Consider the following 282,859-nt stretch of genomic DNA (forward strand, 5'->3'; position numbering starts at 1 on the left):
GAACGCTGAGGCCAGCTTGCAGCAGGTCTGTGTTCGTCGTGTCCTCTGAGCTGTTTTGCCAAGGTTACCTTTATTGTGGTGCGTCCAGCCCTGGCAGGTGTTGGGCTGGCTCCGTGGGGGTGGAAGGGAACCGCAGACCTCTGTGGAGTGAGGTGCCTCCCTCTGTTGTCAGCTTGCGCCTCTTCTACTCGCTGCGGTGCAGCCCCCGGGATGTGATGACAGTCTGTATTGCTGGTGGTGTAATTAATTAACCATAGGGAGAGCAGGTTGTGCGGTCAGTCTGCGAGTGTGTCAGGTTTATCCAGTTAACTTCAAATCCAGAATAAATATTGGCCGGATAACTTCCGATACCATCGCTGCCATTATTACTGGAAGAAGCTGTACAAGGCTGACTAATTTTCCCTGAGCAAGATGGTCTGGTTTCCATAAATGTCTGATCGTATAGCTTTGAAATCTCTGATCATACGGGTTTGGGGGTGCTTACAGTGCAGCTGGCCCCGTCGTTCTGTGTTTTGATAGGTTTTACTGTATATTGAGTTGTAAATGCAGTTGCCTTTTCACCTAGGATCTTCTGATACTCCAACAGTTGAATTAAAATCCAGAAGCACTTACTGAAAACGGGCTATAGGTTTTGATGGCTTTAGTTTTTCTCTTCTATTTATTTAAATGAGAATCTTTAGACAATGCACTCCCAAAATGGATGAAGTGGTATTTATAGTTCAGTAATTCAGACCATACTGTGTCAGCGTGGTGATGTCTGAGTGTGAGAATACCTTTGGCTCTTGGTAATTGACTAATGAGACTTCAAAACAAAACCAAAAACAGCCCTGCACATACCCAGGAGAAAGAATGTCCTTCCCTTTCCGAGGGAGGAGGTTGCGCTTGGCAGCGGTGTGAACCCACCACCAGTTTTAAGCTGAAATGTCTTGAGTTGCAAAGAGGAGGCTGATTTGGCTGTTTCCATGGACCAGCCTCAATTTCCAGGCGTGTACTCACTAGTGACAGAGCGTGTGCGTGGGCAGAGGTGCTGTAGTTCACTTTGGTTCTGATTTTTTTTTTCCCCTCTTGTCTTGTTAATAATTCAGTTGACCATTTATGCAGATTTATCTGGAAACATCCCTAAAAGCTCGCTGCTGGTGATGAGCTGTGCGGCTCTCTCCGATCTCCAGCTATGTAAAAGCTGCTGGAAGGGGACCGTGTCCCAACCACCTGGCAGGGCCTTGGCAGGAGGAGCAGGCAGGTTTCTCTTCCCTGCCTTCGGGAGCAGATGGGTTTGGATGAGTTTCTTCTGGACTATGGAGCAGGTCTGTAACGACTTCAGGTGGGGTGATGGTTCTTGTGTCTTGTAGTGGTGTCTGGATCCAGGGAAACCCTTTTTATCCCAAGCTCCCAGGTTTCACTGGGACGGGGCAGGCCGAGAGAATTTCCAGGAGAAAGCAAATGGCACCGTGAAGTTGTTTCTGGTTCTTAATGGCACTTCTGAAGACTTTTACCTTTGGTACGCTACACGTGCCAGTTGCTCCCTGTTCACCTGGGCACTTGCTGAAATCCTTAATGCTCGGATGCTCTTGTGGGTACAAAGTGAGGATGTTGATACCAGCCTTTATGGGCAAATAGCTACAGATGGTGGCTGTGAGCTGCGGCGGCGATTGAGCCTGTGGGGTACCTGTGAAGTGTGAACCACGGGAGGGTGGGAGCCCTCAGCGGTCAGACATGGGTTCTTCCCTGCTGGTTGGTCTCTTTTCCCCTAAAGTAGCTGTGGGAACAAAAAGTCTCTCATGCAAGCGAGCCATCACAGCATAAAAGTGTCCCCTGAGGCTGCTTGAGCACAGGAAAGGTTGGAAGTCAGCATTTCTAGGAGCTTTTATTTTTAAAGTGTCAGGTTTAAAATCATAGAATGGTTTGGGTTGGAAGGGACCTCAAAGATCATCTAGTTCCAACCCCCCTGCTGCGGGCACAGACACCCTCCACTAGACCACGTTGCCCAAAGCCTCATCCAACCTGGCCTTAAACACTTCCAGGGATGGGGCCTCCACCACCTCTCTGGGCAACCTGTTCCAGTGCCTCACCACTCTGACAGTAAAGAATTTCCTTCTAACATCTAATCCAAATCGACCCTCCTTCAGCTTAAACCCATTACCCCTTGTCCTGTCACTACACTCCCTCACCATCCTTCCTGTAGGCCCCTTCAGGTACTGGTAAGCTGCAATTCGATCTCCCTGGAGCCGCCTTTTCTCCAGGCTGAACAATCCCAACTCTCTCAGCCTGTCCTCATAGGAGAGGTGCTCATTTTTGAGTCATTTGTCTCCAGTTTGACTGTGAAGGACCTATAACCCTCCTGTGGTGTGCTGGGCTCAGGCAGAGGTGTCTCCTTGTTTCACAGGTCTGCGATTTCAGTTGTCAAAGGAAAAATGCCTTCAAGCACCAGTCCGGCTGTTGGAAGTCAGAGTGCAACTGAAAGGTGCTGCACCCTGAGGAACCCAGGTAAGGTGTTGGTGCAAGGGTCACCCCTTGTAAAACAAGAATGACTCTGGAGGCAGCGAGGCTGAAGCCTTCAGGGCTGTGGCAGTGCCCTTTGTGGTCGTGTAGCCCCACGCGTCGTATCCGTGCAAGTTTAAATGGGTGAAAGATGCAAGTCTCCGGGTGTCTGCGTGTGTTCCTGCCACTTTCTCAATTCTTTCTCTTTTCCCCAGGGATGTTTTGGGAGTGCTGAAGCCAAACTACCAAGCATGAACCAACAACCAGAGACTTAGTAAAAAGTCCGTTAGCTTCAGCTGGTGTGAAGGAAGAATTAACAACAACCACCACCCACAAACTGCTCCTGCCCAGGGAAAGGTAACCTGCTGTTGAAAACAGAGGTATGAGGCAGTATTGCTGATTTTTGGGGAGTTAACAAATCAAGCTGGGTAAAAGCTGCCTCCTGGTAATGACTTTCTTCTTCTGACATCAGCAAGGATCACGCTTTTCCTCTTGCTGATGAAATGTGACCACAATTCCCCTAAAACTGGCCTGAGGCAAGCTGCTGGGGGGAGGCCGCTTTGTTTGTGGGTGGTTTGGGGTTTTTAAGCGTTAAGACAAATGCTCCCTTGGACTTTCTGAAGTATGGGGAGCTCTTTCTGACTGGCAGGGACAGCTTCTGTCCTAGGGATGTCCGTCCCAGGGTGACTGGCTGCCACGAGGCATCACTGCTGCAGGCAGTACAAGTTCTGCTTATTCCTGACATCTTTTGTTTCCCACTGAACAAAGTTTCTGCTTTCTGTGGCACAAAATGTGCGTGTTACTGTCCTGAACTTAACTGTCATTAGCGGCCACTGCTTGCATCTCTTCAGATTTGTGGTTTGGGGGGGTAAATGGGTTTTTGTCTCTTTTTCTTTTTTCTTTGGTTCTACATTACACATTGACACTCTATAAAATGCATGAAAATCTTATTTTCCTTAAGAGCCAAAGCCAAGGTTGTGCAACTCTTCCATGAATTCCCTGATGCTCCACTTAAACTGAAAAGAGCAAACAGCCCGAGTTAGGAAACGTGCATTGAGTGCTACAAGCCGTGCGGTTGTGCAAGTCTCCCGTGGCAGTACCACTGCCTGCCTGCTTCCAAAATGGAACAGCAGGAAAAAGCAATCCGTGTAATACTGCATGAGCGGCACTGGTGCATCCTGGAGTTTATACCAAAGATTTTTCTCTTCACCTCTGAAGGTGAAATCTTTTCCCTTGCCTTTCTTTGCTCACGTCATCTGGTCTGGAAACTCTGTGAGGTTATTTCTGGCAGAGCTCAGTTTTCCTTGAGAGCTTTCCTGTCACTTCTAAGTCACCTCAAGTCCTGCTGGAAAAATTGTAGAATAATTGAGCAGGCTTTAATCTTGTTCAGTTTCATCTTAAACAAGTGTGACATTTTGAGGGCATACAGTATTTTTCTGATGCAGTTGCATGTGATACTACACGTGGTTTTGTACAGTGTTTGCTATGGAGAAAGCTCTAAACCTTTGGCTGAAAGAAATATTCTGTTATTCTAAGAAAATTAATCATGTTCTGCTGCTGAACCAGGTCCACACCACGAAAGTGGTTGGGATCCCCCAGTAACTGCGTGTCCACTCTTATGCGCAATGAAACCCAGCGAGAGCAGCCAAATGTGTTGCTCGGTGAAGGCAACAAGCGATGTTCTCCTTCACAACCTCTCACGAACAATTTTCTGTGTACACTTGGCAGCGGTGCCTCCGTGGGTAGCTCAGCCAGGGACTTTAGTCTCTTGCCAAGGTCTGTGGATGTGATCCAAGATGCCATTTAAAAAGGAAATCTGTTGTCTTGATTCTAAAAATGGCCTGTGTTATCTGCCCTTCCAAAGGGATCTAGGAGGGATTTTTCTTGCTTGGGTTCAGATCTGAAGCCAATAACTAAGCCCCCTACCCAACCATCTGATATTTAGCATGTAGGAAGGAAGGATCTTTGGGGGTTTTTTACTGGTCAGACTAAAAGATTTTCATGCCAACCTACTGATGTTTCTGATGTTTTCTTAAAACCTGGAGTCCACCGTAAACCAAATATAACCAACCCTAAAGCCCAAACCTGCCAGTTTTGTTACAACTTTCTTGCTCTTCCTGTCCTGAAGTGTTAGCTCTCAGATGAGTCTCTTCCTGCAGCAGCAGTTGAGCAGGGCTACAGCTATCCCAGTCTGGACCAACGGACAGCAGCTGCCACATCTGCCCAGAACACTGATGCGTATACAGGCTCATGGCCATTACTTGCCTAGAACAGTTAGAAATGGCAACTGTGTTTGTACGAGTTATGAAACTTTTACCAGAATACGCTCCATACCTCGGTCTCTTTCCTTCCTCTTTCATTCCTTCCTCCTCCGTCCGTATGGCTGCTGACCATGTGGAGGGTTTGCGTGTGTGCATATGTTGGAGTAGAAATGAGTGGGGAACGGATCCTCCTCTTGTCAGAAGAGGGTTTCTGCCATAGCAAGGAAAGGAGCAGCTGCCTGCTTCCTCACAAGTGCTGTTCTTCCATTATTGGGGTTTGTACAAAAAGAATGAGGTAGTAAAGGTAGGTCTGATACTTACACATCCTTAATCAAGTCTCGATGCTGGTGCACAGCTGTTAGGAAACTCCAGGATAATAAATAAGATCACATGGTTTAAAATAGCATAATTTTCATTTTGCTTGGGTCGAAGCTTGTTGCTATGACGCTGGAAGTATTTCAGTATTTTGTGGTTTCGGGAAACCATAGAGACCTATCTTTATTCCCTTTTTTTGTTCAGGTAATGATACTGTATTAATTAATTTCTGTCTTTCCGCTGACCTCTGAAGTTGTCTGGGAACCTTAAAAACAAAAAAAACCACAAAGTAAATGGAAGGCATAACTCCTCTGAGAAGCTGCACCTGCTACAGGAGCTGACACTGGCACACCCAAGCTGTTCTCTGGGGGCTTGACTGGATGGATTCTGCATATGGTTCAATCCCCCAAATACATTGTCACCAGGGATACATAGGAACACCAGGCTGCCCATGATAGCTTGCCACCCAGGCTCTCAAGCAACCAGCAATCCCAAACCCTCGCTATGTTCATTACGCTTCAATTGCACTAATTTTTGGTATTTGATGCACTTTGTGTCTCTGGTGCATTTATCTACGTGAGAATTGGTTGGGTGGTATTTTCCCCATTCTTACAGGGGAGCAGACAAGCGGAGGAGGATTGCCGGGAGCCACATAGCCAGCAGGTTAGTGTGGGACTCCTACTCAGCCTTCCAGATCATGCTGTCTAGCTAGCTCTTGTTTTTTGACTTTTAGTTTATCAATTTGGATTTTAAGTGCTCCCTCAGAGCTGTTACATACCAGATTGGACTTTTTCAGAGGTAAATAGAGAGACTGGGGAGAAAAAGAGATGAAAAGCAAGATGGTTGAGTGCATGAGAACTCCCACAGGACATGTGATTGCATTTTAGCAGCTTGAAAATAGGCTTATGTGGGACAAATCCTCCTTCCGCAGGCAGACTGTGGCACCTGTTTGTGGCAAAGCTGATCTCGTCAGCAATTGCTTCTGATGTCCCTTTTTCATTCCTCCTTCGGGGTTTGCGTATGCCGGAGTTCTGGCTGGAGTAAACAGGCTGCCAGTGACTCTGGTTAGCAAACACGCCTGCTACAGGTTGGTCTGCATTCTTGCTCCAGAAGACAAGCGTGCATGGCTTTGCTAGGGTGGGCCCAAAGGCAAACCACAAGTATGTTCTGAGCAGCCAGATTGCTATGTAAAGACACACTAATTAACGCCAACTGATGTGGGCTAACAAGGGGATGTCTTCTTCCTTACTCCTGCCTTATGCTATAGTAGCTTCTCTTGCTGCTGTTTTTCCTAGTCCTATGTCTCTTCTAAGACAGCAGTTCAACCTGCCCAACTCCCCTAGCTCCACTGCTGATCATGTGCTGATCCTTTTGCAAAACCCCACGTGTAGATGGCAGGAAAATGCTTTTCCTGCTTGGTGCCAGTGTGACACTGCTATGCAAGTACCTCTCATCTGTCATTCTTGCTGCTGGGCGGTGACTCTGCAGGTGTGTTGGCAGTGACTGTCTCTTTGACCTGGGTGTTCCTGCAGGTCTGTTGTACCTCTGCAGAGACCCCAACTGATGTAAAGCTGCTTCAGTTTCTTGTCTTCCATTCCTGGAACTGTATCTGGGTTTTCTGAAGGACAGCATAATTGCTTTTAAAAAAAAAAAAAAAGATACCAAAAAACACTTTTAAAGATATTTATATGAGCAAACAGCACACATTGACTCATGCTTGGGCAATAACTCTTGCTTAACCATGGTCCTGTCGGGTGGCAGCAGCAGTAAGCTGAGAAATGACTGTACTGTCTGCACAAATCCTTGCCTGATGACGTGTTTGTTCCATGCAGTTGAGCTCTGAGGCTCCATCCCACCCAGCAGCGAGTCCCGCTGGTCTCGGCAAAGCTGTGTTTTCTCTGCAGTCTCTGTTTCCCTGTGTGGATGTCCAGCTCTCCTATTTGTGCAGCCCTGCTTGCCCAGCCCAGCCTACCCCAGCACCTAAAATCTGTGTTTTAAAGCAAGAACCCTTCTCAGCACACTAGTGAGAAGGGTCATTTTTCAGGCACTTCAGGGAGGTGATCAGGAGCCAGCGGTGCCGTTTGGCTGTGTCTGAACCAAGGCTCAAGCGTGTGTAATAGGATGTGGGTGCTGCTCGGTGTCACTGCCACGGGTGGGTGCTGTGGACGGGTGTGTGCTGCCACTGGATGTCACTGTCGCTTTATGGCACTCTGTGCACCGGGAGGATGGCTGGGGGTCCCTGCACCTTCCTAAAGGTGCTGGGATGGAACCATGGAGCTGGATGGAGAGCGGCCACCTGCATTGTACATCCATCTAGGCAATCCCAGATAAAAGTAATTTTTGTGGTGCCAGTGGTCATGCTGTGTGACTTTTTTTTTTCCTTTAAATAATCTTCCAGAGTCTCAGATAGTCCAGAAGCCTTATTTCTTTACTCTCTGACTGAGACATGGGGCTGATTTCTACAGCTTTCGGCACTGTATGGGAGCCAGCAGATTGCAAAGGAAAATGATGCTGTGTTCTAGCTTTAAGCTGAGAAGTGGGTCTGATCTGGTATTTTCAGTAAGCCTAAAAACAGAGTTGAGACCAGTGTTTAAATTCAAATGTGGGGTTTTTTTTTAAATATAATAATAAAAAGCCTAAAAGCCCAAATGTGAGGGAAGGGGACTTAGATCCCTAATTTTAAGATTACTGGTGAGCAAGGCTAGCGGACAGCTGCTTGCTACCCTCTCTCCTTTAACAAAACTCACAAAATTATCAAATTACCATGCTGAAAACCTCAATCGCTTACTAATTACATATTGATTCTGTATTTTTATGCTCACTCATCTAAATAATGAGGCGTTTCCAAATAATCTATTTCTGTTGCGTGGAGCGCGCCGGTCCCCCCTGGATCCACAGCCTGTTGTTTATGCTCTAGTAGGGAGCTGACTGCTGTTCCCTTCCCACAAAGGGCAAAGATGCTTATTTTTCTCCCACTTGTCTTGCATAACAAAAGGCATTTGTCAACCGTTACATAACGGCAGAATTTGTCGCTTCTTCTGTCGGCCTTTTTGGAGGCAGGCTCATCCCCAGCACCACACAGCCGTCAGGCTCTTGCTAGCTGCAGGTTGGTGCATGCTTCTCGGCACGCGCCGGTGCATCCTGATAGTGCACGACGCAGCGTGACTAATGCTTATCACTCACCATTTGTTTTTTTCTTTTCTTTTTTTCTTCCTTGGAAAGGAAGGTGTATGATTGTGTGTTTTGGTTGAGGTTTTTATTTAGGGGAAGGTGTTTGGGGAGATTATTTGCTTTTTAATACATGTTCTCAGGTGGCAACGGGGAGCTACGCTCAGCCACGCACCCTGAGGGACAGCAGGGCTTGTCCTTAGCAGAGGTCGTGTCCTGGGCTTGGCTCTGAGAAGGGCAGTGCTGGAAATGGAGCTCAGTTTCCCCCTCTGCAGCGCTCACAAATTTAAGGGATCAAGAACGCCTGTTGCTGCCTGCCTCCCTGAGCTGCCAGTTGCTTTCTTAATATCTCCCAGTTGATCTCGGGCATCTCACGCCGGCAACAGGAATTTGTATTTGGTTTTTTTTTTCTATACAATAGATTTGATTGCCTCATTGTTGGAATGTCTTTTTAGAGCCTTAAAAATAAACAAACAGTTTTGCTTCCCCATAAACTAAAGGCAAAACCCACATGGCTAGTTACCCCCTTTCTCTCTAACCAGAGAGCGCTGTTTACCTGTGGCCTCGAACTTATTTATGGCCTTATCACTGCCAGCTATCAGATGACCACAGCTCCCTTTTTAATGCAAAGCCAGCAGTGTCTGGGTTACCCAACAAGGTCTTTCCTGCCAGAGTTTTCTAATTTACTCAAAACAATAGTTGACTTTTTTTAATTATCGATCTGTTTTAAATTTCTTTTTAATCACCTTAAAGTATGTGTTTCTTGTGGACCTTTGAACTTCCTGGTGTACTCAGCCTTTGCTCAGGAGATATGGTTATGGTTGGCTGTGAGTGTGCTTAAATGGGTTAACCCTTTGGAGTCAGTATTCTCGGGAAACTTCATTACAATTTCCTTGTGTAGCTGCTGCTCAGGCACAGAAATCGGCCTGGGCAAACACAGGCTTTATCTGAACTAGTTGCTTCTTTCAAAGTTTCTCTTACATCATCAGGTAAAACTAGGGATCAGATTTGGTCTGTAAGGCATGACTGGAAACCTGAGAACAGCAAAGAGCTCTGAAAATTGTGAACTGCAGTGCTGGGGACACCAGCACAGTTTCCTAGAACTGGCCAGGGAAAGCTGCTGGCAGCTGCAATAGCTCAGTGCCCGCGTTACAGTAGGAACTGGCAATATCTGCAGGATTCGTGGCCTTTTGATAAACAGACTTCTTGGTAGCAAGTTTCTCCTTTGACATGGATCAACCCATGTAAGCTATGTGGTATAGTTATTCCCTTAATGTTAGTGCAGCAGGAACACCTTGTGGAGTTATTAACTTTCCTGTTTGCTTACCACAAACTTATCCATTTGATTGTTCTTGATGTACTTGTACAGCTTCTGCAGTTGCTTTGCATCCATCTCTGAGAAGAGGGAGACAAACTGCCAGAACATTCTTGGGAAAAGAAAGATATGTGGATTGTGCATGTGAGTACAAACTTCATCCTTTTCCTCATTCTGCTCCCAAGTTCTGGTATGGCGAGTGTAACCTCTGAGGTACCTCTTGCACAACTTTCCCCCACCACCACCTTCCCCCCCGCCCCCCCTTCCTAAAGCTTTTAAACTGTAAAGAATTATTCTTCCCTAAGCATGGGAAGGACTATCTGTTAACTCAGGTGGCCACGTAGGAGCCCCTTTACTTGCAAAAGGATGTTGCTGATGGACAGCTCATCAAGATTGGCCTTGTGCTGGGCAGGAGTAAGTGCCACACGGCCTCTGCTAAAGTTACCTGCAAAATCTGTGAGCATTCAGCAGTTAGAGCTATACAAGTCTCCTGTTGACACCCAATGTCATTGCCAGTGCCTGGAAATGTAAAGCCAAAGTACGTGTCTAAATGCTTGCGGGGAGCAGCAGGGGCTGGAGCCTGTCAGGCTGGGAGCATCGCCAGTGCTGGGTAAGAGGAGACTCTTACTTCTGCCAGTGGTTGACTTCCGGGGCTCTGCAATACCGCTGGAGAAACAGATCGATGCGATCCCCAATTATGGTCAAACTTTCCTTCGTGTACTTCAGTTTTTTCTCTGTGGGGAGGTGCTGGGGCAAATGCAGTTTCCTAAGTGACTTCTTAAAGGGTCTCAAAAGTTCCTTGCACTGTAAAGAAAAAAGTGTTGGCATAAGTGTTCAACACTTTAAATTCAGGCCTCAGGCATTCCTTTTCACTAAATAAACTGATTAAATAGCTGGCTGGGAAAGCACTGAAGGAGCGTTGTGTTTTGGTGGGTGTCTCTGTGTGGACATGGGAGAGCTGACATAGGACTTCAGCAGGACCTCTGTCAGGCACTCCCAGCGCTCTGTAGGAGTCGTTCCTGCATGTCCCAAGGTCGGTTACACCCCAGGCAAAGCATGTCGAAGGCGATATGGAAAGGGAATTGGGGGGTTTCCAAGACTGGGAATTCCTTTTTAACACTGTAGGGCAAAAGGTATAAATTTCAGGCTACAGAACAGCAGCTGTTCTGCAGGGAGGGGGAAAGGGAACTGCTTTACTGCTTTTCTCACGCTGCTTCTTCCTGTGGCCAAACCTGGGATGTGTTGCAAACGTTCGCACGTGATGCAGGAGCAAACGCTGCATCTGGATGCCCTTCACTTGCCTGTCTTTTTTTGTCTGTTATGTGCATGGGGCCGTGACTGGGGCTGTGTGTGGTTACACTATGATGCACCAGGAATGGGAAGGTCGTATCCCGTGGTGGAGGAGGATGGTATGAGATGGAGCTTTGTGGCTGTAGTGTAAGGGATGCAGAGGACCCAAACCACCATAGCCACGGAGCACATGGCATCGTATGAAATGATAATGCAGCAGGACTTGTCTTGAAAAACTGAACAATGTATGTGAAATGTGATTATTCTGTGGTTGGTTTGGTTTTTTGTGGTTTTGTGGGGTTTTGGTTGTTTTGTTGTGGTTTTTTTTTAAACTAAAAGTGCAATGTCCAGATGACTGGAAAACAATGATGAGGTAAAAAATCTAGGACATGGAAGAAAGCTACAGAATGAAGTGTCTTGTCCTGCTTTTTTGTGCCCTCTGCCAAACTCCTGGGTTTTATTTGCTCCCTCTCTAGAGAACCTGAGATGCCACTGACTTTTTCTATCACTAAATTCTATTCAGTATCTCACAATTTTAAAGGTGTCCTGATCGAGGCCGTCCACACAGCAGATGAGCGGAGTCTTGCATGGTGGAGTACTCCCACTGCCTGTTACAAAGGCTGCATCCTTCGCTGTGCCGGCCAGATTCTTCTCTGTGGTCTACAAATAGGCAAAACCATAGGTTAGTCTTCCAGTTCGTGCAAATCTTACATCCTCCCTTTAAAAACCTGCCAAGGAAAAACCATGTCCTGAGGCTCAGAAGCATTTCTCTTCCTGCCAAACCATTTCAGATTGGGTTTTCAGAGGTGCTTAATGAAGCTAAGTATTCAATTATAATTTAAAGTCCATAAGAATTAGGTTCCTACTTGAAGTCCCTTTCGGAAATCCTACCTCTAATAAATTACAGAGTAAACAATGGTCACTCGTTTCTAATGACATTAATCAAATATGGGCTGGCAGTCACTTGTTAAGTGGAAATATGTGGTTACAATAGGCTCATTGTAACGCCACACTGCTCCATCCGCAGGTTTGATTGATGGCAAAGGTACCGTGGCTGACCTGCTGCAAAGCCAGATTGAAAGCAAAACAAAATCCACAGCCACTGCACTTGCTTCTCCTGGGTCTGGGGAGGGGGATATTTTCTCTTGCAAAGGGCAATGGCTGTTTTCCTTGTGTCAACATTTATGTAGGTAACTCCTCCACTCATCTTTTGGAAAGCAACACTTACATAACTGACTTAAACACAAGCTTATGTTGCCTTTTAAAACATGCCGAAATGTGTAGGAAGAGAAGTCCTTTCCTCTCTGACATGCTCTGCTCCATAGGAATATTACTTCTCTGCAAATTTGATCCCAAACCCCATTTCAGAGATGAAATCGAAGCTGGACTTTGCTTCACTCTCGCTACATGCTGATCTCCTTGCCCATGCTCACCTGGCTGACTGTGCCATCCACGCTGCTCTCCCTTGCCCTGGCTCCGTCCACTTCACCCTTAAAGCTTATCCCCTCCATGGGACACAGACCCCCTCTCCCTTCCCTGAGGCCCTACTTGTGCCAGGTAGGAGGGGAAAACTGCCGCAGAGCTGTGTTTGGACCAAAACATGCTGGGGTGACCAAGGCAACCGGGGTGCCCAGACACCGGTTCTGAGTTCTACCAACCATGGAGACTGTTGGGGCCCTCCAGCCCCACAATGCTGTGACTCTCTGGGGCAGAGTCACCTCTCCCCATCAGTTTTGCCATTGATTTGTGGTTCTATAGAAATAGGCAGAAAACCCTGGCTTTTCCCCTTGCTGGTAGTGGCCACGATGTTCAGTGCTGTCAGCGACTCCTGTGGGCAATGGGAGGGAAAGGTCCCTTGCTTTGCTTTGTGCCTGTGGGAGCTTGGTGGAGTCTCTGGGGCTCATGGTTGGCACTGGGCTTGCACCTGCAGCGAGTCCAGCACCTGTAACTGTGCATCAGTCCAGATTATTTTGGCCTCTGAAGGTGGTGCAAAGTGCAGCTCTTTGAGTCGCATGTGTGGCTCTGTGCCACTTTGGCTATCGGTGAGTGTGGGCGCAGCTCCTGGTGCAAGCAACAGTTTTCCTATATGGCTTGTGTACCAGCAAGTTCAGGATGGGCTTTTCCGCAACTCCCACTGCACCTGCAGAGCTGTGCTGTGGGGAAGCACTGGCCCTGAGGCATGGGCCACAGAGCCTGGCTCACATGGGGCTGGGGATGGTGTCCACGATGGAGGCAGCCTTATGTGATGGGGAACAGAGGTGCAACCAGGAAAAGGGACCTCAGGCTGCACCCTAGGTGTTTTTCAGGGAGCTGGTTGGAATTGAGACCTCAATTCCCATCGCAGCATAATGGAAATTCAGGGTTGCCTCCTTCACAGATGGTGGTGAAAGCCAACTGCAGTGAGATCTCACTCTCCTGGGTAACATCTCTTTTAAAGCTCTCCATTTTAGAAAGATTAAATTGTGCTTCCCAGGAAGAAGTCTGGGAAGGCTTGGAGTTAAAGGGACTTTGTTTAGGAAACTTACTTCAAGGCAAAATGCTTTCACAATTAAAATGTGTCGGGCTCCCGTCATGCCCTGACTGGTCAGACAAGTGCAATTGTTTTGTCCTGCGGACAATTAGTGTCATTAGTGTCATTGCTGCAGCTGTGGTTCGGCTGGGCTTCTGTGCCAGGTTGCTTCTGGCACCGGAAGCGATCTCAAGGGCTGCACAAAGGCCCCCTCTTTCTGAGGTCCCCCTGGGCACGGCTGTGCGGAGGGACTGGCACTGCGCTTGGCAGAAGTTTGGATGCTTTTGGTCAAGCGTTTCTCTGTGCGTCCGGTGATGCTGAGCACCCGCCGAGCCAAATGCCTGGTGCAGGTAGTAGCCTTGGGAAACTACCTATTGATGGGTCTTGAAACAGACAGGTTCTTGTTTTCAGACTGTCTTAGGGAAATTTGGCCTTTACCTGTGATTTGAATTCAATAATGACAAAAATCCATTAGGACAAGCCCTTCCCTTAAGATGTTTGTGGCATTTTCCGTCCTGTGTCTACTTTCTGCCTCCCCCTTGTCTGAAATTTTGCAGTCAGCTCTGACGCAGAAGCCTTGCACAGGCTGGTGCCAAGCAGATGCAAAGACAATTACCTTCTAATGCTTTGCAGTTAGGTTTCCTTTCATCATCTGAGGTATGTTACAACTTGTTTAGCCTATACAAGGATTTTACAGTACATCATATAATAATACAAGGTGAGCTATGCAGAGCAAAGCAATGGTGACAGCACGGATAAGCGTATCCACGCTACCTTCAGCCTGCTTGTTGTGAGGACTATGTTAGAGGTGGTTTGGTTGAAGGGGATGTTGAAAATGCAGCTGTTTTCTCAACGCCTGTTACCAACTGCCCTCTTGCTGTGTTTGCTGCCTGCAATTGTGACATCTGTCCCCAGTGTGGCAGGCAGCTCCTCTCCTTTTCACCTCCAGAGGTTTAAACCAAGAAGTTGCCAGCTTATGTCCTCACCTCTCAAGTCAGGGTATCGAAGGGTAGTGTGTTCCTGGCTAACAAGAGCACAAGAGAAATGAACCTGTTTCAGCACAAACTTTCACATGCGTTAGCAGCTAGATTAAAAGCCATTTAGGAGCCCTAGGGACATACGACGATTGTTAGCATAGGCATAACCCATATTTGCATGGCCATATCTGTGTCCTTGTGAGATTACAGCTTCCATGGAGCATGTGACTACAACACAGAGAGGCTCTCTTGGCTTACTGTGTGTACACTTCACTGTTTCAGAGGATGGAGAAGGCCTTGAGTTCCCCTTGAAAATCCCAGTCTTTGTTCTTCTACCTTTCTGTGTATGCTGCCCTCAGAGCTCAGCCAAAGCCATAAACATACAAGCAGGAGGTATAGATGGACTTCCCTGGCCTGTATTCATCTGAGGATCTTGCTGTGTTTAGTTGTCCATTAACCTGGTTTGCAGTGGAGCAGTGATCTTAGTAGTCTTCTCTGGCATTACTTAGTACAGTGGTAGAGCAGGAGGCTAGAGAGCTGAGGCTGCAAAATGCCTTTTCTCACTGTTGAACTGTACAATAACATTCAAAACTGTGCTCTGGCCACTTGAAGCTAATAAACCTTTCCCGTCTCTTGAATTGTTTTGGTAGCTCTGCATCAGACTTTGGTTCACTTTGTTCATCATGTAAGGTCTTGTGGACAAGTCAACTCCTGTGAGATCAGGTATGAGGTGTGTCTTTGAGTCCTCAGAAGTCTCTGGTTGTATCCCTTCCCTCTGCCTTTCTGGAAGACAACATTACTTTGTACTCTGAAGCCTGTTGTGATGGAAGATGGCATAATCCTGACCACATCTATGTAAATCTGTCAGATTATATTGCCTACTTAAGGGCAGGAGTCCTTTAAAACAATGTTCTAATTGGATGGGGAAAAGTAATGAGTACAAACAGATTATGCATCTCGTATTTCTCCCTGTGAAGGAAAGGGAGCTGCAGTGCCAGTCAAACACACTGTACTGTAACAGTGCACCTCAGGGAAAACTTTTCCTTTTCCCCTGACAGCTCTTTTGTGATTATTAATTTCTACTATTTGAGTGTCTTAGTCTTCCAAGAGCTGTGGAAGTGCAAATATTAACCAACTTCTGTAGTACAGCACCTCCTCTAGTGCAAGAATAGGCATGTAGCCAAAAAAGACACAGTTGTGAAGATGCTCTGTTTATGCTGCTGGTGGTTATTTGCTGTTTTAGGCAGATTTAGCATGAAGATCATGTGTGATGTGATGAGTCAGGTTGCATATAATATACGCAGGCATCTGATGCAATATTTATTTACTGGTAGGTCACAGGGAAGGAGAGCCGATAAACGCAGATAAATATATAGGTATTTTACATTACACTTAAACCAACTGCATGTGCACGTGGTTTAGTTAAACATAAAAACCAAACAGGTTTGCCAGATGTATTGCAATGTAATACTAAATAGGAATTGTAATGAGGAATGTTTTTCAGTAACCTATTCCTACCAGGAGAGTGGCGAATGCTTGATTTGATGGTGCAACTGCTCATGCTGCAGGGGTGGAGGCTTTGCTAATTTGATCTGGAAATTTCTTTCCTGGTGCTTAAAGGTGATGAAAACTTTCACAGTCCTTTGGAGACCTGTCTTCTCCCTGCAGTTGGATGCCAATAAATACAGCTCAAATTAATAAACCTTGTACTAGGGAAAGAGAATTTGGGTCTAAATATTGTTTCTACATGGCATTATTACAGGCATCTTAACATACCATAGGAGTTCCTTTTTGATAAGTGTTGGGTGTTGCTCATTCAATCACTTGTTTGAACTAATGTGGTCAAGAACCCAAACATGATTTGTGACCAGTGATGTGTAGAAGCCATAAATATATCTGCATCTCTTTTATCCACTTCTTGCAAAATCTGATCAGGTGTGTTCCAGTATTCCCATACGGAAGACACAGCTAGCCAAGTCTTCCACAGTGCCCAAAGCTCCTAGTGACTAATCTCCGGTGCTGGGCACCTCCTTGTCGATAGATGTATCTTAGGTGTTCCTACATTATTTTACGCTTCAACAGTTCTGTAGATATTTGTCTTTAGCTTTTCAGCCAGCTGTTAGTGAGCTTATTAATGGTGTTTGCTAATGTTATAGAACTAGTTTTTGAGCTGCTTGAAGTCCTCAGGAACTGAAAGAGCATTATCAGCTTCTTCCATACCTTGCAACTTGCAGCCTGTGAGAAACAGGATAGTTAAAGGCTTTCCTTCTTATTGTGCTTCTAAGTTTTCAGATTTTTATGCAAATTGAAAAAGACATTGTTAATGAAATGTTAATAAGCCCATCCCTTCACTGCTGCTTATAGAATAAAATCTGTAACAAGTTGAGTATCTCTTAATATTGAAAATAATTTAACTTCTTTTGTTAATCTTTTGGATCACATAATACAAGCTGCGGTAGGTGATACCTCCCTTGTTCACTTCCCTCTCCCTAACAAATTTGCCCACCATCTTAGTAACAAATAGAAGAAGCCTGGAAAATGATGAGACTGGTATGCCTATGCCAAAAGCAGCCCCGAGGAGAAGGACTTGGGGGTATTGATTGATGAGAAGCTCAACATGAGCTGGCAGTGTGTGCTTGCAGCCCAGAAAGCCAACCGTGTCCTGGGCTGCATCAAAAGAGGTGTGACCAGCAGGTTGAGGGAGGTGATCCTGCCCCTCTACTCTGCTCTTGTGAGACCCCACCTGCAGTACTGTGTCCAGCTCTGGGGGCCCCAGTACAGGAGAGACATCGAGCTGTTGGAGAGAGTCCAGAGGAGGCCACGAAGCTGATCGGAGGGCTGGAGCACCTCTCCTATGAGGACAGGCTGAGAGAGTTGGGGTTGTTCAGCCTGGAGAAAAGGCGGCTCCAGGGAGATCGAATTGCAGCTTACCAGTACCTGAAGGGGCCTACAGGAATGATGGTCAGGGAGTGTAGTGACAGGACAAGGGGTAATGGGTTTAAGCTGAAGGAGGGTCGATTTAGATGAGATGTTAGAAGGAAATTCTTTACTGTCAGAGTGGTGAGGCACTGGAACAGGTTGCCCAGAGAGGTGGTGGAGGCCCCATCCCTGGAAGTGTTTAAGGCCAGGTTGGATGAGGCTTTGGGCAACGTGGTCTAGTGGAGGGTGTCTGTGCCCGCAGCAGGGGGGTTGGAACTAGATGATCTTTGAGGTCCCTTCCAACCCAAACCATTCTATGATTCTATGAAAAGGTCTGCTCTGCCTGGGGAATGTGGCAGGGGTTTGCATGGGATTAGCAATGTGTGCAGAGAGGCACCAAATACATAAACCAAATAAGAGCCCACAGTGTAGAGGTAGGGAGCAAAAAAAAAAAAAAAAAAAAAAAGGAAATGAGGGAGAGGAGGGAGAACTATGCACTGCTTGGGAGGGAACAGAGGGCCTGAAACTGACAGCAAAGGAGAAAGGTGGGCATAACCACGTGGGAACCCCAGTTACTCTGGGAGCCAGGGAAAGAGCTCTCCTACTCTCAAAATGGAAGAAAACAGTCTGGAGCAGCAAGGGAGAGAGATAACCTGGTAGAGAAATGCCCATCAAGACAAGGATGCCTTCAGGGAGGCTCTACAGAACTTGGTGATGCTTTTTTCAGTCAGATATAAAGAAAATTAACTCCTGGGAAAACCCCTGCTGGTTCAGAGAGCAGAGTGCTACCCTCCTTGTGCGTAGCTTGGTGCTGGGGAGATGAAGTGAGAAGTTTGCAGATCTCCTGTGTGTGCCCTGTGCCCTACAGTCACAGCTCTGCCCTGGGCGTGCTGCGAGCCCTCCTCAGCAAACAGCTGCTGTTCCATGAGATTTTTCTTCTCTTTGCAATGGAGAGGAATAAAATAAATCATAAATTAATAAAACCTGTAGAGGAATAAAAAGGGATTTTCCTGTCTTTGCAATAGAGAAATGAAATGTCAGGCCACCAGAAGGGGTTCTCCTGTTCTGGTTTTTTTGTTTTGTTTTGTGTGGGGTTTTTTGTTTTTTTTTTTGTTCCCAGTCTTGAGGCTTTTCTCTGAACAACTCACCGGGGGGAAAAAAAAATTGCCATGTTGTATCTGTGCATACGAAGAGGATGGAAAATAACAACTGGCTGGAGCAATTGGGGCTTAGAGCCAGGAGCCTGTCTGCATCAGGTCTCTCCCCTCTCTGACTCATGGCACCCTTAATTTCAAAGCCTCCCTTTATGGCAGAGGCTCTCAGATCTGTCTCTTCATTCCCTGCTCCTTTAGATTTTGATATCTACCTCCAGTGATCTTGTTCTTTGCACAGGAGTGTCAGAATGGCTACGGTTCCTAGGGCAATCAGTGCTGCCGGGCTGGCTGCCCGCTGGCACGCAATGTGATGAGGCTTCTGGGCACGTGATGTGTGCCATGGTTGCAGGGGGTAACAAAGTTCAGTCTGCTGGTAGTATTCACGTCTCATCCCTCTGTCATTACTGATGCCCTTTTCATACACAACTCACCCTGCGTTTCCTGCCTTTCTCCCAGTCCTATACCCGTGCCTCATATCACGCTGCCCCGTGCCCGACCCTGTATGCAAGGAGAGTGGCTAGTGCTTGGGAGTATTTTTAAATTTCCACTTAACACTTACTTCAGTTCATGGATTTTCCAGAGGAAGTCAGGTTTGGGGGGTATTTTTTTTTATTTTTAGTTTTATTTAGTTTTATTAAAAAAAAAAAAGGCAAGGAAATTCCCCTCCAACCTACAGAATGTAGCTATCAAGAGAAATGGCTTCATTTCTCTTTCTTAAAGCATTGAACACCCTGTTATGCTTAAAATAATAAAACCAAAAAAAGCCAGCCTTATTTATGTGATGGGTTTCAGTCTCTTGTATTGATAGTGCAGTGTGGTAGCCGTAGTGAAACGTAGGCTCTGCTGAGATAGGCAGAAGAAAGAAGAAGAAAAAAAAAGGCGGTTCATGCCATTTAATTTCTGCAATGTTCTGATTCTCTCCTACCAGCCTGGAATTGCTAAACATGATCCTTTGTCTGGCATATGGGGATTTGGAGAATTGTTGCTAATTACAGCAGTTGTGCTATCTAGCTTAACTGGCTTAAATAATATATTAAGTGCTTTTATGATCTTCTACAACACGCTGGAATGCAGAGAGGTGCATTTTATGCTGTTTATACTTTACGGCAGACAACTTATATAACATTAATCTGCAGAAAAAAAAATGGTTTTAATGATTTATTGTTTGTATAATTCACAGCTGGGGCTCTAGATGGTAAGATCCTGTTGTGCTAGGTGCTATGCAGATGCAGGGTGTGCATTTCTGTCTTGGAAGGTGGAGTCTCATCGAAGGGCAAGAGGCTGTGGGTGGCTCCAGGGAACGGTGGGGCTGAACGACTTGGGGATGCCAGGCAAGGGTCTGGGGAGAGCGCTGGTCAAAGCACTGCTGAGTTAATGTAGGTCTGGTGGCAAAGGCAAAAAAGTGTGGGGTCTGGAAGAGGATCAATGGGAAGTCATGATCTAATGTATTTAGGGAATATTCCCATTATTTTAATTAAAATTTAATGTGAAATTAGGAACAGGTTACTAAGCATCATACCTAGAAGTGGGAGTATTCTAGGGTTTAGATTAGTGCTTATCCAGAAAAGAAGGCATTATGTCTGCTCAGGAATCTATTAGTTGTCTGATTCTACCCAAATTCCCATTTCTCTTGGCTCAAAATCTAAATTTTCTATTATCTGCTATTGTACCTAATGCTGAAACAAAAAGTGAGAAGAGCATGCTGTGAATGTCTTGTTGCTGGATCTGGTGTGATGAATAATTATGGAGCGGCTGAGCAATGCTAGCCAGAGGCTCAAAGAACCTGGTAAGACACATGTTGGGGGGGGGGGGGGGGGGGGCATAAACCACAAAGGAAATCAGTGATAATGATGAAAAGACTGGCACATTCTGACCTATAATTTGGTTTAGTTTGACATAGCTCTCTGTAAAATTGCAAGGACTGTTAGAATATGCTAGTAATTAGCAGTATTTCACCTATTTGAAATTAAAGCATTGTGCAGGCTCTGCAGATTAGGAACAAAAAAAGTAGCTATTTGTCTGGTTTTGCTTGCTAGTAGCTTGAAAATAGGGAGGTGAGAAACTTGTGTCAAATCTTGAAGTATAATTTTGCAATTAAAAGACTGAGGAGAAAGTGTGATCTGAAGACCTTCAGCTTCCTAGTTGTGACATAAAATTAACAGCTATCTTCATTCTCATTCTGTTTTAATATTCCTGCGGAGGAGCAAGAAAAAAAGAACTCCCTAGGCTGGCTTCAGTGAAATGGAGGAACTGTTACTTGGACAATAACAGGGTACAGGCGAGGAAGGGAATGATTTTTGTGGGTATTAGCTGGCTAATGTTTGCACAATGCTTTGGATGCTGTAAAGTGATGGATATCTAATGCTAAAAGTTGAGATGCTCTCAAGGAGAAAGGAAACACTGTTTAAATGCATTTTTTGACCGGCTACATGGAAGATTTCAAGGTCATACCTGCACCAGCTTGCAGGGATGCACAGCTGGTACCTCGTTACTAAAACCAGCAGAATCTTGACTAGAAAGCTGTTAGTTAACTATGTGGGTAAAATGGAAGGATAAATTGAAACTACCTGAAAGTGGAAGAAACAGCCAGGAAGTGATAAGAGAAAGAGAAATGAGGGGAGAAACTCTTGCCCATCATCGTGGTGTCCAAGTGCTTTATAACAACTTCAAATTGCTCTCTTCCTTGAATGTTCCAATTTTCTTTTTCAAGCTGCAACAATTTGGCAACCTCCAGCTACTCTGAACTTATCTTCTATTGCTAAGAATCTGCTCAAGAATCTACTAAATATTCCAGGCCTAATTTTTATTATAGTAACTAAAGGAGCTGCTAGGCCAAAAGCTCTTCTAGGAGTAGCTGGGCTTTTAACCAAAGGGGAGAGTGAGTGCCAAAGGCTTTTATGGATCATTTAACAGTATGCTTTATATAATAAAAACACATGCAAATACTTAATATAGTAGGCAAAATTTTGATTAACTCCTAATGCTTTACCTTGCTGCGTGAGTGCAACCAATCCACAAAAATGGCAAGGTATAACGTTGAAGGAGCTATTTGTCCAGCAGCGATATTTCATGTTTGGTTTTGAGAGTCCACTGTAACACATCAACAGCCGCTGCATGTTCAGCTGAAGTGACAGCTCAATAATCTGGTCATCTGCATCCTGTTGTGACTTATTGCTGTATTTAGGGGAATGAGGTGTGATGTAGTGGTTTGAGCAGATGGCAAGCTGTCGGACTTTTGTTGTTGCTTTGTTGGCTTGATCAGCGGTTCTTCATTGACTCTGGACAGATTACAGGCGTGATGCTATCTTAGATAATGCCACTTGGTAAAGCACTTCAAAATCCTTAATTACTATCATTAGCTGTTTCACACCATAAAATAGAGGTCTGTTATTTTAATGTCTGTTTGGGGTTTTTTTAAATCCCTGTCTGTAGGGTGTCTGGAGCCTCCTTAACTCAAACAGGGAGGTGTAACTTTTGGATCACAATCAGTGGTAGTGTGTGCATACACATTTGTATATGCAGTTGTCCAGAGTTCTTTTACTGTGTTGTGGAAGCACTGAACTGAGACATCAGTCTGTTGGCAAGGTCGTGAAGGCTGGCAGGTTTCTCTATTTGGGGATGTCCTCTGTTTGTTCAGTGTTTGAATCGTGTGAAACCATAATTAGCATATAAGATGCTGTGGCGTTCCCCTCCAAGATCTGAAACGGAATTAAGGGAAGTGCAAGGATGTGCCAAATGACATGACGGTACTGGTTCCGTGGTTTTTGTTTTACTCCGCTGTCGTGCTGCTTTGAGATGCGCTTTCCATTGTACCAGCTGCTGGCAAAACGTTCATGAAGTTGTTACATGTTTTATGCTTTGGTATTGCTTTTTCTATATACAACAATCAAACTGCTAAGATGTTGGAGACCCTGTGTGCAGCAGCTGTTGAGCTGAGAAGAAAGAAGTCCTTTTCTTTGAAAGGGAAAGTTGCCCTGTTGTGCCACAGTGGTAAGCCACTGCCTGCTGTGCACCGGATTTGCTGTTGCACTCTGGAGGCGATGCAAGCATCCTCGTTCTACGATGCAATTTGGACTGTTCTGAAATGGAGTAAACAGTTGCTTCTTGCACAGCCACTCCTCTAATCTGATCTTCTGTTATTAATTATTTGCACTTCCTCTTGACACAACACTTTTTTTGCTGCTGAGGATGGAACTGCAGAGAAATCCTTTACTTCCATTCCAATGACACAGTGGTTTTCTATCTGCAAGAGAGTACAGAATTGCTTTTATCAAACATATTTTTTTCCCATTGTTCCTTGATGACAGATACTACTCTTAATCTACACAGAGACAACACTTTGAAATGGGAGATCTATGTTCCCATCGGTTTTTGTTACGTTGATAAATCATAGCATGGCTCACTTTCTGAATGACACGCTTCTGGATTTAGGTCTGCTTTTTTTTTATTATTTTGTCACATTTTTTCTTTTTCAATGCTAGCAATAGCTTTGCCAAAGCTCATCTGTTCCTTTAGCGTTCACTCCAGCAGGCTGATTAATTCTATCACGCTTTCCCCCATATATGGCATAATCAAACAGGTTGCTAGAAAACCAGGAAGGATGTGATATAATAGTTTCTAATGCATTACACTTACCTTGTGATTTTCATTAGTTGTGGCGTCTTGTTTCTGCTGGGTTGGAGGAACATCAGCAAAGTCTGCCAGGAAAAAAAGGGTTTTTACTGTTCTTTGTGGGCCTCAAGTGTGATTGTGTCACACTTCCACGCACCGGGAAGCTTTACTTAAGAGAACATCAAGAGTGGAGGGTGCCTTATGGTGTTTTCTTCTGTGTGTTTCAAAGGCAATTGCAGTAAAAGTGGGGGATCGCTTACCCACAAATCTTAAAATAGCTAAGAATGTGGGTGACATGCCTCATTTTCTTTGGTTGTGTAGATAATTTCAGCTCATGTTATTAATAGTGTTATGTATTGAGTAGTAATATGAGTAGCAATTCTGAGTGGCCTTAACCCTGTCATGAACTCCCTGAACAAAAACAACTAGAGGGAAGTGGCTCAGCAAAAATATTATTTAATTCTCTTATAAAGGGGTGGCAAAATTAAACGGAGATAGCGCACCGCCCAAATAAGGCCTGTGGGAATCATTCCACTTCCCTTCCTGTCTCTCTTCCTGGAGAGGACTGGGAGCTGCTGTGCAAACACCTCTTCCCACATCTGCTACAACCTGGTATACAGGTATGGTGTCTGCCACATGTGGGTATGCATTGTAGGTCTCCTGTCACTATTGCCTCCGTAGCAGTAGCTGTCACCTCCACGCTGTAATGTCACTAGAGCTCAGCCCTTTGGGGCAGAGGAACACCGTTCTCTCCTGCCTCGCCACGCTGCTTATGCAGTACCGACTCATCAGAAGAGAGGAAGGTATGAGGTGTCTGCTGCTGCTGTGAAGTAGCAGGGGACGATTGCCAGCTTGGGGAAAGGGCCTTGCTGTTATGGCAGAGGCAGCAGTGTCAGGGCAGGTGGGAAGAGCAACTGCTTCAACAAGTCGTGAGAGTGCTGGGAAGCAGGTATCTATAGCACAGGTGTGAGACGAAAAGTGCCTTCGTACTCAAAATAAGGGGGAAAAATGCACATCGTCTCACTCTGCGAGTCCCCTGGCTACACCACACTGCAACCCTGGTGAGCACCACGTTCATTAACACATCCCTGCAACAAGGGGGATGATTACTGGGTTTGCAGTATTTGTGGTTAAAAAATAAACACAAAATATTAAATATAGGGTGGGGCTTCCTAAGAAAGAAGATAATGTTAAGACTTCATTTTCTTATCTGCTGCTGCTAGTTACAGTGAGCTTATTACAACTGAATTCTCTTAAGTATTACATCTGTTTTGGGGCGGGGGGGATGTGTTTGGGTTTTTTTGGGTTTTGTTTGTTGGTTTTGTTTTGTTGGTTTTTTTTAAATTCAGCTTTGACCATGGCCTTTTCCCCTGCAATGTCCTGCCACAAAGTTCATGCTGGCAATAGTGTGGGAGTACAGGTTTCATGACAACAACGTGATGTAAGATGGTCCTGGTAAGAATCTGTTCCGGTTTTTCTCCTGGTTCGTATAAATCTGTAGCGACTGTCACCTTCTGACTACTGTTCTAAACCATTTGTTTCCTAGAAAATGTGGAATGTGATAAAAGTTGCAATTTGCATACGTGGTCCTGTTCTTCCAGGAAGCCTTTTGTATTTTCCCCTCTCCCTCTGCTAACATCAGAATTAGATTGGCAGATAATGATTCGAGGTATTTTTCTCATTCATCAGTTCATTATAATCGGAATGATATGAAACCATTTAGCCACGAACACTGCAGGCCTAGGGTGAACAAATACACTCTTATTGCGCCTTGGTATCTCTCTCATCTTCTGCTCTTTTCAAATGTTTTGAGATGTGCTCTGCTGCACTCTCTGTGAAGCAGGAAGGGGTAAAAGTTGTCCTGTGTTTGTACAGTGCCTAACACAGTGCATCTCAAATCCTCACTGGTGGCAATAAATGCAAATTACAGATGATAATTGGCTCCTACAGTCCTTTACCAAATTTCCTTCCAGTCTGAGGGGTGAAGATAGTTCTGTTAGCTGTGTTTGTGTTGGAGATTTAGAATCATAGAAATCATAGAATGGTTTGGGTTGGAAGGGACCTCAAAGATCATCTAGTTCCACCCCCCCTGCTGCGGGCACGGACACCCTCCACTAGACCACGTTGCCCAAAGCCTCATCCAACCTGGCCTTAAACACTTCCAGGGATGGGGCCTCCACCACCTCTCTGGGCAACCTGTTCCAGTGCCTCACCACTCTGACAGTAAAGAATTTCCTTCTAACATCTAATCTAAATTGACCCTCCTTCAGCTTAAAAATTTGGGATCTGCTCTTCAAAAGCACATAAATGTCTTTGAAAGAACAAATCCTAGTGAAGTGAGTAGGGCTTTTCTGGCCAGAATCCATGAAATGCAATTACAAATTCCGCTCTTACGTTTCTGCTGTGTGACCATTGGAGGAGAAAAAGTTTTCTACCTGCTGTGTGGGACAGTGGTTTTGTTCAGGTTTGGAGTTTTTTGTATTTAAAAAAAAAAAAGTTTTGTCAAGTTTAAATGCCTGGAGTGGACTTCCCCTCCCTGCCTCCAGTTGCTTGGAGTAGATCAGGACAGACAAGGAAGGGTTTCTTAAATAGAGGGCAGGCTGAAATGCTGACCTTTGACACATAAAAATTTAAGCCCTAAATGATTGTTTGAGCATTCACAATGCTCACATATTTTCCTAGTCACAAATTTGACTTTTATTACCAGAAGTTTACTTGCTGGAGTAATAAAAACCCAGAAAACTCCCTTACTGGGTTCCTAACATGGAAATTCCTAAAGATGACCCATCCCATAGCATGTTTTAGCAGAATTCTCCTTTTTATAAATAATCCATAATAATAATACAAAGTTACTTTACAAAAATATTACAAGTAAGTAATAATTATAGAGAAATATTTATGAGAGATGGAGAGTCAGAGAATCTTTGGTGCTATGGGCTACTATTCTGTGGAGGTACAAAATTTGAGATTGCTTCTGCTCTATGTGACCTAGGCCTCTGACATGAGTTTTCCTATTATTCTATCAATTCCTCATTCCCTCGTGCTATTTTGGGTTTTTTTTGGTTTGGTTTTTTTTTTTTTGTCTGTTGGGCCATCAGTTTCTATACAACACTTATGGCAGTTTTGGCATTAGTTTTAGCTCTCTAGATGCTTTTTCATCTTTGTGCTGAAAACCCCTTCAGCCCTACCTTCTAATCTCGAATTAAATACAAATATTAGAGAGTAGCCTAATGTTTTGTGGGCTTGGGGTTTTTTTAATGTCATCCTCAACATCAAGATTGCAACTATTGTGGAGAATAGAGTGCAGCATTTACATAGAATACTGTAATACATTTATATATTTGCAGTAGTTTGCAAAAATCAACTGATCCTTAAAACATTAATAATATCCCAGGGTGGGGAGACAGATACTGGGAAAGGCAGAGATTTAGAAGCAAATAATAGAGCAGGGCCTAGAACTTGCATTTTTTTGTTCCTGCTTTTAGTGAATTTTAAATCGGGAAGTCTTAGAGACTCGTACTGTTCTTTTCAGAATTGTTTTTGATTCATTGCAGCAGTTCCACGATTACTTGGCCTACCTGTTTTGAGTTCAGGCCTCTCAATGCAACTTGAAACATGTTCTCCTTAGCAGATGCCCACTTCATCCTGATTTTTAATTTTTTTTTATTTTTATTTTTTCCCCCCATTTCTGGTAGCCTTGTGGACTGCCAGCCACCCTCCTGGTGACTGACAGCTGCTCTGCCAAGAAGGCAGCATTGCTGCAAGCCGCCTGCAGCTTCTGTGCAGCAGTAAATGTCTGTTTTTCCACAGATACTTGACAATAATGCAAAGACACTTAAACATGTTTTCTAAGTGCTTATGTATTAATTTGTGATTGGTGAATAATTAAATAAATCACAGCAATCAAAAGGACATGTGGCCAGTTAGATTTGCACATATAGCACTTTTCCACTAGGAGAGAAGCTCAATTCATCTAATACAAGTCTAAATTCACTGTATCTTAATTTGATTTACCTTTGACATAACATTTAAATAGTAGCAACATCTATAATCTTATGGTCCCCAATAAGGCTTCATTAAAAACTTACTGCCAGATCTAATCCATGGTTAGCATACAATGTCTTATCTCTAGGTTCCTGCTTCAATGCCTTTGAGAACATACTTAATTTAATCTGAACAAAGACACTGCCATCATAAGCCTCCAGTCTGATTTTCCAATCTAGAATATCTTTGTTATTAAATTTGGTGCAAGCCATGCTGCATACAATGGATCAAGTAAATGATTTTTAAAGCACTTTTCAAGCAAAATTCTACTGCTTGTTAGACATCACTTGTATCTCTGGGACATAAAAGAGATGTCACTTTAGTTTGGATTTTTAAAAATGTCATACAAAAATGCAGTATAAGTCTAAAGAACTTAGCTAGCTGTGAAAAACTGCAAGCTTTAATGTAATACATATGTTTAACCATTTTGGAAAGACCATTTTTTAAAATACGAATTGTTAATCATCATTCCAGCCTCTTTGCCTTCCTCTAGAGGAAAGACCTCCTCACTAGGAGGTTTCTGCTTCCTCATCTGCATCAAATACCAAGTCAGCTGTTTGTGACTATAAGCTGGAGGTAGGATCTGACTCGTAATTACAATTTTAGACATTCATTCTTTTATGATTTAGCAAGTGAACCAGTTGTTGTAAAAAGCCCTACACTGTCTAATAATTTTTGCAGCCCGAGAACAAGGTTTGTGCATGCTATGAGTAGAGGTTCTGTCAAGACATAACAGATAAAAATAGAATAGTTTTGCAAAGTGCTGGTGAGGCCTCAGTTGAAAATGGAATAAAAGTCTAGTTATCCATACTCGAAACAGTGATCTGAAACAGGCCTAGAGGGAGTCCACTAAGAACTGGTGGAACGAGGTACTACTTTAGAGGGGCGACTATATGAGAGCTTAGTTTGTCGAGGTTTTTTTGAAAGCTGAAAAGAGGTAGATAGGTTTCTGCAAATATACAGAAAGCGATGTCGAGTAACTCATTCAAGTCGCAACATGGAATTGGGTAGATGCAGGGCAGCAGTTATAAACTGGGGCGGTTGCAGTAGTATTGGATGGGAATCGTTGTGCCAGCAGGCTTCTTCACTCCCGTGTGTCTGGATGACACAGGCCTGGGAGTGCAATGTCAGTTCTGTGGTGTGCCGTGTTACTTGGGGGTTTGTTGTTGCTGTTTAATAATATAGCTTATTATTAAGTAAGAGACTTAAGGGAGGTGAGGCAAGGATAAATAGTCATGGAGAAATCAGCATGAAAACTAGAAGAAATCGGTGTGAAGCTGTCCTACACCACCATTGTGGTTGCTTCCTGCTCTAATTGTGTTCTGTAACTGCTCTGCAGTTGGGGTCTGGCTGTGTCCCAGTGCAGCTTGTTCCAAGCAAAACGGGACTCTCTATGTATCGTTATCTTTGTAATTCAGAGGAGCAACCAAAACATTAAAAGATTGTTACGAGGCATAGGGTCGCACAGGAATGCCGCAGTGAAGTCAGGAATTAAACCATGTCTCCTCAGCTGTGAGTTCGTACTTTTAAAAAAGTGATCCATCACAAATGGAGCATGGCACAATGAATGCCATCGTTAGGGGTTGAAATACTTCATTTAATCACAAGATAAACTGACTTCTCCAGCTGTTTCTGGTGTTGCCAACTTATGCTTTTGATTGACATGTTGCTGTGTTTGTCGAATTCATTCCCTCCAATATTTTAAAGAGTTTGTATTGTATCTAAATGGAAAGCTGCTTGGGTGAGGGACTATACTGAAAAGAGATATGTAAAGGTTGTATAGGAATAGGATGATATGAGATTTGTCTTTAAAAGACAAATATGTAACAAGTGGGTGAAGTATGTTCCCAACAATTTCATTTATATTTTCAAAAGGCACTAAGCTCTCCCCTCACCTCCTATAATCTATATTCCAGAGAGGCAAAGGATCCTTTGTGGCAGATATTATGCTTGAGTGTAATAATTATATTCTGTGTCACAAACCCAAGATAATAAACAATTCAGATGGCAGTAAGGAGGATTTACAAAGCTTAATTCATTTGTAGTGTCTTTGTGCTTGAGTAGTGTTACATGAGGAGAAATTTGGCCTTTGAGCTAGCTTCTCTGTAAGCGGCATTCCTGGCTTTGCATAGCAGATATGAAATTTGTTTGGAATGTTTGCTATAAAAATACCTACGTGTGAACTTACATCAGTGAGATGGTAACTTCAGCGTGACCTTTCTCCAGCTCTGATGTGGTAAGATCATTCAGTACAGAAACTGTAACTCAGGGAATGACTCGCAACTGGTGTTTTCACAGGCTGTGTCTGTGCGGGAGCAATCCTTGGAACGAGCTGCCCTTGGAAAGCAGTGTTTTCAAACTCCTTATTTTCTGCTGGAGAGTTGACCCAGGGTATGTTACCAGGCTTAATGTTGTAACAAAGCCATTTGGGAAATCCAGCCACTCTGTGTAAGTATTGGACTGAATACTAAAAGCAAACATGCTGAAGAACAGCAAAGGACGGAGGTATTTTTGATCCTTTTACAATTCAGTCCGTGTTTCAGACAGTGAAAAGACATTTTCATGGAACAGGAACTTCCTCCTGTCACCTCATGCTTGCAGTACTTCTCCTTAGAGGGGTCTGAGGAGAGCCGCGATCCCCGGTGAGGTATGGAGCTGGGCTGAAGGGCCGCCACGCAGGGGCCAAACCCAGGGCCGCTGCCCGAGGAGCCGAGAGGCCGTTTTGCCCAGGGCCCCGCGGCCTTGTGCCCCTGTCCTACTCCCGGCTCTCCCAAGGGACAGGCCCCGCCGACGCCGCTCGCGTCAGCCGCCCCCTGCCCGGCAGCAGCTGAGGGAAGGCGGCACGGGCGCGCGCCGGCGCCTTTGGCGGGCAGCGAGGGGGAGGCGGGTGCTGCCGCGTCACGTGACGCTACCCTGTGGCGGGAGGGGAGCGAGGGAGGTGCGCGCGCGCGCAACGTCTAGTAGGAGGCGCGAAGCGGGAGGGAGGGAGCGGGTGGTGGGGCCGAACAGTAACCGCCCTCCCCGTCACGTGAGTCGACGTGCGGGCTCATCACGTGACCGCCATGGAGGGGGCGGCGGGGAGGGCGCGCGGCCGCCTCCTCCCCCCGGCCGCCACGGCCCGCCCCGCCTCCCCCCGCCCGCGCCCTGTGCTCCGGAGTCGCTAGCGGCGCAGCCCGGGCTCCGCGGCGCCGAGCCGGCCGGCGGGGGAGGCCATGGACTGAGGGGCACCATGGGCGCCAAGGAGTCCCGCATCGGCTTCCTCAGCTACGACGAGGCCCTGCGAAGGGGTGAGGGCGGAGGGGGGGGGGAAGGAGGCCGCGGGCGGGCGGGTAGGGGGCGCGGCGGGCCTGCGGGGCCGGGGGGGTGGCAGCGGGAGGGGGCCCCGCTCTGTCCCTGTCAGCGTGCGGCGCGGCGAGACGGCGTCTGGTGGCTCCTCGCACCACCATGACAGACCCCGGCGCGGAGGCACTTGCGCCGTTCCTCTACCTCAGGCTCCTTCCCCGCCCCCTTCCTCTCCCCCCCCCCCCCCCCCCCCCCCCCCCCATTTATTTATTTATCTCCCCTATCTCAGTAATGGGGCCCGGGCAACGGCCGCGGGGAGGACCTCCTCTCCTCGCCGCCTCCACGCCTTGGCAGCGCTCCGCCGGTGGCCCTCGGCGGTGCCGTGACGGTGTCGTCCCGCTCAGCCGGCAGCGAGGGGGGGAGGGCGGGCGGGCGCTGATGCCGCCAGACCCTCCCGCTGTCTCGCAGCCCTCGGCCTTGCCTTTACCTGTCGCTTGCCGGCTCTCCTAGCTGCCCTGGAAACCGGCGTGGGGAAATCCTGCGATGTGACAGGACTTGCCGTGCTGCTCCTCTCCCCGCGCTGCCTGTCAGCTCACGGCTTTCTCGTACCTACTGGCTCCTCATGTTTACTTGCTGCTGCCCGCGATAGGGAGCACGTATCTGCAGCTCTAGGTTGAAAGATGGATGTAGCTTGTACGGTTTATTATATATGTTGCTGTTTTAGTCTGTTTCTAGATTCCTCCTGGAGAATTTAAAGAGGAACTAGCGAAGGGAAAACATAAACAAGCTAAATGCTGAATACTTGCAGCTGCAGAGCTCCAAGGCGACAGGCAAGCTACACCCTGTCAGCTACCTTGCTCTAGAACTGATGTCCAAGGACAAAGAGGGACAGTAATTTTCAACAGTAAATGGTTTGCAGGGAGGATAGTTTTTTATAATTGTTGGTCTGTTGTGGATTCATGTGATGTAGTACAGACTGTTAAAGTAGTTCACCTGTTTGATATTTAAAGCATTGATAAAATTTATAAGCTCAAAGCAATAGATGGCTGCCCTTTTTATTTCTACTTATATCTGACATGCATGCAACGATTGATAAGGGAAAACTGGGAGGAAACATTGAGTGTTACTTAAAGGGGAAACAAATTAATGTGAAATGGGATTTTTATTAAATATTTTAAAATATTTTTTTATAGTGGAGCCTCTGAGGGATGCCATGGCAAATAGGAAATGGAGCAACATACTGTCAAGCAGAAGAAACAAATATGTGATTCAAACTCACTTTCATTACAGATTTTAAACATAGCAGCCTTCAAGAATTTCACTTCTAGTGAAAGTATAGGAAGTCTTTAAAAGCATTGATGTATGTATTTTTAGAGGAGATGGAGTTACAAATGCAGCTTGGTAGAGGCGTGAAGTTGAATATAACAGGAAGTGTTTGAAATAAGCTCTTTAGTAGGAAATGCATTCATTTGGTCAAGATGTATATTTGAAAGTTCATAAATAAGAAAAAACAAATGTTTTGAATTTTAAAGTTAGATTTAAACTCATCACTACTTGAAAATCTAAGAACTTGATCTGGATGTTTCATAATTAAAAGTTTACTGGACGTAATAATAAGATTGATTTTTTTAGAAAGAGTTGTTTAAAATTATTTCTTGCACAGTGAATGTAATATTTTTCTTTGGTGTTATTGTATCCCTATGAGGCATTTAATACTGTTTTTCTGTAGGAGGACAGAAAGGTTGTTTTAGGCTTTCTAATATAAATTGATGTTTTGCTAAATAACTATGTTGTTTACTTAACCAGTGAATCATTGTATGTATAAAACAGACTAGTTATCAAAACATTATTTGTTAGGCCATTCTTACTTACACAGAACCATGCTGGTACTTGTGGCATTTCTGTGGACACAAATAGCAAACAGCTATAATGGATGAATGTTAAAAAAAAGAAAGCCTAATATACTTAAGTCCAATTAGATCTACTTTCTCTAATATTGTGTCCTGATTGTTAAATGCCGAGAAAGTTTTATATTAGGTGATATTGTACAAATTCTTCAACTGTGAATTCTTCATATGTAATCAATAGTGGTTAACTATACTTGTAGAAGCAGTCATCATTCAGAATGTCATGATCGTATTTTTGGGACACTAGTTTTAATTTCAGTTGTTCAGAATATCTGGAAAAATGCAGTGAGTGCTGCTGGTTCTGTAAGTTCCAGAAAATAAGGCTGACTTCTAAGTTGTGAATGGCTGCAACTTTATTTATTGCAATTCCATTTTGGGAGTAACCAAAGGTTGTGAAGGTGAGGAGAGTTTTTGTGGTTAAACGCTCACACTATAAATAACTGTAGCTAAAATGTAACTTCTATTCAAGGAGAAGAAAATGTGAGAGCAGTCTAGTGTTAATGGCCTTTTTCACCCTGGAGCATGAGATAGTACTGCAATTTTACTTTTTTTTCTGCTCCTTGGCACAGACAGCTGACTGACTGCACTGTGGATGACGTGGCCGTGTGGATGGGCATGATGGAGCTGTCTTGTGTCCACCAGTGCAGGTCACACTGAGACTTGTTAGTCTCCCTTTTTCCCTCATGCCCTGTAAAATCTATGTCTGGTTGTGTAGTTTGGGAGTGAAAAGTAAGGGATGCTATTTTAGACATCTTTTCTCTTGTTATGAATATTGCCAAATTATAGTCATCTTATTTATAGTAGCCAGAGGCACTACTTTGCTGTGGAAAAGGTATGGGTTCTGAACTTGTGATGAGAGCTCTTCCTGACCCTGCAGATCTCCTTCTGAGGATGACTTCTTTGTAAGTGGCTGAAATTCATGGACAGGTCATTATAGGTGAAGTAAAAGAAGTGTTTCATTCCAAACTGGACATAAGATTATTGGTTATTTTATCAAACTAAATTTGTGATGGCATAAACTGGTAATGTGGCTCGAGTTTGTTGCTTTTTTTCTTTAGCCCTAAGGTCCAACAGCAACTTTCCTCTTAGGGCAGTGCCGCAAGTCAGGCAGGCTTCCTTCACTCAGTTGGTATCCCATTTGGTTTGGTGCCTTTTCCAACATGTGCCTCCAAACTTCTGACTCCACTACTACCGTTCTGTTCATCAGGCTGTTGGGCTGCTTGCTCCTCCTGAGAATCGCCCCATGTTAGGCCTTGCGTTATGCCAAGGAGGTAGCGCCCTAAAGTCTGCCTCATCTTTTACTTGTTCTGCTGTCAGCCTTGACTCCCGATTCCTTAAAGACCTGTCTTTGGGCCAATAAAACTTTATAAAAGGAAGAACTTTCTATTACTGTTGTATTAGCACCAGCACAGCAGCTCCTCTGCTATGATGTGTTGTGTATAGAATATTTTAATAAGGATTCCCCAGGAAAGAGATAGCTATATGGTATTGATGGCCAATTTATTTCAGCTCCCTAAGGACTGTATTTTCCAGTGACTGTTAATGTATTCTGCTTAAGTAACTTTCAGAATATAATTGCAGACTGCGCCTAAATTTGTGGAGGTACTTGAAAATTATGAGATTATAGAATCTATAGTCAAAGTTTCTGTGAATGCTACTTAGAGCAGATCATGCTAACTCAGACCATTTTCAGCTTATGTATGCTAAATATTCAGTCAGGTAACCACTTAAAAGAAATGTCAGTGAATAATCATGGATCTGTCAAACTTGCGCCAGAGAGGAAGGTGGCATATTCTTTCTGCTTAAAGGAAGGTAAAATTTTTGTTGCATATATGCTCTGATGGAAGAAGGGGGAACTGCTGCCAACGTCAGTGTGGTCAGTGAGTGTACTGTTTGGAGAAATGAGTGGCTGCTGATAGATCCGTTTCATTGTGTTTTGTTTTGTGCACTGTGATCTCTGAGAAAAAGAGCAAAAAGAAAGAACACAAATAGTGCTGGCTTTCAAAAATGTGCATGCAATTAAAACACCAGCTAATATTGAGGCAAAACTTGCAGGTGTGTCGATTTCACAGGGTTTGCCTCTGGAGAGGTCATGAAACAGTAGTTTCTGAAGACAATTTTCTTTCCTGTTTGTGTATCTCAAAGATGCTACAAATTGGAAAACAACAAGCCCATCAAAGCAATGAAAATCCACTTTAATCCACAAAAAGGTTAGTTAGTATGCTTTCCAATAGTGACTAATGTTATGTGATGGGCAGAGGATAAATCTTGCTAATGACCTTTTGTGTCTTGATTGAATTTGAAAAATAGCTACATTTGTTTTATTTAAATCAAGGCATATATATCTGGTGTCTGATCATTAACATCCTCAAGCATACAGATGTAATAAATCTGACCAAAGGATGATAGAAAACTTGTGCAAATATATAATCATCTATTTGAGGTTGTCTTCATCTCAACCTGGTGGCAAAATCCATGAACTCAGCCCTTGAGCCCATAGAAGACTACTTTTTATTATTCCAGATTATGAAATTAACTTTTTAAATCCCAGATGCATTTTTAGGAAAAATGATCAGGGAACTATCTTAGTGGTTTATTCTCTTCTTTCTGTGTCCCATGAAGGCAATTGTCCTCCTTTCTTTTCTCTCATATCTGAAAAACAGTTCTTGAGCATTATAGGTAGGTGAATGTTCTTCAGGATAGGTTGTTTCCTGGGGGTATAAACCTGTGTACTTCTGTTTAAGGAGCTTTGAGTTTTCAGATTCATGCGATGAAAATGCCTGGATCTCTCTGACTTGGGTTTTTTTTTCCTTTTTTTTTTTTTTTTAAGCTATCAGAATGAATAGGAGCCACTGTTGAGGCAGTCTAGATTATACGGCGAGACTTGCTATGTCAGCCAGTATTTGATAGCTTTAGGGCTCTGTCATATGATTAAAGCAGGTATGAATGCATAGCTTCACACTTCCTGTTTATAAATCTGTAGAGCTGCAAGTAGCCGCTCAAATTCACAGAGCAGTAATTATTTCACAACTTTGGCATTCAGTTCTGATGCTTGTTTTGGGAGGATACCTCAGTAGTCTCTGCTGAGTATGTACTACAATGCAGAAGTGACTTGGGGAATTCTACTTAAGTTTCCAGGAACTGATGAAAAGAGGCTACTACTAGAAGAGAGGTTATTTATCTGTAACTCTTCATCTGCTAAGTTGCAGTGACCACTTTCTCTTCTTTTACTTCAGGTTCCAAGTTTAGAGAAGTGTACTCAGTGGTTTTCAGCCTCTTCTTACTTATAACTGCCCAAGTTATTTCCTATTGGAAGTGAGGAACATTTGTATAGTGAACTTAAGTCAACTAACAGTAAGTTTCCTTTCCTGAGATGCCTTTTGCGGTCTTTAGAAGTTCTTTATGAAATACCAGTTGAAAACTTATGAATTAAAGGAAAATGTTGCCTTCTGCTTAGGCTTCTGAGTGCTGTGGTCCTGAGGGAGCTGATTGCATACCTTTTAGTAGGTTTTTAGTAATTCTTAAGTGGTTCCCAAGTCCAGCTGTACCGAGCATGGCAGTAACTTGGTGAGTAAGTGCTCAGATGTTGGATGTGCACACAGTGATGCAAGTCTGATAAAAGAGGATTTAAGAATGTAGGCATTTCATAAATGAGACACAGTTGAACATCTTAGAGAAAAAACCCTCAAAACCTTGAAATGTGATTCAGTATATGTTGGGAGTCCTCTGTTTTCTCACTTAAACAGGTGAATTGTGTCTCTAAATAATATCAGTCTCATAATATTAGATACATTTTTGACTTGTCAGCATGTTACTAGAGATTCAAATCAAAGTGGTTAGGAAAGCTGCCAAATGAGCGTAAATAGATAATATCATTCCAGCCATGGTGGCTGGAAGTTAAAGGATAAGCTGAAAAAATCCACATTTTGACTGTTAAACATCTTGATATAAGCAAAAAGAACAGGCTATTATCTATATAATGTATTTTCTAACATTGATGTAGACTAAAATTGAGTACTCAAAACATGTGTTTTATAGATTATATGCCTATATATCTTATAGCTCATGTAACTCTTGCTTGTTCTGCTTTATTTCTGGTATTTTAATCAATGAAATCAATTACTTTCATGGTCACCTCTTTCTAATCAGTTTCTAGTTTTTACTCCTGTAACAGCAGGTGGGCTTTTTTTTTTTTTTTTTTTTTTTTTTTTTTAAATATACATACCCAGAGAAAGCTGTTGAACTTCATCCTTAGAGATTTACAAGACCTGCCTGGACAAAGCCCTGTGCAATCTGGTCTGAGTTCAGTGCTGTCCCAGTTTCAAGCACAAGGTTGAACTAGGTGACCTCCTGAGATGCTTTCCAGCCTGATAGATTCTATGAGATATTTCTGTTCATCTTGAGTTTTGTTATATTTCATAAAAACAAGGCTTTACATCAGGGTCCTAAATCTACCTGACAATGTCCTACAGAGAAAATAAAATAAGACAAAAATAGAAACTAGGAAGCTTTTGAAAACGATATGAAGCATCTCTAATGAAATGTGAAAGGAAAAAAAAAAAAAAAGAGGGGGCTACTTGAGTCCGTTGTACTTGACCTGTAATAGTATCAGGCTTTCTGGCTGCTGACACTGTGGGAGAAATGAGTAAAACAACCCCCACCCCCTTTCTTCTGCTCAAAGGGAAGCCAGCCTACTGTCTCATTTCATAAAATAAGTAAGGCATTCAGTTCTTTAGTACTCAAAAAAATGAAATCACATTCAAAAAATGGGCCTGTGATGGGATGACAAGCTTTGTGAGAATAAAAAAGAACATAGCATTAGCAAGTTATGTGATTAGGTGAGGCATGATATGTCTATTTAATTCTATAAATTGATTATTGTACAACTGCTGCTTTGTGATAGGACCGATTATGATTTTTCTGTATTTGAAAAAAACAGATGTTACTAATGTCTGTCACTTTAAAAATGACAGAATACCTTCTGAAAAGTGAGTATATTTTTGGTTAGGTTGTGAATTCGTACATTCATTCTAGATAATTTGGTATATGGGGAGTGCTGGCTAGGTCTAATGAGTTGTATGTCCTTGAGCTCTTATCATGGCATCTGTATGACTTAACTACTAATTATTTTTAAAATAATCTGCTCTTTTTTGCTCCAAGAAGAAATTCAACATACAGTGAGCATACAGAAAACAAATGGAGGATGGGTAGAACAAGTGTTGCATTTTCAAATACCAGAATTGTTTCTGTTCACTGACTAAGTTATTTCAAGGACTGTTGTAAACCAGAGCTACCCAGTTGGGTTTTTTACGGCCTCCTGGGTTATTTAGCAGGAGTCTATTAATTTTAAAGATTTGCTCAGTGGGGAGCTGTGCATCCACTTGAGTCCTGCTGGGCCAGGCAGGTGCTATGTTCCTCCTTGGGTTGGGAGCTGCCGTGTTGTCTCACTGCTGCTGACTGAGAGACTGGGAGTGCACCAAGAAACGCTTGGTGTCTCACCGTGGAACCTTACAGAGTAAGGTACTTATGGGAACCTATGAAGTGGTGTTCTTAATGAGTAGAAGAAGCGTGAGAGTTTTCTGCCTGTGCTTGACTGATAAGTCCTTCCCTTTGTAATAACTGTGGTGTTTGCTAGCCAATTTGTTACTGCACCTTAGGTTGCTAGCAGTGCTAAACTCTTTGGTGGTAACTTAGAATTATTTTGAATAACATGTGGGGCTTTGTGTTCAGTGGAGGCTACTCGGGAGCGCACAGCGATTGATTGGAACTGCCCAGCCTCTCTTTAGGTGAGCTCCAGTTGGGTGTTGACTGCTAGCTGAGTTCTACAAGGAACATCCAGTGAGATGGAAAGTGTGCTGAAGGTACATATGCAGGTCTTCAAGTTCTGCATACGTGTTTTCAGAACTGCATTTTACAATCTAGTCTTCAGTATTGTTTGTAATAAAACTGATGATTTCCTAGTTTAAGTTTTTGTATAGGAAAGCAAGTCCTGGAGGTTAATTCTAAATAAGACTTCCAATTTTTAAGTGTTTTAAAACCAAATTATTTCTTAATTTGTTACATTGCTTGAAGCAGTTGCTTTTTCTTTTAGTTATACTTAGTCTGAATTACTGTGAATGTCCATGTGATATTTGCAGTATTGAATAACTACAAAAAGCATCTTTAACATTTAATTTTCATATGAAAAGGTCATTTACATAATGAGACAATGAAGCCTTTGGGCAAAGATGAATGTGGAAGAAAAATCCATTAATGTTGATTCTGCGTAAGAGTTTGAAAGGGTCTAATTCACAAAACTTTGAATACTATATTATTGCTAGCACTTACTGGAATAAAAATACTGTGCTTGCCTGAAGAGTGGCAAAATCCTAATGCACATTCTCTTTTCAGATTTCTTCAGGGACATCTTACTTTTGTTAGTGATGACTCTGTATAGCTTTAGTGTTTTCAGCTTAACTGTGTAGTAATACTTAGCATTTCTTTTTTACGTAATGAATTTTAACACCTCTGAGAAGTGGGTTTTTATAAGCTTGTGTTTACAATTAGGCAGGGTTGGCATAGTCCTTATAGGTGGGGACATGTTTGGAAAGAGTGCATCTCTTTTAGCTGCAGTTTTATTAAACTGGTGTGAAAGCTGTTATGGATTTCTGATTCTTAATGGGTATAAGCTGGGTTCAGATCTTGGTTTGAAACAAAATATGTCTGCCTATAGTTTCTGTAGTGGTTCACCAGATCTGTTTAAAAAATGATGCAGGTTATAATCAATCACAGCATTTTTCTGTGTAGACCATTAAGTCGTTCATCATAATGACAACAAAAAAAATTCCTTCATTATTTTAGTGTAATATGGACATGTGGCGGAGTTCTAGGAGATAGAGATGTGAGTTTCTTGGTTAGATAATCTAATAGTTTAACAAAATTACTTTCTTTTAAAAATACGCTAACGTTTGCAACAAGGCCTTTATTTGGTTTTGAAGCAAAATAGGATATGCCTGAGAAAGGTTTGGACAAATGATAATCAAGGCAGTTTGTATTGACCAGGGTTTATTTCCTGTTGTATACATTACTTAATGTAAAAGTGGTGAAAGCACTGAAATAGTTACTTACCTGAATCATTACCTCCACTAAAGTGATTAGCTATCACAGGTAGGGTGACTTGGCATATCAAGTGACATGCCATGATCTCTAGGGTGTTAAAATCCTCCTCTCCCTTTGCCTTTTAGCCTATCACAACACACAACAAGCCTCTCCTATCCCATGGAAATGTGCTGATGAGGCTAACAACTTATTGTGTTTACTGTGCAGTGTATTTGGGGGAAAATAAGGGTCTCTTTTCTGGAATGGCGTTCATAAGCTGCACAAATACCAATGCACTAAGGTGGAATGCACTGCAAACCATCCAGAGTTTCTAGGACAAGGATGCTGTGGACGCAAAGAGGACAGCCCCTTACGCATAATAGGTAACTGGGGGCAAAATGAGAAGATAGGCAGAAATATCGTCTGGCTTTACACATTGCCATACGCTTCAATTTTGACTTCTAGAATGGTTTTAAAGACTCAGTGAGACATTCTGTACCTTAAAAAGGAATTTGACTTTTCTTCTGGTCAGGTTCTCTGTAGGTATGCGTCATGAGCCGCAGAGAAAAGCAGCGTGGAACAGGTCTGGAGTGAGGCAGCCATGTCAGCTGTCAGTGCTACATGTGCTTCTAACCATCTACTCAGAAGGGCAAACGAAGCTATACTTTCTGGTATCTTATATAACATTTATTTTGCTGATTATTTTTATTTAATGTCCAAATCCTTTGAAGCTGTTTCACTTAGTTTAGAGTCTGAATTGGACCCAGAAGTTGAGAGGCAATGTCACCAGGCCAAAATAAGAAATAATTGCATTCTGCATAAAAATGTGTTCTTCGTCCTTTAAAAATAAAACCTACTATAAACCCTTCTGAATTCTTCCTCACAAGTCGTGGTTTTTATTCGCATTGTATCTATCTTTGTTAGCTGGTCTTTCAGTTGTCATTCACTCTCATACAATTTAATTTCACGTTAAGTACTTAGTATAGAATGTATGCTTATGTTTCTCTTTGTGTTTTGATTGATATTCCTTATCTTAATTTATAGTGATAATGGAAATGCTGAGGTTTTGTCCTGTGGCAGACTGCTTTGGCAGCAAGTCATGAACTTAAATACTTTAACAGGTATATGCTACTGTCTCAGTGGAACTCTGCAAATGATCATAAGACTGATTTAGTTGGATTTTTTTCACAGTTCTTTTAAATGATCAATCTTACTGCATTAGTTTGGAAAATTGTTCTTTTAAAATTCTGAAACCTTGAATGAAAACAGTGGGGAAGAAACTCAGAAACCTAAGCAGAACAGGAAGTGCCAGATTTAATAAGTCTGTGGATGTAGAGAAAAAGAACTGAAAGTATTAGGATAGTAATTATGAGAACTTCAGTTCTGCAGATTAAATTTGATCTAAAAATGATCTTGAATATGGCATCATGAATCTATTTTGGGCTGAAGAACCACTTCCTTTCAATCCATGTTTCTAGTTGTTAGGTGTTATCCAGAAACAAAATCTTATTCTGCACTGGAAATTTCCTAGTCTTGTAAAGATGATTTTCATCACATTTTCCCTAACAATGTGATACAGTTAAATCCTGGATTTTAGTTTAAAAATTAGAAAAGTGGATTTGCACTTTGCATAGCTGAAGCAGCAGTGCTTTAAGAAAAAATCACCATCAGCAGCAGTTAGTGCAGTCGGTACAGCCTGCTCTGTATTCTGTGAGGATGTTAACGAAGGTTGTTATCAGTGGAAAAGTAATATCAGAACTTTTTGGTCCCTGTTTTCCAGCCTTGTAGCTAACAACATGATTTTTCTTTTCCTAAAGAATTCTGATTGATCTTTTTGCCACTAACAAATTCCCCACTTTTTTTGTTACCTGCAATTCAGTGTTGTCTTCTAATCACCGTGCTTAAAGAATAGTTGTGTAAATATCTTGTGTGAACTAACCTTGCTCTTTAAATAATGAGTAGATTGCAATGTAGATAGGTTAAAGGAGGAAGGAACTGTAATATACACAAATTCTAATATAGACCACTGGCTAAATATCTGCAGAAGCCAGAATATTAGAAGAATAGAGGTTAAAAAGCAGAATATAAAATACTTGATAAGTACATCTTCATATAAAATGTTCGTAACTTATTATGTAAATGTACTGCTTCTAATAGGGACTGGAATGTCCTTGGAGATATCTTGTGAGTCTCTTCAGGGATTCAAGGAGAGATTCCAGTTGCTGATGCTATGCAGGGCATTGTAGCTCTTTGTTGTTAAGTCATTCTAATACCTTTTCTGTTTCTATATTTCTTTTCTGTGAAACATTGGACAGTGTGTTTATTTGAAACTCTGAAATTTGAGTGATCATGTCAATCTAAGCTGGTCAGTGGCAGTAAAATTACTGGAAGGTGGTTTCCTATACAGCTGTTACATCGTGTATCTAAATACGCTGTTTCATTCTTTTGAATGTAGGACCTTAGGAATACTGTACATCTAATGATGAATAATTTTAGAGATAAATTTTGTAATAGAGCACGGATATACTTAAAACTAGTATGGATGTTTATGGAGAATTCTCTTAACAGGAGATGCAGCAGTGGCAATAGAGTTGGGAAATAGTGACGCTAATTGTTTGCTATTGTCTGTTAAAAACCATTTCCATTTCAGTTCTTGGTGTTCTACCAAACCTGTAATACGGTCCCAGAACTAACCACATGTTAGTTTTTATTTTATTTCTTGCCTATGTAGGCTAGTGTCTCTATTTGTGATTCTGCTTTTATTTTTCAGCCATTCACCGATTGCATAGCAAACTTGTTATCATGTGTTGATAACAGTGTGACAGAAGAAGTAAATTTATGACCTGACACTAAAATAGTTCGCTTCGCATCTGAATTTGAGATTATATTTTACACAGATGTATCCCCAAGAGTGGAGAATAGGAAGGCTCAAAATACAGTGCCGTTTATTGTCCATCAGCTGTATGTATACGTACATGTGTGTAATGTGTTTGTGCCAAAACACTTGACTTCCAAGTGAGTAATGTTTTTCTTCTAACTTTAGAAATTAAGATTTAGCGGCGTATTAATACTATTTGAATCTTTTATTACTCTTGTCATAGTATTTAAGTACTACATTTAACTAGAGCTAGCTCTTCTAGCTGCTGGAGACTAACACTTGAGTAAATACTTGATCAAAACTATACCAGCAATTGCAAATTAGAACTCCTTGCCTTTTGTCCTCACTAAAGGCTATAGGAAACACTGCCTTCCTATGCAGAAGTTGCAGATTCTATTTAACTTTCAGGTTTAGACTATATTTTTTTAATTAGAGAACAATTCGTAGTATAGCTGCATTTAGTGTCTTTGACACCGTTGGGAGACAGACAGGATATGAAATATTTTATATTACAGTGTATTTTAGCAAGATTCTTATGTGGTGTTTGCATTTACATAGTTGGCATTTGTCTTTGCCTTTTATTTTAATAGGTTGTTTATTTCTTGGAAATGAGTTATATAACGTCATTTTGTGTATCTTGTAAAAGCATAAATAGATGATTTTCATGGTGGTAATAAAGTGGAAGCAGCTTTTCTGAATTGTGACAGAAGCTGTTCTGCTCACCTGTGGCAATACAAACTTTCAGTGTATTTGGCAGGAACGCTGAAGGGACAGCTCAGAGGCACAGAGTTTTGTTTCTAATCTAAATCAACTAAGTATCCATTCTAATACTGAAAAGGCTGAGAGCTAAGCACATCACCCTGGGAAATCATATACAAACTGCATAAACTATGAAGAACCATCAGAAGAAAATAGTAGTGGAAAAGGAAATAAAAAATGAGGAATGAAGAGTTTAGAAATTGGTCAAAGATCGACGACTACGCTCAGGTGACAGTAGGCATCCCAGGCAGGGTTGCTTACTTTTAGGGCTTCCCAAACTCCTGATAAATTTTTGTCCATGCTTCTGTCTTTTGGAGGGGAGTTCAGAGTTCTTGCCGTAGCTACAAGATGGCTTATGCTCTGTGTTGAAAACCATTTAAAACTTGTACTTCTGCCTCCTTTCCTTTTCTGTACTGTTGCCATGCCTGGCTGTGCTGGTCAGCTAGCTGAGTGGTCTCGCTTCTCCAGGGTCTGCAATAATTTACTCAGAGCATCTAGAGCAGTAACAGCACCTCATCTTGGAAGAAGCGATAAGTGCTCTGACAGGGGCCTGTGGCTGGGAAAGGTGGCATCCTGTGATTAATCAGGGCTAGAAATAGCTTTGTTTGGTCACTGAGAATGAGTTTACCAGTTCTTTAATTGATAACAGTAATTACTTTGGTTCCTAATATTGCAGTCTTCTGCACTTAAATTTGGGGTTGTACGTGTGGTAAAAGTTATTGTAATCATCTGCAGAGGTTTCTGAATTTTCAGGTTCTTTCAGATTTCCTCTGGGGCTCACAGGGTTGGACTGATAAGCATATAAAACTAGGCTCCTTTAATTCTGAGGATATAAAATATCGCCACTAAGATTTAAGTGCTCAGATTGTGGGAGGATTATTTCACTGTTGGGGCTATTATGTAGCAATTCCTCTCCACACTAGTCTTAGGAGGAGGGCTGTCACAGAACCTGTGCTGATTAGCTTTGCTTGAAGCAAACATAATCCAAATAGCAATGTGACAGTGTGTGCCCTGATGGAGATACTTTACAGATGGATAAAACAGGCTAATAATACTTAATGGCATTCTTTTTGAGGATGGTAACTGTGAGAAGTAAGCTCTTTGAAGATTAAAAGCGTCACATAAATGCTAAGTATTCATGTTACAGAAAATTGGCAAATCCTATTGTAATAACTAAATCTTCTGCTCTCCTCACACAAGATGTTAAACCTTTGATATGCATTATGGTTAGGTCTGATAGAACCAAGAAAAGCTTTATCCTAAGATGAGCCACTACTACCAAAAAACAAAGAATAGGTAGGAGGAAAAAAATACAAATGGATTGAATAATTTGATTATTTTTTTTAACTACCAAAACTGTGTTGCTGTTATTGTTAAATTCCTGTTATTGGTAAATGTCATGTTGAGACTGTTAAGTCTTTAGTGAGATGCTCTGTTTAATTTGAATGGTGTCATTTTTGGTACTCTCTTTATGAAAGATTCCTTAAGAGTGGATTAATTTTTTTCATTAGGGGAGGCAGGATTTTTTTTGTCTCTGTTTCCTCCCAAAATACTCTCAAGTGGATTCCTTTTTGGCAGGAACAGGTGGGTGTGGAGGTTGTATTTTTAGTCATAGCTGGTTCATTTATCTCAATTGTATTGTATTTTGCAGTTTGTTCTTCCTATTTGGGGTTGTTCCCAAACATACTTCACGTTCACTTACAGATTTTACCTCTTTGATGCTTTTTAGTAATTGCTTTGGTTCTTGACAACTTCATAACCACAGCCATTAAGTCACAGTAAAGACTAATGAAAAAAGTAATAAAATTTCCATGTGTAACTAGGATGAAGATTCCTGGGGGAAATATTGAGCAAGTGATTACAGGGAACATAATTGTCTGGTTAGAGAATTATATGCCCTGTGAGTTTGATATTGAACCTGAAAAATTGTCACTTAAAAATCAAAATAGTAGAATTATTAAAATTCTGAGCTGAAAGTCAGGAAGAGCTTCAGGTAGGTGAGTTTTGCTTGCTTGCTGAAGGATGATCAAGTTGTCTGTTTTATTAAGATTCAAGTTTGGTTATTTTTAGTAAAAAATAAATGCAGCGTTATGCTGATGGTTGCAAATTATTGCTTGCTCTGTATAGTTGAGATCTGCAGGGCTGGGGTTTTTTTGTTTTGTTTTTTTTAAGGGACTGACATAGCAAGCTGTTTTTCATCCAGTAGTGACATTGGAAATTCAGATTTTGAGTGTGTATGTGTGTGTTTGTAGATTATCGTGGGCATTTTGACGCTTACAATTCTGTGAAAAAGTACTAGCCCTACTAGATATATTCTAAGATACTTTAGTCAGATGTTTCTTGAGCTCAAAGTTTCTTGACCCTTCACCTTAATTGAACTTTTTATCTTAGCTGGGTTTTTTTTCCTTCCTGCCTATGAAGTAATTTGTTTCCTGCTCTGATTTTGAGCGTTGTCAATACATGTCAAGGTCTTCTGCCTTGATTTGGCGCTGCTTTTTTTTTTTTTTTAAACTGGTCACCTGTAAACTAAAATAAATAATTTCGTGTAGTCAAATGAAATATTTTAGGCTTTTGAAACATAAAGATTTTATCAGGTTTTTAGTGCTGTTATTGCTGCTCATACTAATGGAAGTTATGATTTGCATGTGACTTTTGTGATTCCGGTGTAAATAGAGGTTACCAAATCACCAATTTGTTTTCAGGAGTCACTACTTTTCTCTAATGAGATGAAAGGAAAGAAAACAGATACACGTGTTGTTTCTGTGTCCGGTTTGTTATAATTATATTAACCGGCTGTCAGTCTGTGGTAGCCATGGCAGATTAACTCCACCTACCTTCAGTTACACTATTGAGATTCTGTCCTTTTCACTGATCAAAGCAGCTCCTTAGTAGTAGCTTATAATACTTTTACAGAGGATCTTAGCTCATTTATCAAACATCTGTCTGATGTAGACTAGTATTTATATTCGTTTTAGTGTTGAGACAGCTAAGACACAGAGAGGTTAAGTGTCTCTTGCCTGAACGTCTCGGGCAGTATTAGAAGAGTTCAAATGCTGGGCTTTTATTCTTATCCTTTACTGCAACAGACAGCTGTATGCTTTTGAAAGCTGCATTTTGTATCTCATTCTGTATCACCACAGCATTTTACATAATTGTGCTTGGATTTTGAAGGGTAGGGGAAGAAGCATTGTAAAGGAAGGTATTTTTGTGGCTGGTTTGACTTTCCTGATAAATTTGAGATAGGAATTTAAAATGCATTTACTGTGCTCACTCTCGTTGCATGTCATAGGCAAGGTATGTAGTAATTATCTTGCATAAGCTGTGATAAATCCATTGTGCCTGACTAACAACTTCTTTTAACCTTTAGACAAGCTCCCTTCAAAATGAATATTTGGTTCTTACAATGCTTAACGTTCACGTGTGAACTGTTGCAACTTAAGCAGCAGTGCTTGCTTGTAAATTTTGATGTTGCTTCTCTTCATCTGTAAATCTTTAAACTTCTTTGCAAGGGCATTGGAGAGCAGCCATATGCTGAAAGATGAGAAGATAAGTTACTCTGTCGGTTCTTGCTTTAGGTGCAAGTTAGTTACTGGTGCACGGCAGAGACTGTGGTGCATGGCAGTTCTTATGTTCTTGGCCTCAATAGTGTTCCTAGTATTGCATAATTTAAAAAAAAAAAAAGATTCTAACAATTTTCTTACAATATTTGAATAAAACGTACTATTGAGGTAATTTGTACAAAGCTTAGATTCGTTAGTTTGTTGTCCGGGTTTCAGCATCTATAAGGAAGTATGATAGAGTATGCAATGTAGGTACTTTGATTAGCGAGGAATTGGCTTTGATGTAACCATTTTCTTCTATCTCTTTTTCCAAGATAGGAAGTGTGAAGCAAAAGTGTCAATATTAGGTGTGTTTAGTTATGTAGTCATATATTTATGATGACTCTTAATAAATTTCACTAGCAGGCTTGTAACAGCAGAGTAACTTTTGCCGAGACAGGTATTTTCTGCCCAGCTTGCTAAGTTTTGCACCGGCATTTGTGTATAAAGTTGCCTGTGCTTTTTGGTACGACCTTTGTCTTGAAGTGGCAGAGGTTGTGCTGTACGTTGAGCCGTATTACTCACAATGCATTTTAAAACTTTCTGCGATAAAGACAAGAAGGTGGGGGCGGGATTAGTGCTACAGGACGTCAAAAGAAAAAAGTTTCTAATATGAATAGAGAATATATCTGCAAAACTTGCCAAAGCTCCACTGCAAGGGTTTATTTCCTCCAGCTTAGTTTAGTTAAACAGAACTTGAGGTACATCTAAAGATGTACATCTTAATGTTACAGAATGGGTAAGCAAAAATAGTATCTGCTGCTTGAAGAGAAACTGTGTGATACATACATTATGGTTTTATGTACACTACTTGGGCTACAATTTTTGTACAAAACAGACTTAAAATTTGAAAGCAGTTGATTGAACACATGTAAATATTACAGAATTTGAGTACTAGACAGTAAATGCTTCAGATAACTTTGTTTTTAAAACCCCTCTTAGTTTTGAGGAGGGTAGTAACTTCAGCTGTGTTCCTTGCCTTCCTTTTTCAAATAGAACGTTATAGGTAATGTCCCAGGTGTGGGTATCTAACATTAGGCTTCTACATAAATGTAGCATATTTTTTTTTCTGAGACAGATTCCCTGCAGCTCCCGTTTAGATCAGTGATGCAGCTAGTGGGGAACCCCTCTGAAATTCAGATCAGATTTATGTGGATGGCAAAATAAGGTTTAAGTCTACAGTTGGGCATCTAGGCTTGCATTGTTTGAGCTTCAGATACAGTTTTATTCTAAATGGAAAATTCCAGGATGACTTGGTGATTAGTATGTGGAGTGAAAGCAGTGCAGAGAGGGTGGTTTCCAGCATGGGACTGTTTTGGAAGGCACCACACAAATCATTACCTGGACAGATGTGAATTTAAAAAAATTGTGGAGTCTTAAATCCATATAAACAGCATTAAGTTTAAGTAACACTATTAAACTAAAAATATCCTCGGCAGTTGGGATGAACTGAAGGTTTGTTACAATTACTGTAAGTTGTGATGACATTTTTAGCTGAGGTTGCATGGTTTCATTTAAACTTTATTAAACAAACTGGAGCTTGAATATTCCCTGGAGAGTTGGATGCAGCACTAATCTCCTGTTAAACTGTCTTTAACTTTATTGGAAGCCGTCCAGCTAAGGTGGCATTGAGGAAGTCGGTATTAGTAAAGTTACCTGTACAGAATGTCACAGTCTGTGACTTCTTATTTTGTGGAAAAGACCATTTGTTTCAGCAGTGGTTTTTGGAAGTAGGCAGATACATTTTTAAGAATTAGAATACAGTATCTAATTACCGAAGCTTGTTTTTATTATTTTGAATTGGAATCTCACAATAGGTAGTTAGCTTCTATAGTCTTGAAGTGTACAGAATTAGGTGTGCAGTTCCAATTGCATTGCTTTCTCAGCCATAATATTGAGGCTGTGCCACCTGTTACTGGTAGGAGCAATGTGGAGATGGCTTTTGCTGTGTTGACTACTATAAACTTATTTTGGGAAGTCTTACGTGTTCTGTTTTTCACTGTCAGGTTATGAATGCAGCAACAGTGTATCCGATAGCATAGCGTCTGTCTGTCTAATGAAAGCAGCTTGTGAATGGTCTTTTCTTAGGTGTTTGTAGACAGCTGTCTCCTGAAAGTGTCTGGTAAGACTGTGCCTTTGGAAAAAGTGAGTATACTTAATGAAGGAACTTAAGTCAGTGTAGGAAACAGGGTTATTAACTACATTAAGTCTAAAGGTGGGATTAAAAATACCTCCATGGCCTGTGATGCTTCTTGCATAGGACTGGTGGAATGGAGAGAGAAAAGGTAGCTTATGGGTATCTAAGTGTTCTAATTTTTAATATTATTATATTAATAGATGTATTGCTTCTGCAAATGTGACTTTCATAATTTAAGACCTAGTTTTATTTCCTCTCAACATGCCATCATGTTCTATCGCTATGTTGAATAATTGGTACTTTGGTGTTGGGATTTTGTATTCAAATATTTTATTTGTCTTCCAGACTCATAGTGAACGTTGATAATATCTTTGATTTATACTCTGCTCATTTCAGTAGTACTTTCATGTGCCTGGATCTAAATGTATAATGAACTTATTTTTACAAAGCTTTGCAGATGATTTTAAATGGCCAGCATCTGTCATTTTAATGTGTCCTGGGGAAGGAATGGGAAGTAATTACCATTCTTGTACTTTCATGACCTGTTTTGTACTTTCTGCAGAAAAACAACAATAATATTACATGGTCTCTAGCACTAATAACTTGCTTTTTGAAATGTAACATGGACTAGCAGTATCAGTGTATCTACTATTAAATGCTATACTGACAGTTCTTTTTGAAGGCGTTAGTAGTATTGGTTGACTAGTTTTCTTCACAATCTTCTCCTCGCCAACCCCTCCTTCAGTAGTCACTTCTGTGTTTCATGGTAGATATGTATGTATGGGATTTTCCTGAATACTGCCTGAAATACACTCTTGGCGGTCATAGGTGCTTGAGGAAGTACCAATAACTGCTGCCTGCAGTGCTCTCAGGCGTAGTGTGTATCTCCGAGATGTAGCTGGCCTAAGTTTCAGTGCTGTGCTTGTTGTCTTAACTTGTGATACAGTGAGATGTATTTGCTTAGAGTAGAGGCCTTCTCTGTCCTGTGAAACTGCAAAATGGCACCTCTGCCAAGATTAAATTAATTCACTGCTCTGCGTTGCATCAGAGTTTAGCAAAAGAAACACTGCTCTATGCAGTTCTGTCGCAGGAGAGGTGGTTGCAGTTTGGTGACTCCTAGAATCATGCAACTCGTTTCCTGTGCTTAGGGATGTAAGGTGATACATAAAATATCTCTGGAGTACTACTATGGTCTGCAGTTAAGGTTGTCAGGTTACAAATTGCTTTAATTTCTGTTAATACAGGTAAATCTTGTAAAGGAATGCCCAGTAAATTTTATGATTATGGAAGTACTTGACTGACTAAAATACCTTTATATTCTAGCCTATTACATATAGTCAGTTTGCATTTATTGGATTAATAAAATTTACTCTGAAAGCAGTAATTGAAAGTTTTACATGGCTATGGGCTGTTGTATTTCTTTTAATTAATCCTAGCAAGAAAATACCGCACAAGTATAACTCAGCAAGATTATATTTGTGTTCCTATTGAGAAGTGCTTTTGCAGTAAGTGGGCCCAGTGGTGACAGCAGCTGGAAGGTAACTGGAGTTGTGGGAAACCGCTCTGCCCAGAAACAGCGGGGATTGTTGGTGCAGCAGGACCACAGCGCCCTGCCGGTGTGCAGCTGAGTTCATACGGAGCCTCCTTTGCTCCTCCCCACTGTGCTGCTATGCTGGGGAGAAACTTTAACGAACTGGAACAAGGGACACAAAATCTGTAGTTAGAAATGAATGCTGGAAAAAAAGATATTTCCTTCATATTTTTTTATGAAAATTATTTCAATTTTCTATGCAGCCAGGAAGCTAAACCTGAAAATGTCGGCAATGAAACAGTGCTATATTAGGTGGCTGTATACGTTGTGCGTGTTTCAACCTTATTTTTGCAGTAAGCAATAATTAGGTTACTTGAAAGTCCGTTATGATACATGTGAAGCTGTAAGTATCTCGTTAGTAAATGCTTTGTTTGTGTATAAACTTTTTTACCAAAAGACCACAAACCAGATTGGATTAACTGATGAGGAGTTAAAAAAAATTAACTGAGGGGGAGAAAAAACCAGAATGCCGAGTCTATTTTTATTAAGAGTGTGTGCATGCTCATGCATATAAAAAAAAAACCCAAAACATTTAAATATTTTCATCAAAGAACTGTTGCTAGATTTTGTCTAGGATCTAGGTTGTTTGCTTTATCTGGCCAAAATAATGAAGCCAGTAGCTTCTCTTTTTTATGTCCCCTTAGCAATCCCAAGCTTTTACTCATTAAACATGTGGTGGGGAGTTGTTGCTGTTGGCTGAAAATTTGCTTAAGAGGTGTGGAGGTGAAGCATCCCTCTGATGTGAAGCACTTCTGTTAAGTTCTTGCACATGTTTGGAGGAAGGGCTGGGGCATGAGGGTCGGTTTCTTTGCAGAATCTTTATTTTGCTTCCTGTTGCTGTAATTCAGAAGAGCTGGGGAGTGTGGAGAATGCTGCTTCAGGTTGTAAATATTGTATCTGAGAGTCTGTTTCCAGTTAGCTAGGGAAAATCTAGGGAAAATCTTGGAAGAAAACTTGAACTGGTGTGCATAACAGTGTTTGAGCATTCATTAAAGCATCACATGTAAAGACATAAAGAAAGAAAATGACTCTATGGACAGATGTTAATATGAAATAGTGAAATTTAAACAGGTAACAGTATTATACCAACATTCTTTTGCCATTTAATTAAAGTACGCTTGTTTTATTAAAACAAGGTATGTGATGATGACAGTTTGAGTATGTCTTTTGCCAAATCCATGTTAATTGCTAGCGCCAGTGCTCTATGCGTCACGCTTTACGTTTATTTCTTAGATCCTTTGATCCCCCCCCCCCCGGTCAAAAGTACCCAGAATCTATAATAAAATTTGAAAAGAAACATGATCCAATTTCTGATTTTACACACAATTGTTAAATGAAGTCACTAGTCTGTTTCAATGTTGACTAGGATTAAAATTAGGGAGGAATGTTTCAATGTGATTTACTTTTAAGGAGTGATTTTTCCTTTGATGAATGAATTAATTGTAATGTAGAAGTTTTAAAGAGTGTGCTGGATTAAGCTCTCAAGTGTTCTGTTTTATTTTGGCTGACAAAAAGCTTGACAGGCTTTTGGCCGTGTCAGTGTTGTTTCTGTCTGACTTGTTATATCAGGGTAAGGAAAATGCCTTACTATAAATACAGTGAAATAGCTATCATGTACAGCATCATTTCTTTTGGCTTCTACATGGTAAATAGCTCTTTCTGCACTACATGGTAACTTACGTGTGATCGGGTCATGATATGTTACTCTCTGCAACTTGATTTTTGACGAAGTACTTGTTTTGTTCAGTGAGATACTGCACTTTTTAGACACTTTGTTAGAAAGTTGCTTTATGCCTGTAAAATTGGAAAGCTGGGACTGCTTTTCAGGAAGCTCATGTGCAAGTATAAACGGGATGTCATGAAACTCTTCACGTTTGCAGATTGTGAACAAGTTTGCACAGGCTTTAGCTGGCAATCAGATTTTGACTGTGCAAGAAAATCTTAGGCGAAGAATTACATTTAGTCCAAAGTTTAACTGTAGTATTCCTGTTAAATTCATGCTTCACTGTACTGTCTTATGAGCATGTAAGCGGTGATTAAATTTTTTTTGTTTTTTGTTATACAGAAAAGCAGACTGGTTGCTAGATGAAAATGCTTGAAGCATGCTGCTGGAGCTGCTCTTAACAATATTCGCTGCTGTTGGTTACAGATCATTTCTCTGCAGTGTAAAATCAATCATAAAGTTAGCTTATTTTCCTTTCGTGTGACAATAATGGTGCTTAATTTGGAACAAATTATAATATGCTGTTGTAAGAGAAAACTCAGGCAGTGAACTGTTGTAGTCATTGATGTAAACTTTAGATCTACTTTACTTTTTTTGGCAAGATTAGATTATTAGATCTCATTTCCTAGTACTCAGATTTTCCCACTATTTAGGTGAAATCATGCATTTAATTTATTTCTATCTTTTTATTGTAGCGGTAAACGTAAGGTGTATAGGATTTTGAGAGTCCTTAAACTATTACATTTCTGCAACATCTTTACTCACCAAATCTTTTTTTTTTTCCTCCTCTCTTCTCACTCAACACAGTTACAGACATAGAGCTAAAGCGACTGAAAGATGCTTTCAAGAGAACTTGTGGACTGTCATATTATATGACTCAGCAGTGCTTCATCAGGGAAGTTCTTGGTGATGGAGTCCCTCCAAAAGTTGCTGAGGTAATCTATGAACTTGCTGTTTTTCTGGGGAGGCGTATGCAGTTGATAACTTACATCTATAGATGTGCACGCACAAATCTGCCTATACAGATACACAAGCTAATTTAATTTCTTTCCATTTTTCATACAGTATCACAATGTATGTTCTCTATCTGAAGAGAATGTTCCAGATTTGGATCATGGGTTGTCACTGGTGTGTACTTGGCTGAGCCGCTGATTCCAACCAAACTGTTAGGTGGTAGATGACTTGGAAGTAAACCTGAATATCCAGATGTAGATTTGGGGAAGTAAAAGATTGGGAAATTTTAACGCTATATGTAGCCATAATGAGAGACGATTTTATTTACTCTAGAGATGCGCTTGCTGCTGTTTTTTTCTGAGATTCCTTTGGCTCTTACTTCGTTTTCTAAAGTGCAGATTAATCTTTATAAACTCTTAAAATTATTTTATGTATAAGAAATGTATAAATGAACTGAAAAATAGCCAGAATCAAAATGTGCTACATGGATATAAATATCGTAAGTGTGTATATATCTAAAAAAATAGTAATACCATCCTGCACACATTCATGTTTAAGAAATTGTTTTCTTTCATAGTGTTGCCTCTGTCTTGAGAGAGAAATTAAAATATTGTTGATAGAGAAGAAAAAGATTAGGCAGAGATTTCAAATGATATCTTGCTCCATGTCATTTCTAATCACAGCTTGTATTTCTGGTATCTTAAGTGTTATTGACCTCACAGGCAGCGTACGTCTTCCAGTTTTATTTAGATAATGTGAGTAGTGAAGTGTGTATTGCAAAAGGTTTAACACTGTGGTAGAGAGTTACTTTTTCCTAAGTTTAATCTTTTCTCTGTTATTTTTCCTATTTTTCCTAAGTGTTGACAAAGAGGATATTACTTGCTTCTGTAATGCAGTTGACAGTTTGATTTTTATGTGGGTATTCAAGCGCTTAAGAGGAAAAATTGCAATGTGTGTTAGCGCTATCAAATCAAAAGAAAGCGTATGATTTGCCCATAGCTTAAAGCATATCTTCAGTATTAATTTCTGTATATGTTGTCTGGATGCTTTGACTGTTAGTAGCCCATAAGATTAAACACAAAATGTATCCTACACCGTGTACAATTAGTTCGAAATAATAAAAAATATTGAGAATTTTACATCATGAGTTATCCCTCTTATGCCAGTATTAAGGAATAAATTACTGATTTGGATGAAGTAAACTTATGGTCACAAATAGAAACCCCAGGTTTTCAAATGTCTGCTGGCTACCTTCTACTTTATTTTTAAAAATTCTGGCCTTAAAGACAGAGTTTTGGTGATGATTATCTCTTGTTGTGGTTTAACACAGCAGGCAGCTAAAACAACCACACAGCCATTCGCTCACCCCCACCCCCAGTGGGATGAGGGAGGGGATCAACATGTCAGACTTCAAATTTATAAAAAAATATGACTATGCACCATATAATTACCCTAAATTTTACATTCTGAAATTTAAACTGCTATGATACTGTCTGGGTGTGGCTATTTTAAGTAAAGCTGCAACAGTATTAAGTAATTTTGGAAAATACAAAATTGCATCATATTTTGACAGTGCATCTTATTAGAAGAAGTTTTCCAAATAACACAGTTAAAAAATTGTGGGGCTCCTTCCTTAGAAATGCAAACTAACTCTGTTATATATTATTATATAACCATTCAGTGTTTATAAACTTCCCAAAGAATGATTAAGCAGCTAAATCAAAGTAATGCCAGCTGCCGATGGTTGTAATGACGTACGTTAAATACTAATACCTTGGACATTATCCGTAGAATTCCTTTTCTGTGTTTATATCATGAACAGTCAATGTGTTATTATATAAATGTAATCTTTGACATGCAACTGATATCATAACTGAGATGTACACAGTTCAACAGAACTGAGTGGAAAAACTCAGAAATGGGTATGAATTAGAAGAATGCTTTCAAATGGGTGAAGAGAGGAGACAGCTTTATTCGAGATAATTTATAGAATAGCTGTTCTTAAAAAGTCTAAAAGCACAGAAAGGTTATATTTGAGTGATGGAGAAGAATAAAGAAAAGATCGTATTTTATTAAAATTTGTGAAACAAACCCAGGGATTTATCTTTTGTTTATTCATACCTAGATTTTTTGTCTTGGAAGTTCTGTTAATATGAAATGTAAGAATTCTCTTTCTTTTTGTGCTCTTGGTGGGTTTTTTTTGGATCACAAATGGTTATATTAAGACTTAAACTATAGCGTTCAGCAGAGCTAACTGCTTATTTCAAAAAAAAAAAAAAAGGGTAATGATTCCAACGTAATATAAAGGTAAATTGCTTACATACGCAGTGTAGCCTTGAAGGCATCTTGTGAAATCAGAATGATTGCAAGTAGAAAGTGTGGAATTCAAATCTCTGCCATGACATTGGCCATGAAGCATATACAATCATTGTGTCCAAATAGAGCACAAATTTAGTTCTAATAATTTAGCCCTTCAAGCATTTGTAAATGGATTAAACTTTAGTAATAGAAGAGGATGATCTGAGTACCCTGTGGGAAGTTAATGTATTTAGGTAGCGCTATGTCTTATGGTATAATGAAACTGCAGGTTCTGCATAATGTTTTCTGTAGAATTAGATCCTTGTATGTTATCAGCCTCATTTACATTTACTTGCCTTCAGATATCTTTTAATAGTCCTAAGTGAAAAGCAGTGAAAGTGGTAGCTTGATGGGTGGACAAGGAGCGTATTTACCGCAGGTAACACACAGAACTATATTGAGGTTAGTGTCTTCAGGGAGTCTGTCTGCTTCAGCGTTATGTCTGGTAATAACTGTGATAGTAGAGAGGCGAATAAAAATTCAGAATTTTTTACTACCTTGTTGCCCAGTACTACTTTGGACGTGGTCTAGAACTTGTTCTGCAAATGAATTCTGCTAGTCTGCTTCCTATTGCTGGAAAGGCCACAGTGGTAGAGTTTCCACACTTTGTTATACACAAAGCATACAGGGCAGTTACTGCTGTAAATCTAACATCGCTGGTCTGTCATAGGCATTTCCTTTTCTTCTTTTTGCCACTACAGCACTGAGTGGATTAGCCAGATCTATCCAGTGCACTTGACAGGCCCGTGGCTGGTTTGGTCCCTCCCTGTCCTGGCTTCATTCTTAGTCGAGATGGAAACCACACCTGAGATAGTAAGAGCAGTGACTCATCCACATGGCGCTGGTATTCAACCCGCCTCTTCCATCCTTTCCTTCTGCTTGAGGATGCTGGCTGCAGCATTGTGACTGGTGTTACTGGAGGGAGAAGAGGGGATAGAAAGAAGGCTTTTGGTTCCAGTAACTTTCTTCTGGTTCCACTCACCCATGTGAACTCTTGTAGATTCCCAGCTCATCTAGGCTGAGGTACTTGAGGGAACACAGCTCTGTCTGAGCTTTGTTATTAGGTGTTTCTGAAGCTCATTTTTGAGCCCCACGCCATTATTCTCGAGACACTCAAAGGAGACATATGCCAGCTTCTGCTGATGTGGAAGTCAGTAGGCATATAATATATACTTTGGGAATTTTCAGCTGATTTCTTGTCCCTTTTTTTAAACAAGAAAAAGCCTCACGGTGATCTTATTGCATCTATTTACAGAGGTTTCCTCTAACTGCTGTCAGTTTGTTTCCATCTTTACTCAGAACTGTCTCTGAAAAGTGTCAGGTTACTGTCACGTTGTGATTTACAAGTAATTTATTATGACACGCTATTCTAAGTGATTGAACTACTAAGGAAGCTAAATTTTCTTTTGTTAATAACAAATAGTGGTCAGCAGATGACCTCAAAAGCTGTTCTTTGTAGCAATGTAGGAAGATTTTATTTTCTCTGTTGTCTGTTTCCAGTGTTCAGCTATTTGTTTTAAGTTAAATCTTTTTGGCAACAAATTTTGTCACATTTTGCTTTATTAGTGTGAAAGGCACAAATTCTTTCGAAGTACTTTGCTGATTTATTAGCTTACAGTTAGAGTAACAAATATTGACGCTTGTCAGGTCTTTGGTAAACAATCTCCTGGCATAAAGACCTCGGTCAGTGAGATGGTGATTTTTTTCGGTCTTATTTTGGGAGACATGGCACTCACATTTTGCAAAGGGATTTCAGCCTGTTGAGACATTGTTTCCCTCTTACTACACTTCATTGTAATGTTGTGCTCTCTGACTTCTCTGAAGGGACTTTGAATAGACGGCACTTGATTACACAGAATGTCCTATGTGGTTCTGGTAGTGTATGGAAGTTCTCTTCTAATGTTTGAAATGTCATTTATGTAGTTATTTTGTACCAGTTTCATAGTCAGCTGAATCCTGGCTACTTATTCTCACCCTGAGGTCACCCACTTTGAGCTGGATTAGTGAAACCTGATAACAAAAATTGTTCATTCAACCCCAAGTTGGTTCCCTGATTTCATTCATAGTCCTGCTGCATGAATGCTTGCTTTGGCATAGGTGTCGGAGTGTGGGTGGTAATGAGTTGTTGGGGACAGAGGAACGGCTTGCGCTGGATTAAACCAGCAATGAAACTGCAGTGTTAAGAGAGACAGAAGATGGAAGGTACTTTTAAAAAAATAAAAATTAACTGTAGGCTGTATGTGTCTGCAAAGAGACAGGCAGAATTCTAATCATACTTAAATGTAGTTTTGATTTATTTTTTTAAATCTGGTTTAGAATTATTCCTGTTTTTTCAAAGATAAATTTATTATACTGGAGCGTTCACTGGATTCATCTAGTAGGTTTATGATCCTAATTCCGCGGTTTGTGGGAGGTCGTCATACAGTGGTAGATTTTGTGCTGTAACAACTTTTATACTTCAAAACTGAAGTCCTAATTAATATGAGAATTTGTACATCCCTGTAGGGATTTTGTTTTATGATGGTTTAAGAGTAGATTGTTTTGATGTTTTTAAAGCTGTAACTTGGTGAATAGTTTCACAGGATGTCACACAATTAAGATCATGTTAGTGACATGTGTTTTTTCCAGAACTGCTGATAGTCTAGAAGGAAAGTGTCACTCTAATTGCACGTACCATCTCTCACTGTTGTTTTCTAATCAACTGCGAGTGTAAATGTTTCTTGATGGTTATGGTGGAAGTTTTTAAAAAAAAAAAAAATTAAAAGTGTTTTAATTCTGGATTTTTGTCTGTGTCCCCAAGGTGTCATAGCTTGTTTGGTAGGCTTGCAAAAAAAGCTAAAATTTATTATGCAAGCATCTGTAGTTTCAAAAGGAAAAAAACCAACCAACCAACCAGAGCTTAGGAGGTCAAAAAAAAAAAAAGTGTTGCTTTGGCTGTATAGAATTGTGTCTGGTTGTAGTTCATATGTTTAAGAACAACCAAAAGGCAGGGGGAAGGGATACAGGTGTTGCAGTTAAGATCTGTGTGTTTCGTCCCATGGTTTACTAATGATTCACTCTGCTTCGTGGGTAATACACAAAATAGTCAATCTGTCCACAGTAATTCTGAAGCTCTGCTGACCTCTGAAGTCAGCTATTGCAATTTGGCTGAATCATCATATAAAGAATATATGCTACATTTTACTGGAGGAGAATGAAAAAGCAGCACAACTGTGTCTACACATCCCAGTTTTGAGACTGTTTATTTAGAAAGTAATTCAGATGCAAGCAAAGAAAATACTATTTAAAATGTGCACAACAGTTTTCGTAATAGAAGCTGGTTTCTGTTCCTTTATCTTTCCCTCTGAAAAACTTATATTTAAAAAACAAGTTCAGCAAATAAGTCTGCTCTACAAACCATGATCAGTGACAAATCACTCTGTTCTGGTCTTTCACAGTGATAGTACCCCATCAGTGAGACTTAATACTTTCTCTTTATGGTTAGATGCTCAGTGTGATACCTATAGGAAAATCAAATTAAAACACAGAAACACTGAAATAATTCTTCTATGTAAGAATAATTTATAAATTCTGACTGCTTTAAATTTTAATACCTAATGCAGATTTCTGTCTCATCATACCGATAAAGTACTGGTGCTTGTAAGAATAGATTTGGGATTACGTGTCCCTGCCCATGGCAAGGGGGTTGGAACTAGATCATCTTCAGGATCCTTGCCACCCCAAACCATTTTGTGATTACAGGAGGAGCCTGTGTTTGAAGAGCAGTACAGCATATGTATTTTCATTTGTGCTCTGTGTTATTAGAGGCAAGGTAAAATCATGTATTGCAATGAGTGAGTTGGTAATTCTTGTTTACTAAAAGTAGTTGCTATTTGTCCTAAAATGACTTACTTCCTTCGTATCTCATATATCAGTGTTGAATCACTGTTAAGATGCTGTTGAGTAAGTTAAGCTGCAGCGTACAGACCTTTCATGTGAAAGGTAAACGCCTCGGCCCTTCTGTTGACTGCCTTGTTCTTGGTGGCTGCTCTGTGTGGATCTTTGAGTAACGTCTGAATAGAAGTCTTAATTTCTAGTGCTTTCTATTGGAAGAAAGAATAAAGTACTATTGTTAGAGCAAGGTACTAAACTGGAACGGTCATTCTAGCTACAGTTGTGTTTAGTTAAAGTGTAGTTGATGGAAGGTTGGGATTTTTTTGTGTGTGTGTCACATCTTTTTGAAGCAGTAGTTTTTGATGGCTTACTGGAAGTGCATTTGCTGTGATTGGGACAATGAAACACTTGATGCTCCAACAACCTCTTGATGGCTTTGAGACTATCAAAGCCTAGTCTGGAGGAGATTTCATTTTCAATGCCTTGATAAAGTAGTCTGGGGAAATAGCACCAGTGAGCAGGCAAGAAGCTGTTGTCTTTGGAGGAGTCTAATTATATTGTTGTTCAAGAAAAGTATCTGCGTTTCACTAAATAAAAGACCCTGGAAAGGCTATTTTATAGAGCTACAAAAGTGTAACAATTAATATTAGAAGTGTGTTTAGCTGAATGTGAGGTGACTAGCCTAAAAACCACATAAGATGGAGGCCCAATGTAGGTTTTGCTTTTAGTTCTGACATCTCTGTTCTCCCTGTTAACTTTTCAGTTCACTTCTCTGTTTTATTCCTCTAGGTTATCTACTGTTCATTTGGAGGAATATCCAAAGGGCTGCACTTCAATAACTTGATAGTTGGATTAGTTCTACTTACAAGAGGCAGAGAGGAAGAGAAAGCAAAATGTAAGTAATGTAACTTAGAACAGTAACAACAGGATAGTGGAGAGTGAGTGTAAAATACACTTATGTAAAGCAAACATAAAATAAACATAAACATAAAAGTCCCTATTTTTATATGTAACCAGGGCATGCATTTGCCAGTAAAGATAGTATTTTTTTGAGACTTTTTAGCTGTATATTTTGAAATTCAGTGCATTTTTGTTTTTTATATTCACCAAAATTAAATATTGTATAAGTCATCATGAATGTAAATGTTAGGATCCTACAGAAAGACTGTTGATCACTGTATGTGGGCAGAGGAAGGAGGATGGCATTGATATTTTTCAAAACAAATGAAAGATCTGCCTACTGACTTCTGTTGTTTTGTCTTCCTTGTTAATCTGACTTGATAGTATTTATTTTCCTTTTGATTAGTGCACAGTGGTAAAAGAAAAAGGAGATACTTCTTGACCTAAACCTTGTTGAGCTATGTTGAAATTGAATCAACCTAAGTTTTCAATCCTTTAGTTGTTGCACAGCCTTTGGCGTTGTCAGCCAGTTGTAAACTTAAGTATTTGAAAAATGTAACTACGTAGTTGCTTAAACATATCTCTACTTCCTCAGACATTTTCAGTCTCTTTTCTAATGAGTCTGGGAGTTATGTTGTCCGTGAAGAGATGGAGAAGATGCTGCATGTCGTTGATGGGAAAGTCCCAGAGTCACTCAAGAAATGTTTCTCTGAGGTATTTATTACAGATTTTATCCTATTGCATTTACAGAAAAGTGAAAATTGCATTGGGTAGTTTTGTTTTTCTCTGACGTACACATGCTCCTGCACGTATGGGAACAAATTGGCCTTGTTTAATTTGGGTAAAAGCTCCTAGTTTTTTATGTTGCAATATTACATGTAATTTGTATTGATGTGAATAGCAGCTTGGTTTAAAATGTAGACATTCTCCATGCTGCTTTACTTACTGTGCTAGTTTGAAAGATATCACTTCCCAAGGGTAATCATGTTATCAAGTAAATTTAAATACTAATAGCGCTAGTGGAAATTTATTCGTTAGTGTGGACATTTTGTTGCAGTCGGGGAAGAAATCTAGAACACAGATCTGAGAGGGGAAAGAAAAACTGCATCCTGGATTTAAAAATAATAGTTTTATGGTATTACTTTTGTCTCACTGTGCCTGCCTGGAGCTAGAACATTTATTTATGCTTTAGGTGGTTTGAGAGATGTAATCTTTATGAAGCTTGCTGAAGTCTTCCTCTAAAACAGGCTATTGTTACTTTTAAATAGTTTCAGAAACTTCTTTGGCACTAGTCATCCTAATGATTTGTCAAATTTTTGTGCTTTGATTGCTTCATTTGTTATCAGAGGACTGGAGATCAGCAAAATCTCGTCGTCATTATACATTGCACTGAAAAAATGATTGACTATAAGCTTTATTTGTTGATATCGGATTACTTAATTACCTCAAATTTTATTGTACCGTATTAAAGATAACTTTGGTTATGGGTATTGGCTGAGGCAGACTCATTTAATCTGGCAGTGGTATCACCTTGGCTTTGTAGGCAATGATTACATTCTTCATTCTTGGCTGGAATCATAAATCGTGTGTAGACTGCAGTCCAGTTTCTGGAGCTGACCCACTTCAGTATTCCCTATTTATAATTTCCCATCAATATGGTGTGATGAATTATACCCTAAAAGTTAATTGCACACTGTCCAAGAAATCCAGAAATACTTTATGAAGACTTGCAGGAAGAGAAGTATCAATCTGGCTTCATACCATTTTCCTGTTCAAGAAAATGCCGTATATTGATTTTTCTTTTAAAATGAAAATAGTGTAATAACCCACTCAGCAGGATTTACTGGCCTGTTAATCATGCTAGGTCATTGCTGGAGAGTGAGAAAGTTTAATGTTCCTGCTGTGGGCCTTCCTTCCTGCCGTATGGCGGATGAGTTTATGCTTTCAAGGATGATGTTTATAGGTACTTCTATTCTTCAGAATTATTGCATGTATTCATCTAGAAATATAAGCTTTAAAACATATCTGAGTTGTCCTCACTCTTGTTTCTGAAGTACAGGGAACAAATTCAGTGATACCTGTATTGCTCTAGTTGCTCAAGTTCCATCATGCCTCAGCTGTAAACATTTTTTGCTTCAAATGCTTTTTCCTCCATCGAAAGTTTTCCTGTCCCTCTTCTTCCTTGTCCTTCCTCTAATTAATTGGAAAAATACAGAGTCTTAGTGAAGTGTGACACAGCTCTTGCTGCATTTACAGAAAGTGGTGCAAAAAGCAGAGGGAAAGTAGAGTGGGACAGGTAGTATGACAACGATCTTGTCTCTGATCCAAACTGTTAGAGAAATTTAAAATAAAATAAAATTGTGGGCTGCCTTTTTTTTTCTGTTAATTTGGCAGTAGAGATTTTTTTGCTTAAGCATGTGGTTCCATAATGGGTTAAATCCTGCAAAGTCCATGTGGCTGAGTTACCTTTTTCCTGACTGTCATTCATTCTTCTACCTTTGTGCTGGCTCAGGTATTTATGGGATGCCTTGATGAACTGGATTGGCAAACTGATCTGGCCGAGAAGTAAGCCTTTTTTTTCTGTAGCTCCTAATCCTGCAGGTTACTTTTCAGCTAGATCTCTTTTGCCACATGACTGCACTAATGTGATTGTGGTCACAAAAGAGAAGGGATGAAGGATCAGAAACAGTCTTGGTAAGAAGGAGGTTAGGACCACGCTGTCAGTCAGTCGTCTGGATATCTACAGATTAAACTGGTGATGAAATAGCAATGTAGCATCTTGACTTCCTTGAATTATAACCATGCGTAAGTCTATGATAGTAGCTGTAAGTATTGGGATATTTCTGCATGCATTTGTTGGGGAAAAATGGAACACTCTTTAGGAAAAAGAGGCATAAAAAGAATGAGTATCCGGAACCTGAAATAATCCATTACAATTGGAATACGAAGCAAATGTTTTAGCAGTGATGGTGATTAACCATTTGAGCAACCTGGCAAAGGAAGTAGTGGATTTTCAATTTTCTGCAGTTGGCAGTTGCAGATATTCTGTGGCCAAATGCAAATTGCTGGATTCTGTGGAGGTGTAATTCAGTGAAGTTTAATGGTCTGTGATATTAGAGAACTTTAAATAATCAATGGCTTGAAACCTCTTCCACTTTGCAGACCCCTGTTTATTTCCCATGGAGATTAGGATCTCCATATAATGAGTTTGTCTACTGATAATAGGTTTGCTTTTATTTTAGTTTTGTAGGTCCTGTAGAAATTAGTCTGCTGATCCCTGTGGTTTCAAGGCCACAGCTTGGAAACCATTCAACTAAATGGTTTAAACAGCCTCTCCAGCATTTAAAACTCTGTGAATCTTTGGGCTTTATGTATTCCTGACCAGGCAGTTCCGTGAGACATCCAGCAAGAGAGACTTGAGTGAGGAGATACTGTGAATGTCATGTTTACATGTATGCTCCAAAGTGGGTTTTGGTCAATAGAGGCAAAAAGTTGACAAGCTACTGCAGTGATTAATCATTCTATTAGTTATTCACAAATCTAATTTTTCTGTGGTAAGTATTTGTATACTTGTGCAGATATAACAGAATGTTTATGATTTTAGAGCACCTGTTATTTGGCACAGAAGAGCTTTTATCTGTCACAATAAACTTAAATTCATAAAAATAACCTCTGCTACTTTGAGTTGTAAGTAACCATTTTTCTTCTAATCCCTTTAACCTGAGGTTCAGAGTAAATGACTTTCCAAAGGCCACATTGAGTAGGTGGTTGAAATGCAGAGAGCACTGAGGAGTCTAATTTCCCTCCCAGTGCTGTATTTCAGAATGAATTTGAAAAACAGGCATGGCTCCAAGGAACAAAATTACTTTAGTATTTATTTTTATAGGAGATTGTCCCAATTCTTGTTCATACAGCTGGATGGTTCCTGTTTACTGGTACTGAGAAAGCAGAGAAAAACAGCTCACATTTTCTTATTTTTCTGTCAGGGTGAAAAGGTAAACTATGAGAAGTTCAGGGTTTGGCTATTGCACAACAAAGATGCTTTCACGTTTTCCCGTTGGCTGCTGTCTGGAGGTGTGTATGTGACGCTCACTGATGACAGTGATACCCCTACCTTCTATCAAACCCTTGCTGGAGTCACACACCGTAAGTAAATGATGCTTGTTATTATGTGCATTTTTTAAAACTATTTCAGAGTTCGCAGACATAAATTGTTGCCTTGCCATAGTTGTTTATTAAATCTCCCTACTCCAGTAAGATACGTGCAGTTCTGTTCAGCAAGATACATTTCTTCTCCATGCTAATTTGTTCTCTGCTTTTTGTGCTATGACGTGTAAAACGTTCTTATGTACAAGGACAGCATGGGTCATTATTTTTAAGATATAACAACACTGAGATTACAACACTTCTTATAGTAGAAATTTGCTACCAAACAAATTAAAAAAACATAAAAAGGAAAATATCTTCTCTTTGACAAACACATTTATCTAAAGTGACTTGACATTAAATCTGGTTTTATATGTGGTCTTTCAGATATAGCGGATCATAAACCTATTGAGACAGTTCTGAAAATAATGCTTGTTTCAAAAATAAGTATTACTTTTTAATTTGCTTTCTGCAGTAAAATAAGTAATATTCCTGGCATGTGATGTAGTCAGGAAACTAAATTAACTAAAAGGAAGCCTTCTCAGGATTTGCATTTAGGAATACTCTCCAAAGAACAAATGCTTGCTTCTGTCTATATTAATGTAAAAGAAGGAGCAGCTGTTTTTTAAATTAAATGTAAAAACAAAAGGCTGATAAATTGTACTTGATGTGCAAGTATAACGTAAGCATACGTTACAGTAAAGCATCAACAGGGCTTTGGTATCCCTAGGAGCAGGGTGTTCGCCATTGAGATGTCAGTGAGTTGAGCAATCTCGTTGTGTTTTATGTGCTCTCATAGATTTTCTTTCTTGGTGTCAGCATGGCATTTAATCTCTTTAATGGGTGGGTTACTTGAATAAAGCAACATACAGTTTTTTCTCTTGGTTTTATATATGAGCATTAAAATTTTGTTCTGACCATCTGAAATGAAAATGCATAATAAAATTAGAAGTTGAAAGACAGGTAATTTATTTGCATTGCATGAGAGACTGCAGTAGACGTTGAGGTTACAGAAGACCACTAAAGACTCTGAGGTCTAATAGACAAGGTAGAGAAGAGGTATGCTTAAAAAAACCCCACCCTCTTTGAATTTTCTAGACTTCAGCCTTGGGAAAAATCTTGCAAGCTGTATCAAATTGAGATCTGCTGTGCTTCCAAGCTTGTCAAGTCTCCTTTGCCCTAAGTGCTCAAAGAAGGCTTTACCCCAGACCTCTGGATGTTACTTCAGAGCTTACTTCATTTTTTCATGCTTTAAAGTTGAAACTTTTTCTGAACAGTTTTTACTAGGCTTTTTGTGTAAACTTTATTTATACTGAAACTGAGGTTTATAATTAAAAAAAATTAACAGGTACTGTTTAAATAGATTTTATTTCATATTTAATGTTGTTCTCACATCTTGTTTTTGATATACCTGACACTGTTACTATCTGCAGCCAGGCACTCAGCTATATTCCCGGCTATTTCGGATGTGCAAAATAAATTATTCAAGAAACAAATGGTCTTTAGACCAAAGAGCATAATATTCTACTTTAGCCGACCCACACCTATGTTCTTGTATCAAGAAGCCTTTCTTTCATCAACTTATAGGCTAAGAGATTTTTTTCAGTTTTAAACAAAGAATTAGAGAAATTAAGACTGAAGTGCTATAATTCAAGGCAAAATTAAGGAGACTGGATGAGAAGCATATTACAAAAAAATGAATGGGAACAAAATCTGTTCCAATTCTTGGAAAAAAAATGTTCAGGTAGTTCCATGTTTTATTTGTTTCTACTATAGTAGTTACTTTTTTTTTGTTTTGTAGAGAGAGTATTTTCATCTTCTCATCTCAAATTTCTCAACCTTTGTCTTAACACAATCCTAGTTACTTAATCAGTCTCTAGCAAATGAAATTGCCTCAAGTACCTCAGTTTACATTTGAGCCTTTTTATTGCCGGGATCTATCAACTAATCACGGTGTCTCTGCTGCCATTTCAGCCTTACAGTCCTTTCCTGAGGACACCTTCTGCAGGAGCGCAGTCGCTTTTCCTTTGAATGACTATTGTCCCCTCCAGCTTCCAGTTACCTCTTTGACATCTTCAACTGTACAGTCTCAAATCTTGCTTAATTGCTCTTATGTATACTGACTCCTTCATGAAGCAACTGTTTCAATTTTCATAGCGACTCAGTGATCCTACCTCCGCGTAGCCATCATCTTTGAAACTACCAGTCCTGAAATCCGCTCACTCTGCCTCTTAGCTGTATCTTGTAATTCCTTGTATTTTAAGGGTAGGAGTTCAAGTAATATTCCTGTATTTAATTAATCTCTCTCTATCAAGTTGGCTTATAATAATATCATAACACTCCTGTGTATTGTGGCACCTGGTACCGTAAACCGAATTACAGAAGGAAGTGTTTAGTCTTCTTGCTTTTCTAGGAAACGTGCATGTGTGGTTGCTCTTTTATGTGCGCTACTTCATATGGCTTCTTCATGTTCTGTTGGAGAAGCTACCAGATTCTTAAAGCCTCATGAAATATGTTTGCAGAGTTTTGGGTCTCTGCTGGATGTTTCAATACAACTTGTGTTCTCAGGGGAAACAAATTTAACTTCTGGGAAAAAAAATAATAATTTCTGTTGCTATACATTGCATCAGACTACTGAGAAATTCAGTGTTTTCTAGTAGTTGGTGGTGTTTTCTGTTTCTTTACTGACAGCTTACTTTTATAAGCCATTGGCTGAGTGTAATGAAGGTAGAACTGAGTGAAAAATTAAGTTTTCCATTGTTAGGATTAAAAAGCTGAAACAAAATAAAATATTTGAGAGTGTTTGAAGTGATTATTGAATCTTCAAGTGCATGTCAGATCTGGGATCAAGCTTTTCATTGTATTCCAGAAAACTATGTAGCTTACGTGTATTTTTGAATCAGTAAAATGTTTCAAACTACATACTGTCCACGGGCTCAGTATACTTAACCAGATTTGGAAAGCTGGTATGACAGTTATGTTTGGACCTCTAGTTAAAATTAAATTTTACTGTATTTTTACTTATTTTCCACTTAAATGTTGTAATAAGAAAACTAGAAAGTAGTTGTGCTGCGTTAGGATGTCTGCAGCCTGGTGTCTTTCAAATGATGGATATGGAAAACTGACAGGAATTGAAGATAGTGGGAAGATGAACTGGTGAACTAACCTGCTGGTGAACTAACCAGCCTCCCCCAGGTCTGGACAAATACTTTCTTTATGATGTATCCGATGATTTCCCTTGTGATTTGAGACAGTATAGGAATCTCATACAACAGATGCAAAAGTAAGGAAAATGTAAGTGCTTGAGCACTTGGACGTAATTGCAGTAAAGTATGAATACATGGGACCTTGCTGTTTTGTTTAAGCTTAATAATTGCAGTCTAATCGGGTCAATCTAAAGAATAAGAAATTTAGTATAGAAGTATTCTTAACACAGCTGAATGTGTAAAACAGAGCTGTTATTACAGTTCCTTTTCTCTAAATGAAGGCTAGTTTTTAATACTTTTACCTAGGATAATGGTTGCCTTTTGGGAGAACAAGTAGCTGAAATAATGTTTAGTAAACCTGGGAAAACACTGTTAGCAGAATATAGTGAAAGAGTGAAAGGTTTTAAAATTTCTACTGTAAAATGAAATCTAATTTGTGAAAGTTGCTGGACCAATTAGGAATTTCTCCCGTGGCTGCTGGCCTCCGGCTGGGTCGCAGCACGCCCTCTCCTGGCTCAAGCTTCAGACCCTCCTACCAAGCCTCACCTCTTCCCACAGCGTGCTTCCCATTAAACAGCTTCAATAATATGTCAGAGACCTGAAAAATTGCAGTGATAAAAACAGTGAAAGTTGTTAACATTGATTTAGAAACAGAGAGCAAACACTTTATTGCAAAGCATCAGTGGCTCCATTGAAATTTGCTTAATGAGCCAAGCTATCAGGGAAACAAAGGAATTCTAATTTTTCATTTGTAAATAACATTTATTTTGGTGTGCAGATGATTTTAATTGTATTTCTCAACACATAATTAGAAATGAAATTTTAAAGTTACAGGAAGTTGCACACGCTGCTTTTAATCAAATTTTGTTCCATTTCACTTAAATCATAAATATGAATAATTTCATTTGAAAGCTGCCAAAATAACTTAAGTTTCTCTTGGATCTTTGTTCCCAAAAAGTAGTTTCAGAGATACGAATCTCTCCTACACCTGAGTACTGACCAACTAGCAGTAGTTTGGAATTTCGCAGTTTCATAGTATGATTGGATACCTTTTTATTTTTTTATTTTATTTTATTTTTTTTTTAAACCATCATATTGAATAGCACTGTAGTGGAGCATGTAAATCAAAGATAAATCCTGTCAGGGATGACTACTACTGACACTAAAATTCTCTGTAGGGTAATATTTCCCCAAATCATTATACATCCTTAATAATTACAAATTAAACACCTAATCTGCTCTGGTACTCTTAAGTCCAACTGCAGTCATTCAGTAATACCACAATTCCTGGCTATTGGAGAATGTTATTTAGTTGCCTCCTGTGGCTGGTTGGCACTCCTGTAAGTATCAGACCAGGACTGACTCCATCCTGCCTGCAGAGTACAGCTTTCTGCGGCTTCGTTGGGCAGACCGACGGACAGAACATGAGACGTGGGAAGGGTCTCCTGTCCCACCAAGTGCAGACCCTGGGGATCACTGTATCATTCTTTTCATAAGATCCTGAGGCTTATTGTTTTGGGATTATTTTTTTTTTTATTCTGGTTGGGGGAAATTATTCCAGTGCATCTTCTACATATATTCCTGGGCAGTTTATGTCTTAATTTTCTGTCAGCATTGTCCGTGGTTTCAGAGTCTCTGCTCTCCTTCCTTTTTACCATTCTGTACAAACACAAGTGACTCCTCTGTTTCTTCTTGACCTTTTTGTCAAAGTAAAATAAGACCAGTTCAGGCCTGTTTCAGACCAGGTGCTGCATCCCATGTTCCATCTCAGACTTGGGTGCTACCTGCTGGTACTGACTCCAGGTGAGACCTGATTGCTTTCCTTCATTTGGTTGGAAATACTTCTGCTGCGGCAACGTAGGTGGTGATTCCTTTTAGGTGGCTGTGTAGTTTTGGTGTGTCTCAGTGCCATGTGATGGGCTTATATACTCAGGTTTTCAGTCCCATTTATCAGAAGGGGTACAGGTTTCAAACTGCCAGACCATGTAATTTGTACTTCTTTGTTAGCCAGTTCTTGTGTCACCGAGTTGTCAATGAGTTCTTATTAAATAGCATCCAAACTCTCCTTTGCATTGAAGAGACTTTCTTCTGTCCTCAGAAAAATTTGTCAAAATGCTCCTGCTTTTTCTGACAGCTATTATGTACTGAGATGCAGTAAGACAGTGTATAGTCAGTGTAATAATTACATTTTGGAACATCTGGTTATTGCTAATATAACATAATACATGAGAGAAGCCCTGGATAACCAGACAGCATGGTTGAAATGGAAGAGTGAGTTTTTCAAACAGTATAAAATTGAAACTGAATGTTGTGGCAGTAACCTCTTCTGGCAGACATGGGTTTATAAACCTGTAGGGCTTTATGGTAAGATGAAGGTATGAGTCTGTAAAAGGGAAATGAAATGAAATGATCATTTAACTTTGTTCACATTAAAAGGCTGTCTGGATGTAGATACAGATTCTGTAGCTTGCCCACTTCAGTGGTGGCACCTACTCTTGAAACACCATCGCTTAACGACATATGGAAAGCCACTAGAAGACAATTCTGAAGATTTTGGATTTATTAAGATGTCTTTAAGAGCATATTTCACTCTGTGCTATTTTTTTCCAAATGTGTAAACACTTATGCTGTGAGAGGAACTGTAGGGTTTAATACCTCTTCTGTATGTGTTCCTGTCCTAAAGCACTGATAATCTATATTCTGCTAGATAAACATCTGGATAGTCATGTCTGACGCACACAAAGATCTTGGTTGAAGTTACAGTATTCCCTTCTCTATGTATCCATCTTTTAATTGGGGGGGGGGGGGAAGATGAAAGTATTACAGCAGACTAGGCCAATAAGAAAAAGCCTCAGTGTCACTTAATCTGCATCTTACCACATAGTTATCCTCTTAGTTCCCAGGCTATTTTATGTCCTGCGAAGCAGCTCTCTCTGCCCAGGTCCCAGAGCCTTCCGTGTTTTCATTTGAGAGCAACAAACAAGTGTGTTTAGTCAGAAATACTGTTTGGTGTTCAGTCATTCAGTCTCTGGTTCTGACTCATCTGTCGCGCGATGAAGAGCTCCCTCTGCGACTGGGGACTGGGTTTTGCATGGAGGATATCATGGTAAATGGTAAAACCAAGTTTCAGTTAAAATGGTGGGAATATGGTATGCTTCTACTGCTGTGAACCAGAGCGGATTGTACCAATAGGTGGGTAAAAATGAAAGTTTTAAAATATATTGAAATACATATTTAATTCCAGTCGTATAAAGTATTACAATAAATAGTACCTGAAATGAAAACATGTTTTTAAATTTTTTTTCTAAGACTGAAGATTATGATTGGCTTGCTACCTAGGTAATATTTAAGAAGGGCATACATTTCATGGAAATGGCATTAAAATGAAGGATGCTTCTTTTTAGTGTTTATCACTGTCACGCAACCTGACTGTCAATCCTGGTGTGGCAGCTGGTTTTAAATTAACTCATTTTTAATAGATTTACAGTTTCTCAGATGCATATTTTTGCTGAAAATGTTTACCTGTTCTTCCTTTACAATAGGAAGACTGTAGTTTGAGGTGTACTTGACATTATCGTTCCTCTGATTATACATGTCTAATTCTTAGAGAATTGGACTAAGAAACACTATTCATAATTTTACAGATCTGAAAGTTTTTCATATTTTTAATGGACAAGTGATGAGGGAGACATAAAATAGCATATGGTAGTAAACTGGTAGTATATGGTTAAATTTCACAGGTGCATAATATCTCTATGTCTTCTCAAATAATTGTATCATGTATTCGGTTGACAAAAATGAATACTTACTTGGCCTAGAAAGCTATTCTGCTCCGATGTTTTGGACTATATCGTATATATAAGATACATTTTTAAAAAAATAATTGTAAGTTATTTAAAATTTGAACTACTGAATGAAAGCCCAGTTCACACTTTCTGATGTGATTGGAACAGGCATTAGGAAAAAAAAAATTATACTTCGAAAAGGTAAAATCCTGTATCTATATAAAACATCTTTAGAAATGGTGCTTTTTTCATACACATTAGTATGTTTGGATAAGTGCAGTCTGCTTTTATCATGCTTCATTTAAACTTCAATAACAAATATGATTCTATGTATATATCATAAACTGCAAGAGATTTCTTTTAGTTTACATTTATGGGGGAATAGATGGTGCACTACATATCCTGAGACTGATTTACAAGATTATGTGCAAAAAGTCACTCTGGAGAAATCAAATTATGTCTGGCTTTTCGACTGCAGAGTTAAACTTTCACGTATGCGGTAATCCAATAAATCTTTCTGTATTTTATGTAAGTGAAACTATTGCAGTGGGCTACAATCCATTGTTACTATGAATGAAAAATATTGTTTTGTCACATTTTTACTTGTATTCAACCCAAGTTGCGTAAGTCTAATCAGTACAAAGAATGTTATTTACTAAATTGTCAGTTTTACTTTCTGAAATGTTTGGCTCTTCTGCAGAAGGTCAGTACACTGGACCTGCCTTGGCTATAATATCAGCATAGCACTTACGCTTATACTTATCAGCTACTCTTTTGAAGATGATTATTTGAAAATTCTTTGCCTTTTAAATGACCGTGTAATTTCAACCACTACTCGACAGAAATGCAGCTAAGATGCTTTCTGATAACCTTTCTTTTCTGAGATTAAAATAATAAAGCAATGAAGCTAGCACTGTAGAAATTACCTGTGAACTACAATTTTAAAAAATGGAGTGCAACTAGCTTCTGCTACAGATATGTGAGAAAGGTTCTCTGGCAAAATAAAACAATCTTTCAGTCCTTAATTACTGAAGATAAATAATGCATCTTCCAGTGAAAGCAGGTTTCTGCAGATTTACTCTTCAGTAAAGACAACGTGTGCTTCCTTATGGTTTTTGGATATACTTAGTGTTGCCTCATTTCAAGAACGAAGTGCAGCTAGCACATTTGTTATTCTTCCTAGTCACAAAGGTAGATTAAAAGGAAACAAACTGATTTACATGCTTGTGCTCAAGAGAGTTAGCATAATGCTTTTGTATTTGCTAATGAGAGCAATAATGTGTATGTGCAATTCTTCTAAATGATGGTACAAACTTGCCCTTTATGTGCAGTTGTTTAGGTAGTATAATAGTACTGTGATTCTCTTAATGCACTTAAGGTTCTGTCTCACAAAGTGGCTTTTACCTTTCATTTGTTGTTTTACTTCTCGTTTTTTCCTGTTCTTGAAACTCCATAAATATACTTTTTCTTGTATTTCCTGCAGAGTACCAGTACTCTAGTCCTAATGTCATGTCTAGCGAGCTCTTTCTTATCAGTACTCTAGCTCCCTGATACCTGTAGAGGCAAGAAGATTGAAGGAAAATGTATTTTATTTGGTTGATTTTTCTCTCATCTGTTGATACACTGACCATTGTGTGGCAGGTACATTGTTAAATCATGAATACATCCCTGTATTTCTTGGAACGTACCAGATACAGTTCTACATCACTTGACTGTTCTGCTTAAGATCATGAAGCTGCTTACATCTCTGGCAGTCCTAAGCACTTATGATATTTCTGTATTCTGATCTTCAAAGAAATAACTACTTCTCTTCCTTGATTTCTAGTAGAATAATATTCCTTTATATGTTTAGATTACTGCTTCCATATGTATTGGGGACTGACGTTTTAGTAGGGCCTGTAGTGATAGGACAAGAGGTAATGGTTTTAAACTAGAAGCGTTCAGTCTAGATGTAAGGAAGAAATTGTTTACGATGAGAGTGGGGAAACACTGGCACAGGTTGCCCAGAGAGGTGGTAGATGCCCCATCCCAGGAAACATTCAGAGTCAGGTTGGAGGGGGTTCTGAGCAACCTGATCTAGTTGAAGATGTCCCTGCTCAGTGCAGGAGGTTGGACTAGATGAGCTTTAAAGGTCCCTTCCCACCCAAACCGTTCTGTGATTCTCTGATTACACGACCACCAAGAGCCAGGACATGGTAAGCCAGATAAGGGAATTGATCCATTTAGGAAGGAGGGGGAGAGGAGAAAGGAGATCAGTTTAGTTTTTCTTCTGAATCAGTTCTCTTATCTCACTTACAGTGTAAATGCACAATAGCTGATGCAAGTGAGGATGCTGCAGCATGTGCCTGGGGTTAAGGGGGAAGGTAAACTTTCTCTGTTCAGCCTGAAGCTACGTTAGCTTAGTTAGAACTGCAGCCTTGGCGTGGGTGTTGTGCATGCAGTATATAGTCTGTTTAGTGATTGTACTGAATGTGCAGAGGAAAAAGAGAATGCGTTTTCACGGATGTTACTTTTCTAGTTAGACTGTCTAAAAATGTTTTACAGGAAGATGCGAACCCCTTCCACTCCTGCAACTCTACTTTATATATTAATCTGAATGAGGGTAAGGTATTGTGTAGTTAGTGATGCATTATGATGTGCCTGCTGGGTAGTTACAACTAGTTCATGCTTATTGTAGGTTACCTAAGTTACTATTCTGATTAAATTACTACTCCTAATGATAGAAATGGGAAAAGAAATCAATACAATTTCAGTTTGACATATAACTTTTTTTGGGTGTCTTCTGTTCTTAACCCTTACAGGATTATTATTGTTTCTGTGGACTAAACCAGGCCAAATAGCTCAAGTTAAACCTATTAGAAAGCTGGCGTGGATTTAAAGGCTCAGAACCATCTGGGAATGGGATCACACATAGTAGTTCTTAATATAGACAGCTTTGTCATTACATATCTATTTGAGAACCAATTAATTTGCACTGACCTAAAGCAGTGTTGTGGCACACTTACATATGTGAAAAGGTTAAAAGTATTTTTGACCAGAAACCAAATATTTTCATATATATATTTAACTTCAAGAATAAAATGTAAGGAGATTGGCATTTGTGTATAGTGTTTTGAAAGAAAACACAAGTGCTTCCTCTGGCTATTTTTATTCATCTTTGCCTAGCACCTTGTTTTACTCATTTGTGGGTCGGGGCTTTGGTTTTTTCCTCTTCTTTAAATTAGCTTATAAATTCCTCCATATGAAGTGTCTTCCAGGTTTGTATAATTGCTCCCTAATGTTGACTGGGTTTCTAAATGCATCTATAGTATAAATAATAAAGTGAAACAAACTATTTTATATTTGGAAAAAATTAATGCTGAGATACAGTGTTTAAATGGCACATTAAAATTTAGCCTTATTACTGTATAAGAAAGAAAAAAATTTCAAATAGGAATTTTTCAAGAGCTGTCAAGCACTAAATTATTTTTTTTCCCACAAAAGTTCTGGGATTTTTTTAAAAAAGCTACTTCACATCCTTTTAGAGGGTTTAAATACTCGATACCTTGGAAGAATAAGATATTGCACATATTATCTCCCTGTTCAATTCACCAAGAAGAAATATGTGAAAATGAAGGGACTGCTGGAGCCTTTAGCAGTGGGAAAAGTTCATTTCTGTATGTATTTCTGAACACTGGTGGTGATCTGTTATTGATGTTGAACTCCTAGATGGTGAATAGGTAAGATGATTCCGTAGATAAAGAAGGTAAAATCGGACCTTTATTTCTTTACTGCTCATATTTTTAACTTTTATATGCAGGAGTCAGGCATAAAAAAGTTAGCATCATTTCTCTTTCTGACAAAATAATGCTGCATTTTTATTTGGTGCTGAATTTTAACATGGTCTTTCTTTTATTTTTGTTGATTATACAGTGGAAGAATCCGACATCATCGATCTCGAAAAACGGTACTGGCTGCTAAAAGCTCAATCAAGAACTGGACGCTTTGATTTAGAAACATTTGCCCCTTTAGTTTCCCCTCCTATTCATCCATCTCTGAGTGAAGGTATGGAACTTCGATCAAACGTGCGAGGAAGTGATGTTGCTATGGTGTTCAGCACCTAATGGTCTACTGCCATACGAATTTTATGGCTTTAAAAGTGGGCCTATTTCAAAATGCATTTTAAGCTTAAATTACAGAGATTCATTCCACTGAGTTCTGAATGTTTGAAAATGAGAAAAGATGCCTGAGAAATCTCTATTTGTTGGGAAATCTGAAATGACGAAGGAAGTGTGTGGCATTCTTCTAGTTGTCAGGAAATATGTCAAACTGTATAATTTGCCCTGTAGTTGCTTCAGATTTTTCATTGGGTTCCTTAAGATTCTGTAGTGATAAAATATACTGCTGTCCCTGAACGATGTAAAACAGAAGACCATTTTTAAACTGACAAATGTGAGTTTCATCTGTGAAATGACGATTCGGCATGCAAGTCAGAAGTTGTATCATGCAGTCAGTGAAACAGTCGTCCCTAATAGTGTAAGTTAAGGAAGATTTTGTCCAGAAGACTTGGTCAGGAGATTTGTACATTGCAATGCAGACAGATTAACAACCAAGCAGGTCTTTCAAGTTGAAGCCACTCTGGTAACAGCTGGAGGTTACACTTGTCTAATTGCTGTTTACAATATAAGGACATTAAGTAACATTCAACTTGCATGCTAGTTTTCGTCTGCAGTCCTAGAGTGACAATTTTCTATCACCAAATGGTCAGCTTTACTGACAAGTGGCAGCAGTAAGTAGCAAATGGGAAATTCATCTGCAGTGGATGCAAGCTGTTAAAACACCAGAACTTATGTTCAGTTCAGTAGGGATATATCCCCACATCCTTTTGCTCATACGTGTGTTTTATCTACTTAGTGATATCAATTTACACAGCTGCTATGGGGAAACATGAATGGTATCTGGTCATTCTATATGTCTTCTGTGGATAGTGCAACTGAGTTGTCGCTAAAAAAAAAAATAATTTTATGGGATAAAAAAAAGTTCTGAATGAGTAAAACTCTTCAATCCTTTGAAGGCTGATAACTAAAACTCCTAACTCACTTTGGTATTCAGTGATTTTCTTCCATCAGGCACTTTGGAAAAGCCAAAGCATTTGGCATCTGAGTACCTCTACTTTTTTGGTCCTTGAGCCTTTGTGAAAAGGCTTGTCCTGACCACACTGGTTTAGATGTACACTCTATAAATTAGTCATTACAAGGAAGGCGTGACAATAAGGCTGATGGTCAGAACTGATCGGAGGGCTGGAGCACCTCTCCTATGAGGACAGGCTGAGAGAGTTGGGATTGTTCAGCCTGGAGAAAAGGCGGCTCCAGGGAGATCGAATTGCAGCTTACCAGTACCTGAAGGGGCCTACAGGAAGGATGGTCAGGGAGTGTAGTGACAGGACAAGGGGTAATGGGTTTAAGCTGAAGGAGGGTCGATTTAGATGAGATGTTAGAAGGAAATTCTTTACTGTTAGAGTGGTGAGGCACTAGAACAGGTTGCCCAGAGAGGTGGTGGAGGCCCCATCCCTGGAAGTGTTTAAGGCCAGGTTGGATGAGGCTTTGGGCAACGTGGTCTAGTGGAGGGTGTCCGTGCCCGCAGCAGGGGGGTTGGAACTAGATGATCTTTGAGGTCCCTTCCAACCCAAACCATTCTAGGATTCTATGAACTCTTGATTCCCTCCCCACCCTGCCCCCAGCTTTGTCCAGCCATACATGAGTGATCTAATTCACCTTTAAAATGGCCTTAGTAGGGCTTAATTATCTTCACTAGACTTAGGAAGAATTAGTTATAATCATAAGTGTTTGTACTTCTCCTTGCAAATGTTAACCATTAACCCTTCATGTAAATGGTAAGTATGACTGTCAGCTGTGTCAGCCAGATGCTGTAACAGGAGATGCTTTTGTGGTTTGCAGGTTTGTTTAATGCTTTTGATGAAAACCGAGACAATCACATAGATTTTAAAGAAATTTCCTGTGGGCTCTCAGCATGTTGCAGGGGACCCTTGGCAGAAAGACAGAAGTGTAAGTATGCGAAATGTTAACTATTAATTTTAGAGAAGTTTTTCAGTTTGAACAATGAAGTTTAGTTGTTTCTACCTTTTTAGAATTTTTTTTCCACTGAACAAGTGTGTGTCTGTGAAAGGCGAGAGACTTTAGAAGTTAAAAAATTGAAAGTAATTTTAAATATCAAGGCTTCCTTTTATAAAGGATGATTAAACCTAATTCTGTATAATTTATAACTTATCCGTAGCTTCATATACATTATCAATGTGTTTGGAATAAAAATACATTTCAGAAGTTTTTTTGTAGTGTTCTGCATTATAATACAGAAGTGTATATCTCAAAATCTCATTGTTACAAGAAAAAAAAATTATGGGATAAAAAAAGTTATATGTTTTGAATTAATTGAACCCTTATTTATTCATTATATATAACATTAAATGAATGTCCTATTTGATTGCCTTGTGGTAAATAGCATGTTCTGGCTTGTTTACTGTCCCGTTTTAAGGTGGCCCTCTGTGAGGTTCTTGTGTTTTGAAATACCTTTGTTCCATATTTTTCCAAAGCCATATTGCTTCAACTTAAAAGCTATCATTCACTGGAAATTTCTGGATGCACATATGTTCCTTTCTGTGTCACATCAGAAAACACAGCACAGAATTGCAGGAATCTAGATTCCAGTTTATTAAACACAGCTGCTCCATTTCCTCACTACCACACATGCATCCTGCCTCATCAAAACTGTCAGCACTAAATCATGTTCTTGTGACTCTGCAGACTTACATTCTGCAAGAAAAAAGAAAAAGTTGTTGAGTAGTTCTAACATAGAAAAGTAATTTCCTTTTTCCTCAGTTTGCTTCAAGGTTTTTGACATTGACCGGGATGGTGTGTTGTCTCGCATTGAACTTAAAGAAATGGTGGTTGCACTTTTAGAGGTCTGGAAAGATAACCGTACTGATAAAATACCTGTAAGTTATATTTGTTCATTTGCTTCTGTTTCTTAAAGTCACCCTTCACAAGTAGGAATGTGAATGTTGTTTGAACATGGTTTCAGTGAAATACAAGCTTCCTGGAACTACCGTAGCTGAGGAGTACCGATAACTGGATGTAACTTACCTTGCATAACTTTGATCTGCTGTTAACCAAAGCAGAATGATTTGACTGTAACAGCTGCTGTTTCATGGAAAGAAACCTTAGGTACAAAAGTACAACTGTCTGGAAGCGCTTAGTTGCAAATTATATAGAGGTATCATCAGAGTTTCATACAGTTATATTTTGATTCTGAACACATGCAGCTCCAGAGTGTGCTGTGAGAATTTAATTTTGGTTTCTAATCCTTTTGTTTGTTAAGGAATTGGACATGGATTTGTCTGAAATTGTAGAAGATATTTTGAATATGCATGATACCACAAAGGTAGGAATTTGCTTTTCTTTCCTTGCCATTTTTATACCCTAGTATCTTCAGTTTATTTATAAGAAAGAAAGGAAAATCTTGTGCTTTCTTTAAGGCAGACATGTGTCAATAAAAGCATCTCTTTCAAGAAATGTCAGTTTTCCATTAAAATTTTCCACATTGTTTTGTGAGAGAAAGAACATGTTTGAATTTTATAAGCCATTTTTATATTTGAAACTGAACCAAAAATACATAACCAGATGAAGTTAATTTGAAGCATATACTGTTCGCAAGGCTTTGCTATGCATAATTAATATCAGTTTTAAATCTGATGCTTGACTTTTGTTTTAGAGAGACTGCTTTCTTGTTTCGTGTTAAAAATGATCTTATGAAAAAAGGGTAGTGCATTAGTGTATCTTATATTTTATGCTATGTAAAGACACATTATCTTCCTATGCTAGAACAGAACTGTATTAATTCGGTAGTAATTTATCATTATCAAACTACTTTGCAATAATATTTTACACAACCAGTGAACTATATACGATGATGCTGTTTCAGAGCTAAGTATCTGTGAAACTATGAAGGCATCTGTCATGACTGTCGTGACACACAGCAAAAAGTCCTAGTAGTTTATGTTGTGCTTTATAGTTAGCTGTGTGTAAATCTTTTCTGTTCTTGCTTTTTTGAGTTAGGCACTATCATCTGCAAACAATACAGGGGAAGTTATTTCCATTATTTCATCCTTTGTTTCACTAATTAGGAAGAGTGGAGACTGTAAATAATTTAAGAAAAACTATAAAGAATGTCTAGAAATGCTTAATTACTTGTTTTGAATATTTGTCTTGCCTCCTTGTACTCCAGCAAAGTGGTGGGCAAATATTTCGTTATAATTCTATCGTTACCAAAGCAGTAGAAAATACGGCTTCAGTGAGGTCTTTCTTTCATCCTTTGAGCTTTTTATTGTTTGCTTTTTGAAAAGGGTAGTTTGTAAGCAAGTGTATAGCAGTCTTGTTTCCACAAAGAGTTAAAAAAGAAGACTAAGTCTTCAGAATGTCTTTTGTAGTTGCATCATGAATGTAGTGCTAGAAAGAGCTGATGGTGCAATAATTACATAAATTACTTAACCTCTTTTCGTGTGTTAGCTTTGACCTGTGTGAACTCTGCAGAAAATGGTCTGTAAGAAGAGGCGGAGTAATTGCCACTGCTGTAAAAATGACTATGAATTATATTACAATATAAACCATTCCAATTGATCCTGTCCCCGAATTGTTGAAAATCAGAAGGTCCTCTGACATTGGTCAGTGTTTTGCTACTGTAATTTTGCAAGTGATTAAGAATTAATAGGACTTGTGTTGTAAGGTAAGATCATAAGGACTTCATGATCCGAAATAGTTTTTTCCAACCCACAGAGGAAGGTGGTGGGTTTCTGAATGGATGCAGGTATCTATATGTGCAGAGCTTACTTGGATGATCGAAGTCTTAGATCCTCTTAGTCTTGTTTTGTTTCCTACAAAGTGATTGCCCTAATCAGTCACATACGGCTTCTGCTGGTTTCATGGTTTGAGAAGGTATGACTGCTGCAGTTGAGCATGAATACTAAATCTGAATGATGGAGAGCAGTAGCAAAGGTTACGTGCTGTGCGTCGTTCGTCCTTTGTACTCTCAAAGCTTTTTGTTTCTCTAGGTTGCATATGTTATGCTAAAACTGGATTTTTCTTCTTTCTTTGGATCAAATTTTGTTATCAGAGTGATAGATGCTAATTTTTATCAAATCACTGGCTTTGTCGTGCCTTGTGTGACACATTTAATGAGCATTTTAATAGAAATAGGTTAGTTGTTTGATGTTTTTTCCTTCCCTTTTCTTTCTCCTCCGTTTAAGCTTGGACACCTCACTCTGGAGGACTACCAGATATGGAGTGTGAAGAGTGCACTTGCAAATGAATTTTTAAATCTACTTTTTCAGGTATGTTTAGAGGAAATTTAAAGATGAAAATTATGGTAATTAACTCATCATGGCTTTTTGCATGGCCACAAAGCGCAGCATCAGCATTTGTGCCAATATGTTTATTTTTGTCTATTGCAGTAAGTTATGTGGTTTTGCACTTGTGCATCACCTTGATGGAATGATTCTCTATTTGATTATTATTATTTTCAGTGTAAGGCAATACCTAAAGCATAATTTGTTAAAGTGAATGTAGTGTACTGTTTATAAAATGAAAAGAAACTTCCAAGTGTATCAGCAGTTATATTTTCCATTGGAAAAAGGCTGTGTTCTTAAACAGTTGTTCTTGCAAATCTTTGCCAAGAAAGGGACACAAGAAATGAGAAAAAGGTATTGCGAACTCTTTACAGCCACTTTCCCTTTACATTTTCTTTTAAGGACGTCTAAGGAACCTTTCATTGCTTTCTTAATGAAGCAGTCCTTGAAAGCGATGATACCGTATCACTGTTGTGTTGCAGAAGCTGAGGATTAAGTGTGTACTGAATTTGTTTTTAATTGAGCTTGAATTGGATTTTTATAAATCCTTAAACCAATCATATTTTAGTGCTGGCTCACTTCGTGCAGAAAATAACCCCCTAAGAGTATTCTCGTTCACTGCCGTTTGTTCCATACCCATTGAGGTTGATACTTTGAGTTTAAATAATAATAATAATCCTAATGAAACTTTGAAGATTTGCCTTCATTTAGTATTCACCTCCAGCTCCGTATGACAGTCTTGCTTCTTCCAGGGAGGGCCAGGGAGAACCAGTGGGCTCTGTTCTCATCTTACCAGTTAAGCTTAATCAGTTACAGAGTCAGACTGTAGCAGAAAAATATTTCATCAGAGAGAAGCTGTGTGGTTTTAAAAAAGTTAAATAATTGTGAGGGGCTACTTGAACTCCTGTTTGTGACCCTAGCCTACCTTATAAATTGTATTTTGAACTATACTTTTCCAAGAGCTTCAGGGTGACTGAGTGAGAGTACTCTGAGGCCATCAGCTGCACCACAGCTGAAAAGAATAAAGTCAGAAAGTTCTGCAAATTCTTATCTCTAATTGCATTAGGTTTTGCTTACATTGCAACCTTCTTGAGAAGGGCTGTATTTATTTTTGGACTGTCTAGCATCAAATATCCTCTCATAACTTAATATTGATGAACTAACAAATATCTATGCAATATTGAGGTAGAATGAATGAACATTTAATAAATTTGTCTTAATGGTGATTACACATCACCATTGTTACATTGCTCGTTGGAGGTCTCGTTTACAATATTTTTTCTCCTGACAGAGTTGCTACATTTTCATTTTAGATTTTTATTTTTCTTTCCTTTGATAACTTTATCATACGAGGTGCCCTCATCTCATGCTGCAGGCTCAACAGCATACTCGTGCAGGACAGAGTCTGCCATTGATTTGTCTGGGCATTTATTTGAACTGTCATGAGCTTGTGTGTCTCATCTGCAGACAGAAAAGCTAAGCAGTCTGAGTGGAGAGCCTTGGAAAGCTTGTCAACAAATTGGTTTGTTTGCAGCAGGCTTAGTTTATATGAAGAATCTGATTCTAGTACAGCGTTACATGAGTTTAAAAAGAATCATCAGAGCCAGCTGTGTTGTGTGTGCTGGAAAATCTGTTGCTTCCCAGCAGCTAATGGCCTTTGTTTTATTCAGAATGTGAAATGGTCTCTCACACTGTAATATAAATTTAAATAAGATATCTCACCAGTCATTAGAAGTCTCCAGCTGAGATGCAAATTGATAGTCTCAAAAGAGACATAAGGAAAAGACTATAAATCATGTTATGAGTAGCAACCAATTTGAAAACCGTCTGGGAGAGGAGACAGCTGACCCTCCTCCCTGCACTGGGAAACAAAGAGGCTGCAGCCTGTTCCCTCTGCTCATCGCTCCCTGCCACTGCCCTGTGGCTGGGGAGGGAGGGAGGGAGCTCCTGGGGGAAACCAGCCCAGTCCAGGATGGTTGTACTGGGAAAAGAGGAGTAAAAGATGAGCCATCTGAGACTGCTGTCTTGTACTCAGAATAAAACCCCACCCAGAGCAGCCATCTAGGGGATGATGCCTTTTTCTTCTGTGTTTGTTTAAAAAAAAAAAAAAAAAAAAAAAAAAAGCATCAGCTATTCAGAGAACATTCTACAATTTTGAGAGCGTTTTTGGTGGTGACAGGTTGTTTAGACTGCTTTAAACTTCTTCCTCGGTCTCTTCATGTGCTTGTTCTCCTTTCAGTCCCTTATATAACCACTTCTCCCCATTTTTCCCCTTGCTGCTTGTTTGGTTTGGGGGTTTTTTGTTTTATTTTGGTTTTTTTTTATATTTAGCTTATCCTCTTCCAGCAGCTTTCATTCTCCTGATTCCTCATTCCCTCCCTCCAGTACATATAGACTTCTTAACTTTTTGTATATCCGATCCATGTCAGCTACTTTCATAGCGTGTGCTTCAGACAAGAAAATAATGAAAATTCATTTTCTGTCCACCTTAATTTGTCTTGGGGCATTTGACATTCTTGGTATTTTTATCTTAACAGTGGAAACGGGTTGTGAATCTCAAAATACTTCTTTTTTTAGTGATTTGTTCAATTTTAGGTAATCTTGCTACATAATTAAAAAGAATTTTCTGAAGAGTCCCATTAGAGTTGTTCTTTTCTTTCATTTACCTAATGCTTGTTTCATAGTGGTATAGTTCTTATTAAGAATTACTTTCTTTTTCCAGGTATGTCATATAGTTTTGGGGCTACGACCTGCCACTCCAGAAGAGGAAGGACAGATTATTAGGTGCGTTTTTTGCTCAGAATCTTAAATGGGTTTCAGAATCACCTTGTAATGTTTTCAGAAGAAGGACTGTGATTTCCCTGTTTCAGTGAATACTTCCTGTTCATTCTTTATGTGCAGAGGCTGGTTAGAAAGAGAAAGCAGGTATGGCCTTCAGCCAGGGCACAACTGGTTTCTTATTGCCATGCCATGGTGGCACCAGTGGAAGGAATATGTTAAATACGTAAGTATAATAACAGTGTATACTGAATAAGTGATTTCTTTGTATTAGTGAATGTGTTGATGAAAAGAGAGTGCGGAGCAAATGACTGCTTAACCAATAATGCTTGAAATTAAGCATCTCCTGTCTCCTAGTGGAAAATAATTGTTTTGCTGAATCATTGTCGCATGGTGAGCTTTTCACTATAATTTCATTAAACTTTCACCTCTTTCTGTACTTTGTTTCATCATTCTTACATGTCAAAATATTTTTTGAATAAAAACATACTCTCACAATAGTACTTCTCATAAGTCTTTTGATCCATGTGATAATAAAGCTGCCTGGTTTGGTTTTGACTTTGCTTGGGTCACAAATACACACTGTGCATTTTCTGGACAAATAAAGGAGGGAATTGGTATAATTTGATTTATAGGCTATGATGAAAAGTGGTCCAGTATCTGATGGTGATCAAAGGATCCTGCTAAAACCTTATAGTAACAGGGTGCTCTCTAATACCTTCCAACTAAAATATTCAAGTTAAAGCATCACTATGAATTTTGCAAAAGAAAGCATCTTTAATAAAATTAATAAAATTTAATTTAGGTGGAGAGAAATATTCTCTGCGGGTTAAACAAGTGAAATAAACTATTTCTCAAAAGAGTTCTATATAGTGATAAGTAATCATACAAGTATTTGAGGAGTTTTATAAATACAAGTAACTAAAATACTCTGAAAACTGCAATGTATGCATTAACCATGTAATTACAGTTATTCTTTGTGCACAATGAATAGGACAGATGATGGCTTAAATGCCTGAAATCCTGGGAAATGTGATCCTTGCTATAGTAGAAGTACTCAGATGTGCACATGATTTCATGCCTAATTCTTTGCATAACAGCACAGTGCCATTAGTCACCCTGCCTACCTCTTGAGCAAATAGAACACTCAGAATTTCTGTGAAACTCTATAAATGATTACTGTAATTCCAACATACTTTTTAGTCTTATACTTTTAGCTTTACTGCACAATTTTGTTATTTGACAAGATACTATGTTTAGTGATGTGATAAATAGCGGACAACATAAACCGCTTTTTCCAGTGTTGTTACGGTGACGTTCATGGTTGGGATTTTCTTTTTCCTCTCTAAGGCTCAGTTAATTCCCTTTTTCTTCTCTTTTCTCATTTGTTGATGTTTCTTAATGTGACTGGTGCTCTAAATTGGGTAGGATTCTTCTGACATCTTCCTGTAGTGGACTGGCAAGTTGTGCTTTTGGAGGATGACAATTTTTTTCCCCACCTTTATCTTGCCTAAGCGTGAGACAGATTACCTTTGCAATGCTGTTTCTCCAAAGGAAACAAAGGACCTTTGTTTCAAAACGAAGCTAGGGAAGACTAAAATCTTGCAGGTTTGAGGAAAGAATGTTTTTTTTTTTTTTTTTGTTGGTGTGTTTGCTGTTCTCATTTAACTGTGTGAAATTCAACAAGGACAAATCTTCAAATATTTATAGTCTGTCATTATAGCTGTCTAAAATTATTGTCTTTTTATGTATCTAGATAAAATAATTCTGGTATTTCACAATTGATATATTGTGCAGAAGAGTTTATTTGATTGGTTTAACAATTTTTGGCTGAAGTGGTGGTTTTTTTCTATAAAGCTCATTGTGATATGCAAAAGTGGTCACACAGCCGTGAATGTTGGTGATTTGATTTGGTTCGTGCTAAATGTCTTTGGTATTGGCTTATAATTAACTTTTCTACTTGCCTACCAATTTTAGGATGCAAACCCTGTTGTGATAGAGCCTTCATCTGTCTTGAGTGGAGGTAAGAATTCACTCGTAGCTGCTGCAGCCAATACTTCAGAACAGGGAGAAGACAAAATGGGAGGTCTTAATTACTTCAGTGCAACAGAAGAAAAGTTTTCAGATAATATTTCTACTGCATCAGAAGCCTCAGAGTCTACTAGCAGCAGTAAGCATAACACTTATTTCCTTGGAGGTTTAATGTAGAACAGGTTTTGAGAAAACTAGATACTGCATGGTTTCCTCCAGGCGAAAAGATAACACAGTTTAGATTGCAGAAGTGGCCTACATGTGGACGTCGGTGAATTACTGGGATTTTTTAGTCTGTGGTGGATAAACAAGAAACAGTCTTGTTTAAACAGCAGTTCATCTTTTATGCTATGATTAGTTTCCAGAAGTGTTTCCAAGATAGTTTTTGTCCTGTCATTTATTTTCTGAGTGGATTTTTTCCCCCCCTCCTTCACATGAAGTTGTTTGTAGCTCATACCTAGTTGGTATTGTCCTATGTCTTGCAGTGAGATGACCTCAGATACTACAAAGAGGAAAGAAGTGGAAAAAAAATTAGGAAAAACCTACTTACAGTTTTACAGAGCATGTGATTTCAGTGAGTTTGTGCAGATTCTAGGAGCCTTCTTTGTGAAGGAAGAAAAGATTTTAGTGATGATTTTCAGTCAATTCTTGTGAGAATTTGAGATGATGTTTTTTTCCTTATAAGACAGCTGAATGTTGCATCTGGTATTTTAAAATCTGTATCTTAAAATTGTAACTTCAATTTAAAGTAGATAAAGTACTGTGGTGATTTTGGGGGTTGGGGAATGGAGGAAGGGCAGAAGGGGAGACAAGTTTGAAATTAAAGGTTCTTTCTTTTTTCTAACCTGAAATTTAGACTTAGTGTTCCGCATAACAAAAGGAGGTTCTATAAGAATAAAAATGTGTGCTGTTTCAAGAAGAAAAAAGAAAAATAAGGCATTATTTCATATATGTTCAGGTTTTTTATAGAAGATTTTCAAGAGTTTGATATTCAAACCTCCAGACAACAAGCAAATGCCAAACACATTTGCTCACACAAACCTAGTTAGGCTGTTTTCAAACCAGTATTTGTGCAAGTATCTGCTTTGGTATTTGGATCTCATATATCCACTTCTTTACCTTTGCTGAGAGTACTAGAGTATTTGTGATTCTAATTTGGAAGAGATGCATGTTCTCCTGACGTATGAAGGATAGCAAATTTCAACAGCCTTTTTTAAAATAAAAAAAAGGATACAACAGTGCAATGCATTAATGTATGTTACAGACTCATGAACTGAAATAGAGAGGTTTGGTTTTTTTTCTTGTATTCTGTTACAGATACTCTTTACCCTGGCACACCAGGGACTGATGTATGTTTTGCTAGGCAGCATAATACTTCGGACAATAATAACCAGTGTTTCCTTGGAACCAACGGGAATACTTTGCTACAACTTAATCCTCAGAAACCAGGAGCTATTGATAACCAACCCCTGGTAACACAAGAACCAGTGAAGGTAAATGCATCTGGGTCATGTGTATAAAGGCAAAGTATCTTTTTAGCATATTTTCATCACGGCTTTTTATGTGTTGGTTTTTTTTGAGGTAGTGGCTAAATTCTATATGTTATATGACTGTTTTGTCATATAACAAAGTTTAGGTTTCTTACTATCAAGAGGAAGAAATCGTGTTCTGTTTCTGAGGCTAGTGTTGAGTGTTTTGTGAGAAGAGAAATATTCAAAATGTTCTTAAACAGCTTCACAAAACTTACAAATGAAAAGGCATTTATGCAAACACAACTTTCAGCATTATCTGTAAAATATTTTAATAATTAAACACTTTTCTTCACTGTTTTCAATCTAAATATGAGTTTATTGCTATTGCATCAAACCAGAAAATAGTTAATTAAATAGTAAAACAAACCCGACGGTTTTTCCAGTATTCATGCAAGCAAAATGTAAAACACAGACCATCAATGATGAGTATAGATTGCATTTCTTTATGCAGTATCTGAAGTTGTCGGAGTAGGTGATGCAGAGAAATGTAATATAAATTTTATATTGGACAGCCTTTTAGAGAAATAGTGAGTAGTGAAACTTGAGCCTTAACTATTGTTACACTTAAATACCATCTTTCAGTATGAAAAGCAGTTGCTAATTGCTACTTGAAATTTTTTTTAATAATTAAAGTGTTCTGTGTTCATGAACTAAAATTGTTGTAGCTGTATACTGTTTTTTTCCACTTGAGATTTGACAAAATCCCTTTTTGTTTAAAGGCTGCATCATTAACAATGGAGGGCGGAAGATTAAAGCGATCTCCACAGTTGATTGAAGGAAAGGACTACATAATGGTACCAGAACCAGTTTGGAGAGCACTTTACCATTGGTATGGAGCAAATCTGTCCTTGCCCAGGCCGGTAAGTTGTGATTTATAAACACTTTGCCATAACCACCAAGATAATATAAACAACCTAATGTGTCCAAGCTTCTACCAGTTGCACAAGGTAATCTTTTATGGTCATGTCCCACTTCGTCCAAAATGGATAGTCTAAATGACAAGCTGGGAAAAAGAAGTCTCAGAAATGGGCATGGATAGAAAGTTGTGGATATTTACCAGGAGGTTTGCAGCACAAACCCCAGGAGATAGTGCAGCAGGGCAGAAGTGCCACTCAGCTGATCATGATTGTTAAAGCAGACAAAAGTAAACTTGAGATCAGATTAAAAGACTTGGCATCAAAATGCTCATCTTTAAAAGCTAAGATAAATTTTCAGCTGGTCTGCAAAACCAATAAAATTAAAACTGGGACACCTGCAGCTTTGAAAATGCATTTCTTCTCTCATAATTCCATGAAGCAAGGGGAAGGTAGCAATTGCTGTCCTTCAAGTTCAGTGTCATAGAAAACACGATGCGCAAGATTTGGTGAAGATCTAAAAAGCATCAGGAGTAGGTATTCCTAAAAAGAATTTGCCTATGAGCATATCGGTGTTTGAGTACTGCACAGACTGGTTAAGTTGTTCAACTTCTAGTCGAACGTTTTTCTAGAAAGCATTTATCATAAATGCTTCCTCAAGATACAGATGCTAAGTATTATGTTTCATGGCCGTGTGAATACTGATTGATTGTTATTTTGAGCAGATCACATATTCAAAATACGTTCTTTTGTGTCATTCTTCTTCTAGTATTATGACAATTGCCTTATCTTTTTTAATGAGTAACTAAAAATCTTACTGGTGAGGCAAGTGATGATCACTCTCATTCTTCAGCACAAAATCAGTAATGTTCCTCCAAACTTAGAGAATACTCATTTGTCAGCAAATAATTCATATGTAGCGAATTTTTATATTTCTTACATTTGACAGTGAGCAGAAAACCCAATGAATCACAATAAAATTGTGAAATAGTTTTGCAAACAATTAAGGTGTCTCCATTGTGTAATAAAAATGTATTTGCAAGTTGGTAATGCTGTAGTTTTACATCAACAATTACCTAGTTGCCTGTAGTCACTTAAAACCTTGCAATGAAATTAGCTCATTAGAAAGAGCCTGTCAAAGGTAAGGTGATATTTGTACTTGTTTGCATAAAAGTTTTGTTAAAAAAAACCTTGAGGAACTGAAATTCACTTTCAGTAACTAACACTAGTATTTTCTATATTAAAGCTGTATTAATTAATTTTGGGCACAATGCAGAATATATTGCAGAATATAATTTTCAAATGTGAAAGTGGTGTATATTAAATGGAGTTGACTAAGTGGACTAATAATTAGTCTGTGTTATCCCAATGAGATTTTTTTTTTTCTGGTTGCAGTTAAAACAGCATCAGTATTTCTGAAAAGAGGCAGTAATTATATAGCAATAGTCATTGTTAAATCATATAATTTACTCACAATTTATTGAGCTATCTCTCTGTTTTTCTGTGTGTGATATTACAAAACGATTAACAGGTCATAATCATTTGGAGCTAAAGCTGGCATGTCTTGAATTATTAATATTGAATTTATAAAAAAGCAGGCTGATGTTAGAGGCAGGAAAAATTGAAGTAATTTGCTCTGTTCACTTAGAGGCATTGAAAATTTTCTTTAATTTCTATTGAGTATATTTATTCCATATAGCAGTTGATTTGTTCTGTGTCAGGTAGTCTCTTACAGGAGCTACACTTCAAAAAAGGAAGTGAGGAGATTTATTTTAAATTTTTTTTTTGTGATAGCAATAGAGATTAGATGGTTGGTGTCACAAATGGGAGAGAATTAGCTGTCAATGATTTTTGACAATTTGGACTGTTAGCCGTAGTTCTGGCAATTATTTTACAGTGAAAAATCACTGGCTTCTGTTACCCTCCTCCCACACGTTCTTCATGGAAACAAACACCTTTCATGATCCGGAAAAGGCCACATCTCTTTATACACAGCACAAACTGCAGTAGGGTCATTAGAAAAAAGACTTCTATTCAGAGCAAGAGAATTTTAGTTTGGGTATCCTGACTGCAAAAAAATAGAAATAATGTATCTAGAAACTTCAGCTTTTCAGTCCGTAATTAAGGAATATTTTGACACTTAGTTATCTGAACACTTGAATTCTTGAAGGCCATTTGATTATTTGCAACCACGTTACAGGCACTTACAGTTCCGATCTCCCACCCCGCAGTAGGGACCATTATGCTGTTTCTTTCCATAAAATGTCATCACCATTGTTTTTGTTGTAACTGAAGGTTAATACCATGGCACTTCAGTGCATTGTACTGCTTCTCACAACTTAAGCTGAGTGTTTTCTTCTGCCTCACATTGTGACAAAAATAGTGGACATTCTTGCCATTTATGTATGTCTACGTTTGGGCGGATCTAGGTAGCAAAATCTGTGTAGAAGTGGTGACTGAAAAGCTGCAAGTTGTGTTCTGGGGTAATTTCATCTTTTTCTGTCAACATATCAAAATGCAAAAAAAGTGAATTTCAGTCTGTTCTTACAATATGAAGGTTTTAATTCAATCCTATAGTTCAAAAATTTCAGAATAAATGTCTTATTCAGCATGTGCGAGCTTTTTTTCAACAGCTGTGAAACTTTTATATTGAAGTATACGCTGAGTAGAATTAATGGGGTTCATTGTAAATTCACATATATTTCAGGAATTATAAAAATGTTCTTTCAACAGTGTTGTACAGGAAGCAGTGCTCCACTAAATAAGGTGCTTGCTTTTGACAATCTGCAACTAATAAGCTTCCAAAAGTGCTTAGAAATCAGTAAATTGTTATTCCTGTGGATATTTGCCTAAGACCCCATAAGAAGTTCAGAGGATTTCTTGTCTCCTAGTAAAACATAGTTTATTTTTTTAACCATCTGCTGTAATCATTACTTCCTGTTCCTACTGGGATTTCCCACACGTGGAACAACAGTCTCTAAAATGTGTTTTAAACGTCTTTACCAGGTGATCAAAAACAGCAAAACAAATGTGCCTGAACTAGAGTTATTCCCTCGCTATCTGCTCTTCCTGAGACAGCAGCCTGCCACTCGAACACAGCAGTCAAACATCTGGGTGAATATGGGTATGATGAGCCTGAGAATGTTTCCTCAGCATTTACCTAGAGGTAACTTAAGAATGCAGCAAGAATACACGTGTGCAGTTTCTAAGAAAGCGAGACCCGCAGCTGTAGAAGCTTGCTGCCACTGTGCTTGTACACCAGCTAATCAACTGTAAGGCACAATCAGCATTTGGTAAAGATTTAAAGGCTTTCCTCCTATCTTCTCTTGAAAGGAAGAGGCGTGAGGGAGCAGTTTCAGTGAAGTCAGTTAAGTCACATAGTTACTGCGAATATATTGGTGAGTTCAAAGAGAGAAACGAGCACTGCACGAGCGGAACATCTAAGAAGGGCAGATCTAATTAATCCTGTTGGTAGATAATTTTGTAGCCATAGAATACATGCATCTGTGTGTTGGAGTGGGTGTATCTGATAGCACAGTGGTATAATAAATTCAACTGGTTGTGAGTTACTTGGGCAGCTAGGCTTTATAGCCCAAAATTATTTAATACTTTTTAGAAAGGGATTGGATTAATGGAATATGGAGACCGTTACTTGATGCAGTTCGGAAAGACAATTCAGTAGAAACTGTAAACATCAACTAAAATATATGGGCCGTAATCATGGTGGTAATGCTCACCAAAAGATTGTATATGTAGTGGGCTACAAGAATAATCTTTAGATTGCAGATTCACATTTCAGCTGAAAAGCATTGCAGGATTTGTTTTCAGTTACCAATTAGTATGCAGAGTCGCATACTCCCCTTGCACAATAGGTTTGAAAAATACCCGATGGTCTCATGTATGTGTGTTTGGATACACACAGATATACGTATGCATCCACAGTAACATATGTCCAGATTATGGGCTCACCTGACTACTGAAAATTAAATCCTTTAGCCTTATTAGTGTTAGCCTGTATTTAAAAACCTCATGCAGATGCTCAATGTTTCACTGCTTTGGTAGAATCTCAAACTTAACACGTAGATAGTGGCTGCCTGCTTGATCAAGTTCCGCTACAGAAACTGCCTGCTACCCAAATTCATTTCTCCTACTTGACCTAATAAAATGGAAACTACTTTGTTGGACATCCTAAAATGCCCAAATTCAAATAAAGAGAATCTTCTGATGTGCCAAATTTGATCTTGATTTGGAATTATTTTGCTCTGCACTAATTTATTTGTCCAATCAGTTATTAATCTTTTTTGAGTTTTCAAATATGCTTTCTTGCTGTAATCTTACAACTAATCCTCAGATCCCTAATCTCAGAAAATGCTTTTTCATTTTCTTTTTAAAAAAATGAGTACTTTGCTTTGGTATACTGAAGCAAAACTGATGCTTTGCTGACTTATAAGATGATTACAGTATAGTTTTACTCCCTTGTAAAATTGCATGTGATATTGCATCTTTTCATATGGTACTATTTATTTTATTTTAATCTTTTGACAAGGAAAGTAGAACAATGTCACTTCTCTGGTTAAGTAATGCAGTTGCCCAGTTGGGTTTGGCTCAATAATAAAAGCTTTTCATGACTGCGTTACAGACCTGTCTCTGTGAGGAGTTGGGAACTTCCTCAGTTTAAACTAAAGAAGCTCAAACATTAAAGCATGTGAAGTTGGTCTCATCTCTTGTGCAAATGTTTTATTTAAAGATGAGCTCATATTACAGAAAAGAGCAACAGTCTCGACTGATGGAATTAGTGTTGCAAACATGAGATTGAGGAATTCTGGTGAAAATCCTAGGTATCTTCACAGAGTATGTTTTGAGGAATTTAGTTATTAAGAATACTATTATTGTGAAACTGCCAGGCTGATTTCAGCTTTGCAGATCAGCTTTCATCTCCATAGAAGAGCTGAAGCAAAGTCATGCTACTTCCAAGAATAGTCAGACTGATTTTTTTATGTTATTTTTTACTTACAGTGTTCTCTCAACAAGAAAATTCTCATGAAATTTTGAAGTCCTTTATTTCAAAAATTACCGTTGTCTCTGATACTCTCTAAAAAAAAAATAAAATAAATTTTAAAAGACTGGGCTATTTTTATTTCCTATGAGAATCGTAGGGGATCAATTTTCTAATAGATTTTGGTAAGAAGGGAGGTAAATTTATCTGCTTTGGGATAGCAAATCTGTTCTCACAAAGGGTTAGTAACAACTAACTTTCAGTCCAGCTCATTATTTTATCCATAAGTAGAACTGTGTGCTACTTCTTCACGAAAATGCCTATAGTATATATAGTGTATTAGTTGTTATTGATCTGATTTCAGTTGGCCTATAGGTATATATGTTGTCTTTTACCCTTTTCTTATGATTATGAATCCAGGGAATGTACCTTCACCAAATGCTCCTTTAAAAAGAGTGTTGGCTTACACTGGCTGCTTTAGTCGAATGCAAACAATTAAAGAGATACATGAATATCTCTCCCAGAGGCTACGTATAAAAGAAGAAGATATGCGCCTCTGGTTATACAACAGTGAGGTAATGACAGTCTTTTTTCCTTTTTTTTTTTTAATCAGCTGTTGGATATTGTATATCTTAGTCTTTTCTAGAAACTATTAAATACATGTGCACAGGAAAAAAAAAAGTGGATGTAAGTTTCCTTTGCAATTTAACCACCTGGGTTGGGAGACCCTTGCCACTTATTTTCTAGAGTTTTTTGTGCACTTCAAGCAGTGAAATTTAGATTTTGGTGTTAATGACCTAGAAAACTTATCTTCTGTTTTCTTAGTAGCCTGATAAACACTAAATTATCCTGTGATGTATCTAAAAATTGGCAATTGATTGACCTATTAAAAGGCTTGATAGGATTTTTCATAGAAGCTGTTTTAAATGGAAATAAAAATATATTCTTTCATTGTCATGCATGATGCTGTAGGCTTCTGTGGGCGCACAGGCCAGCAGCCATCCAGGATCTCTTTCAAATATGCTGTTTTAATTTCATTACTTCGAGATTAAAATATCAGAGAATTTCAAATCTAGAAATAATAACTATATGAAGTATTTTTTCCTCTGCAGAACTATCTTACTTTGCTGGATGATGAAGATCACAGATTGGAATATCTTAAAATCCAAGATGAGCAGCATTTAGTAATAGAAGGTATAAAAAGGGCCTATAATTGGTTCACACACTAAACCCAAATAGTTTTATATGAGTATATATACGGTTAATAACTTATGTGTAGTACCCATTTCTGTAATTGCCCAAACTACGCAAATATATAGGCCAACCACCCAAATATTTTATTTTTGGAAATCTTTTGAGAAAGAAGAACATGTGTAAATAGATGTCGGTCTCTATATATGTATGCATTGAAAGAAATACCAAAGCTTCAAATAATCCACTGCCCCTACTGTAATAACAAAGTACCAGAGACTGAACAAAAGCAGTCACAAATACATTAAACCTTTGTCAAAGGTATCATGGTTCATGGATCAGCTGAGTTTTCAACTAGTTGGACCTTTTTGGCTAATTTTTTATATGAGAAACAGAAGCGTACATACTTAATCCATTCTACTGTCGTCCTTGCATCACAGAGGCTATATAGAAACCTGGGTGTTGCACCCGGATTGTTTCTGTACCCATTTCATTTAGCATACTTTATATTGCACCTTGGGTTGGTGTGCTAGATGGACTCATCCTTTTTGCCACTTTGCTCACCTCATATTTAATCAAGGAGAGGTGGTGGTAAAGCTAGGTTAGGAAAGCTTGCAGTTTTTTGTCCCACTTTATCTTGAAACACATGTAATTTGTCCCTGTTTTGAAATATACTTGAATCTTTTGTTGGTTCGTAACAACAACAAATATTAGTGATTGCTCATGAAGTGAACAGATTTGTTCAAATCTGGGGGATCCTTATTAAGTACTAGAATAAGCACTGTAAAATTTGTTAACCAACAGGAAAGAAATCTCAAAGCTGCTTCCTAAGGGTGTTACTGGCATGGTTGGAATGATGCCAGTATTAGAATGATTTCCAATAATGGTTGGAAACATTGAAATGAAAACTAGCAAAAATAATATCTAAAAATAAGCAATTTTCTAATCTCAATTCAATATTAGAAAATTTTAATTAAACCTCTTCAACTGTACAAGCTCTCCAGAGTAAGTAACAGACAATTTTTATAAATCCTTATACTGTATCTCTCCCTAGTTCGAAACAAAGACATGAGCTGGCCAGAAGAGATGTCTTTTATAGCAAACAGCAGTAAAATAGACAGACATAAAGGTAAGTGTTTCAGCATAGTAATTGAATTATGATGAGAAGAAAAATCCAAGAGGCTATATTATGTTGAAAGAGTTCTTTTTAATATAAGTGCTCTTAACATTGAAAGAGGTCTTTTATGCCTGTGCTGCTTTGCTTGTTCTGTCTGTTCTAGTAACTTGGAAGGCTAGTTTCTAGGCTGGAAATGTGGGAGGATTGGATGCATAGATAAATTTGTAGAGGTTCAGATGCAGCAGTAGCAAATGGTACCTTGCAAATTCTGGATTTTGTTTATTATCTTGGATTTTTTTTTTTTTTTAAGGTAAGGAATAGTTAAGATTTTAACAAATGAATCAAAAAATTTCAGTACCGTAATTATTTACTTGAAAATAGTTTGTATGGCTTGTACTGATGTCCATGGTGGATCAGATCCAACAAAATACCTCACTTCCTGTTAGCTTAAGTAGAGAGAGCAGATATGTTGAACAGACTGGTCCTCTGTTGCATCTATGACAGCTGTAATCTCATAATTGGGAGCAGGTTAAATTCAAGTGGTTACAGTGAAAAGGTCATATTCTTAACTTTACTGATATACCATTCTGAATTTTTCACATCTGCACAGCTGGTATAATTATGTTTTCTTTTTCTCAGTTCCTACTGAAAAGGGTGCTACTGGATTAAGCAATCTGGGTAACACATGTTTCATGAACTCCAGTATCCAGTGTGTCAGTAATACACAACCTCTAACACGGTATTTCATCTCAGGAAGACATCTTTATGAACTGAACAGGTAATTTCCTATTTGAGACCATAGGCATTTTAGATGCTGTAATGTTTCTTTAAAATGAGTTTCAGCTTTCAGAAGAAGTCAACAGCATTAATAAATCTTTTTAAGTTCAGTGTTATCAACCATCAGCTGTAAAGTAGATCCTAGATTAGATACGTGAAAGTATAACCTCTTTTGTTGCTGAGAGAGTTAAAACAGTTCTGCAAGAAGCGTTTGCACTTCCTTGTTTATCACAATGCTTGAACTTTGTGTAAAGTTTAGCGTGGTATTTATTACTTTATGATTTCTAGGACGAATCCAATAGGAATGAAAGGCCACATGGCCAAGTGCTATGGGGATTTGGTTCAGGAGTTGTGGAGTGGAACTCAGAAGAATATAGCACCGTTAAAGCTGCGGGTAAGTCTGCGATGTGTGCTATTTAAAGGTAGAAAGCAAGAATTTCTTTGGATAGCAGGAATGTTTTAATGCACTTTTTCCTGATGTCGTCTGTATTGTAATGATTCTGGAACTCAAATCAGTATCTCCCCTAGAGAAAAGGCAGGAAACTTGGACATGTATTTCATGTATTAGACCACATCCTGGGCAGTCAGTCATCATGTATGTGACTTCAAACTGGTCACAGAATTTGCTTTCTTGCCTGTAAGGAACATAGGGGAGGTGTTCAGGAGCGGGCTGTGCAGGGGCAAGATGCACATCTGGAGACAGCCAGGGTGCATCAGTCGTGGTGCTCAGGACTTGAGCAGCTCTTTGTGGAATATAATCATGGCTCAGTGGCTGTAAGGTCAAAGGAGTTACCTGATATGAATTAGTTTGTGGTATGAGATGTGGCTTTTATAGCCCTTGTAGGGCAAAAGATTAAGCATTTGCTTGTGAATGGTCTTTTTTTCTGAAAGCATAGGGGCTTACCTTTAACTCTTGGCAATTAATTTGTGCTCATTGACAGCATGTGTCTTGGCTACAGTATTTTGATTTATTGTTACGACTTCTGTTACATGATGTTAAATAAATTTCTGACTTTTTTATAGTGGACAATAGCAAAGTATGCTCCAAGATTTAATGGCTTTCAACAGCAAGACTCACAGGAGCTTCTGGCTTTTCTTTTGGATGGTCTTCATGAGGATTTGAACAGAGTTCATGATAAGCCATATGTTGAATTGAAAGACAGTGATGGTCGACCAGACTGGGAAGTAGCAGCAGAGGTATGGGTTCAAGTTTTTGGGTTTGGGGTTTGTTTGTTTGCTGGGTGGTGGTTGTTGTTGTTTTTTTCCTTATAGTACTAAGCTGCCAAGTTGTTGATGAGACTGTGGCAATACTCCCTCAGGACTGTACCATCTTTGGGAACTTCTTAAATCTGTGATTTAAGAAGTCAATTTCACCTTTGAACTGAAAATGAGTTTTAAGTATTATAATAAAGGTATAAAGATGATACTTCACAATCATTTTGAACAGCTCCTCAGAATTATGGAGTATCAAAATTTTTAAAGATACCTGATGATCCTTTCAGAAGTACTTTAAATGATGTCATACTTTGATTATTGTGTTACTTGAAATAACTTTTCTTTACTTGTGTTGAAACTAAATACTTCCTATGTATTAGAAATTGGTAAACAACTTCTATGGAAATAATTTAACTTCCATAGGTCAATGAAACTTTGGAAGTGTTCCAGCATATCCTCCTTCCTGTAGTTCAAGTAAGTAGTCTTCATTTTCTAACTTTTTATTGGCTTTTTGTACTTTATTTTAGGCCTGGGAAAACCATCTGAGAAGAAACAGATCCATTGTTGTAGATTTATTTCATGGGCAGCTGAAGTCACAAGTAAAATGTAAAACTTGCGGACATATAAGTGTTAGGTTTGACCCTTTTAATTTTTTATCCTTGCCTTTGCCAATGGATAGCTACATGCATCTAGAAATTACAGGTAAGTAGTAGTGTTTAACTCCCTATAAACTTGCTAAAATAAAAATTGTATATGTAGAACAGCTTTAAAACATCCAAATGTTGTTTGTGTTAGCACGCTTAAAAATCGTATAACCATTTTAATGTAATAGAGTACAAGAATTTTTATTGGAATACAGTTAAACTAAAATAAAACCTTTAAAAATGGAGCATAGATGTCCCATTTTCAGTCTTGACTAAAGAGAGACAGAAACATGTAAAATGGAGATTTTTGAGAACTTTCCTTCTGTTCACTGAAAATTTGTGTTGTGGAGGTTGTTCTAAATCTGCCTGGAGTGAAAAAGGAGGACTGAGGGGAGTGTACAAACAAAAAATACTTTATGGGTCATGAACTATACTACAAAGAACCCATGTATTTGTTGGAAAAGAGGCAAAAGGAAAGATGATAACAAGTGAAACAAATTTGGAAACCATTTTCTACTGCCTATGTAGCAAGGGGTTTTCTGACATTTGTCTGCAGACCTTGAAAACTGACTGATAAGAAAAAAATAATTGTATCTTAAAGTGGGGGGAAAATACTTTCTAATAAGTAAGTAGCTCTAATGTATTATTTTCATTAAAACTTCTCTGGTTTGCTGACCAGTGTGTTTCTTTTCCCCTTTAAAGTAATTAAATTAGATGGTACTACTCCTGTTCGGTATGGCCTGAGACTGAACATGGATGAAAAATATACAGGTTTGAAAAAACAGTTAAGTGAACTATGTGGGCTAAAACCAGAACAGATTCTACTTGCAGAAGTGCATAGCTCCAATATAAAGGTAAGAAGAAAAAAATAAATATCATTGCTGCAACATACTTTTGGTAGTTTTGTTTATTTATGTATATCGGAATACTTCACTCTTTTTGACATTAAGCTTTGCTTACAAAACTGAAATAATTTTAACTAAAAATGTGATAAAAAAGTCAGCTTAGTTATATCTCTGTATGAACTTTTTTTTTCATTTTTAAACTGTAATTTGTCTTGCTTTAAATAGACTTAAAGTAAACGGAGCCAAAATAAACCACCTGTAAACAAAATTAATAGTGATGTAGAAGCTTGCAGAAGTTTAATTGAATTGATTACTAATGATATTTTTAGGAAAAAAAGGATAAAAACATCTTGACGTAATAAATCTCAAGTTAGAGTGCTGTGATGAGTTTAAACACTGTCAAGACATTGGAGGCATAAGTAATGACTGGCTTAGTTCTATATAGTGTGTATGTATATGTGTGTGTGTATATATAATTTTTTTTTCCTGTCATTGAATAGGATTAAAACTGCTTGAAACTAGGTGCTCTCAGTCTGTTTAGAGAACCATTAATAACTCTTTCCGGTCTTGCTGCAGACATATGCAAAGGGGTGTGCTTGTTGGCGTCCTTTTTTCCTTCCAGAAAGGTGTAAGAAAGCAGATGGGAGGGGAGAGATGAGCTGGTAGATACATTTTTCAAGAGAACAAAACGTGTTCAGAGTCACAGATAGAAGTATATATGTCTGACTAACTTTCCCTTTTTTACTGAAGAACTTTCCTCAAGACAACCAGAAAGTCCGATTATCAGTGAGTGGCTTTTTGTGTGCGTTTGAAATACCAATTCCAGGATCCCCTACATCAGCATCAAGTCCTGTGCAGACAGGTAAAAGAAAACATTTATTTTCCTATTCATTTAAAATGCACAGTGCTTAAATACTGGAAAAATTCGGGAGAAAACCTTGCTTCTTAGTAAGAAGTAAACCGTGAGGATTAAAGAAAAGGCAAATAAGTTAGAGTTCTGATTCACAAAGAAGCTGTGAGCAGTCTCAGAATGTACTAGTGGTCTGTGATCCTTTTGAGGATCCTGCCCAGGATAACAGTCTGAAGATCACTATATAGTTATTATAGTTAAAGACACGAGAAACAAGCAAAGTATTTTATTACTTGTGGATTGGCTCTAAGACAGGACATGTGAAAAATTGGAAGCCTGGTGTTCAGTTTTGATTTTATTGTTTGTGGTTTCACATGTGGGTTGTAAACACCTCTCATTCTTTGCTCTTGCATGCTCTGATCTTGCAAATTTGTAGGCAAATAAAAGGTAAGATGTTGGTCTTAAGGAGAGTAGAAGGTGTTTCATGAAATGCATTGAACAGAACAGAAAGGATAAAAATCTTGTGAAGAGTGCTAGTTACGGTAGATAATTGAAAATGTAATTATCTATCTACAGATGTCTCAACTGGGCCATCAGCTAATGGAACACCCAACATAATGATGAATGGGGACCTTCCTAAACCAACCCTAATTCCAAACGGAATGCCAAATACTGTAGTGCCATGTGGAACAGAGCGTAACCTTGCCAACTGGACTCTCAACGGTCATGTGCCCTTGCTTTCTGATAGTCCGTGTACAGGGTATATAATTGCCGTCCACAGAAAAATGGTTAGTAGATTTTGCATTTGTTACAAATTGTTGGTGTAACACACTTTGAGAGTCAGCAAGGATTTTTTAATGTCCGTATGATAAATTAATCTTTAGTTTTTAAGAAGAGGGAGCATGAATACATTTCCCTCTTAAGTGAGTGCCAAGTTCTACAGAAACACAACTCTTGTAAATTTAAATAGTCATGTCTACTGTTGGTGTATTTTTCTTTCCTTAGTACTGGCATGCTTCCCAGTTCTTTAATGCTGAGATGCATACTTGGGCATTCACTAACTCTCGGATTAAATGTTCCAGCCTTTTTGAGCAGAAAAAATTATAATTAGAGGAGCTACTAGAAATGCGTTTCTTTCCCGTTATGAGGAAAAGCCTTATTTCTCTCATGGAAACAGAGTGAAGATACATAGTACATTCCTGGGTCGTTCTGTTAGCATGTACTACTCTTTCTAAAAGCATCTGCAGTTAAGTTGAACTCTAAATGTCAAAGCTGGATGACTGAGCGCCTCAGAGCCACTGTTCTGTGTGCACTGCATCCATACTTTAGAGTCTGTTGATGTTTAGAGCCTGGTGGATATGGACCAGGAGGCCATATAACTTCCCTCTTTACTGTGTGGTTGTATGAGCCTTTTTTGCTTTATTCCCTCAATTAGTGGCCACTGACCACTGTCATCACTGTTATCTTGATTCACGTTTTTCCAGAATTGGTATAATGCTTCTGAGCCATTACAAGCTGCTAGTTGTACAGCTTAAAAACCAGTAAAGGTTGTTTGTGGAAGCAATTCCAGGAATCCACACTTGGCATTATCAGCAATCTTATTGATGGAAAGGGTTAATTGTATAAAACCAGTGTCATTAAGTCGATGTGTTAAATCTTTCTTATAAATGGGAGATGTAGCCTGCAGGTTAGTTTGTCTGCTTAGAATAAGTTGTGTATGAGTCTGTAGTGCCTCCTTTAGATGTAAAGGTCGTCTTTCTCTAGCAAACATGAGCTTGCCTAGTGTAGAGGTCATTTTGGGACAGGTATTAGCATCATTAGGTGCATGTCTGCATTACAGTATTACTGTGTGGTGGGAGAAGAAACAAGCACACATCGTATGAAATATAAAATATTGTACATAGTTAAAATACGGATTTGTGTTGATGTGGTCTAATGCCTAAATAACATTGCCATAATATCATAAAATACAGAAAAGTTTTCAGGCACTTTCAAATCGATGTTCAAAATTTCCAATATTCCATATTGGAAAAAATTGCTGAAATGGAGTACTTTAAACAGAAGTAATAGTTTATTTTGCTTGCTAAAGCCTGAAATAAGTTACAAGGTCAGCATCCTAGTAATTATAATAACGTGAGTTAATGCATACTTACATCTGAGTCATTCTCTTATTTCACAAACACAGATGCGGACAGAATTATATTTTCTTTCATCTCAGAAGAATCGTCCTAGTCTCTTTGGAATGCCACTAATTGTTCCTTGTACAGTTCATACCCGGAAAAAAGACCTGTATGATGCAGTGTGGATTCAGGTTTCCAGGCTCGCTAGCCCTCTCCCGCCTCAGGAAGCTAGTAATCATGCGCAAGACTGGTGAGTTTGGCATCTCCATCTTTGGCTTGAATTACGTAATACAGTGATGTAGACTCACAAGATTTAAAACTAAATTAATTCTTCATCTCTGTCAGCTTTGACTTCTCATAATACCGCTGTTGAATGAACATATGCTTTTTAATGTATAATTAAGCTTTAAATGTCAACAACTTCAAGAACAACTGTGTGCGCTTCTACCCCAGGTGCTTTCTGCCTGCAGTCCATTTAGTGGGTTATTTTTGCAATAAGTCATTTCGGGTCCTGCAATTTAATAATGTTGATAATTAAAAATAATTTTAATCCTTTTTAATACACTTAAATGTAGTATATCTTCTAGCTGCACTTAAAGGTTGACTTTACACAAATTGGCTGGTTTGTTCTCATCCAGTGATTGATAATTCATTATATCTGACAAATTTAGGCGATGTAAAGGCCAGCCTTGTTTTCTAATTTAGATTAGATCACGATATTAATTTTGAAGGGGAGGTGGGTGGTTTTTTTTAAAGTAAACATGGCAAGCATAGTGACGGAAGGTAAGTGGCAGTCTGAACAAGTGCTTATGTTTCATGTTGTGTTCTCTTCTGTTTCAGTGATGATAGCATGGGATATCAGTATCCATTCACCCTAAGGGTAGTTCAGAAGGATGGAAATTCTTGTGCTTGGTGTCCATGGTACAGGTAACTTCTCCTTTTTTAGATTTAAGGAAAGGAATTGCTCCAGCAGAAGTGTAATTTATGGTAATGGCGTTTTGATAAGTTTCAGACTTCAGAGGTAATATCAAACAGTAAGAATCTAGAATCTTAATTTAACCAAAGCCCTCACATGGAAGATTTTTGTTGTAGAGTATCTTTTATGACTTGGAGAGCTGAAAGCTCTGCTGACATGGAAACTTTAAATTAGGAGACAGACACGACAATATCAAAAATCTCTTAGCCCCTTACAATATTCGGTGTATGTGTGTATCTATATGCAGACACACACATGTACATATTTGGATGATTTGTGGGGGTTTCATACAAAACCAAACTTCTAGATATACATCATCTACCCTGGCTAGTTCCTGTGCCATTTGAAGAGTAAGAACTAAAATGGACAATAAGAAATTCGCCCTGGAAGCACGCTTGGAATTTTCCCTAAACAAATGCTAATGAAAATTTCAAACTTGCTGGAAGGTATTCAGACCTTATATTCATTTAAAAAAAAAAAAAAAGTCTATTACAGCTAGATAAATAAACTACATTAGCTATCATGTTGTAAAATACTTCTGGACACAGCGCATTGTAGTTTTTTGGTGTTGTAGGTAGACTTGGTCAGCATTATACGCTATTATGGGTGGTTGAGCTCACCCAACTGCTTCAATTTCTCGTCTCTATTAAAATTTTGCAGTAAAATAGCAAACTGACACTCATTATTGTTTTATAAAAACGCCTCTCCTTTACACTGAAAGGCAAGGCCTGAAATTTTTGGGGTGTATATGTTACAAAATAAGGAGCAGAATTGGAGTGTGAAGTAACGTAAAACTTAGTTATTGGACAGTTTACTTACCACATCTAACTTACTGATTTAGATTTTGCCGTGGCTGTAAAATTGAGTGCACAGAAGATAGAGCTTGTGTTGGGAATGCTTACATTGCTGTAGACTGGGATCCAACAGCACTTCATCTGCGCTATCAGACATCACAAGAACGGGTAAAGTTTCAATGCAAACCCTTTGGTGTTTGTTAATAGCTCTGAACCACAACCCATTTCACCATATTTTTTTTTTTTTTCAATTGATGCTTATTTTGTCTATGTAATGTTAAAATAAAGTCAGTAACCATTGAACAGGATATTCTGGATAAATTCATGTCTTCATGTTAGACCTCTTACATTACCATACCATGGATGGGAAGCTTTTAAGAAACCACAGCAGTGTATTTTCTGTCTGTTGTGATTTGCTTTTGATCTGGCCTCCAGAAATATTACAAAATATGTTAATTTGATACATTTCTCTAAGCACATCAGTGCTATAAACAGTTATGCATGTGAGTAAATCTGTTTCCTCATTGAGTCAACAGTACACATCTAAAGGTAAGACTATAGCCAAGTTAATGTAGAATAGCTGTTCCAACTTGTAAGTTGAATCTATAAACTTGCACTTTATGGATAATTTTGTGAGCAGAACCCAAGAATAAGGACAGTGCATTATTGTATGTCTGCCTTTTCATAATTGAAAAAAATTTTCTGCTAAAACTTAGTATACCTAGTTTTTATCTTTAATCCTAAACTATATGGTATTTGTATGATACTGTGAATAGAGCCTTCCTCTGAGCAGTTTGTGTATGTTTCCAAGTTAGATACAGTTTTATCTCGCTTTAGATTGTAGAAGAACATGAAAGTGTTGAACAAAGCCGACGAGCTCAAGCAGAGCCAATCAATCTGGATAGTTGTCTTAGAGCCTTCACCAGTGAGGAAGAACTGGGGGAGGATGAGATGTACTACTGTTCCAAATGCAAGACCCATTGTTTGGCCACCAAAAAACTGGATCTTTGGAGACTTCCCCCTATTTTGGTATGATCTTGTGTAATTTTCCTCTACAGCAACAAAACCAAAGTACATTGATCACAAATTTGAATTGCTAGGTATGTCTCCTTGTTCTGAATAAGATTTGCTTTTGTTCGCAGTCTCAGGAGGGGCATTTACTTAGTTTGTTCAATGCATTTCTGTAATGCAGGCAAACAAAACAAACCTCAAATCCTTTTTTTGAATCTTTTTAGCTGATACATTGCAGGAAATGGTGGCGTTTTGCGTTCAGTGTTATCTGTTCTGACATAGAATTCACGCTTAGGCAGTCTTTCCAATAACAGATCTTTTGTCTAGTTGTTTAACACCTGCATTTGTTGCTTTTTGAATTTGGTAGGTTATTCAAAACACACAGTGCTGATCACTGAATCAAAGCAACCTTTTCCATCATTTCCCCATGAAAATATTAGTTCCATATTTTACCAGCTTGATCCCAAAATCCAAATTGTCACATTACAGCATTGTTACTGGGTTTTATTAGCATATGATAAAATGTATATGTTTTGGAGAAAATTATTTTTAAACAGTGAAATTACTCACTGCAATGTAATTGTCCTCCTTTAATTTTCTCTAACATGTTTCTCCTTAGATCATTCACCTGAAAAGATTTCAGTTTGTAAATGGCCGCTGGATAAAATCTCAGAAAATTGTTAAATTTCCCAGAGAAAATTTTGACCCAAGTGCCTTTTTGGTACAAAGGGATCCAAGTCATTTTCAAAGAAAGCAGCTAACGCTTCAGGTCGACAGCCTTCCAGAGCCACGGACTCTCCAAGGGGAGTCTAGAAAAATAGATCAGCAGATCACTTCCACACCAGGAGAAGGAGATGTACTGAACAGAAGTCCATCCTCCCTTAACACTACTGTCTTGAATAATATCAAAGGTAGGTAATAATTAGGGAAAATGCCAGTCAATACTGATATTTGGAGGGGGGAAAAATTATATTAGGAACAAAATTTTAATGTTTCTTTGGCCAAAGCACTACATTTGCTTTGAAACAACTTGTTTCTGATGTTGTTTGCCCTGGAAAGCTTAGTGAAGCTATACTATAAAAAGAAAAAATGTTACTAGGTGACAACAGATATTGGCACTGTATGCTGGTGTATGTAGGATGGATTAAGAGTGAGGAATGTGCTCCTGCATAAAAGAATTAAATTTCAGCTTACAGGTGTATGTGTGTGCACAAAGATAGTTTTACTTTTATATACTACTCATTAGTTGCGGTGAAACAGTGGGGTTTAATGTTTGGTTATTAAAAAAAAAACACTTTAAAAATATAAATCTAGACTGTGTGTTTACTTATCTTAGTAGTCCACACTTTCTGTTTTAGCATCTCCGTCTTTGGGGAGGAAAAGTGGAACCAGCTGTCCCTCAAGTAAAAACAGTAGCCCAAATAGTAGCCCAAGGACTTTAGGAAGAGGTAAAGGGCGTCTGCGGCTACCACAACTGGGTAAAAACAAACTGTCAAGTAGCAAAGAAAATTTGGATGCAAGTAAAGAGAACGGTACTGACCAGGAACAGAGATTTACTTCTGATCAAGGTGATGCTCTTACTAGAGGGCAAATTTTGGGTGGGAGCCAGAGTGAACTATATACTGCTCAGGACAATGAGATGACTCTAGCCAACGGATACATCTGTGAGCAGAATGCATATAGTAATGGCAGTATCAACGGTCAAATTGATAACCACAGCGAGGACGATATTACAGATGACCAAAGAGAAGAAGTGTGTGTTAACCCTATTTACAATCTATATGCAATTTCGGTAAGTTGACATTTTGTGCAAGTAAACTATCTTTACGTGGCATTGTCTTGACTAAATGCATTTACTCTATTGTTTTCATTACAAAAAGTAGGGATCTATTGAGAAGGAGAACCAAGTAGAGCCATTGTCAGCAAAATAAATTTGCCATAAACCTGAGTACAACTGAAAAGTATATCTCTGCATAATGTTTTTTCTGCTTGAGTACGTGAGCTTGGTCAGCTCCAGATGTATAGATATTTGTGAACCATTGTCACTCACTTAAAGATCGTGAATTTGTGAATCATTTATTATATGAATTCCGAGTTTTGATGTTTGATCCAGAATTTATTTTCTTCTTTGTGTTCTTCAGTGCCATTCAGGAATTATGGGAGGGGGTCATTATGTCACTTATGCCAAAAACCCGAACAACAAGTGGTACTGCTACAACGACAGTAGCTGTAAGGTAAATCATTTATTTTTGTAGCAAATAATTTTTGTCTTGGTTACCTAAAGCCCAAGAAACTTAGATCTTGTGAGTACTGTTCTTTGAAATCATGAGCATCTCAAAAGTTGCAATGGATAAATATTAAAGCTGCTAACTGAAATTGTACCAGACGTATTGTTCTTTCAATTTAACATCTGTTCATCAGCTGCTATCATGGTTAAGGAAAGATGCTTATTTTGTACAAAGATGGAAGAATGACTAAAAATGGAAGTCTAAGAATATTTTTTCATGATGCTAGCAGTTTTGTATTCAATTACTGAATAATTAAGTTCTGACATTTCTAAGTATTTGCATTTATCACTACAAAATTTGTCATACTTTCCAAGTAAGTAATGGAGCTTGATAACTATAGTAAGGGAGACAGAAAATGGGATTCTTCTTGTTCTAAACAGCCAGTTAAAAATACTGTTTGTAGGGCAATTGTGTGTATTTTGAGTTCAGTGAGAGTAAGACGGTTGTCCCACTGCATGTTTCAGACGATGTTTTTCGCTTTTGCAGGAATTGCATCCCGATGAAATCGATACCGACTCTGCCTACATTCTTTTCTACGAGCAGCAGGGGGTAGACTATGCACAATTTCTGCCAAAGATAGATGGCAAAAAGATGGCAGACACAAGCAGCATGGATGAAGATTTTGAGTCAGATTATAAGAAGTACTGTGTTTTACAGTAAGCAGATTTCTTCCACGTTTTGAGAATGTGAGGGATAACGTCCTGAAACGTACATTTGGCGAAAACGTTATTGAAACAGATAACTTAAGTGTAGTTATTGTATCCTGTGATCTGAAAGCACAAAAAGAAAACCCTAATTAAATAGCAGTTAATATAAAGATAGTATTGTTTTGTTCTGTTATCTCACTACATGCTCTAAACATTTCTGGTGTTAGACATCAGGCTGAGACTGCCATTGGCCTTTAAATAAAATGGTTTGAGAAAAGCCGACTAGGACCAAATAAGAGCTAAATTAAATAGTCCAAATAAGAGCTAAACAAAGTAGTGTAGAGTTTACCAACTGTTCTAACAAACCCCTAAGGCTCTCTTTAGGTTTAAGGTAATGGGGAAAAAAAATTGTAGTGTTGTCTTTGGACAACATGATATTGCTACCTCCTTTTTCCTGCAGTTGTATTGCATTTTATTGGCAAAACAGGGAAAGCAAGAGAATGAAAAGTGCACAAATTTAAAGAATTATCATCAAGAGTAGAAGAAGTTTCCAGTTTTGCCACCACTAATGTGTGTCAGTTGCTTTCTTTCTGTATGTTGGGAGCACAACCAAATCATAATTCGAGAAGAGATTAATTTCTACGCCTGACTGGTTTATTATAATTGTGTTTTCTCCACGTGTTGGCTGTGCAGATCAACATGTTTCAGGAATGGCTTTTCTGCCTGAAGAGTGCTATCTCAAACTCTTGAGGTGCCTCAAGGAGAAACTTCAGGTTGAAGAGAGTAGTTGTGATCACACGCATGGTGTCTTAAAATGTGCACATTGCACAAAATGTTCCCAGCTTTTGGAAGGAAAGATGCTTGAGCTTATGTTTCATGACAGGTGTTGCTTTTTAAATTTGCACTTTTAAAAAAATCATATAATTAAATTAAAAAACATAGGTGGTTTTTGTTGTTGTAAGGGCTCTGGAGTGAATGGCTGTGAATTATCCACTGTGTATTTCAAACAAATAAGAAGCTGTGGCTGTCAGGTAGCTATCGTAGCATTCATGGATGGTTTGGTTTTTTTTTACCGGTTTCATAACTTAATGGAGTTTCTTTTTTTCAAAATTTGGTTGCCTTTTTAAATTTTCTTTTTTTTGCAACAGGTTATGCATATACTTGCAATTAAACCAGAATTGCTTTCCGTGCCCTTGCAACATGCTCTTTTAAGTCAACAGGCTTATTGCATGAAGGAAAGCATAACTGAGTCTTAGCAAAGACTGGAAAAAAGATGGTTATTTTTTGAGTTGGCATTTCTTTAAACATTTTCAGTGTTAAATTGTTTGCATATCTGAATGAAGATAAAAGCTTCACTCTTTTGGCCTTTTGTTTTTCAGCTGAGTCTAAGGAGCTTACTAATTTTGTCATATGTCATCTTCCAAATTCTCTAGATTTTGTAGCTTCACTAACAAAATCAATGCTTACATGATTGAAATAGATGTTTGGATTCACTTTAATGTGTTTTACAAGAATGCCAAACCTGCCGGTAAGTTTATAATTTCCAGAAAGATCTGGTTTATCCATTTAAGAAATTCTATCAGCTGGGCTTGCTGTCTTTACTCGGGCAAAAGCTTCCCTGCCATTGTTGGAGGCTGTGCCTCTCTGAGGACAGCAGATCGGCTCCAAAACAAGTATTGTCTTACTTGTAAAGTGTTGTTCCCTATCCTATATGGTCTTTTATCTTTAAAGTGTCTAAACATTGGGACTGAAGAAAAGCAAACATGACTTGTGACTTTCTAGGTTAGAAGCTTTTTCAATACTCACTTGTCTACTCCTCCCTACGCAAACTCCATGAAAAGTGAAAGATTTTCAACTGATTTACTTTAAAATGTTTTATTTAAGCAGGTAGCACAATCTACTAATGTTATTTGATCTTCTGTGTTTGTTACATTGGTTGTAATTAATTTTTTAAATTAAATTAATTCATGAATTAGTAGTAAATTTATTAAGTTAACTATTAACTATGTTCACTTTGTAAATTATTGTATAAAACTTATTGACAATGCACTGACTTTAGAAAGATGTTAATGTACATAAATACCTTGTAAATAAAATAGTGTTGATGTACTGGAATATGAGCTGTATTAAAAAAAAAGGTATCGGTAATTGTATATGGAGTGAACCTGTTTATCTGTAACTATATTATTCAAACAAATTAATTAAATACTGTGGATGCAGATGAAGTGTCACTTCTTGTCAGATAATTTTTAATGTTTTCCTACTTTGAAGTTTCTGTACTGTTTTCATTAAGCTTAAATGGATTTGTCAACCCAAAAGGTGGGAAGGTGTGAGTAAGCATACAGCAAGTCTTTGCAGTCTGTCCAGCACTTGGTTCTAAGCACTGAGAGATTTCAGCTCTTGTAAGGTTTTTGGTTTTAAGTTATTTTAATTTTCCTTTTAAGAACATTCTGTTCCGTTTTTTAGAATTAGTCCATTTAATCCTATTTAAAATGTGTGCCTGTGTACATGAGAGAGAGTGAGACTCTTCCTTCTCACAAATAAGTCTGAAGAGCTGGTGCACTGAACCACATAAATTCAGCGGTTCTCACGGTTTTCCGTGGTGGTGTTTTGAGAGATCTGATATGAGATCAGTGATGACTTAGCACAGTGGCTGCACATGGGATCCCTTCTTACCTACCCTCGAGGATCCTTCTTCAGGTTATTAAAGTGAGGAAAAAATTTAAACTTTTCAAATATTTAATTGCTTAATTTTTGTATGTGTATTTGGAAAATTAAAATTTGAGCTGTAATAATTTTATTCCAGGTTCTCATGCTGTGGTAAATCAGACTCATTTTGAGTTTAACAGAAAAGTAGGTAAAAAAAGGATTTACTTCAAAATGTTCCACCAAGAAGGGGATTATAGGAAAATCATGCAACGACTTCCATCATTGGAGGGTTTGATATAGGAAGTTATGAGACAAATCTTTTCACGGCATGTGCTGAATTTTTGCTTTCAGCTGGAGCTGGGGCTCACAGCCAGGTGGCGGCAGTGCTGCCTGCCTTGTCCGCTCTGCCAGCAGAAGCCTGAATTTGCGTTTCATAACGTGATTTCATGAAAAAACCTTATTTTTAACCAGTTAAAATGAGAGAATAAACCAAAGTTGATCTGCGGTGGGCATCTCCTGCATATCGCTTATTAGTGCAGGGGTTTCCCTTGCCAGGTGGAACAATTTCTGAAGTTAAATTTTTTCATGTTCTAATAGAAGCTGTCATAAATGACACTTAGTAATTCTGCACGTAAGCATTTGTTTAATTGTTCTTGTATAATCGATATATTATAGACACTTAAAATAGGTATTTTAGGTCAAGCAGAATTACCTGTTTCCATCAGCTAGAAACAGCTCTCTCAACGTATGAGTCATACAAAAGACACAGAAGCAAAAGGAAAGATGCAAGTTAAAAAATAACTGTAGCTTATAATAACAAGCTAAGAAATAATATGTCTGTACTGCTTCAGCGTAGGTGCCTGGTTGTCTCCGGATAGCAGCTTGCATAGGTGGAGAACGAAACTGCTGCATTTGCCAGCAAAGGAAATTCTTTCCTGTAGCTAAAGGAAGAGTCACATGCTGTAGCTCAGGCGGTCATCGTTTCCTCGGATGTTGTTTTGTAACCTGTTAAGTCTGTAAAATCACAGAATATCTTGGGCTGGAAAAAAGGAGGTCATCTGCTCCACCTAAATGTTGGAAGTACGCCTCGGTTCACGTATTGTAACAGCTCCCTGTGTTACGGCTGCGGTCAATGCAGAGGGCGATGCGTTCGTACGCTTTATTTTCCTTTACGAGTTGTGGCAAATGTGCCAGTAAATTTCTTTTCTTTAAGAGGAAAAACTTGAAGCCATTTTAAGCCCACTTTCTGGTACCAGCCGCAGCAATAAGATGGAGTTTCATATAAACAGAGACTAACAATGGTGGGTTTTAGGAAGATACGCTTCATTGTGAATCCAAATAACCGTGAGGTTAATGCTAATGGCAAAAAGTCCTTGGGAAAATTTTGCACAGGATGCAAACTGAGTTTAGCAAGGTAAATTCTACTGGAGATGTGGCTCGTTTGTGATGTTACTGCTAGAGGAAGTACTCCCTGCGTGTGTCAGATCATAACAGCAGAATTTAAAAAGAAAGGGAAGAAAGAATATTTGAGAAAATACTGGGCTTTTTCCTCAGAGTTGAGTATGAGATTTCTTCTAGAATCTTTTCCATTCATGACACACACGCTTATTGATATTGCTTTAATGTTTGCCAGGGTATTTTAGATGTATCCTACGGCTAGGTTTTAGTTGATGCGAGACTTAAGGCTAACACAGCGGAAAGTCAAAGGCAAAAATCTTTCACTTAGTCACTGGAGGGGTAACAGCTCTGAGACAAACGCAGGAGTTAAGAGGTCAAAATTGATCTTGCTATTGCTTGGGCACGCGCACTTTCAGATAGAGAGCTGTTTAGATGTAAAGTAAAACTTCAGAAGGTGAATCCGGTGGTTGGTTCATGGAATTTCTGCAAAGAAACGGTAACGCCGATAGCTCTGATAAGCAGACTGTACCTGAACTATGCTTTCATCTGAAACTCTTCTGTTATTTACAAAAGGTAAGTCTGACATTTTCTGAGTTGAATCCCTTGTTCAGTATTGCTGTTAATAGTAATGCCACTTTTTTTCCAGAAAACAATCCATTTCAAAAGTGAAATGATCCCTTACGTACGTGCAGGTTTTGCTCTCGGAAGCAGTGCCCTTGAAATGAGGACCTGAAGGTACGTTCTGTACAGTCCTGGTATACTGGTGTGTTCCTGCTGCTGCTTCTGCCTCTCTGGGTGTTTGCTCACGTATTTTCTTCTTGATTGTATATAGTGTTGAGACATTTCCTCTGAGCAGACACTGACTATATGAGGCTACAATTACAATCACGCTGTTTTCCAAAAAGGAAGTAAATCTGGTTGAGTTGGCAACTGGACCAAAGTCCGCAGTAAGCCGGTCTATCAGGAGTCGCGTATCGTTTGGGGTTGTTTATTTTTGAATGTTTCCAAAACCACTGTGATTATGTTTAGCTGGAAATGAACTATTGTTCTTATTTTATGGCCCTTGAAGACACTAAATGGATATTCGACCAAGGATTAGCACGCATCAGTATCACCAAGGATGATGCCAGAGAAGCTGGTGTCGCTGGAGATGAAGCCATCTCTTGCTATATTTATCAGCTGCAATTGGAGCATTTGTGCAGCATTAAATGATGACACTTGCTCGATGCAGTCGTCTTTACTGCCTAGGGGTAAATTTCAAGAGCATTCACAGTGGTCTTTCTTCACAAGTGTGATAAGTCCACGGTGTGGTTTGAGCCATTTGTGCATTTTTAGTATTGAGAATTTCATTTGAATCAAAGAATATGATCTATAGTTGTTCCTATCATGAATTTCCTCTGTTAAGGCTTTTTGGTATTGAAAGCGCCATTTTAAAAAGTTAAAAATTCTAATTACCAAAGATCTTCATACGTGCTGTTTTCAGTAGTAACGCTTTTATCGATTCAGAAGTGCAGCAAGGGCTATTAAATAGATGAAGGGATCATATCGCTGCCAAAGAACTGCAGCCATTTGCTGCTGCTCAATGCCTTTTACTTCCCCGATCAAAACCGTACAAACCTCAGACAAGGGCTGTCTGGGATGGGCAGAGCCCGTTTGGTCAGATGGGAGCCACTCTGAGATGAGCTGTGCTGGGATTTTGCCCACGTACCCCTGTGTGCGTCTGAAGCGCTAAAAATATGTGGCCTACCCTTGAAGGTAGTGAGGTGGCCTTCCTTGTAAACCTTGAGTAAAGTCCATCAACAGAATGGCTTTTGGTCTTTTTCCTGGGAGAGGGAAAGATGCGGCAGGGAAAGTACCTTCTTATGCAAAAACCTTACTTCCCCAGCGTGACGGGAAGCACGGATGCATCAACTCCTGCAAATGCCCTGCTACCAAAAGGAGTTGACCACCGCTGCTTCCCCTTAAATCTTCACGGTCCAACTCCAAAAGGATTTTTCATCTTCATCCTGTTGCTTGCATCTGTTCTGGAGTTGCTGGTTTTGCCCGCGGTGTATCCTTCCGTTCCCTGCCCTCCCCGTGGCTGGCACGGGAGATTGTGTCGCTGCTTTTCTCTATACCATAGATTGATCCGTCATCTACGGATCGGGGCCACTAAGTGTCCTGAGAAAGTGCACGGACTGCGGTCACAGCTGCCCCGGCTGGCCGAGGGCCCGGAGGATCAACGTATGTATTAATTGCAGCTTTTGTTACACTTTTTCCCCGTAGGTCCAGTAAATTGAAGCAAGAAGTTAGTAAAATGCAGTCACCCGTGCTTGCTGATTTATCGTTTCAGGAAAATAAAAACCTGACAGAAGCTTGGAAGATTGTGCCTTTTGTTTGGGACAAGCCTCCAACTTCCTTGTCCATTTGTAAAAGATTTCCTGTCTGTGAAAATTAAAAGCAATGTTTGATAAGGTCCCTTTAGCAAAATCGGCCACAAACTAGAAAATATATTAAGGATGCCTCTGGATTTAATAGAATCAACATTTTCTGAGTGTATTTGTAGGATCTGGCAATGCTGCTCTCGCTGGTGGCTGCTCGCTTCACGAGTCTCAGTAGCTCATAAAGACACTAAAACAGATGGGCGTCATCCTCCTGTTCTATCATACAGACTCACAAACTCGGGATTCTGGTTCTTTGGGGTTTAAATAATGTTTGTCATTGAGACCGGCTTTATCCGTTTTCCTAATTTTTGCCGTTTAGTCCTTTTGTCTGGGCAACCGAAACCGGGAGGCTCTGAGGAAAGATGACTGAGCAGGACGCGGGGGTGGCCGTAGGACATGTCATCCGCTCGCTATCGTTCAGCTAAAGGCATAGTTGAAAGATCGAGTTTAGTCTTTTATTTACGTTTCACAAAAAGTGACTTCAAGACTGAAAAATCACCGGGCAGATTTCTAGTAATTTGTTGACCTGCCGTTCGTCGTCGTGCTGCAACGCGCTCGCGTGCTGGCAGCATTTGCACCTCGCGTGGCGGCGCGGCGGTGGTGCCCCCGGAACACGCATCGGGGATAAAACCAACCCGAGCTGCTTTCCTGTGTTTATTCAAGTCTGAGAGAAGTGCAGAGACAACAAAAGTGTGTGTGGATACTCATTTTAAGACTAAAAAAAGATAAATAGACAAGTATGAAAAGAACATCCGTCTGTCCCAGAGCACATCCAGCAGGCTCTCGCCGTTAATTGTTAACATATGTCCTGGTTTTCGGCTGGCATAGAGCTAATTTTCACAAGGAGCTGGGTGAGAACCAGCCAGGGCAGCTGACGCAAACCAGCCAAAGCGCTATTCCATCCCGTGTGACGTCATGCTCAGTACATAAAGCGGGGGCTGGCCGGGGAGGGGTCGCTGCTTGGGGACACCCGCTTTGTGTGTTCTGTTATTTGTACTGTTGTCGTTATTTCCCTCGCCCTTCGCTGCCCCCGTAAACCGTCCTTACTCCAACCCACCAGCTTTACCTTTTTCTTCCCATTCTCCTCCCCATCCCACCAGGAGCGAGCGGGCGAGTGGCCGTGCGGTGCTCAGCTGCTGGGGCTGAACCACAACAGCGCAGAAAACAAACGAGGAAAAATAATGGCAAAACACAACTTTAATTGGTATTTAGGATCATTCCAGACAGATCTCCAACAGTTAAATGCTTCCTTTGGGTGGATTTGAAGCTGCCATCCTACTGCATGTTTCCAGCCTGATTTCCACCGCGTAGGCTTCCACCAAAGCCGTTACTTTGCTGTCAGCGTTCGCGGCCAGACGAGGGGATCACACCATTTCAAGGAACGACGTGGTTTTTGTCCAGCTAGCAGCTCTGCGTGGGATCCCTAAGAGCAGTTGTTGAGAAAACTCGGATTCTGCTGTTCTCCTCAGCCTTTAGATACAAACCATCACCTCGGTGCTGGTTCCAGCCAGTCACGTCAATATAAAACTGTAAAAACAGAGCTAAGGCAGCTGAACCTCCTGTCCCACGTTACCTGACTTACTGAACCTCGCCTTCTACCTTCTAACGCTGTATTTAAAAATCACGACTGCAGAGCAAACAGATGTCCCTAGGTGCGTCGCATGCTGCTTTTGTTTATCAGAGTTCACGTAGCTCCATCTCCTGCAAAAAAAATAAATATAGCAGCAGATGCCTCACAGCCTTTGTTAAAGTGTTTGGTCTCTGAAAATAGCGGATGCCTTGTGCTCGGTTCAGCAATATTATCTATCGTAAGTACTGCTGAAATTTTTTTCAGCATTAGATTTTTATTGGGTGCAAAGTACAAATGAGTTAGCTCATAGAGCTCTTGTGCATGATGACTGTGTTTTCCCGATTTTGGAAATGGTATATCCAATCTGCTCTCAGCGTTCCTCAGTAAGCTGTTCCTCAGTTCTGTGTAACGTGCTAAAATAACGCGCTTCTCCCTCTTCCAGAACGCGGGAAGCACGGGCGGCTGGTGGGGGCCTTCCCAAGGCAGATTGCATTTTCTCCCATGAACGGCACAGGTACATTTCCCTCTTGCTCAAACTGAAGGGATCGGGATTGTTTTACACCATCTGCCTTTTCCACAGAGCGTAACGTAGGCTTAATACAAATGAAATAATAGGATGGGTATAATTTTGCATAGAACTATTCAATCATAAAATAATTCAGGTTGGAAAGAACTTCAAGAATTGATGCGGTCCTTCTGCTCAAAGCAGTGTCGTCACTGACCTTGGGCATGCCCTAACGCTTGCAGATACAGTTGATTTAAAAAAAAAAAAAAAAAGTTAAATGAAGATGTTTTCTTTTCTGAAATACCTTCTTATTAGTTTGGTTTGTCAGTACTTGTCATAGCCAGGTCATCTTATCTGGACTTTCAGATCTTGTCTGCACATACATATCTGCTTCATATTGACTCTTCTATAGCTTTTTATTTCCTCAATTCATCTTGTAACTGACATTGTCTTTACACCATCCAGTTCAGAGTTTTTTGGTCACACTGAGGTAGGGGAAAGGAACTAAACTGACAAATAAATTGGAAAGGAGGTGGATTATGTGCTGGCTACATTTGGTGTCAAAGAAATAGTTTGAAGCAACAGGCTTAACTCAAGCTGAACATCAGAGAGCAGTTTGGCCAAGTATTTCGGTAGCTCTGGGTACATGGGTAATCTTGTTTAAAATTTGCTGAAATATGATATAGAAAGCACAGTTTTCATCTAAACCTTCTTTATGTTTAGCATGGCTGAGATGGTTTGCAGCTTAAGAATTATCCCTTCACTTAATGCAGCATTTTGATGGAGAAAATATTTATACGTATAATAAATAAACCTTGGCCTCCCAACCAGAAACTGCAGGAAAACTGAAGAGCGCACGTTAGTTACGAACTGGGTAACAACAAAGGAAAGCTGCTGCTTCAGAGCCAGAAACAGGATCCAACACCACCAGTGGCAAATTAAGAAAGCCTTACAAACGATGTTTGTATTACGATGTTTGGAGTAACGAGACAATGCAAGGAACAGTGTGATTACAGAGATCTGGCCCTTACATCGTTAGGCAGATCCCTTCTCCAAAGCTCTCCACTGACATTTTGACAATCGTCCCCGCGCACCGCGCTCGGTCCCAGTGCCGCGCAGGAGTGTACCACGGGGAGGACAAATACCCAGGTTTGTGCGTGACAGCTTGCTCCATGTAGGGAGGAAGAGCTCAGCAACGGGGATTGGATGACCACGTACCGACACGATGCAACCTCAAAGTAAACTAAAGATGAGGACAGCAAGCTTGGCAGGAGCCGGCAGCGTGTCCTGCCAGCGAGGAAGGTGCAGAGCACCCAGAGCCTCGTTAGCAGGAGCTGAGCCGGTGGATCGAGGGAAGTGATTATCCCTCTGCTCAACACCCCTCCGGTCACATCTAGAGCACGGCGGCCGCTGCCCCGGCCCCTCCAGGTCAAGGCAGGCGAGGAGGTAACCGCAAAGATGCAGCCAGCCTCCTCGGCGCTGCAAGGCAGGGGGACGGAGGCACCGGCCAGTTAAGGAAGAGCGGTTCTGACCTGAGACAAGGAGAAACTTGCTCACCAAGAGGGCGGTGCAGCAGCGGGACAGGCTGAAGCAGCAGCTGCCAATTTCTGTCCCTGGAGGTTTCCAAGAATGTCCTGGATAAAACCCTCATCTGCTTGGGCTGACTGCACCCCGACCCTGCTCTGAGACCCCTGAGGGCCCTTCCAGCCTGAACTCCCCGATGATTTGAGCTCATTTCCAAACGCACGAGGGTAGAACTGGCTGCGTTTTCAAGCTCTGATGTTTGGATGTCCGTGCAGCAATTTAAATCATGGCTCATTGCTTCATGTAGATGCTGGAGGTTTTCCTCTGTGATCCACCAGCAAACGGAACAGAAAGTTAGATTAATTTTTGTTAGATGATGTTTTCCTTTTGATATGGAATACAACTCCTTTGGAGGCGTTTCAATCAAACCCATTCACATTGTATCAGCCTGCTTCTTCAAGGGGCAGGAAAGGATTCCGCACAGGAAGACCCAAATGATGCACGCTGACTGTTAGCGCACGCTCATGTTTATGACCTTGCTCACAAGCAAGTGAATTGTAAATGTTTGCTTGCCATGTGGTCTTGCCTCTTTTTATCTTCAGCTATGATTATAAAAATGTTCCTGTTTAAGAGACACACGCAAAGGAATAAATCTTTGGGCCCGCAGCCTCTTTGAGCATAGGCAGCCCCAGCATTTAACTTGTAACAAAGAGAATTTTAGTGGAAGCTTTTTGATAACAAGTTGGCAGGATATCAGAGGACCAATTTGACCATGAGATGTGAACAAAGATGTCACACTGGGTGTTTAAACTTCTTACCTTTCCCTCTAATTATGGTTCTTTAAATGATTATGAATGATATATAAGCTAGAATATGATTGCCTTCAGTGTATATGATATTTTCAAATGGTGACTCAATTAAAGAGGTCATTAAATGTTGCTTTTAGCATAATCCAGAGATTTGACTGCTAACGAGGCACGAGGCAAACTAGTAGCAGTTTGAAGTAGCAAGAATTAAGAGTGACCTGAAGAACGATTACCTTTTAGCACCAAATCCGCAGGGATAAGCAGCTCGGAGTGTTGTTTAACTGATTGGATTTAACTGGGACAAAAATGCTAGCTATATTTTAAAGCTGCCTTCTCTTTCATGTGAGTGGCAGGCAGTCCAACACAGCAAAAGGCAGGTCGAGTGTGAAGAAGGGTAGAGTTCAAATGAATAAATAAAATACATTAAGAGCTGATTAAAGGAAGGTGAGCGATAGGACACAGATGTGAATATTCCCTCCTAATATATTTCACTCTTAGCTGGGTTTGGTCTTGCTTCCTTTGACTGCTGGGCTTTGATGTTTCAGGGTAGAAAGCAGACGCCTACTTTACCTAAGCTTTTGTGTTCAAGGCAGCATTGACCCTTTGTCTCACAAGTGCTCGGGCGGGTTATAAATCTGTAACGTTGCACTTCACCTTTTGTATCTTGCTTAATGACCTTTTAAAAATAAATGCAGAATAGCTGAAGGAAACAGTATCAGCGATGGAAAAGCTGACACGTACGCAACCTGAGCTCTGATTTTTCAGATTGCTCCAGTCTGTTAAACAAAACTTCTTTTACTTTGCTCTGCGGTTAAAAAAAAAAAAAAAAAGAAAGAAAAAAAAAGAGGAAAAAGGGGGACAGGGGAGTGTTTTCTTAGCTGGGTTCTCTGTCTTATAATTCAGCTGTAAACTGCTCACTGGGAAAATGCTGCACAGTTGCTAGCCTAAAGAGGCTACGGTCATTCAAATACGAAAATAGATTCTTTGCACAAATATCTGCTATTTTGTTTTCAGAAGCCTGTGGAAAGCTGTTGTTTTAAGGGGCACTTGCAAGAGCCATTGGAAATGGCATTGTTTGTTTCTCATGCATAAAAACGATCATTTAAGATTCTCATCAGGCTCTTTTTCTGTTTCCCATGGTACTAAGCTTAATGTATGTAGCCTTGATGTGAAAAAATATATGATAACTTTTATCTGAATCCATGAAAATGTATATTATCCCAGAGGAATGTCATACTATAAAATGTTCTCCATCTGAATGAAAGGAAAACTGGAGTTTCCCACCGTTTCAAACCAGTACACTCATTTATTTTGGTGATGATTATAACGGGTATTTTGTATTCATGCGCACAAGAGTAAAACACGGACGTTATTTTCTTTTGTTTATGTATTTTGCTTAAAATAAAAGGTTACTCTAAAGGAAGGTATTTGAGGAAGAATACTTGCAGAGAGAGGCCGGATTTATTTTGGCTGGCTGTTCTGGCCCTGCACACTTTACAGAGACCTTCAGCCTGCTTACGGTCACCTCTACCACACTTGCTTTTAAGGCAGAATATCTGCACCAGCTGAACTGACTTACGTTGACAATCCCTTGCAAGCTGTACCAAATATTTTCCCGTAATTTTACTACTTAGATCCCCCATATAATTGGAATACCAAAAATAGAGAGTGTTATGGGCAGGTCACTTGTACTATTTGTAGTTTTTCCACGTCCACGGCTGTACGCCCTGGCTGAGAGTGAATAGATTCAGACCGAAACTGTTCTCAAGCGTCCTCCCAGCCTGTATTTCTGCCGGGGTTCTTCGAATGCTTGGTGCTATCTATTCTCACGGTTTAACCGAAAGCCTTGTGATTCGCCTGTCTTTTTCCTCAAAGCCACAGCACTCCGATGAATGTTATAAGGTCAGTCTGAAAAATGCGTTGGATACTTTAACCTGGCACGCGATGCCATTGCTAGCAGGGTGGCTGTAAAGCTCTGCGCTCTGCTTTGCAGGAGTTCGTGCTCTTCGTACGCTGCGCAGCTGTGTGAACTCCTAGGTGCTGTGCTGTACCCTTTATGGGACTTTATGTCTTTTGTTAGGGTCCTAATTGAATTTTTATTTCAGAATATGAGCATTTGCATCTAGTCTTTACAGTTATCTGTGGGAGAGCCCCTCTCGTGGCAGGTTATTCCCTGGCTGTGCGCTCCAGTCTATAGGCTTTGGACCTTTGGTCTTTACACAGATGATCCTGCCTGGGTTACAGATTCACACCATAAATCACTTTGATCTAATCTGTGAAAAACATCCTGCTTTAATAAATAGTGTTCCAGACTGATGTGGGTTAAAGTGGTGTTGCTGCCTCGAGCCGCAATGCCTGACTCTGGAAACGTGGACAGGACAGCAGCTTTCTAGAAAAGAGGTGGTCTGGTGCTGAGAAGTGCCGTTCGGTGGGATTTACAAAGCTATCTTTGAATTCTTGGTTTTCTGGTTTGCTTGGATCCCCTGCCTTCTGCCCCAATGAAGATTGAAACTTAGTTATGAAATTAAGATAATTTCTAATGGAAATTACTAGACATCTGTTAAAAAAAAAAATTGCTGTTATTCTAGTTTGTGTAGAGGACAATTTCTTCCAGGCTGGCTTGCTATTTATCTTCATCTTTTTAAACAAAAATTTTGATTTGGGTTAATTTTTGCCCCACTTCTCCAACTCCCTGCCCCAGAACATCTTGCAGAGAGCCGATGAACTGACAATCGATGAACCCACGTTACTCTGTCATGACATGACACGCAGGAGCAGCAGGCTGGGTTTGTGGAATGCTGTTAGCATTCCGATTTACAATTTGCATCTAATAAATGCTGTCATAAAAAGCTTATTAATATGTGATTGAGTCTTTCAGCTACAGGTGAAGGTAGCTACCTGCTCCTAAAACTTAACCTTTCCTTCTTGTGTACAATGTAGCCGTATATTACAATATCCTTCCTATATCTTGTATCCTTCTGTGGTTTAGAAATGTACTTGCCATTCCCTTTGATTTCATGTGTTACTGCTTCCACTGACGTGTATATATGCGTGTCTGTGCCCGTATATAGGTGCATACAGAAGTCTGGAGTCTGTCCTTTTAGTCTGAGTTCCCACAACTCCTCCAGTCTATGAGGAAAGGCATAATTCTAAGAGTCACGGGTTGTATTACGTCGCTGGTTTGCTCATACGAAAGACCGGTAACGGTGCGGTTTGCTGTGTGCCTTTTGTAACACTGGGACGGTTGTAAAAAAGCAGGGGGAAGGAGCAAGGGGCGGGAGGACAGGAAACTACTGTCCTTCCAGTATTAGAAATCATGTTACTGATGGTAGAGTACTCTTAGAAGTCGTTAGTGACAATCAACTTTCTCTTAATAAGAACAAACAGCGCTGGTGATGGAGAATGTGCTGCAAGGAGCTTCTTACACAAATCACTAAATACAAATTCCAACCCGGGAGTGTTAAAAGCATTGCTATAAGAGTGCTGCCTTTTCTTAAATTCCCTTTCAGGTAAATTTGAGGACAGGAAAACCAACCCCAAATCCCCGGACGAGGTGCAGAACAGCAGACCGCTGCGGGCCAAGCTCGTACCGCGTGTGCAGTGCAGAGCGTGGTACAGCGCTCTATCGAAAACGATCTATTTGCCACGGAGTATCCTGGGATAATTGAATGCTCTGTAATGAGGTAATGAGGGCGCAGGATGTGTTAATCACTCCATTTCAGCTTTCTTGACAGGGACTTGGCAGTAAGTTACGGCAAAGCAGGCACCGATACTGAAGTTTTTATTACCGCTGCCCATGCGACCGGCAGATTTTATTATTGTACTGTTCTTCCTGATTTTCTAAATGAAGCAGCAAGTTACGCTATCGGTTCTATAGGCTCTGCTGGGGGCAACTGTTGCAAAACAACATCTGTAAAGTAAACTTTTGCTTTCTCATGTGTTGGGGTTTTTTTACCCTTATCTCAGCCTTTTTTTTTTTTTTTTTTTAAAGCCCTCTATTCAGTCTGTTTAGCCAGAAAGTTGAAAACTCTAGGCAGCTCTGTCTTCTGGAGAAGTTAAAACGTACTTAGCCATATATATCTTAGTAAGGGGGGGGAACGAGCTATTGGAAGCATTAATTCCATCTTACATAGCTTACCGTGCATGCTCTTTCTCTTTTGTAAATGAATTTTAACCGTCAGAGGTGTTTCTGCACATATACTTCTGTTGCACGGCCCTTTGATGAACTTCCTCGGTGTGTTGCCTCACGTTAGTAAACCAAGTCACTGGTTTCCACCGACGTCTCTTTTTTTGAGGCTGAAGCTGTTACTAAGGTCAGTCGGTACTCGCTGAGAAATGGTCAGGGGTGATTTTTCTTTTTAATAAGCTTTATTTGAGGCATTTGTAAATCGTGAGCTCCGGATTGCCTGTTGTCCTACCAACTCTTCTCTGTCACAATCTCAAAACGTTCCTATGGTTGAGGTAGAAATTGCCCTGACTTTTTAAGTGTATTTCCATGTACTCTGAACGTTTGTGTTTTATGAGCTTTTGTCACTGTTTTTTAAAATAAATCGATCTTGTTCCATAACATGTGCATTCATATCTGTGGGATCATAAACCCAAACTTCCCGTTTACGCTCTGGCACTGCAATATTAACAATTGGGACAATAGAAACTTATTTCTTTTTTTATTTTTTTTTTTAAAACATGAGTGACACTGGAGTCCTTTTTTCATTGCTTGATAAGACACCGTGTTCTCTGCCAGTCAAGCTGTTGTAAAACCATTGAAGTAAACAGAGCTTTGAGAATTTTTCTGCTTACGACCTGCTTTGTAGACTTCACCCGAGCTCTCTATACGCAGGGACAGCAAGCCGAGTAGCCACCACTTGCAGTGAATTTCAGCCGAAGGGGCTGGAGGAAGGCTTCAGCACCTCGGTGGTTGACTTTGTGTCTTCATCCTGCTCTTTCAAGCAGCAGCTTTCCTTTACCTTAGGGAGCTTACTGGTTTTCTCCCAGGATTATTCATAGGTTCAGCAGTGACTCTTGGGTTCCAGGACATAAAACATTATGTTTTAGTGCATGTAAGAAAGCATTTTGTGTAATGCTGAGAGTTGCATGTACAACAAAGTCAAATGATTCTTGGGTTTCAAAGATAAGACATTCTTGATAGAAAATGACTATGATTTATTTAGGGCTCAATCTCAACATCAGCACAATCAGCAAAATGTAAAATTTCTGCCTGCCTTTCTCATAAATTTTTTATAACCACACATATCTGGAAACTAATCAATCAAGATCTTTCTCCTACGTGCTGGGAACGACGAGTAGTCTTAGTAATGTGGGAAGTGAATGGGTGTTGACATTATGAAGGTAATTTCAGCTGATGAAAACTAATAAATTTTTGTGAGGTTCTCTTCATACAATAAAAGAAAGGGCATGGAAAAGTTTACCTAGGAGGAAATAGATTATAGGAAAACAAAACCCATAGTTATTAAAATAGTGTCAGCTGTTTGGATTTTTTTTTTAATCAGAACCGTGTTTGAGTACTAGATGTCTAAATCATTTTGGAGAGAATATTAATAGGTTAAAGATAATAAAATAACCCAAATTGATTACAATCTTATACCTTTTATAATATAACTTTAAATGCAAATTGCGTTCAACTGCAAGAAGGGAAATAATGTCCCAAAGGCATTTCAATTAATTGCTGTAGTTAATTACACTCATAATTTTACTTGTGTGACTAATTATAATCAGGTTTTATGGGTGTATATGGATTTATTTCTGATACTAAAAGCCCCAAACAGCGGGTTATTTTTAGGAAATATATTTAAACTTCGTAATGAAAACTGCGTGTTGCCATTCTCGGCGGTTGGCTTGAATGAGTCATGTCTGTGCTCAGAGGGAGTTTGGAGGGCGTCAAGGAGACAAACTGCCCCGGCTTTCTCCAGCCTGGCTGAGAAGGTCACCGTGGCCCCTGCTCATGGCGCTCGTTCACTCGTGCTCCCCCGTTCTTCGATTGCTTTTTATCCTGTGATGGGCACCAGTCTGCATCGGTGGCCCTGAGGTGCCGGCCGGCTCCTCTGGAGACGTGCTGGAAACGTCACCCCTCTTCGCTGGAGCTGCTGGTGTGGCACTTTGCAGCCGGCTCCTCCGCCAGCCCGAAGCGACGCTGCTGGGGGGTTTCTTGAGGTGCGATGTTTGCTGCCATGTCTCTGCCGCCCGAAGCCTTGGGGCCACCATACCTGACACACAGTATGGTGGTGTGTTCTCCAAGATGGGTTGTCGGCAGATGCCTGCAGCAAGGGGGTCGCAGGGCTTGTTGGGCTCCAATCCCCGCCCGTTTTTTTTTCTCTTTCAGGTCACATTTTCAGTGGCGGGAGTGCTCTGCCTGGGATTTGAACCCGACTTTGGCAACAGCGGGTGCTGCGGCCCGCCCTGCCGCCAGTGCCCACCTCAGAGGGGCTGCAGCCCGGGCACCCTGCCACTTCCCACAGCCTGTGAGCTGCAAAGCGGTGAGTTAGTCCTGTCTGCAGAGGACATTACGAACGGGGAAATAACACTGAGGAAAACCAGGTGTGCAAAGCCTTGCCAGGCTGAGCGCTGCCCCGGGGTATGGGACGCCTCAGATGGGCACCCTGGCTGCTTTGGCTGCTTCCTGGTGGGTGCGTTGCGTACCTCCTGTTGAAACGGAGGCTTTCACGAGGTCTGTAAGGAGCACGTGAGACATGCATTGTGTGAGGGACGTGGGGTTTAGATGCTTCTTGCAGAAGAATCCCGCAGGACTGTGGTGTCTGCGGCCTGTCAGGCTGGGCAGGAGGCTGCCCGCCTCGGTTTCCTCATGTGTATTTCTTCAGTGCATCTCAGCTAGAGTTTGCTTGGCTTTTCCGCAGATACACATTAATTTACTAATAAATCCTGCATTTTCTTTTTATTTTTTTTTAATTTGTGCATGATTTGCTTCTGTATGAATCATTTTCCACCACTGCCTCCAGTTACGCAGAGCTACCATGACATTTTTTATCTGTCATTGAAACTTCTCTAAATCCCTCCTCATTTGTAGTGCTTATTGGAAGAAAATCACCATGACCACTTTTAACGGTACTGAAAAAAGCCTCACATCTCTGAGCGTAATCATTTTTGTGGTGGGATGTTAGCTCCTGTGCAAGGTACAGTCATAGGCAATGGGCCTCCTCGTCTCTGGATCAGAGGCGGTTGATGTTACACCTGGTACTAACACATTTATTAGACTTCAAAACCAGCCCGGGAAGCTAGGCTGGTGTCCTTTTTTGACTACAGGTGGATGGAAGATATTTTACATGGATTTGCGAGATGACATCTGTTTAATGGGAGGGCTGCTGGCTGTGCCGGCAAGCGCTGTCTTCCCTGTGAAATCCACTTCTGGATGCGCAAGGGGGGAAAGGCAAAAGCAAAATGTTTTATCCTTTTCTCCAAGCAGTCATGGAAAATTAAATCTGTGCAGAAGAAAAGTGCATTTTGAGTTCGTGTTTGTCAGCAGGAGGAGCTGACCATACAATGAAGCTGGCAAGTTTGTTAAAATTCTTTTGTGGATAATGTAAATATATTTTTTGTGAGTAATGGCTAGGTTTCCTTGTCTCTTTCTGTTTCCTGAGAAAATGTTTTGCTGAAAACATATTGTATTAGGAATTTTTTTTTTGTGCCTGCCCCTCCTGTCGACCTCCCCGCTCCCCCGCCGGTTGTCAGATGATCGTGATAGGAGTGAAGCTGGGCCTGTGTCCATATGGCAGATCTGCTCCTTCACTCCTCAGACCTCTGAAGGCTTGCACTGAAATCAAGGTCTGATCCAAAACTGGAAAAGAATTGCTTTTTGGATGTATTTTACACCACCATGTAATCTCAGCTTGGTATATTTTTAGAAATGGGGAGGGCCTACTGAAGTCTGGTGAGTCCCTCGTTGCTGTTCAACCTTACGGTGATTGGACTCTACCCTGGCAGCCATTACAGGGGAACCCTAAACCAAAATGCAAGCTGCTTCCAAAAGACAGAGTTATCATTAGCAAAGCTGCATCCACACTTTGATAATCTTCCAGAACGTTTTGGTCTCTGTGCTCCTGAACACGGTCGGTTCACACGTCTGGATTTCTGCCATCCAAACGCCACTCTGCCTCTGACTTCATTCAGACTGACGAAGCCCCTGCTTCTCTTTTTGGTTTTAAACCTGGAAGATACATCTCATTTCTATTATACTCCAGTTTTCAGTCACAGAAGCTAGGCGGTCTTCAACTCTGGCTCCAACATATGTGAAATGTATTAGCAAAGTTCTGTGTTAACTTTTTTGTACGTGGGAAAATACTGTTCTTTCTGGGTCTTTCTAAATACCTCTGTTCCTTCCCCCGCCCTTTCCTGTATTATCACAGCTTGGCTATTAGTTCTTCAGGAGTTACTGTCATTGCGTAGTGTCTTTGCAATATAAAAAGTTTCATGCCAAATGTAGCGTAGACAAAATTCTTGAAAATCAGTGCCTGAAGCTACCTGTGGAACAGCAAATTACTTTTCCATAACTATCTTCACAAAAGAAAACCAAATGTCCCACTTGAAGCCTTCCTGTCTTTTAGTGTTTTTTAAATTGAATAGCTTTTGCTGTAGATTTGTATTGATTTACTGCATTAATACTAGTCCTGTAATTGTCACATCCTGAACGAGAACAGAATGTGTCTGCCTGGTTGCAAAGAGGTACCTCTGACAAAGAACAAATTGAACTAGATCACTGACAGATGCAGATTGTAGCATTTCCCTTTTCCTCATTGGCATAAAATTCAGGTTCGCTCAGAAAAATGGTCATACTGGTCTATTCAGGTTTTATGCATGCTGAGGTTTGTGCAGGAGAGTACTCACAGAGGATGAACCATCTTTTCAGCAGATTGTTTTGTTTCTTCCTCTTAATTATGTTTTAATGTATTTCACAGTAAATAAGATCCTCTCTCATCGAACTAATTGCTGTAAATGCCCCTCCCTGTCTGTGTGGTAAACTGAGGCACAACCTAGTGAAAATTGCCCCCGTGAATCACTAGCAATAAATTACAGTAACCCAGATCCTCCATAGTTTCTTCAGTCATCCCTAAGAGAGCTGCCTGTGAAATGGGAATCACTTAATGGATTTAGTGAATAATCTGAACGGAGAGGGATGGTGGGCTCCCCCACATACTCCCAGCAGAGGTGGGGGCTGGTTTTATGCCAAAGGCATCGTTCTCACCGATGGGTAAGGAGGGAACTGCTTATCCTGGTTCACTAACTAGCCAAGTGTTCGTACCCTTCCTTCCCCTCCTCCCTGCCCAAAACCACAAACCCAACCCTAAACATTGTGAAGAAAATAGGGGAAAAAATAGTCATGTTCCTTTTCTGAATGAGTGCTGCGTGGATTCCTTCAGCAAGGACGAAAGAAATAAAAACCCAAGACGGTGAAAATATAGGTCTCTGTTCAACTTTAATCTTTCATTTATGTTTCCTTCTCAAAAGTTTTTCATTTATCTAAAAATTCAGTTAAAGTCTTAATCATTCCTCTAAACTTAAAAAGGTGAATTTGCTTTCCCATAAATTTTTTTTAAGCTTATATTATTGATTGTTAAATATGAAAATCCCCGCCCCGCTTTTTCTCCTTTGGTGAGCTGGGCTTAGTCTCACTGCCATGATTTTCCCGAAAATGGCCATATAGCTATAGCACGTGCAAACATTGCCCTAAAGAAGTCTACTAATATGAAATACTATTTTGGTGTGGCCAAAATCTAAAATTCTAAAAGAAGCTGTAACAAGTTATATGGCATTAGCCAAAGAAAACTGTTATGTCTGTCTTCAGAGAGAGAACTGGAATAATATAAGGAAATCCCATTTCCCAGTATGTTGAGCTTTTCTGTAAGTGATTGGGTAAGATCTGAAGAAATGAATTCAAATCACAGTCTTTGTGGAAAACCTATGAATCTTAACTAAATGTGAATATTGCAGGTATGATGTTGTTAAAAAAAAAAAAAAAAAGAAAAGAAAGAAAGAAAGGAAATGTTCACACTGAAACGTTTAAGCTGACATTTAAAAACTTCTAAAATGTGATACTGGAAAGAGCCATTTCTTGAGCTGTCCCATTTTATTAGGCAAACAAAAAAATGTAAAGGATCATCAAAGTCTCATGCTTCAAATGCAGCCCTCCAAAGAGAGGGAATTTCCACAGATGCGCAGCTGGTACATGTGGCTGAGCTCCCCTTTTCCTTTCTAGCACGTCGTATTGGCCGTGGGCATCCCAGAGAGGGATGCTGTACTAGGCTGAGTAAACAGGCTTAATAGAGACATCCAAAATCAGTAGATTAGATGAATGGAATCCAGTATCCTTATCTAAAAATTAACTTTAGGTATTCTGAAGGAAGAAGGGAGAAATTGTGTTAGTAAAGATGAAACTTGTCACATATCCTTCACTAGATGGGATGACCCAGACATTGCTCAATCGTGTGTCAGCATTTTGTCTTTGCTCTGTATTGTACCCTCGCGTAGGACAATGTAGGGATGATAAGAACTACTCCACATGTTACTGTCTTCCCGATTTGCAGTGTTGAATGTAAACATCCTCCAAACAAACCCCTTCATGGGCACTTAAGAATGGATTCCTCTTGAAGGTCCTCTGTATAGCTCGTAGGGTGTCCTTCCAGTGTTGTGTTAAAACTACAGGCTTGCAGATAATCCATCCTAATGTTTTCTTTCTTTATTTTTTTTTTTAAATGTGAACCTTCATAGCTCTATCTTACAGTTCCTTTGCATTCTTGTGATTTAGTGCAATAGGTTTCATTTTATATAAGAGCAGTAACAGAAGTCCTTGGTTAGTGTCTGGAGGAGGACAAGGTTAAATTCTGTATTGAGATACGATTCATGAGTTGGTAGTTAGGGAGGCTACTTGATAGAAAGAACCAACAACAGCAACAAAAAAAACCCCTCCAAAAAGCCCAGAACCTTGAATGAGGTGAGAAGTGTTCATTGGAAAAGAGAACTCAGGATGTACGTAAGCATCAGGACCAACATTAAAACCTTAGCAGTAGGCAGGAGGATGCTGGCACTGGACCAGTACACCTTTCGTCCGTTCAGAAACTGAGCAGGCCGGAAATTTTCAGCCATGGAAGTTGAGTTCTTCCCATCAAAGTGGATTGTTGAAAACTGAGAAATCTGCAGACATTGAAGAAAAAAAATAGCTCGTTAAATCCTTTTTCCACGGAACACTGGAAATTGTGATAGTGTAAGCCTGCAGTGCCTTACTCTGTGGCATTGTTTCGAACTCTATGGATGCATTAAACCTTGCAGGAAACAATGTGATGGAGGCTACTGCCAGAGGTCACTGACAGATGACTCCTTTCAGCCTTGGAAATCACGGGGCTTCCTTTCTGTGTGAGCCAAATGCTTTGTCCAGCTCAAGGACCTGGTTACACCAGCCCTCTTGACGCACACAGTCCTGTCCTTGTCCATTGCGTCACAGTGACGCAAAGTAAGGGGACTGGGATTTCTTTCTTTGCTTCAAATTTCTAACTGCTTGCAGTGTGACGCTGTCCCGGAGCAAGCAGATGCTCGCTCTTGTGTACTGTGCCACGCCGCCGTGCGTGTGGCTCAGCATTGCCCTGTGACTGACGTCATTATGAGTACGCTGCAGGTAAGGAACCACAATACAGGTGCTGGCTCTCGGCCAGGCTGTGCTGGGTAGCAGTACCGCTGAGACAGTCTGCTCCAGGACATCTGAATTTCTAAATCATGTACTCTGTCAGCAGAACAATCTGTATTTTCGAGGCAGTCATGATTCAGTCTCTTGTTCCTCTCTACAGGGCAAAACTGGGGTGATTAAAGCTGATGCTGATAGACTCCAAGTTTGGGTTTTGAAGTATTGTGTTCTGGTATGCTGATACTTAGGACAACAGGAGAAAAGCAGTGAAATTTGGGGTGAGGAGATGACGGCAGTGGAAGTGCCACTGATGAAGCACTGAGCTAGGGGTTTACCTGTGGGGGTTTGCCTTTCTTTTCATATCGTCATTTCCCTTCCTTCCTCTTTCCTGCCATTTTTCGAGAGATGATTTAATATGGTCAGAACCCTGGCCCTGGGGACTCCGTTTAGGCCAATGCCAAGCAAGCGAGTGTGTGCGATAGGAACAAAGCACCAAGCCTGCGCTGAGCGCCGTGAGTCAGCAGGCAGCGGAAGGGGCGAACTAACCGAAAGCAGACCTTCCAGGCCACCCCTCTGCGACTTACCTGGGAGATACTGAGCTCAATTGGCTTCTCAAATACTGTCCAGATGACACCCTCGTGGCAGTCGGGAGTGGTGAGGGAGCCCTCATACCGATAGTACCTTCCAAGGTCTTCCTCGGGTGGGAGGAGAGAACTCAGTGGCAAAGCCTCCATCTGTGCTGTTTGCCCTAGACAAACCACAGGGAAATACCGCTTGTAACACGCGTGCCTGCGGGTATTGCTCACGCTTCTCTTCGAACGCGGCTGCCGCTGGTGGCTGTGAACTGCCTCGTCCCCACACACGCTTCCCACGCCGCCTGCGGCAGCCGCACCGCACTGCTCGTGAAATCCCTGGCCGCCAGCTGCAGCGTCCCACAGGGCAGAAGTTGCGCACACCTCTTGCGTTAACGCTCTGCTTGGTTTCCTTCTCACTTTGCCTCCTCCTGCAGAAGCAGGAGTACTCGTTCTGGTGTTTGGGGGTTTCTTCACTACAAATACGGAGAACTAGATTTTCTCCCACCTGCGGTGCTCTGAGCACTTGACAAACTAACCTTTATCTTTTGGCTTTGACTTTCAAGTAGCAATCTGGACTGTCATTAGAACAGGGTTGGACCATGAACTACCTGGCAGTATATGTGCTCAAAATAAATATATGTTGCGTTTTCACCAACACGAGTGTCTTACCTTTGTATTTAATATTCTCTAATTCATTTATTAGAGTCGCATAGTTTTTATTTTCTTCTTCAACCTGAAATGGAAATATTTTGGTTTCAAATCATGCATTTCTCAACAACCGGTTGCTTTAAATTAATTGTGAATAAACCAGAAAAGAAGCACAAGGCTGAAAGATAACAGCGAGCAGAATCTAGGTAACAGCGAGCAGAATATAGGAAAGGGTAAAGGAACTAAGTGCTGGCACTGAATGCCTGCAGAAGATAGGGAGGCTTAGATCTTGGACTACTGTAACATTAACACAATGACTCAGCCACAATGACAATTGCTGCTAGATTTGAGATGGGCAACTAAAAATTTGCCTACCTACCTTTATAAAGAATGCTAACACAGCCATGCCATCTGCGATTTTCTTTGCTTCTGTTATATCCGAAACATCTTCTCTTATGTGGACAATATGAAGCTGTAACACAACAGTCAAGGCCAATTACTCGTTCATTTTCCTCTGCAGTTGGTGGTTGTAGGTGCAGCCTGGCTGCTGCTCTGCACCTGCGCTGCAGCGGGGCCAGAGCTGCTTCGGGGCGCACGGGCTGGGGCCACACAGACGGCTCGAGGCCCCTGACCTGGGGCAGGAACTACGCGATAAGGGGACTGTAATTTCAGGGGGACTGCATTCATCAGCAGTGGCATCGTTTTGTACATCTCCCCAGAAGGTGAAGCGCTCCGTGGGCTGCTGCAGCCCTTAATTTTCAGCCTGTGCAGTGGAACAGGCAGAGTTTTACGCCATGGTTTGGAAGGGGGGTGCTTTCCCTCCACAAATCCACGTGCATCGGCACCGGCAACTTGTCTGGCCTTGAAGCCGAATATTTTTTTTGGTTGCATAGGTCAATTCACGGTTGCAGTCCCGGAAACGTACATATAATCTGAGCAAGCAATGTGAGAGTGTAATCAGACTTTATAGGCTTTGAAATATTTCTCCTCCCAAAAGGCTGTATAACTCCAGATTTGTTGTCTGTCCTGTGCCTTTGCTATGCAAAACTAGTGTGTTCTCCTGCACGTTCTGCTTAGCGAGCAACATGTCCTCCGTTCTTTATTTCCACAGTTGGGGTTTCAGAGGAGAACTAGCCGATAGGTTTTGTGCAACAGTATCTTAAAAAGCCAGAACTCTGGAGTAAAAGCCACAATCCACAGAGAGTCTCACCTACCTCCATGGCTTCTTTCTCTCCATCTATGCTGTGCTCTGACCCGGGAAGGTATTGCCGCACACCTTGGATTCCCCAGTGCAAATGAAATTGTACTGCTTTGTATTTTCTTCTCAGACCTCCGCCTCCAATTTTAGGGGATGTGCTTAATGTTACTTGAACTGGGGAAAACAAATAAGTTGTTTAAAAAAAAAATAAAATCAGATCATACATTAATACTATGTGAGAGTAGATAGATGCGTGTTCTTGAGATTCAAATTTATCCTAAAGCTCTGGCTTGGTTTTTTGTACCAAGTGTGCCAGAAGTTCAACTCTGCAGAAGCCTAACTCTTACAAAATCCTAGCTGAGATTAAGTTGAGATGAAAGGGCGAAATATCACAGCCCACTTCCCAGTAACGTGCAACAGCATTTGGGCATCCCTCTCTGGCACCGCACTTGGAGCTTCTGGTCCCATTTCTAGCTAGGATTTGCTCTGTGAGCTTGAATGACTTGTGTAGGGCCCCACTTGCTGGAGGGCTGAGCAACCCACGACTTCAGTTGAGTAAATAATAATAAATAAAATAAATTTGATGGTACTTATTTCCTTTTGCAAAAGAGAGGAAAAGGACGGAGCACTACTTTGGATTGTTCTGGGGTAAGGGTTTCACAGACTTTTATGGCATCCATTGATATTTCCTTTGGAGTATCATTGGTTAATTGAATTTTGAAGAAAATGGGGTAATAGACTCTTGTTCCTTGATTGCACTGAGGGGATTTGTAGGGATTTGTTCACTGCCATTATAACCCCAGGAGTCAGAGCTACTTAGACCTTTCGGAAGACCCTATATTCCTTCATTTTTTGTCTAAGAGAACACCCTCTATCAAAGTATTCTTAAAAGTAAATATGATCACAGTTTATTTGGTTTTTAAACATCATTTTTATCTCCTATTGTCTGCACTGTAACATTTGCTTTAGGCAGGGTTTAAAGATACTCTGTTTTAATTTAGACTAGTGTTGCAGCTTAAGCCTAAGCATCTAAGCCATTATATCTATTTAAAGTGATGCTTGATCCGTTGTTAACAGCAACCCAAAATTTTCTTAGGAAATATTTTTCTAGCTATAAATCAGCATCACTTCCTGTGCTTAAGACATTTGGGATATATTTTTAAAATTTACTTATTGAGATCTCTACATTAAGCACAGTACATTTCTTTCCATAGGAAAGGTTGTTTTGACCTGGATTGACGCCCCAGAGATTTAATTCCTGTTCTGAATTCCAAGTGAACTGGAAGCTTCAGTCATCTAGCTACTTTGCTTTTTTATCTGTAAATGGATGAGTAACGTACCTTTGTTGGCTTTGCTTATTTAGATTGTAGGACCTTTGAGACAGTGACCTTTACTATCTGTACATTATCAAACATAATGATAGCCTACTCTCACATTGAGCTTCTAATTGCAGCCATAATTTCAGCAATAACAGTTCCAGCGTTGTATTCATCGAACTGGTTGCCCTCAGAAGGAAGACATTTTAAAAGCCCAGATTAAAAACCTAATCCTTCTGCATGGCTGGGAAAGATGAGCGTTCTGAACAATCCTTATGAATATTAATTTTTGTGTAAAAGGTATTTCTATGCACAGCGACTGTGATATGGAGATTCTAGACTATCATTCTGTAATGGGAAAGTCATTAACACATATATTATGGAAAAGTCGAAACGTGTATTTTTCTTATGGTTTGTCAAAATGCTGATGTTTTAAACTAGAATCTCTGACTGCGAAACTCTACCCAGCCGTCTACCTTCCTACCTTTCCATTTTAAGTTAGGAAAATATTTGCCACTTGCAACTTTCCCTTTCAGAGATTTGACAGTTAAAACAATCCATCTAAGACTTTAAGAACACCTATAGAAACTTTTTATAAAAAGGACAACAGATTTATTTTTGAAGCTCAAGTAATTTAGCATAATATTCTTGAAGCGTCATCATTAGTATTGCTTTTAGTGGAGAAAAGTGGAGGAAGTGAAACAATGCTAAATTGCTATTCACTGATTCACTCACTGCTTGCTGATTTGCTGTTTAGTGATTCACTCTGTACTGAATCAGTAAGTAGCTGATCAACAAGCTCACATTTGATCACTCCCACGTGCAGAGAAAACAGGTAGACACCTGAGGAGATTTCAGGCCATTATTCAAAGAGCTAGTAAGACACCCACGCTGCGAGCCACTGGTTGGATGACTTTCCCAGATTGTGTTGTTCTTCAGCAGAAGTCGTCTTTGTGCAGAAGCAAGGGTCAGAAAGGGCAAGCCCAGAAATGAAGGGTAAGGAGCGTTCAGCATAACTTATGTACCTCTGCCAAAATTGTTGTCCTAAACCCCTATACGCACCCACCTCCTAGACCTAGAGGTTGTTGTTTGACTTAGAGGGTCCCTACACATCTCGTGCTCTGTTTCTCCATGTGCACAGAACCAATTTCTGCTGAGACGCTGAAGGGCTGTGTCTAGAATCCAAAACCTATTTAACTCCCACAAAGTTCCCAGAAAGCCTTGGTTCAGAAGGTGTTCTGAAAGTTTCGCTTCTGAAATATAGGGATGCTATCTTATTTTTGCTTCCTTGCTTTTAAGCAGCAGTAGCGATATTTAACACCTTGCCCAGGACATAGGAGAAGTGAATGGATGGTTCCAAGTGAAGGCACAAATAAATCCCATAATAAGATATTTGGCAGTACTTGCCTGTGTGTCCATTATTTTCTATGTTCCATTTTGAAGACCCCTTCACATCATATCCTTCAAAATTCAGTGGCTTAAGGTTCTTGTCATAAGCGACATTTTTGGTGACGATATTGATAGGTGACTGTTTGTTTCCTTTGCAGGTGACGTCTATTAGATGCCATTGTTGAGGAGCTATTTAAGGATGAAGAAAATAATTTCTTTCTGTAGACTGCAAATCCTTGATAAAGTCAAATCACCCAACAGTCAATATATTCTCACTTGGGAAATTGGGAACGTCTTTGAAGGAAAGGTCTTTGGGTGTTGGAATTTAATAAAGGAACTTTCATAGCATGTCATTTAAAAAAATAAAATATTAATATGCTTCAAACAATGCTCTGTTAAGCTTAACAGGAAAATATGCACATGCAAATGGCTGTAAATTAGAAAGTGAACTACCGCTGAGGTTGGCTGAACTATAGAAACTTGGAAACTATAAGAAGAACAGAAAAAAAAAAGTGGTGGTGGTGGTGCTGGGAGTGAAATGCCCTTTCCTGACAGTTGGTTCCAGGGATGAGCAAGGGAGCTGCCAGCCTAGGTGGATACTGCTGGGAAGACAAAAGGTGCAGTTGTAGGTAGAACATTAGGATTTTTCACAACTGTCCGTACAAATTTAAATAGCTGTCTATACCCATCTTGCTGGGGTGATTACCTCTGGAGTGCATTAAGAGTTATTTTTATATTCGTAGCATTGTCCTTGGTTGAAACAAAATGAATAGTTAGCACAAACACCGGTATCTTTAAAAAAAAAAACAAACCCTTCTTTAGGTATCCTGCTGAGCACATATAACATGATCATGCAGCACTAAATGCCGAGTTGTGTGAATTTTTGCATTTCTGTCAAGAGGCCCTTTGCAGAACAGAAGAGCCCAAACACTAATGTGGTTGGAAAAATAATTTGTTTAGCAGTACCTTCACAGTGTGGCTGTTCATACTTCTGTGACTGATAACACCAGTGACCTCCAAGAAAGAAAAAAAATTTTAAAAAATCAGATATTCAAAATTAGATGAATGAAAAACTATACAATTGTCCCCCCCCCAAAGTAGATGTGAAATAGATTTACAACTGGGCACACAGTTTTGACAACTTCTTGGGTTTGTCTGCTTGATTTTATTAGAGTAATATGTTTCATTTCTTAAATATATCGTGGCTGGTAAAAGGCGAGTGCTTCAGCCGTAAAGAAGTATGGAGCACACCATCTGGCAAGTCTAGCTGGGTTCTAATATCAAATAATTCAGGAGAGCGTAAGACCCCTGCAGTAGGCAGCTCTGTCCTCTCTCTAGGTCTCCTCCTGGTGTTTAATGAATCCCTTTACACCTGTTAATATTCCCTTCAAAAACTGTGCTAGCACGAAATATTAAAATTCTGGATGGGTTGCAGTTCTACATAATTTGGGTTTGAAACCTTGGCTTCGGCAGCTTCTTGAGGCAAAAGTTTCACATCTGAATTTGTGTAGTGTTAAAATAAATTTCCTTTTATCAGTTCTGTACTTGCCATCCTTTCATACACTTGTAAATTCACTTATGCAAAATGATTTTTCTCACTCTGTTCCAGGAACTATTTTAAAGATTACTTGGTACAACAAGGAATTTTAAGAAATGAAGGATCTCATTTCCCGAAAGCCATGAAGAATCTTTATTCTAGCTCAGCTGTCATCCCACACAGATGGTTGCAAAATTTTTCAACAGAACATCTTAATCTTACTTTTTCATTGTCAGAAGAAAGATGAAATTCAGAGGAAGAGACCTGATTTAACTTAAATATGCGTTGATCTGCTCAGGAAAGTGAGGACTACTTTGTTTATCACAGCATGCTTCAATGGCTGTTTATGAGAGTTATAAAGTTTAAATGGGAATAGTTCTCTTTGCCTAGTTAACTTTAATCAATAACAATTCAAACCCTCTTATAATCATGATTAATACTATGGCTATTAAATTATAGATGTTTTAATAAATGGCTAATCAATTTTTAGGGATTTTTAGGGAGGAATTCTGTCATTAGATTGCTAATTACCATAATTTGTGATCCTTTATAATACATCTGCTGAAAGGCTCATAACTGCTTTTAACACCTTTATCTTCGTATTAGGAGCATAGCAATACTATCCACCTATTAAGTATTTAGAAGAAGTTATACATAGAACTCTGATATAAAGTACGGCTAGCTAGAACAACAGACGGAGACTTGGATGAACTTGTGGCAATTAATGTAGTCTTGAAAAAATGATACTGGCTTAGTTCATCTCTCACAAAAATTAAATTTATGCTGAAAACTATAAACAATGTTGACTCACTTTCTAGTTTAGCAAATGTTTAGTAATATTGAGAAGAATTGCTACGTTTGTTTTGTAAGAACTGTAGTGATTCCTGCATTGTTAATATTTTGTAATTACAAAAAAAAAGTCTGTTTCGACAAGGTTTTCTTTTTTGACACAGTGCTAAACACACACAAAACTTAGCTTTAGGACCTGCCTTTTCTAGAGTTGATTGTTGCATTTTTTCAGGCCTGCGTACACAAGACAGTGGCCAGACCTCCAGCAGCACTGAGCGATTTCTCATCTCCACTGGGAAACAGCAGAACCAGAAGTTCCAAACACGGCATGTCACCAAGTGACATTAATCGATATTTAAATCAATAAATGCCTAGCAAATACTGGGTAAGCCAATCTTCCCAATGCTTGGTTATGTTTCATATGTGTTAGTGTTTGCATGGATGAATGACTGCAGACATATTTTTTTGGCAACAGCTCTAGCCCGGTGGTCGGTGTATGCTTTAATAGCGGCTGCACCAGCACCCTGTGCTTGGGAGAGGTTTGTCTTTGCAAGTTACACGTGCACAAACCTGCAGGAGAAAAAAATGTTGCAGGAATAACCTGGACACACCTATGCAGCACGAGAAGATAGTTACCTGCAAAGATTTGGTCTCACATTCTTTGGGATGGGAGTTACACCAGAGAGGAAAGTTGTCAGGTGAGAAATCAAGGTCGGTTGAGGTATTCAGGTCTGTTTACCGTAAATTCTTGGAACAAGGTCTACCGATCTGGGTTTGTATACTGCCTTGCACAATGGGAGTGTGATCATGACTTAGACATCAAAGCATTACTGTAATGCAAATCAAATGTTACGGTCAATATGATTCACAATTTGGAGTAAGTGCAGCAAGTTCATTGTTCATTGGGTGCAAGGCTGTGGAGCTTTTAGACCATGACCGTAGAGCCACGAAAATCAGGGACAACCACAGGCAAGACTGAGAGAAGGTAAATATCACCAAATCGTATTGTCAGTGGTCCTGACACAGTGTCTCTGTACCAGAGGAGTGCAATGGCAGTGGGTTATGGAGCCTTTCGTTGCTGAGTCTGAGTCCAACCCTTCTCAAACAAAGCAACCACTGGCTTTTTACCAGCTGATAGGTCTCTCAAATAAACTTGTGAGTTTCAATCACATCTTAGGAGATCGACACATGAGCACACTAAAAATATTTCAGCCTGCACACCAAGATGATGGGGAGAAAAAGTTTTAAATATTAAAATATAAAAAAATCCAGCCCTCAGGTGGCTACTGCAGCCTTACATCCAGTGCTATGCGTATTCTTCCCTTCTTCTGTCGAATGCAACGTACACCAAATAATTAGAATCTACTTTCTGCAAAATTCCTAATGTCTACGCACTAACAAAGAATTAGTGTTTTTCTATCAAGCACTTATCACAGTTGTGGTTTAGAAAGTTGGATGGTATCAGCCAAGTAGAACAGGATATAAATTCAGCATTTTGTAAGAGAAAGGTCCCTAAAGCTGTTAAACCTAAAACAATGAGCAAATGAAAGATTGCAGAATGCCTGAGCAAACAATGCATTAATGTTTATTGTGAATTAGATGGGGTGTTTTTTTTTTTTTTTGGTTGGCAGTAATGTAGCATTAGAGAACAGGATCTTTTGTGTAGATACTGCTCAGGAGGAACCAAACTGCCATACCCTTTCTCACAAGGAAAATTTGCATTTGGATTTTATTTGAGTCAGGTGTGATTCCTCCCTACGTATAGGGACCTTGCTTTTACAATGGCCCTTTTTCCCCCCTGGGCTTTGTGGCTTTATTTCTGAAGCAAGAAGGAAAGATATGTGTCACATCCAGTCAGTTGTCTGTGGTCTCAGGCACGATCATGCCCTAAGGTATGTTGTCTAGTCTAGTTTTAATTGTCTGAGCGGCTCCTGCCACTTCCCTTAGGAGACTTTTCCACAGTCTATTAGCCTTCACTGTCAGGAAATGTTTCCTGTTGAATAGCTTACATTTTCCACTTGCTTATCTGCATCCCATCACTCCTAGAAATATCACTGAACCACCCTAAACAATTCTTTTCCCTCCCTGCATTCAAACAGTTCCTTCATAATCTGTAATTTCTGTTCTTGCTTCGTCCATCCTTTGTCCCATCTCTTGACAACGTGCCCTTCACCTTTCCACCATTTCCGCTTCAAAGTCTTTTGTCTCTCTTTCTCTGAAGCCCCTTCCTTACGGGGACTCAGTACCTGTCAGATCCCCTCCCGCGGTCCTCTCATGGATGTTGGGGGGGGGTTTTTTTGGCGGTTTGGGTTTTTTGCTTGTTTCTGTAGTTGAGTTGCTGACACTATTGCTGTGATATGAGCTGCCCTGGAGGGTTTCATGGTTCGCTCCCGTACCTTGGTGCAAATGAGCTAAGCCGTGAGCATCCACGCTTCACTCAGGACAGTATTAGATACTAGCCAGGATTGCCAAAAGCTTCTTGCCTAATTGGCATTAGAGACATTTGCATTGTTGTCACCATTGGAAGTAATATCATTCAGTATACACATACACCTGGACTTCGAATTGCTTCGTTATCAACCATATCTGGCTCTTACGTTGTGTTATGGATTCTTGATTTCAGTGGCAATGCACCAGATCGTAGGTGTCACCTTGACTGGGTTTTAATTTAGAGTAGGGTTTTAATTTAAACTGGGTTTTAATTTCAACTTTACTGGGTTTTAATTTAGAGGAGGGCTGAACCGGGCTGAAGGCCTCCCCTTCCTTCACAAAGTTCGACAGTTAAATTTAGGGAGTCTCTCTTGGCAAATCAACAGTCCTACTTATCTCTGTTTCTTCCTTGTCAAATTTACAACTGATTTCCTGACCAAAGCTGTTTCTTGGCACCAGAATAGCTGGAAAACAATACAATTACGTATTGTTTTCATTTTATTGTAAATGTTTTCAATTGTTTTAGCTATCAAGCCTAGCTTGGAAACTTGAGGAAAAAATTCCTTCTGTTGAGAACTCCCTCATCTGTTGACTTACGCAGCTGGATGGAGGACAGTGCTTCTGGCTGGGAGCCAGGGTCTCAGCAGTTTGCCAGTGTGCTATTGTGTGATCTAGGAAAAGACCCTTAAGCTCTTTGGACCATGATCAGATTGCCTAAATTCCACAAAATTTCCTAAATCTGCTTTGTCCTACTTGTTCCCCGCTTACTGCCCTACTTGGACCTGCTGAGCTGCCGCTTGGAAGCCCACATCTCCTCTGACTCAGTGCCGTGGGAGAGGTGGTGGTCAGGCTGGCTGAAAATCACCCTTTTAATTTGTCCATCTGCACAGAAGAGTTACTAGAACAGCTTTTGTCCTTCTGGATAAAGCGGTTGGAAATCTATTCATTTTATACGTTGATGGATAGCTATTTTTATTAACACTATTTAATCTCTGGAAGTGTGAATGACCTTTAATGCCACTAACAGCCTGAAGTACCGACACCGTAAGAATATCTTCCACTGCTTCTTGGTTAAAATCTTTCACCGCCTGCCTCCTTTGCTTGTCCCTTTAGGTCTCTTGCCACCCTCTTTCAGCCGCGTCCTCGCTGTTTGCTGAGACAGGCAGCTGACAGCGCTCCCACTGCACCGCTGCTGTTCCGAAAGCCCAGCCTGCCCTGGCTGTCATAGTGCTCTATGTCTATTGTCTACCGGATTCAAATCCATCCCTAAAATCCGTCGTAACGGCCGGCTTTGCAGTGGAGTGAAGGCTGACCGTTTCTATGAAAATGGCAAAAGCTAGTTTTGCATGCAGTATATTTTTAGCTTTGGTTTGTGTTGGGCTCGTTCTATTTTTAGTTTGCTTTGTGTACAACTTCTTATCTTTAGTACAAAGGACCAAGCAACTTAAAAGCAATTGGAATCGAAGTCTGTCTTTCTAATTAATGAGATTCCCGAACACAAACCGATCATATGTCTATTTATACATTTTTCAAGTATTACACATCCTCAGGAAGTCCTGATCAACTACTTTGACAGGCAAAATCAGCGCCAAATGTTTACTTCTGGATTTGTGTATCTTTAACCGTGTAAAACCAAATGTTTGCGATCATTCATCTCTCTTTTACTCTCTTAAATTCATCTCTCTTAACTTTTACCTGGAAATTTTATTTTTCATAATGATATGCATCTGTACATATGCATGTACATCTATGATGGGGAGTTAGCCTTGAAAATAAACTTCACTGTAGTAGTGGAGCATTACAAATAACCACATCTGATTTGAGCACAGTGTTTACAATTTGCACATGTATACATAAATCATATGCTCAGTGAGGTCTTCATCTGTAACACATACAAACTAAAGGAAAAATCTAAAGAGATTGGAGGGTTCTAGATATCCCCTATAAACACTTGCAAATGACTTCCTTTGTGTCAGAGAATAAGGAAAATGTTTTTAGCCGTGACCTGTGATACTGTCGTAGCCTCTGTCATACATATATGTCCTCATAAATTTGCTGTACAAAGAAGGAAGCTGACCTTTAATAAAAAAGTGAGTATTCAGGGCCAAGGTGATTCGCTTCTCTGAGGTGTTTTGCTTTGCTTTGTTTACAACAGAAGCTGCATCAAATAAAATTCAGAAATCCTTTTTTTCAGTATTTAAAAAATTTAACTCAAATTTCTTTGTGGCTTTACTGTCCTTTCATAGTCTGGGTTTATGATGACTGATCCTATGGCTAGAAATGTTACTAAAAATCTAAGAACAGGCCATTAGATATATTCTGCTGCATAATAAAGCATCTCCTGCAGTGCCACAAACAGGGAAAAAAGCCTGTTCGCATGGAGACAGAGACCTAGCTGAGGAACTGGACCTTGCAGCCCGTCTGGAAGACCTAAAGGTTTGTGCTGGTTATTTGCACAGTTAAGAGAAAGGTGTTTCACAGCAGCGCCTGTCTCTGAAACTGCTTTTCTGCTTCCACTTTTCAAAATCTAAATGTAAGGGCTGGGAGAAACTGTGACTCTGGTTTTCTGAATTATCACAGGGCACAACTTGCAGCATATAGGGGATATTCCAATTCTTATACTGATACCCTTTGCTATAGGAGAAAGGAGAGTAATTCTTTAGCTGAAGTAATGTCACTTGTCACCTGCGTATGGCTCCTGTGTATGGCTTCCGCCATGCTCCTTTCCTTCCCCCAGAGCTGAAGAGCAGCTTGGAAGCACACTGGCTTGGATGCTGGAGAAGGACGAGGCGATGCAGCACACTGCAGTTCTGCATGAGGTCAGCTAAACGGTGAGTGAATACAAATTGATGACAACGTAGTGTACTCACATTAGTCAGGCTGATCCTTAAATGGACCGTTAATGATGTGTTTGGGGCCACTGTGTACATGGAAAATTGCCCACTCATTGCATGTCACCAGAAACAGGCTGCGAACTCGGGAACGATGGTTTTTGAACTTGGGGCTGTGATGCCCTTGGATGCATCAGCCTAGTGCAAAATCTGTCTGCTCAAGAACCTCGGTGCCTATAGATGTTCGCTGCCTTACACGCAGCGTGGATAAACCAAAGCGAGATGCATCTCGTCTGTGATATCAGTCATGACTACCTGCTGTACGCAGTCGCTCTTCAGAGGTTCGGAAGTCACACGTGGGGCTGAGGGGCAGTTGTTGGGTCGGTGTGTGATAAGGGGCAGCAGAGGTGATCCTGTAACGCTCACACGTGTAATTCTTTAAGAGGAAGTCAGGATCTGCAGGTGAATGTAGATTGCAGCAAAGCGTGCCTGCAGAGTACGTTTTCTTGAATAACTTCACACACAGACTAACGTGAGGAGAACCAAGGCATTCCTGTCCTGACACACACTCAGCTGTTTGAGCAACGCAGATCTCTCTGAATGCCACACCTGCAGGCTACACAAGTGTAAGGAGATACAAACATTGCAAAGTTTATTTCATATATGGCTCTAATACTGCCTTGTAGCTGCCTTTCCAGAGTCTTCCAGTAATACGCGGTGGTGTCTCTTTGCCTGCTGGGCTTGGCTCCCTGCCCCCCCAGATGAAAGAGCCTGTTATGGCAAACTGAAGAGCTGCTTTCTGGCTCCACTGGCTCATCTGCTGCCCTGGCACAAGCGCTTTTCTGTCTTTTGCTGAATTTTAGTGTCAAAGAGAGAGAAAGAATGAAATTGCTACAACGCCTTACCGCTTTGTGCCTTTCTCGTAAGCTGTGGAAGGAAGTAAGTGTGCTCCGAGATGACAGGATTGGCATCTCAGATATCCTGGCCAAGCAGACTGTGTCCATTCTTCTCTCAGCCATAAACCCCCTCCAGTTGTAAGCCAAATATGACAGTGGCTAAAGCTCCGTTCGCCCTAACAGTCCCTCTTACAGAGGCCATTTGCTGCGATTTAATTGCAGGGCCCATGTTTAATGGGAAAGGCCATTAGTTACAAAAATTCAGAGTTTCAAAGGTATTAAGTACTCAGTGCTGCTGCTGGTTCAGCGCAGACGATGAAGCTAGAAAATTCTCAGCTGCCTGATGCCTGCTTGTGCGGTTTATGTAGCTCTGCGGAGAGGGGAGAGCACGGAGCGGTATCGGGGGGATGGATCTCTTGCCCACAGTGCACGCTCAGCAACTTGACAAATGCCGAGCTCCTGTTTCTTCTTGCATGCAGTGGATCTGGCAATGATGGCATACGCCGATATGTACGGATGATGGTAGGCAGGCTCAGATATGCCTTTAAATCTATTTTATCTTCCTTGAACGGTTACGAGGAAAAAAAGAGAAGGAAGCCTTAAGCAATGTATCCTGCATAAAGATCATAACTTGAGATCAAAATTCTGTCTGCGCCGAGATGGTCGAGGTAAATATTTTGAGATAATGTCAGTGATAGCTGGTCAGTCACATTTAATCATGTGTTGGATTAGGTGGGTGGAGAGAGGGAAATTCAGGCAATCCATGCCTCCCAAAGCACCTATGGATTACTGCCTAAAGCAGCTACGGCTTACTGCCTTTTCTATGTGTTCTAGGTCTCATACTGCAGTTATTACACTTCTTTTTAAAACAACTGAAAATGCAACTTGTCCTCCAAAATGTATCTAAGTGAACGAGCATCCCAATTTTTCCAACCTTAAAATGGATTTGAAATACAAATATAAGTATGTGTGCAGTCTATACCATTAGAAGTGGAAGAGGTTAAAGCATCTCTTTTTGTGCTGCTTTATAGAGTTATCAGGTATACTATACTTTGTATTTGAATGGCCCTGAGGAAACATCACACTGAGAATTAATGCTGAGAACATCAGTGCCAGCATGGTTATGCAAATTTTATGTTTGTGCAAGTTAAAAGTATGTAAGTAGAAATAATCAGAGGAATCATGTTCTATCATGCATCAGTCTTTTGGAGCACTAGCGCATGGGCTGTGGGAGAATGTCTTCTCATTGCCAAGTCCTGGTCTGCGATAAAGAAAAAGGTTAAAACATGACAGGGTTCTTAAAGAAAATTATTTTTCAGTAGCAGCTGGAGCTTGCTGTAACCCCACTACAAAGCTTCTAGATGGATCTATATTGCTGTCCTCTACAGTTGCTCTTCTCTGGATGGCACTAGATTGAATCTACCATTAATAAAACGTCTCTCTCAAAAGGTTTGGAATATTCCTGGTGGAACATTGCAGACATTTTGCCTCTCCTCTGCCTAACAGCAGCACTAGAGGGTCATTGATCTCTCAGAAGGAATCGAGCAAGTCATCGGCGGTGCATCAGTGCAGCTGTTGGTGGCACCTGCTGACTGAGATCCAGGGGTCAGGGGAGGAGATGCTGGACAGAGATTCAAGCTAGATGGTTTCACTCCCTGGCACTGGATGATCTCTGGGCAGGTGGCTGCACCAATGTGCCTCAGTTTCCCTCCTGTAGAGTGGGGATAATGAAGCTTGCTTCTTTATCAAGCCCTGCAAGGACTGTTAGTAGTAATTCTAAAACGTAGGTGCTATGATATTGAGACAAGTCAAGGCTGAAAGCAATTTGAAAGATTAGCAATCAGTCATATTGACTACTTAAGTGTGGTGAACTATGAGGCTGCCCAGATTAGAAAAACAGCCCCGGTGGAGGTATCTTAAATGAGCTGATAAATGGATATCGCTCAAGCTAGTTCTGAAAAGTGGTCAGATAGAAATGAAATGCTTAATTTTTAAAAAAGATACCTTCCAAATATAGCAAAAAATAATTTGGGCTGATTCTCAAAAGTTTTGTTTTCTTGAAATTTTTAGCCTTTAACTTAGCAGAATGAAGCCTCTACCTCAGGAAAAGATTTGGAAAAGAAGGTGGGGAGAGAGCAGGTTTCTCATGTGTTGATGACTGTGTAGTTTGCCTCTACAGCCAGGGAAGAAAGTGCAAATAATTATGGTTGGTGAAAAAAAGCAACAAAAAATATTATACGCATTCCTTATCTTACCTCTGTCGGATAAAGCACTAACTACTAACATTAATCTAATACAGCCCATAAGGGTTTTCTAAACAGCCTTTCAAGATCCTGTAATAAATCCTTTAATAGAGCATTAAATTTTGCAAAGTGTTAATCAGCCGGTAATCAATATCAAGCAAACAATATTTGTAGACTTTGAAAGAGCAAAGGTTCTTTATGTTTCTGTTTACTTGTACCACGCATGGGAAGCCTCTAGAGACAGAATACGTACAAAATACAGACCAAAGAAGAGGGAAGGTCTTTGAACTGTCCGGTAAGAATCTGGAAAAGGCAACCGAGTCGTGGATATGGGGAATCAATGAAGAACAGAGCAATAAAATGTGGGAAACACCCCCATTTCCCCGGTGCTCAGCCTGCGCTCCTTAAAGCACTTTCTGAGCGCCTCAGACCTCTGTTGCTTTAAGTCTGGCAACTGAATCCTGACCTGCTTCAAACCCACGTCCCTTTAACAGGCTCTGGGAGCCGTGCGTCCCTCTGATACCTCTGATAATATTGTATCTCTTTTTGTCCTTAATGCAGCCTGGTCTATTTTAGTGCAAACAATAGACCCTTCATTACTATTAAGAACTGCAGTGTTTATCTTTAATTTTGAGGCTGTATGCTGATATTTACATAGGAAAGGTAATTTATTCAATGTTAGAGCATTGCTGATCTAATAGAAGCATAAAAATACCTTCTGCATTTTTCAATACTAATTATAGATTGCTATTTAATCTAGTCATCGTAAGTGCCTAGTGTACTTATGTACATAGTGCACAGAGTGCAAAAATAGATGGATCTGCTGGGCTAATGCAGCAAAGACATACTGCTCTTTCCTTCTCAGTGGGCAACCGTAAGAATTTCATCTTATATCAGAAATGACAAAGCAATATGAGTAGAAAACTAAAACAAGCTATTTAAAGTATTAAGAAGTTTACAGATAAAGAAATCATGGTTTGATTTTTTTAAACTTACTTATATAATTAACTGTAGAGATCAAGTCAAACCTCATTGATTTTTCTTGGAGGAGGAAGGCAACTAGAATCTCTAAAGGTGAAAAAAAAAAAACCAACCCCACTCATTCACTCATGAGAAAAGTCTATACTTGATATTTTTACCACAAATAATAAAAGGCAGATAAATAAATAAAACATTCTCCATTTGTCATATAGAAGAATTAGAGAGTCTGTACTGTATGTACTGATACTCAGAAACAAATCAAAGTAACCTTGGTACATGGGGTTAGAAAGAGCAGGCAAGGACTTACCTACTGCCTCTGTCTTGAGAATGTGCAGAGAAAACAGAACAAGGAACAGCAATTCCATTATCTATTTTAAAGAGGCTCAGTGTTGAAACCAGAATTGATTAGACTTCTTAGTATGTGATCATATTTCTGCTCTCAGTTTTATACCGGAGTAAGTAGTCCTGGACAGACCTGAAAGCCATAGCCAGGAAGGTGAACTCCTCCCCTTTGTAATTTCTCCAGATTTACCCTACTCCTGATTTGCCTAAATGTATTCATTTCTCCAGAAGGAATGGCAGAAGGAATGAGGCTTTCTAGCCCTGAGCAAGTGCCCTGTAGTGAATAACCGATGCTTTGCAACCTATGCACGTTTATTATTACTAAAATGCTACATTTTTATTGACTGGCAGCTTTTTTTGCTGACAGCCCACAGGATATTTGATTAACTCTGAACGTGTGTGTTAAGGTCAGGGTTTGGTTTCACAAAACCCCAACGAAACAAACACAAGAACAGCTCTCTGCCCCCCCCATCCCTACCCTGCCACCCTCCAAACTGCTACTTGGGGCTGGAGTAGATGCGGGAGGCTGGAAAAGGGGACTTCTGGGTGCAGTAACAGGAAACGTTTCTGAGGTGGCATACCAACACCTTACTTATATATGCTTTTGCACTCGGTGAATTAACTGAGAGCATGCCTTTTGTTTGTTTGTTTGGGGATTTTTTGGTCCTTTTTTTTAATAATACTTTTTCTTAACTTTCCTGCTTCTGGTACTATAGTATAATATATGCAAATTATTTTTTCCTGTCCCCTTTGCCTTCCTATCTGAATGCTTCAACTCCATGTGTCTGATTCAGTAGCAATTCAGACTTTATGTTCCACAAACAAAGGTGTGTACAGAAAAGCGGCACTATCACGTTTTGCTTTATAGTCTCTATTATAAATATATTTTCATCTTTTCATTTGGGGTTGGCTTTTGATACAGCTGAGGAAAACAGAAGTAGTGCAAATTCTTCTTCCCCAAATGCCTCTCTGTCCCTGGGGATGCACCCCAGGGTGCAAGAAGAACAGGATGCTTGACCCAGTGCACCCAGGGATGGACAGAGTGAAGGGGCATTATCCAGCCTGCGCTGAGCAAGCCTAGTCATCCAGCAAGGGCTGAATTTTAAAAAAAAAAAAAAAAAAAAAGGAGCCAAGAAAGTGCTTCTTGCCTTTACCAAGAGCTGCGGGCTCCCAGGTGGAGAGTACGGCCATTCCACTGTCAGTAGTAGGGTCGCACAGGATCAGGACCTCTAACGACAATGGGAAATCTGACAGCTGACTTATGAGCAGGTCTTTTATTCATAAAAAGGATGGCTATAAATAACACTCCAACAATGAAGATTTGCTGGGTAGTGTTTTTCCATCCTGGATTAGGTAGATTAAAGCATGAACAGACGATGATTTGCCTAGCACATGGGGCTAAGATAAATAGTTACTGCAGTGACGAGAACAATAAGGGAATTTGTTGCATTTTTTCACTTCCTAGTCTGGCCATCTCGGTGGAGTTATCTAAGCAAGGTGCATGCTGAGCACGTGGAGAGAAACGGGGGCGTGAATGGGGGGGTGTCAGGTGGTGTCAGCCTTCAAGGGCATTCTACTCTTGGGCTTTTTTTCTTTTCTGGGGGCAATCTTCAGCGGGGGAGCTAAGCCAAAGCTCTTTGATTAATGTTACTTTTTTTTTTTTGCTCTGTTTGTGTCTAGTACTCTGAAATCTAAGAGCCTGCTAGAAACCCTCTGTTTAGGACTGAACAATGTGAGGGTTAGAAATTTTCATCTTGAAATTTGGGATTCTTGGTTTTGTTTGTTGTGGGTGGTTTTTTTCCCCCTTTTCTCAACCTTCCAGCCTGTCATTATTGAAGCAGTAATAAATTGCACTGCAGCGATGTTAACTAAGTCTTTATTTGTGCTAGAAAATGAAGGCAGACTCAGGGAAAGACATTCCCTCTCCTTATAAAGCCTGTAATCTAAACACGCAGGGCAGACATCAGGTGATCTCGATTTTTTTGTCTGAAGAAACTTACCTGGTCAGGTGCTTGGTTATCAGTTCTCAGTGGCATCCTTTTTTTAAAGGAATTGCACTGCAGCTGAGTTTTACATGAAGGCCTTTGGACATTGAACCTAAATACACCTGAGGATCTCGGTCTGAGAAGCCGAGACGGACTTACGCAGGGAGTCAATTGCAGATTGCTGAACTCGAAGCAAGTTTTTCCTGATGTAATGATTGCAGTTGTGTCCTTAGCTACAGGGTAGGTGAGAACGGGAGGGAATATCAAAACCAGTGAAACCTGCACTTATTTTGTGGCCTTGAGAGCCACGGCAGCGAAGCTCTGGGAGATGTTCCCCCCAGCCTGGTTTCTGAAACGCGTGAGATCTGACATTAGCCCGCAGCTACCTAAAGGGCTTCACGGGAAGTTCGGAGGGGCTGACGTGACAGCTACTGAAGCTCGCGTGGGTCTGAGCCAAATGATCCTACCATGTGCTGAAGGGAGGAAGTCCAGAGCTGTTCCTAACCTTCCAGCTGCAGGGCTGCAGTCCCCCGTGTCCCAGGAGCGCGGGCAGGAGGGGATGAGGGCAGGCTGGGTCTGACTCCCCGGTACAAATGGGTAAGAGTCCCGGTCAAAGTCAAGGCGGTGGCACGGCTCTTTGCGCTGGCAGGCTGAGTCGTTGCTCTTCGAGGGAAGATCTAAGGCTCGTGAGGGTGAGACTGACTGGAGTCCAAATCCTGTTTATGGATGAGCTGGCCTGGGAGGAACTGGCCAGGCAGTGGGAGAGGGAAGCACTTCCCAGAGACTTAAAACACGGATGAATGTCACGATTAGTGGCTGGGTGACCTTACCCTTCAGAGTGACAGAACACACTAAGTGCCCGTCAGTTAGTTGTGTGTTGTAATTTTATTCATCAAGAACAGGAAATCTGGAATTTTGTGCGTGGTAGCTGTTGGTGAACCAGAAACTATGATTCTCCCTGAGTCTGCTTTACTGGGAACTTTGTTCTAATGCAAGGTCGTTTCCACGGAATAGTTGGAAGCCTTTTGCGATGGCTCCTTATTTAGCCTCCTGCTCAGCTCTGGTGCATTAACTGTGCTACCCGTTTCAGGCTGCACCTGAGGCTTAGACCCTGTATTATGTGATGTCATCCTTAGTAAAGCTGAACTTCTCCCCTTTTCCCAGTATTTGTGTAAATCACTCTTCTTTATGTGGGTGAATATTCTTCATTTGGTGAGCGATGAAACACTAGCAGTGTGCAACTCAGCATTTCCTGGAACGATGAAGGTGTACGTGAAGGCCGTGTGTCTCCAGGCTGTATATTTACCTCCGCGCGTTTACAGCCTGTCTAGTTGCTTTGCCTGGTTCTGAAGCACCCACATTTCTGACCACTGCTTGCTTGTAACGAGAGTCCTCACTGTGCCTCTGTAGCTCTTTAGTTCAGAAGGAAGACGCTTTTTATGTGGACCGTTTCATTTCTAAAGGGATAAGATGCATTTTGGCTTCTTCACATATAAATTAGCGGTGGCAGGCTTCATTTACCATACAACCTTGGTGTCAGGTATTTATCAATGTTCATCTCCCTTTAGACAGCATAATACAAGTTCCTCAAATGTGAAAATAACAGGTCTGGCATGTCAGAGAAATTTTCAGGCTCTGTATAGGTGGGGAGAGGACCTGGTTTGGGGGGCTGTTCTTGCAGCAAGCCATCCTTGCCATTATTCTGTGGCTCGTAGCTAACATAATGCTCCACAGCACCCAGAGTCATTCAAGCCTGATGCTTGTCTTTGCTTTATGTTCCTGGTGAGGGCCAGGAAAGCATAGCTGGGACATCAGATAACTCAAAACCTGTAAGGCAAAAATTCCTCAAAGAGAGTGGGTGGAGGAGGAGCGGAGAGCTCTCTGTTTTGAAAACATCTCAGAAAAATCTTGGAAGGAGATCATACATCCTATTTGTGTCTTCCTCTCCAAAGAGGAAGGCTTTAATCTGCATAAATTAAAACATAAATTGGATAAATAGGCTCCCTATTTGTATTACTCCCTTTCCTGAATGTTCCTTATTTGCAGGCCTCATGATGCCCATTGAAAGACTGAGCAGATGGATAGTCTTGTCTCAAGGCTTTGCTGAAGGTCTTGGCAACCAGGAATTAATCAGCCGCAATACTTAGCCGAGCTGCATGTCACTGCCATTTTTTGTGTGTTGTCCGCAGCTTGGTAAAGTGCATCGTTGGAGCTCAGGGGTGACCGAGGAGCAAGTTGAGCTGTTGCACTTCGCAGCAAACAAGGTCTGGTGTTTCAAGAACGGGAGTAGGAATTGGGTGTGAGTTCTGGGAGAATGTGCCAGGGAAGAAACCAGAACGGTAAAATTCCTTACCCTGTCAGCGCTTTGTTTCCTCATGTGTACAGTGTGTGTACACGACTTGGAAAGCAACCCCAAATCATCCGTAGCTTAATTGTGCTACGGAGCTCTTCTCTTCATCTCACGGATGCAGGTTTTTCTCCTGTAGTTTCAGGCACAACTCAAGTTTCTTGGTGCATTATCAGCATAAAGGACAGAGAGAACTGCTGTTCCACCGCGCCGAGGTGAAAGTGTACGTTGTCCAAGGGTTACTGCACAGAACTAAGGATCTCAGCTCGTGGACTTCATTTCCTGTTTTGAAACCAACTTTAGCATGTCACGGCTGGGGTCTGTTATTCTGGGAGCTGCTGAGTGCTTGCGATTCCCGATGAAGTGAGAGCTGCAAGGTATGCCCGTTTTGGAAACGGCAACCTCAGTTGTGTGAAGTTAGATTTTCCACAACAGCCACTTGAAATGGATGGTCATTAAAAATTCAGCCCCAAGCTTCTTGTGTCTCTTTCTCAGTCTCTTCAACATTGTCAGTGGTTATTGTCTTCTCCGCAGGCATAATCGTCAGATAATTATTATTGAACTTTGAGATTCTATACAAAATAATGTCATTTCTTACTCATGACAAATATCAAAACAAAAGCAATTTGGACATTCAGATACAGAAATATTAAAAAATTAGAGAACTAAAAAGTGTTGTAGAAGGTGAAATCTAGATAAATATCAATCAAAGGCTTTTCGACAGCAAGGTACGGCCAGTGTTTAAAGTGCTAGCTGAGATATGGGAGATTAGATTCAGCTCCCTCTGTACCGGACTTCTGGGTGATCTTGAGCAAATAATGTGATTGTTCTTTTCCCACTTACAGAATGTAGATAAAGCTCTTTCCCCACAGGTGTGTTGTGAGCGTAAGTACAAGAAAGATTGCAAAGTTCCCAGAATATGGGAGTATGAGAATATCCTTGAATTGATTGTTATACATACGGATTTGGCTACGGAGTAGCCCTCTGTCTCACACAGTGTTTTCATTTCAAACTACTTTTCATCTGGTTTTGAGAGCTCAAACTTTATTACAGAGGGTCGGAATATATAAATCAGATTTTTTTTGTATACTAGAGCACACTAAAAAAGCAATTTCCACAATAATATTGTTTCCTTTAATCTAGCAACATTATGCTAATTTTAATGCAATCATATTAGGGAAATGAGATTACAAAGCTTTTGTGAAGAGCTATTTATGCTACTTGATATTATTTTTAATTACATTCTGATCTCATGTCATTTAGTGTTTCATGCTTGAACACCAAATTTTCAAATCAGAGAAATTTCAAGTAGCGTTTTCAGGAATATCTAGGGCACTTTGGGGCCCAGGTTCACGGATACACTCTTCTTAGTAACTAGGGTATTTTTGAAGGTGTTTTACTTTGTGGATAGCCTGCCGTTCATCACAGCCCTCGGCTCGCAGAGCCAAGGAAAACACAATCAGACGAGATCAGGAGTGCAAGTCTGGTGTCCTCTGCCATTCCCGACCGACGTTCGGCTGGGCTGTGCGTTCCCTGCTCACATACTCGCTGTTATTAAAAGGACTCGCTGACTCGCGGTGCTGGCACGGACAAGGCGACAGAAATAGGAGAGTCCTTGTTCAGCAGCAACCTCACACCGAAAGTGTGGTTGACAAGTCACATGAGGTTCATTTCAGGATGCATGAAGACTGGTTTATCTGTGACACTTCTGGGAAGAATATTTTATAGGATATGAATACATCAGCAGACTTGATTAATCAATTTTCATCCCTTGTTCCTATATAATCATTCCTTGCACTTCCCTGTGACCATCTGAAATACCTTTCACTTGTTTGCATGAAGTATTTCTAGTATCTAAGTGTGTACTACTGATTACCCACTAACCTGGATATACTTTCATACACTTCAGTAGAAAAACGAAGTGATAGAATTTTCCTTTTTAAGCCAAATATTTTAGCACAGATTTCCTATGTTATGTATGGCAGAGCTATCACATAGTTCACAGATTTCTAGTTTTAGAGCTGGAATTGCTGCTATAATGATCGGATGTCAGCACTGAATGTGGAAAGCCCGTAACTTAGCTGAGCTGCTGTTGCAATATCATGGTATAAAATTGTTACTAATGCAAATTAATCCTTTGTTAGGATAACAGTAAAAAGAAAAATGAACTCAGACTAACTTGGTAAGTAACGTGGCTTTACCTGGATGCTTTTGCTAAAGGAAAGCTTGCAAAAAACCTGTCTGCTCAGTTGCGGATAGATGCCAGGGAGCAGCCGGAGCACGCCGGAGATTTCTCCAGCATTTTGAATAACACGTAGGGTGACACAGAGGCGACCCGCACTCAGCATTAGCCAATAAAGGCGGCCGCTTCTGTGTAGAAAAAAAAAAAATATCCACGGTGCTGTTCATGGTGATACGCTGGTGTACAGCTCACCCCAACCACCCCGCTGTTCCAACCCCCATTGGCTACACCGCATTGTTTGTTCGGGCAGTGCCCTCTGCCGTCACAGCGGGGGATGTATGTCCGAAGAGCACCTTCCCCTCCAGTCTCGAGGGTTTTAAACCTACTTCTCAAGAACATTTCCCTTTAAAAAGAACACAGAAAGGAAAGATATAACGATATTATGTTGGTTTATTAAAGGTACAAGTTCCACGTTAACTTTAAACAAGCAAACCCAAAATATCCCGTAGCAAAGGTGTGAGTATAGATGTCTGTTGTTTGCTGGCTACGTTCTCGTCCAAAAATTACAGTGGAAAAAATGGCATTTTTCAGAACTGCTTAGGCATCTTAAGTCTCCAATACAATTAATCTACTAAAGGGTTAAGCCATTCTCCTTCATTTCCTTGTTTGAAAATTAATTCAACAACTCTTTAACTACATCTCTTTTTTTATTTTTTTTTTTTTTTTTTAGCTTGTAAAGCATCAGCACCTCTGATTTACACAAAGGGAAGAAAGGCCATACAATTTCAAGTGTATTCTGATGAATTCTGAGTACTCCAGTACTCAGTACTGAGATATTTCTCTGGGCCCAAGCACAAGAGCATCTGTGGAGACAAGGACTCTCACCTTTTTGGGTCCCCTTTGAAGTGCTGCAGGTCATCGTATGGTTTTGCTTACAAGTTTGGTGTTTGTGCTGTAGTTATGACCTAACTGTGCTTAGAAAAGCAGCCACTGTTGGCCGCATCAGTTTGTAGCCGTAAGCAAGAGACAGGCAACAACAAGGTTCTGTTGTCTCTTTCTCAACCTTGTGCACTTTAGAAGTTTTGTGATGTCACGAGAGTTGATCTGAAATTAGGACTTACATCCTCACTGAACTGGGGTCCAGGTTAGTGACACAACAGTGATGTTCCTCTTTGAGTTCCATCAGTCACATACTCCTCCCCTCCAAAACAAAAAAATTGCTGCTCTCCATTTTCTGATTCTCTAATCTTTTATCTATCTAATCTAACCTATTTGTGAATTAAAGCTGAATTCACAGTCATTCCATTTTAGAGTATCCTCAAAGACTTTAAAAATACTGATGTGATCATTCATCTTCACAAAAAGTGGCCAGAGTTTGCTCTTGATAAAGGTTGCTTTAAGCAGATCATCTGTACAGTAGAAAATATGTTTTCCACATGTGGCTCTCCTAGCAACTTAAAGGTAATTGGCTATGCTCTGAGTTGGTAACCCAAATATTTAAAAACACAAGTGGTTAAAGTTTAATCCGCTGTCATGATGATGATGTGGCAATAGAAGCTGTGCATCAGGATTCATTCTTTGCCTGGAGAAGAAGGTGGCAGTAACGCTCGTGTGCTATGGTCTCCTGTGGAATACGGGATGTGTAAAGCAGACGTTAACGGTTGAAAGGAGGATTTTCCACCATGACTGGATACTCAAACTGCTCCACTAACCACACTAACATTTGGAGTCATTATTTAGTACTTGCACTGGGCATCCCTCAACTGACCATTAACATAGCATCTGTGATCTTCAACTGCACTGTCATCTTCACCAGAATGGCAACAAAGGATCTGCACAAGCCTATCTCTATACTCTTCTGCAATTTGGCCTTTTCTGATCTCTTCACCAGCTTTTCTGGCTTTTGGATTTCGATGCTGTTCATCACCAATCCTGACATTACAATCTTTGGCTCCAAGGATATGCTTGCACCTTATGCCTTATATACTGTGTCTATTTTATCCACCATCTATAACTTGGTAAGCATTGGAATTGAACGCTATCTGGCTGTGGCTAAAAGCATGAGGACAAGATTCAGGGTTGCTAGAAACCATTCTATTGCTGTAGTTTTAATTAACTGGGTCCTTGCTTTCTTTTTGGGCTGCTTGCCATTGATGGGGTGGAACTGCTTGCATATGGGAAAAAATCTCTCTGTCCTCTACAGCCCGTTTTGCGTTAACTACCTCATCTTCATCGCCATTCCCAATGTTGTGGTGGCTTTTATTATACCTCTGTTCACCTACCTTAGAATCATTATCATCCTGAGGAAAAGAAAGCTGAGAATGAAGGCATGTGGACAAGCTACTGGCACCTACAAATCAGCTGAAATCCAGGTTGCCAGAACCAGCATTTTTATTTGGCTCCTGGCGTTGATCTCCTACGCTCCTTTTTTCGCAGGAGTCATATTTGACGCGACTAACCATCAGTGCCCCATCGATCTCTACCCAGGCATCTACATCTTTCGAAACTGCACGGCTATGCTGATAACCATGAACTGTTTGGGAAATCCCATAATATATACCCTGAAAGCCAAAACGCTGGGGGCTAAACTCAAGGCTCTGAAATGCCTCTCCGCCAGCCCGGTGCGAGCCTGCACCATCGAGAACATCTAGCCGGGACTGCCCCGGTCGATGGAGTCAGGGATCGGAATTCAGGCCGGGCTCCCGCCCGCTCCCCGCGCCCGGGGCGGTTCAGCACCCAGCGAGTGGACAGCTCCGGGGCGCGGAAACGGGCGCGGAGAGCGGGGGGGGGCGGGCGGGCGCGGAAGGGAAGGGAGGGTAGGGTGGGGTAGGGTAGGGTAGGGTAGGGTAGGGTAGGGTAGGGAAGGGTAGGGTAGGGAAGGGAAGGGTAGGGAAGGGTAGGGAAGGGTAGGGTAGGGTAGGGTAGGGAAGGGAAGGGAAGGGAAGGGAAGGGAAGGGAAGGGTAGGGTAGGGTAGGGAAGGGAAGGGAAGGGTAGGGTAGGGTAGGGAAGGGAAGGGTAGGGAAGGGTAGGGTAGGGTAGGGTAGGGAAGGGAAGGGTAGGGAAGGGAAGGGTAGGGAAGGGTAGGGTAGGGTAGGGTAGGGAAGGGAAGGGTAGGGTAGGGAAGGGTAGGGTAGGGTAGGGAAGGGAAGGGTAGGGTAGGGTAGGGAAGGGTAGGGTAGGGAAGGGTAGGGTAGGGTAGGGAAGGGAAGGGAAGGGTAGGGAAGGGTAGGGTAGGGTAGGGAAGGGAAGGGTAGGGTAGGGTAGGGAAGGGAAGGGTAGGGAAGGGAAGGGTAGGGAAGGGTAGGGTAGGGAAGGGAAGGGAAGGGAAGGGTAGGGAAGGGAAGGGTAGGGAAGGGAAGGGAAGGGAAGGGAAGGGAAGGGAAGGGAAGGGAAGGGAAGGGAAGGGTAGGGTAGGGAAGGGAAGGGAAGGGTAGGGTAGGGTAGGGAAGGGAAGGGTAGGGAAGGGTAGGGTAGGGTAGGGTAGGGAAGGGAAGGGTAGGGAAGGGTAGGGAAGGGTAGGGTAGGGAAGGGAAGGGTAGGGAAGGGTAGGGTAGGGTAGGGTAGGGAAGGGAAGGGTAGGGAAGGGTAGGGTAGGGTAGGGAAGGGAAGGGTAGGGAAGGGGGGGCTGGAGCTTTGTGGCTTCTCTCAGAAGCTTTTGTTGGCCTCGGTGGTTGGCAGCTTCCCTTCCCAGAGCGGGCCGGTGCGCGGGCTGCTTCCTCCGGGCTCTGCGTGGAAACGGAGAGCTCGGAGATGAAAAGAACTCCATTAGCAATGTTTACTCTGCATTTGGAAAGAGGCTTCTGGCATGCTTGCTTTGCTGCTGGGATTCGCATCCTTTCTGTATTATTTGGATGGTTTTGAAGAGAGTTAAACAGGTAGAAAAATTTCAGTAGAGTGGGGGAAATGTGATTTTGCTTTCTCGTTTACAGTCGGTCAAATTGTATCTTTCAATATTTGATGAATCTCTTTATTAATGGGGGCACTCGGCACTGATTTACTGTTGTAATTTTAACTGCAACACGTAGCTGGCTAACATGGTTTTTGTGAGACATTTGTGACTACACTTTCCATATTTCTGCTTATAAATAGAGGCACACCTGAGTCCCTGGCTTTTGAAATCTGAATTGCTTTAGGAGAAAACCTCACTTGAATTCTTCAGTATCAGAATTGCAGTGAAGTTTCCTGTACAAAACAAAATAAAAATATCAAGACTAAGTATTCTGTAAAATGAAAAGGTCTTACCCCCTTCCTCTCCAAAAAGGAAATTTGCTACCGAATAGTTAATCTGTCAGATCCCAGTAGAAATTAATCCTTATTCTTAGTAACAACGGGATGTTGTCCAGAAGAATCTCAGTGCTTAAGTTTCTTCTCTTGCACAGTTACCAATCTAGAAGCCATGATGGAATAGATCCCGGTGACATCAGCTCATCTTTCAGGTTTTAAAGTATGCTCAAACATTGCACAATGATATTACATCAATGCGCTAATCCATACTGTGATAATGTTCTCACATTCATGAAACACACACAAGTGGAGTCCAACCAAAATCAGCCCTTCCAGCACAGGCTGGAGATTTCAGGGTTTATTTCCCGTTTGTTTGCTCTGTTGTCGTTGTTTCAGCATTTCAAAAGGTGAGAGTGAACTAAGAACAAACCCCCATTAATCTGTTCCTGAGGGGGTATGAGAAAAGAGCACGTGTTGTGTAAGAAATGGGTTCACTGATGTAACAAATGAGCGAGTGCCACTATATTAACGAATCCGATGCGTAGTGCTTTCTGGGTATTGCCATAAGACCCTTTTCTGTGCTACTTTACACTGAAGAACTCTGGGAGAATTTCTTTTGTCTGAATTAAAATTCAGGCATTTAAGGAAATGGATGGCACTAAATGATACATAATTAAAATGAATTATTTAAATGGATAATGCAACTCGGGCAAGATAAATCTGGCTCCGTTTCTTCTGCCGTGTCCTGTGAGCTCACCACCACCAGCCTCAGCAAAATCCCAACGTCTGTCCCCTACTCAATTGTTTCAGCCTAAACTTCACAACAGGAGATTCGACCAAAACGTACCGAAGGGCAGGTGGTAAGGATCAGCCCGGGGGTGGTTTTATTACATCATCCTCATGCGATGATGTCTATCCATCTCCATAGCGACATGGCAAGGTGACAGGGAACAGCCAGAGTATTTAATGCGGCACTGCCTGTCGTCATTTCACAAGCAAAGTGGCAGCTGGGGCCCAGCCAGAACCGCCTCAAGCGGATCTGTGTGTACGTATATCCAATACAATAACACGTACACGTTATATATACGAAATAACCCCGGGCCCCGCCCGCGCTCGGCGATGGACTAGCGAGCCTGGGTGGAGGCGCTCGGCGCTCGGCTGGCCGGAAGTGGCGCAGAGGCGGGCGCCATGCGGGCATCGAGGCCGTGCGGGGTCTGCGGGGCGGCCGGGGCGGCCAAGTACCGCTGTCCGCGCTGCGCCGCCGCATAGTGAGGGGCGGGACGGGACGGGGGTGGTGGTGGTGGCGGGCACGGAGCGGGGGGGGACCCGGGGCCGGCAGCGGCGGGGGCTGGGGGGCGGCGCGGCCTTCCCTGCCCGGTGAGGCGAGCGGCCGCCTCCCGCCCTCACGGCACCTCTTGCCCCGCAGCTGCTCCGTGCCGTGCTGCAGGACTCACAAAGGTGAGTGACCGACCGGCGGGACGGGGAGGGGGCCGGCCGGGCCGCACCGCCGCTAACGCCGCCTCCTCCCGCAGAGCGATGCACGCCGGAGCCGAAGCAGGAGCGGGCTGCGGCCGGACAGGCCTTCCCCGGCGGGCCCACCCGCGCCGGGCAGCGCGCAGGTAGGTGGGACGGGCGGGTGGGGCGGGCAGGGGCGCCCCGGCCCCTCTGCAGCGCTGCTGTCCTCGCCCGCAGACAGCCCCTGGTCGGTGGAGGACATCCTGACGGAAGAGGGCGAGCAGGACCGCGTCCCGCTGCAGAAACTCAAGCTTTTAGGTAATGTTGAGCAGTCAGAAGGCAGCCGGGGGGCGGGGGTGGTGGCAGGCCTTCGGCAAAGTGGAGGCGTTTGTGGTTCCTGTGAATTCTTCGTGGAGCACTGCAGCTTATCCTGGCCATGCGCTTCATTGCAAGGCCTTAAAGACTGAAATGTCGGGTTTCTGGCCTTTCGCCACGTTTCTTTGAAAGTTTATTTGCAAAATAAGGGTGGTCTCAACCGCATTTGTAACTGTTTGAGGCTAGTAGTTTATAGTTTGTTTTTTTTTTTAAGGGGAATCAGAAGAACTGAGAGGCTTGCTCCTGAATCCGCATCTCAGGCAGCTACTGCTGACAGTCGATCAAGCAGAAGACAAAAGCTCCCTCATGAAAAAGTACATGCAGGAGCCGTTATTTGTTGAGTTTGCAGACTGTTGTTTGAGAATTGTTGAGCCTCCAGAGAAGGAGAACATTCTTCCTGAGTGAACTACTTTGGGAACGTTTTTATTTCCTTGAGGCTTTTTTCCCTCTGACAGAAGAGATTTGGCAGCACCCCGTGCTACTCTGGTGCACCGTTCTGCGTATTTCCTCAAGGTTTGGTCACACTTAGCTCATGGATGTCAGTGCTCTAATTTTCAATTTTGAGTTGATAAACAGTGACATAGTCAGTGTGGGACAGATTTCTAGATACTAGGAATTAAACTTGATGTTCTGTGGACTTGCTTCCTGTTGGTACAGAAATACCATCAACCATGGGAGTTGTTGCTTCCCAGTAACAATTAGTATTAAATATATTTGCGTTTATTTTAATCCACAAAGTAATTTGAAGTGTTTTTGTTACCTAAAGCTTGTTGCGGATGGTCGGACACCTTTACAAGGTATTTAAGAGTTTATTTAAAAGTGGCATACACAGAAGAGCTGAACAATTTCAAGACCCACGTGAGCAGCAAAGAGACGGTATGGAGAACCTTGGCCCCTTGGCAGAGGTAGTGCTAGAAACGCAGGGCAGTTGTGAGAGTACATGTATTTTGGTCGTATAGATAAAAAGCAAGAGCCCAGTCTCGCTTTTCCCTGAGACGTCTGCATTTAGTGTTACAGTTAACTGCGGCTCACTTCCTTGGTCGCAGTCAGAAGCGTTGTGATGAACCGAACGCCCATGGTCAATCAGAATAGTTGTACCTCCCCACGAGAATCCAGCACGCATCACAAATATTTGCCTTATTTGCTCTCTCATTACCAGCCTCTTGCTTCTCCCAGGTAGTGCCAGAAGTGTTCAGTTCAAGTATATATTGCTTAAAGCACTGGATCTATGTTAATTATGTTGAGCGTTCTCATAGTACTGATATTTCCTCTACTATATGCGTGTGTGTGAGCGGAGGAATGCCCCCCCGTGCGTTCTACATTTGAAGTATATTATATTATACGTACAATGCATCAATATAGAAAGCTCTGAGGTAGCAGCAGATACGGATGTTGAGTAATTTGAAAGCAGCAGCTCGCAGACAGTCCTTCCCTGAAGGAAAAAGTACAGTATATGCAGACGGCCAAAACCTATGTTGGAAGGAGTTTTTCTCTGTCCAATAAAATCTGGTTAAATCCAGTGATGGAATAGGCAGCTGTATGGGGGCTGACGTTTGCATAAAGCAGGGGAGACTTTTTACAGTGAAACTTGATAGAGCCCTAGAAGAAAAAGAGGTGGAGAGGTCAGTTGATGTTTTTGCCAGATTTTGACCTAATTTTGCTATTCAGACTAAGTAGTGCTTTAGTGTACAAGCAACTAGTGAATACGAGTAAGGAGAGAGGAAGACCTCCAAAGGAGTCCTAGTACAAATGGATTTAAGAGAAATTACTACTACAAAGAGTACCAGTACTGTAGTCTGTAATTTGAACTGAAATTAGCTTAAACTCTGAAGACTTGAGTAGTTAGTCAGTACTGAACTTGGTACTGCTTCTTCCTACTTGTAGTAACTGACCAGCACAGACTACATTCTTGCTCACATAATTTTATGCAACCTCAAAAATTTATCAACAGAAAAACCCAAGCACAAGGTGATTTGTAACCGGAGTGCAGTTCCTGAGAGAAGCCAGTGTGGGCTATGGCCTGTTTGCAGTAAATGGTATCTGACTGTTCTGCATGTGCACGGGAGATGAAGTACGTGAGGGCTGCTACCCGCTTTCTGCCCTGAACCATCCCCTCTGTGAATTAGTCTGTGCCATTGTCTGCAGAGTGAAGTTAATACAGAATTACTGGCATATACTAATGCACCTAGTTTAGCTCTGCTCGATAGTGGAATTCAGGTTCCTGAACTCAGCAGAACAATTAAGCTGCCCTGACTCGAGCGCGTGAGGTTTGTTACCTGTGGGAGAGCTCTAATGGAGGTGATGCCGCAGCCAAAGAAACAGCTCTCCACCTTGAGGCAGTCGCTCTCCTGAAGTACTTTGAGGCACGCCAGCAGGGACAGGTCTCTCCGAAGGCCCGGTACAGTTACAGGTGCGGCAGCCAGCACAAGGCCGAGGGGCCAGAACTGGATTATTGCATGCAGAGGCCAAGTTGTTTCCAAAGAGCAAGGTGGTTTGGCTGAGACGGCTGTAGGTCCAGGAACTGAGAAGAGCCCCTTTTCTTCACCCTCATCCAATTCCGCTGCTGCTAATGCAGCCATTTTTGCCTGATGAAGAGATGCAGAACAACATTCTTGGAACAAGATTCTCCAACATCTTGAACAAAATTTAAAACTGCAAAACTAAGAGTCTCATGAAGAGGGCATCCTAAAGGATAGGACACCCTTCGGGACATTCTCCCATTTTATGAAGGTAAGGAACAGGTTCATTCTGCAGTCTGTGCTGCTGCCCTGTAGAAGCAGCTGTACAAGACTGGCATCCATCTTCTACTCTTCAGCTTGAGAAGACTTTTCTGGAGAACTGACGGTGTTTGGTTTGTTACTTGACAACATTCTTTCTCAAACACCAAAAAGCCTCAGTCACTCAATTTCAATGCTTTCCCGTACCAATGTACTTACTTTCCATTTCCTCCAGCCATGCTTAATAACGTTAGCAGCCCTGCGCATCCTTTGGAAGCGATTCTTGGCTAACCAGGAACGGATAGCTGAAGATTTAATTAAAAGAAATCTGAGTACAAAGAATCTCAGAAGCTCTTGCACACAATGTAAGAGAGATGGCACTTAAGCTCTCTCCTTGTTCAATTAACATAACCACTCCTGCCACTCTAAACACCCAGTGTAACTGGAAATGTTGCTCGTTATATTATGTTCAGCCATGCCCTTATCAACTTACCTGCTTGGATGACGGTTGCAGACCACCTCTGCTTTGCTAGTTTCTTCTGTTTAAATCTTCTCCAGCAACACTGAATGCAAAATGCTTTCTCATTTAACGCCTCTGCTCTTCTAGCTTCAAGTTGCTCCAGCTGCATTGGGGATACAAGCCTGCAGTTAGTACTCTGGGATGGAGTTGTCTTCACAACTCTTCCCTCTTCTACAGTCTCTTGGTGTTTGTCAGAAAACCACATGTGCATTTCAGTGTCCTAAGACTGCTGGATTAGGTTTTAGAAGTGAGAGCACTTCATTAATGCTTATTAGATAACGTGTGAAAGTTTTAAGTATCTGAGGGGAAAAAGAGTTGGGGGGGGGGAAGTAGACACTCCCAAAATTGCAGCAGCTGGCTTAAAACTAGCTCCTTCGGAGGAGGTTCTTTAAGGCTGCATCCTCCAGTATGCAAGCTTTGCAAAAGTGCCTTTGACTCCTTCATCTCTTTCACAAAGCAGCTGCTTCGGCCGGTCAGAGTAGCCAAGTCTGTGGGGTGAAGTTAGGGAAAGCTGCAATCTTTACCCCAACTGGGAGGCCACTGACACCACTGGACTCAAGTGCAACTCCTTGTCCATTAACAGCAAGGATGCCATGAAACAAAGAGCTGCTGATAGTTGGCTTCTGATGGATGTTTGATTTAGTTTAATAATTTGAAGGAAAATGCACAATTCTGGTCACACTGGTATTAGCAGGAACATCACCTAAACCATGGTGCTAATCTGTGCCAGAATCCCCATTATGCAAGTACGCTCCAGGACTGTTAGCCAAGGAAACAGCACTCTTACCACAGAATTAGCCATAAATACTTTGGTTTTGCCACAGTACACTGAAGTGTTTTCTGCTCTTTTCCCTGTTTGCTCAGCAGTAACAACATTCTGAAGGATCTCACGAATAACAGAAAGGGATGCTTTGTCATCATCCACCACTGGAGTCTCGCCTGCAAATGAAGCGTTGAAGAGAAGGTATCTCAAAGCTTGGAAATCAGGACCAAATAATTGTCTTTACACTGAGACTTCTTGGCTGTTTAGGGGGTGTACACCTACAACAAGAGGGCAGGAGGCGATGGCTGAGACATTACTAAGATCTAGCTGTGTTGGAGGGAAAAATAGGACAACATAGCTTTCGCTATGTGCCAGCAACTCTAAAACCAGCTTAGTGTGGTTTAACTAAGCTGTAGTTTGGGTGCTGTCTTATCGCCTCTATTGCAGCCTCTCCATAGGTAACGGATGACATTTTGGGTAGGTCTAGACAATGAAACGGACAGAGGACTCAACTCTTCTCACATTGTTTAAAGCATCCTACGTGGAAACATTAGAAAGCAACAGCAATGCGACTAAGAATAGATTTGAGCAGCTCAGTTCTAAGAAAATCTGATGAAATACCCAAAACTCAAAGCTGTTGGGAACAAAGAGCAAAAAGCAAGGAATTGGACTCGTGGCGTTAATGTACTGAAAGATGCAGGAATAGAAAACAAATTCTGCAAAATTCTATAGCTTTCACAGGGTATCGGAAGCAGCTACAGTACTAAGCAGGAGTTTATTGCAGCAGTAAGAGGTTATTAAAACCATTTCTGGGAGACAGTACACAATTTTTTACATTATGAGACAAACAGGTTAGCCAGATAATTCTACTTGGAAATAGAGGTAGACTTAATTCAGACCTGTCCTTGAAAGAGATTGTGTTGTTCAAGGCAATGCTGCATGAGTTTCTGCATGCCCAGTGACGGAACTTGATGGTCTTTGTATCTTTTTCCATCCTGGATACTGTTTGCTTTTCTGCTATAAATATTTCTAAGGAGATGAGAGCATTTTAAGGTACTGAAAACATATAAGCAATTCATTCTTGCTTACAGGAAGACACCTGGTAACTATGATGGTGTTAATGGGGCTGGGCTGATAAGGGAACCAAAAGCCTATCCCTCTGTTTAGGAAATTGTTTTGCTTTGTTTGCTGCTTATTACCTGCTAAAGATAAAAAGGACTAGTAACCTATCGCAATGAGGCATTTCAGCTAATGGATTTATAATTGAGGGAGAAAGATAGGGCGTGTAAGTAATTTCCCAGCCTGTATTTCGTTACTTCATTGCATTTCCACAAGGGTGAATAGATTTCCAGCCATTTTACTTATCTGACAGAGGCTGGTACTTATGGTCCTGGTTCCCACATCTGCTGGCTACTAAACATTGGGTGAAGATGGGCTCAATCTGTGAGAGAGTAGGGGGTTGCAGCAACTTTCGATATTAAATGTAACCACCTGATGAGCTCCTTTCAGGGGTTCATACCAAAGATGTTACCTTGTAGATCGGATTGTGTTTTTTTAAAGTCCATCCTCCCTCTTGCTTAGAAAAAATAATCGCATAGAGAAGTTTGCAAAAGGTAGAAGAAGCAGCAGAATCCAGGTAAGCTGGAAGGTCAGTGTTTTCAGCAAGAAAAGGGGGGGGGGGAAAGAAAGGAAGGAGAAGGAATATAAGCAAAAAGGTAAGTGGTTTTCAAGTCTACTCAAGAATCAACTCTAAATCAAATTACATTGCGGGGGGAACCCCAAACACCATTCTAACTGTAAGTTTTCTACCCAAGAGGTACACAGAAAAACAGCAATAAAATGAAAGATTTGCACTTTTAAAAAAAGTCTGCTGTAAGCATTAGGCAAATTGGAAACTCAAGTTGGTGACAGATTGGAAAAATATTTTGAGAACAGTGGTGTCCCTAGTGCTGAATACAGTAATTGTGTCTGATCTATGCGATACCACATTGGTGCAGTGATAATTTTTTTTGACAGCAGAGGGATTATTGAAAGAAACGTACCTTTTTTCTCGGCAGTATGATATTTGCTTTTATCACATGCTCTGTTTTTATTGGACCCACATGATTTTCTCAGTATTTCATAGCGCTCAGTGAAGCTTTGGAAAGGGATCCTGATAGACAAACGTACAGTTAATTCTAGGCAACTATCATTTACTATATGGTAAATAACTTATCCGTTGAGGGGGAAAAATTGCAGAATGGCTTCAAAGATCTAGCACATGGAATGCAAATAGGCTGATGCCTATTCACCAACAGGCTTCATGAAGAAATTTAGGAGACTGCGTGTTGCCCAATAACAGTGACTTTTGCCCGTAATGAAGACTGGGTAGGAATTGTGCTTGTTTATGATAACTGTGAGCTTCACCCCATCAACGCTGAACTGTCAAAAACGTGACGAGCTCAGGCCTTGTTCCCTCCATCCTCTAAAGGTGGTCAAGAAAGCCCAGCAAGGTGACTGGCTGTGATGAGATGCTCGACTTTGAGATGACTACACTTAGATGAATGCCATTTGTAATTTAATTGCTGAAAAGGTTACTGTGAAGGCACATTCAATTAGAAAGTTTAAGTATGTGACAGTCCACATCAAAACATCTCTTCCCCAGCTTCTCAGACCAGAAAGGTACAGTGAGCTCTCAGACCAGGGTGTGTTACGGACACATCTGGACTTGGTTAGCATTTGGTGTATTTTTAAGAATCCCATTGTCTTGAAGGCAAGTTGCACTAGCACTGCTTGTTGTGCTGTTACTGCACTTTTGGACTTGCTGAACGAGCAGAGTTTCATTATCCAAAACACAGAACAGCAGTCCAAATTTGTGACAGGTATTTTTGTTTCCAAGAGAGATGCTCAAATAAGCTTAAAAGCAAGCAGTGAGCAGAACTCTTCAGATAGCTTTGAAAGAATCAGTAAAGTTTTTTGGTCTGAAACAGACTGCAAAGTATTTAGATTTCCTGCTCTTCTGAGTAACTAACGTGCCACTAATTGCTATAGAAATGGATTATGGAAGAAGTTGCTCAAGAAATTTGGACTTACCTAACAGGGAAGCCTGCTGCACTGATGGTGATGGCTTCGACTATTCCACAGGCCTGAAGCTGGCTGAGAACCTGAGGCATAAATTGAGATGGTTTAGGCAGCTCTTAGCCTTACTCTTTGTGGAAGCTGTGTGTGCTCGGCCCAGGTGACATGCAGCTCAGCTCAGCAGCCGTGCCTGAGCTTGCCTGGTGTGCACCACCACGCTGGCAGCTGGGAACGAACGGACAGGACGGAGAAGGGGACTGCACAGCCACCAAGCTACTGCTTTGAGTAACACCTGGAGTAGGGTCAGGGCAGAGCTAACACATAGGGACAGTCCTCGTGTGCCCTCTCTTGTGGTATCCACACACCCTGCGCTGACTGCAGCAGAATATGAAAACCCAGTGTTGGTATTCCTCAAGAGTGTTTAAAATGAATGCAGCGCTACTCCAGCTGCTTGTTTTTACATCAGATGAGGTTCTCTAGTTATAGCTTTAGCATCTGCTGCTTTGCTCCCAGACATGCTTGTCGGTTGACCTAATTTGTCCCAGACTAGACTTGACTCTAGGAGCAAGCAAAGTTTTGTTGTGGGCATTCCCCGTGAAGATATCTGTGTGACCAGGACTGCCAAGCGCTCGGATGACCTTTATCTATTTGGAGGGCTGGGATGGTAGCACCCCAAATAACCCAGGAGCACTCTGATAAGAGAACTTCTCATACAGCAACAAGTAAGTTGCATCTGGAAGAGCTGCTGTGCGTACTAGCTCCATTTCAGACAAGCATCAGCAGTGATTCTGACAGGACGTTTATCCTGGAAGCTGCAAAGGACAAAAAGCTATTTCAAGATGTGCTTTGAAATGAGCTTTGCAAGTGACTCAAGATCATAAGAGACCCGGTGCAAAGCCCTGCACAATGTCTCTAGGAAGCTTCTCATTGACTTGGTGAGGAAAGGCTTTTGAAAAGTTACCTCTTCTCTTTTAAAAGTCATTGCTTTGCAGTCAGCATTAGGCTTGATGCATCGGATGTAATGCGGTGTGGTGCCATTCAAAATCTGCATGAGATGTTCAAGTGAACCCTGTAGAAAACAAATACAGGTTTAATTAGGGACGCCTCCTCCACAGGTAGCTTAGCTAATTGGTGGTCTTCTATAAAAACAATGAAGCCATTTTTCGCAAGGCTGGCTTTACAGACTCAGTATTAGCACAGCTCTTCTATAAGGACAGCTTGAGCAAAAAATCCACTCTATGGATGCTTTTGTAAAATTGTTGATGGCAAATTCAGAAAGTTTCCGAAATGATAGTAGGGTCATCGGTTGAAGCTAACCCCTCCAGAGGAACAGGTAGGCAGAAGCCTGGCAAAGGCAGATTCCCAACTGTTGCAGGAAAAGGTAAACTCAGAGTGAGTTAAAACCCAGAGAACATCTGGAGTCTAAGCTATTTCTGGTTTACAGCTGTTTCATTTTAATAACATTTACTGATCTTGGTCCAACTATACTGTTTTCTCATCTAGTTATGAAGATAGCAGTAGAAAGCAGAAACTTGAAGAGGATGTACCTTGAACTTTGACACCACTGTAACAACAGCTGCTCTATTCTGGGGTTTGATGTTATTTTCGTTCCTTTCTGTCACAGGAAATAATTTTTGAAGCAAAGGGTCCTTAGAATTCTGCAAAACGTGGACCAGCTCTGGAGGAATGGGGTCCTGCAAACACAAACTTGACTCATTAGTATTTGGACTTAGGTAGAAACCTGCCACCTTTGAAAATGATTAAAAATTCCATGTATATAGATGGAATAGTATTTCTTACGCCAACTTTGATTTAAGCACAGCTACAGTTTCAAACTTGACTACATACATTCAGTCAGTCAGATTCAGGGACAGAAAACAATGTTTGGCTGAACATTTCGCAAACCCAGTCAAGTGCATGACTGCTCCCAACATTGTTCTCATTGTACAACTTAATTGTGAACTAGAAATTAAGTGAACTAGAAGTCTCAAGACTAGTTTAATCCCTATAGGACAGTCTGCAACAGATATTGGTCTGTTAGAAAGTCTTTCTTTAAAGTAAAAAGATGGTATTTTATTGCATCACCTATTTCACTTACTCCCTGATGGCCCAACAAAGCCAAACTTGAGTTTCCTGGTACTTTCAGTAGTCAAGTCCATGCTCTTGTTTCTCATAAACTTATCTGATTTTTGGGGGGGGGGAAATGAAGCACTATATTTATGGTTACGTAAATGCCCTGATGCCATTAACACTTCTGCATTGTCTCAGGAATGAAAGAAGCCCTAATTTGGTGATATGTGGTCCACAGTCCTCAGCGGAAAGGTCTGCTAACAAAGCATTTGCTTGTGCCAGTGGCAGTTCACTAAATATTAGACCCAGAACATTGCCCAGTTTTACATGGCCTGAAGGATTTATTTGGAGCAAGGTATGTATATCCAGTAAACATCACTGAATATACATGTTAGTGGTGCTTTGATTTAAATTGCTTTTGGTCTGTAAGATTTTTTGGGGTTTGTCGTTTTTTTTTTTTTTTTAAACAGCTCTTTCTGCAAACACCTACCTTATTTTTCTCCACCATTGCTGTCAGCTGATAACAGACTTTGCCAGCATAATGTGAAATAATAAAGTTAGGCTTCTTACTAAACTTGTTTCGACTTAAACATTGATTATTAGACAAGGCTTTCTCAATCCGAGTTTGAAACAGGTCAGTGTTGGAGGATCTATTCAGACGGCACTCCTGCATAATAAATGAGACAAAATTGCAGCATCTCTTATTTGTCATAAAGAACTGTCTTTAAAAGCTAAATCACTTTAAATTATAATCGTGCTCATTTTACTTTTAGAGTGGCTTTGAGTGTGCAAGCTGTGAAATACTGGGGGGGGAACCCAGCAGAAAATGTAATTCAGGCTTCATATTTGAATCAGAACATCCTGAATCAGAGGAAAAAAAGATGACTTGGAATACGAAGAAGCAGTGTCGTGATTGTTCTGAAAAATAAGCTCTGCAGAAACTTTATAGCCGACAAGTTTCCTACTAATTTAGCACTCGTGTTTTCTTTGGTGGCATGGGACGGAAGGCAGGTAACTAAGCCAAAAGCCTGAAGGGTTTAAGTCCACACTTACCTCATTCAGCAAAGAAAAAATGCTGAGAGGATTGCCCTCTATCAGATCAAGGCAGTTCTGGTTATCCTGGTAGTTTATGAAAGACCACTGTAGGCCTTCAGCTGCATATTCTTCCTGAATTAAGAGAGAAAGCGGTTATTCTGCAGCAGAGGGCACTAGAGCTCAAATAACTGCCTGCCTTTCTGCAGTTACTGTTTAACAAGTTAATCCCAGGCTCAGCCTGCTCATCCAAAGCTCAACTCAGGTTCAATGGTAATCTTGAAGGGAGAAAAAAAAAAAAAAAATCAAATGAGGATATTCTGCCCCAGGTAGCTTTTGAGTATGTAGCAGCAGCTCCTGCTGGAACAATTTGTTTAAGTATTTGGGAGCCTCACAGATTTATCAGAGGGCTGCGAGGCTGCTTTACAGAGTAAACAGAGACTACAGTCACACTAAGCCTCTCCTGGCTGTACTGGGTTTTGCCCTGAAGGGCAAGGAGCACACCGAACTCCTTCCTTAGATTGGGACACAGCCCTAAACCAACCACTGTGTGCCAGACTTTACTAACTGGGCTCCATTTAAAACAAAGCCTGATCCAAAAGGAAATGGAGAAAGATACTGTTTTCTAATTTGTACGGTATTTATGCTGAAATACAGAACAAACTGTCAGGAGTGTTTAACAAGCACAAGCTCCGGCCAGTTATTTTAAAAGTCTCCTGCCAAAAGCTTGCTCAGCACAGCCACTAATGGCGTGTAAGTGGTTTGGGACACAGCCAGATCAAGGGAGGTAAGAGGGCAGGCAGTAATTGGGAGGGGTACTATAAACACAGGTCAAGAATCAGTGTCAAGGGAAGCATTTGTGTGCTTGAACTTGGTTTCCATCATCACTGACCATTAACCCCTGGCATACTGATGAGGGCAGGCAGGCAAAAAAAAAAAAGGCTGGGCATATGAAAGCACAAATTATGGTCAAAGAGATACTTCTCTCCCAAATAAATTGATATAACTATGCTGTGAGGCAGAAGGTACCATCGTGCTGGTGCCATAAAGAAAACAATTTCCCAGATTCCAGTTAATGGCAAAGGGCATTGCGGTAATGTATGTGTCATGTGGAGGATTCAACGAGGACTGGAGTACATCTAGTAGAGTAGCAATCCAGGCCTCTGTAGCTTTCAGAGCGTTCAGAGAACTAGAATTAGCAGTGTGTGACCAGTTAGGCAAATGACTGTATTTTGTGTGGTGCAAATACCTTCTCTACTGTGAAACAACACAACTCATGTGCCTTGTGTACCTCCGCATTCAAAAATAAAGGTTGACATGCAGTCTGTTTTTGTCTTTAAAGGTACCGGCATGACAACTGGGCTTATGAAGCTGTTCCCCTGCAGCAGAAGACCTCCACCAGGTATCACGTGCTATTGACGTTCAGGTTACAAGGTTCTGTTGGGCTCTCTGCCATCACACTAAGTCCAGATCTAGAGGTTCCCCACCCATATAGGCACTTTATAACCATGTTAATTCTCTTCATCAAGTATAAGCAGCAGCTTCCAAAAGAATCTCAATTTAGGCTACAGTTACCTCAAGAATTTAAGTGTTCAGCTCTTTGAGGGAATGCAAACAGGCCACAGAGCCAATGGAGCTGTATAACAGGGAACAGATTGCCAGTACCCTAGGAAAGAAAGCTGTCTCATTCCACCAACTGCCTCGCGCTCTCCTCTTTAAAAAAAGCAATCTTTACTCATGTCCCACTGATTTCTGTGGGGTGTGCTCAACTGAAGGTTGCAATCTGACCAGAAGCACAGAAATACAATTAAAGAGACAAAAGATGCAGTTTGAAAAATGAGATACTTAACATTTGATCTTAGTGGGGTGTTACCTGTTGTGCCTTCAGGTAGTGTGCTACAAAGTGCTGCTGCAGTTTCTCATTGGCATAGTTAATACAAAGCTGTTCCAAGTTGTTTTCAGGGAAAGCTTCAAAACCATAAACATCCAACAAACCTAGGAGGAATATGGGAAGACAGTGCACTTTGGTCTAGAAGTAGCTTGAAGGACTTACGGTTACTCACTTACACCAGGGATGAATAAACCATACCTATGAAGCTGGTCCACACGGACGGATCTGCATAGATGCTGTCATTGATGACCAAAACGAGCCATTCAAACAACCTGCAGAGAATGACAACTGGATTAGTTGGAAAGCGCTTGCTTACAACAATCAGAGTAGTGTTCTTTTACTGCTGTTTTTACCAGTATCACACGAAAGAAACAAAAAATGATGACATGCTGCCAGCTGACCTGAAACAGCAGTTCTCTGAAGATCTCTCTGTTAGATACTGCAGCTGTGTCAGTATCTACGACTGAATCAAGGGTGTGCTGAGAGGGGAAGGGAGGATTATACTGCTATTGAGTCCAAGCAGAGAAAACCAGGGACAGTAAATCTCTCTGGCCTCCCTATTCCCTCACTAAAGTTATACGGATTAGCACAGAGCCTTGCCTACGTGTCCTTACTTAGCATAGATCACTTTGGCGAGGCAGTCCCTCCTAGTCTCGCATTCGGCTCTGGAGCATGGCTTCTTGAAGACTTGTTGTTGTTTTCCAGCAGTTATTGTTCGAATTCTTAATGATTCCAGCAGTTCCTCGACAGGTATCTTCAGCAAATCTCCAGCGGTCTTCACAAAATCTTGTTCAGGAAAAAAAAAACCCCAACATTGCAAGGTTATCTGGAGTGTCAAATGAATGCAGCCCCTTTAAAGTTATGGAAGGTCTAGAGATAGTATAGAAGAATGACACTTCTGTAAACTCACCAACTTAAATACGGATTTTTGGATCTTTTTACCCAAACTTGGAAGAAAGTTTTGCAAGACCAGTCTCTTAATTTGGGTATACAGTACCCCTAGAATTGCAGGTACTATATTTCAAATGAAACAATATCAAAAAAGTCTTAATTTTGTCATGCTGAACTAGACATTTTAGAGAGTAGTCTCTAGGTATGTCTTTGTTTTTCACCTTTTTTTGAGCAGAGACCTCTAAATCCAGATATAGAACATCAAACAGCCATGACCAGGAAAAAAAACATCAATTTTTGGGATAGTAAGGAAATGGAATCCCTTCATTAGAAGAATGAGTATTTGCTAATGAAGCATTTAAGATCTTTCTAACCTGAACTGTATGCAAAACCATTTGAATATTAAGTAGCGTGACTTCAGAGCATGTGAAATAACAGTAGGAAACTTCACTATTCAGAACAGTGTTGTAATTCTGGAGGAAAACTAGATCCACAAGCCTCCTAAAGACATGCAGAACAACCTATGTTCTGCGCTGCAGTTTAACAGATTTGCTGTTACTAAGTGGAGTTTTAGTCTTTATCATCAAAACTTCAAAGCTTTAATTTTAAAAGCCCTGCTCTCCACTCTGGGTCAAATTTCTGGAAGTCTTGTGATGTCAGCATAAGATTACAATCAAGAGTAAGTTCTGCCACTAATCCTTCTGAAATGACTGTCTAACGGTGCAGTTGCCTTGACCTGTAACGCAAGGATATTATCTCTCAGAGCAGGGGAGCATTAGGTTTTGGTTTGTTCAGTACTTTGAAACCGTGAAGTACCAAACAAAAATATGCTTAAATTTTGGTCTGTCCATGACCTTCATAGTTTCCTAGCAAGCAGAAGAGCGTAGTAATCCTTTCTATTAGGCATCTGCGCTAGGATAACAAGACTCTCTGGAGCACGGCATGCTTGTTGCCTCACCTTTGGCTTTGTCTTCTAGTTCACAAGGCTGAGATTCATCCACTGGATTAGAGAACTGAACATTCCCAAGATGGAGAAGGCCTGACAAAACCTGAAATATAATCAATCATTCAGTTTTCTAAAACAGAGCTCCCCCCGCCACCAAGGCAGCGTCCTCAGCTTTCCCTTAGCCACAGAACAGGACAAGTCAAAACATTTCTGCACAAAAAAAAGCAAGTGGATTCCAAGCTTCTACACTAATTCCTAATGCTGCAATTACTGAAGGAAAACAAGTTCACAGGTGGAGGCTTTTAGTTAAGAACTAATATTTGGTTATGCAACCTAATGTGTAGCTGCAGTCAGGAGTACCAAACAACCCATGATCTGTACGTTGATACAGATTTACTTCTCCAGAAATCCCATGCTAAAAAGACATTCCAAACATCAGGAGGAGCCTCATGGTGACCATGTGTTGTACCTGACCTTGAAAATATTGTTCTGCGTGGAGCGGTCAATGCCCAAGTGAAACATTGCATCTCTGGTCACCTCGAAGCAGTCCTCTGAAAAGCCAAACAGGTGCTATTTAAAAGAAAGCCACGCACACAAACACGGGCAAGCAGAACACTCTACAATTTAGCTGGAATTCCAATTTAGCTGGAATTGTCAAAGGAGATCAAGGAAGCCAGATGCTCTCTTGGTAAATCCCAGAGTACAAGCTGGAGAACCAAATCATTGACTGAATACTGACTCTGCGGGGCTCTGAAGTTAGGCAGCAGGTTGCCAAAGCACATCCAAAGACGAGACAGTTTCTAAACACAGCCACAGAGAGATGCAAATTCGCTAGGCCAGAAACTGCTGTTTTAAGGCAGGTGAACTCTTAAGAGTGCGAACTGAAACTTAAAAAGAATCACATTAATGCAGCTGGCTTTGCAAAATGTCAGCTGTTGGCTGACCAACCTGGGTCATGGGATTTAATAGGGCAGATGCATTTTTGCCTGCCTGCCTTTAAAGTTACAGCCATTAGAAGTGGACAGTCTGTGAAACTAATCTTTACCATCTAAGTTCCTTTCAGAATTTGGCAGCCAGCAGTAGTCAGCCCCTTCTGGAAGGTTCCATTCCAGCCTCTCCTCTGCAGTGGCACCTTTTGTGATCTGGAGACAGAAAACAAGGTAACCCTTGGTATTTACATCTCAGAGACAATGACGATTAATGCACTGGGAGCATGGTTTAATTTGGAAGCATGGCAGACAGAAAAATAATGAGTTGCAACTATGCTAAATCTGGTGATTTCATCCCCACTGTCAGAAATATCTAGCAAAATTAACTGAAGGCAAACCTGATAAAAAATATGAAAGTTTCTTTCATTGGGGGCCTGATAGGCAACTCTGGTCTTCTCCAAAAGGAAAGTCTGAATGGAAGCACTACTCAGATGGTGAAATCTAGAGCGGGGGGAAAAAAAAAAAAAGCAAAGATTTCAACAAAACTTCCTCACAGAATCTGATAGGTGTTGTGTTGTTATGATACCAACTGACTATGAATACTTTGCAGTTCACTTTCAGTTTTGTTATTAATGTAATATTTTATTCAGAGTTCTTAACTGCTTCTCTGTTTTTCTATTGTTCTCTTTCAGAGATCAGGGTGAGAGTTTGCAGGAAAAGAAAAAGATACAATAATAATACGTTCTAAAGACAGATAAAATATTCTATGGCAGACTTCAGAAATAGGTTGATAAAGACTTAGAAGACGACAACAATAGATAAGGTTTTTACACAGTAATTATTACCTGTCTAACTGAAGCTGGATATATTTTCCAAAACGGCTACTGTTGTTATTCCGCAGGGTACATGCATTTCCTGTGAAATTGCCAGTGACAGATACAGCATAATCAGAGTGGTTCCACTTTTCCATGTAGGACATGCAGATATTAAGGGTGATTTGATTTGTATATAGCTCCAGTATTTGAAGAGTTTGTCTTTTAAGGAGAGGACCAAGAGCTACCTTAGACTTGTGTATTAACAAAGCAAATTGCCACAGTGGCCACTATTTTTGCTATTTATTTTTGCTATTAATTTACCAAATGCTTCCATGACAGGGTTGGAATCCAAGACTCTCTTCTCTATCCTTTCCACAGTTTCATTGCCTTTTGGAGAGATAACTGAAGCAGCAACAGAAGCATAGAATTTCATAAGGCAGCGAGATGTCCAGGTCTGCAAGAGAGAGGCTTGACAATAGGCCTTTGTTTTTACTACATTATTAGTTATGTCAGTTAGTGAAACAGGGCTAGCTTCTGAAAACACAGTATGTGGCTGGCGATGATGCTAAAGAGAGTAATTGTGTCAGGTTTATGGCTCTAGTTCAGCGGAAACCTTTTGTGCACATGCTTACGTGCAACAGACACATTTAAATGCTATTGGAGTCGGAGCGCTTTGCTGAATGCAGTCTTACCAAGATGTAACCATCTGGAAGCTCAGCTAGAATTAACAGCTAGTATCTTAAGATGAATTGAATGTAAATGGACTTTTGAGTCATTAACACTCAGCAAATCATTTTGTTCTCAGGCTTAAAAATATCCTCAGTATCTTGCTGAATAGGGATGGACCATTACAGAAGGGCCTCGGATAGGATCTGAACTCTTCCGCTTATTCTGAGTCTCTGTGTAGGGGTTGCTGAGACCCAGACTAGCTGCCTAACAGACTAGGCTGAGACATTAACTCAGGTGCAGTTCCTGTTGAATGATTCAAATCTAGCCCTCCCAGAAATTACAGATGTCACCTAAAGAGCAGCTATATTTAGTAGAGTCTGTTTGACTGCAGCAATCACTTAATGCTTCAGGCATATTTCAAGAGAGTCGTGCTAGAGCAAACTGGATACATGCTCTGTCAGAATTTTTTTCTTTGTCTTTGCTTATGCACTGAAATACTATGCACTAAAAATCACTAGCAAATCTCAAAACTTAAGAACCATGTCATAAAAAAATCTCCTTACCTTCCCAGCACCACTTTCTCCACTAACAATTATAGACTGGTTTATGGGGTCTATCTGACTTTGGACATTTCTGTAGGTTTGTTCAGCCACTGCAAAGATGTGAGGTTTTAAATCCTGGCAGTAAAAGAGAATATTCGTATTTAGAGAACAGTAATTACAAAGTTCAGCAGCAATGGACAGCAAAGGTCTTCTCACATTTATCTGAAAGCAGTACTGCTCTTTTAACAGAACTCTTATTTCACTAGAAATGGGGTTTATCCTTTAGGATTATTTTTCTTATATAGATTTTGAAGAACTTGACATCTGGCTTCTGCAGAAGGACAGTTATTTCAAATGCAAGGATTACCTGAGGACGAAGTGCAACATGGTACTCTCTCATTAGCTCAGGTGAATAGAGGCAGGAGATAGGCTGAAATGGATTTAAAGCCACCAGGCTGCAGCCAGCATTTGTATAAAACAAGTTGACTGTATATCTTGCTTGAAGACATTTCAGAACTGAAAGATACACCTTCTGTTAGCATCTTCTGAAAAGTGTATTTGACTCTTCCTGTTTGTAACAAAAATCTTCAGATATGTTACCTATTAGGTTTAATAGGGAGTGAGGTGATCAAGAGAGTGATATAGGTCTAATATACTTAATAATGTCTTCACGAATTGCCCTTATTTTTAAACATTCTAACTATTCCATTCAATAAATCCTGTGCTTTTATGACGTTTCACATAGTCCTAGAAAGCAAATCTGTTCACTTGCAGAACAAACAGAGCCAAGAATTCCCCATCTGCACTAGGAACAGGCTTTAGTTTCTCTTAACAGGATCATCTTTAAAAGTCGAGTGAGGAGTTTACTTTTCAAAACCAATGTCATGGATATATTTTGACTCTAAGTCAGAGCCTCGTTTTCTGATACGTTCATATAACACCAAACTGCAATCTCAAGGTCATGCAGGAGTCCTTTGATAGCATTAAGTCTCAACCACACCCTGGCTACCTGAACCAACAATACAAATGTGAGCTCTGCATGCAGAGCTTGATAGGAGGTCAGCATGGCCAAATCTACAACAAAAGTATTTTTAAAAAAAATCAACCAAACCAAAAGTTACTTTCTAAGGCTTCGAATAGGCTTTAATAGGCTTTGAATCTTTAACTACTGTGTTCATGATACTATTAATGTGATGAGAACAGTAACTACCATATATTAGTAGCCACCAGGGAAAGTAACTCCTCAGGAGATACTCCCCTGGCTGGCAACTTACCTGTTGTAGTTGTCACCGGATTAACTTTTGTGAGGTCATCAAAAAGATGCAGTTTCTCTTCATCACTGAGAAACGCTCTAACTTCTTCTTCAAATGATTCACTGAGGTCATTCTGTTCAATCTTCTTTTTGGCCATTTTCCTGGAGAGGACGTCAGACCATCACCAGTCAAAGGCTGGATATATAGCTGGACTTTCACCTCATCCACCGTAGTTTACAGCTCTTCTACTGCTTCCATGTAACAGAAATTCAGTCTCAGCAGGAGTCATAACTTAGTATGTTTGAGCTAGTCTTCCTTCCAGTTGCCCTCCTCCGACATCAATGGTTCCCATGGGGTGCTCTGTTTTTAGAAAGGCATCATCTAGCACATGAGAGATGGCAGGCTGACAACACTGTAAACTGAATTCATGGCCGGTAATTCTGGCTGTAAACAAAGGCACTCGGAAAGAACGTGTCCTTAGACTCACACTACCTGGCGCTTGTAATTTTGCAGGTCGTTCAGCACAGACACACTTACACAATGTTCTTAAGTGGCATATTTCTAAGCCTATGAATGTCATGCGTTCGATGCAAACACTGCCTTGGGCAGAGGGAAGCAGGAAGGCTGCAGATGCTAAGGGAGAGCTGAAAGCTGTGGTGGTCCTACACAAATGTGGTTTTCCTAGCAGAGATTTTCATTTTTAGAGCAGAGATTGAGGGCCCCACGAGTGAAGTTGCAGAGCGCGCACATCGCAGCCAGGGGAAAGAAACGGTGCTGTTGTAAGAGCTGGCCTGCATTAGGTGAAGATTTGTCCCCTTTGAATCACCTGAAGTATTTAAATCTTAGCCTCTGGGCTCCCATGTCCTTGACAATATTAGTTGGAAGGATACATTTGTTGTACAAACGTAATGGAAAATTTAGCCAAAAGAGAGATTTCAGGTCCTGTTTGTCATTTCTGGGGGGAAGAAGAGAGAGGCTAGAAGGGAAAATGAAGAAGGGAAAAGGTGCCAGTCCTGATTTTTGCATTCTAGATACTCCTTTTCTGTTCCCCTTCTCCTTGACAGAAAATGCTCCAAAGTAACCCTACTCATTTGTATTTAGTAACATAAATCTGCAATTCTTTACAAGTTAACCAAGTCAGTGAACAGTATCACCTTGTTTATACCAAAAAAGCACTAAATTTAGTTAACAGCATTCACACTCCATAGGCTAAGCTCATTAATAAAGGGAAAAATATACTGCAAAACCCCATTAACATGTTTCTAAAGAAAAATAAAGCTACAATAAGGTACTCATTTAGGAGCATTATTATCTTTTGCAGAGAGCATAAGTAGTTCATTTCCAGTAATACAAAATTTTGCACAGCAAGGGGGAAAAAAAAGCTTAGCAACGCAGTTAAGCATTGCCATCAAAGTGATTTCTGTTATTCTCCTCTGAATGAACATTAAGAAGCTTGCTGCCTTCTCAGAGAGCGGACACTCACAATTATGCAATACTCTACAGACGAGTTTCTGCCTATTGCCCACTCTTTCTGTGCCCTCCCATGTGTTCGCTGTATTACGCTGGCACCAACCAAGTTAAGTCCATTGTGCAGCTGATATTGCAAGACCAGAGAAAGGGCTTATTTTTGCTCCCCTGCACACTCCTGCTCAACATCGCTTCATTTGAGAAGAGACAGTGATTGCTTAGCCAAAAGAAAAACACTATTTGAAAATACAATCACTTGTGATACCTATACTGCATAGCTCATGTGTCCATTCATTTTACTGAAAAAATACCCTGAAGGATGTGCTTGCTACATGAATTAACACCTGCCCCGTTAAAGCCAATGGCATAACAAAAATCCCTACCTGGTGTTAGTAACACAGCTCAAAACCACACAGTTAATAGGTCCAGTCAATTCATGAAGTAGGGGTGAATATACATGAGTAGTTACCTAATCTTGACTGCATGGAAATAAGCCAAGAATTCTTTCCTGGCAGTAAAATTTAATTAGCACACACAATTCCTGGCTTTCTTTTTACCTGCTTTGGCATCTTTTCCAGCCCTACGAACAGGAACACTGGAGAGGGCCTTTACTCTAGGGTATCTAATTCAAATCAAGCTGATAAATACTTAAAATAATTAAAAAAAAAAATCTAAAAAGGCATTTAGAACAAAATAACTCTGGAAATGTCATTCTCCAGGGATTTCCATAAGCAGAGCCCAAAGGCTTCAGACAGAAGTACTGATCCCAGTGGGGCTCAGGTAACGCTGGAGCTAGAAAGCCTACCTGCACTATCAGAGTAATAGTCATACATTCTGTTTGCCCCTGCAAATAAAGCTTTTTTGGAGGGAATAATATATCTTTCCTTCCATCAGGAATACAATGCTTTGTTTCTCTTGGAACTAATAAAGCAAGGTTTCTTGGCAAGAAATTGCAACTTTGTTAAATTCCTCCTGTTAGGACAAATAGGACAGATTTGTGGGTCTGAGGGTGTCGGAGAAGCTAGTGCTTTTGGAAAAGGAGTGACTCAGAGAAGGTTTGTATTGCAGCAGGAATAAGATACACTTGCTTGCTGTCCTCTTCCTGTTTCCTCTAAAAATCAGTAGGAGCCAACCCCAGGTGAGTCAAGCTCACCCTATGAATTTCTCTGATAAATGCAGAGATTCCAGTCATCGAGCCAGGAAGAATTCTGTCTTCTTCCAGCAGCTGAAACTAGCATTACTGCTATGCTATGCTATGCTATGCTATGCTATGCTATGCTATGCCATGCCATGCCATGCCATGCCATGCCATGCCATGCCATTCCTACCTGGCACAGAAACACCATTTAGAAACTACTTTCTCCCATGAGCTGAAGCGCACGGAGCTCATGGTACACACAGCCGTCATCAAGACCCTCCCTGCCTTTAAAGGGTTTGCGCTCTAGTTACGCTATTACGCTTTCCTAGGAGAGGTGTCGCTTAAAGCTGGCGGAGGAGATCTTCGTGCCAGTTAACCCAGTTCCCCAAAGGACACAGGCTATCACATTCGCCCGGGCCCCAAGGTCGCACGGCAGCCCCGCACACCGCTCCCAACGGCCTGTCCGCTCCCCGGGACCCCTCCGCCGGGCCACGGCGAGACCACGCGTGCTGCGGACGGGACCCCGGGCCTCCCCCGGAGCGCGCAGCCGCTGCGGGCAGGACCCTCCCCGGAGGTGAAAGGCGGGCGGGCTCCGGGCAGCGCCCGGCCGTGGCTCCGCTCAGCGCCGCGGCCATCCCCCGCGGTCCCCGGGCGGCGGGCAGGGCAGAGCAAGGCAGGGTAAGGCAAGGCAAGGCTACGGCAGGGCAGGGCGCACTCACCGCGGGCAGCGGACGGGCAGCGCGGACCGAGGCGGCGGGCAGCGCGGCCGGCGGAGGAGGCGGAGCCGGGGCGGGGGCTGCCGGCGGCGGCAATGGCCGGTGGTGAATCGGGCGGTGCGGAACAGCAGGCTGCTTCGCGCTGGCGAAAGTGCGGGCGGGGAGCGCGGCCGGCGTTTACCTGCGGGCGGGACGAGGGGGAAGCGCTGCGGAGGAGCGGCCCGGCCTGGCCCGGGACCTGGCGGCAGCCGCGCCGGGGGCTCCGCTAGAGCCAGAGAGCGCCGTGCGACGGGGAAGGGGCCTGGGGCGCCGAGGGCAAGAGATTAATTTGCTCCGGGGTGCGCCGGGGCTTGTCTTCTCGCCCCGCCGGCACCTCGGCCTCTGCAGGGACGGCAGCGCTGAAATGCGGGTTTGTTCTCCCCGCAACATCCATCCCCCTCCGGCTGCAGCCGGGCCGGGCCCCCGGGCGTGGGCCCCGCTCCCGAACCGGTAAGCGCTCCCTCTGCACGGGGAAACGGCTGTCCGGGTTGTGCGAGGAGGGCGCTTAGCTAACAAAGTCTTTGTCGCTACCCACGCTGCGGGTTAAACAAACAAACCAGCAAGTTTGACTTTCTAATTAATGCTTTTTACATTTAACGTATATTCTCTTGAAACAGGTCCCTGGCTGCGAAGGGTCACTGTGGGACTGGGACTTTTTTAAAAGGGCACTTCTGTTGCAAGCGGGGATTTTGCTGCTGGTTTTATTGCAACACTCTGCTGACCGGGCAACAGAAACTTCATTAGGGTCACGGTTTTACACATCTGTTTCATTTACACTATAGGGAATGTAACTAAGTATACTCTGCGGAGCAGGACGTACAGTAAGATTATTGACAATGTGAATATTTAACAGAGCATTTGATATTTAGAGATCTTCAAGAAAAATGATGTTAAGAATCTTGTTGGAAGAGAGCGGGATTTGTAATGCCGGAGCTCAGTCGGGCCTTGCCGGTGCCTGTGCTTCTGCCCGGTTTCACGGGCCAGAGCCGAGTGTCAGCGCCTGCAGCACCGGGGCTGTTCTTTAAATTGAAGAGTAACTCAGAACCAGATGACTTCTGGAATCAATGTATGTTTTAATGAACCAGTACAAAAGATCCATTTTTGATGCAGTTCCAAGAGGCCTGTTTTACAAAACTGATTCAAGTTCACATTTGTGTTTTCAGAGGAAGAAAGAAGCATGTCACAAAAACACCTGAAAGAAGCCTTTATCAGCAACTTAAATGGAACTAGTTTGGTGGAAATTTCATTTGGCCTGTCCCTAGCTCCACTCTGCCTGCTTTGCAGAGGACTCCTCTTGATTCTGTATTACTTGCACTGTGGGAAACCTTTAAGTTCAAGGACATACAGCCTGCTGCTAGACTTCCTTGTGCTAGTATCTCCTCTCCTGTTCTCCTGTACAGTCTTGTCTCCAATCATCTTTTTCATGCCAGCTATCATTGCAGCCATCTGTGCCGGAGTGTTTTCTAAAATACACAGCCAAAGAAAACATGAGATCAGAGTGCCTTTTAGGCAAATTATAAGAGAGTTCCAGGAGACGTACTTGGATCCAGAATACATTCCAGCAATAACTGTGTTTCGCGTTTATGTCAATGTGTTGACATCAATCAGCATTTTAGCAGTGGATTTCCCACAATATCCGAGGCGATATGCCAAAGCCGAGACCTATGGAACAGGAGTTATGGATTTTGGGGTTGGAGCTTTTATTTTTGGTAATGCTGTCGTTTGTCCTGAAGTTAGACAAAAGTCTCTTGTGACACAACCAAAATTTTCCAATCTGGCCAGGCAGTTCTTTTCCGTTTGGCCACTGATTTTTCTTGGCATTGGACGACTGCTTAGCGTTAAATCTATAGAGTATCATGAACATACTTCAGAGTATGGAGTGCACTGGAATTTTTTCTTTACCTTGGCATTTGTGAGGCTTGCGGCATCTCTACTTTTAGCCATATTTCCAAAAAATAGTTCTTGGATCGTTGCTATAAATCTTGCCGTACTTTATCAGCTTATTCTTAACACTACTTCTCTGAAGATGTTTATCTTGCATGGGAGCAATGGCAGAGATACTAGGGTTGGCTTTGTAAATGCCAACAGGGAAGGACTGCTCTCTCTCTTTGGATATCTAGCCATATATATGGCGAGCGTCCAAGTGGGACTCTGTCTGTTGAAGGTCAGAAGCTCAGTCAAAGGCTGGGTTGAAGCAGTGTGTTTCTCACTGCTGACAGTTCTCGTGCTCTTCCTGTTTCTTCACGTGTCACAAGCGTATGCGGACCCTGTGTCCCGCCGGATGGCAAACCTATCCTACTGCATATGGGTGATTGCTCACTGTCTGACTTTCCTTATCTGTTTTGTAGTGACTGATCTCACGCTGGTGTTCACAAAGCTCCTTGTGAAGGGGTCCACTGTGCCCTGTTGCTGGAACGTTGTAAAGCCCCCTAACACCAGTAAAAAGCATGAAATGGAGGCTGTGCCCATCAGAAGGGAAGGCAAGCTGCCGCACATGTGCCTGATTAGTGCTATTAATAAAAATCAATTACTGTTTTTCTTGCTAGCAAATGTTATGACTGGTGCCGTGAATGTACTGATAGATACAATCCACAGCAAGGCTGCATTTACGTTATGTATACTACACTTGTATATGTTTTTAAACTGTTTAATTATGTATATATTGCATGCCAAAAATATAGTATTAAAGTTTTGGTGATTCCACTCTGCCTTAAGTGGACTAGTTGAACTTTGTTTGCTGTAGTTGAACGATGGTATTTTAATGAAAGATTTATAACTTGGTATAGCTTTTTATGATTTAGTGTTGATTCTTTTTTTTAATGGTTTGTTTTACCAAATTATACAGTCAATGCTATTACTTGTTGGAGTTGTTACACATTTTCCTGAAAGCTTAGTTTTTGAGATTGTTTGCTGAATACTCCTACTGCTCCTATATACACTCATGCAGAAGAGTAACGTATTTACAGTTAGTGAAGGTGTTCATACCCAACTGCTGGAAGAATTAGATAACCATGTATAGAGTAGAGGCCAGATGAAAAGTAAGAAAATGAGTAATTATATAGAGACACTTAGCTGTGTCAAGATTTACCTAGTTAAGGCCCCTGCATAAATAATAGATAAGAATAATTCTTTACATAAAATGTATTGAATAAGTGGATACTTAAAAATGTTTTGGCCCTAGTCCTGCAGATTTATGCATATGCTTGACTTTGATGGCAGTAATTGTATGTGGAATGTTAATCATATACTGAAATCTAAATTAGCCTTTGAATTAAAGCTAAATTTTATTTTCATCCTCACTGATGAATATAAATTAAGACCCTAGATAAAGTGTGATGCTCTGAGGGATAAAACTCAACTGCAGATGAATTCTTAAAAACGTTGTTGGAATTTGTGGTACAGATAATAAGAGCAGCGCAGCCTTTTGTAAGAAAATACAAAGATCCAAAACTAATTCACCCCCAACCCGCATACCAACATGTTGTGACAGCTCATCTTTAGGAACACTGTAAAATACAGTCTTCAGCTGTACTTTGAAAGTACTCAAGGCCCACCTACTTGTCTATAAAATTATTTTAAACAGCAGCTCACTTAGTACTGTATTTTGACAGCTGAGATGTCTTCAAGTGGGAACATTCTGTATTAATTTTATTAGCAAACAAACAGTGTGCAAGTGGAAAAAAGCATGACGCAGTGGGTCAGGGTACCAGCAGAGTGTTGACAAGAGATGTGCTCAGTTTCTCTATCACAGTCTTCCTGCAAGCCCGGAGCAGAAAACCCTCTTTGTTCACTTTCCTAACTGTGATGGTTCTTCCTGACCTCATTAAGTTGTTGAGAAGAGAAATACATTTAAAGATTTTTGTGAGGAATTCAATAATGGGAGATATAAATACTTAAGAAGTAGAATACAAATAGTAGATGATGATAGATGCCTAATGTCAGTGGAGTTACAGCCGTGCACATGGGCCATATTTCAAATTTCTCCTTGTCTGTCAAATGTGATGAATCATAAAACCTATGGAGATTAAGCCTCTAAATCAGATTCCTTAAGGCAGACATGCTGGGGAATATTCTTAAATTTATGAGGTTCTCTTAGCCACTGGCCAATGGAAAGGTGAAGTCTGAGGATTATAGGCTGTGGCCATGCTGATTTCATGCTTGTTTACTTCCCAGTTATAGCCATATAGTCTTCAGAATTAAAGAAGAACAGCCCGTATTATCCTGGGGACAATTGCAATTAATTGCCAACAATGTCTCATCAACAGTTGTCACCGTTTATAGCAGAGTTTTCTGGTAACTGGTGTATGTATTTATTTTAGAACACTTCCTAGGGAGAAAAGGCCTCCATCATGAATTGAATGGCACTATGCATTTATGCAAAATTACTCATGGATATTAATTTTTGAAATGCTTGAAGCACAAGACCTGCAATGAGTTCTGCCTGTGAGCACAAGTCTATCAATGTGATTCAGAATGAAGGCATTAATTGGGTGTGACAAAGCGGAGTTGTGTCTGGACAAGCAGCAAACTATCGAGATGCCAACTCCATTTCGTGAAGCAAAAATTACGTGGGAGGTCTGCTGTGTCTGTGCAGAGCCCTGTTACCAATTCCAGGACTGGAGCTGCGATTTACAACAACAGAGCCAGCAAAGCCGAGGGGACTGTGGTGCACAAGTAACAACGAGAGCGAGAACAACCCGCTTCTCTCAACAACAGCACACCACTGCGTCATGAGGCCGTCTCCCGCTTTTAAAGCCGTACGAAGTAAGTTGTTCACCACTGAATTAATAAGAGACAATTAATTCTCATTGCTTATAGTCGATAACAAATGCGGCAAGCTCTGCCCTGAAGCAACCAGCATAGATATTAATGCTGAATGTTTAGACTATGAATAGATTCAGATAATTAACTGTGCCTCTGAAAGAACCAAGAAATGCAAGCAAGCGTTCTTTGATCACAGAGGCTGTACGAGCAAACGGCACTGTAATGAGTTTGAAAAGATGTGAGAGAAGTTAACGCTACAATGCTGCTGTAGACATTTTCTCCCCACGCACCTCCACAGCTGTTAGCTCCGTGGTTGGCAGGCACAGGAACACTGCATTTCATTTCACTTTGGGCTGCGTTTAGACCAGTAAGCAGATCAAAGACATATTTAAAAAAATCAGGAACTTTGATTTAGCTGTTACATAATTAGTAAAAGTTAAAGATATTTGAACTACTAAGACCAAACTATATAGTTCAGCTATAGCATGCCATCAACTTCAATAATAATAGTAAAGCAGTGGACTGGGAAAACATCAATTGTTTTGTCTTTGCTGCCATAATTCCACCAAATGACTTTTTGTAGGGCTGCATGATAGAAAATTATTCTGTGGGAGAATACAGCTGATTACATTTATCCTTGACCTTGTTATTTGTTAAACATTAGTAGTTTCTTACCAAATTTCATTATTTTTAAGGACCAACTCACTAGCATGCCTTCCTTTCCAACCCAGTAGCGTCTCTTTTGAAGTCAAACGTTACAATAAAGATTTCAGGCAGTATCCTATTTCAAAGCCACTATGTCCTAAAGAACAAGTATTTCTTCCAGGCAGAAGATGGGGCATGCAAATGAACAGCATGAAGGGGTTCTCTGTCTTTTCACTTGTTTTGTAGATAACAAGCAAGCTGCATGTTCTAGCAACTTTAAAAAAAAAACAAAACAAAAACATTTTCTGTGGATAAAAGTTACATGAAATGTAACGGTGCTTTTCATACGTAGTTTATCAATGTGCACCCTGAGAATATAAAATTTGGGGCGCTGCTATTTTGTCGATGTGCTCTGGGAGTGGAGGGGCAGAAGTGACACAGGAGCCCACATCCGAATGGACCCTGCAAAGGCGTTTGCTCATCATAGTCCGGTGTGCTAGTGATTCTCTAATGCGAGAAACTATACCTCCTTACAAGATGCCAGCTTTCTTTTTTGCTGAAGAAAACCATGAAAATACACAAACTGCAAACTGTGCAGCGATATGACTCTGCATAATGTTTCCGTTACGAGATCTTGCATAATGAGTTCAAGTAAATTAACTCCTCCACTAAAGATGTTTTTTATGCAGAAAGAAGAAAAAAAAATCCAGTTCCCTAATTGCCTCCCCTGCATTTTCTTGGGAGGACCTTAGTATCTATATACATAAATAACAAGAATGAACAGATCAACTGTATTATTTAACAGTTCAAGGAAGGCTATGGGGGTTTTTTTTGCTGCCTAAATTAAGCAGCCACAGGATTTCTAGTTGGCTGCACTAGGGTGCTGCAGAAGCTGACAGCCTTAAGTTAGAGACCGTAAGTCCAATTAAAGCCTGCCTACCTGGCATGTAATCAGGGCAGGGAAATCTGAGGCTGCACTTTGATGTTTGGGCTGCGTCTGAGGCGCAGGCGTTCGATGCATTTTTGTTGGCTTACGCTCCCCATCGGTCCGCGCTCGGCTGTGTCTGCAGTAACACCTGTGCCGAGGCCGTTTCCACACACGGGCCCCGATACGCTGTGGCCCTGTCCCACTCGAGACACCTGTGGGTTTTCATCCTGCCAACACTCTGGGTTTACCCTCACCTGCTCCGCTTCACCCACCCCCTCACTCCCATCACCCGCACCTCAGCGGGGGCAGCTCGCAAACCGCTCTGGGGCCGGTACCTTATATCCCACCACACCGCCTTTCCAGGGCGGGACTCCGGGCACAGGCCTCCCCGTGTCCCGCTGGCTCCTCACCGCCGCAGGGCGGGAAGGCGACGGCAGCGGCCGCCTGACGGGAGGGGAAGGCCCGAGGAGGCCCCGCGCCCGGCTCACCCCGCCCGCGGGACCAGGCCTTTAACGTGCCCCCACCCTCAGGCCCCCCGAGGCCGCGGCGGGCGCCCCCCTACCTCAGCCTCCCGCCCGGCGCGTTGGCCCCCGACCCCCCGGACTCGAGGTCGAACGCGCCGCTCCGGCCGTTTGTAACAGGGGCCGCCAAGCAGTTCCTCGGGCGGCCGAACCCGCGGGGCGGGAGGTAACGGGTGAGCGGGCGCCTCCTGCGGCCAGGCCCGGGGGCGGCGAGGCGGGGCCGCGGCCCGGGGGGGAGCGGCGGGGCTGCGGTCTCTCGCGAGAGGAGGGCGGGGCGGCCCGGGGCCGGGGCCACCGCCTGTGGGGAGGGCCCGGGGAGGGGGAGAGGAAGAAGGCGGCTCTGTGGCGGAGCCCGGGGTGTCCGCCCGCCTGTCAGTGCGCCCGGGCCGCCGACTCGCGAAGGAGCCGGTAAAGGCCCGAGGGGGGGGGGGAATGAGGCGGCCGGTGGGCCGCAGGGCAGGGGCCCCGGTGGGGCTGAGGGGAGGCGGGAGGGGAAGGAGGCCGGGAGCCGGCCCGCCGGCTGCCTCTCCGTTCGGGGCTGCCTCCCCGCCACCGCCAGCCCCGGGCGAGGAGCCGTGCTGGCTAAAGGCCGGACGTGGACAGGGAGGAGAGGGGTGGGTCTGCCCACCGCGCCGCCGGGGCTGCAGCCCACCTGGGGAAGGTAGCGGCGGGCCCGCAGGCGGCGGCGGCGGCGGTGATGATGATCCCGGGCTGGAGCTGGGGAGCGGGAGAGCGGCGGGCCCCCTCCCGCAGCTGTGGGGTGCGGCCCGGCAGCAGGTCTCCCGGGGGCAGAGGCAGCCCCGCTTCGCAGGTGGAGGCGCCCCCTCGCCCCGCCGCTGCTCCTCTTCTTCCCCGGCCGCCGTGGGGCGGGACGGAGGCGGCGGAGAGCCTGCTGCAAACCCCGCTCCGGGCTGGGCGGGTCCCCCGCCAGCCTGTCTGGGCCGGCGGCGGGCGGGCGGGCGGGCGGGGGGGGGAGGGTGGCCGGCCTGCAGCGCGGCGGGCTCCATCCCCCGCCGGCCTCCGGCCTTCCTCCCCCGGCTGTGCCCGGCGGAGGGCCGGGTGCGCTCCTCCCCGCCGTCCCCTCCCTTTCTTCCATGTTATGTCGCATTTCCCAGCCTGCCCACCTCTCCCGTTCCCGGCCCGTAGTCTTTTTGAGTCCCTTCCAAGGCTGTAAGCGGCGGGCAGGCTGCGCGGCCGGGCGTGGGCTTGGCGGCGGGGCCAGCGCTCGGCGTGGTGAATCAGGCGATGGGGTAAAGCAGGCTTGTTCCCGGGGTGGTGAAAGTGTGCCGGGGAAGCGCGTTGGGTATTTACCTCCCCGGGGTTTGGCTGCTCGCAGGCTGGAGCTGGGAGGAAGCAGCAACAGCAGCAGAGATGGCGCGCCTGGTTGCAGTTTGCAGAGACGGGGAGGAGGAATTCCCTTTCGAGAAGAGGCAGATTCCCCTCTACATCGATGACACCCTCACGGTGAGTGCCTGCGCCCCGCGGAGCACCGGGTGCCCCTGCACCTCCCGCTTGCAACGTGTGCGGGCGGTGTGTTGCAATTCCCAGGCGAGGCCTTTTCTCTAGACAGGCCTCCTAGGCTCCTCCTTTGCTCCTGCAGCGTTAATCTTTGGGACTTTGCAACACTTCGGGTTAACAGCGCTTAATGTGGCAACTTTTTTATCTGATTCCTAGCTCTAAAAACATGCAAACCGCATAATAAGAAAGTTGTCGCTGTATTTGGGCCTGTGCATAACTTGTTTTCAAGTGACAAGCATGTCTGGGTGCCCAAGCCCAACTGTGGAGCAAAGCCATTTTTCAATTCATAAGGAAGGGAGCCATATTAACGTTAAAACCCAGGTTTACAACTAGGTAATTATTAGGCTCTTAAATAGGCAAGAAAAGGCTAAAGGTGTTTTTGAAAGCTTTGGCTTAAAGTAAGGGTTATTGAGTCTGTAATAATGTGCTGCCATGTCTACAGCAACAAATGTGAGAGAGCTTCAATTTCAGCGTATTATTCAGGATTGGAAAACATTGGGGTTTTGCCATTTCCAGAAGATTCAGTGGAAAAATTAACTAAATGCAGCTTGGAGGCTCTCTTCTTTTCCTTGTGTGTTTAGAGGAAGGCTCAGAAATTGCATCATAGGTGAACACAGAGCAAATGGGGGGGGGGAAAAGAGTCTCTACCTAGCCAGTTGTTTGTCTTAATCTTAAGGTGTGAACAGATTGGGTTGAAAATAAAATTGGACAGTGTAATTAGGCATTGTAATTATTTGTATTTGAATTCTGTTGCTGTCAGTGGTGTGACAGTAACTGCTGTTACTTTAAATGGTGTAAAATGTATGTGCTTTAAATTCCTAATCTTGTGTTTTAGTATGGGAGGATGCCTGACTTGTATCAGCTAACGATCAACTTCATAATGTAATTTCTTCCATCTTCCAGAACAAAATAATTGAGTATCTTCAGACAGTCTCTTAACCCTCCATCCTACTGTTAAAGATTATCTATCTCAATCCTATCTCGTTTTGCTACATTTGAAGAAAGAGTCTTTATATTTTAGTTTTGATCATTTTACATGATAGCATATTGTTAATTTACCAAGTATCATCACTATTTTTTTGGCTTTACGTAGTCTGTCATCTCTCGTTAACTGTGCTTATACGTTAGGCAAAATTTCCCCTTATGTCCAAAGCAATATCTAGCTCTCCTGGAGTGGTTGATTACCTGGAAAACCCAGCGCTGTGTAGGAATAGTGTACGTTTGGGGGTTTTGGATGTCTTGGCCATGCCTTGAAAGTTATTTTGCCTCTCTGTTCCCCATGTAGTTTTAAGATCTTAGATTTCTCTCTCTTTTTTTCTTTCTTTTCTTTTCCCCGCTCCATGGACTCCTTAGTAAAAAAATACTCATTAGATTGTGTCAAGTAGAAGACTTACCATGCTCTTGTGTTTAATAGCCGAATTTTCACTCTCTCTCAACCTATACCAGGTGTCAGGTAGATGACTTCAACTGACCTAAAATTCCAGACGTGGTTTAGTTCCAGAATGTAACGCCAGGCCTAAACTTTATGCAATTGCACTGTGTTGTCGCTATCCTTCTACTTTTTACGCCAGAGGCAAGACATGCTCATGGTTGAAGAGGTTCCTGTAGCTGTAAATCAGTTTGGTATCCATGTGGATGAAAGGCGTTTATGCAAGTGCAAGTCATCCTCACCATGAGGGAATCTTATCTCAGGTCCATTTTTTTTTTCCCATTCTGTTACTGTCGTTACAAAGTACTCAGATTCCTAGGTGGTTTCTGGAGGCTTTTATTAAATAAATCTGCAGAAGTGAGTGAATGAACTCTGAGCTTCCTTGTCTCGATATTCTATAATTTATGTTTTAAATTCTTAATGAGAGCTATTGCAAAAGATGCAGTTGTCTTTGAAACATAATTTTACATCTGCAACATTATCTTTAAAAAATAGTGGTGTTTATTGATAGTAACTGGTTTGTGTTAGCCTCTTTTAAAACTCAAATTTTAAAAATAATAGGACTACTTCCTTTCTCTTAGTCAGCTGGAAGACTTAATCTATGCCTTAAATCTAGAAATAGTAAATCGGTGATTGCAAATTAGTGAATGAATGGCCTATAATGCTCTTAAGCTTGTAACATTACTTTGTAGTAGCACAGAAGGCTGTTTAGGTGCAATGTGATTTTGCTCCCTTAAATGAATTGTTCACTATCACACTTTTCTGTTTCTTATGACTCAGTTGGAAATTAAAGGAAGTTTAAATATTTAACCCTTTTCATATCTTAAGCAGCTTTTATGATTTCTAGAAGGCATTTCATTTGATGTGGTATTATGGGATTTTTTTTCTTCCAGTTCAGGGTGTGATGTTTAGCCATTTAATAAAATCTCATCAGACACAAGAGTTAATTTAGTCTTTGACAATTTCACTCTGTTGTACAAAACACCTAAAGGTGTTGTCTGATAGTGGGAGGTGAAGGTGAGGGGAAAAAAATACGCAGACTTATCTCTTTTGTCTGTTATTAGCAGACAGAGCTTTTACTTTTGCATGTAGCTCCTTCCCCATAGAAATATCAAATTAGCAATGTAGGAAACCTGTAATTCTGTAGCAAAAACTTGTGCTGCTGCTTAGTGTGTATGGGTCAGGGGCAAGGGAAGGTGGAAAAGAAATGCATGAGAGGTCAGAATTAGCACTGACTGTGGCACTGTTCTGCACAAAGATAAGGCAGCTGTGCTAATGTTCCAATTCTAGCACATGTGAGATCAAAATATTGCCTTGCTTTCTGGCCTTAGAGAATAGATGTTTATTTTGGAGCAATGTTGAGTGCCTGTAAAAGTAAATGTATGAGTTCTCTAGAGGTAGTGTCAGCAATTATGAAGACAGCAGGGAATTCTGTCTTTACTAGACAGTTGAGGGAAGGTGGAGGGAAGAAAAAGATTGAATCGGACAATTTCATTTGGTGTTGATTGGTATTAGAGTTATTAACCAGAGCTGTTGTTTTGTCTTTCAGATTTTAAAGTGAACTTTCAATATTCATATTGATAAATTCTATATTTCTCAGTTTGGAGAAAGAAGATCAACTAAGCCAGTCTTTATGCATTTTTCTAGTTGGTTTCATTTTTTCCTCCTTGGTTGTAAAGTTGGATTTTTGACTGAAAATTATTTTACTGATCTCCCCCACACACACAGCCTCCTCCAAGAAATTGCCCTCTTTGTTGCTCAGTAATTTGAAAAGAAAGATTATTAATTACTTAGGAGTAATCACATTGATCTGTAGGCTTAACATTTTACTTTGAGCCTTTCGAGAGTTGCAGCTGCAGTCATACAAAACAAAGAATAACTTGGAGTACCTTGTTGGGTTAATATGGTTTTAAATTAGCCTTTGAAGGAGTTGACTCAGTCATTAAAGTGTTGTGACTGTTTCTCATAGCTTTATAAATTGAGTTAGGCTGTTGGATCAATTTGGATCTCAGTGTGTTGAAGTACAATTTTTTTTTTAACTGAAACAGAGTCTCAAGTCATGTAGATAGTATACTATAAACACTGATGTTCCATTTAGCAACCTTTGCTTTCTCTTTAACAGCTATTTGAGTTATCATTTATAAACTAACTGCCTCTAGAACATTATATTAGTGAAACATTTAGTTACTTTGCTGAAACATTCACTGTCTTAAACTTACTTTTATCCTTTCCCAAGCTTCTAATAGTCATGTGAAAAGAATAAGCATTTAACATAATTTCTGACTTACTTCCCCCAAGAAAGTGAAATAAACTAATGCTCTGTGTTTGCCTTTTTTTCTGAAAGCTTTTTTTTCCCCCCCTGTCTTTTATAGATGGTGATGGAATTTCCTGATAATGTGCTAAACCTTGATGGACATCAGAATAACAGTGCACAATTAAAACAGTTCATTCAGGTAAATACATCCTTCTGGTTTTTTTTTTAAGAAGGCCACGTGTCAGATCTTTCTTTCCTTACATTCATGCTTTTGCTGCTCTAGGGGGGTGTCACTCCTTGAATTACTTAAGACATGTCAGCACCTATATGCAATGACATTTTGGTACTAAAGTATACTGGGTGCATCCATTTTCTGTATTTCACAGCATTTATATACTGTTGTCTCATCAGGAGGCAATTGCTGCCTATCTAGTTAGAATTGAAAACTTTTAAAAACAATGCATCTTCTGATCACTGCCAGTTTATACAGAATGGAAACTACAATTTCTAAATACGTTTTGTGGTTTTTCTTCTAAACAGTTTTGAACTGCTTTTTCAAGTGGAAGCGTACATTGCTTAAGATCAAGTTCTTATGATTAGTACCATACCAAGATAAAATTAATGTACCAGTCTATAGATTATATATAGTTGAATAGTGAGAGATGGTTTTGTGGTACCCTTGAAGCTTTAATAATAGAAACTTATCTGCTAACACTCTGGAAAATAACTGTAGCACTGTAACACCTGTAGCAACTGAAAAGCTGTGCCACTTGATGTCCTAAGGAGCAGACCAGTGTGCTGATATGCAGCTTGGACTTCTTCACTTGTGGTTTGACAGCAGCAGTTCAGACATATGGTGCATATAAAGCATAGCTGTGTTGTGAAAATAGCTCATTCCTGCTGTTGCCGTGACTAGTACTATTAATTACAGGAAAGAGGATTATTGCAGAGTGATATCATTTGTCAGGTTATTTAATGTGTCTGCCTTTAAAAGCACAAACTTTAAATGCTATTTGATAATAGCTTTATTTTTCATAAGATATATTACATAAAATGAGCTGAAAATACTTTCTCTTTTCAGTTGATGTATTTACACGTTCCATGGGATTGGTTAGTTTTGCTATGTTGTATGGTCTTTTCTTTCTTTCCCCAGAAGTTGTGACAAGTCACTTCTACATTAGGAGTGTTTAAGTGGTGTGATATGACAATAATAAGGAAAATACTATTGTGGCAAGACACTCCCTTTATAGATATAACCATGCTTACAAAACTGTACTTTGTATAACCAGGGAAAAAAATGATGCTCACAATTAATTCACTGACAGGACTCTGCTTTTGCAGATGATGTTGGAAAGTGCCAGTAGTGCTGATATTGTAAGTGTAGATGTGTTGATTGGTGTGTGAGGAAGGGATTCTCTCTTCTGCATAGTTGTGCTAGTGCCAGTTCAGGTTGATGAAGTCCAAGTCAGTAATTTAACAGTTAGAAGAAGAAATAGAAGGGTATGTGCTTTTTGTGTGTATGTGTGCCTGGATGCGTTTGACAGAGGAACCAGGAGAAGCTCCTAGAATTGTTTATTGACGTAAGAAATATTAGAAGGTGTTCTCTTTAATGTTCTATTATTAGCACACATTGAATGATCACTACTGAAGTAAAATGTTTCACCCTGAATAGTAATGTGTGCTTTTTTAATTTCAGGTTTTAGAATTGTAATAGGAAATGGCTTTTAGCCTTCCAGGAAAAATATTGCTAAATTGTCTTGGTCTGAACAGAACAAGTTTGTTATAAATGAGATTTCCATATATGCCAATGAGCGTCCAGAAATTTCCTTTCTGTGTGCCAGAGATAAAATGAGTGTGAGCAGAAGATGAAAACTTGCAGAGTTGTATGTGAGACCCTTTAGTAAAACATCCGTGCTGAGGTGGAAAGAAAGGGCTTCCTGATAAGGTCAGGGAGGTGTGCCATTTGTTTGGAAGCAGCGTTTGCTGATTTGAGTGGTAGGACGAGGGAGCAAGAGGAGAAAAATACTAGCTCCCTTCCAGAGGGTAGACTGCAAGACTTGAAGCAGAGTTCCTCCTATGATATTAGCAAGCGTGGTTTTGTTCATACAGTAAGTATTCTAAGTGATCTACAGTAAGACGGTGACATGAAACTCTGAGCACTGCATACAGTTTCCACGAGTGTCTTTTGGTAAGGAAATGCTGTTGAAGGTGAAGAAATCTTGAACAGTTTAAGATGTCTTTTTATTTAATTATTTCATTTCTTACTCTGTTTTAGAGACATAGCATGCTTAAACAGCAGGATCTAAATATTGCTATGATGGTCACATCGCGTGAAGTTTTGAGTGCTCTTTCTCAGCTGGTTCCGTGTGTTGGCTGTCGTCGTAGCGTGGAACGTCTGTTTTCTCAGCTTGTTGAGTCTGGAAATCCAGCACTTGAGCCCCTAACAGTAGGGCCAAAGGGGGTTCTTTCTGTAACTCGAAGCTGTATGACTGATGCAAAGAAGCTTTATACACTGTTTTATGTGCATGGGTAAGTTGGACCCACAGTTATCTTAGAACTGCTCAGATAATAATAATCTGGAGAAAAGGGAAACTACTTTCTGTGCATTTGGCTTTGCAGCTTTCTTGTTGGGGATACTGAATTGTCACAAGCTTACATCTTGTAGTACATACTTGTCTTTTACAGCCATGATAAACTAGTTATTGCCTGAACTGGGAAAAAATAAACCCAAATGACCTAATCTTTCACAGCATCAGTTGCAATGCCGTGATTGCAATTGAAAGATACCAGTATTAAAATGCTTAGTCGTTAATCTGAAATAGGCACTGTGGGTTTTTCCTGATGTCTGGAAGAAGTGTTTCTTCACCCCACTACTTTGCATGTAAAAAATAAAATAAATTAAAAAAAAAAATAACAGCCCCAGTTCCCCCCCCAGAAAAACCTTTCTACTCTTGGGTAGAAAGGTAACACTGAGAAAGTGAAACCTCCTGGGTTTGGCTAGCACAATAAATAGCGTCAGTCGCAGTGCCATTTGTTTCTCAGCTGTCAGCGGACCAAACAGTGACTGCTGACCACAGTGTGCCATTGCCTCCCAGTTGGCCTCAGCTCTTTCTCCTTCTTGCTCCAGTTAGCAGGCCAGTGAGAACTAGGAGAGGTTAGTGCAGAGCTGGGGCTATTGAGAGTTGGAGGGTGAGGTAGTGTAACTTGATAAAGTGGTCTTAGTGGTTCCCTACACTTTAGAAATAGGTCTCACTGCTCAAGGGCTGTTATTTATGAAGTTAGGCAGTAGCTTTTTAGATGCGGGTTGTCTTTATCTTGCTTGTTAGGATTTGTCTGGAAAATCTGTACTGTATTTTCCTTGTGTACTGCAGGATTGTATCTCATAACAAGTAAAAATGAGGGACAGGAAGAAAGTTTTACACTTAATGTTCATTTGCATACTTTTTTCTGATGCATGAGCCGAATCAGTCCCTTTAAAATTTCTCTGGATCACCATGCTTTCAGAATACTAAGTTACATTTTTTCCACAGGTCCAAACTAAATGATATGATTGATGCAATTCCCAAAAGTAAGAAGAACAAGAGATGTCAGTTACACTCCCTGGACACACACAAACCAAAACCTTTGGGGTAAGTTTGTGTTTAACATGTACAATTCAATCTAAAATATTTTAAGGAACCAAACTATTGATACTGATTTATTTCCAAGCAGTGAGATCAATTCTTATGCTATTATCTGTTTGCCAGAGTAGTGATCTCCAAGCTATTTGCATTATAGTAGACCCAAATAGTTGTGGAGTAGAGGAGCAGGAGGTACTCAGGAGTTTTGGGCAGTGTGTGTTGTAGGGCATGAGCCTTTCTCCATGTGTTTTTATAAGAAGGCATTTAGCCCTTTTTTCTGCAGTAAGAGTGACAGTCTTATCAGTAGGATGTTTAATACTTTCCCCACTGCCCTTGCTAACACTTTCTTGACTGGACAAAACTAGTGCTATAAGGTCTTCTGCCGTCCCAAGGGAAGATCTGTACTCCTTCCTGGGCATGAGAATTGTCCCCCTGCCCTTTGTCAGAGCTCCCTAAGGCAACTGGTGATGCTTTCGTATAAAGTTTAAGGCTAGTATACGAAATCAGCTGTTTCCCAAAATGTGCTTGTTGGTTCTACCTGATCCATTTTTGCCTCTTGGCTTTTGGGTCTTTTACTTGGTGGTGGGGTGTTTTGGTTTGTTTTTGTTTAAAAATATCCATGTTTAATTTCAAAGCCAGTTGCCAAAACCCAACTTGGCCACTACAAACCAGTGCTGTCTGATGTGTTTTTTATGTCTTGTCTGATGTAACTTGGAATATAGTCTGCTCAGGGCAGGGATGGCTTCTGCGTTGTGATATAAACAATGCTCTAGAAAGACAAACTGGTTTTTGTGCCCTACATCAAGAGGATTGATCAGCAGTTTTTCTCACATTGAGGTGAAAGGGTACATGCTAAACAAATACATATCATTTTGCTTGGGATTATTAAAAATACCTTGTACAACTCTTAATAAAGGACTTTATTGTGGTTGGACTGCAGGGTTAAAACTAGAAGTCTGTAAAATGTATTTTCTCAAAATGTGACAGCATGTTTTGAATACACCAGTGAAAAAGATGGATAGATGCCTCTGTGTCTTGAAATAGTTTATTCCAGCTGGTTAACCAGAAAAACACCCCTTGTAAATGTGTTGTGGGTTTTTTTGAGTTTTCTTGTTTGTGGGGTGTTTTTTATGTTTGGGGTTTTTTTTATGTGATGATCAATAAATTAGACTACTATGCTTAGTTGGAGAGTCTTGGACCTTTTTTAAGCCAGTTGTGTTCTGCTACTGGTTAAGCATACAACCTGTGAAAGCTCGATCATGGTTTCCAGTTCCAGGATGTGTTTTTCTATGCAGACACGAGTCTCTCTGGGTTTAGATAAGTCCCCTGAGATGCTAGGTATGTGGAATTTGACACTTGGTTTTTCTTGTGCTGCTTGAGGATAGTGGTAGCTAATCATTATCTCCTATTATATTTTGGTTACAGGCCTTTCATATAATTAGTTTAAAGCTTATGTTATACAAGCAAGAGATTGTAGGGGTGTATATATATATATTTTTTTTTTTAATAAAGCAAATTCAAAGCATTATGGAAGGGGGGGGTGCTGTTTTTTTAATTAAGATTAATCTTTTCTGTGTAAAAACATACATCATGGAAGCTGCACTTACCATTTTGGCCAGGCAGAACAATTCTGAAACTGAATGGAGAGGAAAATGCTGCATTTGTTTCCTCAATTCATGCTGGAATAAATCCCCTTAGTATTTTGAGTGCTGGCAGATTAGTAAGGAATATGTGGAAAAGCAGTATTTTAATGTACTGCAAGTAAAGCTTTCAGCTTTGCCTGATAACATGGCATGTGGACAATCAGCGTAGTTTGCTAAAGAAACGCAACTTGCACTCTGCTTGCTCAGTTGGTAGCCGTTTGTTATGCTACAGAAGTGATCCGGGTGTATCAGTACTGATATTTCTCCAAATAAATCTGCTACCTTGAGTGGAAGCAAATATGCTAACAGCCCCTAGATGGGGAGGTGTCAAATGGAATTGTCTTACAGAACAAGTTTTATTTATCAACTTAGAGCTTCTGCTTGATTTCATTAAAAGAACCTTCTTCAGGTGAGTTGCATCTGTTAGGCATTTTATACATACAAAAAAGGCTTTGAATTGTAATTGTGTGTTTAATTATACAAGTTACGTAACTAGGTAATACCGCTTGAGAGTTCCTTGATGTCCTCAGTTTCAATGTGCCTGGTTTATGGCTACTTGGTTCCATTCAGGGCTAAGGAGCATTTTAACCTCTCAAATGCAAGCCATATGATCTGGCAAACTAGATAACAGCATACGGAAATACTCTTGAGGAGCTAATTATTAAATAGGAGTGCTTCTTCCCCTGTTTTCCTGCTCTGTTGCATCCATGCATGCACTTAAACAGAAATGACCGTTCTGATAAAATGTCAAGTGTAGACGAGCCTGTAAGTAAACATGACTTGCTATGTAAAGTTTGTTCTTTGCTCTATAAGTGTACTTTTTAGCATATCCAAATGTGTGTTGTAAAGTTTGAGATGTTTTTTAACAAATTTTGGAAACTTAATGTAGGGTGTTTTATGGTTTATTATGGTGGTAGATGTGTGGAAGTTTGTCGGGTTTTTTGTTTTGCTTTTTTCCTTGGGCTTTTTTTTTAGTAAGTTGTCATATGAAAATTAATCTGCCAGAAGTATTGAAACTTGTATATGTTTATACTTAAGGTAATATTCTGAAAAATTACTACTGGTTTTCAGCTGTTACTTTAAAAAGTCATTATGAATCTGGGTTTATAAACACAGACAGTACCATTTGTATCTCATGTCTGACCCCAACTTTACTGGAAGCTAAGGCTTAGCCTATAAAGGATTCAAAGTTAATTAAGGAACACGCTAGCATTTTTGTAGCATTTGTTTAGGAAAAATAACTAGTTCATAATATATATGGTATAGGCTTAAAAGAATGTTTTTTAATACTATGTGACAGTGAAGGGAGCAGTAGCACACTCAGTACAGAGAAATTAAGTGCAGATAAGAAAAATAGCGAAGACAGCAAGAAGGAGGAGAGCAAGTGTAGCATCACTTTCCACTATGGACCTTTCCAGGGAGCAGTCAGGTAAACTAACGATGCTTTATTTTGCATCTTTTCTAAACCCTTAACAGGATAATGTACAGTCTTTTGTTTCTTACGATTTTTTTTGCAGGGGTTGTTGGATGGATGTGTGGGAGCTCATGTCCCAGGAGTGCAGGGATGAAGTAGTTTTAATTGACTCTAGTTGCCTTTTAGAAACATTAGAAACCTATCTACGAAAACACAGGTATGTTAACAGAACACAGGTACACCTTCATTTTGAGGAATACACGCTGCATTTCTTTTTTTAATCAAAATGTATGTAGAGTTCACATGATATTTAAAAGATTGGTCAGATACCCTTCTAAAATTTAAGAGCTTCATGGCGATGGAGAACCTTGCTAGATTGCATTGTAACAATTGATGAGACTGAAGTGGTGAAATATTCTTTGTGTTTTACCAATTGTTCTGGGTTGTGGTAGGGGAAGTCATAGTCATTATCTTTATTTTTGTTAGGATTAAATTATGATTTACAACTTGACGTATTAAAACTGTATATTATTTCACAAGTAGCCTACTCTGGGACTCCTTTTAGGCTTTTGGGGACTATGTGCCATTTCAAAATAATGTGAACTAAACTAATAGAAGCAGATTTTAGGCTTGGTGTTGCTTGTGAATCACTGTTTTAAAACAGTTGTTTATGACTTAGTAGTGCTAGTGGTATTAGCTGTCTCTTGCAGGGGAAAAAAGAGGCTCCTAACTTATTGTTGCATGTGTACGGTAGCTACCATGCTGATTAAAAAGTTTTAATTTCCAGTAGTCTCAAGGTTCTGATATAAACTGTGGGGGCACAGATGGGTGCGGGGGTGGTGGTGTGGAAATAACACTTTGGAAACAAAATAGCTTTAATCTCCTGTGACATTAAACATGGTGTTGGCAGCGATCCTGATGCTAACCTGCAATAATATTACTGTTTTCTTTCCTTTCACCACAGAAACTAGCCAGTTATCATAGTTCTATCAAACATCAAAATATGTTTGTCTTAGTGTTGTCAAGTGACTGGACAAACTAGGAAAGGGAAAAACACCATCCAGAGATGGCATGAAGAGCCAGCTTTTCAAGCTGAAAGCTGAAATGTGAGCAGCTTGTCTGACTTGCATTTTTAGAATAATACAGCAAGAGGTTTTGTAGCTGCTTGAAGATTACTTCCTCTTATAAAATAGAATGAGATTAATTTGGTTGTATTGTAATTATAATAGACTTCATAATTATACTCTTCTCGTATTAGTTATCTGAGCTATCACATGCTTAAATTGAATACATTGTGTTGTAAATAAACCTTGTTTGGCTATCTGTGCAGTAATCTAATAATTCAAAATATGTTTAAAGGTGCTTGTAGTGGAAACATCGCTCTTACACAGCAAGCAACAGAGGAAATTTTTTTTTTTTCTTATTGCTTATCACTCACTTGAGTATACTTTAAATACTTCCTATAAAGTAACTTGGAGCGTGTTACCTAAGAGGAATTTTGTTCTGGCTTGTACTAATGATTCGGTTTGTTCACTATTGGATTTCTGATCTTTGAACAAATATGGAATTGCATATCTATATAGGAATTTCTCATATTAACAATTAGCCTGACTTATGCCTTGGGGCATGAAAGTTGATATCCAGACTTGTAATATATGATAGGCAGTATAATACATATAGTAAACTTGCGTGGCTTGCAGCCAAAGTCTTCCTATTTTACCTTTTGAAGTAACATAAACCTTATGTGACCTAGTTTAAATATAGCATGCGCTATTAAATAGCTCAGTATATTGTAACTTAGACTAAGCAGCTCTAAATTTCTGCTTGAATAAGAATTCAGTTCTGTTATGTTCTGTTCTAACACAGGTTTTGCACTGACTGCAAAAATAAAGTACTTCGGGCATACAATATTCTTATTGGTGAGCTAGACTGCAGCAAAGAAAAGGGCTACTGCGCTGCGCTTTACGAGGGTTTGCGTTGCTGTCCCCATGAACGTCATATCCATGTATGCTGTGAAACAGATTTCATCGCACACCTATTGGGTCGAGCTGAACCAGAGTTCGCAGGAGGGTATGAGTATGTAATTTGCTAGAGTGGGCTATCTAGCGCTTTGCTTCTTTATTTTATTATTGAATGTATTTTGCGAAAGTGATTTTTGCCTCCTTGCTGCATAATAAACTTCTGAATGTAAATATTCATATTGAAGTAGATTTTCAAGATAGTGCTTCAAAGTAGCAGAGATTTTATATGTGCTTTTGACTTTAAAGTGCATTTAACTCTGAAGGCAAGACTGAAAGAAATTGCCAAATGTCTTCTAGTTCATTTGTTCGCTCACTAGGGCTGCCTGCTTTTCCATTGAGGTGTTCCAAATATGCGAAATAGAAAGAGAACCTTGGTTGACAGTTTTACCAAATGCCAAGTGTTCAATTTAGTTTTGTCGCCATTTTTATTTTATAGTAATTTCTGAACCTGTTTTAGCATCTTAAAATTTTCCAATGAAAAATACAATTCTGAGCCAAATATCGTTAGAACTCAATCATAACTGATTAGGAGGGTAAATCCTTTTCTAATGATTTTTCCGTAATAGATGATAGGTACAGATTAATACTGAAATATTTTTACTTTGTACGGTAAGTAATGTATAAATTTCTGTGTGTTTATTCAGCTTCAGTTAACTGATGCGTAAATGTCTAGGAAGCTGAACTATTTGCTATATAAACTAAATACAAATTCTAGGAAAGAAAAGAATGGCTGTGTCTTTTTGGCATTAAAACTCTGCCGATCCCACCTGGTAGGAGCAAGCAGAGACCGATGGGGCGACACCTCCAGAAGTCACGGATCGAAAGGCATAGTGCAGCTTAACAGTGCCGCGCACAGAGCAACGTGTCAGGAATGTGGTAGTGGTTTTGACCTGGTCCTTTCTATTTTGCATCTGCATGCAGCACAGCAGAACTCGATTAAAAAAGCTGCTCATGCAAACATATCTTCAGTTGTACATAAAGAAAATACGTCATTGAACTGCTTTGATCTCTTGGTAGACTTCCAGCTACTTTAACCATACTATACTTTGGTTCAACTCTTCCTTTAGACGAAGAGAAAGGCATGCTAAGACAATAGACATAGCCCAAGAAGAAGTTTTGACCTGCCTGGGTATTCATCTTTATGAAAGATTACACCGAATCTGGCAAAAGTTGCGGGCTGAGGAACAAACATGGCAGATGCTTTTTTACCTAGGTGTTGATGCTTTACGCAAAAGCTTTGAGGTAAAAATCCAATTTTATCTAACTTGTATTTGAATTGCTGTAGTAACTGTGTGCACTTTCACTAAAATTATTTTTCTGCTTTCTACTAACGTTGGGCTGGAAGGAGCTTCAAGGGTGTTGCATTCAATCCCTTGTTCACTGCAGGCGACAGTTGTGTGATATCAATGCATAGCACAACTGAGCCGCATTCCGATGTGAAGTCTACTGGAACATAAAAGATTGACGCTTGCTTTTACTTTCCAAGTCGCATGTTACAGTACGCTGGATCTTCTGTGTTTTTAATTCACAGTGAAGGTATTTCTACCTGATAGCATTTATAGTAGCTCTGGCTACAACAGTTTCATTTGTCTTATTAGTGAAAGTGGAGGATGTGCTTTTGAATTACAAACACACCTGTTAACCCTGGCATGCAGTGTGTTTCAAATGCACTCTAATCCTGTGGGGTCTTGAACTTCAGACAGAACTCCATGCAGTTCCTTCAACCTGTGCCAATAGTATATTCCTCTTCGGCTTGACGTAGATCTTTTTTTGTTTTATTTATCTTCTGTTCATAATGACTGTTCTCTAAAAATTTTTAAACATCAGCAGAGGAAGAACAAAATCAATTTGGGAAAGATCACAGTAGAAGCCTAATTTAGTTAGTTCTTGCAGGTTTTTTTACAAGTAATGTTTTTTAAAGACTTATAATGCTGTGGAAGTGGTGCTGGGCTGGGTGCACTGTGGCAGTTTTGTCAGGTTTTGTCTTGATCTTTAATCTAGTAAAGTATGGTGTTGAAAATTCATTTACATGTAAAACTCGGGTAATTATACTGGTATGCAAGGTTAGCTATGAATTTGAAGTACGGAGCTGTTGTATCTTTATATGAAGTCCTTATCTAAGGTGAGTGGGAAAGATGATGTCTCGTTTTGGCTTAAGGAGTTCCCAGAGGGATCTGGAAAAAAGGCACAAAACTAAAACCCATGAATTTATTTTAGTTCTAATGTGTTTTTTCTGTGTTAGATAATCAGAGTATCTACCACGTAAACACAGATCCAAAAACGCATTCAAGTCTGCAGCTTTTTACTGAAAACTGTGAATTTGGGCCATAAGTTAAACGCAGTGCTCCCCCTGTACTTCCATCTCCAGCAATCTAAATGTAGTGACTAAATGTGGAGAGGCAGTTTTCTTCTATAGTCCGTAGTTGTGTTGCTGTGACTTTATAATAAAAAGTACGTACCAGCTATTTTCCTCCTCCTTTTTTATAAATGTAAAAGCTTGAATTGTGTTAACATCTATAAATAGATCTAACCTCTTATAAACAGATGGCTGTGGAAAAAGTGCAGGGTATTAGTCGATTGGAACAGCTCTGTGAAGAATTTTCAGAAGAAGAAAGAGTGCGAGAGCTTAAACAAGAGAAGAAGCGCCAAAAACGGAAGAACAGACGGAAAAATAAGTGTGTATGTGAGATCCCTACTCCTTTGCAGGCAACAGAAGAGAAGGAAATAAATCAAGCAAAGGTAAACATTGATAGCATTGGCTTTTTGCTGGTGTTAAATAATTAGATTTCTGATTCAGTGCTTCATTCATCAGCTTACTGTTCCATGTTCGAACTCTTGAGAGGTTTTTACTGTATTTCAGGTTTGGGAACTAGTTTTTGATCGCTAGTGGAATGTAATACTCTTTCAGATTAGTACGGTCTTTTTGTAAAGTAATTGCCTGGAACTCCTTAGCTTTTGGGGGTTTGGTGGTGGTTTGTTTGGTTTTGTTTTTTTTTTTTAAATCCTAAATCTAGGGGGTCAGGTTGTGCTAGAATATTTTTCAACTATTGATCACTCAGAATATGAGTAGCAGACAACTACCATTAAATTTTGGGGGAGAGGAAAGCTTTAATTGACTAAGCGCAATTATTATTATTGTAGATCTCTTGACTGAACCTGATGGGCTAACTGTAGGTCATATTATTGTGGGGAGAGTAGTTAGGGTTTTTTTAGTTGTCTTATACTTCTGAAGAATCACAAGCAATGCTGTGGCTGTTATCAGTCCCCATCAGCTGTGTTTTCTTATGGAAAGAGTATTCTTTATAAAGATGCTGGCTGAGCTACTTCCAGTACTTGCAAGTATTTTTGTTTTTTGTTTTAAGGAAAACTCAAACTTCACAGAAGGTAGTTGCAAAGCCTGTGGTAGCACCGAAGAAGCTAACAATTGTGTAGAAGTAATTGTTACTAATGAAAGCACTTCTTGCACCTGTCCTAGTAGTGGTACCCTATTAGGTTCACCTAAAATCAAGAAAGGTATGTTAAATGTCATTATTCTTAATTTTTACAAACACCTACCATTTGTGGGGTAAACAGCGCTCAGCTATTTTTAAAAATAACTTTTTAAAGAATTCTTTCTTGTCAGAGGCATAACTAAAGAATACGCAGCAGCTAATAAAGATTGCCGTAACTGTGCACTTTGTCTCAGGTTTATCTCCGCACTGTAACGGTAGTGATTGCGGCTATTCGTCTAGCATGGAGGGCAGCGAAACAGGATCTCGAGAGGGATCAGACGTGGCCTGCACTGAAGGCATTTGCAACCATGATGAAAACGGTAGGTTCGATAAGAACGTATTACTGGGTTTAGGATACACAAAACTTAACATGTCTGAGAAGAAAATTCCCTGTGTTTTGCAGGAGATGATTCATGTGTCCATCGCTGTGACGACAAAGAGGAGGACGGAGATAGCTGCGTGGAATGTTGGGCTAATTCGGAAGAGAATAGCACAAAAGGCAAAAACAAAAAGAAGAAAAAAAAAAGTAAAACTTTGAAGTGTGAGAATGAACATGTAAGGAACTTAGCTATTCCAGAATGCTTATCTAAATGCATACATTTTAAAGTAGGTACAAAAGAATTTCAGATTTCAATTGTGACTGATGCTGTAAACAGGGTAACAAGGATCTTCTGTTACCTTTCCATCTGAGTTTTGAAATCGAGATCCTTCCTCAAATGGGTTGTGGCAGAAGGAGTCTCTGCTCTCCTATGTTCCTAAGCACGTGCACTTTTGCACGCTCTCAGTGAATTAACGTGCCGTTCCTCCCTCCTCCCCAGGCACATGTGGTTCAAAAATATATAACCTTGCTGTCTTTTTGAACTTTTTTTCCTTTCCTCTTTCCCTCTGCTTCCATCTGAAACTCAAACGTTTCAGGTTTAACACTGCTCGTAGTTCATTACAGGCTATTTTCAATTTTAGATTCAGAAACTTGGAAGCTGTATGGCAGATCCAGGTAACAGAGAGACCTCAGGAAATATCATGCACACAGAGTTTCATCGCGACAAGACCAAAGACACACATGCTGAAAGCTGCTGTAGCTCAGAAAAAAGCGGGCAGCAGTTGCCTTGGTTTGAGCATATGAAAAATGTGTCACAGTTTGCAGAACCTACAGAAATGTCACTTGTTCCCGATACTGGAAAAGGTGCCAAGAGCTTAGTGGAACTCCTTGTAAGTAACCACTTACTTTGAATTTCAGGTTGTGGCGTACTGCTTTAAATCCTTGAGACTGAGGATGGGGTTTAGAACTCGGATCCCGGTGAAGAACTGTTACAAGAGCGAGATCATAACTGAACCTGGGATTCATAGCTTACTCTCCCAGGGTTCAGTTTGTTTGTTTTTGCGTGTTCTCTGTAAAGTATACAACTTGAGGCTTTGCAGAGGAGGAGAAATTGCCTGTCACTGGAATGCAAGCGACAGAACTTGTATTCTAAGTATTCATTATCCCATACAATGAAGCATGCATTATTGCTGCCTTCATGCCTCAAATACTACTTCCCACTACAGTCTCCTTGGACAACTTTCTTCTCTCTCCCTTTCCTTCCCTTCTCCTTCCCCTTGCTTTACATCCTTTCCCCCCCCTCTTCCCCCCCCTTTTAAACTCCCATAAAAGCCACCCTCTTTCAATAGAAATGTGCTAAGACTCTGAAGCTTATTCTGGTAGATTTTGGGATTGTATAGGCTGCCTCTTGCCCAAAAAATAGCGGAGCATTGTGTGTGAATCAGGTGGCTGGATTAGCCGGCTGAGACTTGGGGTGTCGTGACATGAAGGCTGCGTCTTTGCTGAGAGCAACCGTAGACAACGTGTGTGATTGCAGGACAGGTGTACTGCACGGGAAGGGCCATGCTCGAGTTCTCAAATGCCTGTTTTCATTTGTAGGATGAGTCTGAATGCACTTCTGATGAGGAAATCTTTATCTCACAAGATGAAATACAGTCCTTTATGGCAAACAACAAGTCTTTTTACAGCAATAGAGAACAATACCGACAGCATCTGAAGGAGAAATTTAATAAATACTGCCGCTTAAATGATCACAAGGGGCCCATTTGTAACGGTTGGTTGACAACGGCTGGAGCGAACTAAATACAATAAAATAGCTCTGTCTTTCACTGAAATTCTCAAGATGACTACTGCGCCTTCTCTTTCAAAAACTTAATTTAGTGACTTATGGCAAAATTTTATCTTAAATTAATGTGATTCTTTTTTTTTCTTGGTTTTTTTTTGGGGGGAGGCTGGTGGAGGTGATTTCATTAATTTTGTTCTTTCTTCAGGCTTGTATCTTTAGTTGAGTAGCTGTGCAAGCCTCTCTTATAATTTAAGCCATCTCTTTTCATTAAATGTTTCTCTTACTGTGAGACTTACAAAAAGCAAACTAGTGGCAAAGTAATGTTGTACCTATAATTCTGTACAGAATGACAATGAGCTGAATATAAGATTTTACAAAGTAGACATCCATTTGCAAAATGTTTTGGATGTAATATGTTAAAGCGCAATGTGCAAAATTTAAATAAAGAATATTTATTAATATGCATAGTAAAAGTTGGTGTACGCGTTTCTACTTTTAACGCTCCTTGCCAGTGGTCTGAACTCTTGCTGTTCAGGTGGACAGCAGTCGCTTTGGTCTGCACAGCGTCGTGGAGGACACACGCCTGGGAAGAGTACAGATCCTTCAGCCCCCCGGGTTGCGCAGTTCTCTGACGTGCGGCTTGGAGATCTGCGGGTCTTTGCCAAACAAGCTGGGTCCGCGTGGTTGGCGTACTCAGCATCGCGTGGCCGTTCCGCTTCTGGGCTCTGGGATAATAATCGGTGCGGCTACACGGAGCTCTTGGCTGTCTCTAAACAGCGTTGTGCTGTGTGGACGTGCTGTACGAGTCTTGACGCTGCTGCTGTGCCCAAGGTTGGCACGTTCAGTTTGGTGATGGCACCTGATTTGTGAGCACGCAGCCTGTACCATTTTGGGGCTTAATTTAGTTTTTCATTGAGACACTGATGCCAGTGAGTTAGGAGACTGCTGCGCTCCTTTTCCTTCTCCCCTGACAATGCAGACTTAAGGTTTCTGCACGAGCCCTTCAGAACAGAATGGAACAAAAAGCAGGTTTTCAACATGCCTTAAGGTTTTCTTAATGGAATAACGGACAGAACAGGAGTGCCTTTGCATAAATACCCTTTCAGCCGTATCTTGTTGTTACAAATATGGTATGTAATGGCATGGCTTCTTTGTGAGAGGGAGATCTGCCAAACCTTGAAGATGGGGGATGTGGGAGATTAAGAAAAAAACGGTTTAAAACCCAGTACTAAATGGACAAGACTGGAGGTGGCAGCATGGTTGTGCAGGGTGAGCATCCGCGTTGGCTGACGGGAGCTGACTTCTGTGGCACTTACACCTAGAAGCTGTTACGTATTGGGGTGTCGAGAAGTGGAGGGTAGTCGTCGTACAACTTAAAACATGTAGGAATTAAAAATGATGTATGCACGTTGAAATCAAGATCCAAATGTTTTCTTCATCAGAAAAAAGCCCCAAATAACTTACATTTAAAGGAGCTGATGCTCTGTTAATGCACACCTCCACTTGGTTATTTTATAGCTGTTCTACAAGATCAGATGCAAAAAATACATTTTTGAGTGAGGTTTAACTTCATTTTTTCCAAGTTAACAGATAATACTACTGACTATCCCTTTGGATATTAGTTAAGATATATTTACTGGTTATTTCACTCAATTACAAAACAGAAGAAAACTATGAAGATAGGAATGCTTTTTTTTTATATGACAATGCTTAGATTTTGGTAGTAGCTGCCACTAAAAGAAGAAAATTCTGGTTTGGGGAGGGGTAAGCAGAACTGCAGAATATCACTCCTAATTTCCTCATTTTCTGTACTGTGGTCCCTTAGTTTTTCCCATAAAGGGAAAGAGGTTTGCGTTCTCGGCTTCGCTTCGTGTTCAGCCACGTTACAAAGAGGCGCTGTGCCTGGTGACGCTTCGTTTGCCCAGGGCTCCCGCAATGAACCCGAGTCAGTTCAGCCAGAGGAGCAGAGACCACGCACGGACTCTTTTCCTCGTCCTGATTTTAACGGTGAAATTCGGCTTTGTGAATTTCAGCTTCCTCTGAAGCCACACGGACTCTTTGCGTTTGCTGTGGCAAGCGGCTAATTGTGCAAAAAGGAAGAAGTTTCCGTCTTTAAGGTGAGGAAGGGGAGCCCCTGGGGTGGGGGTTCTCTTTAATCAGATACTCCGTGGGTCAGCTACAGGGAAAACGCGGTTAACTTCAAAGAGCGGAGCCGCCGGCTGCGCGCTGCTCGTGCACGCACGAGGAGTGGGCTCAGGTGGGTGGTTGTCCTTGGGAATTGCTTTTAAGTGGAGCGTTCGTTGGTTTGTTCTCTAGCAGGAGCTGAAATGATGGGGAAAAAATGAATTAAGATCACTTTTTTCGAGCGATTTGGTGCTCAGGGTCATATCTCGGAGGAAAGCAGCGAGTATGGGAGCCGCTTCGGCATGCGGCCAGCTCGGCTGTCAGCAGGTGCTGTCTGTGGTGTTCGCTGTGTGTAGGATGGCAGCGCCTACAACCCTCCCGACAGATTTAGTGTGGCCCGGGGGCCCTTTTCACTGCGACAGCCCCTGTGTCCCGCTGCCCCGGGTGGGAGCCCTCCGCTCGCTCTGGGCCTCGCGCCTGCCCAAGCTCAGCACCCCCCCCAAAAATCTCCCGCACCCCTTGCCCTGCTGGCGAGGTACACAAGTGCTACTGTAGTTTTTTACAAAAGCTAAAGAATAGCTGAATACCTGCGTAGTTTATTCTTTACTTTTTTAGGTTTTTTAATTTTCAGCGACGAGCTGTGTAATCAGCTCGGGGGGGGGGTGGTACGTAGGCATCAGACTTTTAATAATGTTCTCCTTTGGTTTGTGCCAGCTGGAGGTAGGGTTAAATTAAGCCGCCCAGCAGCGCACGGCCAGTGAAAGGGGAGGGGGAGGAAACACCTTCACGAATGGCTTTCCCAGCACGTCCTGGCCGCAAGCCCTTGACCCCAGCGGCAGATGGACCCTGGAGATCAGCGGTTCTGCTCCAGAGCAAACAGAATTATCCCTTGAATTCACCCCAGTTAAAGTGGGCAGCTCGCTATCCCAGCTCGGCGAGGGGGGCAGAGGAGGGTCTGGGCTCAGCGGGCAGCTGGACCCATGCACGGAAACCGTCGGGCTGGAAGCTGCAGAGACTCCGGCCGAGGAAGTCCCTGGGTGGCACGTGGCTGCGGCGCGTCGCCTTCTCCCCTCTTGCGTTCACGCTCATTTTCTGACCTTCTGCTACTCGTTGCTACTGAAGATGCTCCCGCTTCGGAGGGAATTTGGTCTGTCCCGCTGCTGAACCGCTTCACGGTTCTTACCATGCCCCGGCAGGTCTGGGTGTCGGGGCTGCACGCTCCACTGCCAGAACGGTCGCACCTGGGAGAAAAATCCCCAAAAGACGCTCTCTGCAGAAAGCCTAAGCTCCCGTTTCTAACTCACCTATTCCACGTGAGAACAGCTCGTCTGTCTTATGCGAGAGGTGTCTAGGATTTTGCTGCGAAGCCTACAAAAGACTGCGGCTGGATCCAAGCACCTCTCGTTTGTATTTTTCTCCTCCTTGTACCGTTTGTATACACCTGGTCTCCATCATCCAGACCTGAGTCAGGGCCCGTGTTTACGCTCCCCGTATTATCTGGGTCTAGCGCAGAACCCAAACGTTGCTTTTCCACCAACAGCGTGCTCGTATCTCGGATAACCTCAGGCAGGGAGCTCCGCGCACCCACCGCCCCCCCGGCTTCTGCGTGCCGCTGGCTCTGCCTCCCCCAGCGCTGTGAGCACCCCTGTGCTTTGGATGCCCAAAATCTTAGATTTGACAGAGAGAGAATTTTGGCAAGAACCGCACGTACTTATCCTCCTTCAGGTCTGCGTGGTCACTGCCTGCAGCGGGGCCCCATGTGTCTATTTGTTCACATGCGCGTATTTACAGCCCCCCCTTTGCCCACGGCAAGCAGAGAAGGTCTCGCCATCGCTGCCCCCTTCCTAAACCCAGATCTCTGCTTGCGGAGCTTAAACAGAGTTGTCAAGTCCCAGCCCTTTCTTCTTTCATCAATTAAACATCCGTACTTTTGTCTCTTCCGCTTCAATTAATCCATTTCTGCGAATTATTCAAAGGTGCTCCCTGGTCTCGGGAGGGGGACGACGTCCCTCCCCAAAGCTGCTCCGTCCTGTGCTGGAGCCCTTTCCCCCCATCCCACCGGACACGCGTCTCCCTCCCACACCCACCTTCCTCCTCCCTCCCAGTTTGTTTGCTGGGTCGCTGCGTTTGGGCTCCGCGCCTCCGTCCCGGCACCCACGGCTCCTTCCCAGGGCTGCGGCTTTGGGGGCACGGACCCCACCGGGTGCGAGCGTCGCCTCTGCAGCGGCAGGGACCCTCGGCAGCACCCGCTCTGCCGCAGGTGGCTGTGGAGCGGCGAAACAGAGTTGAGGTTCCTTCAGAGGTTGTGTTTTTGGAACCTGTATGGCGTTTTTGGGTGCTTTTTGACTTCTGGATGAAGCGATGAAGCAGGCTTCTCCTCCTCGCCGTATGTACAAGTGAGCGGGTAACTCGCTCAGCGACAGGATCACCGTATGGCTCAGGAATTATTACATCGCTGAGGAGAATAGGAGCTAACGCAGCTGTGTCACGCTAATAAAGTGGTTTTGATTTAGAGCAGCCCATCTCTTTCGTTACCCACCCGACGGTGGGTATTTTACCTTTAAAGTGAAAAAGTCACTTAACGGCATTCAACCTTTCGGATTTCAGGACTCACCCTTCTCACTGGGGATATTTTGGGGAGGAAAATCCCCAACCCCAAACAGCGCAAGCCGGCCGTGACCGCTCCCGTTTCCCCCCCCCCCCCCCCCGGCGGGCTGAGCCCTCACAAACTCGGTGCACGCCAGGCAGGGGCGCGTGGCGCGGGGTGGGTGTGGCCATGGGCGTGGCCGGGGCAGGGGGCGTGTCGGGGGCGTGGCCGGCGGCGCGGGCGGGCGGTGCATTGTGCGCGGCGGCGGCGGGGCCGGGCCGGGCCGGGGCCATGGAGCGCTGGACCGGGCGCGTCGCGCTGGTCACCGGCGCCTCCGTGGGTATCGGCGCGGCCGTGGCGCGGGCGCTGGTGCAGCACGGCATGAAGGTGGTGGGGTGCGCTCGCAGCGTCGATAAGATCGAGGTACCGGGGCCGGGGGAAGGGCGGGCGGGCACCTTTAACGGCCGGGGCGCGGGCAGCCCCACGGCGGGAGCACCCCACGGGCGGGCCTCGGCCGCGCCGCTGTCGCCCCCCCCCCTCTCCCCGCCCCCACGAGGCCTCGCCGGGGTGGGAGTGCTCCCGGCAGCCGGGCCGGGGGGCCGGGCCCGCGGGCTGCGTGAGGCGGGGGCGCGGCGGGCCGGGCCGGGGCTCCGCCTGGCCGCCGTGGGACGAGCTGCGGGCGGGGGCCGGGGCCGGAGCGTCCCCGGGCTGTGCTGGCCGGCGGGCGAGGGCCGGCGCCCTCTGTGGTCCCGTGTCCCCCCCCCCCCGAGGTCGGGCCCCCGCCCCTGTCCCGACCCCCGGCCGGAGGGGAGAGCTGGGTGCCCCCGGTGCACCGCGGCTTCCCCGGCTGGGCGCAGTCACGGAGCCCCGAGGGGTTCTCCCAGGCCGGAGCAGCCGGGGCGGGCTGGTTGGAAGTTGCCCCAGGAGCGGATTCAGTTTTGGGGTATTTTTTGGAGCTACCGCTTCTCGAGGTTAAAAATAGCATCTGCTGCCCGCCCCGGGTCCGCTGCGGGGGTACGGAGCGGGTCTGGGCTGCGAAACGGCTAAGGGCACGTTAAACCCGCTCGGTGTGGGATGGAACGTCCCCTCTGCACGCTGGCGTTGGGGAGATGGGACGCTCTTAGGAGTTAATGTTAAAAAACAGAGTTTCAATCCTCAACGTGCTATTTATCCCAACGACGAGCATCTCTAGAGTAAGTCGAAAGCCTCGTGATGTTGGCTTAAAAATAAAGATGCTTAAAAGAAATAGTTTCTCTGGGGTGCTTTTTTGTAGCTGGATGCGTTTGTAGGCTTTGCCTCCTAACGGCACGAGTTAAAGCTTATTTACTTTTTAAGACGTTTCCTCTGAAGGAGGAAAAAAGTTACAGTCAGACAGCCGAAATATTGTCATCTTGGTTGGCTGGTGCCTGCCGAGCAAAGGAGATGTGTATGAACATCCAGGGTTTGTATTTCCTTAGCAAAGGTGGTAAGGACTCGCTATGCACACTTGGCCACACCAAGAATAAATTGTCCAAAAAATCACGGAGAACCAGGCTTGACACTGCTGGTGTTGCTGAGAAGTGGGGTTAAAGAAACACTCAGCAGCAGCAGAACATTTTCCATTCTTCATCCTGAATGAGAAAGACACCGCTTGCAGAGAGGAGAAAATACACCACTGTAACTTACCTAACTGTCCTTTGGGGATAGCTGCTAATTTTGGACTTCCCGATGTTTTGATACTGTGGTTTACAGGGAAAGCCAAGCTCTCCAAAGGTTTTCCCACGTGCGGCTGACAGTGTTTAATGTACTTTCATTCCCTGGCTTCGTGAGGCTGGTAAAGGATACTGTAAAGGATGCCGTTCCTTCCCGTTCCCCGCCGATAAGGAAAGAAAAGCCATTTCCAATATTGCCCTTTCTTTTGATTTTCTTTTGAAATCTTTTCGCTTTTCTTTGGTTAAGAAAATCAATGAAACTCGTATGTTCCTTCAGTGCTATGGAGTAGTTTCCTCCCTTTCTGAAGCCTGAAAGCCTTCCTTTCTGAAAAGAGTAGTCTTTTAAAGGCTTTGCCTTTTTATTTGAATCCGTGCAAAATGCAATCACATTTTATATAGGTGATTTATCTGGGTTGCTATGGTATGGACACGTACTGAGCAGCGCTGACTATTCGGCATCTTCCAGGTCTCGTTACTGTGGTCGTGTTAAACACCGCAACTAATGTTTGTGCCTGCTTACTTCTTCCTCCCGTCCTCTCTAAGGACCGAACTGTGTTTGCAGCGCAGTCATTTGTTTTGGTAGGTGTCTGGACTGTGTTTTGCTCCGTTGCTATTCGGGTTGTATTTATTGCGAAGCGTGTTTCCTTAAAGAGGAAGAAGAAGATCCCAGAGGTGCTGCTTGCTTGGGGAGGGGATGGTGGTGGAGCATAGGGTGGTCCAGGGTCACTCCAGGAACAGGTCCATCGCCTCGGACTGGCTGCCAGGGACGCTTGTGTTGGCACAGATGGGGCTCCTGCCATGCCTTCGGAGCAGGGTTGTTTACGATAACTCAGCTTTCCTCCAGCAGCTTCACCTTGTGGGTTTTTCTAATTTAAAAAAAAAAAAAAAGGAAGGTATTCAGGCTTGAGACTGTTGAGCTTACGCTGGGACTTGGGACTTTGGACGTGGCTGTAAGAAGCCATCTCGAGGAGCAGGAGTTGGCGTTGCGTGCAGGGGACGATGGTGCTGTGGCCATCGCAGCGGGCGATGCAGCCAGACCCCGTCTCGGGAGCTGCCGACGGGGCTCCTGCCTGCTGGAGGGGCTTCGGATGCTCCGGGCAGTAGGAAGGAAACAGGAAGGTCCGTGCTATTGGCACGCTCTGCGACCATATCGTTACCTTGATTAGTTATTGTGTAACTAGATCTATCCACAAAACACATTCATCTGTTATCTCCGGCTGCTGATTTTCCAAGTCGTCGTTGCTTGGGAGCTGGAGGACGGCATCCTCCTGGGAGGCCTGGGTGGGGATTTGAGGGATGCGCTAATTTGGGGAGAGCGGCTTACGCGTAAGGGGAAAGCAGTGCTGATGTTCAGGGCTGGGGAGCGGTGACAGAGGGACCAGAGGAGACAAATATGAAGGAGCTGAGGGCTCGGGCTTGCCAGATGTGAATAAAGGAGAGGTCAGAGCATCACGGCTGTAGTTGCTGCAGGACAAATTTTGTTGCTGTATTAAAACTGAACAATTCGCTAAATACCACTGTGGACACTGGTGTACAGAGGAGCAAGCCCAAAAAATAAATCAAGGCAGCTTGGAATGGAAAGAGAGCAAACGGTACAGTTTAAAACCAGGAATGCAGTACTCATTTTGTAGCACAAAAGCACATGTTTTCGTTAATGTTATGCACTAGTCATCCATTTTAAGGTGAAGTGGCTGGAACCACTCTATATGGTTGTTTTATAACCTACTGTAAACTGGTGACTGAAAGAGTATGTTGTCTTGTGGGGAGTTTAACTCGGGCAATAAATGCTATGTCAAGATTTCTTAATCTCTTGAAAAATCAGATTAGGGCTTGAGGCAAGATAACGAAGGAATTGCAAAGTTGCGGTTTTGTTATTAAACCTGTGTCACGACTCCAGTGCTCTTTATTTGACTTTTGAAATAAAAATGTTAATGGCTTACAAAAACTGCAAAAGTTTTTTTTTTTTCCTTTTCTTTTTTTTTCCTTTTCTTTCTTCCCCTGGCTGTAGAAAAGCCACGCGCTCGATTTGCCTTGAGTTAGCGCACCGACTGACTTCGGTGGTATCGTTTCAAAATTGGATTTGATTTTTCTTTTGTCACATCTCTGTCCATGCAGATGTGGCCATCGCTGGCTCTGGAGCCTGGGTTTCCCCTCTGTAATCCTATCTAGCTGCGACCCTTTAAAATACAGTATTGAGCCTCCTGCAGTCCGTGCGCACAAGCAGCCGCGTGTTCCCCACTCATCACACCACTCTTGTGAGTGGAAACTCGGGGGGGTTGTCTGACAGTAAGGGTTTTTTACTATAGTCAGACTTCGAGGAATAAAATATAATTAAAATGGCTTTATTTTACTTTTGCATGCCAGGAGATAATTTGGGTTGAAAGCGTGTTTTGAGTGAGAAGCCTAGCGGTACAAACAGCTGTCACAGACTTTTTGGCGTGTGCTCTTGCTGAGTGTTTTCTGCTCTTCAGATACCTACGTGCATTCCAAGTCGGGAACGAGCGTCAGTGCTTTAATGAATTAGCCAAGAGTTTTTGGCTGTCTGCTAGACCAAGCTTTGGTGGAAGCTGTTCTCTATTAGATGATCACCTTCGTGGGGACCCCCTCGCTTGATCAGGGGGTCTCCAGCGTGCAAGAAAACTTTAATGACTTACTACAGCTTAGCTGGTATGTGCCAGCATGTCAAGCTGCAGTCACTTCATCCCGCAGACAAAAGGCAGAGCATCGCTTTTGATGCCTTCTACAAGGCTCTTCAACTTTGTTCTTCCCGACATTTTTCCAGAAATTCATATTTAATGTCTGACTTCCTGCAGCAGCACAAAAAAAGGGAGAGAGTTTCCCCATGCACAGAACAAAACGTTTGCCCCCTGGCTGGTAAAACACTTGCTGGTCTCTTATTGAGTGTGATGCCTAAGTTTTATTTTGCGGTGTTCTTCCCCTGGGGTGGGGGAAGGTGCGGAGGGGGTTTTGGTAGATCTGGCTCAGAGCATGGCAAAGGCATCGAGGTACTCCAGCGATTTGCTTTTGGAGCACAAGAAGGTACAAGACAGGGAGCTGTTTCCAAAGAGTTTCCAACTGACACTTGGTATTACGCTCTTTTATAATAAAACGTAATTGAATGTGTTTTTATATTTGTAGAGAATGGCAAAAGCGCTGGCAGGAGTTGTCCCTCTGGCCCCAGTGTGGGAGCACTGGATCCCATGTGCATGGCGGCTGCGTGGCCGGGGCCAGCGCCGATGGGGGAAGCTCCGGTTGGGGCAGTCCCGCCTGCTTCGGGTCAGGCAGCACCCGATGCTGCTGCGCTCAGTTTTGCTAGAAACCTTCTGGCAGCTGCTTGTTCCTTTGACACCTTGCTGTAGGGTGGCCAGGGACATCCGTCACTTATTTTGTGAATTTCTTTTTTTTTAAATTTTTTTGCTTTTTTTTTTTTAAACACCTTCCAAGTGTTGTTAATTCATCGCTTGGAAAAGACTCCTCCGGAGAGGTGCGGGAAGTCAGCTGGCTCTGCAGTCCTTCGCATCGCTGCTGGAAATAGCTGCGCTGGTGGGGTTGCAGGGTCGGAGTGCGCAGAGCTGCACGACTTGGCGTGCCGGCCGATCTTGGACGGCTTGCCCTGGGATCCTGGTCTGCGATAGGAATGCCTTGGGTCCGCTGCAGGCCAAATAACAAAGCGTCTGGCTGCTCCCGGGGGTCCAGCGAGCATCCCCTGAGGCAGTGGTACCTGGCTGCCCCAGAGGGACAGGGTGGCGGGGATGGGGGGGACCCACCGCTCTCCCAGAGCTGTGTCGGTGAGCAAGGGGAGATCAGGGCCCTCGGGCAATGGACTGCTTCAGGGTGTTGGAGAGATTTAACCATGGATGTCGTATTCTAAAAAAAAAATAATACTTTTTTCCTCTTTGTTGGGGTGCAGGGTATGAGCTGTGCAGGAAGCAATAAATATGGTTTAAAATACAAGGTTTAACCGATTAATTCTAATGCATTTGTGACAGTTATTGATCAAAGGTAACATTTATAACCAAGGACTGCATTGTCAAGGTTAGATCTTGCTCAAGGAATAGCCTTTGATAAGCTGAGCTGTCGATTGCAGGTTCGAGCAGTCCAATCTCTGAAGAGGTTAGTGCTCTCTTCATCAAGCAGCGCCGTGGTGGTGTGGGAGGAGGAAGAAGTAGCTGAGCCTTCCTCCCATCAGCTGAGCATCCTGAGTAGCCATTTGCGGGCTCGCCGATCGCTTCCACTGGTCGCTGCCCGGGGCATCCGGTGCAAGGGAGGCTCTCGACCCCTTCGGTGCTCCGAGGCAGTTAATTAATGGCGAAATTGTTTCGTAGTACCTGAATGTGGAATATAATTACGTTTTGTGTGTAAATCACATTGATGGCTTGGAGGTCAACTGGTTAAAATGTTGCCCCCCCCCCCAGATTCCTGTCCGTGGGGTCGAGCTGTGGATGTCCCTGCAGTGCCAGGCGTCCACGGTGGGGTCTGTCCCTCTGGCCGGGTTTCGTGGAGCATTCCCAAAAACACAGGTTTGCCTCTGTGCCCACGCAGTCTTAATCTTGTGCCTTACAGCAATGGGCTTGTGAATTTTGGTGCCCGGCTCCCATCTGCTGAGCTGCGGATGCCCACAGGCTGCCCACAGGCTCTGCAGGTCCTGTCCCACCCGTGCCGAAGGTAGATGAGCTGCTGTCCCCAAACGCTCGTCATGGACCTCATCGCTGCCCATCTCCTCTACCACCGGACCTGTCGCTCTCGTGCCGCACAGGCTGCAGAGCTGCTGGGCTGCGTGGTATCCTGATGAATTATTTTTTAAGGCAGGAGGAGCAGCTCCAGGCAGGATAATCCCAAAGCACGGTCTGTGTGTGGATGAATGACCTTCAGCATCTCCTTGGCCTCTGGAAGGGCTTGTTTTGTGTTTGGCATAGGCATTGCCTTGGGGATGGTGGGTACTCAAGGCCTCTGAGGTGCTTTTATTGCCGCTTGTCCCTGACCAGATCCTTTCCTGATTAAATACGAAATAGATCCCATAATTGCTGTGGTGAGTAGTGGGAACAAACGCTTTGCTGTCCCGATGGCTTTCCTCAGCCTTGAAGCTCAGGAGGCACATGGGGGGAAGGGTTGCTTTTAAACTGGGTTGGGTTCACCTTCCTTCCCCCAAAATGTGCCTTAAAAATGTCTTTTTTGCAGCAGCCCCCCTTACCTGCTTCTCTTCTGTTCCCTTTGGCTTTGCAATAGAGCGGCAATACCAGGGTATGCCACGCTTGCAGCCATAAAAATGAGTAATAACTGAGCCTTTCCTGGGATTTGGGAGTCATGGTGGGGTGCTTGTTCTGCCTCTGCCTTGCTGTGTAACAAGGTAGATCAGGTAGCTGTTCTGTGCCTCAGTTTCCCCATGTAAAACCCAGCAGATGCTGCCCTGCGGCGGTGGGAGGGCTGTACGGGAGCAGCGATCCGACACGGAGGGGTTTTTCTGGTCTATGTTTTGAGTTTATGGGGCAGGGAGGTCCGGACGTAGCAATGTTGGGGAGTAATTACAGCTGTGGTTTTCCTGGGGCTTGGTAATAGGTAAAGCTCCGCAGAAAGTAGCGGCTGTGCTAGAGTCAAGCTTTAACCCTCGCTCCTGCCCATGTGGGAAGGGCTAACGGTAATTTCCTGGCTGACAATATCGTTGTTTTGCCTTGGTCGGTCCCGGGTGGGTTTGCACCCACCCTGGTTCTATGGGGTACAGAGGAAGCAGGGTGCTGTGGGAGCAGAGGTCCTGCAGTCTTGCTCCTTCAGCCAGACTTTCCTCCCTGTTAGGCTCGTGCAGATCAGCTGCAGCTCTGCTCAGCTTAACTGGGGATTAGCATCGACGTAGACGCGAGCGGCGTCGAGCCCGCCGTCCAGTGGCATTGGTACAGATGTTTAATCACGGCACCCGCAGCTGCGATGGAAGTGGTAAGCCCTGCTGCCGCTTGCTTCGACCGCGGCTGGGCTGGGGCGTGCGGGAGCCTTCGCCACGCTTCTCAGCGGGGTGTAAATTGGGGGAGTCTTAACATTCAGGACCTGTTGTCTGAATTTTGGTACTAGGGAGCACTGGGAGCCGGTGGGGGAAGGCCGGCTCCTCTCCAAGCGTGCGTTAATCCGTCTTTTTGGAAGAGGATTCGTGGAGGATTACACGGGCGCAGGATGGGAGCCGATGAGACAGAGATGTGTGGGGACCGCAGCTCGCTCTGCCCTCGCAGCAGGAATGCTTGCTGCCGTGTGATGGTGCTGGGGGAGAGCGGGAAAACACCCAGCTCCGAGCTCTGGAGAAAAGCCAGGGCTGCGGTGTGGGGTGTGGAGAGGAGGAAAGGCCGATCTCGTGGTCTGACGGCAGAGACCTGCTGTTCTGGTGCAGCTCTTTCGGGTGCTTTGCAGGCGCTGACAGGCGCGTTGTGTCCCAGCAAGGCGTGGGGCTTGGCCAAGCTCTGGGAGCCCAGCGGCTGCGATCGATGCTCAGGTTTTCCTGGGCCCCCAAGCGAGGAGCTCAGAGCTCACTGGTGGGTTATCATCTGCTGCTTTTTGTCTTGCAGGTGGGGCTGCTGGGGCTGGGAAGGGGTAAAGCTCCCCGGTGAGCTTGTGACAGAGCTGGGAACGGGCCCTGGCTGTCCTCAGAAGTGCCCCTGAGTCTTACCCACAAGGTACGGCAATATGTTCGGTGACAACCTACGTTATTCACGGTGGGCGTGTGCTGATGGTTTCCGTGGACCTCTGATCACACCCTAGATCTTCAGGGTATTGCTAGGAATCTCAGACCTTCACTGCTCCAAGATTAGGTGGAGTTTGATTTAATTAAAATAAATACATACATTTTTTCGGCTCCCTGAGGTAGTGGAGGTGTGCTTGCATGTGGTGGAGATGACACAGAAGGCACGTGCTGTGATCTGAGGGTGTCAGGCTGAAGCTCGGCTCGGCTCTGCCCTCCGAGCGCTGTGTTTGCAGGTTGCCTTGGAAATCTGCGCTCGACCGGGCGGTGATCCAGCCTGCGACACGTGGACCGTTGGGGCTGCTGTGTGCAGGCATTCGGGTGTCTTGGACCTACGTGGTCTTTGAACCCTGCTTGTGAAGGCAGCCAAGGGCTGGGGGAGGACTGCGGGCAGCTGCGATACAGCAGCATCAGTCTTGATAAGAGCACTGGGGTTCTTTGAGGAAGGAAAGCATCTACGTGCCTGGCTGTGTGGGAACCTGCTTTATGCGTGTTGGAGCTGAAGGGCAGGCACGCACCTACAATGCTTGTTTTAGGATAGTCATACTGAGAATAAGCAAGAGAGATTGCTCTAATGAGCTGTCATCGGAGGAGCAGCGTATTTCCTCCTCCCCCACGCCAGCCCATAGCAACGTGATCTGAGCAAGCAGTTAAAAAAAAAAAAAAAAAAAAAAGTGCCTTCAGCCTTGATGTAAGGAGCGATTGTTTGAATGACTAAAGGTAGCAGGGATGTTCAGGGCAGTGTAAATGGGGCAATTTGGCTTGCGCGTGTGACACTGGAAATTTAAAATTGTGAGCTAGGAAGAAAATAATCTGGGATGTTTAGCTACTAAGAAAGTGCAGGGAGCAGAGACAGCTTGGAAAAAAGCAGCGTGAGGCCAGAGCAGTCTGGGAGGACAGTTCCCAGTACTGGGAAGACACGACTGCTCAGTCAGACCCCTGTTCAGCAGGGACCCTGGCTTCAGTGCCTGGGATGAAACCAGCGGAGTGGTCCCTGGGCCACAGTCAGCCACGCAGGAGGCGGGCAGGAGATGCCGCTTGGCCCCTACGCAGCCTGTGGGGTGGGTTTGCTGGGCCAAGGGCAGGTACCGTGTTGGTGCTCAGTGCCCAGAGCCCGGGCAGCATCCAGGAGATGTCCTGGAGAGCTGATGCCGGGGATATGGCAGGAGGTAATTTTGTGCTGTCTCTGGTGGGATTCATAACCCGTGGCAGCGCCAGAGGTGTGAGGAGTGCGGTGGGAGGGAAGGCTGCCGTGCCATGGCCCTGATGGTGACCGCGGTCACGACTGCGCGGCTGGGACTGTTACCCCTTAGATGCCTCTCCACGGTCTGCTTCTCGCTGCTGGAAGCTGTTAAACAGCAAATAGGTCCAAGAGGTTCCCCGGGGTTCTATTCCCCTCTCTTTCACAAAATGAGATCTGATTTTTCTGGGTTATTTATTATATGAGTGCTGATTTTGTGTGCCACCTGTGAATCTTTGCAAGGACTGTAAAGCCAGTACATTTAGGATGATACAGGGTGAAAAAAATATGTACAGGGACTTGAATTTTGTCCCAGTTTTGATCACTTTTTTCCTTTGCCTGTGCAAGAAGTGGTGGGTTTCTGGAGCTGTGTGAAAAATTCAGTCTCCCTGATCAGGCAGCCTGTACTTGAGATGCACTTCAGGTAAATGGGCTGAAACTGGTGCTAGTCCATCTTTATCTGTACTAGACTTTGGTATTGGTGCCCCCAACTGAGTACTGCATGTTTGCTTTTCCATTTAAACCTTATTTTCTGAGCTTTTCCATCCCCACCGTTCTGCCTTCTGTCTTGGAACAGACACGGATCTGAGCCGAGGAGCAGCGATTGGTGATCAATCAGTGAAAAGCATCAATGTAAAGCTCACGAGGGGGAAGGAGAATCACTTTACTGTTTTATTAATTTGAAAACTCCTTTCAGACTCCCGTGGAGGCCCTGTCTGGGCACCTGGAGCCAGGCAAAAGGAACAGGCAGAAAGGTGAAGTAATACTCATCCTCGGATCATATGCGGGCAAAAAGCCCCAGGTGCCCGGCAGGTCTAGGAAGGCGCTCAGTGTGATTATCTCCATTTTACAGATGGCGAAACAGCTCTGAGTCTTGCCCGTGGTCACGGAGCACACTATGGAAATAAACCCCAGTCTAGTGCTTTATTCACTATGTATCTTTTCCTCTGTTATGCTGTTGCACTGGTATTAAATCTTAATTAAAAGAAGCTTCAAACTTGCCAATCAGTAAAATGAAAGGATTTGTAAGCCCTCAGTTTTCTTTCATAACTGTGATGCTGTTTGTTAGGATTTTTCTTCTTCATTTCCTTTAGACAGCGAAAGTAATTGGGGTGACTTTGGCTTCTTTCCAGTTGGTTTCTTGGTACAGCTCTGTATTTAAGCATAAGCTAAATCAGTTGGATGCAAGTACCTGTGATGAATGGCAGGTTAGATTAAAAATTACCTAATGGTTTCTTCTGGCTTTAATCTCTCTGAACTAAATGTGTCTGAAGTTAATAGGATGGTTTGCCAAATAAAGCCCTATGTGATTCTTTTCTTTTGTTCCTCCCCTTAAGAGTGCCTTTAAATGTTTATATCAATTAGTTTTGTAAAACCGTTTTACCAAGACTGAATCTAAATGCATGGCACTGTGCCCTTTCCAAGTGTCATATGCACAAAAAGCATTAACTCCTTCTTGGGAGAACTGGCATATTCTTAACATGTGGAAAACATCCCATAAATGCGAGGTAAATTGGCATCTAAGCAAAAGGCACATCACAGCCCGCGTATCTAGTACGTACTGTTGTACCGGCTCGTTACATCACACGAGTAGTTTGGATGCCCTTTGTGGAAAGCTGGTCTTTCCTGGGTCTTGCAGAATTTGTGCTCATGCTGGGTAGTGTATCAGAATTATAGGGGTGAGGGCTTGCAGCCATGGCAGTGGATGGCTCTAGATTAAAAGTTTTAACACATAGGGTACCTATTTCTTCTTTATGTTGCGTTATCCCAGTTTGTACCAGTAGCTATAGTACCTGGCTGTCCATTTTCAAGCATCCAGTGATAACGGTGTGGTACAGAGATGCTCAGGTGTGGAGGTGCACTGGCCCTCGTCTGTATTGGTGTTGCATTACATGGTCACTCTCAAGTTGCTTATGAAATCTGGAAAAACAGCTTTTTTTCTTTTTTTTTTTTTCTTTTTCTTCTTCTCCTTGTGTGTATGGTGTGCTTAAAGTGGAATGAGCATTACTTGAGTGACTTAACGGATGCTCTGAAAAAATACTGCAAGCTAATTCAGAGAGTTGCTTTACATAAGTCTTCTCTTGCAAACTTGCCTGCAGTTGATGTTTCTTTGAAGAGCCTGTGAAGACTCTTTATCTATAGACGGTTAAAGCACGTTCAGCTCCGCATGGGTGTCAGTGGTGTTCGGCATTTCATTTTCAAAGAGAATTTGTTAACACAAGTGTAGCCTGAGAGATGAAAGGATCCATGTTGAGTCTCGTTTGAGGTGGCGAGACACCAGACAGGAAAAGAAGGATGTTGAGAGGCAGTTGATTTCTCTGGTCAGTTGTGGCAGAGAAGCCTTTCTCTGAGTGAGAGCTTTCTCTAAGACATAAGCTAAGGAGACTGTCTGGGAGAACAGGGTGGGTAGCTCCACCATGACAGCCACTGCTGTCCAGAGCACCCCTTGTTTCATCTGCTCCCCCACCTGGGTTGCTGTGCTGCAGCCCGTGGTGTTTAGCCCCTGTCTGCCTCCATCGAGGAGCTGTACTGAACAGTGAAAGGTTTCACTGCATAGTGAAAAGTGACAGCTGAACATGGAATCGGAGATATTAAACACGGCGTTTCCCTCTGGGCTGTAGATGAGCTTGTCTGTCCTTTCCCGTCCATGCTGATGGGACCTTCTTCCAGCCAGCTCTCCTGGCACGAATCCTCTTTTGGGAGATTCACCCAAACCCCTTGTGCTTGTATTTCTCATCTTTGGCGTTGCTTGATTCGAGTTCAGCAGGGTTGAATTTGGCTGGATGGTTCCTGCCATGAGCCGTGAGCTTTCTTCCCGGCAGCTCTGGGGTGCACCATGATGCTCAGCCTCGGGGCATGATGTGCGCCCAGCTTTTCCTTTCTGCGTGTGAATACGCGAACTTTGATAGAGAGCACCCCGCTTTACCTGCGACGAGCACTGACACCAGCAGTGAAAATTGGAGGCACCACGGCAAAGATAACTCAGCCCAGCTTTCGATCAAGCGAACTAAACGTGGCCTGGCAATTGCAGGAGGTGCCAGGACACCATCCCTCTTCCAACTCCTGGCCGTGACATGGTGAACTGGGAAGAAAAAATGCCAGACGTGAGCCGTGGTACTTTACAAGCAAATACTGAATGGGATGATCCTTTAGTGGAGAGCTTGAGTTTGGGCAGTGGGATGGAGAGAGCCCTGAAGCTGTCATGTTGATGCCAGGCTATGAAGAACGTGGCTGAGGGCCCATTTTTCCCTCCTGTATCTTTGCAGGAACAAGGCCCCATCCCTGGAGTGGTTTAGCACCTTCCAGCAGCCTTTCGTACTGCTTTTAATTTTCTAAATGCTGCTCTTGCAGATTTTCCCCCCAACTGTTTTCTTGAGTGTGTACTCTGATCTTTAAAAAGTATATATTTTTCTACTATTATCAGCACATAATCAACAAGATTGCATGTATAGCAAAGTGAAACCAGCCCTGGGAGGGTACAGAGAGGTATGATTCAGTCCCAGGGGCACCTTTGTTCTCTGTCAGGCAGAAATATTGTCTAGCTCAGCCTGAGCAGAGCTCTCCAGAGAGCACGATGCTGTTGGGATGTATCGATCTCCGGGCTGAACTCAGCACGTCCGTCCCCTTCTTGCTTGGTGCTTTGAGAGCAATAATAATAATTCTTGTGTTACTGCAGTGCCTTCACTGGAGCAGTACCCAGAAAGGAGAGCAGCTTCTGGATCAGACCATTAGACCTGGGCTGGTTTCAGCTTGTGATCTGTGAAAGCTGTGGATTGCTGTGAAAGGCAAATCAGAAAAGCTCAGCTCACTGTTTGGGGATTGGCCCACCTCTGCAGTGGTCTTAGGTATTGAGAAAGGTTGAAAATCGTTTACCAAACAGAGCCACTGGCCCCAGAGTAATTAAAATAAATGTGCTTGGGGCACAGAGAGGGTTTGAGGTCCCGGCTGGTCTGTCCCTCTCCCAGGGAGGATGCTCAGCCCTGCTCTGTGTAAGACTTGGCTAAGAGAAAGTTGGTCACCGAAAAAGCCAGTGATGAAAACATGCTTTATGATTTGGAGCTAGAAGCCAATTCATATCTTCAGGTGGATTTTTTTCCCCTTTTTGGACTTTGTGGCATCTAACCGAGTTGTCAGCCCTCCTTGCTACCCTGAGGCACGCGGCTGTCCTGTGTCGTGCTGGCTGGGGAGCAGAGAGATGATTCTAACAAAAATTCGGGGATCAGAACCTGCAGGATTCCTGGGCATGCTGGCATCTGATCTGTGGGATGGCACGCGTGGGAGGCCAGCTGGATGGGAGCTGGGCCCATGCTTTGGTTTGGCATTTGCCAGGTCCCGTGGTGTTTGTGAACTGATGCAGCCCCACGAGCTCTCCTGCCAGCCTGCGCCGGGGGGAGCAGGTGCTGTGCTGTCTCCGATTTTTTTTTTTTTTTTCCACTTTCCCTTACGTTCCATGTTGTGGGTTTTTTTTTTTTTTCTTTTGTCTAATGTCTATTTCAGAATTTGGACATCAGGCTGACAAACTCTGCAAATGTCACCGATGCTGGGCATTTTGGGGGGCAAGTCTGTCCCTGTGGCAGCTGCCGAAAGTCCAGCTCTGCTAAGTGAAAGGGACAGGGGACCCTGGGGCTTGCTAGCTTCCCCGGGGAGAGAGACACCTTCGATGTGCAGTTTGCCACCACTTTTGTTAGAGCGAGCTGTGTCCAAGGCCAGCGTGGCTCTCCAGGCTCCTCCCCGCGTCAGTACAGATGGTGGGGCTGTTTTCAGCATCTGCCTTCTCCAAAATGTGGGAATTTCTCCATGCGTCCTCCTGGAAGGTCAGACAGGGCTGGGCCAGTCTGGGAGGTGATGCTGTACCTCACAGCAAGCAAAACCAGTCAGCATCTCTCCAGCGCGAGCTTCCCGCTGGTGTTTTGGGTGGTCCTGGGTGCTGCGGCTGGTGGCCCGGCTTCCCCACGTCCTTGTTTCTGGCCACGGCCGGGTGAGCTCCAGGGCAGGTGCTCACCTGGGGCTGGGATGTTCGGCAGCCGCCTTCATGTGCGATCACCATCCCGCCGTCCTCTGCTTCCAGCCAGGGGACTGCTGTGCCGGCCTTGCTCCTCCTTTTATAAACGGCCGTGAATTGCAGTCCTTGGTATGCAGGGAGGAGCTGGGAGGAGTGGGAAAGCTGCCTCTGGCAGGAGACCAGCTTTATTGCACCCTCCGAAATGTCACGTTGGTGAAACCGCCGCGGGTGATGGCGTTAGAGTGATTCGGTGGACGTTTGTAGCCAGAGTCCATCTCTCCACAGAAACCAGACATCACGTGGCTCTCGCCTCGCGCTGGAAGCTGTCACTGTCGTTAATATGACACATCAGAGATGAGATGCTGCTTCTCATTAGCGTCAGGGGGTAAAGGGCATCCTCCAGAGGATTTGGTGCGGTGGCTGCCACATCATTAACACAGGCGGCCAGCAGCAGCTCTTGGCCTTTCATTTGCGTTATATCATCTAGTCTTATAAGAGATCTGGGTGCTTGGAATAATCGTTGGTAATGGCTAATGAGGAATTGTCAGGCATGCGATCGCCGCGTCCTTTATCCATGTGGCAGACTTGCAGCCTGGTGCCGCAGCAGTATTTATTTGTATTTTGCCAGCACCTGCTCACCTCAACCTGTATTGCCTGGGGTGATGGATGAGCACAGAGTGTGTCCTCAAGTTTAATAACTTAAAGGCTGAAGGGCTCAGACTCTCATATATATCGATATTTCTTTTTTTCTTAATTAGCATTTACAATGATTCTTCCCTAGCACCCGCTCTTGAGGCGGGCTCGCCGGGAAGCTGCCATGCTTTGTTAGCCCTGGGGTGTGTTTTTAAGCAAATGGCTGGATAAGCTGCTCCACAAGGAGAGGAGGCTGACGGCTGTTTTCTTCTTTTCTTTCTCTTCCCTAGAAATTGGCAGCTGAATGCCAGAGTGCCGGCTATCTGGGGACCCTCATCCCGTACAAGTGTGATCTCTCCAATGAAGAGGAGATCCTGTCGATGTTCTCCGCCATCAAGACCCTTCATCAGGGAGTTGATGTCTGCATCAACAACGCGGGGCTGGCTCGCCCAGAGCCCCTGCTCTCTGGGAAGACGGAGGGCTGGCGGACAATGATAGATGTGAGTAGTGCCACTGGGAGATCAGGAACTGTGCTAGATTTGTATTTCTTCTGGCCACCAGCACCATTGTCCCCATCTACTTATTTCACGTGTGCAGAGCTGCCGACCTGCTTCCCTTCTGGCTCTGACAGAGGGTTTGCTGATTGGGAAGTGGAAAGACATCATGTGCTGCTGAGCCATGTGCCTTCACCTTGGAGTATGAAAACACTCAATACCTTCAGTAGCATTTTTCCCTTTAGAGCTCAATGGCTTTCTAAAGGGTGATGAGTCTCGCTTTTTTTTTTCTTCAGTAGAACAGGAAATTGAATGCCAAGCACTGGCTTTTGTAGCTAATCCTGTTCGTTGTAGCAGTGGGTTGCAAAATGGGCAGATTCTTTTTGGCTTAAAAAGCTGTAATGTTTTTTGTCTTTATAGCTTAATTTTCTGCCCATAATCTGGTTAGAGCTGGATGTGAACGAGGCAATTTCATATGCCGAACTGGGAGTTCGTGCAAATGGTCCGTGCCGTTTACTAGCAGGGCTTCTCCCTGGGCGTTGCTGTCCTGAGGTGCTGCTGTGCATCTTTTTGGGACTTCTCCACCTTTTGTCATTACGTGATGGCCCTTTTCTGCACATAGCAGTGGCAGTCATGGCTTTCAGTAGGCCTTGCAGCACCTCCAGCAACTGTGAGACCTTGTCCTAGTGAAGGAAAAGACATGTCTATTTGAAAAGCCACTTGAAGCTGTAGGCTTGGGGCTACCGCATCTGACAGCGGAGCGAGCCAGGATCTGTCAGCTCCTGCGGCAGCCGGTGGCTGTTCATCCAGCAACAGATTCAGGGGCTCTGTAAAGCGAAACAGAGGGGCACATCGAGGCCTCAGACTCCTGCTGCCAGGGCAAGAGCTGCCATATCCTGGCTAATTAAGTTCTTGTTAGGATTTTGGCCGGTCTGCTGACTGCTGTGACTGCAGCCAGAGCAAGCTCAGCTCCGCTTTGTCTGCCCAGGCGGGCTTTTGTGGGTTGCCCAGCCTGGGTCACTGCACAGTTGCATCTCCCTGTCCCCGGTTGCCATGGAGTCTTTAAAGAAAATTAAGTGAAGTGTAGCTGAGGCTGAGCTGGTGTAAAGCAGGGCACTTCCCAGTGTTGTCTTGCTGCAAGCCTGGCCCTGTGGGTCGCCTGCGCCTTGTAAACTCCTTGTCTTGGTCGCTGTCATCGCATCTTGTGTAGATGGCTCCGTGGATGCTGCGTGTCCCTCGCACTCGTTTCTCTTTGTTCTCCTGACCTTTTGTTCTTTGGAAGGTGGGCAGGCTGGGGGGGACACGTGGTTTTTGCCAGCTGAAGGCCCTTCCCCTCTCTGTGCTCCCTTCCCTGGCTGTTTAGGTGGGACTGCTCCCTTTGTCCCACCTTCCACCAGTTTCAGGGAGCAGGATTTTGGAACAGGGATTGTCTTGTATGAGACACTCCCGTGTTGGTATTTACAGTGGCCTGACATGGGGTTTGGGAGCCTGTGGGGTCCCCTGCCTCATGGGTGCTGCTGTGTGCACCCTTTGGAGCTGCTTCAGGGTGACAGATGGGGTGGGAGGAGAGGCGGGGTGGTGGGTCCACAAGGGCAGTGTTAGGAAACCAAGCTGGGGGATTATTTTATTCCCAGAGGTGATCTATATGGCTATATCTGCTCTTGTTTGCTTGGCGAAAATGTTGTTGTAGCACTGGGAACAGACTGAGACACTCAAGCTTTCTTCATATCCTGGCAGATTTTTTTTCCTCTCACCAGCTTCCCAGCAGCTGGTGGGTTTGCTCTTGGCTTGAGTGTAATTGTCTGAATAACACTTGCACCTTTAACGTGAAGGTGAAGCCCTGGGACCCTCCAGAGCCAAATGCTTCACTCACCTCAGCCTGGCAAGTCCGGGTTTTGATTTTTAGCCTGTTGGTAAGCAGTAGAAATGGCTCAGGGTTTTTTCTTTTGCTGTGTGTCCCCAGTTTTGTGGCTGCCACCTCCCTGCTTGGAAATCTCGCTCTCGCAGCGTGCCGTGGCTGTGCAGACACCGGTGCGGCAGCGGGGCTTGGGGAGGGATCTGCAGTGACAGCTCTCCCTGCTGTGGCACACCAGCCCCAGGGAGACACTCGCCAGGCCCGCTTCTCCTACGTGCTTTGAAGCTCTCGGAGGGTCAGGACAGGGGAAGGTTGCCAGCACCTTTCACGGGCCACTGGGCTTTGGAGAGCCAAGCGAGAGCAGGGAGGCTTCTTCCAAAGGCCCCTCGGAGAAAGGTGTTAGTGAGCAGCCTTTCAGAGATGCTGCTGGAGAGTTTCAGTGTCCTTCTGGGCTGCAAGACAGGAGAAGTTTCTAAACAGCCATTGATCTATCGACTTAGGAGGCATTAGAGCCTTAAATTAAAGGCATTTTTTTCTTTTTGGTAAATTCGATTTTTGTTTCCATGCATTTTTCATGAGCTTTGAGGCTCTGTCTCCTTTCAGGCTCTCCTCTCGGTATACCTGGTCCATAAAATTTCTGGCTATACATCTAACAGTTGAAATCTTGTTATCATTTTCTTATTCCTCCTCTTTTTTTAATGTTGTGGTTCCTTATTGTCTGGTATACTGTCTTTGGAGGGTCCCAGGGGAAGCTGCATCTCCCCGGGCTGCAGGAATCTCATGTTAGGAATCACGTCTCTGTCGCTTTACAGCGACGCAGAGCCCAGCGCTGCCAGCCAGAAAATTTGGTGTGTGTGAGGGAGGGAGCGTGTTTTCGCAGGCAGGTCCTGAGCCCATCATCTTTTGGTTCACAACTTCCCCCCCTTTTCTGTCTGTTTGTTTGTGAGGTTGTGCTTGATGTGAGGCTGGAGCAAAGTCCTCCAGCCGTCCCTGATCCGCGCGGGAGTAGCCGGGGCTGGGTGCTGTGCACACACTGACTCCAGGCGCTGGGATTTGAACAGCTCCTTCACGTTTTACCTACTGACCTTTACAGCCAGGAATTCAAGCTGAACTTTCCGTTTGCACTGTTCAGGGCACAAAGGACTGCAGCACATGTCCTCTCACTCCTCCAGACACTAAATGGGTTTGATTCTTCTTGGCGTTATTCAGTGGCCAGCAAGGCTCTGTTCTTGCTTTTATATACCATTTGTGCAGAGAGATGTTTTCTGTAACCTGCATTTTTTATATGTGCTTATGAGCTGGGATACTCATTTTGATGCCTTAGAAAAAGGCTGATTCTGGGAAGTGAAATGCTCAGTGCTTCCAGGAACAGGATCTTTTATGTTCTCCCAACCTGGCAGTTGGAACTCATTAATTACTAGAAAATGTGCCTTCATTGTTTCTATTGCATTAGCGCGCACACGCAGCAGTCACAGACCTGCTGCCTTGTGCAGCACGCTGTGCAAAGGCAGAGCGCAGATGTGTTGGCCATCTTTGCTAAGGGACCTTTGAACCTTTTGTTCTTAAAATAGGAACAAGACTGAAAAATGCCTTGAGTGGATGTTTGTAACAACGGCCTTTAGATTGTTTCTGAAATGATACAGCCTTGAGACTTGCTCATGTTCCAGGGATGTTTTTAGGTTCCTGAGAAGCCTGTTCCACATTTCGAAATGGGATTTCACCCAAAATTTCTGTGGGTGCTATTGGGAAAAGGCAGCAAGGCAATTCCAGCTCAGCTACCTTCCAGCCCGTTGTTTTGTTGTACCAGGGTGTTTTACCATACGGGCTCTGGACTTTCCCTTGTGGCTGTTGATTAGTATCTTGCTTTGCCAGTAGTTGTCAAAATGTTGTAAGTCTGCCCACGCAAGGAAGCATTGCTCAGTGTGAGTCACAGCATTGGAGCCGGGTCTCACGCTTTAGGCTGATGTTACCCTCTAGTGGTCTACAGAGATGGAGTGGAGCCGGGGAGCAACCGCACCAAAGACATGGTGCCTGGTGGGTTCAGGGCGTCCTGGGGCAGGGAGGAAAGCAGGAATGTTGTTTGTCACGAAGGCTTTTTATACTAGCAGTTGCCCAGATCCGTATCTGAAAGGACGGGCTCCTCACTTGGTTAGTATATCAGACTGGAGCAGGTTATCCCACTTTCCTTGACCTTACTGTGAAATCCAAAAGCCTTCAGATGCCCAGCCTGCTCTGGGCTTCACTCCAGTGCTGAGGTGGTTGTAGAGTGCCACTTCTGCTGACATGTCTGCTAACTTTCTTCCTTGCACAGCCAAGGTAAATCTTCAACCTGGTGCCAGGGAATTTATCTCTGTAGTTCCAGGTATGATGACTGAGATATCCGGCAGTGACTGTGTGCTCAACCAAAGTGCACTTGGATGAGGATGATGACTCTACTTGTTGTGTTGCCTGGGTACTCCAAGATCAGATAAGCATGCCATTAATCTATTGCCAAGACAAAAACTTCTAAGCATGGCCTCTATAAATGAATAGAAATAACAACCGAGACAAAACCAGCGACAAGATCCTTCTAGCTGACTCCACTTGTCCTCTGTGTGCTGCTCAGTAATTACATCTCACAAATCCATCCCTTTCTGCCTCTTATTTTCTGGTCTCCAAACTAATGTTCCTGTTTTGCGTGTCCTTTTGTGCTAGCAGGTCCTAGTTAGCCTGCACCATTCTTGGTTTTAAGTTTCGCAGTGATGATAGCTAGCCCACTTGCGTATCCTTTGCTCACTTTCCACATGGCCTTGTTTCTGCTGCTCCTCCCATTTATAGTTGCACCTGACTTCTGATTTATCAGAAGTTTAGTTCTTCCTGGGTATTTCATTCACAGTGGTGTTTTTAGACCTGCCTGGCCCATTTAGTTAGCAAAGTGACATGCCATTAGGTAGGACCCGCCAGCGTGTCCTGCCTTGAAATGGTTACATCCTTTCTAGAGGGCTTCAGCAGACACTTTCCTCTTTTCAGCTACTTTTCCAAATCTAAACCACTATGAACTTGAGCAATTAGCACTGCTGCTGAGATGGCTTGCTCATCAGTCTTGCACACACCTCTGGGTGCTTTGTATTCCAGCTCGGGCAATTTCCATATCTCCGTCTTCCTGGAAACTTTGACTCTGTTTTATGATCAGCAAACGCTCAAGGCATCTGCGCGTTAACAGTGGCACATTGCAGAGGTGATACGACTGAGTTTAACCGAGCCACGGTGTGCCGGGCAGCGTGGGCCAAAGAGCAAGAGGCTGGAAAGCTCCGGATCCTGTGCTGGATGAATTGCCATGTCCTTTTTTCCTTGGCTTATCCAGTTAGGGCTGAGGAAAACGTGAGCAGACAATGTGGCACGTCGGTGGCTTTCATATCTGCAGGGTTACTTGCCCACTTGGGCCCTCCCCATGGCTCGATGTGATCTTTGGCTTCATTTGTGCATGGGAAGCTCTTTGCTGGCCATGTGGTTTGCAGTGCCTCTGAGCACCTGGCTCTCCGACAGGCAGTATCTGGGGATTTCCTCCTTAATTAGCTGACCTAATTACCTGCTGTTAGTGTCCCATCAGCTGCCCAAACTCCGGTGTGCTCAGTGCTGTACAAAATAAACAACTTTGTCTCCTGGACAGAGTGCTGACTGTGGGGAAGTGGGTTTGTTCTCCTTTACTTCACACCCTGCCCTCACATTTGCCTGTAAATCGATGAAGTCCATTTATTTCTGGCAGAGGCCAAGGCTGTCTCACAAAACTGGGTGTCTGTGCCTCCCCTGCCCAAACCCCCATTACTGCAGCCCCCAGCTTGGTCCCAGCGTGACGTGCGGCGAGGCGTGTGGTGGGCGTATGTGCGTTTCCCTCTGTTGGCGTTTGCAGGAATTGCTGTGGGTCAGGGACCGTAACCTGCGTCTGTGGCTTCGGGTGGGTGGGGGGCAAGTCAAAGGGTGCCAGGCAGGGCCACTCGTCTTAGTTTCTTCTTTTCCTTTCCCTCAGGTCAATGTGATGGCTGTGAGCATCTGCACCCGAGAGGCCTACCAGTCCATGAAAGAGAGAAACATCGATGATGGGCATATTATTAACATTAACAGGTACGCAGGGGAGGAATGTGGGATCAGCTGCGTGGGCTTCCTGCCTCCCTGCCTCGTAGAGAGGGTTTGAGCAGTGGAGCTTTAATCTTGGAGTGGGCTGATGGTGCCCAAGAAGGAGTTTTCCAAGGATTGCGATGGTTGATTTTTTTTTTTTTTTTTCAAATCACTTTTTTTAACCTCTGCTGTTCTAAATGCAAGACAGACCGAACCAGGGAGAAAAGGATAATGCCAACCACTTGCTATGGTGCAGGGTTGAAGACTGAAACTTCTTGACCAGCTCCAGAAAACAACTGTGTCACGAGAAGCCTCTGGTGGTGTGTGTTTCCCAAAGGAGGGGGGAATTCCTCACGTAGCCACCATGTCAGTCTCTCTTTCTGTGTTCGTTGCGGTGGTTTGGGTATCCTGTTGTTCCTTCTCAGGCCTCTGCTTGCCTCCCACCTCTCAGCACTTTCCTTTCTGCTCTCTCCTCAGCATGAACGGCCACAGCGTTGTGCCACAGTCGGTGGTGCATTTCTACAGTGCCACCAAGTACGCGGTCACAGCCCTCACGGAGGGGCTGAGGCAAGAACTCAGAGAAGCAAAGACCCATATACGTGCTACGGTGAGTACTGTGGGGTCGCTTCCTCTCTCCTGCTTTGTGGGTGGTAGAGAGCTGGCAGGTTTTACGGGGTAGAAGTTTTCCCTTTGGGAAACAGGCAGGGAAATGCAAAATTAGAGCTCAGCACACTGGGAACGTTCAAGTCCTGTGTCCCTGACCACCTCTTTTTCCCAGGTAGAGAGAGACTGGGGGGCAGAAGGCACGGCAGCAATGAGCTGTGTCAGGGAATAAACTTTCTGGGTGCACAAAATAGGCAGCTGCTTGTCCAGGAGCGAGCAGGGCTCATGACAGCAGAGGGAGGCAGTCACCTGGGCTGTTGGCTCTCATTCAGAACTTGCATCTCAGAAGTGATGTGTCCAGAAGTTAATTTGTATTGTGAGGGTTTTTTTCATCACTTTGTCTGCTTCTCTGTCCCTTTGGGACATGAAGAGGGAAGTACCCATTGGCGGTTCCCCAGAGGTACTTGCCACATCAAGGCAAAGTCTGCTTTCTCAAACTATTCCTTGAGAAAAAGGGCGGGGAAGGAGAACAATAGAAAGGTGGCTGAGGGTTTTTTTTTTTTCTTTTTCAGTACTAAAAAGTTTTCTCCTTTTTTTTATTCTTATATTGAAGGAGAATTACAAATCATATTAGGATGTGCTCTGCTTTTTTCTAGTGTATATCTCCAGGACTGGTGGAAACGGGATTTGCTTTTAAACTTCATGATAATGACCCTGAGAGAGCTGCTGCAACCTATGAGAGCATTCGGGTAGGACATGGAGAAATGGAAACAGAGGGAAGTGGCTCTGATTATAGTTTAACAGTCTCTCTCCTGGCTAACAGCACAAAGAACTAGTTCTGCAGAATGCCTGGTGCTTTCCAGGGTGTAATCAGGTTCCCCAAAGCCTCAGCACTCAAACCTCAGATTTTGCACCGATATTTACACACTACGTAGACTTTCATTCAGGTTCAGTTTCCCACTCCCTGTTTTTTCCCTTTAATTTTGATGTTCCCATAAATTAGTATCAGTTAACTTTGACATTTGGCAGGCTGTGGCTTCTTTAGTGAGAAGATATAATAAGCAAATGTGCCTACACAAGGCAAAATGTGAGAGCGTGTTGTCTTGCAGGTGGCCAGCACAGGATTTCTTGTGCTTCTTTGGTAATTTTTCATAAGGATGGCAATGCCTGACCTGGCAGAACTCCTGTGCCAGTAATAAGATTATTCACAGCAAATGGAGAATTCTTAGGACCAGCCATGTCCTTTGTTAAATTTTTAATGGATTATTTTTTTCCTGCCTGCTTGCCTCTTTTTGACATGCCCCTAGCAATGCTGTCGTTATTGACGGTTAGGGAAGGAGTGATCTTGTGGTTAATTTTCTGATGTGCCCTCTGACTGAGAATCTCTTTCCTGTCTTTCCAGTGTCTCAAAGCTGAAGATATGGCTAACGCTGTCATATATGTCCTCAGTGCCCCACCTCATGTACAGGTAGGCTGCGGTTGGGTTGGAGGACTCTGTGGTGGGTGGCTGAAGGTGGAGAGGGAAACTGCTGCCCTGACATTTGCTAATCAGCGTTGCGGCCGCTGTATCAGCTCTGTGCTTAGCGGAGCCCACGCTGGGGATTAGCAGTGATCCCGTTTGTTTACCCTTCCCTTACGGCAGCTATGGGATTGTGCTACTCGGGCTGCTCACAGCCCTGCAGATCCAGCAAAGGCTGGATCCCAGAGGACTGCGCAAGGCGGGGGAACGGGAGGGATATGGGCACATTCTGCCCTTTTGGATGGTGCCGTCTCAGATTTGCTGATTGTCTTGCAGCTCGGTCAGGTTCTGCCAGTTGCCAAATAACGTGCTGGGCCTGATTCTGCCAAGTGCTGTGCACCTCCCCAAGGGCGGTGTGAGATGCCTGTGCTGCCAGAGGGACTTCCCTCCTGTGAAACAAGAAATAAGTGACCAGCTTTGAGCTGGAGCCAGGAGGAGGCAGGAGCAGTGTCAAAGTTTAGTATACGCAACATAGAAGTTCCTGTTGCAAAAGCGAACTTTGATCATGAGAGGTTTAGCAGTCTCTTGTGTGAACCCTGCTCCTTTGGAGCAAGATGTGGCTGTCTTGACAGTGGATCAGTAGCGATAGCTGGCCTTCTTGTCTGCAGAGGATTAAAAAGTCCTGCCCGTGGCTGATCAAGCAGTGCTTCTGCTTGACCCTCTGTGAGCAGGACCAAACTAAAGACTTGAACCACGGGAGTTTACGATCAGGGTCATCTTGGACTCTTTTGTGCACGTTTGTGCTTTTATTCCTTCCGCTACAGGCAGCGCGGTCGCATTCACCTTTATTTCTTTCTAGTATCTCAGTTAAGCAGGCTTGTTTCTAGGCACAGGAACTTTCTTCCTGCACAGCTTGCCACTGTAATGGTGCAGCATGAAAGTGCCCAGTGCAGGATTTAAGATGGACTTCAGCGCTCCAGTAAAATCCTATGTTGGTCTCTCCTAGATTGGAGACATACAGATGAGGCCCACGGAGCAGATATCATAGCGAACGAAGAGGTCCGTGAGCAGCACCGTGTATCCACTCCACTTCGAACCCTCTGGCAATTTAGGGTATCGTCGGCTGGCTAGCAACGTTTTAATCAAGTACCAAGGATCGTGTTTGAAGAATTCTTTTTCTCTCCCTCTCTCTGAGCTGGTGCTGGTGCTGAGCCAGTTTAAAAAGAAATAGTAGTGGGTCTGTTTCTCCCCCACTCCTTTCTGAAACTGCTTAAGAGTAAAATGTATGTGAAAATAATGCAGGGAAGTGGTTTGTGGAAGATTGTTGTCTCCAGGCTGGTTTATTCTTCCTTTTGCTTTCTTTTCAAGGTTTGTTTGATCTTCTTTGCTGATGCGGTGTCTGGACATAGGTGAAGTGGCACAAGATGTTTGCCAGCTTCAGTGTGCTTAGGGTTTGAGATTTTCAGTGGATGTCATACATGAATCCATCTAAATTTTGGGTTTATTTTCATCAGATTGATTACTGATGGTAATGATGCATGTGATATTTTCTACTTCTTTCGTACTCCACTGCCCCAAACCCAGTGTACGATCTCACCCACCTCCCCAAACCCTCCTTTCCCATTCACATGAATCATGCCTGCCAAGTTTGAGGAAGTATAAATGTGTGTGCTTGCTATTTCTCTTTCTTTCTAGGTAGGTAGGTAAATAGTTGGAGGAAAAGCACCTGTACTTCTGCAGGTTAGAATGATCATCTAAGTGGCATAGTTACAGTAAGAGTGAGTTGTTTGGTATTTTTAATAAAAACTAAATGTGTGCTGTCTTGTGATCACCTCTATCCTCGGTATCATCTCCCAGCACTCTTGATGTTTTTGTATGTGATATTTGCATGCATTGACACTTTTCTGGAAATATTGATTGGTCTTAGAAAGATGTATGGTGCTGTTTAAATGCTGGTGCTGATGAGTTGGAAATGTTGGAAGTTTGTTTATATGCAGAGATACAAACTCGGAGAGAGAGGGAGAGTGGAATGAACCATGCCGAAGGTGTCCAAAATGAAAAGATATTAGCAGGGGCATTTGCCTACAAAGCAGCAGGTGAAGGGTCTGGTTCAGATCTTGTACTAGTTCTACGCTGGTGCAGCCCCATTGTTTTGCTCTGGATTTATTCTAACTTGAGGGAGAAGAGAATCAGCCTCAAAGCTGACACACGCAGAGCTGGAGACCACTTGAGTTGTCTTAAGCCGCCTGCAGCGTGGCAGAAACACGTCTGCGTGTAGTCCAACTCGATGCAGAGCGATGGAGCTGTTAACGTACATGTTGCCTTAAGACTGTAGACTTGCTCCTGCTACGCTCTGGACTTTCTGTAGTGCTTTGGAAGGCGAACCGTTGGTTTGGGTGGAGCAGGCGTGGTCGGTTGATGGGAGCGGAGGATTGGGAGCCAGAGAAACTTGGGTCGGATTGTTTTGCTTACACCAGTATAGCTCTGTGGGAGTTCATCTGTGTTACACCACCATAAGGGAGACCAGAATTGGGCCACTATGTTATGAGTTTCAACTCCCTGTATAGCCTTGGGCAAGTCACTTTACCTCTCTGCCTCAGTTTCCCCATCTGTAAAATGGGGATAATAATACTTACCTACCTCACAGGGGTGTTGTGAGGACTCACAAACTTTTGTAAAGCACTTTGAATATAAGAAGCGCTATGTAAGTGCTGAGTGTTGATATGAAGTATTATTATTAATTAAATCTTGTGATACATGGAATTCCTTGTGCCAAAGGTGAGCAACTGTAGAAGGATACAAGGAGAAAACTGGTAAAACGTTTCTTCATAATGGCAAAACAAAGGCAATTTGCCCTTTTTTTGTTTTCTCTTTATAAATACATGCTCATGGTGTGTTCTGTCCATTCTCATCTGTCACCAGTTTCTACTGGCAAGTGCACATTAGCCTCGTCTCTGGATTTGGCCTCTTAACTTACTGCGAGTGAAATTCATGCCCCATGGTGAAGTCTCGCACCACTGCAACGCACTGCCCTCCTCTACCTCACTGAGGCAGTGGCTTCGTGGGGGTTCTTTGCACGGAGCTGGGTTTCACTCGCAGCATTGGGTTAGATAAGGTCCAGGTCTGCACGCAGCCAGCGATTCTCACTGCAGCAGACAGCCTGCACCAGCCGGAAAAGCTTTTACAGTCTCCGTGCCACCGTGACCCTCAATTCGGAGGTGCTTGGCTAAGGAAGGTTCAAGGACTGCTGTGCTTTTTTTATAACACCCCTGTGATGTTCAGCTAGACTTGATGTGAAAACTCCTGGTGTTTTCCATAGGGTTTCATTTGCAGGAGCTTGTTGCAAGTCAGCAGATGTGCTGTGCCGTGTATACCATCTTTTTAAGAGAAGATGGTTGAACTAGGAGTTGGAGGTCAAAAAAAAAAAAAAAAAGTTGAGAAATTAGGAACTTCTGAGCAGGAAAAAAAAATGAGCAGGGGTGTGGGTAGCACTGGTGAAAATCTGAATTGGTGGCCGCAACTGTGTACAAAGTTAAGGAGATGGTGAAATGCGTGGCTGAGGAGGGACCTAACACCTTTCTGCTCTGTAAAAAGAGGCTTCGGAGAGAATCGCTTAAGATGTCAGGCCTTGAAAAGGGCCTGTCTGGGGCAGTGGCTCCCTGCCAACACAACCTGGCTGACCTGCAGCCCTGGAAGTTTGGGGTTTTTTTCCCACAAGAGCATTTGTAACATTTGCAAGTCTAGAAAATAACCTTGAAATGATATCCAGTCTATTTTTCCATTTCACATGTGTTTTTAGGGGATAACTCCTGCTGCCTGTTAACTTCCCATGTGAAGCGCAGCCTGTGGAGGGGTTGGAGGGGCCAGGCAACCCGTGCCAGCCTCGTGTAACCTGCTGGCATTTCCAGCCACCTTCCTGGGATGAGGCGGGATTGGCAGCACGATTCTGAGGCATTTAAAATCCCCAAACAGGAGGGTGAACGTGTAATTTATCAGTAGGTTTCTAATTGTGAACTGTAAAATAAAGAATAAAAAGAGAGGCACACTGTGGTTCTTCTGTTGTGTGTATATAGTAGGTTTTGTGTTAAAACATAACGTCCTTTCTACTGTTCGCAGCTAAACCTTTCTTTGTGAAGAGTTCAAACAGAAACGTGTGAGTTTGGTTCTTTGTGAGGAAAAAATGTAATTGCTTTCTAGAGCAGAATAGCATCCAGTTGTCTCACGGATTACCTGTGGAGGCTGGACTCGCCTGTCCTTGTTCAAATGAAGCTGCACTCCACGGGGTTTCACTGAAATCCCCAGGTAGGCTGCTGGGCACGGCTGGGTTTGACTGAACTGTGCGAGGGGTGAGCTGCTGTTGCTGCTTGGACTTGGGGATTGAAATCTTTCAGAAAGTCTCTTGGGCTTGCCTCAAAGCAAAACAGATTATCCTTGTCGTTAACTGAAAGCATTTTTCTTTCCCAGTCCCCTTTTGGCTTGTCCCAGCACAGAGGCACATTCCTGGGCTCAGGTTTGCTGTCACTGAAATACAAAGTTTTTGTAAATAAGTAACGAATAGCTGAATTGGCTGCCATTGCTGGATTTGAGGCAGATATTCTGAGAGCATTTGAAGAATTAAACCCATGGGTTTTCCCTGTCTTACCATGCTTTTTTCTGTTGTGTGTGGTGTATATCATCAGTTACGTTAACATGTTTGCTGGTGGTGCAGCGGTTTTATCTGGCAGATGATGTGATCTCAGGGGACCTCTGGTAAGCAGGAAAAACATGATGTAACTTAAGATCTGTAAACCTGTAAAAGCAATTTCATGATATAAAATACCATATAATTGAGAGAGCGGCATTTTGGTATAAAGTTACAGGTTTCTGCCTGTGTTTAGAGAAGCACGTTGCAATTACCGTGCCTGGGCAGTAAGTAGGCCGGGACGTTGCCCTCGCAACGTGCATTTCCAGCCGATCAGACGCTGTTTGGATGGTTTCCGTTGTCCGTGGGGTTTTATTTACAGCCTGCCTGAGCACACGTGGCCTTTGGGAACGAGGTCAGAGAGAAATCTGCACTCCCTGGGCTAAATGCAGCTGAAATGCTCATTTTTAATACTAAAAATACCTGGGCTAGGCCGGGACTTTCCAAAGCCCACCACTTTTGTTGCTGGACCTGGGTGATGCCGGTTGTTTGGGCTGGGGCCTGTGGGCCCCAGCCCCTCGCCCCCAGTCTTTGTGAAATGCCCTAGTGAAGTAGTGAAAAGCTGTTTTCTGGTTAATTAAGGCCTCCTCAGCAGAGGCCGGAGAGTCTGCTCCCTCCGACGAGCTCGGAGCAGCACCAGACCTGCCCTTTGCAGCCGGGGGTGACCCGGCTCGGCCCAGGGGCGCGGGGACAAAGCTGCCCTCCTCCCTCACGGCTGCGGGGGGCCCTCCGCGGGTTCTGGCCGGGGGCAGAGGCTGGGTGCCCGGGAAGGGAGGGGAGGCCAGGCCGCCCGAGGCTGAAGCCGCTCGCTCCCCTCAGCGGCGGGAGCCAGACATGGCCCGGGACGGCTGCGTCCCCGCCCACCGCCAGGCGGCGCTGCGGCGCGGGGCGGGGCACCCCTCCCCTCTCGTTGGTGTGGCCGCGTGCCCGCCCGGAAGCGGCGCGGCGCACGCGGACGGTAGGAGCGGGGCGGCGGCGGGGTCCATGCGTGTCCGCGGCGCCTGGTGCGACCGGCGGCCGCTCCTGCCGTGCCGGGGAACCCCTGCAGCCTGCCTAGCCGGCGCACCGCACCTCTGCGTGCCCCTGCCCGGCTTTGCGGCCGGGCAGTCTCTGGAGCTGAGCTCGGTGTTTTCCTCCCACCCCGGGCCCCGCGCTCGTCTCCCGTGCCCGTGGGGGTGGTGCGGAGCCGCCTCCTGTCAGCTCCTGAGGCCGCGCCGCCTCCCACGGGGAGGCCGCCGGTGCCTGCGCTGACCCCTTCCCTCCCGCGTGGAAAGGCCTTTGGGTCCCCAATGGAGCAAGCGCTCAAGCCCGGTGTCTGGCGAGCCGTGGGGCTGTCCCCCGCTAGCTGCGGCCGGTGGTGGTGGGGGCTGAGGTACCGCTCCACTCGGGAGCAGCGGCTCCCGCCCTTCGCACCGCCGGCCGCAGGCGGGGACGAGGCAGGGCCGGCCCGAGGGGGGGATGGCGGCAGGCAGCTTCCCCCACTAGCCGTCCCGGAGGCTTCTCGGGCGGTGACCCACTCCCGCACCTCCCACGAGGGCCTGGCCCCGCAGAGACAGCCACGGCCGTGGCACAAGTCGTACGAGAGAGGGGCCAGGCCGGCTGCGCCAGGCAGCAGGGAGCTGTGGAGCTCGGGAGAGGGTGACTCCTCAAAGACGAGGAAGAGGCAGGAGCAGAAGCCTCTACTGATCGAGAGGACTAAAGGCTCAGAGATCTTATTTGGGATCGCACCGTGTTCCCTGGCCCTCTCCCAGTCGAGAAGGGACGTGTTCAAGTTGTTCCTCAAGGAGAGCAGCGGCCCTCGGCGGCTCGTAATGAGTGAGTTTGTCCTTCAGGCCGTGGCCCGGGGAGTCCCCGTGCACCACGTCAAAGGGAGAGAGCTGGATGCTCTTTGCAGAGGTCGGGTCCACCAGGGAGTTTGTCTGGAGGTCACTCCTCTCCGTTTCAAGAGTTTGGAGGAAGCTGAAAAGCCGGATTTAGGGGATGAAGAGAATCCGAAGCAGCAGTTGATTTGGCTGGTGTTGGAGCAGATCCAGGATCCCATGAACCTGGGGGCACTGCTGCGCTCTGCGTACTTCTTGGGGGTGGACAGAGTGGTGACAAGCCAGAGGAACAGGTACGGGGTGGGTTATCTGCTCCTTCAGCTTTTCTCTTTCTTTTCCTGCTGGCTCCCAAGAAGGTTTCTAGCCTGCATTGCTCGACAGCTGCTTTAGAGGGCTTGCTAGGACAGAGCTTCAGAGCTGAATTGGGCTAGCAGCTGCTTTGCGTTGTGCTCTGCAGGGAGGCTGCGGGATCTGGCATTCCAGGCTGGTAAGGAACCTCCCTGGGTACTTTTTGTTTTAACCTGTTTTGTGTTTCAGTTGTCCATCTGCGCGCAGAACTGCTACAACCTATTTCTGAGCCTTCCTATTCTCCATAGGAAAATAGATCTGTATAGTGAGTGAGATCTTTAGTGGACTGGTTGGAATTGAGTTGCAGAGGCAAGCGAAGGAAATATAGAAACAAAAATTCTCCTGGATTTCTTTTTTTGCTCTCATATGACACTTTTCCTTTCTTTTTTTCCTTGCAGCTGCCCATTGACTCCGACAGTGAGCAAAGCTAGCTCTGGAGCTGTGGAAGTCTTAGATGTCTACAGCACGGATGATATCCAGAGCTTTTTGAAGGTAGAATGATCCACCTTTTTTTTCCCTTTTCCTTTCAAGAAACCTCAAATATTGTGTGTATCGAACAGAGAGGAGGTACAGGAAAAGGAGTCAGTTCTTTGCAGTGTCCTGTGCTCCTGCTCTGCACCCCTGTTTGCTGCCGCTGGTCTGTGCTGTCGGACCACCTCTCATGAGCCTGCACCCCCAGTCCCATTCCACAGGCTGGGGTAACAGGTCCAAGCTGTAGGTCTTTTTCTGGAAGATGGCGATAGCAGGGTAGCACTCTGTCTGTCTCCTGTACTCAGGCTGCGAGCTTGGTAAGACGGGGTCTGGCTTCCTTTCTCCCCGTGGGGTCTGGAGCTAGCGCTGCAGCCCGCAGCATTCTTGCCCAGCGTGTGGCGGAGGCAGCGTCCCGGGGTGCAGGCACACGATGGCAGCATTGGGCAGCCTTTGGAGCAGGGGAGAGAGGAGAAACCAGGGCTGGTGTGAGCTGCTGGAATTCTTTTTATGCTGTACAAATGCGGTGAGGTGAGATAGGGCCCTTTGCAGAACATGCTGCAAAAGGAAGGGGAATGCATGTAGAAAACCGTGATTTAAACTGAAACAAGCCCAGGGATGTTGCTTTGAATTGGCAGAGTGCGTCCATCCTCTGTGATAGCACCTTGTGACTGCCCTGGCTCCTTGTGGAGGTCCCCTGTGCCCTGGCAGGGCTGGGGACCGGCTGAACGCTGTGCGCATGCAGAGCAGGGAGCTGCAGGTTCTCACCTGCCCCCCCCCTCTTCGTGCGGGATCCCCCAGACCTGGGGGAGCAGTGGGGTTGGAGGGCTCAGCACGGGGTGCGAGGGCAGAAGCGGCAGACCCTCAGGGGAACGGAGGCACCCGGGGTTGCTGTGTGCCCGTGTCCCTTTGAGGAAGAGCTCAACAGGCTGGTGTGACCGTGAGGAGGCTGAGCAGAGGTAAGCCTGGACTCTTCCCACTTGGTGCTAGAAACCCTTTGTCCAGTTGTACAATAGGTCTGGCAGCTGGAGCTCTGGATGACGGTGAAATGAAAGATACATAAAATACATTGATATTTAATTGAAACAGCTGGAAGAATCACTTTGTTACTGTAAAGCTTGAATTATTAACATTTTGAGCCATTGCAGCAGTTCATTTAATTGGACCCAGATTCACTGGCCTAACCCTTGGCATTGCCTGGCTGGTGTAAATTTGATATAGCGTAATGTAAAAAGTGCCAATTTCACAGGAAATGAAGCTGGCAAGAAGCAGCGGCTCTTTTATTGTTAAAATGGATTTTCAAGACAAATAATTAAGGCTCTTTTTACTAGGGCGCGGGAGGGAAGGCTGGTTCTCTGGTTATGTGAGGCACTGAGTGTTGAGTGCCCTGCCTTTTGTGTGAGCTGATTTTTGGCATCCGAGTTTGAAAATGTGTGCTTGTGTTTGAAAACGTTACTGTGGGCTTCTGGTGGCTGAGCCTGCACTTGAGAACTTCCACTGCCTTGCTCTGTGGATTAGCCTTATGCTAATTTGTTTAACACTACTCTTTTTGTATGCTTTCCTGGCAGAAACCTTCCTAGAACTGTTGTTGTATGGGGGAAAAAAAAAAAAAGCTTTTCAGTTGCTGTTTGCTTGCTTGCTGAACTGGAATAAACAGCAGAAAGAAAATTACTTTTTTTAATTTTTTTTTTTCTTAAATCAAGGTTTGTGTGCTGTTACTGGGAGGACTTTGGGGGTAAAAATTCAAAGGATGCCAAAAAATCCCCAGAGAAGCTATTCAGCTTAACTGAAAACATTAAAAAAAAATAAATTGCGTTGGCATACATGACTTATTTTCTTTTTAGGCTTGAAAAGTGGGCAATTTTTTAACACATCTTTCCTTTCCCTTTCTAGGCTAAAACTGCAGAAGGCTGGGAAGTTGTGGGAACAGTCACCAAGCCTGAGGGTGTGGAAAATGTTCCTGTCATCAGTTGCTTGGAATTTCGGTGGAGTAAACCCGTTATTATAGTAATAGGTATTTCAATTTACAGAGCTCTGGGCTTGGTGGAAGTGCATGTGTGAGGGAACGGTCAGGGTGATGCTTCACTCCAAAGGAAGTTGCAGGTCTGTTACATCCATCACACTTTGGTCTGGAAAAGAAAAGCTGAGCAAGAAGTACTAGAATGATCTGGCTGCAAATGAAAAAGGGACCCAGAAGAAGAGGGGGAGCTGAGAAGCCTTCCGGTAGGAACTGCAAGAACAAACCAGTTTGTGTAGATGAACGGGGAGTTTAGTAGCTGCGCAGGGTCTAGAGGGCAGTTTTCAGTGGCAGGACAGGTCTGGGTCAATGCACGCACGGCGTGTTGTTCTGCATTGTGTTCTGCGGCGCTTTTGATCCTGTCCTAGAGCCCTGAACCTGGTTTTTCTGTGTTGGTGAACCGCAAACCTGAGAGAGAGACCCAGGAGGTATGTGTTCGCTCTTGTTCGCTGAGGCTGTAATGGTGAGCTGTGCCTGGTCTTTGCTCTGTCGTGTTTCGTCTTAAAAAAACAGGAATATATGTCCATGCCCAGGTCTGGAAAGAAACATGAGGAGCTGTTGCTGGGGGTGTTCTGAACACAAAGTTGGGGTTTGTGGCGCAGAGACCACCATGGAGACCAGTCAGTGGCTGCTTTTGTATGCAGAGGAGAAGGCAGGAGCTGTTGGCTGCTGCGGTATTAGCAGGAGGAGCAGGTGTAACCTCCTCCCTGCCAGACCTGTGCACCGTTGGAGCAATGGGTGCTGCTTTCCTGAGCACCTAAACTGGGCGATTCCTCCAGGGCCCTCTACTTCTCCCCACTCTTCGTACAGAGGGTGCTGTCTGTTGTAGGCAGAGTTTGGGATTGTGCAGCCTCCCAGAAGGTGAAAAACGGGGAGCAATGGCCTCGCGGCAGTTAGAGAAAGAAATTCAGCCAGGAGCGCTGCTCTAGGCACCCTTGTGTGGCCATGCTGTAGCCCCCCGCTTTGTGTCGCCTGGCACAAGAGCTGGTTTGAGCTTTTACACTTGGAGTAGTGTCATGCTGGCGATGAGCCATCAAGGGGCTGTAATCCTGCCCCGTGCTGCGGTTTTCTTGGCTCAGAAGACATTCCTTTAATTAAAATGTTTATTGAACTCCTAGAAATACTGACAAGACAACACCGCAAATCTGGCATCTCTACAAGATGTGTGGAGCTATATTATGAAGGGAGTAGGGAGGCTGGCAGCTCTGCTGATGGACCACAAAGGAATGCATCCCAGAAACGACGACACCACCAGGAGAAAGGAAGGGGGTGAAAGTGGCAGTGGTGTCGTTACCTTGAGTTATGAGAGATTTCTCCAGGAAAAAGTCCAAATATCCTTTTGTCAAGGGAGATTGGAGGCTGATTGGTAGATGCAGGAGGAGAGCTCCCGGACCTTGCAGCAGTAATGATTTCAACTCTCTGCTGAGCACTAACTCTTCACTGAAAAGAAAATTGAACATTACAGTCGTCTGATGCTGGGATTGTTTGAAGAAACATCCTAGATCTGAATATGTAGCATACCTGCAGCCACAAACAGCAGCAGAGATAATTTAGCATGGTAGTGAGCTTCCTAGCATTGCACAGATTGTCTTGTAAGTTAAGTATTTGCAGACTTGAATTCATTCTCTTGGCATCCTCGCTGGCTTGGCAGAGAGTGATTTGGACAGTCCAGCTTAATGTCGTCTCCACTGGAGTCATTGCCGAAGGTGACAGGCAGGCTGGCTGCCCTGAAGACGGGGAGCCTTGTGTGAACAGGAGCAGATTGGGAGCAGTTAGCTGTCTGAGCAAGAAGAGTTTCTGGGTAATTTGTTCTTCTTACATGTTCAGTCTTTAGCTTGGGGTTGGAATTGGTGGTTTTCTGCGATGCTCATTTTGCATATTTCTCTGAACTGCCAGCACGGCTGCTTCTGCCGGGAGTTGAACTTCCCGCACTGGAAAGTGCAGTTGTTACAGCGGTGTTAATTGTAATCAGGGCAGGAAACCTGTTTATCATTTCAGCCAGGCTCTAACTCTGGTCTTTGAGGTCTGTCAGTGAGGGCCAAAGCTGAGATATGGAAGTCAAATATCTGAAGTGGGAACTGTTTTGTTCAGTATAAACTAGGATTTAATCTGATTCAGTCAATACTCCCTCCCTCGTGTCACACTCTGTGCAAGTCTTTTTGCCCTGAATTTATGGTTCCTAATTATTTTAAGCAGCCAGAGCCATAAAAAGCTTTGTAAAAGCTGGAAGCAAAATTGCTGCCTTTATTAGGAATCGTAAGACCCTTATCAGGGAGAGGAGAGGATTGCTTCAGGAGCCATGGCACCTCTGGCAGTAGCTGCTGTCCCAGTTGGAAAGACCCATGAGAGTGTGCTTTGAGAGGCTCAGGAGACAAATGTAGCTTTAAGTTGTAAAACTTTTCTGGGTTGAATCAGAAAAAAGTAGGATGATTTTTTTTTTTGTTTTGTTTTGTTCTTGAAGCATCCCTAGAGAGCCAGAGTCAGGTGACGAAGAGGAAGGCCAGACCGTGGGAGGCCTGGCTTCGATTCCTTGTGTTGCCCAGGCTTCCCCTGTGACCTTGGATGACTCACCTAGGCTTTGTCTGCACTGCTGGCTTACAGCGGGAAAAGAATGGTTCGGGTGGGATTTTGGTTTTCTGAAGGTTCATTTACCCCAGCCAAAGGATGCTTTCGCCAGTATGGCTTATTTCGTGTGGGAAGGTGATGCAAGCTGCGTTACCCAAAGCATTCTTTTCCTTACACAAAATATGTCTTGCCAGTTAGATGAGGCCAGCAGAACGTGAGCCTGGGAATAAGAGCGCTTTCCTACCCTGTGCGGTCGGAGGGTTGTCGCACAGATCAGCGCGTAGGGATGGGGCACGGGACCTGCTGGGGAGACAGCAGGGGAAGAATTTTGTGGCAACTCAGCCAAGCAAGGAACAAACGTGCCTTACAGAGGAGTGAGTCTCCAGTGGCACAGAAAGTGCCTAAAGCATCCGTGTACGCTGTTAAAACTTCAGAAAAGTGTCTAAATTTAGATGAGCTGAGTGGGGCCTTGGTGACAGCAGTGGTCACACAGGCAGCGGCGCAGAAGCCCCTGGTAGACAGCGTGTGCCCTGGCAGTGCCGTGCCAGGACCAGTCTGGGGTTCAGCTGGGGTCGGGGTATGGCTGTTGAAGGGGAATGTTTGGCTTCCAGCATGCTGAGCCTGTTTTGTCAGAGGGTGAGCACATCTTTGAAACGAGCTGGGTATTCTTGCAGCCGTGTAGCTGTCTGGGTAGCTCTAAATAATGAATGTGGAAGAATTCTTTGGGGAGCCAAGCGGGCTGGGAGGTCTCTGGTCTTCTGCATTTTCACTTGTCTGCGCGCAGGATTGTTTAAAGCCTCTCCCTTTCCATTTCCCTTTGTGACAGTGTGAGTCAAACAACTACTAATGACCTGGGATAGATTTCAACTCCGTTTCACTAGTGTATCAGCCCAAACATATCAGGACTGTTGGATGGTTTAACAACTAATCAATTGAAGCCTCTGGTTAAACTGTCTGCATTCACAAGTTGCACCCAGCTGGTGGTACTGTGTGCTGAAAAGGCTGAACCCCTCGCTATCAATAGGGATGTGGGATTTGCTGGACCAGATCAGGCCTGCGGCCTCGCCTGCCCTGTTCCTCTGGCAGCAGCCTCCGTACGTGGACGGTCGTCTGCTGGCACGGTGGCTGCTTGTGCAGGGGATCTTTGCGCTCAGGCTCTGTGCTTTACACTGTGCGTGCAGGCGTGCTGCACAGGTATTCCTCAAAAACACTTCAGATAGTGGAGAACAGATCCAGGGAGGTTGGAGTGGGCCGGGAAGGGAGGGCAGGCAAGTGAGGTGCCCATCTCACCTCTGGTAGTTTTTGGCTGTTGCTGCATGGGAGCCGGGCAGATTGCTGGTGAGCTTAGGGGTGAGGGTGTAGTGACAGAGCGTTAGCAAGAACTGTACTTGGGAGGGGGGAAAAGGGACGTGGCAGCGGCTGCGAGCTGACCTGAGCAGTGTCTTTGTTCTGCAGGGAATGAAGGTGACGGACTTTCCCTAGAGACGCAGCTCTTGTGCCATCGGATGCTGGCCATACCCCCTGGCAGGGCGCTTCACCCCGGGATCGAGTCGCTGAACGTCTCTGTTGCTACTGGTAAAAATGGTTCTGAAGCACAAAGGCATTATAGTCCAAATTTCTGTATTAAAAATCAAACAAACATCCAGGCCCGCAGAACGATTTTCTTGTGGTTTAGAAAAAGATCTTTTTTTTTTTGTAATTTATTTTTACTTTCTTACAGGTATTTTCCTGCACTCCATCTGCAGCCAAAAGCTGAGGCACAGTGACTGATATTTTTTTTTTTTATTTGGTGTGGGAATCTGCTCGGCGTTTCATGGCTGTGCTCTGCTGGTGTGGATATGGCAGCGCTCTTTCCAGGGTCTTCACCGTCGCCGCAAGTTGCAGGGAGAGCCCCACTGGCCTGAGCTGTGTCTTGACTGAGGCACAATACCATCAGAACAACCCTGGTGTAACGCTGAAGTCAGACACCTGCGTGTACTAGGTAACACCTCCCACCGGCACCTCGGAGGAGCGGCTGTAAGGAAGGGCACAAAGCTAAGTTTTCAAAGCAGAGCAACAAATCTTTCAGTTTTTGCAGTAAAATACCTGGTGATGGCTGCGAGCTTTGTGTTTGTTGCACGGTAGACTTTGTTGGACGGGAGAATTTGTTGCACAAATTTTCTCTGTGCTGTGGAGAGAATTTGGGCTGTAGGTGAGAGATGGTGGTGCCGCCGAGAGCAGCCGTGCCCACCCTGTGCCCGAGCCCGCCGACCCCTTAGCAGCCAAGAGGTTGCTGGTGATAACCAGGTATGATTTGGGACTCCTCAGTAGCAATTTCTTCACAAAGAGGCGGTTTCTGTGTTACATATTGGTGCTTGAGTGTCTGAAGCCACACCGTGTTGTATTGGGTTGTAAACCAGGTCTGCAGCCCTGCCGAAGGACGGACATGAGCTGTTAGAAAACAGCTGTGGCGGGGAAAAACGCAGCCCACTGAAATAAAGCCTCAGTAAAGATTGGCTGTAGACTCGAATCAATCCTTTTTGTGTCATATATAAATCCAGAGTGTGATTAGTGGAACAGAGCACTTCCTTCAGGTGGGGAGGGGAATCAGGAGCCTGTTGTCCGCTTCCGGGGAAGTTTCCTTTCCGTGCTGGGCCTGATCCTACTGGATGCTGAGCTGCCCAGCACCGTGGTCCCTGCTGATGGCATGGGAGGGGGTGAGGATGCCTTCATTTGCAAACATCCTGGTTGAAAACCAGGCTGGCTAAATTATTGAGAACCAAATGAATGTTATCACTTAGCACCTTAATTATTTTATTTAGCTACTGTGGCCCTTTGCATAGGATTCCTCATTAACACTTAATTTACAGTGCCCTTTAGGGATAATTTCAAACAATTCAGCTTAGTCTCCTCCCTTCCCCCCTTCCAAATGAACAAGTAAATCACTCAGAGTGACTAATTAGGACTTTGCTTTGAGCTAAATGAAGTCTGGATGTGGAGGTTTTTCAGATGCATCCCTGGGCGGGCCTGGCCGGTGGGTGCTGCGGCTGTGGGGCTGGGGACACCCCAGGTGCCCTGGATGGGGGACGGGACACGGAGCTCTGCGTCTGCGGTGGCCACGGGGACTGTGCCCAGCCTGCGAGGGAAGGGCAGACGCAGTGACCGGCGCTGGGCTTTCACGCAGCCGATTGCCTGGTTGGGGCTTTATTTCCCTCCCCTGCTCGGAGGCTTCTGCGCACTGGCCACGGAGGTGTCTCGGGGCCACGGCTGCCCCCGCGCCCTGCTGGGGGTTCTCGAGGAGCCCCACGAGGTGGTTTGTGCCCTCCTGGCTTGCAGGTGGGATCCTGTTTAGTTTTGCAGTGAAAGCTTTTGCTTTTCAAAGGTGTTGAGTACTCGCTTCTGCGGCCGTGATGGAGAGGGTGCCTGGCACAGCGGCACGTATCCCGAGCTGTGTCTGCCCTTTTCCCCTCTCCTGTGGAAAAGCACAAAACCGAAATCCCCCCGCCATGGCTGTTGTGCAAGCAGGTGCCTGGGGAGTGACAGTGACCGGTGCACTGCTGGGACGACAGCTCTCGGGCGGGTGTGTAGCACTTGGGTTTTGTGAGCTGAGCGTGTCTGTTAGTGCTGAAATGAAAAGGCTGCGGGCAGGGAGGCTGCAGCCCCCCCAAGCGCTGCTCCCGCAGCCGTGGGTGCCCCAGCAGAGGGTGCCCGTGGCCCAGGTTTGCTCATTTTTCAGAGGAAAGATTGGGGCTAACTGAATCCTTCCTTTCGAGCAGCAGGGATGAGGATAAAGCCATTTCTTTATTCTTGACCTATAGGTGAGTATCCATATTTTTCTGATTTCATAGGAACTGCAGTTTCTCCTTTTTTCCTTTTTTTATTTTTAATTTGAGCAGTACTTTAGTAGAGGGAGCACTTCACTGAGTTTGCCTGTGTTTGGGAAAGCCAGGCGCCATCAGACTGTGCTTGGCCATGCCGGCTTGCCCCCTCTAAGGAGGAGGCAGGTGAGTAACGATGGAGCAGCTACTTTACTTCTGGAAGTTTCCCAAAAAGCTTTGAAACCTCAGTGCCCGCAGCGGCTCTGCTGACGGGGTAGTGAGGTAGATTGAAGGTCCTACAGTCACTTGTCCAGCAGCCATCGCGACTCCCTGTGAATGTCTCCATACAGCTGCTGTATCCGTGGAGCACCTTGATTTGGCACTGGAGCATCAGAGAAGGCTTACTGGGAGTTGCATGAGGCTTGAATTTTAAGAGGCAGGAATTTGTGTTTGTAACTGGGGCTGCAGCTCGGACTTTTCTTGCTGCAATACAGGCTTTTGCGAGTGCAGTAAATCCCTCTCCAGACACCTCTGCTGTTTGCGTTTAGCCCATTTTGCTCAGCGGTGCCTCTTGGCCCCGCTTTGTTTCACTGCGATGCCCCTCTGCCGTCACCCAGCCGGCTTTTGGATTTATCTGCCGTGGCTGATGCTTTCTCCTTCTGCCCCAGCTCCATCCTGCTCCGGGCTGAGACCCGCGAGGAGCACGAGGACCTCTGCATGCTCGCACCTTTGGAGATGAAGCTTTGTGCTGTGCGATTTGCCCCTGATCTAATAAATGCGATCCATTAATTGGATCATTGCCTGCTTCTCAAGTTAATTTCCTGGATATTTTTAAATGTTAAAATGTAGTTTTTATAGTCTTTCATTATTTTTAGCCTTAAGCTTGACTATAATCGTCACTGTAATGTAACTGTAAAAAAACTCCCGGCTTTATATCATAAAGGAGGACATTAATTGTCATTTTTTGTGTACATCAGCAAGATCAAAACATGCTTCCTGATTACTTCTGTTTGTACATACAGTCTCTTTGATATTTAGATATGAATAAAGTGTGTGTGTGTGTGTAATTTGAAAGTCAATTCTTCCCTGCCTGCTGCTTGTCATGGATTCCTTTCAGAAGCTTATTTACCAAATTGATTTTAAAATTTAGTAATTGCCCTTCCAAAATGATTTATCAATAATCAAAGTGTCTCTAAGCACAGTGGCAAAATGTTTGTCCTCCTTGGTTCAGAAGATGCGCTCCACGCCTTGGCCTTTTCGTCCTCAGACGAGTGCGAACACAAATCTTTTCATCCCCCAAAATCAACTCCAGGGAGATCTGGCTGTGAGAGAAGCTCAGCTCGTGCCCCAAATTTCACTTCTGTGCACAGATTATCAACGCGACCGAAAAAGATCCCGTTCCATCAAATCCATCCCTGGGTCCCGATGAGGTTTCCTGAGGTCGGAAGGGCTTTGGGACGGAGAGCACCTTCCTTGTCTTTGCAAAGCCGGAGGGGGCACCACGGCTGAAGGGAACGGCGCGGTCCTGGGGCTGATCCTGGCACCCGCGGGGCCGGGGCTGGACACGCCGCCCGAGGGGCACCTTCCTCGCCGGCGGTGGGGAATCCTCTGCCGCGCCGCAGCCCCGATCCGAGTTTGTAAATGTAATCAACCTTGAGGTCTTGTTACTTCCACAGGTGCAATTAACATTACCATCTGCTAATCCGTGATTAATGATGTTTACAAATATGCTACAACATGTTAAAATGTGCCGGCACTTTTTTTCTTTTCCCTCCCCTTTTTTCCCCCCCTTTCCGTGTTGTGGCGTGGGAGCTGTTTCGCCGGCAGCGGTGCAGGAGGGATTTCCCGGCGGAGGGCTCCCCGTACCCCACCGTTAATTCACAGACATTTTGTTTTCGTCATTAAAAAGTGCTGTTGAACTCCAAACCAGCTGTAGGAATGACAAGTTCAAATCAGAAGGTCAGTGCTGCTAAATGGGATTTAATTGCACGGGGGTTGAGGTACAAACTGATGAATCTGAATAATAAAACTTTGTGGGGAGCGACATATGGCGCAGTTTAAAGTAAATTTTTATTGATCATCCCACAACTGATGTGTTAATGGGATGACAGTCTTTGCTTTGGGTTTGATATTGATGTGGAGTTTTAATAATGTCACACAGGAATATTGTGGAGGGGTTTATAATTTAAAAAAAAAAAAAAGTGTTTTCTATTAACTGCCTTTTTCTTCTTAACGCAGAGAGGAATACATTATATCGCTACTGTATGTCCTCCAGATCTAGGTTACGTGTAATTGCTCGGTAATTGGTAGAACCATGTAAAAGCCATGGTATTTGCCAGTAAACCCTCCTAAGTTACCATGAAATTGAAGTGTGATATTTATTCTCTACAAAACTTGCTACCCAAATATCGTGTACAATCAGGTTTGGTCACCGCAGAGACGGTTCTGCAGCGGCGGTGCCGTGCGTGACGCCTGCGCCGCTCGGATTTTGCACCGGTGTCATCCCAACGGCTGGAGGGGGGTTCCGGATGGGAGCTTAGGGGCTTCGTTTGCTTCAGGGGAGGATGCTTTAACCTCCCTTGGGCTTCACTCTCAGGATTATTAAAGGCGTTTCGAGGCCCAACTCAAAATGGTGGAGGTTTTGGAGGTAGCTGAAGAAGTTCTCGTGTTTTCAGTGGGTCTGGGAACAGTAGTTACACTTAGAATGGTTTATTGAAGCCTCTGGAGATAAGTATTTGTCAGTACGCTGGGGGTGCGTCCTCGGGTCGCCTGTATTTTGGCGTCGGAAGTAGGATGTCCCAAACTCTTCCCGTCTCGGCAATTTTCCCGATTTAACCGTGACTCTGGTGGAGAAGCCTCCAGCCCCGCGGGCGGGCGTGGGCTCACGTGCGAGGAGCCTCCGCTTCGGCTTTTCCCTCTGACGGAGGTTTTTGCCTCCTCCGTGTGAAGTGGCGGGGTACGTTCCGTGATCCCTCCTCATCGCCTGCCGCGTGGCTTTAAATACGGGCAGAGGTAATTGCCTGGTGTATGATCAATAGCTTTATATACCTTAAAAACTTAACAATATGCTGTGAATTGATGCAAAGTTAAACCTGCCAATTTTTTAATTTTTTTATTCTTTTCCTGGCCTGTTTTAGAAGCTGCGAACTCAGCAGTTTCCCCCGCGGTCTGGAAGTGGTAGCTCAGCTCTTTTCTCTGCAGATCCGAACGTCGCGTCCTGCGCGTCCCACCGATCCGGCCCCGACGCTGCCGCGTCCCGTTTCACGGCCGCTTGCACGGACGGAAGCTGTAGTGCCTGCAGTTGGGTATAAATGTCCTTTCTTAACGTTTTTAAAGCTGCCGTTGAAGGGTTTGTCCAGCAGATAAAAAAACTGCCCGGCCCTGCCGGGTGTTACCGAAGTGTCCGAGCACCAAACTGTCCCCGGGACGGTGGGGAGGGGGGACAGGCTCGGGGCGACCAGCGCTGCCGAGAGCTCGGAGGGCCTCGGGTTGAAGCCTATGTAAATCATTAGTGCTACTCCGATGTTTAATTAATTATGGGAGCAATTGCTGCCTGTTTCTCCTGCAGGAGGCAACGAATAGTAAAACGATGCTTTCCCTCCTCTCCTCTTTCCATCGCTCAACGCTGCAATCCCTTTTCCCATTCTGAAAGCTGTTGCTGCAGATGCGCCTTTTCCTTCGTGCTTCGGAGCCTCCCCGGGGTCGGGGTGCTGCCGGCTGGCACCCCTGTTTGCAGCCTTGCCCGGGACCTGGTCCCACAGCAGCCCCTTGGTGCCAGCTCCCCTTCCCTCACGTGCCGGTGCTTCGGGAAACGTCCCCTTTTCCCGCTCGGCAGCGTGGGGTCGGGTACCGGCGTGGGGCTGGGGGGGGGGCGGGAGAGAGAAAGGAGAGGGGAGCTGGAGGTGGGGGTGGCAGCAAGGGGGGTCCTGGTGTGAGAACCAGTAGTGGATGGCGGAGCGATGCTGCGGGCAGCGCGGGATGGAGGTTGTCCCACCAGCGCACGGTGCTGCAGCCGAGTGTCCCTGTGCGTGCTTATTGCAAGGTAGGGGATAGTCCCATACGTTGAATATACGTGACGCAGAGTTACAGCGAGGAGAGTTACTCCTTTGCCGTTTGGGCTCATTCCTGGCACACGAGCTCCGTCCCACGAGCGGCAGCTGGGGGGAATCGGGCAGATTTGCAACCACGCAAGCTGCTTGCGTGGCCCCGTCCCTGTCCGCTGGGGATGGAGCACGTCGGTGCCCCCCCCTCCCCTGTCGCGGAGGAATTGGCAGACGGGAGAGCAGTGAAAAGCGAGGGGGACGCAAGAGCGATGCGCGAGGGTTCGCCTTTCCCGGCAGAATAAACGAGGTGGTGGTGTCTGGCGGCGCCTTCGCAGCTTTGCCAACCCTCATTAGCACCTTTCGGCAGAGCGGAGCTTATTCAAACTCTATCACAAGTCTTTTGCTGGAGATTGCATCTGTGCCCAATATGCATTTTTCTATAAACAAGGGTACTAAATGGCCTTTCAGTTCCCTCTGTAATGTCTTTTTTAATGGAAGGTCCTGAATTAAGAACATATATATATGACTCTTAAGAATTTTCTAAGTGATATTGAAAACCTATTGTAAAGCAGGATTTCTTCTTGCAAAATTATTTTAATGAGGTTCCAGTTTATTTTCTGGCTATATTTTACTTATTTAATCCTCCAGAGGGGTTTTTCAGAGGCAGCATCTCATTTTCAATGCAACTATTCTTAACATTAGGGAAAACTACCTTTCTGAAATGCATGAAGGAAAAAAAAAAAAAAAGAACCGGAGGAAGATGTACGAGATAAGCATAAACTTGAAAAGCTTTGAGGTGGTTTATGGCTTCTCTTGAAAGAATAACAGTTCATGTATTTTTGTTATGGTGTGGTTTAATGATGCTTGCAGAAAAAAGATAAGGTAGAAATGGAAATATAAAATTAAACCAGCAAAGTGAATGTGATTATTTTAGTTACTAGTATTACCTGGGGAAAACACTCTCGGGGTTTTTTATCTAGACTAAATATTTGCTTTTCTAAAAGGGAAGGCCCTCCGCATCTCCCCGCACGAGGGCGGGTAGAAATATTTTCCTGCGGCCCAGCAACTGCGGGAGGACGGCGGCGTCTCTGCCGGAGCCCCGACGGCCGCTGCGACGGGTTCGTCACCGCCCGACACGGGTCGTCCGGGGCTGCGCTTTGCACGGGGCTGATTTTGCCAGGGTTGTGCCGGGTGCCGCGATGGGGAGACGGCCCCGAGAGGGGCTTCACAGCCTCACCGCGGTGTCTGTGTCACCGCGTCACCGCGAGCGGGTGGGGGGAGCGAAGGGGAGGCACGGTGGGACCCGGTTCCCAGCGCCTGTGCGTGACTGGGGCTTTGTGCCGGTTCTGGAGGACCTTCCTCCCCCAGGACCTGGGCACGGCTAATCCCCAGGGCGGCACGCTCTTCTCCCTTCCTGTGCCATCCCATCTGTACCATCCTGTGCCATCCCACCTGTGCCACGCCGTGCCATCCCATCTGTACCATCCTGTGCCATCCCATCTGTACCATCCTGTGCCATCCCATCTGTACCATCCTGTGCTGTCCCACCTGTGCCACGCCGTGCCATCCCATCTGTACCATCCTGTGCCGTCCCATCCGTGCCATGCTGTGCCATCCATCCGTACCATCCTGTGCCATCCCATCCATGCCACGCTGTGCCATCCATCTGTACCATCCTGTCCCATCCCACTTGTGCCACACCGTGCCATCCCATCCGTACCATCCTGTGCCATCCCACCTGTGCCACACCATCCTGTGCCATCCCATCCATACCATCCTGTGCCATCCCACCTGTGCCACACCATGCCATCCATCCGTACCATCCTGTGCCACGCCATACCATGCCATCCCTCCCCTCTCATTTCACCCCACCCATCCCCATCCCTGGCTGTGGGTGCAGACCTGGGGACCCCCCGCAGCAAAGAGCTCAAAGGCCGTAATAACCGCCCCAAGCCAAGAGCTCTTGCCTTCCCCGAGCAGCTCTGCAGATTTCCAGTCGGAGCCGAGCCGTTGTGGGGTCGCGCTGGCCGTGCAGTTTGATGGGGACTCGACGGGATCAGCTAAATCTCAAGTCAACGCAGACGCAACAGGCAAGACCCCGGCTGAGCGCGGCCCCCGAGCATCCCGCTCCTGCCGCCGGCGGGTGAGCCCAGCCGCCGGGTCGCGAGAGGTAAACTCGCTGATGAATTAAGCCTGACGTGTGGCCTTGAGCTTCGCTGGGCAGTTAATTTTTCAATTTCTTTCATGGATCTGGAATAGCAAAGAGTTTGTTTATAATTAAAGTACTTGAAGATTTATACTTTAATTCAAATAGCTGAAAAGAAGCAGTTTCTGTGTAGGTCTCCTCACTATCAGAATCTAAAACAGATTATTATGTAAATTTTTTCGATCCTAAATTCATTATAATATTCAATTTCAGGAAATGCTCTTGACCATCTGCTGCTGCTCTAAGAAATGAGTCTTGGAGATTGTTTACTACCAGAAATATCGCAGGTATTTAGGGCAGATCACCGTGGAGCGTAAGGGCAATGTACTGATTTCGGAGTCTGGTTATATATACCCGCAGCGCTGACGCCACGAGCCGAGCGGGTTGGGAAGTGCATCCGCAGATGCTCCTCCAGAGTCCCGACTCGTCCCGGCTCGTCCCGCCGGTGCTGCCCCCCTTCCCCATCCGCAGCGCTGTCCCGCCCGTGAGCGGAGGGTAGCGGTCCTTCTCCGTCTCGTAGGGAGGGCGGTATGGATTAATCCTGGTCTTAGTATCAGTGGTTTGAGGTCCCTGGGATGGAAAGTACGGCGAAAGTCTCATTTGCTGTTTATTGCAACCTCCAAACTCGCCAAGAGAAGCCACGTGCTGGTCCCTGGATGACCGGAGCAAGAGGGGCTGAAAAGAGGGGGCGAAGCCCCTGTCACCCCCACGCGTGCAGGACCGGGAGCCCAGCGCTCCCACCAAGCCGTGCTGAGCTTTAAACTATTTTTTCCAGCGTGTTTTACTACCAAAGTTTGTATGTCATTAGCGGTGTGAGGGGCAAGGGATGGAGCCCGGGAGCGGTGATACGGCCGTGCTGCAGGATGGGCTGGCGTCCCCAGGCGCTGCTCCTCCCCGCCTCCCGGCGCTTGCTTTCGCTGCCGTCATCCGGCGTCTGCGGGACACCAAAAGATGCTGCTGCCCCCCTGCTCACTCCTACGCCTTCGGGTTTGGCTTTGGACGGAGGAGGAACATATTAAATGTGGTTTCTTTTTCTTCCGCCGTGGCCTTGCTCAACAAGTGCAGCACCTACGGGGCGGGCGGCTGCCCCCATCGATGGGGGCCGGGGGCCGGGGCCGTGCCTGCCCTTCCCGGCGACTGCCCAGTATCGACGGATCGAAGCGATGAGCGGGGCCGAGGCTGGGAAGCAACGGCTGCTGCCGGGGAGCGGGAGGGGGCCGCGGCGGGGGCGTCCCCAGGGCTGCCGAGCATCACCCGAGCATCCTCCCAGCATGGGGGGGATGCGGCCGCCCCTCCTCGCCGCGGGGTCGGGCTGGGGACGATGCTGCAGGGAGAATATTTGTTCATATTGAATTCTGTCCAGCATTTGGAAAGGTGAACTGTTAACGTAGCGGAATGGACCTCAGAAAGGCACTGGTGTCCGTCGGGATGCATAGCGGAGGGGATGCCTGCGAGGGACAGCGGGAAGCGTGTGCTATAGGCCGGCAGTTTCTAGAGGAGCGTACGCAAAGGGCTCGCAGCCTGCCACCACGGTAACTTCAGGACGTTTCCTGAAGTTGGGGTTTTTTTTTAGCAAACCCGGTTTCGTTCCAAGGCTGGCTGCGCTATCAGCAGCGTGCAGGGAGGTGGTAACGTTAGTGCGGGGCTACGGGACAGCGACTGCTCGGCAGCCCTTGGATAAATTTCCCAGTGTAGAGTATGTGGGAGAGTTTTTCTTGTCCCTGTTGTTCTTCATTCATGTTCAAACTATGAAACCAGCGGTTTCTTATCTGGAGCCCTTCCCAGGCTTCAGTATTCAAACCCCGGCGATGGCTAATCGCCTTACTTCCCCTCCTTCGGGGAAATTTTAACTCTCGTCCTCGGCTGCTGAGTAGATCTTTAAGCCAGTAATAACGTTAGACAGAGGGAAATCCACGGCCTCGTCCTGCCCCTTCCCCAGCTGAAAACTGCTGCAGAGTTCAAAAGGTATACGTTTGCATTCAAATTATTTCCTGCTGCCGAGGGGTTTGTTTTTAACGGGGCGCGAGGGAAGGTGTACGCACCTCGTGCCCTCGCCCGGCCCTTTTTCCCCTCCCCGGGCCCCCGCAGCTCCCGTGTTTGCGGGGTCGGCTGCGGGGGACGGGGCCCCGTGGTGCGGGGATGCCTCCGCCTGCCCCGGTCCCCGTGGTTGCCCGGGACGGGATCTCCGTAGCCAACAGCTGCTCCGGTGCCTCCTTCCCCCGGGAATGTCCGGATCCCCACGGGTGCCACCCGCAGAGAGGATGAGGAGGGCGGGTGGCCTTCCTCCACTGGCTGCGGTGGCACCGTGCGGGTGCTGCGCCCCGTGTGCTTCGCTGGGGTGTGGGGATGGGGACGGGGCATGGGGGGGGGGGGGGGCAGGGCCATGGTGGCCTTTGTCTGCCTGTGCCAAACAGATGTGAGCAAACCCGAGTTCGATTTCCGAGACCGCCTGGGGAATATTGCTAACTAATTATAGAAAACAGAAGATGCGCTCCCCTCCTCTTGCATTTTTTGATAAACATTGTCTCCTCTCAACAGCTGAGTATTTAATTAGTGTTGATTGTTGTTCGCGTGTTCAATAACCACTCATCAGGAGGGGGGGTGTCCGCTGGGGCAGTGTGGCCTGGAGCACAGAGGAGCGGAGGGTGTTCATAATTAAGGATGCAATTTATTTGAGTAAGTCATGTGTACAGCGCCCTGTGTTTTAGGTTAATTTTCAAGGTTAAAGGGTAAAAAAAAAAAAAAAAAACCTCACAACTTCGGAGGACGAGGAGCGACGGTTGGCAACTCAACGCTGAAAGCTGTGCAGGGGAGATATATACATATATATACACATATGTACACGTGTGTGTCGGGGGTATATACACACACGCACTGCATCGAGGGCTCCGCGTGTGCGTAGCCGCCTTTCCCTACAGCCTGCGCCTCTCTCCCCAGTTTTGGCTGGCGAAGGCGCTGCCTGGAGCTGGCCTCTCGGGCTTCCTTAGGGAGCGGGTTTAGTGGAAAAGAAAAGGCAGCTTTCCGTCAGCGCGGCTGGGCGCGGGGAGGGCTGAGGTTCACCGTCACTTCGGGTTTATCAAATCACGCCGTGGCGCGCGGGAGGTTTTTCAGCCTCGTGTTTGCCTGTATTTACCTAAGGAATAACGACGCGTGGCGCGGTCCCTGCGTGCAGCCCACGCGGCGGTGGGCAGGGGTTGGGCTTTGCTTTCCAGGCGCTCTACGGACCGCTCCCGTTTACAGGAGGAGAACTAAAACCTCAGACAGGAACAACTGTGGTTTTAAAGGCGTGGAGCGATGCTGTCTGGAGACGCGGGATGAATTGGCACGAGTGCTCTCTCTCCACGGTGACCACGCAGCCGTGTCGGGCTTGCACTGATGTCCGGAGCGGGATGGTGAAGGTTTGGGAGAGGTGTAGGAGCATCCCCGCCAGCGGGGACACGGGGTGATTTCAGGTGGTTTTTGGGACTTTGCCATCGTGCGCGTGCCCCTCCGTCCAGGGCAGGACTGCTCTGGGTCCCCCACGGGCTTTAGCCCGGGCAGCGGGCGCAGCCCCGCTCCCCCCACGGCCCCTTCCCTGCTGACGGGACGGGGCATGGGCAGGGGTAGGGGAAGCAGCAGCTAAAATAGTAAATAAGCAAATGCCCGTCTCCTCCCTGCGTGGTTTCCCCTTTATTTATTTATATGTTTATTTTGCCGTGCCTCCTGACAGCAGTGATGGAGCTGTCATGCTTTGGTGGCCACCGGCTCATGATCCAGCACCTGTTCTCCACGCTTTAATCTCTCCACTCCGCTCATATAGAGTCTATACATAACCCCCAGACAAACAAAACGTGAAGAAAAATCAAATCTAATTACATGCCATTGATTTCTTTCCAAATTTGCTTCTAATACACTTTTTGACTACTCCTTGATTTTTTTTTATTTTTTTTTTTTAATTTTTTTTCCCACTTTTCCTTTCTCCTCTCCTTCCCCCGTCCACTCACACAGCAGCAGCCTCCTCCCGGGGAAGCGAGCGGCTGCAGTCCCCACGCTGGACACGCCGAGCCCCGGAGCAGTTATGAAATGCATATCCCGGAGTGCTTTTTTTGCTCTTAATGGGCGGTAGCGATGGTCTGTGTGCTGAGCCTCTTCCTAAGGGACAGGTAGGACCGGACAGCTTCCTTCCTTGCTTTTCCTCTTCCCCTCCTCTTCTTTTTTGTAAGCCCGACCTTTGTTTTCGGTGCCAGCGTGGCTGTGGCAGGGGCCGTGGGCAGAGCGGCTGGCCACCAGCATCTCCCCCGGCCCGCCGGGCGCTCGGGAGGAGGCAGCAGGGCCAAATCCAGCTCCCTGGCTGGCACAGGGGGGCTGGGGTGGGCGGCACGGGGGTCCCAGTCTCCGCCACTGATCAGCGTGAGGGGAGGGTGGGCTGCGGAGCAGCTCCCGCGTGCCCGTGTCACTTGGGGAGAGCCCGGCGAGCGCGAAACCCCACGGGACACGGGGGTCGGCACGTCGGCAGCGCGGGGCAGACCCTGATCCTGGCTCAGCCCGTCGTGCCCCGGCCCCTGGGCTCCGTTTGCGGCACTGGTGCGTCGCACCATCGCTTTGGTGGCGTCCCCTTGCAGAGTGGGGGCACGGGTCTGGCCCCGGCCGGGCTGGGGGGTGGGCACGGGGGGGGCCCAGCTGGGGCCGGGGTACGTTGGTTATGGCACGAGAGAGGCTCCGCGCTCGCACCGTGCTTTGAATTCTGTGGCAATGACAAGGAATCGCTCGTCACCAGCCATCCCCCGGGTCTCGCTCCCTCCGAGCTGCCGCGCCGTGTCAGCAAACAGGCGCGCAGCAGCCGCGGGGTGCAGACGGGCGATGTGGCCGGGCGTCCCCGGTACCCCAGTGACAACTTTCCCGGGTGGGAGGGGAGGCCGGGGGCAGAGAGTCCGGCCGGTGAGCTCTGGGGCAGCAGCCGCAGGGTTCGAGGCAGCGGGACGCAGAGGCGGCAGCTTTGGTCAGAGCTTTCTCGTTGTACGTCAATATATTGAATATCCTTTCAGCTGGATCCGCGGGAGCGGGGTGCGACCCGTGCAGAGCAGCGGACGCGTCTTGTCCTAAGGGTGACGCCGGACGGGAGGGCTGAGCGGGGCTGCCCGTCCCCACGCCGCCCGGGGCAGGATGGAGGCAGTGGGATGCAGGGAGGTGAAACAGTCTCCTCACCTTCGGCGTTTCCCTGGGTATAATCTGACCCGCCGTTTGCAAATCAGTCTCCTGAAAATGTTATCAGCTATGAAAATAAAGAAAAAAAACCCCAAAAGAGAGAAAAAAAAAAAAAACAACCCAAGGATCGCCCCATCCTTTCCTTCTGCGGGGGGACCCTGAGGCCACGTCCTGACCACGGCCACCAGTGCCACCCATGGGTGACCCCAGCGTCACCAGTGCCGGGGGGGGGGGGGGTGCAAACCCACATCTGCGGCACCCCTGGAAATACCCGCTTCCAGGAGAGCGGCCAGATTTATAGCATAAGGAGATGTATTTAGGCCAAAGACAGTTCAGTTGTGTTAATTATGAAAATCTAAAGATAATCTATATTTAATGTCAATTTTTTCTCAACTTTACTAAAGAATGAGGAGAATATATGCGCATGATGACATTTAAATGAAGAACAAGGTGCAATTAAACTCCAAAATGTACAGTAGACTAATTGGGAGAGGATGACAAATATAGTTATCATCAGCAACTAATTAGGGACCTGCTTTAGCTTCCCCTGCTTGATTAATCTCGACTAGGTGTTAATAAGTTACGCGGGCCCAGCCGTAAGTTGTGACCAGGCTGTTTGTTGCTCCGTCTGGCGCGGCTGGGAGGCGGTTTATGGTCGCAGCCTGGCGGGAGGATGCTTTGTGCCCAAAAGGGATGTTCGTGTTAAGGGGGTTTGTTTTATCCGGGGAGGAGCGGAGGGGAGGGGGGGGAATATCTCGAGCGCACCCATCGCGCTGCTGGGTGCTGCGGTGGGTGCTGGGTGAGGCCACTTTTCGGCGATGGCGATGTCCCCGCCGTGGTCACTGGGCTGGGCACGGTCCCCCGGTTCGGTGCGGCGGAGGGGGGGAGGACGAGCGCCCGGCCCCGGGAGTGTCGGCTCAGCTCCGTTGACACGTCCCTTGTCTCCCAGATTTACGCTCTTATCTTTTTGCATTGAAAGGTAAGAATAATAGTAAAATGTTAATGCCGTACTCTACATATAATACTGTACATAAACGGATGACATGACATGGGAGACAGATAAATCACCGCTGTGTTCAGACAATAATCTGCGGGAGACAGAATAACACATGAGTTCTCCGAGCGTAGGAATGTGCCTGGGAAAAACGGGGCTTTACAGCCCAAACCCTCCCTGATTTTTACTAGTACATTTATTAGAGTTCCATTTTATGAAATTAGATATATTTTTAAATATGTTGTTCCTTGCTCGTAATGGACCCTCAGTGCAGTAAGAGCCTGGGAACGCTTGCAGGTAAACGACTCGCCGTGACTTGGTGCCCGTTAAGACGCCAAATGCGTTATCTAGACCTGCGCTAAAACGGGGAGGAAAATGTATTTCTGCCTGGAAAAGACACGGGGGGCACATCCCTGGCCCGGCTTTCCTCGTGGGTTTGCGGTTTGTCGCGGTTCCCTGGGGAAGCTGCAGCTCCCCCCATAAAGCCCCGGCTCCCCCACGGGAAGGCGATGGGGAAAAACCAGCGCGGCCGGGATGGATGTGGTGCTGCGACCGTCCTGCAGCCGCCTCGGGCTGTAGCTGCGCTGGAAAACCTGAAAAGCCCTATGTCACCTGCTCGTCCTGCTCGTGGAATGCCATTCCCAGGCGGAGAACGTTTGGTGGGTGCCGTGCCGCGAGCCCCCGGCACCGAGCGGCTGGTGGGGACGGTGCCGTCATCCTTTTAACGTGGCGCTTCTGCGCACGTCGCCTCGAAAGGCCCGGGCTGGGGGGTGCGGGGTGGGGGGTGTTTCTCCTGTGGTCCCCGTCGGGGTGCGGTGAGGAGATGCCGCTGACGGATCGAAGGCTGCTTTTCCCGAGAAACAATCCCGAGTGGTGGTGGGAGAGCAAAGCCATTACTGCGGAGGATGAACTTGGCTCAGTCGCCATGGAAACGCTGGCCGGGACCCGGCGCCGCTCGCGTGTGTGCGAGTCCCGTTGACCTCACTTAGAATTATTACCTTTAGCCAAATAAAATAATTTGTGTTAATAAAGAGACCATTTTCTCTCGGCTTCCAAGCGAGCCTTCCCCAGAAGGCAGAGTGACTCCTTAATTACACTTTTACTGCAAGGTGATTAATGTTCAATATGTGATACTCCCTTTAAATAAGTCGCTTATTAACACCTTTAATATGTTTTAATTTTTTTTTTTTTTCCCCTTCCCCCCCCTTTCTCCCTTGCCTTGGCAGGCCGGGCTGGTGGCGGGAGGGGCTGCGCAGCGCTAGATGGAGCTCTGATATTAGGCATGGGCACAGCGGGCACCCACCCGGCACCCATGGGTGAGCCCTTGGGGTCCTGCACCCTCCCAGAAGGACAAAACGATGGGAAGCGGGAGGGGAAATCCCAAGCGTCGAGGTGCGGCGGCGGCAGATGTTAACCGGGGAGCACGCCGGGGGAAACCCGCGTTGGTTTTGGTTTGGGTTTTTGGGGGTTTTTTTGCTATAGGTGGTTGTGGGGAGATGTGGAACGAGTGGGTGAGGGCTCAGCACGCCCCGGTGAAGGGCTGCAGCAGCTGGGGGAGGCTGGGTGAGAGCTGTGGGGCCGGGCCGGGCCCCCCCGGGTGCAGGACACAGCCAGTCCGGGTTTGGAAGCTCCCATCGTGGTCCAGCTCTGCCCATCGCTTCCGCGGCTGCCGGAGCCGGCGCGTCCCTCCCACGAGAGACGCGTGAGCCAGGGCCGGCCCGAGAAACGTGCTGGGGCACGGCAGAGCACTGAGCAAACGGCGGGGGGGAAACACACCACACCCCCCCCGCTTTTTTTGTTCTTTCCTCAGTTAGTTACGGAGGGTCTGTTTTGGGGATGGGCGATGGAGGCTGCTGCGGTCCCTCAGCCCAGCGCCAGGTGAGAAAAATGTGGCGTACGCACATCACCTTCCTGCCTTCGGGCACTCGGAGGCAGCCGAAGTCCTAACGGCGGCACGGTTTGGGCAGGGCCGCTCTCCTTCGGGACCGCGGGATGGTGGCACCGTCCCCGTGTTGAGGGATGGGCTGGGTGTCCCCATCGGTGGGGCACAGACGGGGCCCTCCCTGCGCCCAGCGCCGCCGCGCAAAGCACCGCTCTGAGCCTGGGAACCCTGACGTACGTAACGCGCGTCGCAGCTGAGGCCGTCGGAACCGCTGCGGCCGCGGGCGGAGTAATAGCGTTGTTTAGCTGGCCTGGAGAGGTAGAACAGGAACCCTAATTAGGGTAATTCGTTATGCCTCTTGAAGCAATATATATATATATATGAAAAATATATGTACGTATATACGTTAGCTGAGCTTGCAGAAGTACGGGGGATTCTTCTCTCTCCTGCTTAAGCCAGCTGGTTCCAAAACGTGCAGCTCCTGGTTTCCCGAGGGAAACATCTGAGCTGGGACCGGTCCCCGGCAAGGGGAGCCAGGATCCTTCCAGCTCCAGCTCAGGCCGTTTGCTCCTCTCTGCTCAGCTCTCAAGAGAGAAGAGAGGAATTTTAAGCCATCCCCCCCCCCCTCCCCTTCTGCATGTCATTTTAAGGATGATCTTTTTTGCTTCTGCTCATCATTTGGTTGGGTGCTCGGCTGGTGTTTAAAAAAAGAAAGAAATTTCTGTTACTGCCCAAAATGGATTGTTTCTCATGATTGCAGCTGAACTTCTAAAGTTAAAAAGTAATTTTATTTTATATCAGGTTTCTTTTTTTTAGAACTATTTTTATTTGTGCAGCAACAGATGTTTATAAATACACGTTATTATTTGTCATATAAAAGAATGTAGTAACGGTAGTAGTATATTCCAGATTGTTTTACCTTAACACGTGTGATTTTACAAGGTGCGCTTTAAACAAAGCTCACCATAATTTGCAAAATCTCTGCTTTCCCACGGCCAAGTTGCACGTGCGATAATTTCCTTACAACGCCGCTGGGTGAAGCGTGAGACTGACCCTGGACAGGAGCCTGTCCCAGGCCAGGCACGCCAGGGTGCCCACCGCCACCCCACGGTCACCCCACGGTCACCCCACGGTCACCCCACAACCTCGTCCCTGCTGCAAACCAGCATGCCCGGTTTAGTTCCCCAAATGGGAACTCACTGAACTAAATAAACATCTGGAATCGCCGTAGAGTTGGAAATAACGGTGGTGGTTTCTCACTTTGCAGCCCCATGCGCAGGCGGAGAAGGTGGCAGGAAACGCCGGCAGACACGAGTGCAACGGGCGAGCGGGGCTGTTCGGCCAAAACGTGCCCTGCACGGGAGGGAGAGGGCGAGGCGGTGTGGCTGCACGAGGGATGCCACGAGGGATGCCGTGAGGGATGCCACGAGGGATGCCGTGAGGGATGCCGCGAGGGATGCCGCGAGGGATGCCGTGAGGGATGCCACGAGGGATGCCGTGAGGGATGCCGCGAGGGATGTTGTGAGGGATGCCACGAGGGATGCCGTGAGGGATGCCATGAGGGATGCCACGAGGGATGCCGCGAGGGATGCCGCGAGGGATGCCACGAGGGATGCCACGAGGGATGCCACGAGGGATGCCACGAGGGATGCCGTGAGGGATGCCATGAGGGATGCCATGAGGGATGCCGCGAGGGATGCCACGAGGGATGCCACGAGGGATGCCGTGAGGGATGCCATGAGGGATGCCACGAGGGATGCCACGAGGGATGCCACGAGGGATGCCACGAGGGATGCCGTGAGGGATGCCACGAGGGATGCCGCGAGGGATGTTGTGAGGGATGCCACGAGGGATGCCGCGAGGGATGCCACGAGGGATGCCGCGAGGGATGCCACGAGGGATGCCACGAGGGATGCCGTGAGGGATGCCACGAGGGATGCCGCGAGGGATGCCACGAGGGATGCCATGAAGGATGCCGCGAGGGATGCCGCTGTGCGAGGCCAGCACCGGTCCCCTCCCACTGCAGGTTTGCCACTCAAGGGTCAGTTCCTTCTCCCTGCACTGGTGTATGTGGGGACAGGATGCCGTTGGCCCCAGCAGAGGTACCCCCTGTGCTGTCACTCCAGTCCCAGTTTTGCCTTGCAGCACGCTTTTCCTCGTGAATTTGAGCAGCAGTCGCTGCTTCGCCTTGAGTCTTGTTTTGCGGGAACGGAAACGAGAGAGCAGAGGGACGCTGGAGAGAGGGCAGGGCTTCGCTGGGCAGCGTCCTGCCACCCAGACATACCCGCAGCCGTCACTGTGTCTCGTTTCACGAACGCCGCTGGGCTTCTCCGAGCTCTGGGCTCTCTGCAGCGGGTTTGGCTGCAGTGCCGATGGCACGTCCCTGCCCGCGCGGCTGCTTTTGCTCTCGAGATGTGCGGAAGGACCGGGGTCGTGCCTTCAGCTCCTGGGTGAACCTGGGGGATGAGCCGACAGCGGCAGCGACGGGAGAGCGGCAAAGGGATGGTGGAGAGCGGTGACGGGTGGGCAGGGCGTTAGCTGGGGCGAAGATGTGACTGCAGGGTGGTGCGTGGGAAGCAGAGGTGAGCGGATGGAGGAAAGTTCTAAACCCTGGCACCTCCGCTGCAGCCAGCTCCGCTGCTGGGACTTTGCACAGCTCATCCTTGTGCAGCCAAGGGGCCAAGGAAGCAAACACATCCTGAATTATCCATGTTTGAGTTCAGGCCCTGCATCCCCATCCCCTCCGGGGCAGCCACGCTGTGCGCAGAGCTCCACCTGCCCAGCGAAACGCCGAATAAAAAACTTGCAGGCTCTTTTGCTGGGGGAAATGCCCTCCTTGTCGCTGCAGGGGAGGTGTGCATCACCTGGTTGCAGCACCCCCCGCCCTTTCACAGGCCCCCGCATCCCTAAATCCCAATGACAATCTCTGGGTAAACGAGAATTTTTCTCCCAGCACTTGCAGCGTATCTCACAGCCGCACGCCGCTGTACGTTCGGTTATTATCCCAGAGCTCTTCGTTAGCTACCAGCGGTGTTTAAGGCTGCGAGATGCTCCAGGGAGCCATGCAGGGATGTCGCCGTGTCTGAGCGGGTGTCGCTTCCCCCGTGCCGGGGGCCGGATCCAGCCCATGGCTGCCCTCTCCCCAGAGCTCGGGGGCAGACGGCGCCCACCCCAGCGGCTAACAGCTCCCGTCTGCCCCGCCACCGCCGTACGCAGAATCACCAGATTCCTTGGAAGTGGCTGTGAAAACCCACAGCAGGAAAAACTCCTCGTTGAAACCCCAAAAAGCCGGAGAGCGGGACCGTGCTGCAGGCTGGTACCCGCAGCGGCCGGAGGATGCTGCCGCGCGCTGGGAACCGGGGACCGGGCTGGTTGGTCGTGAAAGCCGGTGCCTGATTGTGAAGGAGCTCAAGGGTGCTGCCAAGGCAGGAGCTGAGTCCTGCTCCGGACACAGCAGCTCCCCGAGGCTCTTGGGGCAGCTTCGCCCCCCCCACGTTCGGGTTGTGGGTTCCCAGAGCTCTCTGCATCCCCACGGGCACGGGAGCAGGATCAGGCCCTGCATTCGCGCAGCATTGCGTTACCGCGTGATCTATGGTGTCCGTCACCGTCGTGGCCGTAATGCTGAGAGCTCCCGTACACCTTTTTAAAGAACTCCATTTACTGCTACACTGAACACGGGCTGCTCGGCGGAAAAAAAATGGGAGACAAGGAGGAGCCTTTTTATTTACACAGACAGGTAAAACGGCGGCACTCACCCGGCGGGCAGGAGCTGCCTTCCCAGGCTGGGCTCTTTCTGCTTTCTGTCATCTAGTTCGGAGCTCCGAATTTTTGCTTGGCCCCCGTGGTTCAGAGCCAGGGTGGGAAGGGATGCTCCCGACAGCCCCGGTGCCAAACACGCCAGTTCTGGGTCAAACTACCCAAAAGCGCAGCCCCACACTGGGGGGGGGACACGACTGACTCTCTTTCCTCCCCTTGTACCTGCTTCCCGCTGGAAAGGGGGTTAATTATTCCCCTTAAATGGAGAAATATTCAAGGGAACTTGAATGCTGGGGGGGTGGGTGTGTGTGTGTGCAGAGTTAAATAAAATTGCAGAGAAACAAATGATTTCTGAATGAACTTGTCCCTTAATTTGTCAGGGAGAGCTTCGGAGGCAGCGCTCAGGTGCTCCCAGTTATCAATCTGGGGGAGCTTTTCCTTGGGAACCTCAGTTCCCCCCACCGGCTTTCAGGTGAGGATGGTTGAAGTTTATAAATGCCTGAAATGCCGATTATCTCCTGGAGTCATTGTGTTTTCTACCCTCAGCTTGGAGCCTTCCGGAGGGAATTAGAGGTTTGCTGTTGTCTTTGCAGAGGTAGGGTCTGGTCCCCTTGCTACCGACTTTGTTTTACTGATTTCTCGTTTTCTTTTTTTTCTCTTCTCTTCTTGCAAAAAGGAATTTTACCGGAGATGTGAGGGGTGCCTCTGAGACCCCAGCTCCAGCTGCTCTCCTTTGTTTGCCCTGAATTCTTTTGCTTTATTAAATAGGTGCCAAGATTTGGGAGGAAATAAACTGAAAAACAGTTGATGTTATTTCTTAAAATTAGCAGTAGCCCCCTTTGGTTAAGGCTGGAGGGGGCCCTGGGAATAATCTCTCATTAAACGATGCTAATAATTCTATTAATAGCAAATGCCTTGTAAAACCCCCTAAGAGAGGTCATACCTTTGGTTTTTCTCTTGCTCTGTATTTTTTTCTGGGGTGGGGGTTGGTTGTTGGCTCGGTTTTAGTTTCTTTGAGTAGTTTGGAAAAGGGAGGAATGTTGCTTAGGCTCGCTCCGTGGAAATACCAAAGCTCTGGTAGGGGAAGAGCTGCTCAGCCGGGATAGATTCTGAGACCGCTGTTAATGTCGGTGCTAAATTAGACATTTCCTTAATTGTTTGTCCTGTTAGCTACCCCTGTGACGGAACCCCCGCAGCCCCTTCCCCGCGCTTCACCGCTAAGTATTTGGGAGTTCATTAGTTCAGAGGGCTGAGCTATACATCACCCAGCATTCCTTAATAGGCATCTATTTCAGGACTAATTCCCATCAAAAAGGAGCTTTGATTGCATTAAATAAAACTTCAGGTAATTCTGAGAATAACAGTTCTCTGGTGTTCAAGACCCAGGAAAAGTCTCCAGCCAAGTCGCCGCCGTTTAATCCTCGTGGAACCAGAGAGGAGGCAGCGGTGGTGCGGGCAGGTTTCGCCCCCTCCCTCTTCTTTATTTTCCAGCTTTGCACCTTTAGTATCGTTTTTGCTTCCAGGCGGAGCTTTTGCTCTGTAATTTCTTTCTGACCTAATGGCACTCGCTTTTACCGGCTGTTTAAGCTGAACAAGGTAAGCAGCAAATAAAGCGAGGCGCGCCGTCGCTGCGTGATGGCAACGAGCCGGCGGTGCCGGGTGCGGAGGACGAGATGGGCTGTAGCAGCCGGACGGTGCCCGCAGCCCGGCCCTTCGGGGACGCGTTTCTGATCACGCCTGGCGTTGCTCATCTCGGGTCAGGGATGTTCAGCACGGCCGGGGGAAAAGGGATGGGAAGCTCCGGCATTTGCATCCTTACGACGGGACCGTGCCCTGTCGCTGGGGCCCGCGGTGGCACCCCTGGGCTGCTGGCGCCGGTCGAAGTCTTGTTGCCAGCAGAAGGGAAAGGGTTAATGAGGCCAGCGCACCCTTCCCGACCGCAGAGAGCGAACTTCAGGGGTGCTAAGCTGGGACACGCAGGAAGCTGCGAGTGCAGCGGGGAGGGACCCCATCCTGTGCCGCCATCGGGGGAGAGAGCCCTGGCCTGGGGTCCGTGACAGCCCCTCTGTGCCCGCGGGCGAGAGCAGCGTGCGTCCCCTCCCCTGTGCCATCAGCGACCCCCCGCTGTCCCCAAAGCCCACCGCCGCTGCTCCGTGGGGACAGCACGCAGCGAAGCCCAACAGCGCCCGCGGGGCCGGGCTGCGCCTCCCCTACGCGTTAAAAAACTCCTTTAAAACTTAACAGTGGCCAGTAATGAACCAGCAAAGGTTTATTGCCTATAAAGGATAAAATTAATGTAAGTTATCCTCATAAACGCTCCTGATTTGTGCTGGTCCTTTCTAGTCTCGCCATGTGGCTCTGACAGCCTGTTCTAAATAGCTAATAGGGAGCTGTGAGGTCGTGGCGGGGTGCGTTAATTAGCGACTACCAGCCCTCGTTTGGGCGGCACTTTCCGAGGGAACCCGGGATGCTCCCGTGGCCGCTCCATCCCACGGCAAAGCAGAGGCACGAATTACAATTTTCTTTAGGAGGCTTCCTCACTAGGATACGGTCTTTGGTAAATATATTTTTCTAATGACTGCAGGATCGCAACAAGGTAGTTTGTTTCCCCCCCCCCCCCCGCTGCGCTCCCGTTCCACCCGCATCTCGTGACCAGCTGCGCTCGGGTCCCCATCCTGTGAATAATTCTTGAGGGGGGAGGAAGAAACCACACCTTAGTTTTTCTTTCTCTAATGCTGTAGCCAAAACCGAAATGAGAAATTCAGCAGAAAAAGCACCGAAGACAAATACACAGAAGCATGTACCTCTAACTTATAGCCCGCAGCGTGGTTTTATGGTGGTTACTTATTTTCAGTAAATTGATGAGGCTTAAAGGGGAAGCTAAACTTTTAGCCGATACATAGGTGGAACAATATTAAATTCCCGTATTAAAGATCATCATTAACCTGGTTGGTTTTTATTGGGCTAACAGTAAACACAACAAGCTGTGAACAGGGTGTTTAATTATTTCAATGAATATTCATAACATACAGGACCTTTAGAGTAAATAAAGAGAAGAAATTGTTTCACGGCGATTGGGAGGTTGATAAGCAAAGCCTCGTCTTTAAATTAGTGAGCAAAATGGCATACACCTGCACCGTTAGCCCTCAGCGTTGTGGTTTCTGTATATGTATCTATATATGTTTAAGAAATTAATACACCTTTTACTAAGCAACTTATCAGAGAGCCGTTTGTCTTTGGTGAGCGGTAGGGACGTTCGGGATAACTTTGGTTTTAAATAGGAGAGGTATTTGGAGCCCAATGCTGCGGCACAGCGACTCGCGACGCAGGCAGCATCACTGATTCCTGTAAAACCACCGGGTTTGGGGGTTTTGTGCCCGGAGCCCCTCTTCCCCCCCCCTCCCCAAACCCTCTTCCCTCACTTGGTGCAGTAACTCCAGAGCTGGTTTCTGCGCTTGCCACATATTGCGGGAGTTGGTTCAATAAGGCGTCGCGTGGGGACAAAGCGGAGATCTGCACAGCTGCTTCCCGGGAGGCTGCGAGAGGTACCACAGCGCTGCCTCGACTCCTTTCTCCTACGTTACGTATAAGGGCACGTGTACGTTTAACTGGTACAGGAAGATAGATGTTGTAAAGCTCTGGGTACAGACAATAGGATTGGATGCCATAAAGGGACGTGTGACTTGTGAATTAAGAGACTTGGTAACTTGTAGAATGATGGTCTAAAATGACTTTATTTTATAGCTAGTTTCTGCCATCTGAGTGATGTTGCATGTATTGGTTGTATTTATAACTTAATAGCTTTTCTCAATTTTATTATACTTTTTATGATACTTGTGGCTTTATGGTACTTCATAATTTTTCTCAGATTCATTAAATCCAGTTGAGGGTGGAGCTAATGGCGGAGCAGGTAGCGCGTTCCCAGCGCCACGGAGTGGTCCGTAATCCCCCCCGCAAAGCGCGGGGGTCGGCCCCAGGGTGGGTTCGCGCCGTGCGAGGCGAACCCGGGGCCGCGGGCGGAAGACGGCAAGCGGGGAGCGGGTGGCGATGGCTGACACCATCGCTGCTGGTTGGAGGCCACTCGTGGTGGGGCTGGGAGCTGCCGCCTGCTCGCGGTCGTTCTGCCGGCAGGGACAACCCCGTCCTGGTCGCTCCTTGCAGAGCGCGCGGCGGTGCTTAAATATCTGCTCGCAGCTGTGTTTAGGCAACCCTTTGCGACGGCAGGGCGGCGCGTTTGCTCCCAGGCTTGGGCTGGGCTGGGAGCTCAGCCTGCGGCAGCAGCAAAGAAATAGCGTCCGGTTAGGTTTTACGTCATACCGAAACAGCCGGTCACGGCTCAGCACCCCCCCCGTATCCCCTGGCCTGTCGCAGCTGCTCTGCAGGGTCCCGCCTGGGCGGTCCCGGGGGTGCTGGGAGAGGGTGGATGCGCTGGGTGGGCAAGGAGGCAGTTGGATGATGCTCCTCCTGCTCCTCGGTGTCTTTGTTTCGTGGGTATGCCCTGTCCACGGCGGGGTTAAGGTGATTTTTCTCTTCTGAACCAGTTAAACCAGTCGTTCCCTCCCATAACCGCAGGGCAGGGAACCCTTGCATTTAAAACGAAGGCGTAATTTGACAGCTTGGGCTTTGGTATTGACAAACTTCTGTAGAATTTCTCTGATTTCTGCATCAACCTTTGGCTGCAGCCTCCGCGGTGCTCTGTTTACGGTAACCTCGCTGGTTTGGCAGGCACCACGTACCAACGATGACCTTCTGAGGGTGTTGTAGGGTTTTGGTGTTAAATCCTCGCCCTGCGGTTTGGCTGACGCAGCCCTTCCCGGCACGTGATGGCATCTCGCCGCGGTCACGGGGACCGTTTGTAGGGAGAAGACACCTCTGCAGCTTGTCAGCTTCGGTGCTTCCTTCCGAGGAGAAGGGCTTGGGGGGTGTTGGTTGATGAGAAGCTGAGGGTGACAGGCCAAGGGGAATGGCCTGAAGCTGCAGGAGGGGAGATGGAGATGGGATGTGAGGCAGAAATCCTTCCCTGTGAGGGTGCTGAGGCCCTGGCACAGGGTGCCCAGAGAAGCTGTGGCTGCCCCTGGCTCCCTGGCAGTGTTCAAGGCCAGGTTGGATGGGGCTTTGGGCAACCTGGGCTAGTGGAGGGTGTCCTTGCCCGTGGCGGGGGGGTTTCAGTCCCAAAATTATAGTCTCTGGGACAAAAACCGAAGCATCTTCTCATTCTGGGGTTTTTTCCTGTTTCTTTTTTAGAAGACAAAACCAACTAGCCTGAGGAGCTCCCCCCCATCACCAATTTGAAACGAAACCTCTCATTTTTGTTAGCACCGAAGTAGAGGGCGAGCTGCAGAGAAGCCCCCGGGCCCTGAGGGCGAGTGCGACGGGTTCCGGGTGCCCCAGGAGCCTGGGCTGGCGTCCGGGCCAGCCCTCCCGGCGGAGAGACGATGCTCTCCAGAGGCAAAGCAGGGCGATCCCCTAATTCCCGGGGAGAGAGAGATGCAGGGGTTATTTCTTTCGTACAGTTTAAAACAATCGGATTTCGAATCCCACTTTCTGGAAGGTGGGGGGAGATGGAGTTGACTTCTCAGAGAAGGTCTGTGTCCCCGCAGGAGGCTGCTGGCGGTTTGGGAGGGGGACACCAGACCCTCTCACCTTGCCTCCCTCTGCCCATTCGTGATCCCGAGAGATAACGCGCTACCCAACTCCGCAGCAGCCTTCATTACAAGCTGTTGGTCTGCAGGACCGCAATGCATTTATAATTTTTATTGTTATATCTTTTAATTTTATTTTGCTTTCCTTGCTGTCTCAGAGAAGGGAAGATAGGAGTCCATATTTATTACAGAGCAAACGATCTACCTCTGCGAATGTATGTATCAGTTAATTTAATCTCACCAGTTTTATTTAAACTGTTTTTCCTTCCTTTCTTTACTTCCCTCCTTCTATCTCCCCCCTTTTCCTCCTCCTCTTGGTGCAAGGTGATCAGTCGGGTTTTTTTTTTAAAAAAAAAAAAAAAAGCTGGAAAGTAAAACTATCCCGTGCCTTTTATAATCTGTATTGAAAAGGCTTTTTCTGGTTGCTACGGAATCACTCTGCCTTTCACTGCTTACGCCTGTGTGCCTCCCGTGGCCCCCCGTCTGATTGACATTTACAAATTACCAAGCTGAGAGTGTTCAATCTTTGACCCGTGTGTTTCTATTCAGCAATGAGTGAGATTTGCAAGCATTTTGTCATATAATTACTGCAAATCCCTTGAAAATTTCCACAACAACGCCTAGATGAATGGTAATTTGTGCAGACAGCCGCTGATGCCTTTACAATACACTAAGATGCAAAACAGCCTAATTTTTTTTTTTTTTTACCCTAAGATTTCTGGGGGGAAAAATGTTCCGCATGCGAGTGCGTTGTAAAATATTTGGATTGTTAGATTTATTTGCTTACACGGCCTATATTTGTGCTGATTTTATTGTATTGACTGTATGCATTTTTTTCCTCCCATTCTACAGTTTTATTGTGCGTTGGTCATATGCATACATCACCCGCATTGTTCTCCGGGAAATTTATTCCACCTTTCAGCATGCTCTTGATAGGACTTATTGCATTACTAGTTAAGTGCTGAGATTTGCTACTACAAAGATTTGAAACAGCCCCTTGTAATGTTTATTCGCCAGACGTGGCTGAGATCCTATGTTTTCATCACACTTGGAGCACATCTGCATTTCAGCAGCTGGCAGGGTTGGTCCGCTCAGGGTTTGGCCCTGCGGGATGGACCAGGTGCCTCTCCGAATTGGGCACCCAAGGGGCTGAGCATCAAAGACCCGGGAGGAGGTGGATGTCCAACACCTGTTGAAATAATCGTATATATTTATTCGTGGCTTACCTATATATATCAGTAGGATTGCGCACGCATCCGCGAGTTGGGCAAATGCCTCCAGCCATCGACGTTTCACAAACGGTGGTAAAACTGCGTGAAGTGCGACGCTCCGCGGAGCATCCCCCGTGGGATGCAGCGCTGCCCTGGGGAGGAGGCGCCGAGCCGCAGGGTGCCGGCGAGGGGGGTGCTGACCAGCCCGTGCCGGGGAAGGAGACACCGCAGTTGTGTCTAACCTGGAGCAAAGGATTTGGACCGTGGCTGAGGGAATTCTGGATTTGTGATCTGTAGTTTAAAACAAGCTATTTTTGCCAATAATGTTTTGATGGAGTTTAGTAGGTATTTGCCTTTAAGCAACGCTTTCAGTTCATTCAGAGCACCTTTTCAGAATTTCCCTGTACTGGCGCATGTATATATTTATAATTATATATATACATATATAAAAACGTGCTGCTGGTGCCACGGCAGTGAGAACCTTCACAGCCTTTGGCTCTTACAGGGACCCGCGCTCGCTGCCCGGCACGAGAATCGTGATCTATGTCTTGTTGCCGTTTGTTAAAAACAAAACGGCCTTGCAAGAATCGCGATAACCAGTTTATGTTCCGGTGTCGCTTTTGGTTTCTGTCTTCTGGCTGGGTCTGTGGCCCTGGGCAAGGGCAGAAACCTCTGCTTTTTGTGGTTTATTTTGTGCCGGGGTGGCTGTGCCCGCTGTTGGTGCCATCACCCAGGTAGTTCTCCGGGAGGGTACCGCACTGGACGTGTTTGCTGGGAAGGTGAGCAGAGATGTGGGAGGGCTGATGGGGACGAACCCGGCCGGGGGCTCGGCTGGGGCTCGCGCCGTCACCGGCGGTTGGCGAGACGTGCAGCCGCCCCCGGGCGGGAGGATGCTCGCGGTGAGGCTGGTTCGGCGCTCGAGTCGCACTGGCACGCGGCACTGGGGCGGCTCGTCCTCCCCCCGCTCGTGGAGAGCGTTTCGATACCTGCGATGAAAAACACGTTACAAGTCCCACGTATTATTATTTATTATTACTGTACTGTTCTCGCCGAGTCAGCCTTGACTGCACTGCAGTATTTTCCCTTTGCCGAGGAATTTCCTCTCTTGTCTTTGCGAGTGATTACCCCGAAGCACAGCGAGCAGCAGTAAAGCACAGATTTTAAACTCCGGGAGCCGTAAGCGCACGGCTGCTCGTGCAAAGCCGGGTCTGCGCGTGTAGCTGCCGGGTTTGGAGGGGATTTCCTTGGGCCGCTCTTAAACGTTGCGTCCCAGTGAACCGTGGGCAGGCTGACCCTCGGCTTCTGCGAACCCAGCAACGGAGGGAGGGGGGGGGGGAAAGGGTGGGATGGGAAGAGACCCGTGCGATGTAACTCCCAAAGCACTGCCCGTTTCGAGCCGTTTCGTGAGAGCGCAGTGAGCAACGTGCGCCGGGTCACCGTGACGGATCGGAGGGAAGAGTTCAGTGACTGCGGCGTCTGAACAAACCGCTCTTGTCATTAGGTTGGAAATGTAATCTCGGCAAAAGAAGAGGCTATGGTAGACTTAGCAAGATCTGTTCGTGTTATGGGAATTTAATGCACCTGGTAGAAACTAACTGCAGGTCATCAGTTTTTATTGGCATAGTGCAGACGTACGGTGTGATGAACTGATCTGGCAAAACATTAACAAAGATAAAAAAAAAAAAAATCCTAGATCGGGTTTTGTAGCGGGTATCATTGAAATCAGAGCAAATACTGCTCTTCAGATACTTGTCTGTTCATCCCCTGTAATTTCTGCTGCTGCGCTGCTGATGTAGATGGTCTTTTATACAGAGTTCGCAGATAAATTTTTGTCTGACACATATCTAGAACTTATATAGTCACCTGCTAATTTAAACCAATTTGCCCTAGGTGATGGGTGAATACACTTGAAAATTAAATGGGTCTGATTTAAGCATCCCTTCTCTGAAGCCAAAGATTATATAATTAAATTAAAAGAAAATGTGTTTTATAATAAACTGTATTTCCTCTTGGCAAAATCCAATTTTGAAACAAGATTGTAATATCATATCTAAAAATGTTTTCCCATGGGTATTACCAGTCTATTTCATTTAATTGTTTTCACCCATCATATTATGAGCTTTCCGAGTAGTGAAATGAGTGTGGTTTTTACAAAGAACAAGGGAGGAAATGGCAGGGAGAGGGAAGGCTGGCTCCTTTCCCAGGACGACCTCCTGGAAGACCGGGGGTGGACACCTCCCCGCCTGCCCCGGGTTTTCGGCCCCTCGCCCGGGGGTGGCGGCGGGCGATGTCGTGCCAGCACAGACGGGCTGTTTGCTCAGGTCGGGGCCCGACGGCCGCGAGGTTTTTTGGATAAACCTGGGTTTTGGGGACTTGCGACTGGCCCCCGGCGTCTTGGGTTTTCCTTCTCCGGTGAAGGTCTGGTGTAGGAAGGAACTCAATGAGCCGTAGTGTAAAGATTTTGCACTTAAACAGAAAATATTTAACGCTTTGGGGTTGAGCTGCTGGGAGCGCTCCCTCCCCAGCACGGCCGTTCGCGTCGGTGCACAGGGGTTCGGTTGTGCCGGGGGTCTCCCTGGGTGTTCCCCAGCGGGTGGATGAGCAGGATCAGGCCCCCGGGGGGAGAGGGACGTGTCGGAGGACCGGCAGCTCTTTGGGGTGGGATTCCTGCAGGTACCGCAGCCATCCCGTCGTCCCACCAAGTGCTCAACCCCTGGGCGAGGGGAAACGCCGCGTAAATGTGGGGTACACTTCAAGTGAAATATGAGCCAATTGCACCCCTAATTAATGTGCTCATTTTCTTCTCTATACGTTTATCTGTTCATCTATTGTTCCGGCGTGCCAACGGCACTGCAAAGGGAGACGGGTATCGCTTTCGGTCTTGCACTTCTAATTGACGCGGCTGACGATAATTTGAAGCCAAGGCGACGGCAGCTTCGATGCTTCTGATTCTGCGTTGATTTGGCAAACTTTGGCAAAATGTTTCAGCAAAACAGTCAGAAAAACTCGAGGTGCCCGGGGCACCTCCCGGTGAACCCCGTGGGCTGGTGCTGCCGGCTTCGCTCTGCGGAGGGGCTGGGAGGTGTCGAGAGATGGGGCCAGAGAGCAGCAGCTCGGGGTCTCCGCTCCTCGTGGGTCCCCGCTGGACCTGTTTATCTCCTGGGTGGGAATGGGTCTATTTATTACACCCAGCGATACGTTCATCGTGGGCAGAGGAGTCAGAAATGGACCCAGCGACGATAAGCAAAAGTGTCTCTCAAGCGTCCTTCCACCGTGGGAACAGTCGCCGGTGTCCTCCCCTCGTCCATCCCACCTCTCTCCTCTTTTTTTCTTTAGAAAACCCCAATTCTGATTTTACATTTGGCTTTTTTTTTTGGGGTGTCCCCCTGCCAGCATGGGGCAATTTCTCAGGGAGGAGCATCCCCGCGGGCCCTGCGGTGGGCACGTTCGGTCGCGGCCACGGGGTTTCCTTGGCGGCTTTGCGCATCCCCACCACCCTACGCAGGACCGCGAGGTACAACCGCCCTTTCCTCCTGCATCTTTCCCCCATCAAACAAACCGGCTTCTCCCCTGTAAAAACTTCCCAGGACCGGGGGTTACACGCACTCCCCCCCGCCAAAAGCTCAGGGACTGCATCAAATCGGTGTCGGCTGCTTGGCAATGTCCTGGGTGCCCACCATCACCCGGAGCCCCCCCAAAATTAAAGCCGCATTGAGGAGCACGGAGGGAGCGGCGCTGAGCGGTGCGGGGCTTCCCGGGGTCTGCAGCGCCCAGCGGCCTCGTTAAATCCCTCGGAGCCTTTATCAGGGATGAACCCGTCGACTTTCTGGGAAAACGTTGATTAAAGCAACAGCGAGCAGGAGTTGAAAGGCTAATATTATCAGTTTTAGCTCGCTGGGGTGGTGTTTGCCCGAGGTAAAACAATCTTGCGGCGGAGAGCGGTGATAAGTGATGCTGCGCCTGAGCCAGCCGGGCTGTACGACGACGCAACGCGGGGACCCGGGGGCGTCGGGCTGCGGAGGGGGAAGGACGAGGGTATTTAGACGGGAAGCGTTTTCTGCGGGCATTCGACTGCTGTCAGCCATTTTAGGTTTCTGAATCCTATTTCCCTGGTGCTTCCAAGAGAAGCTTTTGGGGGAGTCCCCAGCTAAAACTCAAATTTGCATTTAAATGGAGATTTTTTTTTTTTTTTTAATGAGCAGGATGCATGGGAGACTAAGACTATTAGATTTCCTTGTGGGAGAGTGCAGAATTCTCTCACCTTTTACATCCCACCCCCTCCCCAACCCCTTTAATGCACACTTTAAATTAGACATTAAAAAAAAAAAAAGGAATAGTGCGTCTTTAAGGAGAATATAATCATAAACAAATAAGTCTCGTTGCCCTTGCAGCAGAACTAATCTTCCCTCAGCTGAGCTGTGATATAGATCAGTAACAAGAGCCACGCGCAGGGGGTTCCTTTGAAATGCATAATACCTCCTCGTATAAATTGGAGTTGGTGTGATGGAGCTGTGAGATGACATATTGTGGCATGACCCCTCTCTACTGATTGTGGGTGAACCCTGCAAAGGTAAATCTAACACGGCGCACACATCAGACAATTTCATTTTCATCACCCAGGGACAAAAACATAGCAACAGAATCTTTTCAAATGATAATCTGCATGCTGGGCGGAATATTTTTCCTTCTTCCCTTCCCTTTTTCTTTTTTTTTTTTTTTTTTGCATGTTCAATTCATGATGTAGGTGAAAGGAATTATAAATTGCTTCCAAAGTTCATTCATTCTTTTCTTCTCATTCTTCCCTTTCTTTTCCTCCTTCTCCTTTTGTTTTTGTTCTCTCTCTTCTTCCCTTTCTCCTGCCTTTGTCATCTCTTGCTTTTTGCTTTTTTCTTTCTCTTATTTTTATCTGTTCTCTTCTTTCTTTTTCCTCTTTTCTCTTTTTTCCTCTTCTTTCTCTCTTTTCTCCCCTCTTTTAGTCTTCTCTTTCTTTTTTCTTCCCTTTCCCCCTTTTATCTCTCTTCCAACCCCCCCCCGCCTTTTTCTCTTTTCTTTCTCTTCTTTCTCTTTTTTTTTTCTTTCTCCATCTAAAAGTTTGGCTGTGTGTGTGTAACCGATTCATCCTTCTCATCCCCTCAGGGACATTCCAGTAATAATGATTTATAGGAGTGCAAAAATCTATGCTCTTGCTGTTACCAACTAATATCCCTCCTACCCTCCAAAAAGGGAGTTTTCTTGTAGAAGATCTCTCTGTACAAAACCTTCTCCCCTGCCTCTTTCCACTCCCCCCTTCGCCTTCCTCTGCTTTTCCATTCAAGCATTAGGAGTAATCAGCCGGTTTGCATCACGCCGACCAGGAATATATAGTCCTGCAACACCATATCTCATCTAGAACTAGTTACAATTGACTAAAATGATGCTATAGCTGTTCTTTGTTCTTGTCTCTAGCGGGTTTGCGTTAGGCTCTGTTCTTTCGAGGCTAAGAACGGTTTAGAAAAATCCCCTTTAATGTGATATCTCTAATTCACCATAAACCGTTCCCCCACGCAAATCGAGGTGCGTTTGCAAACCATACGCAGGTGAAACGTGAATTCTCAGCCCCCATCCGGGAAGCACAGCCGACGGTTTGCATAAACCTTCGCAGCGGCGGTGGCTCCGGTGCTGGGGCCGGGTGCTGGGGCCGCGGCAGCTCTGGCGCTCAGCACCCCGGAGGCATTGCCTCGGGCAGGCACAGCCCGCTGCGCTCCGCTGGCAAATCATCGTCTTCAATATCAAGCCAGCCAAATAAATTATACTGAGCGGCACGTCCCGGGACCCTGCTCTGAAGGCAGAGGAGAGCTGAAAAGCCGGGCTCGGACGTGACCTGCAAACCCTGGTGAAGAGACGCCGGTCCTGGCACAGAGTCCCCTTGTCCGGCCGTTTGTACTGCTATTATTTTTATGAACTAATTGCTCTGTTCCTCAGCACGCTGGCAATGCCTTGGGCTGGCTCTCTGGACGCGGCTGTGACGCTCCGGGCCCTCCTTCTCCTCCGTGCGGTGACCGTGAGGTTTTGGGGACGTTTCTGCGGGGACGTCTCTCGTCTTTGCCGTGCGGGTGAATTGCTGGCACAGGTGGTTTTGGGGGTGGCGCAGGGTGGGCATCGCAGAGCGGAGGTTGCTTCTGGGGGTCCGGCCGCCTTCCCGCACCGTCCGTCCCTGTCTGCTTGGCTCCGGGGGGAGCAGGGCAGGGACCTGGGCGCCTGGCACCCTCACGGCCACAGCACGGCATCGGGACGGCCCCGTTACTTGTCCGTGCCTCAGTTTCCCTATGTCCGTAGCCTACCCCTGAGATATCTTGGATTTAATTTACAAAGTGATGCGAAGGGCAGAGCGATCTCAGCAGCCACAAGCTCCTAC

General features: G+C 43.8%; 10 protein-coding genes and 1 long non-coding RNA gene across 32 annotated transcripts; 8 read left to right on the forward strand and 3 right to left on the reverse strand.

Annotated features, from left to right (window-relative positions):
• Window positions 1-6,511: 6,511 nt before the first annotated feature.
• Window positions 6,512-12,338, reverse strand: CHCT1 (CHD1 helical C-terminal domain containing 1). The gene is made up of 5 exons (XM_054848097.1): window positions 12,261-12,338; window positions 11,359-11,487; window positions 10,166-10,341; window positions 9,550-9,649; window positions 6,512-6,691 (listed from the first exon to the last, which is right to left on the reverse strand). The coding sequence occupies exons 1-5, from the start codon at window positions 12,336-12,338 to the stop codon at window positions 6,512-6,514; spliced, it is 663 nt and encodes a 220-aa protein (XP_054704072.1).
• Window positions 12,339-30,093: 17,755 nt separating this feature from the next.
• USP32 (ubiquitin specific peptidase 32) lies at window positions 30,094-109,510 on the forward strand. Of its 5 annotated transcripts, none has more exons than XM_054847302.1 (35): window positions 30,094-30,328; window positions 52,802-52,929; window positions 53,060-53,122; window positions 59,969-60,074; window positions 60,675-60,793; window positions 64,066-64,225; window positions 75,129-75,260; window positions 77,153-77,260; window positions 78,092-78,207; window positions 78,591-78,653; window positions 80,515-80,598; window positions 83,336-83,397; window positions 83,515-83,617; window positions 85,369-85,561; window positions 86,740-86,915; window positions 87,674-87,814; window positions 90,815-90,974; window positions 93,225-93,379; window positions 93,917-93,998; window positions 95,050-95,124; window positions 95,752-95,890; window positions 96,178-96,283; window positions 96,913-97,086; window positions 97,632-97,806; window positions 98,451-98,602; window positions 99,344-99,455; window positions 100,020-100,231; window positions 101,629-101,813; window positions 102,404-102,490; window positions 103,381-103,501; window positions 104,171-104,362; window positions 104,964-105,255; window positions 105,703-106,136; window positions 106,486-106,578; window positions 107,119-109,510. In XM_054847302.1, exons 1-35 carry the CDS (start codon window positions 30,271-30,273, stop codon window positions 107,290-107,292), a joined length of 4,932 nt encoding a protein of 1,643 aa, XP_054703277.1. In that variant the 5' UTR covers window positions 30,094-30,270; the 3' UTR covers window positions 107,293-109,510. The 5 variants fall into 5 exon arrangements, with proteins under 5 accessions (XP_054703277.1, XP_054703278.1, XP_054703281.1 ...); XM_054847303.1 differs by having other exon boundaries at window positions 90,815-90,932; XM_054847306.1 differs by having other exon boundaries at window positions 85,369-85,414.
• Window positions 109,511-127,581: 18,071 nt separating this feature from the next.
• On the reverse strand, window positions 127,582-147,168 carry CA4 (carbonic anhydrase 4). 2 transcript variants are annotated; one of them, XM_054847763.1, is made up of 9 exons: window positions 146,939-147,105; window positions 146,647-146,718; window positions 135,891-135,938; window positions 134,943-135,113; window positions 132,236-132,393; window positions 131,401-131,493; window positions 131,043-131,106; window positions 130,383-130,546; window positions 127,582-129,314 (listed from the first exon to the last, which is right to left on the reverse strand). In XM_054847763.1, the coding sequence occupies exons 1-9, from the start codon at window positions 146,994-146,996 to the stop codon at window positions 129,126-129,128; spliced, it is 1,017 nt and encodes a 338-aa protein (XP_054703738.1). In that variant the 5' UTR covers window positions 146,997-147,105; the 3' UTR covers window positions 127,582-129,125. The 2 variants fall into 2 exon arrangements, with proteins under 2 accessions (XP_054703738.1, XP_054703739.1); XM_054847764.1 differs by lacking the exon at window positions 146,647-146,718 and having other exon boundaries at window positions 146,939-147,168.
• An 8,001-nt stretch (window positions 147,169-155,169) lies between these two features.
• Window positions 155,170-156,267, forward strand: LOC129215127 (lysophosphatidic acid receptor 1-like). Its single transcript, XM_054847765.1, has one exon. The coding sequence runs from the start codon at window positions 155,170-155,172 to the stop codon at window positions 156,136-156,138; it is 969 nt and encodes a 322-aa protein (XP_054703740.1). The 3' UTR covers window positions 156,139-156,267.
• Window positions 156,268-158,855: 2,588 nt separating this feature from the next.
• Window positions 158,856-160,279, forward strand: ZNHIT3 (zinc finger HIT-type containing 3). Its single transcript, XM_054848052.1, has 5 exons — window positions 158,856-158,980; window positions 159,139-159,170; window positions 159,245-159,331; window positions 159,405-159,485; window positions 159,757-160,279. Exons 1-5 carry the CDS (start codon window positions 158,901-158,903, stop codon window positions 159,945-159,947), a joined length of 471 nt encoding a protein of 156 aa, XP_054704027.1. The 5' UTR covers window positions 158,856-158,900; the 3' UTR covers window positions 159,948-160,279.
• A 57-nt stretch (window positions 160,280-160,336) lies between these two features.
• Window positions 160,337-188,018, reverse strand: MYO19 (myosin XIX). 9 transcript variants are annotated; one of them, XM_054848037.1, is made up of 25 exons: window positions 187,897-188,018; window positions 180,962-181,139; window positions 177,659-177,798; window positions 176,752-176,900; window positions 176,406-176,519; window positions 175,495-175,627; window positions 175,204-175,273; window positions 174,757-174,859; window positions 174,475-174,571; window positions 173,904-173,980; window positions 173,442-173,532; window positions 172,207-172,378; window positions 171,791-171,864; window positions 171,575-171,696; window positions 169,723-169,836; window positions 169,160-169,336; window positions 168,147-168,293; window positions 167,561-167,668; window positions 166,615-166,685; window positions 165,585-165,694; window positions 163,567-163,718; window positions 162,753-162,882; window positions 162,479-162,564; window positions 161,819-162,127; window positions 160,337-161,141 (listed from the first exon to the last, which is right to left on the reverse strand). In XM_054848037.1, the coding sequence occupies exons 3-25, from the start codon at window positions 177,792-177,794 to the stop codon at window positions 161,013-161,015; spliced, it is 2,871 nt and encodes a 956-aa protein (XP_054704012.1). In that variant the 5' UTR covers window positions 177,795-177,798; window positions 180,962-181,139; window positions 187,897-188,018; the 3' UTR covers window positions 160,337-161,012. The 9 variants fall into 9 exon arrangements, with proteins under 9 accessions (XP_054704012.1, XP_054704011.1, XP_054704009.1 ...); XM_054848036.1 differs by having other exon boundaries at window positions 177,659-177,885; XM_054848034.1 differs by having other exon boundaries at window positions 177,659-177,997.
• Window positions 162,119-175,614, forward strand: LOC129215257 (uncharacterized). 2 transcript variants are annotated; one of them, XR_008579944.1, is made up of 6 exons: window positions 162,119-162,272; window positions 163,644-163,743; window positions 168,868-169,024; window positions 171,044-171,103; window positions 174,483-174,589; window positions 175,552-175,614. It is a non-coding gene; the product is annotated as an uncharacterized LOC129215257 (long non-coding RNA). The 2 variants fall into 2 exon arrangements; XR_008579943.1 differs by lacking the exon at window positions 175,552-175,614 and having other exon boundaries at window positions 174,483-174,812.
• On the forward strand, window positions 180,406-183,704 carry PIGW (phosphatidylinositol glycan anchor biosynthesis class W). Of its 5 annotated transcripts, XM_054848050.1 has the most exons (3): window positions 181,146-181,447; window positions 181,615-182,063; window positions 182,161-183,704. In XM_054848050.1, exon 3 carries the CDS (start codon window positions 182,175-182,177, stop codon window positions 183,693-183,695), a length of 1,521 nt encoding a protein of 506 aa, XP_054704025.1. In that variant the 5' UTR covers window positions 181,146-181,447; window positions 181,615-182,063; window positions 182,161-182,174; the 3' UTR covers window positions 183,696-183,704. The 5 variants fall into 5 exon arrangements, with proteins under 5 accessions (XP_054704022.1, XP_054704025.1, XP_054704023.1 ...); XM_054848047.1 differs by lacking the exon at window positions 181,146-181,447 and adding an exon at window positions 180,406-180,920 and having other exon boundaries at window positions 181,615-183,704; XM_054848048.1 differs by having other exon boundaries at window positions 181,615-183,704.
• A 117-nt stretch (window positions 188,019-188,135) lies between the features above and the next one.
• On the forward strand, window positions 188,136-207,823 carry GGNBP2 (gametogenetin binding protein 2). 4 transcript variants are annotated; one of them, XM_054848043.1, is made up of 14 exons: window positions 188,136-188,263; window positions 189,192-189,319; window positions 193,175-193,255; window positions 195,332-195,585; window positions 196,587-196,685; window positions 199,837-199,950; window positions 201,600-201,809; window positions 202,822-202,996; window positions 204,299-204,493; window positions 205,117-205,267; window positions 205,440-205,565; window positions 205,649-205,800; window positions 206,206-206,454; window positions 207,164-207,823. In XM_054848043.1, the coding sequence occupies exons 2-14, from the start codon at window positions 189,227-189,229 to the stop codon at window positions 207,365-207,367; spliced, it is 2,103 nt and encodes a 700-aa protein (XP_054704018.1). In that variant the 5' UTR covers window positions 188,136-188,263; window positions 189,192-189,226; the 3' UTR covers window positions 207,368-207,823. The 4 variants fall into 4 exon arrangements, with proteins under 4 accessions (XP_054704018.1, XP_054704020.1, XP_054704019.1 ...); XM_054848045.1 differs by having other exon boundaries at window positions 201,600-201,803; XM_054848044.1 differs by lacking the exon at window positions 188,136-188,263 and adding an exon at window positions 188,506-189,105.
• A 4,479-nt stretch (window positions 207,824-212,302) lies between these two features.
• Window positions 212,303-239,901, forward strand: DHRS11 (dehydrogenase/reductase 11). The gene is made up of 7 exons (XM_054848021.1): window positions 212,303-212,484; window positions 227,636-227,845; window positions 233,701-233,795; window positions 234,267-234,396; window positions 235,049-235,141; window positions 235,795-235,860; window positions 236,858-239,901. Exons 1-7 carry the CDS (start codon window positions 212,353-212,355, stop codon window positions 236,897-236,899), a joined length of 768 nt encoding a protein of 255 aa, XP_054703996.1. The 5' UTR covers window positions 212,303-212,352; the 3' UTR covers window positions 236,900-239,901.
• Window positions 239,902-241,464: 1,563 nt separating this feature from the next.
• On the forward strand, window positions 241,465-250,242 carry MRM1 (mitochondrial rRNA methyltransferase 1). Its single transcript, XM_054847914.1, has 5 exons — window positions 241,465-242,645; window positions 243,099-243,192; window positions 245,062-245,182; window positions 249,206-249,325; window positions 249,471-250,242. The coding sequence occupies exons 1-5, from the start codon at window positions 241,822-241,824 to the stop codon at window positions 249,518-249,520; spliced, it is 1,209 nt and encodes a 402-aa protein (XP_054703889.1). The 5' UTR covers window positions 241,465-241,821; the 3' UTR covers window positions 249,521-250,242.
• The last annotated feature ends 32,617 nt before the right edge of the window (window positions 250,243-282,859 follow it).

Source organism: Grus americana, chromosome 19 (genome assembly GCF_028858705.1).
Source record: "Grus americana isolate bGruAme1 chromosome 19, bGruAme1.mat, whole genome shotgun sequence".
NCBI classification, from domain to species: domain Eukaryota; kingdom Metazoa; phylum Chordata; class Aves; order Gruiformes; family Gruidae; genus Grus; species Grus americana.

Bases quoted from the DNA above. Each gene is read 5' to 3' on its own strand.
- CHCT1 (XM_054848097.1), bottom strand. From the start codon at position 12,338: ATGGAGGGGATAAGCTTTAAGGGTGAAGTGGACGGAGCCAGGGCAAGG. The intron at 9,650-10,165 runs GTAAGAGTCTCC...TCTTTTCCCAAG, and splicing joins GAAGTCAACCACTGGCAGAA to AATGTTCTGGCAGTTTGTCT. The intron at 6,692-9,549 runs GTAAGCAAACAG...TTTTTTTAAAAG, and splicing joins ATCAAATGGATAAGTTTGTG to CAATTATGCTGTCCTTCAGA.
- USP32 (XM_054847302.1), top strand. From the start codon at position 30,271: ATGGGCGCCAAGGAGTCCCGCATCGGCTTCCTCAGCTACGACGAGGCC. The intron at 90,975-93,224 runs GTAACTTAAGAA...TTATGAATCCAG, and splicing joins TCCTCAGCATTTACCTAGAG to GGAATGTACCTTCACCAAAT. The intron at 106,579-107,118 runs GTAAATCATTTA...TCGCTTTTGCAG, and splicing joins ACAACGACAGTAGCTGTAAG to GAATTGCATCCCGATGAAAT.
- CA4 (XM_054847763.1), bottom strand. From the start codon at position 146,996: ATGGAATTGCTGTTCCTTGTTCTGTTTTCTCTGCACATTCTCAAGACA. The intron at 131,494-132,235 runs GTAGGTGAGACT...GTTGTGTTACAG, and splicing joins GAGAGAAAGAAGCCATGGAG to CTTCATATTGTCCACATAAG. The intron at 130,547-131,042 runs GTAAGACACTCG...TGGTTTGTCTAG, and splicing joins AGAGAATATTAAATACAAAG to GGCAAACAGCACAGATGGAG.
- LOC129215127 (XM_054847765.1), top strand. From the start codon at position 155,170: ATGACTGGATACTCAAACTGCTCCACTAACCACACTAACATTTGGAGT.
- ZNHIT3 (XM_054848052.1), top strand. From the start codon at position 158,901: ATGCGGGCATCGAGGCCGTGCGGGGTCTGCGGGGCGGCCGGGGCGGCC. The intron at 158,981-159,138 runs GTGAGGGGCGGG...CTTGCCCCGCAG, and splicing joins CCGCGCTGCGCCGCCGCATA to CTGCTCCGTGCCGTGCTGCA. The intron at 159,486-159,756 runs GTAATGTTGAGC...TTTTTTTTTAAG, and splicing joins GCAGAAACTCAAGCTTTTAG to GGGAATCAGAAGAACTGAGA.
- MYO19 (XM_054848037.1), bottom strand. From the start codon at position 177,794: ATGGCCAAAAAGAAGATTGAACAGAATGACCTCAGTGAATCATTTGAA. The intron at 174,860-175,203 runs GTAATAATTACT...CCCCCGCTCTAG, and splicing joins ATCCAGCTTCAGTTAGACAG to ATTTCACCATCTGAGTAGTG. The intron at 167,669-168,146 runs GTACATCCTCTT...TGTTTTCTACAG, and splicing joins CAGTGGTGTCAAAGTTCAAG to GGTTCACTTGAACATCTCAT.
- PIGW (XM_054848047.1), top strand. From the start codon at position 182,175: ATGTCACAAAAACACCTGAAAGAAGCCTTTATCAGCAACTTAAATGGA.
- GGNBP2 (XM_054848043.1), top strand. From the start codon at position 189,227: ATGGCGCGCCTGGTTGCAGTTTGCAGAGACGGGGAGGAGGAATTCCCT. The intron at 189,320-193,174 runs GTGAGTGCCTGC...TGTCTTTTATAG, and splicing joins ACATCGATGACACCCTCACG to ATGGTGATGGAATTTCCTGA. The intron at 199,951-201,599 runs GTATGTTAACAG...GTTCTAACACAG, and splicing joins ACCTATCTACGAAAACACAG to GTTTTGCACTGACTGCAAAA.
- DHRS11 (XM_054848021.1), top strand. From the start codon at position 212,353: ATGGAGCGCTGGACCGGGCGCGTCGCGCTGGTCACCGGCGCCTCCGTG. The intron at 227,846-233,700 runs GTGAGTAGTGCC...CCTTTCCCTCAG, and splicing joins GCTGGCGGACAATGATAGAT to GTCAATGTGATGGCTGTGAG. The intron at 235,861-236,857 runs GTAGGCTGCGGT...GGTCTCTCCTAG, and splicing joins GTGCCCCACCTCATGTACAG to ATTGGAGACATACAGATGAG.
- MRM1 (XM_054847914.1), top strand. From the start codon at position 241,822: ATGGAGCAAGCGCTCAAGCCCGGTGTCTGGCGAGCCGTGGGGCTGTCC. The intron at 242,646-243,098 runs GTACGGGGTGGG...TTTTCCTTGCAG, and splicing joins GTGACAAGCCAGAGGAACAG to CTGCCCATTGACTCCGACAG. The intron at 249,326-249,470 runs GTAAAAATGGTT...ACTTTCTTACAG, and splicing joins GAACGTCTCTGTTGCTACTG to GTATTTTCCTGCACTCCATC.